This window comes from Rissa tridactyla, chromosome 9 (assembly GCF_028500815.1).
Source record: "Rissa tridactyla isolate bRisTri1 chromosome 9, bRisTri1.patW.cur.20221130, whole genome shotgun sequence".
In the NCBI taxonomy this organism is placed as follows: domain Eukaryota; kingdom Metazoa; phylum Chordata; class Aves; order Charadriiformes; family Laridae; genus Rissa; species Rissa tridactyla.
Window position 1 is genome coordinate 46,260,935 of NC_071474.1, and position 243,793 is coordinate 46,504,727.

The 243,793-nt window shown below is 43.9% G+C and overlaps 6 protein-coding genes and 2 long non-coding RNA genes across 26 annotated transcripts; 4 read left to right on the forward strand and 4 right to left on the reverse strand.

The window, feature by feature from the left end:
• Window positions 1-32,309: 32,309 nt before the first annotated feature.
• LOC128915008 (syntaxin-1A homolog) lies at window positions 32,310-33,191 on the reverse strand. Its single transcript, XM_054214768.1, has one exon. The coding sequence runs from the start codon at window positions 33,189-33,191 to the stop codon at window positions 32,310-32,312; it is 882 nt and encodes a 293-aa protein (XP_054070743.1).
• Window positions 33,192-41,093: 7,902 nt separating this feature from the next.
• Window positions 41,094-98,240, reverse strand: BRWD3 (bromodomain and WD repeat domain containing 3). 2 transcript variants are annotated; one of them, XM_054213744.1, is made up of 40 exons: window positions 97,996-98,240; window positions 97,840-97,898; window positions 97,630-97,659; window positions 97,332-97,391; window positions 88,720-88,870; window positions 86,194-86,292; window positions 78,929-79,089; window positions 76,940-77,161; window positions 75,231-75,331; window positions 74,452-74,522; window positions 73,180-73,280; window positions 71,346-71,386; window positions 66,870-66,974; window positions 65,215-65,368; window positions 64,566-64,700; window positions 63,584-63,712; window positions 62,950-63,175; window positions 62,110-62,280; window positions 60,283-60,466; window positions 59,686-59,779; window positions 58,913-59,062; window positions 58,021-58,097; window positions 56,845-57,022; window positions 56,111-56,227; window positions 55,553-55,660; window positions 53,910-54,034; window positions 53,600-53,682; window positions 53,058-53,169; window positions 52,635-52,696; window positions 52,388-52,543; window positions 51,575-51,695; window positions 50,691-50,816; window positions 50,520-50,601; window positions 49,198-49,254; window positions 48,524-48,664; window positions 48,109-48,261; window positions 45,091-45,254; window positions 44,431-44,528; window positions 43,802-43,954; window positions 41,094-42,576 (listed from the first exon to the last, which is right to left on the reverse strand). In XM_054213744.1, the coding sequence occupies exons 1-40, from the start codon at window positions 98,033-98,035 to the stop codon at window positions 41,789-41,791; spliced, it is 5,385 nt and encodes a 1,794-aa protein (XP_054069719.1). In that variant the 5' UTR covers window positions 98,036-98,240; the 3' UTR covers window positions 41,094-41,788. The 2 variants fall into 2 exon arrangements, with proteins under 2 accessions (XP_054069719.1, XP_054069718.1); XM_054213743.1 differs by having other exon boundaries at window positions 43,802-43,960.
• Window positions 98,241-98,397: 157 nt separating this feature from the next.
• On the forward strand, window positions 98,398-104,396 carry LOC128915209 (uncharacterized). Of its 3 annotated transcripts, none has more exons than XR_008468560.1 (3): window positions 98,398-103,436; window positions 103,549-103,649; window positions 104,097-104,396. It is a non-coding gene; the product is annotated as an uncharacterized LOC128915209 (long non-coding RNA). The 3 variants fall into 3 exon arrangements; XR_008468561.1 differs by having other exon boundaries at window positions 98,398-102,643; window positions 103,322-103,649; XR_008468562.1 differs by having other exon boundaries at window positions 98,398-98,537; window positions 99,628-103,649.
• Window positions 104,397-125,945: 21,549 nt separating this feature from the next.
• HMGN5 (high mobility group nucleosome binding domain 5) lies at window positions 125,946-135,457 on the reverse strand. Its single transcript, XM_054215320.1, has 6 exons — window positions 135,207-135,457; window positions 133,947-133,976; window positions 133,062-133,091; window positions 132,073-132,123; window positions 127,915-128,058; window positions 125,946-126,629 (listed from the first exon to the last, which is right to left on the reverse strand). Exons 1-6 carry the CDS (start codon window positions 135,219-135,221, stop codon window positions 126,582-126,584), a joined length of 318 nt encoding a protein of 105 aa, XP_054071295.1. The 5' UTR covers window positions 135,222-135,457; the 3' UTR covers window positions 125,946-126,581.
• A 12,591-nt stretch (window positions 135,458-148,048) lies between these two features.
• On the forward strand, window positions 148,049-186,350 carry SH3BGRL (SH3 domain binding glutamate rich protein like). The gene is made up of 4 exons (XM_054214921.1): window positions 148,049-148,269; window positions 175,449-175,634; window positions 179,204-179,284; window positions 183,507-186,350. Exons 1-4 carry the CDS (start codon window positions 148,225-148,227, stop codon window positions 183,537-183,539), a joined length of 345 nt encoding a protein of 114 aa, XP_054070896.1. The 5' UTR covers window positions 148,049-148,224; the 3' UTR covers window positions 183,540-186,350.
• Window positions 186,351-189,331: 2,981 nt separating this feature from the next.
• Window positions 189,332-195,653, forward strand: LOC128915081 (TLR adapter interacting with SLC15A4 on the lysosome-like). Of its 13 annotated transcripts, none has more exons than XM_054214911.1 (6): window positions 189,332-189,618; window positions 190,136-190,296; window positions 190,689-190,859; window positions 191,318-191,537; window positions 191,740-191,847; window positions 193,484-195,653. In XM_054214911.1, exons 5-6 carry the CDS (start codon window positions 191,820-191,822, stop codon window positions 194,452-194,454), a joined length of 999 nt encoding a protein of 332 aa, XP_054070886.1. In that variant the 5' UTR covers window positions 189,332-189,618; window positions 190,136-190,296; window positions 190,689-190,859; window positions 191,318-191,537; window positions 191,740-191,819; the 3' UTR covers window positions 194,455-195,653. The 13 variants fall into 13 exon arrangements, with proteins under 13 accessions (XP_054070886.1, XP_054070890.1, XP_054070891.1 ...); XM_054214915.1 differs by having other exon boundaries at window positions 190,141-190,296; XM_054214916.1 differs by having other exon boundaries at window positions 189,332-189,506; window positions 190,141-190,296.
• Window positions 193,645-201,833, reverse strand: LOC128915084 (uncharacterized). Of its 3 annotated transcripts, XR_008468518.1 has the most exons (6): window positions 201,040-201,833; window positions 200,744-200,910; window positions 198,601-198,767; window positions 198,027-198,129; window positions 196,087-197,333; window positions 193,645-193,768 (listed from the first exon to the last, which is right to left on the reverse strand). It is a non-coding gene; the product is annotated as an uncharacterized LOC128915084 (long non-coding RNA). The 3 variants fall into 3 exon arrangements; XR_008468516.1 differs by having other exon boundaries at window positions 200,744-201,833; XR_008468517.1 differs by lacking the exon at window positions 198,027-198,129 and having other exon boundaries at window positions 200,744-201,833.
• ABCB7 (ATP binding cassette subfamily B member 7) lies at window positions 201,817-242,857 on the forward strand. Of its 2 annotated transcripts, none has more exons than XM_054214904.1 (16): window positions 201,817-202,092; window positions 208,751-208,828; window positions 210,223-210,309; window positions 217,010-217,129; window positions 225,327-225,459; window positions 225,907-226,175; window positions 227,028-227,116; window positions 227,191-227,278; window positions 228,267-228,441; window positions 229,910-230,067; window positions 230,613-230,776; window positions 230,949-231,078; window positions 231,542-231,713; window positions 237,194-237,297; window positions 238,893-239,000; window positions 241,763-242,857. In XM_054214904.1, exons 1-16 carry the CDS (start codon window positions 201,832-201,834, stop codon window positions 241,979-241,981), a joined length of 2,355 nt encoding a protein of 784 aa, XP_054070879.1. In that variant the 5' UTR covers window positions 201,817-201,831; the 3' UTR covers window positions 241,982-242,857. The 2 variants fall into 2 exon arrangements, with proteins under 2 accessions (XP_054070879.1, XP_054070880.1); XM_054214905.1 differs by lacking the exon at window positions 201,817-202,092 and adding an exon at window positions 203,392-203,521.
• Window positions 242,858-243,793: the final 936 nt, after the last annotated feature.

The following is a 243,793-nucleotide window of genomic DNA, read 5'->3' on the forward strand; positions in this document are numbered from 1 at the left end:
ATGCGGTCTATGCAGAAGAAAAGAAAAACACTAAACTTAGAGGAATACCATGGAGAGCTTTCTTTGTTCATAGCTCTGGGCTACAAAATGCTTTCTGACACGTATTGATTCAGCAAAAAGTCTGTAATATGTAATAATGCCACTTTGTCATTTTATATCCAATTATTTCTGCTCCACATCCTTGGGATTTCCCAGCCGAGCGTTATGAAGTGGGCAGAGAGCAATCTTGACTTTTTTCGCTTGCTCAAAAAAAAACAAACCCTGATGCGGCCGATGCTGGAGTAGCCGCTGCAATTCTTCAGCGCAGGCTGGGCGAGAAGTCAGCTCCTGTGGCCAAAATGCTCCTTGCTCAGATCGGGGGTTCTCCTAAAAGTGTCCGCTCCTTTGGTTTTTCTGGGCTTTGCTGCTTTTTCCTTGCAGGAAGCTAAGCTGTAATGTATCCCACATTCATCTCCTAAGCCCAGCGCTGCTATGTCTGTAATGCAGATGCAGCAAGGTGTTAGGGCTGAGGGCACAATTCTGGCCCAGTGAGGCCAGGAGGTGTCTACCTCAGCAGAGATATCACCACCCCCCCCTCCCAAAATACAGCTGCTGTGAACTAGGAATAGCTCCAGTGACTCCAAAAAACTGCCTGAACTCGTTGCACAAATCACCCGTGTGATAAATTGAATAAATGAATCATTATTGATGCTCAAAACCACTGCAGAAAGACCTCGCGCTTATGACCGTAGTTCCAATTAAAAAGCCTTCCGCTCTTCAAATCTGAAGTCGGAATTAGACCCAAAAAAAAAAAAAACCCAGCGCAGAGGAGAAGACTCCTGCCTGCCGCCTCGCAGCGCCGACGAATCCTTCCTCAGGCAGTCGGGCAGACGTACGCCGCGAAAGACAAGAGAAGGACCGAGCGTAAAGAACATCTGGAGCCACCAGGGGAAACAGCGTGGCCCGTCCAACGTTTGCCTTGTGCCGCCTTTCAAAGAAAAGCCATTTCAAACACTAACGGCCAAATATCCAGAATGCTAATACTTGCAAATGACAGGTCATCTGCACCTCCGCATTTTCCCTGTCATCCCGCGTTTAGTCACATTGCATACGAAGATAAAAAGCCAAATTATGCCATGCGAATGAAGTGAACTTTCACATTAGCTCATCTATTTATTTTCCCTTAAATATTGCAATTATTCTTTCTATTGCACAATCACTCCTGGCTGTTCCGGGTGCGTTATTAATATGCAGGAGTGCCGGCTCTTTTACGAGCTGTTAACATTCATTAGCACTTCGGGTCCTCATGCGGAGCCAACCTTTCCTCTGCTCATTGTCATTCACTGCGTGACACTAATAGCACCGGGGACGCGGCCAGAAGCTGCCATCCGCCGCTGACGGCAAATTCCGATGGTGGGTTTGCTGGGCCTCTGGGCTGACATCAGAGCATGCGTCACCGTGGTCCTTCGCAGTTGCCCCTGGAGACAGCAGAAGTCCGGGGTGATAATTATTTAGATTCCTCTTGAGCTCCAAAGAAAGAGGTTCCGAAAGATTTTTTTCTTTCGCTGTCCTGTGCAATCATGTTGTCATGGTGACGGGAGAGGGATGCTGGACACCAGCCTCGGCTCCCCTTCTCGGAGGACAGGCTGGCCGAGTGATGAAGCTGATGGTTTCCAGTGGGGTTTCGCCACACCTGAGGAAGAGAGAAAGGCTGGGAGAAAAAAAAAAGAAAAAAAAAAGGGAAAACTTCTATAAAACAGACTTGGAATTTTTCGCTTAACCATGATGACCAGAGATTTGGGATTCTCATTATTTTGTAGAATAAAGCACAAAAGGTAAGAAGCCTGATCGTGGGACCAGACGAAAAACTTCCCATGGTTTGAGTGGTTCTGGAGCAAAACTGGTTTGGATGGTGCTGCACCAGCCAAACCTGAGCTGTGGCTCCGTCGTGCTGTTCCCTCGCACAGCCGGACCTCCCTGCGCGGGCGAGCTTTTACTCCTGTGGCTAAATATTGTCTCGGCAGGAGTAAGGCTCCACAGAGTGATCCCTAAATTACTGGATAGACCACTCCTAGCCAATTATTTCGTTACTAATGCATTTCCATATTGTGCTGTGAATTATCTACAAACTTCCCTTATTCTCCAAGCACAGCACTGGCAAACCCGTTGCAATTTAGCAGGGCTTCGTTACCGAAACTGTCACATCAGACACGCCTGCCTGAGGCATCCCTCGGCTGTTCCGTATCCTGAGCAGCTCCCAAAAGATTTCAAGATGTATAACCACTTTTGCCAATGGAAACGCCTGCGGGAGTATTTGCTGGTCTGCCAGAAACTGCCCATCTGGCCAAAGTTTTGCTCCGCTGACTGAAAGAAATGAGAAAAGGGGACTGGGATTGCTTCAAAGGGAGCGTGTGGTGCCTTTACAGGGATACGGCGTTTCGGCGCCTCCTGAAAGCCCCGGTTCTCCTGAACTGTGCCAGTGGATAGTAGACGCAGGCTGGAAACCGTCCAGGGAAACAAAGCCAACTGTGAAACGGCAGCTTCCTCGGCCCTGGAGCAGGAGCTCCGGGAGGATGAGCGCGGTGTGTAGGACACGGCGCTGAGTCAGGAGCGCCTGGCAGGGAGCCCCTGGCCACTGCTGCCACCAGCCCCGCTGCCCAGGGGCTTGATGTTCGGGTTTTTTGGCTGCCATCGAGAGCATGAGGCCTTGGGCTGACTGGGATACAATAGCCTAACGTCTAGTTTTACAGCTGCGGTAATCAGATTTTACAGCTCCGCCACAGTCAAAACAATACAGCTTCCGCACGCCTGTAGGTTAATTAGAGAAATGCATGGAGATAATTTCTCAACCGCATATGAAACACTGGGAAAGGAGTTGGCGTTTGTCACCGAGAAACGTGTTTCCTCCACCTCCATCCCCGCATTCCTCCGCAGCCCACCCGTCTCCCTCCGACACAGTCTTTCCCAGCCAGCTCAAGGTGTTTTACTCGGCTCTGTGCCCAGCAGAGCCGGGGTGGTGATGCCCCGGTCCCCACGCCACCATCAGCCACCTGCACCAGGGCCACCTCAGCTCTGCTCACTGCTGGCTGCAGCCCAATAATGCAGAGCAGGATGAGAAACCTCCACTTTGGGGGTTCTCACAGCAAATCCGTGATTCATGCGGTCAGGCACTGGAACAGCCTGCCCAGGGAGGGGGTTGAGTCACCATCCTTAGAGGTATTTAAGAAACGTCTAGATGTGGCACTTCAGGGCATGCTCTAGTGGCAGAGATTGTAGGTTGTTTGGTTGGACTCGATGATCTTAAGGGTCCTTTCCAACCACGAAGAAGATTCTGTGATTCAGGATGGGCCGAACAATGGATGGAGCTTGTCCCATTGACCTTCCTGATTGCTCCAACAGCCTCACTGTGAAACTGAAACTCTTTTCCCCAAATATTTCAAATACCATAAACTTACATCAATGATATGGGGGACAGTTTCCTGATGGTTTTAAGCAGAGCGTGGCTTCTCACGGCTCCTCTGTTTTACCACTGTAACAATGCATTTAAATTTCTTGTGAAAGCCGCGTGTCCCGCTGGTCTGCAAGGAAGGAGAAGTGCTTTCGCAGTCTTGAAGCAGGTCACGCTTTGCAGCCTGTTTTTTTCAAAGCTCAGCTCAGCTGACGTCTTTTGCTGAACACAGTGTCCAAAATAACCTGTTTGTGAAGGCCAGTCACTACATTCATTAAATACCAAGAAACTGAAGGAACACAGATTTTACGTTATCTCTTTACTCACATCTCCTTGGCCAATTGTTTATTTTGGTGGACTTCCAATGCCCTGGGCAGATTGGTCATTTGAGCCACTAATAATATTTTTTTTTCCTCTGCTCAGCCTGTAATGACTACCTCTCTCTCCCTCTTTATCCCCTCTTCTTTTACCCTGTCTGCAGTAACTAAGATCTTATTCTTCAGTTGTCCCTGAGGGCGTCCATCCTACCAGAGATACGCCCAAGGGGGTGAGCTGCCACCAAAGCACCTTACCTAAGCAGGATACATCTCCAGCTGAATTTTAATGGGATGTTGTCAAATCAACAATGAACCTGCTTTTTCTTGCTACCCAGATGGAGACTTGCATGGTGAAACGGGAAACAGGAGTGCTGCTGCACAGGGAAACTGGAAATCCTCCATGGGCAGAGGACATGGACCATGCTTCCAAAGTCCCCCTGGTTCACGCTTGCTACAGGGCCGACATTGTCCACGTGGCAAAATATAGAGTGTGGCAGCCATTGAAAAAACCTTTAAATTGTCACGTTTTACTTTATTTAGCCGTGTAGTGTGGAATGCATTGAGAATACTTCCTTATTGTCATGTTTTATTTCATTTTAACTGTGTCATCTTGTCATCGGATACCACTATTCAACCAGCTGCATGCTTCGACTCTTCAAGAAGCACCTTTTCCTCTCATCCAAAAGCCTCTCCAGCTCCCGGATCTCTGTGTTGGTGCAGGAGCATCCTCAGAAGAGCCATCGCTTCAGCCCAGCTCCTGTTCTGCTCATGGTCCATTTCTGCACTCTTTGGGAGCTTGCCTTGTTTCTGGGCTGCCAGGTTTGGCTTTTAATTATCCTGTGCTTTCTGGAATGCGTTAAGAGCACCTGCTGAAACGATGATCAGGCCAGAGACACTCTATGAAGAGGGCACCTTCCTTTTCTGGACGCTGGGTCACCACAGGCTGCCAATTTTAGCGGTGCCAGAGAGCTGAGGGCTTGTGCTTCACCACCTTTCAACCCCGGTGCTCCATAAAAACCCCAGGCTTGACCTTAAACCACCCCGGTCAATGTTTGATATCTCCTCGTATCTGTATTACACAGACAATACGTAAAATATCATAAAACTCTAAAGGAGGTTTATCTTAAAGAAATTAGTGAAGGCAAAGTAGCTACTTTAGTGTTTTTCTACTGCTAGACAGACGTTAATCCTTAACGAATTATGTTTGCATGAATCCAGTAGTACTATTTATATTATCTGACCTTTGTTGAGTTGACTTATTGTTATAAATAAATACTCTCACTATGCAGCCAGTGGCTTGTATAATCATTCAGGAACAATAACAAACTGATTTTCCACTGATAATTCCTAAGATACTTGAATAAAAAGAAACTATATCTGCATATCCCCCCAGAAGGAAGTAATCTCCCTGAAAAATAGTCTGTTTTGCAAACTCCGTTAGTCAATGACTTTAGCACAGTCACTTTCACAAGAAATTATGCTAATACGTGTGGAAGATTTCATTTTCCTTAAAAAAATTGTAAGCGCAGTAAGACACAGAACAGTCCAAACGACTGCAGAGAGAAACGCTGCCCCGAGCAATTGACTGCGGGATCCATTCAAATAAATCACGCTTTGTTAAGGAAAAAACAAAAAGGCAAGTTAGAATCAGATACAGCTATAGCTTAGTCTTCAATAAACAAATAGCATTCAGGACTTAATTAGAACACGCACACATTGCATTCCACACGACATGTGCCTGTTTAGGACTCGCCGTACTGAGCTACTGTAAAAATAAGCACCTTTGAAATACCCAAGATAGCAAGAATACAACTCGAAAGCTCATGTACCGTTTAAAACAGGTGTGTAGCAGATTAGCAGCGCTGCCGCGCACGGCTGAGCATCCCCGGCATGAGCCCTGGCTTCAGCCACCCCGGTGGAGACGGTGCCCACCCCATAGCGGCGTGGGGCCCAGCGATCCCAGGTACCCGCACAGGCAACAGGGTGTGAAAATAATGCAGTAATCTCCAGGCACTGATTTTTTTTTTTTCATTTTCAGTTTCGATTTCTAGGCTACTGAATTTTGTATGGAAGAGATGGGAAGAAGATGTCCCCGTCTGCGGCTGGGGGCCCGGCACTGCTGACCCCGTCGCGGGGCATCTGGGGTGAGCCGCAGAGCTGACGTCCCGTGTTTGCTCCTTCGCAAGCAAGAACAAACCCCAGTGCGAGCACAAAGCATTGAATATTTCAGTAGCGGGGGTGTGATGCCTTTGCCAAAATCCCACGTTCTTAATTGCCAGCTTTGAAAGTCGTATCAGTTTGGATAACACCACCAAGCTATACCTTAAACCAGCTTTTTAGTCAAAGGAAGGTACAAATATTCTCATGTCCACGAAGCATACCGTTAACTGAAAGAATAATGGGAAAGACTCTCCGGAATGAAGCCTACGGTCTGGTTTGTGAATCTTTAATACGCATTTCTGCAGCTCTGTTCCACACTCAGCAAATTCATATTCTCTTTGACAGAGTGGACATTTTCATGAAGTATTTATAGCAGCCAAGTAAAATAACCGTAGTTCTGGAGATCTTAATTCACAAACATTGTTTTTAAAGTAATGGCTTTTTAACAGAGGTTTTCAGGAGTCTGTTCCAAAATCCCAGTATTCCTTATTTACACTATAAACAGTGAAGAGATGAAATAATAAAGTGGAAGTGCAATTAAGCTGTTTTTTCCAGGGTTTTTCCTGCCTCTATAAGAATAGGTGTGTAAATTCTGACTGTTCTGTACGACTCAGTGGTTTATGAGCAAGGAAGGTAACCGAGTACCGGGGAGGGCTGCGGCTGCCCAGCCCTGCTGGGGCAGGAGGGAAGAGCAAACCCCAACGCGCTCGTCTGCCGTTGAAAGGCAGCCGGTCCTCCGGGAACATCCCAGCCTGGTGGGAATAGCTTCTTCTCCAGAGAAAACGCCTTTGATCCGCCAACTGATAAAAATCACGACATGCCACAACTGTCAGCCTTCTACTACACAGATATATTTTTTTCTACTGGTACATTTCTTTCGATGAGCCAGCAATATTTAAGTGAAAGAAAGCACTGCAATGAAACACAATATCTATATTCCTCGTTGTCAAACATTTCCATTTGTTCATAACTCTCTTCACACTTCCAAATGCAGGTTTCAGAGTGGAAATGACAACCAAAACTAATGTTCAAACTCCTCTTTGCTGCTATGGTTTCTCTGCACAGACCTTTGGAAGGCAGGTTTACGCTTCGTTCCGGCCCAGCACCGCAGCCCATTTCAGCCCAGCACCAGTTCCAGATGCTGCTTTCAAGCGGTCACACCCCTCCCCGTCTTCCACCAAACCCACTGCATCCTGACACAAGGCCAGGATCAAATATTATTAATTGCCTCTGCACAAACTTCTGCGAATGCCAGCACAGAATGGTTTTGGTGGTTTGGCTTTTTGTTTTGCTTTGGTTTGTTGGGTTTCTTTTTTCTCTTTCCTGACCCAAAGGTCTTTACTTTTATTTTTATTTATATTAGCCATCTTTGGCTTTATCAGCGGTAAAGTCATGTGTTTCACTTGGGTTCCTGGTTCAATAATCCTTGAAGAGGGATGGAGAGACGCTTTTGAAAGAAGATGCTTTGCAAGGAGATATATTCGTTCTTTTCAGTAAAAGAAAAGTTAACGATAGGGCTTATATTCAAGGAAAAAGAAGTCTTTCACAGACTCTAACTTTCAGAAGTCCTTAGGAGGTTTGTTGTAGCACACTGGTGGACGCTCGTTCTCCAGCTCTCAGAGGAAAGTCTTTGCCTCTCTGGTAAAGGTGAAATATCTCACCTTTCTCCAGCCCTTGGTGGCGGTGCCAGCTGGGGACACAGCTTCCCGCGTCCTCCTTGGAGCCACATCGCAAAAATAAGTACGGAGAGCTTCTGTGAAAGACTAACGCACATGCTAATGACTCATTAGCACAGGAGGGTATTTCAGAGCCAGTCCTGTAGCCATGGTGAACATTTTTCATCAGGTCTATGTTATTTTTCACCTCTTGCTGATTGCATTAGGGAAAGTTTAATTGAATACATGCCAATTTAGGCCAGACTTTACATTTCAAGCTGGCTGCTGTGCAGCATCCACAAACACAACCCTCCTTTGACATTTAGAAGTCATTAACCCCGGCATATATTTTTCTATGGCTCAAAGGCTGTGATCTCCGCTCCTCAAAAGGACGTCCCAGTATAGACAACTTAGACTCATTTTTCCTTCAGATGGAAATTACCATAATGGAGTATTTAAGATCTGGTCCAGACTGCAGAGGCCACAAGCGAGGGACCACAACTCATTTTGGTGGTGTGAATTTTTGCTGTCTTCCTCCCAGTTTAAGCTCCAGGTGAAGACCAGGGTGCAGCTGGTTTGTCTCCAGCACCAATTTCCAACAGCTCCCAAAAATTCCTTTTCTTTCATGGGGGCCTCAAGTTTCAGCTGATCTTCCAGACCAGGATGTGCTGAGTAATCCCTAAATAATCTCTTTCTATTAGTGGTTTGCTCTTCAACAGCTCTTTTATCCAAGCATTTCAAAGACCTTTAATTAAACCTCACAGCCCTCCTAAGCTGGTGTCAGTATCCCTGTTTTACACGGGTTTCATTGAATCACGGGAGATTAAGAGGCCCAAAAAAACAAATAAGAGGCCTTGGGAGCCTGTATCAGTTTCTCTAACTATTTATTCCTCCTCTGAGGGCATGAAACAGCCCCAAGGGTACAACCACAAGCCAGGACCAGACATACAAGTTGGTTTTGTTCAGTTTTCACCGGGACGCCTCATGAAACGCCCGGCCCTGAAGCTGCCCCACCTTGGTCCACTCTCTTGATACCCCAATATTGGGAATAATTATCTTTCTCATTAGCAGATTCAGAAAAGCAGGGGAGAGATAAGATTTTCCATCTTACGGGTAATTTTATTTCCTTTCAACTGGGGAAAAAGTCCTGTTGGCTGGAGGACGAGACCCTTGGAGAGACGCATGGAGGCCCAGGGCTGCTCCTCGGTCCTTCCTTCTCCCAGGGCCTCAGTGGTGACCGAGTCCTATTTTTTTCCCTCATAACACCACAAATATTTCAGGCTTCTGACTGATCGGCTCTGTCTGCTATAAGCTTATAAGCCGCAGGGATACGATTTGCTGCCATTAAATTTGTTGGGTTTAACTGTGATTTCAGTGGCAGGACGATGAAAATCTAACAAATGTAAAAGCCTCTGCCCGAGCATCTGCATTTTATAAGTCACTTGATATTTTTCATTTTGTATTACTCCAATAAATGTGGCTTGCTGGTCAATTTAGCATTATAAGTGCTTCTGATGAGCTCTCAGTGCAAGACAAATAAGCAGGTTTCAGCAATATGACTCTTAATGTTTCATAGAAATTATTAAAAAATCATAAATGAGTGTTGCTTCCCACTAATTGCCAGTTTACAGTCATGTTCCCATTGCTTCCTCAAGGAGTTTCACTATTCAGGCCTTTAAAAAATATACAGGCAACCTAGAGAAGACATTTGCTATGATTGATTGGATGCAGACCTCTATAAAAAAAAAAGAATATGGCAAAATGCAAGCAATATCTCTGAGTTTCTCCGAGTTTTATGGGCAGCAGAAGACTCGGCTGCCTCCGTTACTGAAATACTCTGCCTGCAGGCAAAGATTTCCATTACCAGTGTATCAGCCACATGGGCAGAGAACGAGATAAAAAATTGGTCCTTTGTACAATGTTCAGCAGAGGTAATTAATTGGGGATCGATTCAGAAGTAATCTAACTCCTTTTAAGTTTACAGTGGTAAAATCGTGACAGATGGGATGGAGCAGGAGAAATTCCAGCCCAGCCGGGCACGAAATGAGCTCTGTGCGAGGAACCAGCCAGCCTGAGCCAAGACCTTCCCAAGTATTTCCAAACAGGGGTGTTGATAGTAAATTTTTGTTTAACTATCAATAGCGGGGCTTCTCTCTCCATTTCAGCTGTGGAGCCCTTTGGGGTGGTGATGCTCTCGCAGGATCGCAGCGAGCAGCGGAGCAGGGCTGAGGCTGCAGCCTCATGCCTCGTTCTTCTGAGACAAGACCATTTAAAGCATGTAAATGGTAATTATTTATAAACCACCGTCTACACGATTTCCCCTGCCTCTGAAAGGCGATCCAATGAACGCTGTTATGTCACTAGTCCCATCCAGTCCCTACCCGTAATTCTTATGGAAAAATTGGTGCCATCTACTGCTGTTTTTTCAGCACGGCATCCCTGTCTGCTGTCAGGGTAAGAATTACTTCAGAGAATTATTGCCAAGTGTCTGCTCTGCAGTTTCAGCCTATTCCCTCTCTTTCATAGACTCATAGAATGTGTTGGGTTGGAAGGGACCTCTAAAGGCCATCTAGTCCAACCCCCCTGCAGGGAGCAGGGACATCTTCAACTAGAGCAGGTTGCTCAGAGCCTCATCCAGCCTGGCCTTGAATGTCTCCAGGGATGGGGCCTCCACCCCCTCTCTGGGCAACCTGGGCCAGTGCCTCACCACCTCTTTGCCACACTGCTTTGCTGCCCCTGAGATCCTCTAACTGGGAATTCCCCAATTAACAGTGTCGTCATTGCTGCTCCCAAGCCACCCAGGGCCATGGTTTCACCATCCTGAATTATTCCCTTTAATACCTGCTTTTGATCCAATTAGGTATCAAGAAAGTCGACAGGCAGAGGAGCATCCCTGCTGATGGTGATAATCAGAGCAGACATCGGTGGGATGTCAGCTGGTGGGATGCACACCGCCTGTCTCCAGGATCAGGATGGATGCGTGGATCCGCACATGCATTTGAAACCTGGGGATGGAAAGTAGATTAAAACCAGTCAATAAAGTCCCGCTGCAGAGTTTAATATTCCCATTGCCAATTTTTGAGGTGTTGCTACAGCACAACACTTTTTAATTCCGTTATTCGGTAATGAAGGAGGACCAAGACCGACCAGGCAACACGGTGGAGAACCAGACCAGAGTGATGGCCCGGGATCTGAACGCAGAGGTGCATTTTGCATTAGCATGTACAGCCTGGGCTGCTGAAAACAACATATTTCTTGTGAGCTAAAATGAAAAACAAAATACTTAAGTTTCTTGTCAGCTCCTGAGGGACATAGTGGTGGAAATAATGCATTCATGTATAGTTGCTGTGTGCTGTAACACAGTAGAGCAGTACTGAAGCAAAGGAGGTTGCCAACACAACAAGTGCAGCAAACCTTTCCCAAACTTTTCTGTGAAACCTCCCTAATTCCCCGAGCCCTCCGAATACCCATGGCAATACTAGCAAAAGTAGTCCCGACTCTTGTATTTTGTCTAACTGGTATTTCTTCTTTATATTCAGATGTTTGTTGTATCTTGGTGCATCATCAGCTCCCAATGTCTAATGGCTCAGAGCATGTAGTTTAACTTTTACCAGGACACAGGACAGTGATGTATGGGTAAAGGAAAATGTTTTAAAAATTCATTTTTTTGCCAAGTCTTGAGAAAAACACAATAAGATAAGAGACCAGCTCCTGCGTGACTGTTACAGTGGCGGTGGAGGCTGCCTCTACACAGTGTAAGCAAAAAGAGTCTTTTTCAGTTTTGGTGTGCATTTTTGTGTTTTGGATTGCATGTGAAAATATAGAATATCAACCTAGCTTTCAAATCATTGCAATACTCCACCATACGCTACCAAACTAAAATGTAGCCACTTTTGTGAGCACAGAAGTGTTCTGCAGCTATAGGTAATAAAAATGCTTCAGGCAGAGCTAACTGCCTCTCTCCAGAGACAACAGAGTCATTACAACCCTCTACCTTCATAGATTCTTATTTTCATTAGTTTTTTATTTAAAGAAAGAATAAAACCCGCACACTTCAGTGGTACAGCACACTCACACATAGTTAGTGCAGAAGCAAAGCCACGGGAAAGTCTATTTTAAATAAGAAACCAATTTAATTTTGCAGCACAACTCCCCTCCCCAGTCTTCCCAAAAATCTGCTCAGAATTATAAATTTCAGGCAGGACGCTGCGGCTGTGAGCAATGCTGGGCAGAAGGTACTTATATGACAATATATTATATACATAGTCGCTAACACATTACAATCCATAACTGGAGATAGGCAGATGGGTGACCCAGCTGGCAGGTAATCATAGAATCATAGGATGTGTTGGGTTAAAGAGCTCTTTAAAGGCCATCTAGTCCAACCCCCCTGCAGGGAGCAGGGACATCTTCAACTAGAGCAGGTTGCTCAGAGCCTCCTCCAGCCTGGCCTTGAATGTCTCCAGGGATGGGGCCTCCACCCCCTCTCCGGGCATATAGCCCTCAGCATAGTGTAAGGGACTTCCCAAATGTTTGTCCGATATAGGCGACCCCAGGACCTGGATTGCTTGGTAAGGGATGAACAAAATTATTTTCTACTAATATGAAGGCTGTTAGTAGCAAGAGGAATCATTTGTGCACTTTGTGTTGGCCTCTCATCTCATTTAATGGGCTGCAATGGGCTCGTCTTCTACTCCTGATGCTCGCAACGGGAAGAGATCGACACTGAATGTGTTTCCACATCTATTAGTACTCTATCGAATAGGAAATAATTTCACATAAAGCAGGTTGTGGGGCTCTCTTTCCTCTCCGATACCACAGAAGAAAGATGAAAGGTGGTTTTGAAGGAAAAAATCAGCTTCATTTAACGTAACGGTACAAAGTGAATGAGAAAGCTTTAACCTATTGATTCAGGGCATGGCATAACGTGTTGCAATGAGCCATTTCAGTGCTCTGAGGCTGTATCTTGAATTAAAGAAGCATTCAGTATGCTCACGCTGAGTCTCTGAAACTCTCTTTTCTTTCAAACGTGTTTTCTTTGGCTATTGTATGAATTGTATGCATTGTTTCCTTGCTAGCAAAGTGTCTGAGCAAAATGCTTTCCAACATAGAAATTATTTGCCATTTTACGAATAAAATTATTCTATTGTATTCAGTCATGGCTTTCAGAAAACGGGCATTCGCTCCGGTTTGCATCACTCTCAGTTTTCTCTCTTTCAGTGCAGTTTCAAGGCACTATATCATGGCTTGTTTCCAGCATTAACATAAAGGAAAACATTGCGCATGGTGTAAATCCCAGCTCAACCCCTACCCTTCTGCAGAAGCAGAATCATGGAATGGTTTGGGTTAGAAGGGATGTTAAACACCATCCAGTGCCACCCCCTGCCCTGGGCAGGGACACCTCCCACCAGCCCAGGTCGCTCCAAGCCCCGTCCAACCTGGCCTTGAACCCCTCCAGGGATGGGGCAGCCACAGCTTCTCTGGGCAACCTGGGCCAGGGGCTCACCACCCTCACAGCAAAGGATTTCTTCCTAATATCTCATTTAAATCTTCCCTCTTCCAGCCTAAAACCATTACCAAACCGTTACCAGAAGCTACATCCCTGAAGCCCAGGTTGTCCAGAAAAAAAATCTACTGCAAAAACCCACATTTTTGCCCCATTTTTCTCCTGAGCTATTTTCCAAAAAACATGTGTTTAGCTGGGAGAGGCTTGAGCAGTTTTGCTCCTGCCGTCCGTGATGAGATTGTGCCTCACACCCCAGGAGCCGCATTTGGTTGACCCCTAACTTTGACTTTTAAATGCCCCCTGGTTAAGCACACGACGCAAGGACATCCACTGCACTCGTGCACATCGGTACCAGCATCACCCGTTGCCAAACAGGCCACGAGCTTCTCAGGACTAATTGGGGTGGCAAGCAAGCAATTAGGAAGAACCAGCCCATAGCGCCCACTGTTGCCAGCGACCCCGCTTCTGAAGGGTGTAAAAAAGCATCCGCCATCAGCAAAATCAAACTTCGCATTTCCCTTTTTCCTTCCTAAACCTTAGCGGCCCCTAAAGCACTTCAAAATAAAGTTTTTTGGGGAAAAAATTTTCTTCCTAAGCAAAGACTTGGACCATCACAATTCTGAGTAAGTGTTTATGGCCGCGCTATAAAGTGCTGGTAATGGAAATGCTGATGGTCCTTTAGCCGCAGTGGTCCCAGCTGGCCCCTCTGACAATAAATTACATGAAATGAGGAGCAAAGAGGCCTTTCTCATTCGGCGGGGCTATGTGCGACAGAGTGGTAAAAACAAGTTGGATTTTCAGCATTGCCTCCTGGCTTTTTTTCCCCAGGTTCTATTTTGGCCCAGTGGCTAGAATGTTTCAGATTAGTGTTGGGTGTGCGCTAAGATTTTATACGGTGAATATTTCAACATATATGAATCTTTAATACACCCGTGCTCAGCTTAGCTCAGGAAATTTGGAAATTATCATGTAGCGACTATACAGCTTTCATAACAACATTGTTATATGATGCACCAGCAAAATAACAAGCTCAAATTTGCCACAGTACTGGCTGCATGCTTGCAATCAATTTAGCTTTGTACAAATGCAAAAATGTTCCCCTTGGGAATGTGCTAGATATCAGATTTTTCCAGCGCCTATGGAACACTCTAAAGGGATCAAAAGTGACCCAAAACAGCATGCATATGGATGTTTCGCTGTACTGTCTATTAAAATGTTCCAAATTTAAAATACTTTGGGCAAAACACATAAAAATGCTTTAATACCCTCAGCACAAGCTGGAAAAAAATGGGAATCATCCTGTTTTGGAGCAGTGAATTCGCAGGTTAGCCAGGTAGAGTCTGGCACAGCCAGGCACCGGCCCTCAGCCATGAGCATCTCAGCTGCACAGCGTATGCTAGTGAGCTTCATTATTTAATAATAAATAGCAACATTTAATTAGTGCAACCATTACTATGCATAAAGTACTTTAATTACAGTGAAGGCTGGTGGCAAGAAGCCGGTTTGGGGTGAAGTTGAGTGGGAGGCTCAGCTCTCAGCCGCGCACTGAAACGTGGCCATCGAGAGAGACGGGGGTTTGCCGTTGGTGCCTTCACTCACAGGTTAATTATACACTGAAATTGCTTCAGTTTGGGGTTTAGTTGGCAGAAGAGGGGCAGTCCAGCTTTCTTCTTGGTTGTGTCGCTGCTGTTGGGTGAGGACGGGTGTCATCGGTGGCTGGGTCCAGCTGCGCTCGTGCGAGTATCCAAGCGTGCAAGGCGACGGCAGAAAACCCCTCTCTGCGACCGTGGGCTCTCCGGGATGGTGTTTGGAGGAAATGACTGAAGAGTTTTAGTGCACAAAATGTAGAGACTGACATTTCACCTATATTTTCAGGGTATCGCAACAATTTCCAACTACTTACTACCTTACTCTAGACTAAACCACTGCAATTAGTAAAGGTCCAGGCAAAAAAGAACCAAAATCCCAAAAGTAGTTGCACTCGCAGACATTGTTTTAAAACATACTGGGCACCAACAATCTGTGGGTCATTCTCCAATTAATGGCCAGCTGCTGTCGAAGCTGACCAAGGCTGTCCCCGACACCGTGTGCTCGGTGTGGCAGGTCTGCGTGGGGACAGTGCAGGCTGAATTCATGAGTCAGGACTTCAGCCCTGTCCTTCTCTTGCACCCTGCATGCCAGAGCGTGCAGCTTCCCTGCAGACCATCCATGTTGTTCCCAGTTCCTTCCTCTTCCCTGGCACTTTTTCTCCTCCAAAATGTATCTTATAGAATCACAGAATCACAGAATGGTTCAGGTTAGAAGGGATCTTAAAGATCACCCAATTCCAACACCCCTGCCCTGGGCAGGGACACCTCCCACCAGCCCAGGTTGCTCCAAGCCGCGTCCAACCTGGCCTTGAACCCCTCCAGGGATGGGGCAGCCACAGCTTCACTGGGCAACCTGGGCCAGGGGCTCACCACCCTCACAGCAAAGGATTTCTTCCTAATATCTAATCTTCAGACATGCTTCCATTTTTGGCCAGGTTTTCCTTTTTCTCTGCAGGGCAGGACACGGGGCTGTCCACCAGCACAGGGCTGTGGACATCTCTGTGGCCACGCTGAGCCAGGAGGCAGCATGGTTCCAGCCTTCATCTCCTCCAGCATCCCTTGCCCAAACAGTCAGTCCCCATCCTTCAGCTCAGGAGGTGTCTAAGTGAGGGATTTGTAGCTTTCCAGAGTGATCCATCTGCTGTGGTTCTTCCAGGAGGAGCACATGTGAATCCACGTATGAATAATACCTTGTGTCATCACCGGTGGAGACATTAGTTCTTGGTAGCCACGCAGCAGATGGGCTGGAAGAATCTCATCAGCATCCTTGGTGTTGCCAAGCGGCTAAGTGGCAGCATGTGTTGTCACTACATGGGAGAGTAATTTTGGGACACCGCGTGTCGCCTGCTGAAAAAGCGATGAAGCAATCAAACTGGAGTGAAATTACAGCTCACGGTTTATCCCTGGCTGGATAAATTGAGGCAGGATGTGCACCCCGGGATGGAGCCCGCCAGAAAACACCACTCAGGTTTTCCTTAAGTCCAAAGCCTGTGCTTGTACATCCACCTGCCCCAAAACCGGCTGCCTCCGAACCCAGTAGGGTGCTTCAGCAAACAAGAGTGAAAAGTATCTTCCAGCTTTGCCAATGTTAGTTTTGCTCAGGAATTTTTAGAATTTTTTTTATCAGTTAATCAAATCTTTCAAGGTTAATTTTGTTCATTACGTTGCTTTTCCCAATAGGGTAATTTGAAGGTGCTGAAAACCACATTTAGCAATAACATACGTGCGAAGGAAAAGATTATGAAGGAAACACTTGAAAGACTGAATTTTCTAAATTTTCTGATATGGGTCAGGGACATTTCAAGACTTTAAAAGCATTCATGAAAGGAGAAAACTAGCACCTGCCCAACTCCCTTATGACTCTAGTGTCTAGAAGTGGGGCATATGGTGAGACACGTCTATGATAGCCATGGGTCCAAGGGTACCACTCCTCTGTGTGCGGGGCATGGTGCTAGCACCGAGGTCCGTAGGTTTGTATAATACGTCCCACGTACCCAGGATGCAAGAAGAGGTCCCACCAGCTCTCCTGGTTCCTGCCTGGTTGGAGACTGGGGAGGGGAGGACACGTATTGCTCATCATTGTTGCACACCCATTAATTATAAAAAGCTTTCAGTGTCCAGGCTGCACATACTGGGGCAAAGACGTGACTTCATGGAAGTCACCGCGGACGGCTGTGCTGGGAGCGGAGCGGCAGCAGCATCCACCTTACACTCCTCCAGCCCAGGAGGGGAGGTAGGGTTGCCAAAACCAGGCCAGCATCCCAGAAATGGGAATGGGCACGTCCCAGCTGGCCACGCTTGTCCCTTCTGCCCTCTGCTCGGCTGCAGGACCGGATCTGCAGAGCAGAGGAGAGCTCAAAATAAAAGACTGTGTCTGCGGCCGTATGACCTCTGTGGAAACAGCACGTGTAGCTCCAGTTTCTTCAAAGCCTTCCCTGCTCTCATGGTTGCATTCGGTTGCCCAAGTCGATAGATAAAGGGGCACATTCACATGGCACTGGAAGAAAATCTGTTGTCAGTTGCCACATCAGTTGCAAAAACATTAAAATAAATTACAAATGTGTGGGTTTATAACAAATTCATATTTTGCAAGTTTGAAAACTTCAGTTTCTTGTGGAACATATTTTCCTCCTGGAACTTTGTGCCTCTGCCTTTATTCATCAGAAGTGTTTTAGTCTTAATTTAACATTATTCTGTCGCTGCTTTATGGATGAGAAACACATTGCTCTCTCCCCTGCTCGCATCTGCCGCGAAAACAAAAAGACTATATTCTGCACCTGTCTCTGCTTCACAACCAGCTGAAACGAAATTCGATTCAACAGTCACTAAACAAAGTGCAAGCAATGACTCAGTATGGAAATAAGACTTATTTCTTTTTAACTCTATTATGTGGCAGCACAAGAGAGTGGGCATGATTTCTTGTACAGCGGTATATATGTGGTGAGCCTATTTCAAAATCTTCTTCCAATGCTTTCTCAACAACTCCGAGACAAAAGGAAAAAATACTATATTTCTCTCCTGCGCATGATACTGATGCACATCTGCTCTCTTCGCTATTTACATTTTTTAAACTTTAACTAGGCATGGTTAAGATACAAAATAATGGAACAAAAATAGAGGAAATGTCTCAAGCCCCAGGCTAGAGCCAACCTGCACCTGAATTTTCCCAGTATCCACCAAACTTTTAATAGCAACTTATTTAATAGACCCCCAGAGGGGTGCCTTCCCCAGAGACTGTGAAGTCTCTGTCCCTGAAGGTTGTCCATACCTGGCTGAGCAAAGCCCCAGCTGACTTGGGCTGGCGCTGGCGGTAGCCGGCTGCTCGGTGGGATGCTGGTCTGGATGAGCCCCACAGGTCCCTTCCAATCGACATTGCTCTGATTTTGATTTCCTGCTGCTGCTGTTATTAACAAGGTTGAATCAAAACCATTGCTAAGTGTGCGGGTTATAAATACCATGGTCTTTGTATGCTGCTGATGGTTATAATCTACCAAATCCCATCTGCATTGCAGATGGGGTGTGCTGAAGTGGCCCAGCCACTTAACTCTAATTGCAGGTTGGAGCTTTAGGCTTTAGAAAGCCAAGGTTAATTTACTTACGATGACCAGATGATGGTGCTGCCTATTATTATCCATGTCGTAAGGGTGTTCCAATGGTCCATTCAAAACTGGGAGCCTGATGAGTTGGGCACTTTCCAGACATGCAGAATAAGTTTCTGCCTAAGGACTTTTACAGGAAAAAGAACCGACCCTGAAACTACCCCTTCCCTCCAACAACAGACAGAGGAAGAGTGGAAGAAGCTAAAAAGAATGTGGACACAGCAAACAAATCAGAGAGGCATGGTGTAAGGTACTTGGGTGCTTTTGCATCTTCATTTGTCTCTGCTACAGAGTTTTCAATGGAAAACAACCCTACATCAGAAAAAATTGTGAGGCAGAGAGAGACATTACTGGAAAATAAATTGATTGTGAGCAAAAACAAAGCAGAACACAAGTTGGGAAGACAGCGGGGAGAAGAGAGGGCAGGTAAGGGGAATCTACTACAGGGGAGTGTTCGCGGTGTTGGGGTTTATGGTGTAGGTGGGAAGCCAGCAGAACAGAGTGGACCACACAATTTTTGAGGAAACCCAACTGCCGGGCTGGGTGAAGGCTGAGTCCAGAGGACCATGCAGCTCCCCAGGGTCTGGTGCAAGAGTAGCAGAGATGGTCAGGGGCCCTCCCTGCTCTGTCGGGCTCTATGTGCTTTGAGGAAGAAGCTGCTGGGACATCAACCTGCCACATGTCTACTCACCAGGCTTTTTTGAGGAGAAGAGTAAGTGTAGTGCTCTGCTGCTTTGGCCCTCCTCCAGGCAAGACCTTCGGTGATGGAGAGGTGAAGCACCCTGCTGAATTTTCACTTCTGTTCTGATTTAACTTCAACCGTATTTCAAGCCACACGTTAGGGCAAATAACGGTTTTGCCCTAACCGTTCATATCTTCTCCTTGACCTTAGTCTCATGGGGGAACTTTCTCAGATGCCGTTTGGGAGTCACAAATGCTGTGTTACAGCCACGACCTACGTATGGTTACAGACTGTACATAGTTATAGTAGGAACTGCATCTATACGTGCAACATGTCCACTACCTGTGAAATGAAGATGGGTACGACACATTGAAACAGTATTTCTGGAAACATTTCAACGCTGAGGATGCTGGGGCAAGAACTACGGAAACTTTAAAAAACTACAGACACTTCTGCAGCAAACGTTCTAATATCTGCTGTCCATCTTAACCAATCTAGTTTCTTTCTTCACTCAGATTTATATATTCACTAACTTTCAACAGAATTTTGAGTCTTTTATCTGTTCCCTGTCTTAAACAAAATCCGTTTTGTTAAAGTGAATAAACCTAATACATTCCCAACTGCAGTAAACACTGCAATTTTTTTTTTCTGACTGCATAATATAGTTATTTAAAAAGTGCTAATTGCTTCTTTTGGAAAAAGTGCCTGAATGTTCCCGTTCCAGCACAGAACAAGCAGCATATGTATGGCACTATCAAGATTGTTTATCTTCCCTGCTCCTCTATTCTTAACATTCTCCACTTATTCCAGCTATTCTGAAGCCTGGCAGGCTCTGTATAAAAAAATGGGTAAATGATTTAAAAAGTAGCCCTTTCAGCATTGAGCTGAGTGTAAAATAGCAAGCAAAATAGTCTTTTTACTGCACAGTTACACCGTCCTAGTGTGGGAAGCCATGGAAAGCCTTCCAACTTGCTGCCCTCGCTGACAGGTCATCTTCATCCCCCAGGGAGGCACTGACATGATTATTTCTCTTCCCGTTTGCACAACGTCAGACTTAAATGCAGAAATACCCACGTTGTGAAGAACATAGCTTGAAGGCAAAAAGGCAGTGAAGGTCTAAGGATCTGGTTTTGCTGAGCTCTACACCATGCCATCCAAACGCACGCAAGAGGGGAAAGCGGACTTTTGGAACCCATTCTTCCAACTTCATGTTTGAGTCACATCTCAGAAGCTCTTAACTGCCTGTCAAAAATTAAATACAAGTAAAAAGTGTTCTTTGTGGCCCACAGAATTATGTACTTTAATAATCATGCTTTAGAGTATTGTCTGCTCCTGTTTTGCTGCTTCCTGCCCACCATCCCATCCAAAAGGCCCCAACAGCCAGTGCCGCCAAAGCTTTCTACGGGTCACAGATTTATTGCTGTCCTAACATTTTGGAAATAGGATTCTTCATTGAGGAATATAAGGGAAACGATTGCACTCGTTTCCCCTAATTTTGTGAAGAAAAAAAAAAATACTGGGACTTTCCTGGAGGACGGAGAGGCCACCTCCTTTTCCCATAAAATGCAGACGCAGCAGGGTACCTCTCAGAGACAGACTCCTCCAAGCCAGACAGCACACTTGAGCTGTAAAATAGCCTTGCTTCGCATTACAAATGGCTTTGTGTCATTACAAATGGGAGGTAAAATTCACTCTAAAGTGTATTTGTTACAATAAAGTTCATCTTGACCCATTGGCTTTTTTTGAAGGGAAAAAATTATGCGTATTTTAAGTCAAAATGAGGACATGGAAATGGCCCTGGATTTCTCAGTAGAGAAGACTAAGGAAGGGTCTTCAATGTTTTCCAACCCAAATTCATAAACGTACCATGTGAAGTAGCCATCGGAGCAAACTGTCCCAGATGTACCTGCTTTGGAGACCACTCAGTCCTAAAGAACTTGCATCAGGATACGCGTCTGTGCGCTGCAAGGAGAGAAACTGCTAAAATAAGAAAACCTGGATTAACGTTTTTCAAGTCTTGTGTCCAGGCCATGGACACGGACCATGGTGATAGGTCGTGGACCCAGACCTCACTGTGGGCAAGATAAGCACCGAGCGGAGACAGCCACCCTGGGGGAGACCCCATGTTGCAAGGGTTCCCCCCTTGCCCGGGGAAAGGCTGGGTGGGATGGGGGGCGATACAAGGATGCTCGCTGCTCCTGACCGAACTCTAGTGAGTGTCAATAGCAAACGGCGAATGTCTTTTACGTTTTGGGAGAAGTGCTAAGAGGCAACTCCAGCAGCTGCATCAGCTGCCACCGCAGCTCTGCATCCAGGGCAAGAGCCTGCGTTTCAGCGTGATGTGCGGGCACAGCTGGCGGGCACATCTGCAGAGCGTTTGAAAATGCAGAGATTGAGCTCTGCCCTACACACCCGCTGAAGCCAGGGCGGTGAGTCGCAGGATGAACACGGTCTGTTGTGCCCAGTGAAGGAAGCAGGGACTGTACCCACTCAAGAGAGGACGCGCAGCCTCCATCACCGACGGCGTTGCCATTGTGTTCCTCCCCGCAAACAGGACGCGCAGGTATGAGTCAGGATGAATCAACTCCCGCCGGCAGCAGGGGACAACTTGCTCTGATTATGACCACGCTGGCAGCTGGCCGAAGGACAGGCGGGCTGAGGAGCAGTGCTCCCACATCCCAGCTTTCTGACACAGCAAGAACACTGGGGCAACACCGCAAGGATACGCAAAAGCCATGCGCACCCCTTGCCGCTTGTTTGATCTGTGAAGGGGGTGACAGAGTCCCAGAAATTCATATTTACACCCGTCAGCTGTCCCTTCCCTCTTTAGCAGGGCACCAAAACACCCCGAGCCGGCAGCTACCTTCAAACTGCAGGAGGATTTCCAGATTTTTGCCTTCTGAAATAATAACTAAAACTACAATAAAGATATATATGGAGAAAAAAGCCTGAGGTCTCAAGATCCAGTGGGCTTTCTTAAGAGATGTGTTTTGACAGTGAATGCTAATGTGCACATCTGTAAAAGCAAAACCAAAAGATTCCCCTAATAAAAAAACCCGCTCACATTTGATTGCGCCAGGGATAAACAAAAATCCACACAAAAGTCAATCAAATTGATTTTGTTATAGTGGGTTTTAACCATTCTCTGTTTTGAAAAAAATATTAGATAAGTGCCCTTGACACTTCAACGTGTTTTTTAACATCAGGGTTAAGAAGCTGGTAATTATTCCGTGCAAGGAGACTACCTGGGGCTCAGGTTGAAAACCATATTGTGCTGGGATGTCCGACCGATGCCGATACCCCCCCAGCACGCTGTGCCCGGCGCCTGTGTGGGAGTCAGCCCCCCGCCGGGAAGGATGCGCACCCAAGAAGATGCACACATCAAGGTATAAAATAAGCTTGCACTTGCTCCAGCTGTAAATAGACACTGGTGCAAGAATAAACCACTGAAACGGGGTGCGAATGGACACTGGCGCAAGAACAAGTCATCGAAACAGGTGTAAATCGGAATCAGGGAGCAAGGTTCTCCTCTGCGGCCGAGGATGGCGAGCCACGTGCCTCGAATACCTGCCGTGATGGTACCACCATCCCCTGCTGCCTCACCATGGCCTGAAATGCTCATGTTTCACACACACAGGTGCAGCAAATATTGTATATTTGTACCATGGCTCAGAGGGGGTTTATAGTTGACATTACTCGGGGGGATTTTTGTTTTTTTAAATATCGTTACACTTTTGAAGCAGCATACGTAGCGAAGAAGTCAATGGAGCGGCGGTATTTCGCATTATGTTAGGACCTGAAAATACTACTGGAAAACTTCCTTTATTCCTATGTCAAGTATCATTCTTGGGAAATGCATGTATTTAAAGCAGCGTAGCTAAATAAAGTAACTGATAGAAAAAAGACGGCGAGTTTCCCAGTAGCCCAGCACCAGGTAGTTTTCTCCCATCCCGCTGGCTGGTAAATGCTCTCCTGCCCAGTGGCTGAAGTGACTCATGCCTTCGCTTGGCTCTATTTTAAGGCACCAGAATATCCAGCCTCTGCCTGCGATGGGGAATGGTTTTCTGTGATGTAGATCATTTGTACCTGTCGGCTCCAGCCGCTTTCCTGTTTACTCTCGCTAATAAAACACCGACGTCAGGAGTGAGTTGTTCTGGTACTTGGATTTCAACATATGCACTCGATGGGGCCACTTTATTCAGGTTTTTGTCTGTTCTGTGGCTGCTGTACCCTGTCAGCCTCCTCCCCTTAAATAAAATCCGCCTTTAAAGCTGCTGGTGATCTTTTACAGTGAAAACCACCCTGGCACTTGATGTTCTCTTTCAGCTTCTGCCGACCTTACATCCTGTGCCCATACTCCCGCGAACCTGTTTTCCCACAAGCTATAGAAATAGCTTATTCTGCATTATAAAACAGTACAGAAAAACACATATTAAATGGATAGAAAGCTTTAAGGATGAGCTGCAAGCCGTTCATGCAGCTCCTGTACACTGCAAAAAAAAAAAGCTCAGATGGAAAGCAGCTCTGATCCTTTAATTAACCCCAAAAAGCAGCTGATGCGACGCAGCTCCCCCAGCAAACATAGCCTGTTAGATGTTTCTTGTTCTCCTTACACCACTCCGGCACGCGGCGCATCATGAATAAATAGGAATTCCTTTCAATAATGTTTTGCAACGAGTTACAATGGCAAATCACCGGGGATTCAGCTGAGAACCGTGGCATTTACTCTGCTTTGTCTGCGCTTGATTTATACCCGTCAAAGACAAAAAGTGGGTTGTGTACAAACAGGGATGAGCGAAGCCAAGGAAGGTTTCAAGGAGAAATAGTCTGGGAGCAAAGCACTGAATGTGAGCTCTGTTCAGGGCAGGCAGGGAACCCAGGCAGAAATGGGGAGATGATAGCTTAGAAATGACCATTTCCAGTGCGTGCCTGGTCCCACAGGAGGGAGCAGTACTGCGTCCCCTCGGGCTGGGAGCCTCACGCACACAGAATCCCAGAATCACAGAATGGCAGGGGCTGGAAGGGACCTCTGGAGATCACCCAGTCCAACCCCCGGCCAGAGCAGGTGGCACAGGAACGCCTCCAGGCGGGTTTGGAATGTCTCCAGAGATGGAGACTCCACCACCTCTCTGGGCAGCCTGTGCCAGGGCTCTGCCACCCTCAAAGGAAAGAAGTTCCTCCTCATGTTTAGGTGGAACTTCCTATGCTCAAGTTTGTGCCTGTTACCTCTTCTCCTGGTAATGCCATCTCACAGCCGATGCCAGCTCGGGGGTACCAGGGATGCAGCCCCGCCGGCCATCAGCTCCACTAAAGACATCATAGAATCACTGAATGTGTTGGGTTGAAGGGACCTCTAAAGGCCATCTAGTCCAACCCCCCTGCAGGGAGCAGGGACATCTTCAACTAGAGCAGGTTGCTCAGAGCCTCATCCAGCCTGGCCTTGAATGTCTCCAGGGATGGGGCCTCCACCCCCTCTCTGGGCAACCTGGGCCAGTGTCTCACCACCCTCAGTGTAAAGAACTTCTTCCTCATGTCTGATCTAAACCCGCCCTGCTCTAGTTTAAAGGCATTGCCCCTCATTTTATTGCTACAGATGATGCTTGACATTACTTTGCTCCAGCAAAAAGTGCCCACACGCTGGGACAGGCCAGAGGGGTTCCAGGTCACCTGCCCAAAAGCTTGTGCAATTAAATGTCAGGGGACAGAAACACAATTTTCTAAAGGAAATTCATAGTCAATCTTTTTTTTTCTCACTGTTAATCCAACCCAAAAAATTACTTATTCAGAGTGAGTGAAAGGCTTTATTTAAGGCTTTTATTATTAATGGAAATTTTGTAGTGGTTGGCTACCCAGACTGAATATGGATTGACAAAACTACTAAAGCAAACCCCATTTTCAGAGAACCAGGCATTGATCTAAATTACACAGCCCGGAGGGGTTGCTTTGTCCAGAAAAGCCGAGCGAAATAATAAATGTGAAGCTAATATTGCACCAAATTTTTAATTTAGGGGCTATTTAAAGCCCTGGTTAATATTGTGCGCTCCCTGGGCAGCAAAGGCAGCTCTGTGCCCCTTTTCAAAGAAAAGCCACGTCGATCCATCACATGAATGTCACACCACGGCCGCTGTCCTGTCCCCATGTGTGACTCACTCCCGAGCCTCCACGGGCTTCAGTAATGCAGATTGCTGGCGACGCTATCAAACTGTCCTCTGGATCTGTCTTGAAGCTTTAGAAATAGCAGTTAAGAACCAAATCATCCCCAGAGAAGCTATTATCTCCTCGTCTCATCATCCTATGCTAATGTGAGATCCTGGCAGACTGCGATGCGCATCCGTTGTTTCCATTCAGAAGTGGTGTGACGGAAGAGTTGTGAGTATAATGAATTGTCACAAATCCATTTTCTCTCTCTCCCATCACGAGTACTTTGCCCTCCCGGCCGAGCAGAGACTGTAAATCAGCCCCACTGAAGAACTTCTTGGGTGTCTGCTTGGAAAAACAAAAAGATTTGTGCAAACAAGCTCTGGTAAACAGGAATTTCCAGTCGGAGCTGCCCATCATGCTGTTTGCATGACGGTTTGATCCAGCCTGAGCCAAGCGGGGTGACGCTGGCGCAAGCATCTGGTCCTCCTTGGTTTCAGCGTGCCCCCACCACTGCATCACCCCATTGAAATCCCAGATTTGATTTATTCCCCTGATTTTTACAAAGAGGCAGAAGGGTTGGAACAGGCTGTTAACATGCATATTTATGCCTTGCGTTATTGCCTGTGGGAGCAACCGTCTTGTTAACATAGGCAACACCCTTTTAAAGGAAGAATTGCAAAATACAGAATTTTAAATGTACACATTCCTATGAGAAGTATGGATCAAGTAACTTCAGCAGAAGTCATTGCTGCCAGTATAAAAAGTATCTAGTCAACCTACTCACTGTTAATATATTTTAGAGTGTTGCCTTACTTTAAACTAAAAATAAATCTTGCCGCAAATTCAAGGCTTGTTTTTACCACTTAAAATTAATGGGCGACACAGCCATTTCAAGACAGCGTAGGAAATTAGGCAAAACTTGTGTTTGTTAGTTATCAATTTGAAAGATTTCAGTTCATCGTTTATGTCAGTGGAGCTGTGGAGATTTTTTTTTTCCCTAAGAATTATAAAAATCTATGTTCTTGACACAGCCTCGCTCAAGAAAATGATTAAAAAAATGTGCCTTGCATGCCAAGATCCGCACACAAAATGAAAAGAAATATTCAACACGGAAGAAAACAAGAATAAAGAAAAATATCCCTATTCTGATTTTGTAATAGGTAATACATGGATTTATTGGGGAGCTCAGGAAGCACCAAGTGTCTCCCCTTGGGAGCAACCGTATCCAAGCTGCGGAGATGGGCACGTTTGGGAGCGCAGGGCAGGCAGGGACCTTCGGACATCTCCTGCACCTGGGTGGAGGAAGTGTCAGCCCTTGGGTCCCCCAGCCCCAGCCCCACATGGGGACCGTCTCCCACAGCCTGGGCTTACACACAGGGCAAAGCTCTCCCGGTTTCAGAGCTCAATTGCACAAGAGGACCCGAGAGGACTCTGCTCTCCATGTGTCCATTTTTTCCCGATCTGGAGCCTGAATTCGGCGCTCCCAAGATGATTATTCCATGACTCCTCTCACAACAGCTCATTGTGCAGCTTTCTCATGCAAAGCTGCTCGGGCTCTGCTGGTGCAATCTTACCGAATGAACGGGAAGAGGTTCATTGTTAATAAAAAAAAAAAAAAAGCAAGCTGAAAAGGTGCTGAATACAAAGAAAATCACAAAAAAAATACAATTGCTTTGATGTCCCTGGGAAGCGGCAGAGGGCTGCTATCAGTCACCCACATCACTGCTATCACCGTTAACTCTGTGTGCCCTCGGAGATGATCAGGGGCCCGGGGATGTGGTCCTGTCATCTTGCAGGACTCAGAAAGGGCTTTCACCCCCACACTGGAGAGAGAATAAACAACAAGTGGCGTCCCTCGGTCCGAGCTTTGCCAAATTCCCCCTCCACTCGCCCCGTAACCTCCATTTAAACTTGACCTTTTGTCCCAAACCCCACATCTAGAGTATCTCAAAGAGTGTTATTAATTGCTGTGTTCTTTCCTTTCCCTATTTCCCACCAGGGACGTAGCCCTCAGCCAGGGCTCAGAGTTTGGGATCTCCCTTTCTTTAAGTGCTTTCAAATCTGCTCTTCTCTGGAAGAAGACTGCTTGATGCTGGTCATTCAAAGCAATTTTGTGCAAGGCCTGGCTTATTCCCCCAAACTTGGGTCTGAAATGCTGATACACGCAGTGCTTCCATCTACACCGGTAAGTCATAGCAACACATCCATGAAGACCCACTAGAAGGCAGTGTTGGAGAAAACTTCATAGAAATTTCTCCTGAAAGCTGCAGGTCAACAAACCAAAGGAGTGGATTTTCTAAGATAGAGACCCCTGTAAAAAACATTAACTGCTTCATCCTAATTTATTTCCGGGAGGTTTTGTCTTCAGGAAGAGGCATGGAGATCAAACTTCATCCCTGTCCAATACCCATCGGACATATTGCCCAAATATTGCCAAATACCAATATTTTAACATTGGAAAACACAATTTATTTCATGCCTGTTGGAGAAACACACTTTAAAAAGATATAAAATTGGGAAGCGACCTGCTCCGTGCTTCCCACACGGATGGGGCTGCTGGGATGCCAAAGACATCCGGTTGGAGCAAGCACCAAAACAACCCTGAAAGGAGCCCAATTTGCCAATAAAAAACAAGGATGGAGTTCCCAACCTGTTGCTGGAAAGACAAGTGGCTCCCCTGAATTTCGTGGCAGCGATCCCCACTCTCGCAGAAAGGCTTGCGAGACAGATCTCTGCATTTTTCAAAGACAGGCAGCAGCGGCAGATATTTGAGGAGCTCTGTGAATAGAGTTGTTGATTCACTGGAAAACACAGGAAAAACTGGGGAAAAACAAATCAAGTCAATTTGAACTGCTGACACATTTTTTGTATCGGTGAATGAAACATAAGAAGTGTTTTGAAGCAGCGCAATAACTTGGTAGCCCACAAAGAAGAACGAATTTCTGATTTGACATGAAGTATACTCAGAATAAAAATACCAAGTGGGATTTGGTATACAAAGCCTTTATGAACAAAAAAACAGCTTTGGGGAAAAATTCTGGAAATGGAAATATTGAATGATGGTTTTCAATGGAAATAGTTTGAGGAAAATGAAGATATAATTCATTAAATCTCGCCTCTTGAATTAAAATACCTAAATATTTTGAATTAAGAATTTATCCTTGCTCTCGTGCCAGGGTGCATTAGTCAAGCCCAACTGGAGTACAGCAAAATGGAATTACAGTCCTAAACACTGATGCGACTTTCCCCTCCACTTTTGCCAATAAACACGTATGGCTAGAGGTTTGGCCCAACAGGTGCTGCCAATTGGACAGAACTCGGGGACCTGAGATCCTATTCCATGTTTAGGAAGCTTTTAAAGGTGCATTTACATGAAATCGTTCTTTTCAGGGGGTATTTGTCGTGACATGAAAAATCAAGAGTGTTGAAGGGATAAAAATTCGGTGCTCGAATTGGAGTGCATGAGCCCTCCCGGGGTCTCCAAGCAGGAACGACAGACTGTTAAGCTCTAAGAATGTACCTCGCCTTAAAAAAAAAAGTTCTATAGGGTGATTAAATTGTTCTGGAATTATTTGCTTGTCTAAACGTCAGGAAAATATTTTTAAGTCTTCAAAAAAATTATTGTCAGTAACATCTCTTCAACTGAAAGACTTTGCAAGTGAAAACCAGCGTGTGCTGCCAGCACATTTTGTACTTTTAAGCCAGCTCATTTTAATGCATTTTACTAAAAAGTTCCCCTTTTAATGGATCTCATTCTGAGCATGTCATTAGAGAGCAGAGCTAAGGGGTTTGGGTAGCCTGATTTTAACTTCACATGTTTGGCTTTAATTTTCCCCTTAAATGTGAACTTCCTAAATTTATGACGCTCATTTGGGAAATAATTAAAACAGCCTCCTCATGTATATTCTTTGAATCATTAAAGCAGGTCCTCCACCTCGGCTTCGTCATCCCCAGGAATATTCATAAACCAAACGTGCTCCAAATGAAGTCCCAACCTTTACTCAGAAGAGAAAGGAAACTTCCCCATCCTGTCAAACGTTTGTGCTCGCGTTACAATATTATTAATTACTTTGCCATACAATAATCAGTCTCAATCCGAGGCCAATATTTAATGAAAGGCAATCAAGAAAAAAACCCAATGAACAAACTCATAAAGTCTCATAAACCACTGAAGCCATTGGTGGGAAGATCTGCTCTGAGGTGCAAAGTTTCTCATCTTTTTCTCCTACGTCTTTAACTTCTCACTGGTCCTTGTAACACAAACCAGGACTATTTTCTTGTTAATTCAGTTGCTCCCCTGTAGGCAAGACGGAATGTGCCACCTGCTGCTGCTGCCAGCAAGGAGCCAGCGCGGGGACCATCACCTCCACGCCGGGCTCTGGAGGAGGTTGTGCTTCGTGAAAACTCCTGCGAATATGCCCTGGCTGAAAGCACTGACGGTAACACAGGTTTTTTCCCTGCGCTTTACGGATAATCATTTACTGAGCAGCTCAACCAGTTCTGCAGGGTGCTGCCCAGTGACCCACGCCGGGGCTCAGCCAGGGCTCTCCCGAGGCAGGTGCTCGCTCTACAGAGAGGTTGTTTGCACGGAGCCGTGCTGGTGTTGCATAAAACATGGATAAATATCAGTTATGCTGCGTTTGGATTCGCCACCTCCCCTACCCCTGAGGTTTTTCCCTTCTCCATACGTGCTGGGAGTCTGTAAACAGGCTTCAGTGCTCCCCAGGAGGCTGCTTTGGCACCTGCACATAAAACGTGGGGTTTAATACAAGCTGTAGATGATGTTTCCTCTGGTCTGGCCACATGAGATGGGACAGGGCAGGCGGTCTCTGCTGGAGAGGCCGGTTGGGAGCAGGAGCCACCACAGCAAGTGTGAATAAAGCACATCCTTCTGCTTGCTGTTTTTATTTGATTTCCACTTTGGGAAACTTCCTCTGGGGTTCTTCGACAAACAGGAGAGAAAGGAACCAAGAGAAGGACACTTCACCAGGAAGCTTTGTTGTCAGAATTGTTATTCTCATCTTCGTCCCATCATACGCCATTGGGGATGCCGAGCCCAAACTCAGGGCTTAGGAAATAGCATAATTAAGGTTGCGTTTTCATATCATCTTTAATCACATGATCACATCAAGTTTTTAGCAATGAACACAATCTCTGGCCTCCTTCAGTGCCCGTTCAGCCCATCCTCACTTCATGAGCAGCTCTGCAATGCTTTGTTTGCTTCATTTCCCGGGGCTCCCCCTCTTCCTCACTGCACGGTGCTTGGAGTGTGCTCCGAGTGGAACCAGCTCCTGTTTACGGGAGCTCAGCCCCGACCCAAGCACATCCCCAGCCTCAGCACCGGGAAGAAACGCCAAAATTACGGTCCAGACACAAAACACCACAGTTTTGGTGGGTTTCTTAGTGCTGCCTGGGAACGTCGTGTTGGGGAAAGGGGGATGCAGCTCTGGAGCGCCTGGCAGTGAAAGAATCCCGGGATACGGGGATGTCCCAGCTAGATCCTCCAGTCACCCATACACGTGCCTCCTGGCGCTCCCACAGCAGTGGTGCTGTTTGACTTGCCTTTTCTATGAATTCCAGGGAAACACAGAATTCAGGTGCTTAAATCCCAAACCCTTGCTGTGCTTGCCACCCTGGATTTCCATTACAGTTAATTTTCTATAGAAAAACAGTCCATTTCTTCTCTCAGATAAAAAGTTGTGGGGTTTTTAAAATTAAATAAAGAGGTAACTTCCATTCATCAAGTTTTGAATGAAAAAGTAACATTAATTTAGACTTCACAAACAAAGAAAAGAAAGGAAAAGCATGCAGGAGCAGAGAGGGCTCAGGCTGGCTCCCCAGGGCACCACTGCTTTCCCAAGGATTGACATTCCTGATCCCGGGAGTCTTCCAGGTGAATGGAAAATACCCACATAGGGAAAAAATGTGCACTCATCAGGCTGAAAATTAAGTTTTCTAGATTCGTAAGAATTTAGCCCAACACACACGCTAAGAAGTCATTCTGTTTCTGCTCTTCGTTAGCTTTGGGCTGCCTGCTGCAAAGAAATAACTCACCCGTCCCCACTCAAGAGCTTAACAAGAAATTGTTTAATTAAGGCTCAGCCAGAAGACAAAAACAAACCAAGGGGTGGCCGAGACAACTGGGACCTGACACCAGAAACTGCCAGGACACAAAGGAACCTTCCACAAAGGGTTCCAAGAAAGTTAACCAGGCCCCCGGTTCTGCTGCCGTGTCTCAAATTTGAGAGGCTTGGGGAAATTCAGATGGTATCGCAAGGACTGGAGGAAACAGTCCCACTGAGTTTCCAGCACACGTGTGATATCGGCTGGTTTGGCAACGCGCAGGTTCAAGTAAGAGTCTGTCTCCTGCAGTTTCCTAAAAACTGCATCAATTGCGTAAACCCTCCTGGTGTCACACCGCGGGCTGGGCCCAGGGGGACACCCAACCAGCCGGCCCAAATGTGACCACCTGTTTGCAAATCAACAACGGTGAAAATGCGACATTGATGCACGTAAAAAACACATAGCAAGTAGAAATTGGAGAAAGCCGGAAGAACAAAAATTCAGATGCGGTGGAGGAGCCTCTACGCTGCTCCATGGCAGCACCGAGCCAGGGGGTCCCCTCGCACGTCACAACAAATATGCCAAAAACTTCAACAGGCTTTTTTGTTTTTTTAAATCCCTTCCTTTAAATAAATTAAAAAGAAACAAACATTAACGTTTTTAAGCTGGGTTTCAGAGTATTAAAAGTGCTTTTCCTTGTTAGATGCTGCAGTGGTCTGGGTGACTGTCCTACTGGGCAAACCATAGCATCATAGAATGGTTTGGGACAGTAGAATGGAAGGGACCTTGAAGATCACCTAGTTCTGACCCCTGACGGTGGTTTCTATGCTGCTACACAGGGTGTGCATGGTCCCCATGCTGCCATCCACGGTATGCATGGTCCCCAGGACATCGTGCAAGGTGTCCATGGTGCCCATGTCTGTGCAAGGCATGCGTGGTCCCAGTGCCATCGTGCATGCTCCCAGTGCCATTGTGCACAGTGTACATAGTGCCTACGCCATCGCACAAGGTGTGCGTGGTCCCAGTCCCACTGTGCATGGTGCGCATGGTCCCCGCACCATCGGGCAAGAAGTGCAGGACAACAGCAGCCTCTCAGGACACCATTTCTCGCACAGACACAAGGGGGAAGCCACGAGGGCCGCTGTAGATTCCTGCCGGTGCTGCTGCCGCTCACCGGAGGGTCCCGCTGAGGCAGGGCAGGCAGCTGCAGCAGGCGCAGAGGCTGAGCATGGCCGTCAGCAGGGCCGAGAGCCGCGACGGCCGCTGGTACACGAAGGCTTTCTTCACCTCGCCGCCGGTCTGGGCGACGTAGTCGAGGGTGTGCAGGACGTAGTGCTCCACGCTGTCGGCGGCCCCGTGCTGCTCGGCCTGCAGCCCCTCCAGCTGCAGGAAGAGCCCGTGCAGCTCCGCCATCTGCGCTTCCAGGTCGAGGAGCTGCCGTTGGCGCGCCTGGGCCAAGGCCAGGTGCTGCCTGGCCTTGAGCTCCTCCAGGTCCCGGCCCACGATGCGAGGTGCCTCCGGGCTCTCAGCCAGCCGGTCCAGGTCCTCACCCCCCAGGTCGATGCCCGCCAGCTCCGCCTGCCTCTCGATCTGCTCCTTCAGCCGTTGCCGGTAGCGGCTCTCCCGGGCGTAGTGGCGGGCGAGGACGGCCCGGTACCGCCGCAGCAGCAGCCACAGCTGGGTCTGGCGGACGCGGGGTCCCGCTTGCCCTGTCCCCCCCCGCGGTGCCACCGGCAGGGCCCCCAGCTGGGGCTGCAGGGCCACGGCCTGGCGGGTGAAGGCGGCTCTGGCGGCACCGAGTCCCTGCTTCTCCCGGGCAATGCTCTCCTCGGAGGTGCAGCTCAGCACCCTCTGCTGCGTCCTGTCGATGCTCTCGGAGAGCTGCTCCAGCCCATCCAATGCCCTCCAGAGCTCGGCCGCCTCCTGCAGCGCCCGGCTGACGGGGCTGGCGTCGTCCCCGCCGAAGGCCGGGTTGTCAAAGCACAGGCCATCCTCATGCGGGTCCCCCTCGGCCGCCGCTCGCTGCCGCAGCTCTGCCAGCCGGTCCCTCATGCTCCGCACTGGCCGCCGGCACCATGGGGCGGCACATCAGCCCCGGGAGGGCAGGCACGAGGCCGGAGCTCCCTGCGTCAGCCGGAGCTGTTAAACCTTCCCTCCCCGAGCCTGAGCAAATATTGATGGAGGCAGGCAGGCCGTCCTGCGTCAGCCACCGGCGGGGAGGGGAGAGGGGTTTTGCCGAGAGGCAGAGCGGGAGGAAGGCGGCCTGGGGCGGGATGGCTGCCAGCACCGCCAGCGTCACGGGAGGGGCTCTCCTGGCTCAACATCCGATCCTCTGTGTTGCAAGACAAAGGGCTTTTCTTCACCGCGGAACAAAGAAACCCAAAAGTCCGGGATGCCAGGGGCAGAGGAGGGGGGCCGCCTGCCTGGCACTCCCCCGGTCTCCCCTGTGGTGGGCCCTGTGGTGGCACCTACGTGCTGCACCCCAAAAATGGCCTTAGAATCACAGAATCATAGAATCGCCCAGGTTGGAAGGGACCTTTCAGATCATCGAGTCCAACCACCCACCTAACTCTGACCAAAACCATCACTAACCCATATCTCTCACCACCACATCTACCTGTCTTTTAAACACCTCCAGGGATGGTGCCTCGACCACTTCCCTGGGCCTTCAAACAAAGAAAGGGCACGTCTGCAAACCTACACCGCGTTCCTTGGGAGCCTTGAAAAACAGTTTCAATGAGAATATAACCACTGAAGGGCAAAATCATCCTATTGCAGTGCCTGTTTTGAATGGAAAAGGCAGGATGGAGGCAAACCTTGGCCTTCCCCTCCTGCGGAGGTCGGCAAGGCTCCGAGAGCCGGAGGGTGCCCCGCGATCCCCTGCACACCGGGAGCACGGCACCAGCAGTGATGGGTGGATGGAGGAAGGCATTTTGGGGTTTTCCAGGCTGGAAACGAGCGTTGGGATGACACAGCTGTCCTGCAAGCTAGTGTTTAGTACACACACTGCTGAAACACATGAAAAATCACAATTTCATTCTAAAACATCTGCAAAAGCTACCGTTATGAAAAATACTTCCTCTAAATGCACTTCTAAAGCTCATTGGAAGAATAATTGAATTATCTCTACCATATCAATATTTTACATCATATATCTTATAACATGCATTATCATATATGACCTAAACATATGCGGGTATCAAGTATATGAAATAACACCTCTAATATCTACAGGAGCGACAGCAAAGGGTGGTTTGACGGAGGTAAAGCAGCTCTGAAGAGAGTGTGATTTCTTCTCGTTAATGCCATTTGACGGATGTACTTAGCGGGGGGGCTTCAGCATCTGTGCAATACAAGTTTAATTTTGTTCTCTGTAACCAACAAGGCCAAGAGAAAAAAAAAAAAAAAAGCCGCCCTTCTGTTCCAGAGGCCTGGAATGTGAGCGTTGCATTAAAAAGAAGATATTCTTTCACATCTGAGAGGAATTTCCATTTGGCCCATTTGAATGAGCGGAACAAAATGAAATGTCAAATAAATCAAGAGATTAAAGAGGGGAAAAGCCAAAATACTGGATTGCGAGAGCAATACGTGGCAGGACAGGCTTAGGCGAGAGCTGAATGGCAAGGGACAGGTTAACCGCAGGGAGGTTGTCCTTAGCTGAAGACCTGGCATGAGTATTTGAGTATTAATCCGTCTGTGCCTGATGGGGTGCAAGGGCTTTAAAGCCTTTGTGCAGTGGGAAACGCAGCTCCGTGACAGTCCCCAACCCCTCCCCGCTCGTATGTGGGACAGCGCAGCGTCGGCTTTATCCAACTTTGCAATTTAACTGCCCACAGGCGACGGTCACATCTGTCCCCAGCGCCACGGGCAGTGCCCAGCCTGCGCTGGCCACGAAGCCAAGGCGGCTTTCAGCCAAAGCCGGTGCCCTCCATCCCCCGGCTGCGGGCGCTGCTTGTGTAGGAGAAGCCCTGTTTAAACAATATTATCGCTGCTCTTTAACAAAAGGGCAAGAACACTGATGAAAAAAGTAGTTGTTCTTCATCTTGCATTAAATACCCCTTAAAAATAGGTACGACCTCATCCTCGAGCTGAACCTCACCGCCTAAACCAACCCGTGTCCCGCGGCGGCAGGAGGGACCTCACCCGGAAACCTTCTCCTCGGCGCCCGCTCCGGTGCTTCTCGGGGAGGCTCTGCACACAACTATCGCCCCAGGCAGCACTTTTCACATAGTTTCCCAAGAAAGCATAAGCTGTTCCTCTCCGTTTGCCCAGGAAAATGGTACTTTGGAGCCAGGTTGGATGACGATTTGGGTGACAGACCCCCAGCGAGCCCTCGCCCTTGCCTTTGGCCGAGGTAAGGGTCTCCCTCCTGTCCTGCTCGAGACCTGCAAGGTTTATAAAAGTTTCTATATCCAGTTTATAAAAGTTTCCTTTTTTTATAAGTATAAAATTATCCAGTTGAATCAAAAAGTGATTTTCTTTTTACGTTGAAAACTCAAATACTTTTGGTCTTTTTAATGTCCAAACTATTTAGTAAGTAATGCAAAACCAAAGTAAGAGTTTATCTTTTTTTTTTTTTTATTAAGACAATCCCACAGCTGGAAAATGAAACATCCTAGATTACATAAGTGACTTCAAAAAAACTCTAGAAAAAAATCTTTACAAATTTACATTATGTACAATACAAAAACTAACAGCTCATTGCATATAAATATTACATTTGGTCTGCCAACCAAGTGGCATCAAAATCCCTGAAGTATTCATTTAAAGGGACCTGAGATAGCGGATGTGAAGATATGGGCATAAATATCACCTGGAAAAAAAAAAAAAATCAATATAGAAAGTAGACACAATTCTAATAGTTTTGTGCATTTTTGGAGTATTTTAAATCTCCCAGAACATGAACTGGAGAGCCTAAATCACGTGAATTTCATTGCTCAAACATCAACTGGTATTTCTAAATGAAGTCTGCTCTAACGACTCACGGAGGAATGAATAGCCTATATTAGTATTTCTACAGAAAAAAATAATCATCAGGCTTCGATTTCTGAGTATATCCCAGCAGCCACCACTCTCCGAGGCAGCATTTTTACGAAGAGAAACGGAGGATTTTGATTTTATCTTCCAAGGAGTGGTGCAGCCGCGAGGGGGGACACCAACCCCTGCCGCGAATAGCCAGGCAGGACCGCGGCTCCCCCGGCCCCCTCTCACCACCCTGGCTGCTCCTCGCAGCCCCAGAAATGGGGAAGATAATGCAGTTCTTGCCAATTAAAAGAAAAACACCAACTCAAAAACTGAGAAACTGCTCTAAATTGTCCACCTGTTTAAACATTTTCCAAATATTTGCACATTTGTCAGTTCCCAAAGGTGGCTGCAGTTATCTAGCAGGAGTACGAGCGCGCAAGCACAGCACTAAGCTGCTCGGTTTTACTTCAAATTCTCACAAACTCTTATCAGGTACCCACATCCATGCACATAAATGTATTTAAGCACCATTTTTATAATACTAGAGTTAAGGCTGTGACAGCAATTCCACTGGAAATCTAATTTTTTTCAGGGATACGTAGCACAGTTGTGTAAGTTTGCTGTGGGCTGAACATGACATATTAAAAATGTACAAGCTTCCAACAGGTCTTTGCATTTCTAATACTAAAAAAGACATGTTTTAGACTAAATTTTGCAGGCTGTTACTTACTGTACATAAAGGAGTTGGTTTGTTTGTTTGTTTTCAATGTGTAAACCTCTTGATATACTAATATTTGAAAATTATCTATCGCACATGCGCAGTAATTTTCTATAATACATACTTGTAAGAACACAATGACAGCTCCCTACAAATACTAAATATAGATTTATCCTTGGATTGTTAACTGCTCCTTCAGTCTATCATGTAAATAATTAGCGTTTTATAAAACTTTGCAGGATGGTTAAAAAAAAAAAAAAGAAAAACAAGAGATGTAAACACACACATACGTTTTTAAAACATTGAATTCATGACACAGACCAACGATAGCAGGAGACTCCAAGTCAGGGCTGACAAGACATCCTTGAACCTACAGCTATTCAGTTTTCCCTGTCATTCACCACTCAGATTAAAGACGAAAGATTAACCAAGCTCTTATTAAAAATTAGTGATTTGAACTTATTTTCTCACGCTCATACTGTGTGATTCTGAATGGTTGCAGAAACCTTCCAGAGACACCCAGGAGCTGCCTTTTCAAATGCTTGCCAAGGTTCATCTTGCTTTTTTGCGGTCAAGAGAGCCTCCAAACGTTGTCAAAAGCAATACATTCCAATTGGTCTTGCCACATTTTTTAAATTACTTGAAAACTCTCCTCACCACGCACCCGGTGTCAGTTCTTTTCAGCGTTCTATGTGCTGCGCGGTCTTTTGTGCAGGAGAAGCAGCCGAGGTGTACATTTAAGAAAACATTCCGGGCAAATTAAAATATGCAACAGGACGCAAAATTTTAAGCAGCCAAAAATCCTCCACAAATTATTTCTTCATGATTATGTTTATCTGCAGGGTGGGGGGTGACGGGGATAAGGGGGCGACGGGGATAAGGGGGCGACGGGGATAAGGGGGCGGCCTCTGCTTATTTGATGGAGAAAGGAGTGATAGACAGAGAGGAGTGATAAAACTGCCCAGACCCATCTCAGTTCAAGCACCGACATAAGAGTTTCACGGGTTATTTCAAACGGAAACCTCTCGTGAGGCGGGAAGCACACAACTTCTACAAGGGTTACGCTAACTGCGGTTCACAAGGGGGGAAAAAAGGAGTAATTAAGGGCTGGCAGGTGGAACTAAGCGGTGTTTGACGTCGCTGTGGGTGAGGCGGCACAATGGGAGCCGTCCCGCTGCCGTGCCCCCCTGCGATGGCCAACATCAGAGCAACGTGCTGCCCCGGCAGCGATTCTGCTCAGGGTACAGGTGGCCACAGAGGCACAGAGCAGCCAAGAAGCCAACCCTCAAACTTTCCATCTTCATTAAATCCACCTCCAGCAATTTGGGAACGTTGTTAGCAAAGCGAGGTGGATATAAAAAAAATATGGAAAGTCCTGGGGGAAAAAAAGAGGCATAGAAAGAATTAAATCTTACAGTCTAGCCAAAATAAAATTCATCAAGAAATCATAAGTTTCCAAAAGGGTATCCTAAATAACCTACAGGGGCAATAAAGGGAAGCTAAAGAGAGGTGGAGCATGGCAAAGAGAAGAACGGAAGAGAATAAGAGAAAATAAAGAGCAGGCAAAGTTTGGGCTGAACTGAGACAAGAGCACATCACTACTGGAAAATAACCTTCCTCATTCGTGCCCTGCTCCGGGAAGCAATGGGAGCACCACGGAGATGGCAGATGTGCAGCCAGGAGAAATCTGGGAACACACAAGACTTTCAGCCCCATGTCACAGAGGATGGAGCGCGGGGGCTCACGCTCTGTGTGAGTAAAGCCCCTCATGAGCCCTGTTTTCCAAGGGGTCTCCGAATGCCCGCAAGGCCCCCTGCAACTCGGAAGAGGGATTGTGCCAGACGGCACATCTAGAGAAAACCACAAAGCCCCAATGCCCGAAATTAACCCCACAGCAGCAGAGGACCCCCTGGCCTGCCTGCACGCCTTGTCAGCCTTCGGGAATCTGATACGTAATCAGAACTTCAAACCCTTTTCTTAGGCAGAGTTTTGGAGATTTTTGTTAAAAGTGCAAGGAGAGAGAGAGCCCACGCTCCCGACTCTGCAGCAGCCCGCCGGGAGCTCAGCAACTTCATGAGATGCTGGCTGAGCACCCCGGGTTTGCGTCAGGGAGCAAGACGGTACAAGGTTTAAATCATTGTACTGCTTCTGCTGCACCTGTTGGGTTGATACTAAGTTTTCCGCAACCATAAGTGGCTCCTAATAGGATCTGGGTTCTGAGAGAAAGTGTCCAAGTTACTATGAAATTATAATTATTCCACAGAATGAGGCGATGAGAAATCAATTGCCTAACTCAGAGAAAGAATCCAGATACAAAACCAAGTAAAAATAACATGTCTAAACCCAAGTTATTTCTTTCATGCTTATAAAAAGGTTCTCATGCACGAAAAAAAGCTTTTTTTTTTTTACACAATAAGCAAGAGTTCTGTTGTTCTAGCACACCCTGCTGTCTAGCTCTTAATCATGTAACACATTTGATTAATACTTACGCCACAGCAAAGTGATGCTTCACTGTTATCTTCACAGTACTTCATTACATAGAAAAGATACATGTAAGAACATATTTAATATTATTCTAATTGCTGCTAAAATACACAAAGGTATAAAATGATTTCTCTGGAATCCACGTGTTTTATCTCTCCCCAACCCCTACACAAAATAAATAAGTAAGTGGATCTTCGGCCAGTCAGAAATATATGAAAAGCATTTCTTTTGCATTTCAAGATTTTCAGGCTTTAGAACAGAAACCATAGTGTTTACATTAGCTCAACAGGACTGATCTAAAAGGGGGATGATTCCGACTATGAACGGATGCATACATGCTATTCCTGGTTACTGTATGTAGAAGGACCAATCAGTCAAAGAAATAATACATTTCTTATAAATATAGAGGTGTGTATATATATACATATATATGAGAGAGATGATAGGACAGGTGTTTATATTTTAAAGCCCAACACAGAACTAGGAGAGCCTCTGCACTTTTTTCCCCCCCCATCAAAACACAACCGAACCAAGTCCAGAAATGAGTTACAGCCGATTCAAAACATTCCTTAAAAAATTAAAAGTGTGATTTTTGTACTGTACCATAAACTCGTATTAATGCTCTGAGCAATTTAGGATATACTCTCCTTCATCAAAAAACTAAACCTCTGCATTTTTTTCAAGTCATTTTGCATCTAACTAGAATTTTTGGAAAGCGAGATAAAATAGCCAGTGCTTAATATAGAAAGTCAAAAATTAAACTTCCTTCTGCATCTGAGAATATACATGGGTCACTCTTTGCTGCCTGAGGTTTTCCAGAATTATTGACCAAGCTGTGCACAGAAGAACTTAAGGATTTTGGATGAAAGTTGAAAAAAAAAAAATAAAATAAAATTGAAAAACTCCACCAAAACTTTCTAGTCTCTTTTTTTCGTTTGTTCTCGCTGTGTAATCTAACCAAGCTAGAACTGTCAAATTCATTTAGACAACGGGAGAAAACTGAAGTCCCATATATATTCCAGCCAGACCCTACAGAGTAAGAGGCCGCACATCTCCAGCTCAGCCCACGCCAAACACCTCTTTCTGTTCACCGAGGAGCAAGACTACAAATGTCGTCACATACTGTACCACTACTACTACCAAAATGATTTCTGTTTTCAAGTTAGCATTTTTCAGGATAACAAGAGTACAGTGCAACACAAATTCTCTTCTGGAAGCTTGAGATACAAGAGTCCGTCTGGAGGATGCGAAAAGGAGCTTATCCGTAGTGCCAGCCACCAGAGGTACCAGAGCTCCGCTCAGCCCCCTCATCAACTTCAAGGGGCAAATTAAACCAATTAAACAGATTTGCGCCGAGCAAGCGGCAGCAGAAACACGTGGGAGACAGTCGCCCTATCCGCACAACCAAATTATCATCTGCTGAAAACATTATGCCGATGAAAACTCTGATAATTACTTAGATTTGATTTCATTGTGGCAATATAATGAAGATACAGTTACTCTGCAACTTCGTGAGCAATTCCATCCCTCTAACGCTCCTTCTTGCCTCTTCTTCACCACGTACTGAATAATAGCATCTATTTTCTTTTAAGTTTCCAGTAGTTGTAAATAGAGGTAGCCAAGCTACTATCAAAAATCACGTTATGCTTTGAAGAGGAGGAACCTTTCAAATGCTGAAGTTACCCCTTAGCTGCACAATCTCTATTAATACTATAAAAATATGAGAGGACAAAAAGAAAATAGATGCAAGTAACTTTTGCATTTGGCACCTTTTGTCTAGATATTCATACTTCTCAAGTATTCTCTTTTTAATAAAGTTAATGCACACATAGGACACACCACATCAAAGGTTTGCTACATATTTACAAGGCACCAACCCTTTGTCACTTTTTACATGAATAAAGAACCGATAGAAAGCACATCAGGACCCCCGTAACTGTAGTATAGACATACTTCAGTTCAGCACAATTCATGAACGTTTGGCCTGGGAAGATTAAAATAATCCAGATCCTTCTTACGATATAGAAACTGTAAACATTTTATAGCTGCCTTTAGGATTGGTGTATTGTGCAAAAGTTATAATTATTACTGTGTATAAGGATTTATGGCAGAAACCACATAAAAACTCTGTAAGAAGGTGCTATTTCTATAATACAAAAACAAAACAAGGGAAAGAAGTCATAACCGTGACTCAAAATGTCATGTTCTTACTGAGAAGCTGGAAGCCTCTTTAATGTGATGAGCTTGCAGTGTGTGGGGAAGAATTTCTGTAATTTAAGGCCTAATGAATAAGGCTTGTTTTGACCAATGAAGTGTGGCGATCTGAAGTTTTAAAACAAACGCAAACTGACATAATGGAAAAGCACCACTGTGAAACGTGAGTGGAGTCCCCGCACAACTTGCTTGGTAGATTTTCTGGTAAAATCCCTGCAGTAGAAGGCCATTGAAGTTCTTTTAAAATTGTTCCAAAGTTTTTCATCTGTCAATAATTCCATCCCATGAGATGGCTGACCCTGGCTTTTTCTGTCATTTTTCGCACCCTGCCTGACCTGGAAGTACCAAGGTTCAAAGGATCCTCGGTGTGCACAAAATTGTCATTATCAGAATCGTCATTGTACAAGACAGTTCTCCTGCCTTCATTCCTTGTTTTGATTCGAGGCGGTCTACTGAATCGCCCTCCAAACACGTTTTCACCAAATTGTCCTCCAAACAGGTTTTCAAATTCATCATCTGTAATACGGGCACGTTTCGCTCTGGTGGCTCCTCGCGAGGCTCCTCTGCCTCCTCGGCCTCTTCTTCCTCCCCTGCCGCCACCTCTTCCTCTGCCACAGCCTCTTCCGCCTCTACCACCTCTTCCCCCCCTACTCCATCTCCCCCACCTCCCCCATCTACCTCTTCTCCCTGTCCCTCTGCCCTGCCAATTCCGTTTCCCACCGGTGATTTTTCTTTTGATTTTTCTTTTGGGTTTTTTGGATTGCACGACTTTGCTGTAGTCATGGTCTCCGTCAATGTAATCCTGATCTGTTCTAGATGTTGATTCAGAGTCTGAATCGGAGCCACTTCTGCTTTCAGAACTTGAACTGGATCCCGATTCCCCACTTTCTGATGAAGACAAACCAGATTTTTCCTTTGATTCTCTCTTCTTCTTTTCCTCTTCCTCCGCCTCCTCCAGATGCTCATCCTCTTCTGATGCACTTACTAACTTCCTCTTGACTCCTGTCCGAGGTTCTCTGCCATCGCCATTTGTAAGTGGTCCATCAGGAGAGTGATCTAAGCAAACACAAAATAACCCTATCGGTTATCATCATCACGCCTGTGCCAAACAGGATACAAAAAGTGGGATTTGCCTCATCTGCCTTTGAGGAATGCTCTGGGGATGATCCAGCTCCGAGCTACTCACCACAGACAACCTTTACATTCTATGGAGACAAACAGGTGCTCTAAGGGGAAAATTCATCAAAGTATATCAGTTCACCTTATCTGGAAGCAAGGACCACAAACTCTCTTGACAAGAGCAGTGAAGATCCAGTCAATAAAAGGAGCTCAGAGGGAGTAGGTTAGACACAGACATCTAACATTTAGTCAGCTGAATCCTACGTAGGGTGCCAAGGCAGAAAAAACTCGACAATCCATTTCAAATCTATGTACGTTAAAATAACACTCCACAAGCAGTATTTATTCCCCATCAAATGCATGCTCTCCAAAGGCTTAGTCCACGGAACGCCTGTGGCAAGCACAATTTCAAGACAGTAAATAACCCAAGAAAGCTCAACTAGGGTTGCTGAATGCCTTAATTTAAAAATACATAATGTATCTCGCTGACTTGGGACCAAAATACTACATGTTTTCAGAGTTACAAATTTGACAGTGAAGGTTAAATATCTTCTTTAAGATGGGATACAAAAAGCTCACCTCCAACATACAACACTGCTACTGCACAGTAGCATGGACCTGACAAAGGCTTGAAGAAGCCAATGCTCATTCAATGCCTGCCTCAGTGGAAAGTCTGCTTAACATGTCCCAGAGACAAAATACCACAATTTTCAAACAGTTTTTCCGTTCTAATCATAACCACTTACTCTTGACTATGATAAAAATATTTAGTTTTCTTTAAAACTGTTTTTCATCTTCGGTTTCAACTTGATTAATAAAAGGATAAGGTTTCGGGGTGGATATTCTTTTGGTTTGGTTTGCGTTTTTGTAACTCCCGAAGGTACTGTAATTCTCAAGAAATTTAAGAGCAATCAAGCTTTTCCATCTGGAGAAATTTTAAAGGACATCACTCAAGCACATGTGGCATCATGCAGATGCCACACCTCAGACAGGAGACCACAGAATGGTAATACGTAAGGTAAATTCAATTCTTTAGTATGGTTTGGGGATAGAGTATCATGCTAGACTCAGGCAAGAATATCATAAGCATCAGACAGAGGCAGCACCTTTCATTTCTAGTGAAATCAGTCATTCAAAGAACAGAATACTTATTATTTCTCACCTTGTTTCACTGGTGTAGATTTACTCCTGACTGGTCTACTTTTCCCTGGATCAATGGTATTTCCACTTCGGTTCTGTGCATTTGCGCCTGAGGAAGATGGCTGGCCTTCCATCTCTTCACCAGTGGCTGAACCCAGAGGTTCTTCCGCTGTATCTGAAACTTTAGACAGCACACCACTAACGTGACAGAGTAATTTTTATCCTCTATGTACAGGGTCATAATGCAAGGCATTTTGGGAAAGTTTCGTATCACCTGATTTAACAGACATACTCCTCCGGCGTGTAATCCAAAATAAGCTTAATGTATGTGTAATTGCTGTATGAGAAAAGCCCTTATACAGGAAGTCCAGGCTCTTGTCACTAGTTTACCAAGGACAGACCCAGGTTTCCTATTCTCTGCCCAATAACTCACCAACAGCTGGAGGGCCGAGTTCAGCTAACACAATCTAACACAATCTACAGACAACACATTTACGTGACCGTGCTACTTGCTCTTTCAGCAGGCGGCTTTTGCATGTGTCTCACAAATGAATAAAAGATTTAAACGTAAATATCCTTCAGCTTTTTCATCATCCTGCACATACACGTTGCTGCAAGAGAAAGTACGCGTTTTAGAAAATCTCTCCTCACCGTGAGATGAAACTGAAGAACTAGTCCTAGTCAAAGGCAGTGAGGTATTCTGGTTGGGTTTAGGTTGAATCTTCATTTGCTTCTGTTTCCCTTTTGGGCTGAAGACACAAAATATCCCAAAGATATAAAATTGTTAGTACCAAAAGACTCAAACACAAAACTAATTTCCTGTGCAAAGCGTCTTGTTTTTTGCAGCAAATGCATAACACAAATGATCTCTTCCCAGTGCTTGCACAGGTGTAGTAATACTACAAATAGTGACAATATCATTCTGTTTGATAAAGGAATACGAGTTTGCAAGAATAAAATTTTATCTCACCTTTTAAAATGAATACTCAGTTTAATTAGATAATGTATCATACGGAAGTTAGAAAAGTGTTATACAACACTTTTTTCAATAATTACTAAACGAAGGCAAAAAGAAACTTGTTATTCCATTTTCTCCAGAGGGAATACTTTTACACCTATAGTCTTTCACTTACCACAATTATGCACAAGCTACAGATTGAGCATGGAATTTGAGCTCAGGATTTTATCACCTGTAAGAGCAACTGCATCAGGAAACGAGCAATACCGTTCCTGACTGCGTAGTCACAAAGGCACGTCTACCTCTGTCGTCTCAAATGACACCGATAGCAAGTCTCGCTATCATTACATTACCTGGATGCTCTGCTAGTTGATGGTGAACTGCTGCTGCTTCTTAGTCGTTTTCGGTACCGTGGCCTTTTCCTCTTCTGACACTGCATTGCTGACTTGTACTCAGAGATGATATTCTTCATATGATTTTCAAATAAGGCAGATAGTCGAAGCGTCATGCTGTAAATCTGGAGTGAGAAAGCATGGTCGTACTTATTAGAAGTTGAATAACCAGAAGGTCAGCAAAAAAAAAAAAAAAAAAAAAAAAAAATGAAAATCAGAAAGATGCTAAGACTTTGTAGCACAAAAGAAAAATTCGTGGTGACGTTCAGCTATGAGGTTCTTTACAGATAATTTCTCCCCATGGTGCCTGTGTATTCTCACAACAGAAAGTGTTTTCATAAAAGGATTTAATTACTTACCGTACAAAAGGTTTATGGAGTTAAAGGAAAATTGCTATCTAGATTATTGAAATACAGCCTCCTTTTTTAATGTCTATAAAGCATGGAGGCACACCATAAGATAACTTGAAGTACCAAGGGAAAAAACAATTGAACTTTGCTGCCCCCTCACCCTTGTTTTTTGCTTTAATTCATGAGTGATGAGTCCTTACACCACCCCTCCAGAGCTGCTCACAGAGCCAGCTAAATGTCCTCATCCCTAATTTCTGTAAGCCAGATGTCAAATCCTTAAACCATTTTCTTGTCCTCTTTCTAGGCCTTGCCTCTCTGCAGCCTCACCCACAAATTCACTCATGGGTATTTCACCATATTTCTGACTGCGTTTACTTCTGCTCAAGATTTTACCTTGGATGTGTTTGAGTTATAACAAACTAATAGTTCAAACTCAGCATAAATAAACGAAAGGTCGTTATTCCTTCCTCATACCCATACCCTTCTGCTGCATCCAGTCTTCTGAAAATTGTCTTAACACCATCAAGATGTTATCATCATCTTAGACCTCTTTCCATTTCTTGCAGTCTGCCTGAATACAAAATCTCCTTGATATAGTGTTTTCTTTACATTCATATAACTTAATTTTTGCCCAGGCCCTTATATTTTAGCAATGTCTCTTTCTTTAGCTCTGGTATGTAGGACCCTGCCCTTCTTGCCTCCGCTCAAGATGCTGTTGCAAAGATGGTAAAACGGGCTAGAAAACCTCAGGACGTTGGCAGACATTTGGCAGCAGATGAACCTGCAGTGGCAGAAGGCCTAGCTGTGTGCCCCAGCCCTCCAGCAAAGATCATCTCACGGAGGCACTTCACAGTATTTAAGGAAATGGATATCGATGGGCCACTCTATTAAAGTAATTTGGGAGTTGACTCAAAAGCTGTTCAGTTATTAATACACAGGGAAGCTCCCAGGGAGCCTGCAGCAGTAAATAACTCTACCAAGTTTACTCTGACGTCAGGCACACATAAAACACCCTCAAATCACCTGCCTTCTTGCAATCCTCTACTGATACCGACTTCCTTCCTATTAAAGCAAGCAAGGGTTACTGGTCTTTATCTTCAGAGCTTACCCACAGCCCACCTTCCAGCTCTTACTCAACACCAAGAGTTCAATCTACCTTCAGCGATGGCAACTTTGCACTTTCTCTCATGCTTGTTAACACACGGCTGGAGTTCCCCTCTCCCACAGCATCATTCTACTTCAAGCTTACTCTCATCGTCCTCACTGTTGTTATTCCACTGCTGAGCTAAGACTATTGCTACTCAAGTGACAAGTAACATCACACAACCTCCTGCTTCCTCTCATCCCGCGCCGTTGGCACGCGCGCCAAAAGCTCTTGCAGCACACTCTGCTCCTTCTCCTGCTTGACAGCACCTAGCGTAATACAATCTTGTGCCTCGCCACATTAGGTGCCACATCTACATTTTACGGAAATATTAAATTCTATGTATTATTGTGCTTTAAGTAATAGTATCTCAGTCTAGTCCCAAATGGCATGCATTCCTTAATAGTTTATAAGCGCTCCTGTTTCTACCCAAAAAATAACGAGCCACTTTGTGACCAACACTCTTATCTATGCTAAATGACGTGTTTCAGAGAGGTGATTTTGTCACAACTTAAGCATCTTATTTAACATGCAGCTTCTCCTAATAATAATAAGGTCATTACAATTTAATGTTGGGAAACACAGTCAAAATTCTTTCTACTTTATATGATGAAGGCATCAACCACTCAAATTCTATTTTGCATTACCAGTGGTAAAAACTGCATCCTCCCAACTTCTGAATTTTTGAGCATAAACAATATATTATCAAAACAATTGAAAATTTTGAAATCATTTGATGATTTAGCAGCTCAGGAAAAGCTGACAGGCAATATACTGCACCGGAACACATATCAGACATGGCCACATTTACAGGATCAGTCATACACTTAGTCATTTTACCTAGGTCATATAAAAATATCTATATTCTAACATTTCGATCTGCCCTTTCCCTCTCGCCATACCCTGTTTAGGGCCCGAATCCAATACAATTTCCCTGCCTATGTAGACTCCTATTCCTGCATGCAGAAAAAAACCAAGATTGGCACCTGAGAAAGAGGCAACACTGTGTGAAAGTCTTGCCAAGTACACTAAGGAAACTAGAAAAATACTTAAGTATCATAATGCTCTCAGGAGAAATACTGTATAATACTTGCATTAACGGCAGATTAAAAAAAAGATCCTACCATATATATATGCAGTTATCAAGCTGATAGCCTTGTTTCCAGGAATAAAATATTAAAAAAAATAAAAGCAACTGGTGATCAGCTTTCTGCTACAAACATTCAAAGAAATCGTTGCAACAGTTACCATACCATTTCTCACAAGCTTTAAGATCAGAAAGTTCAGATGAAAATGAAATTCAGAAGTGATCTGCATGAGCACAACCAAGCAAGTTTATAGCCACAGGTCCCAGAACTGACGTACACTGCTTGGTTTTATTTCTCAATGCAGTACTTTGCTCTCCAGATACACACCTTGTTTCACGGCCTGTATTGATGTAGGGCCAGGGTCTTTGTAAAGAAGGAATTAAAATTTATTACTTACTCGAGATTTTTTATTAGGAGTGTAAGCTTTAGAGTTGCAGAATATTAAACGAATATCTTTGTAGAATTCCAAGGGACTAGTGTAGTTTCCTGCTTCCAAGGTTTCTTTCACAGTGCTGAAGTCCATAGGAGTGTCTACAATATCTCGATAATCCTGTAAGAATATACAAGAAAGTAGTAAAGGCTGTCAAATCCTACAGGAATAAAAACACCTAAGTGTGCATCCGCAACAGTGGCTCTCAAGTAATTATTTCTTCTTGACAGCTACTGCAGATAATTCCCTGAAAACATCAGTGCACCGAACACGGCGCGTTCCAGCTCAGAAAGGGAGAGGTTAGAAACATGGCCAGCATGGATGTTTTGCCAAAGGATGAACAATAGGCTTTTTTAATTTTGAATATGGAAGTTGTGCTTACAGGATAGGAGAAGAGATCAACTGGCTGTCTAAAAGGCTCCGAGTCCTCTCTTTCATAAATCAGGTTTAACAACTGCTTGCATTGCTCTCTCCAAGCATCAGGACTTGCTTTCGCGGGCTGCCTTTTTATTCGTCGTCTTACCTGCAGGGAAACAGATGTATTTCATCATTTTTCAGAATATCCAGACTTTTACCTTTAAGTTCCTATTAATTTATGAGTGTTATGATTCAAAGCAGGTCTCCACAATTAAAAAGAGAATTGCAGTAAGATTAGAGCATAGCTGATGGCACAACAATATGCGGTATGCAAATTGCAGACATATGGTAATATATAAACACTTTTCTGGTAATATATAAACACTGAAACTCATGAGAGGTATGCAATATTTCACATCCAGGCTTGCTGATTTTGTCAGCTTTCATCCAATTTGGTTGAAAATTGAATCTTTCAAATCAAATTTAAAAAAAAAAAAAAGATTCTTTAACTTTTAAGTAAATTTTCCTGCACAATAACTTCGTTGGTCTGCCAACACTTACATACACATGCAACTGAATTCAGGCAGTCCTACAGACTAGAGGCTATGACAAATTTAAAACATTCCAGATGTAAAGGAGTGTTTCAGTAGCCGGCCTATCTCCTCTCACAAGCTAGACCAAGCAGAAATGGTTACTCACTCGTCTTTTTCCAGAGGAAGTTCCTGGAGCATCTGAATCCACATCTACTTCCGCCACCTAAAGGCAAAGGTAATGATTACACACACACACACACACACACACACTGCTTGTATCACCCTCAGCAATGGAGAAGGGGTTTAAAACCAGCCAACAACAACAAACACAATTTGAACCTCCTCAAATGCAAGGAATGGTTCAAGCAAAACAGAAACTAACTTCAAACTAGGACTTAAGTAACTTTAAAAATAATTAGGTGGACAAGATCTTTCATCTCTGTTTCAGGTTTGCTTCCATATAAATTATATGGAAAACCAGGACATAAACGAAGACATGCTCTTTGAAAGGCTGGAGAGAAAGAAAGGCGCAACAGTAGCGATTTTGGACACTTCTGATCACTGCTCAACATGGAACAGATGAGATTCACAACTGGCACAAGAAGGTGGAGTTGGGAAACGGGGGTCTGCTATGTAAGTCATGGGAATCCCTCATTTTCTTCAAAATGCTCTTTTAATAGTCTATGAAAATAGATGCTGCTATTATATCTTCACTTTTATAAAATTAATAATTTATTACATTGCAGTACAAATTTTAAGTTTCGGTACAGATCCAAGAGGATAGCACCAGCCGTAAGCATACAGGTGCTCAAGCAGCATCAGGTTTAACTTAAATATTTCAAAACTGCAACAATGGAATATGCCTGGGGGAAGGGTGGACAGAAGAAACCTCCTAACTAAATCTTCTATTAGCTCATGTTTTAGAAAGCACCACTGAAAAAGTAAAACAAAACCAAGTGACTTAGGGTATAAGAGGTCACCTCTTTGGAGCAGAAACTACAGCACATTTCAAAATGTTCACAAACCGCAATTAAGGAGGGAAGGTGTAAGGAGAGAGAAAAAGTTAAAGGAAGTGATATCTAACCTGGTTTCTACCTGCCATTTCACTCCACGGCACACGTGACGGGAAACGACACAGAATTACATAAGAAAACCAGCTCTGCTGCCTCCCTGACAGTGGGAGAGCCATCGTCCTTCTGGTTCGGCAGACTGAGTAACAGCCCCAGCTCATATTCCCCATACTTACTAATACTTCCTCACACAACAAAACATCGTGTACTAAGAGAAGATTAAATTTAGGCAGTTCCCAGAATCGTTTTTAGTTACTTAAGGGAGCTTATTGCCCCAGGTGAGCAACTCAAATGACCTAAATAGGTTCATCTCAAAAACTCAATGCAACTACCCATAAAATAAAAACTCAACAAAAATCTTCTAGGTGCTGAATTTAAGAAGGCAAGAAGTTCTGACGATCAGACTTAAAGGTCTTACCTCCTCTTCTTCATCAGTACTGCTTAGGTCTTCTGCTTTCACCTTGTTATATATTTCTAATATATCAGTACAACTCTGATCCCTGCAGGACAATAACGAAAGCCAAAAACAGATAATCAAATATCTCAGAAACTCAAGATGTCACGTCTATAAAGTAAAAAACATGCCTACCCAATGAAGCGAAGTAAGACATCTGTTACGATTTTGGCTGCTTTGACTATAGGACTGTCTGGCTCGTTGAAAGTCCTGGCGTTATGTTCAATGTATCGTACCTCCCACATCAGTGCAGAGATTCTCCTAAAAAAAAAAAATTTAAAAAAAATTAAAAGGAAAGGGATGGAGAAGGTGGTGTACATTATTTTCATTCTGAGTTCAGTAGGATTCCTCAGTAAAAAAAAGGAATAAGGTAATCCAGGTCCAAGGTAAGTGGTTTCTGTTCACAGGCCGCTGACTGCCCCAATGCGGCAGGCTGCGAGAGCTTTGTGGAAAAACGATGTCCCTGTTCAAATCAGCAATGAATGGCATGAAAAGAGAGAACAAACCTACTCAAGGGACTGCTGCCTGCTCCCACTTACAGAAAGCCTTAGAGATAAAGTGGTCCTCAGATGGAGGGAAAAAAAAAAAAAAAAAAACAAAAAGCAGGACATTTTTTATCCCCAGGTTAACTGGAAAAAATGAGATTTCTGGTTTACAGCGCTATTTAGCCCACTTTTGGCAATTGTAATACAAGCAAAGCATCTGGTTCAAAGGCAGCAGAGCTACAGATGAGGCAAATATGCTCTGCCGACAACGCATCCCGAGAGTAAGGCTCAGTATGTTAAACTAAAGAGATACTCCAGATCCAGATATACCAGCTTTTCCCTTAACTATGTGGCCAAAAGAAATTATTATCCAGGAAGACTCACTTTGCCCAAAGCCAAATAGAATCTGATCTTATGCTGTTGGCTCATCAAAGAAATATATTGCTGAAGTGGCATTACACAGCATTCAGCTAAACCTGTACTCAGTGGGGCTACAGTAAATGTAGATTACAAACCAATAAGAATCTAACTGACCGATAAAACCTGTTTTCAAGTCTCCTCCTGATTGTGGTGAGGTCAGTTGGATAAGCAACAACAGTGCAATACATGGGATAGGCACTAAGGTCCACCGGAACAGCAAAGGGATTAGAAATGTCTGAAAGACAAAAGAACAAAATAATTTAAATGCCTCAGAATATACCAGAAGGGAAGTTATCAGATAACTAGATTCCTTATAATGGTTTCGGGGTTTTCTTTCTGAGAATCCAGCAAAAGCAATACAGATCTACAGCTGGATATGCAGGATTCTCCCTCTTGTGCCATCTGTTAACTACTCTTGAAAAAGCATTTTTTTTAAGTATTGCATCTGAGATTTGCACGCCAGCAGCCAACTGTGTGACTGAAAAGCAACACGGCATACGCACTGACAACAGGAATACCACAAGCAACATAAACTAAGAATGCAGACATGCCCTGTCTATAAATATAGGACAGAATTCAAATCATAGCATGCTATTAAACTAGTTAGAAGGTATTTGTGGGTGAGGATGTTTGGTGAGGACTTGGTTGTTTTTTGAGGGTTTTAATTCAATGTTTTGCTCATTCATATTTAGATATGACCCACTGAGAATCCCCATTAAGTTGAAAGGAAGCAGGTTAAGCCCCCCCAAAAAGGGAGCATAACTGAAAAGGACACCATATGAAATTTAAAAGGCTCTTTTCAATTATTTAGTTGAGCACATTTCAAATACTCCACACCAATTCCCAGCACTCCATTCTATCTACTCTTCAGTCATGTGCTGCCGTGCTGATATTCTTAATTCCTCCACCTTTTTCCTCCAAACATACCAAGGGAAAGAAGTTGCTCAATCCCCCGGATTACTCGTTCACATTCTTCATCTCTGGAATGGGCCCCCCATTCTCCTTCCTGGGGTTTGTAGAGAAGAGCTGTCAGCTCATCTGGAGTCACAGGAACTCCAGCACCAACCTCCTCTGGATAAGCAGCTAAATGTGAAGAATTCAACAACAGTAAGCGCTAGCAGTGGCAAAAAAACTATTTACTTTGTATATGGACATGAATTCAACACACACTTACTTCCTTCTGGAATTGGTTCCATGTCCCATGGACTCATCCTCTCTCTTTCATTATTGTCCCAGCTATGAAAAAAATACATTCAAATACATCAGTTAGAGCTGAATATAACAACACACCTTTTCTCTACCAGATTTAAAGAAAAAGGTCACGTCTTTTAGAAACAAGACATGTCACTAGCTACATGCCAACTCCTTATCTTCCTCTTGTATCTCCTATATATTCACTGCACCGCCGTTTACACTAAAAGTGTTGGTTTAGGAATAAGTTCATAATTAAATAAATAAAACCAAAGCGGTGGATTGCATATTTAAAGGGGGAAAAGGATCCTAATTCTAGAGGTACACATTTAAGTTGCATGTGAAGGTCTACGAGACGCAGAGCATGTAAACACGTGTGGTACGTTACAGCTACGTAAATACTTACTGAACACAGTAGCACTGGAAGGAACTATCAGGATATTCTGCCTGGAAAGGCTGCTGACTCTCCACAGTTCCAAACCACCAAGCGTCGTCTATTATACTGCGAAATCTATCCCCTATAAGGAAAAAAGATTGCATTCAGGAAAAGAACAACATAGATAATTGTTAAATACTTCTTTTTAGAGAATCAACTTCATCTTTCATAAACACACTACTTTGATTCTTAAATCTTGCACTACGGGAATCAAGCCCTCCTCCTAAAGAGAGGACTTTCACATCTCTAGTAATTAGTCACAGCTGCCTCCATGCCTCAAATCACAATATGACAGTAGATTCTTCTGCTATCACAGCCCTCGTAACACTTTCTCTCATTTCTTTTTTTTTTTCTGCTACGGGAATTGCAGCAAACATCAAGTAAAGTGTCCAATGATCGCTATAATATCACGCATGGTATAGTCCTTTCCATCTTGTATGAGAGACACTGTATCCCGTTAGACAGCTGCAGAAATGTTGCAAAACATATGGAAGTGGAAAAAAAGTAGTCACCTATTTGCCAGTTCCTTTCTTTGGCTTCATTATAAAACTGATGCAGCACAAGGAAGTCAATAACATCTGGCATATCATGGTACCTTCATGAAACAGACAAAAAAAATTGCTTCTAGGACCCATACACATAGTTCCACACGTACAATACAGTCTCCAAACACAACATTTCATGCATTTTGTTTTCAAGTTTGGCGTAATAACTAATTAATACCACCACCATGCCTTGCGAGAGAGAAAAGGAAGGAGGGGCGAATATTCTAAATTGCAAGAAAATCTCTTGAAGAATCTCATCAGCATTTCAGTAACTTACTTTATGGAAAATGATTCTCCTGTCATTTTGCCTGTGGTTGGATCTAGGAATGCAAGCTTCAAGCAGCAAAGCGTAGGAGGCCCAACTTCATATTTAATTCCTACAGTCTTCACAAATTCTTGTTCCTATTTATCAATAAGCATGGAACAGTATTGTTTTAACTTGCCAACAACAAAAGCATCCACGTTAAAGGACCAAAGATATTAATAAAAAACAAATGTGTTTCCACTCTAGAGCCCAGGTAATTTCACCCATGGAAGTTTTCTTTTTCCCAAATACTAAAAATCAATCACAGTAACCTTAAGAATGAAGAAGATACGAGATGCTCATCCCCTTGCCAGATTTGCGAAAAGGATACCCACAAATTATTTAACTTTCGTAATAAGATCCTAAGGAACATACCCCTCTGGTTTTAACCACACTGATGGCACCAAAGGTGAAACCTGACTAAATCCAGGGCCTTTCACCCCTGCATAGCAACACACAGGGGAAACAGAAGGAAATTCTTCCTCTTAAAGCGGAAATTCAACAATAGCCTTTATGTTCACGTCCTGTCAAACATCATCCGGTAGTAAGATCTCTATCCTAAATGAAATACTATTTCCTTTGCCTTACAAACTGGTGATGTCTTTGAGGATTACAGCTGGAATCACTGAATACCTAGGACTAGTAACTGGATATTCTTCCAGGAAAGCAATTATTTTCATTAATAGAACCACTGGCATACACATGTATGAATATTGGCACATATATGTGCTCTTCTCTTGATATGAAATCTGAGTAAAGCAGAAAAAAAATACGGCAGCACTGCGGATTAAATACTAAGGGGCTCAGTGGTTCAAAGCGAAAGGATAAGAAAAATCTCCTAGCACCTACCCAAGCAATCCATAATACTTTCATTTTGTAAAAATATGCCGTAAGATACTGTCTTGCCCTTCCAAGAATTTAAGAATATACACAATTATATGCTTAGCTAGATCCACTGTTTAACAGAGCTTGAGCATACATTTAGGGCTTTACACCATGATGTCTTACGTCTTACCACAGTGTTCAAAACAATAAGTAGAACCCAGAAACTCAGGTCATTGTAGAGTATCAATAGAACTATAAACAGCTTTTGAGTGGTGTGTTCTGCACAAATTAATGTTAAGAGAAAAAAAAAAGTCATAGAATAATTTGGGTTGAAAATGACCCCTGAGAATCATCGAGTCCAAAATCCTGCTCATGGCAGGGCCAACGTCTGAGTTAGATCAAGGCACTCCGAGCTTGCCCTGTTGAGCTTTGAGAAGTCTTCAAGGCTGGAGATTCCATGCTCTCTCCGGGCAGCCCGTTCCAGTGCTTAACTACTCGCACTCTGACTTTTTTTTTTTTTTTAATATTCTACATTTTTTGCATCTATCAGGCAAGAACACCACACTAGATAAACTTTCACATTCTTTAATATCCTTCTGGATTCCTTTTATCAGGAACTGGACAGATGTAAAGGCTTTGTGTTAATGAAAACACTAATGTTAAGATTTACAATTTTAATTTTTATATTAACTTTTTAAAGTAATGCTTTCTTCGTATTTTTCATACTGTTTTTTAATGTCAATTTAACATGACAGAGACATTCATCTCCTTGAAGTATTTGTTTAACTTACCCTGAGTTCCATTTTGTTCCATGGTTGTTTTTGCATGTTAATACTGTAAATTTTTGCTTTCCTTACTGCCCGCACGTAAGCTTCATGGCCTTGCCTAAAGTATATGATCTAAAAATAAAATTTAAAAAGAAAAAAAAAGAAAAATGAAGAGTTTATTTTATTTCACTGATTGTTGCCTTCATGCTTATTCTAAAATTTCTACAAACACGTCAGGCGTCATCCCTTTCAGAGCATACTGCACGCTTCTTTATTTCATTATACAGCACTCTTCTCCTTAAAAATATTTATATCAGCTCCCAAAGTGATTAAGAAGTATTCAGGTTTGTCTGAAGGTGCACAATCACTTCCTTATGCTGCTCATAAGTTACATGTGCACAAAAAGAGAGATAGGACAGCTAGCTCTGAGCAACTAGTTTCTGGGGGGAAAAAAAAAAATAAATTATCAAAACTCAGCCTATCTTGAGCATGATTCACTGCAAATATGGCTAGATTTAATAGCTCTGACCAAAACAAGCTCATCAGCCTAGGTGGGAATTTCAGAATTGCTACATGCGTTACCTCATCTCCCATTTGTGGGACAAACGGTGAGCGGCGGGGTATGGTATCCAAGATCCACTGTGGGGCCAGCCATTCTTCGCTGGGTTCACCTTCCATCGAAAGCAGCCCACTTGGTTTCTGAAATATATTACATTAAATTTAGAATTCAAACTGCAATTACTGTGGCAGAACACATGAAAAACTGCTGATACACCATTTACTGAAGATAAACTAGATACGAGGGCAAAGCAAACGCTGGAAAGTCAAACCTCAACTAAATAGTAGGGAATAAGATATGTTTGTTATAAATATAATAGAAGATTAAGATGTTCATAAATAAAGATATTATATTTCTTTCCTTAGAAATATTCTAAGTGTCTTCTTTAAAAAATACTATGAAAAAAAAATCTGACAATGTAGATCTAATACAAAGACATTATAACTTTACAACAAAACCACCTTGGAGTAAAACTAACTGCAGTGAAGGGCATAAATCTAGGAGAAAACATCCCACCTGTAATGGAGAACTACCTGCATGAAAACAGAAGTACATTTATGTCACCATAGCACCAAAACGTAACATTAAAAAAAAAAATTAATCTGGTATTACAGTTATTGTGCTATCTATAGGATCTTTCTTACTGTACATTTGTTTGTGAAAGATTTTACTTTGAAAACAAACACTCCAAAAAAAAAAAAAAAAAAAAAGTATATTCGTGAAGTTAAAAAGACCCTAAAAAATTAAAAGTGCTGACCTTTTTTCTAGGCTGTTTAAGTTTCCTTCGTTTTGGCTCCAGTCCTTTTGTTCCCTTCATATTTTCATCTTCAGAACTACTACAGATTTTCCGAGCTGCCTGCCTGGTTTGTCTCTTTGGAGGCTGGAGATTAATTCCAGCATCTGCTGTCCAGTCGGAATATTCACTTGATGAATCACTGAGATAATAAAAAGTTGTAAGAAAGAAAACAGCACTTCAGTTTTCACACAATGGAGTGAAAGGTCCAAACATTCGACCTGCTCTTCTGGCTATGTGGAACAGATGTCAGGATTAGCACAAAATTTCATTCTCATTAGAATGAAAAGAAAATCTAAGTGCTATCTAGTTCGTGTATTTCAGCAAATTATTTTATCAATTATTTTACTCCCAGTAAAACTACAGTTATGGCTGATACCTACTTTCATACTAATTATCTCACTGATTCATAGGCTGACTTCATAAGAACTGACTGCCCAAAACGCATGAGAAATTTAGAAAACTAAAGCACTCTTCCAAAAATACAGTTCTAACTTCTTTAATATCCAAATAACACCCATGCAGTATTTGTATTAGCTCATGGCCCTTACAGCCATAAAAGTATAACATTAAAAATAAGAAAAGAGACTATAGAAATTGTACATAAACACATATTGACAACAGAAAAATTAGGAAATACTGAAGTATGAACAGAAGATATGTAAACGCTTCTATCAATATTTCTATGACATATGACTAACTGGTATTGATTTTTTCAAGCAGTTCTTAATTAAGGACAACATTTTCTTACAAATGGTCTTTCAAAATTGTTCCTGACTTTAGAGAAAAAAAAAAAAAAGCCCACAAAAAAAATACAATGTCAAATGGTTCATGAAGAATTAGCGAAAAAAGTCAGTCTTCAAAATTAAGAATTTTTCACGCTGATTTTCTGTTAAATACTGATATAAAAATTCTACAATTAGATAGTCACTCAAATACATAAAAATATTTGGTCACAGACTCCACAAATTTTGTTGGTTACCGTTTTAAAGTACCTAAGGGTACTAAACACTTTGCTTCAGTCTGTCACAAGGTGTAACAAACGGGTACTGACTTGCAGTCATAGTAAGACAATATCAAGTGGCTGTCTTAAATTGGCTAATCAACTGCTGTTACCAATTAAGAGAGCAGTAAAGCTACCTGGAACTGCTTTCACTTTGCCATGCTGCCACAGGATCATCCATAGATGCATCACTTGTGCCAACAGTCTCATCTTCCTGTATTAAAAACAAAAGGTATCATTTTTGTTTGCAAGCAAGTTACACGAGTTGCCTCACCTGAGGAAAGCTTTGTATTTAAGGACTGGTTTAGTTTTTACTGGTTTAGTAACTGGTTTAGTTTTAAGTAAGTCCACAATTTCTTTCTGTATCTTAACTAGTGTTATAAGGTATGCTTACAGAATCTCTAGAAACAGAGATGTGAATTTTAATGGTATAAGAACCATAGAATGAGTTCTTATTTAATCGTCTGATGAATTGATTTTAGTGTCAAGCTTTATAGCTATTCTGTGTGTTCAACTCATTTACAAAGCGACAATGTTCAGTCTCTTTTTACTTTGCATGCTTCCTTAATGAGAACAAGTTATATTTAATCTGATATATTTTAAGTTCTTCCCTTGCCAATATCAATGATTAATACCAATACTCAATCTCTTTCAACAACAGCCTACAGATTTAGATGAAATCAAAGTACTGAATGTGACCTAGAATATATGTGCAGTATGAAATCCCAAAATAGCAAGTGGTTTAACGCAACCCAGTTAAATTGACTTGAAAATGTTTCGGATTTCCAAAAATACACAACCTGTTTTAAGCTAGTTTTGAATACTGCACTGGCATTGAGGTAAATGATCCTTCTCTCTCCGAGATCAACAGACTACAGTAACACCACAAATCCAAAAGACTCAATGATTTGAGTGTTTTTTCCTAGGTGGAGCAACTCAGGGCCTTGATGTGCCCTCAGCGCATCTGTTGTCAAATCACGCTATTTGTGAAGAGGGAACCTATGGAAAGAATCGCTTGATGTTTCAGACCTCTGAGGAGCTGTCTGATTCTTCCCGTGCACGTGCGTTTTGACTTGCTCCCTGCTGGTTGTGCTCTATGGTGGAGCGCGTTTGGTAGGCGTGCTGGCGTTTGCGTTGGTTTCTTCTCAAAGACCTTCCACTTCCTGCTTGGTAATCATTCTTTTATCACAGAACAGGAGGGACAAAGAAAAAAGAGTAGAGATTTAATAATGAATTGCACAGTTAAAAGATGCCTCATTAAAGTGACTGTACCTTGTATCCCATTTACAAATGACAAGTAGGAAACCTAGAATTAGAATTGAAAAGGCATCTTTTACACATTTGTAGTTCATTTCAGTGCACGTGCAGGGGTGGTTTTTTGGTTCAATATCAATTCTACTTTTTAAAGTAGCAGTCCTTAGAACGGAAGCTGTGGAGAAATAGCTTTTTTTTCCTAAAAAAATACGTAGCCACTTTAAAAAGTGTGGCACCTTTAATAGTTCTCCTAGTTTCCACAAGTCAAACTGAACACCCACTGTGGCTCTGCTCTTTTCCTTTCCCAGTGTCTTCCCATTACTGAAGCCTTAAGTATAGAGATTTATCGCTGCTATTTGCATATTAGAGTATAAAGACAGACAAATTACAGCTACAGAAGGAAGTCGGAGATCCAGAGAAACAATTAGTACTATTGATTTTCTAAATAATTTAATAAAATTGGCTTGGGTTTTTTTGTTTGTCTCTCTTTTGCTCAGTGCTCAGCCCTGCTTCGCACCCGGGTTCTCTCTTCCAGTGAATTAACTCACCCGTTGTAAGGTGTGGGATGGCTTTCTCTTCTTTTCAACAGTGTATAAATTAATTTCGATTTCACCTTTGGCAGCTCGACATTCTTCCTGGACCCTAATACATGGGAAACATTCATTTTATTCAATAAATCATCATATAACCTGACAGTCTCATTAATATACACATTAAAATACTTATGGTTCCCTTGCTACAAGAAATCTGTGCACAAGTCCTCCTAGCAGCATCCACACATACTTCGCTCCTGGAATCACAAGTTAAGGAAGTAAACTCTCTAGTTGAGCACGCATAATTATTATTAAGGAAGCTGAAGTGTATAAAAATTGTTTTCAAGGGTTTTTTTAAATAAAGCTTCAGGAAGATGAGGTATTTGGACTACTGAAGAAAGATTCAATTGTGAAGAGAAGGAATTACTATTCTCAACTCTCCAGCAGAGGCTATCACTCTAATCCTAACGTCTGAATTTCAAAACAAACGAAACCAAAAAAAGCCAACACATTTCTGAAAAATCATTTTTTAAAACTTGTAACAGGTGTATGGAAGGATCATTAAACATTATACAATTAAATCTCTTTTCCCTGTCTCACTTAGCATCTTACTTGCTGATGCCAGGAGGAAGCTCATTCACCACCACTCTCCTGCTCCACGCCATGAGATCTCTCTCCGTTGCCATTTGGCTTCGGGGAGCGTTGTGATGCATTTGCCGGACCCCTTCAATCTGACCACTTCTCCGGAGACCAACGTTTGGTGGAGATGTAACATCCAAACCTGGACTTCGAAGAGCTAAGGAAGAAAAAGATTTTTTCTTCACTTCTATAAACCATTTATAAAATTTGGAATTGAAAGCTTAAGGACTGCTCAGAGATTCTTTTTTGGTGATAAACAACACCTATTCTATGTTAAGGGGCTTTGTCTTTTGCTTCAGATGAACATTTTTGTGTATTGGCGTCGGACCACTAAAGATGCGTACCCTACTGTAACATCACTGTGGCTTGCTATATCTTGGAGATATCTGAGGCAAGCAAAGAACGTAATCTGTGAGAAAAGTTTTAAAGGCACTTCCTTCAAATCAAAGTCTTGTCAACTGTTTGAAGTCTCTGACATCATGAATTTTAAATTCCCTGGCACAAGAAGAGATGAGGTTGACAAGAAACTGCTGCAAGGTTTAAGTTTTCTGTTGTGCCTCCATTTGTTCTGTACTTGTAACGTTTATCTACCGTGCCACAGACACCGCTCCTGCCCTGGGCTTTTCATCAGCTGGCACAATGCAGGAGTCTATATAAACCTATACAAAAATATTCAGCTATTTAAATATCAGGTACTTCATACATACTCTAATTAACCTACACAAATGGGCAGTTCCTGTAGCAAAGTCACTGATCAATGCAAGTTCCATAAGGTGACTACTTTAATTTCTATACTACTCATATCTGGAAATTCCCTTTCACACAACTACAGGGGCATACAAATAAAACTGAGAACCAGGATTGCACAACACATCGGCCTATCGTAAGAAGCAGAAAAGACTTCTTGAGCTGAGGCTGGCTTCTTGACAATACCAAGTGGAGATCAAAGCAAAAGTGTATTTTCAGCATTTTTCACTACTATTTTTCCTATTCCTTATTGAATTTAAAGACAAGCAACTCCAAATCTAGCAATCCTAACGAGCTTTGCCAGGAAATCTAATTCAGACCTGTGTAATTAGACATTTAACCTAGAACTAATGTATTAGCTGATGCAAATTTTTCAAAAGCTCAGGATGACTTGCACCACAAGTCCCCAGCATCTGCTCTCTTACATCAGCTGTACTCAGCTGCTTCACAGTCAGCTGCTCACGTCTGATTGAGTTTGTTTTAAATTTTTAATCACTTTGTGTATTAAAAATAAAATCACAGTAGCAGAACACTTACCAGGTGAATACTCTCAGGCTTTCTAAGGAAACACTAAGCCAGAGCAGACATGTTTATTTTATAAACACTGATGCTCAGCCTTAGCATTTATGCTGCAACAGGAAGCCATTAGCCTGTCACAACATTGTATTCCATTGGCATTCTCTAATTATATACTGTTATCTTGACATTACGCAGTCACAAAGTATCATCTCTGCAGTGACTGACATCAAGATAATACAGTGAACTTTATTTTTTAGGAAAGGTTTGTAACCTTGAAAGGAATAATTACAGTCTAATAGATCTAGGTAATCAGACACAGCCCAGTTAGACCACAGTCCCCTCAGCTGCACCTTAAACCTTTAATTCCTGTGCTAGCATCAGCAGAATGCACAGCCACTCCGCACAGGTCCACAGTGTGTACAAGAACAAGAGAGAAAAGCATCCTCAAAGACAAAGTCTCAAAACTTACATTAACACATTTTGATTAGTACCTTACTATGCTTTAAGAAAAGAAGGTAAAGAAGGGACACTTACCTCCATTAACGGAGTGGGATCTATTGAGTGGAGGGTTTGGAAGAGTTTCTCCTTCATTAATTAGTCGCAGATCTTGTTCCCTCTGTAGCTCTCTGATCATTCCATCAAGGATACTCTCATCTTGGTCATTAGTTTGCTGACCGATGACTTGTTCAACTACTTCACCATCACCTTGACAAGAACAAAGCCACAACTGCTTATAAAATGATTAATTTCTGTTCTACTAAACACCAGAGAAACGAACTTAAAATTGTGCACAATTATTTGTCTGCTTTGCAAAACATCTGATCACCAGCTGGCCTTCTGCTCTCATGTAATAAATGGAGACGAAGTTTAAAAGAGAAGTTACAATAAAAAACTAAAATTACAGACCACGCGTAAAATATAAACACAAACCCTTAAAAACAGCAGAAAGAAATTATGCTGCAGTAGGTAATAATGGAAGATCTCTTTTTGCAAAAGCTTATAAAAAAAAAACTGTTTTAAAAAAATAAAAGCTATTGTTTCAATGTCTTCCTTACCTTCCTGCTTCCTTACTCATATACATAGTTACACTGAGGTTTATGGAACAATTCTTTAAGCATGCTGTCCTATCCCTGGTAGAAGCCCACAGTATTTTGGAATACTGCCGTCTCCTCGTCTTGCCTCCAGTCAAGTTGACTCCACATACTTCCTTCATGCCATAAAGCCACCCCATCTCCTCTTCTACCTTTACACTGAATTTAAATTACTAGTTTCAGAAGACAACTGAAACAAACAAATCCTTCTAGTACCGTCCTATTGAGCTGGTGTTCAGTACTGTGCAATACATGTATTATGCATGAGTTTTAGACAGCATACCATTAGCTACATATCCCAGCTGAGGAATAAGTTGTTCATCCTTGCAATTTTCCCTCCCTGGTACCAGCCGCTGGAACCTAGTAGGATGAGGATTTCCATCCACATCCACCAAGAATGGAGGAGGCATAAGATGTGGAGCCTGTTGAGTCTGTTCATCCAGCACATAGTTATTTGCATCACGGATCAGTGGTCGGTAATCCGTATGGAAGAACATCTGATCTGGAATCTGCAAGAAAAGCGATTTAGTAAATAAATCAATGGCCATTTGCAGCTGTCTTGCTGCTTTGGAATGGCTCCCATACCCATAAACCACAATTCCTACACTTAGGATCAGCAGAAGAAATGTTATGACAGAGAACAGATTCCTACCACAAATGTCTTTTATTACCAAGGCCTGATGCAAAAATTCAATAGTAAAATATGCCAACAGAGGTGAATAGGTAGAAGTTAATGCTTTGTTCCCCTGTCTAGAGATCCTCTTGTCTAAATCTTTTTGATTTAGGTAAACAGCAACTGCTTCATGATCTAATTACTATTTTGTCTGGGGGAGGGCAAGGGAATAAACTATAACACAAATACTTCTAAGACAAAATCAGGTCAAGATATAGATGAGTTTAAAATTCATTCAACCCACCTTTTCATAATATTTATTGCATCCAAAACCAAATAGTAGCAGATGTCCATGAGAGTCTGTGCAGGCAAAATGCTGTCCATCTGGTGAGAACTTGCAATCAAAAACAGCTCCGTGGCCTTGGCCCTCAATCTGCGTACAAGCACAGAGCATCCCTTTCACAATCATGCATTCTCTATAAAAGCGTTTTAACAAAAATTTCACCTGTGCTCCATCAAGTATTTAATCCTAATTCTGTGTAAATTCTCATCTTGCTCAAGACAGATTTACAATTATATTTGTTTCCACCTAATTATTAAAGCTTCACTGAGCAATAAAGTCAAAACCTTGCATTTTCTCTTTGTCCTGAAATTTCAGTACAACTTTTAATGTATGTTCTGAAACAACTACCTAGAAGTCTACATTTTATGTTAATGGAAGACACAGGACAAGCCTGCACCAAAGATCTCAGACACGTATTGGCTCTGTACAAGCCGGTTTCACAGCCCCGAGTGCCAGGAGGCTACCTCAGCTCCTGAAGCCGTACAGCTGCATTCGCTCAGCGCTGGAACTAAACCAACCAACCTGGCACCGGGCGCGTTAAGAGAAACGCGGCACAGAGCCAACCATAGCGTTTCCCAGACCACAGCACTGTGCTACAACACACAGGCTTACTGGTTTTCGTTGCTCTACCTTGGGAATCACTATAGTCTTTTGCATGGTATAACCATGCCCATACACACAAATAATATTTAGATGTAACAGATCCCATGAAAGACTCGCTGCCACACTTATAATACGCAAAAACATACTTTGGTGGGGCTTACTGAAGAGTATAGAGTTTTCTTTTGAACTTGTAGAAGTTTCCCCTAATCATGTTGTAACATTGGTCACAATAGGTATACAATGAGATCTGCTTTTGCCTCAAGATCAGTTTTACACAAATGTGGAAAAAAAAAAAAAAAAACCACCACACAAAAACCCAATCTTCCCTGATCACTCTTACCATGTTAAAGTAATTGCGAATTTTAGTTCCTTTGTCTATATCCCAAACAAAAATATTTCCATCATGACCCGCTGAAAGTACAATTCTTTGGTCAAACGGATGGGCCTCCAGAACAAAAACTTCATCATCGTGACCCTGCAATGAAAGCAGGGTGAGAAAGAAAGTCATAGTTCTCCACGTAATATCTCCAAACGTGCTAGCATTTAGTGTGAAGACATCTCAGTTCAGGTAGTCATCCCAGACAGCTCAATTTACTGGATCTTAGACTAGAACTTAGTCAACATTTCTGTCAGAGGCTTGGCATCACCACCGCCCACTTTGGAAGTGCCTGGGACTGCAGCTCAGCACAGCCGCGATGGAGAGGGGCGGGGAGGAAGGAGAAATCAGCAGCTACAACTTCTAACCCGGACACAAACGGTGGCCTCCAAAGGGCTCCCTTGCCTAGCCAGCAATCACCGGGGCCTACCAGCATTTTGGTCATCAGCTGCTTTCCCCATGATAGACACTCTTCCCAGTAAGCATAAGACAGGTGGCATACTTCAGGACAGAACACTCTTTGCCGGGGGGAATGATGATGCGAGTTTAGCCTCAAATCAATTTCAGAGCCGAATGAGAAGCATTTTGGGTAGCCCACTCGAGTTTTACTCACCGATAAGCTATGAAGAAGCTGCCCCGTGGATGAGTTCCACACTTTGAGAAGGAAATTGTTGACTGCAGTGATGACGGTGGCATCGTATCTATCCCAAGCCACCATAGTAACCTTCAGTTTAGTCACCTTGTCCTCCCCAGATGCTACATTGTTTCTAAAGAAATTAACAATTTAAAGAAGAGATAAATCAGTAACTACATATGGAAACATTTAACAGTGCTAATTCAGGAGGAAATCGGGGAGATTATGGCTGCCATCACTGTGGCTACCGGCTAGCGAAGGATGGCTTCTGCAGTGTTAAAAAGCAGACACAGAAAATATTCAGTACCACTAAATATTCAGTACAACTAAGATTTATAGCGCTTTATTTCCTTAAAAAGGACAAGTTTCTCTCCTGTTCTTCTTAAAGCAAGCATCCTCACCTACTACAATATTTTCCTTCAAGCGACTCAGTTCTGTTCAGTTTTTTCCTAGAAGGCATTTTTCTATCAGTGATCAATATGAATAAACTCTATAATAAGCAAAAACTTGCTAAATAAATACAAATCATACTTTGGCAGCTAATTTATTAAAAATGTAACTGTATGAAATATAGAGAATTCTGCAAAGCAAAATGCCTAATGGATTTCTCCATCTCTGCTGTTCATTATTGTGCATATTCGATTACGAGGCCACTTACAGAAGTCACTTGAGCATCTGAAAAAGAAAAACTCGAAACCCTAATCGAACCTGAGAACCAAATCAACACATCTCATCTCTTGCTTGAAAACCTTAAGGAAGAACAGAACATTAAGACCCATTCTGGGTATATATTACAAGAATTCTTCCAGGCAACTCAGGCCTTAGTATGAAATAAAATCTCAAAATCTGTTTATAAATGAATGTTTTTAGGAAGAAAAAAAAAAAAAAGAGAGAAAATCTATGTCACACCTCTCATTAACTGCTTATTGTCATTTGCCCTCAGGTGGGTAAAATAAGCTGTAACAGGCAACACTTTTTTTTTTTTTAAACTAAAATTATTTGCTAAATTCATTTACCGGAATAATACCTGGAATTATAGCAGAAGCTGTCAGTTACCTCTAACAGTGGCTGTGTGATGCTAGACACTATTGAACATGTTCGTATTTGCATTCATATCATACATTTTGCTCAATTTTCTCTATTTTAACTTTATTATTCATTATAATTTTAACTGTGTTCCACAGCACAAGAACCAAAATAGCAGAGTATATAACATAAAATAAACATCAATTACCTGAGGAGACTGATTATGGCAGTTGCTAATATAACTTTGCTGAGAGATGACAGAAACCAACAGTTCTTTTGGATATATTTTAAAAACTACGTAGGCCAGTGTATGGCCAATAAGGTTCTACTAAAATCTCTTTCTGTGAGATGAATTCTATTTGATATTCTGACTTCACACGTAAAACACTAAATATTCCCCAGCCATACTAGTAGGGAGCTACCAATGTATTAATATTTCCTTTAGGGGGCTGTGTAACAACAGGTAGAGCCATGGCATTTTCAGTACACAAAAAAAGCACTGAAATTAACTCAAAATGGAAGTAAATAAATAGTTTTCAATGTGCTGGAAGATTTTGTTTTGCATGTAAGTGTTGCTATGAAATGTGTTCTGTTTCGGTTTGTTTTACCCTGTCATTTTAGTAGCCATATCCAGGACTACACTCTTCCAATCTTGCTGATGGTAGTGCCATATTCTCGCTGTTCCGTCTCTGCTTCCACTGACAAATCTTAAGCTATGAAAAAAAAAAAAAAAGAAAAAAACCCCATGAAATTCTGAATAAGTCACCGCTGCTTTTGGTCTAGTACCCACATGCCCAACATAGGATCTTATTTTCTCACTATTCAGCAACTTTGCTATGGAGTTTTCCATCCTCAGCAACGGTGCGGGCACTAAATCCTGTGGCAAGAATATTCAGGAGCTTGGCAGAGGACTGTTATTCACCTTAGGAAAGGTCACAAGCACTCTACTTTTACATTATTCTGTAACAAACACGGGCACACACACACATACGCAAGTACAGATATACTTGGAAGTGTGTACTCTGTATATATACTTGTCTTACTCTATATATGCCCACGCAGAGGCCTGTTTAACAACTCACGAAATATCCCTGAATTTCTGCCACAGGAAGCCGGCAGCTACAAACCACTGGCAAGCCCAGAGCACGCCCGTCCACACCAGCACAGGAGCTAGAATGGATTTAATCTTTTTCCAACACTTATTCTTTATATTGTTTGTGCATCTCTGATCTAGGGAATGTAATTAAAGGACAGTGAGGTTACAATTTTCATATCAGATATTGTACGGTACAAAAGAGTTTCTATCCCACAACATTAATGACATTTGGTTACAGCTAGCAGATGGCCTTGGAATGACTTCAATGTCGTAATTCATACAAGCTGCACATTCCCTTTTTAATGACATCAGCAAATCTCTTGTGCAGTTCATAGTGGCTGCAAAGAAAAAGAAACTGCATGCCAGGAGTCTAGCATAAATTATAATACATTAGCTTAGGGAGAGGGCGAAGACAGAGAAGGGAAATACCCAAGCTGAACACGAGCAGGTAGCTCTGCCTGTAAAGTTGAACATGAGTATTTTCATTTATAAACTCCTCCTTACTTAAAAAATTCAAGCATCCAGCAAATGTGTTTATCTACATCAGAATGCTTTGGCTATCGTTGTCACAGAAATCACTTTTGTCAAGAATTTTTCAAAAAAGCTCCTCAAGTAATACATTTTCACAGGATGGGCAACACCTTTAAAAGTATATTGCATTTATATACAGAATTACCCGTAAAAAGGCAAGCCTAGGCAATTTTATTTTAATAAGTGATTGTTTCACCTCTTCAGTTTCCCTGATCTGAATTTTTTCATCGTGATCCTTGTGAGATTTATTTTATTTTTAATTTTACTTCTTTGTATTAAAACAAAAAGGAAGCTATCACTTTTCCATTACAAGCATCGCTGTAGCACGTAATTTTCAGTGACTATGTGACCTAATACCCCCGCTGAGACCTGTGCTCTCACATCCTTTGGAAGGAACTGTCAGCACAATTATACCAGTACATTCCCACATAATTTTACATGACAAGGACCTCCGGGTACAGGTGCAGTTCCACTGGCAAAGTTACAGTTTTGCTTGGAAGGCTCCTGCTCGCAGACATCCCTTAAACCTTTTGCCAAGCAAAATAAGGAATATGAGCAAAAGCTGGCATGAAACCATTTACATTAAGATGCTGATCACTAATCACAGCTTGTCATGCCACTCTCCAACACAGCTGTGCAGTCATTTGACGCACACACGTGCCTATAGGCACCTTTATACATTTTATCACGAGCATCCTGACTTTGCACAGCTTTAAAAACCGAAAGCTCTGCAGGGTGGAATGGTTCACTTCATAAATTTTAAGGCCACAGGATTACTGTTATCATCTAAGCTAACTAACTGGAAATTCATATATTTGCCTAGACATTCACATATTTGACAGGTATGTCGTCAGAGATAAGTAAGTTCTTATGGATAATAAAGACGACCAATGAAATGATCATCAAGACCCAAAGGCCTTAAGACTGTGCCTCTGTAACTGGTTCTGGATGGTGGCAGCAACCAAGGACTGCGAGTTCAGGGAGTACGTGATGTGTGGGTAGAGTGACTGTCCCATCTACTCAGCTCCAGAAAACAGTGAAAGTAAGTACTGTAGCTCATCATTAGTCACATAAACGAACACAGACTCACACAGCCCCCACACTCCAGCAAGTGTTAACTTTAGCCCATTTAATATCACACTTGGTGATGTTTGGCTATCCAGAGGTAGCCGTGACTCAGTGAAGGCTAAAGATAGTGGGTTGCAAGGAGACACCACAAAAACATGGTAGGACACTACTGAAGCATTACAAACCTTTGTGAAAAGCCAAACAATTGTAATAACAACAACACATGTAAAGGAATGTTTTATTCTCAATAAATTCTCAGACAAATTAAGCAGGGGAATTTTATCTACTCAGTAGACTGAATCCAAATTTGGGATGTGAGGATCCACTGCACCTTTACATCCCATTGAAGAGTTGTTCTTTGCTTATTCCCTCTTGGAAATAAATCAGGTTTTTTTAGGGTTGTTTTTTTTCCTGGCAATTTCAGAGTTGCAAAAATACAAGTGAGGGCCTGATTATTCATCATATCACATTTACCACTCTAGAACCTCACAGAAGCTGAGCTCTTTTGAACTGTGAGCGTGCGTATGAAAACAAACATTCTTCCCATATTTTTCAGAACTCCGAGAACCAGAAGAGACAACTTGCTTATTCACTGGCAGAAGAAATCATTCACCAAGGAATTAAAAATCAGACAGACGCTAAAGGGTGGATGGCCTCATGTTTCAGCAAAATATCAGCAATATCATATTATTTGGAAAATGTTTTCAAATTATGCTAATCATTGGCTGCTTTCTGGTCCCCTTCTGGTATAAATGATACAGAAAACATATGCAAGAGGAGTAAATTTTAACAAAAAACCCAACCTATACATAATTTATCAACAACACTCAGCTTCAATATTATTCTCACATGGAACATAAATAAGAGCAGACTGAAATAATGAAAAAAATAAAACCTCCAAGAGACAAGGTAGCTCTACAGTTCCTTGTTTTCCTTATGCATGATACTCATCATTTAGATGCCATTATTTCCTTGATTTCCTTCTGTCTCATTTCCAACAACACACCAAGTTTTATTTCCCCTTTCATGTTTATCTTCTTTTCATAAACGACTGCGAGGAGTTTGTACATCCTTACGGTCAGTGCAGACGGCGCTGCTCAGATGGTAATCTAAGAGCACATTTCATAGAGTCCTAAAATGTGTTGGGTTGGAAGGGACCTCTAAAGGCCATCTAGTCCAACCCCCCTGCAGGGAGCAGGGACATCTTCAACTAGAGCAGGTTGCTCAGAGCCTCATCCAGCCTGGCCTTGAATGTCTCCAGGGATGGGGCCTCCACCCCCTCTCTGGGCAACCTGGGCCAGTGTCTCACCACCCTCAGTGTAAAGAACTTCTTCCTGATGTCTGATCTAAACCCGCCCTGCTCTAGTTTAAACCATTGCCCCTCGTCCTATCACTTCTTCGGAACGCAGAGTGTCACATTCCCATACTACTTACTAGAGAGAAGACAGAGCAAGAGCAGTTGATAAAGTAAAGTGGCCTCCTCATCTGTGCCCCAGTACAGAAACAAGGGAAATATATCTCCTTCGAATGCAACAGCTACCGAAAGTGCTACTGTCATTGGTAGCTTGGCCTCCCCTTTGCCTCTCACTTGGCCGTCAGCACTGGCTACGGCTGGCAAATGGATGCGTGGCACAGTCACCACGCCATCCCTTCGCCTCCTGTAGCTTCCCTCTTTCCAGCAGAAAAAAGGATGCCCAAAAGTCACTAAATCAACCAAGAGCCACACAGATCAATAAATACATATATGTGCTTATTTTTCATCTCACTGTAACAGGACTGAAATTATAAAGCCAACAAGCTTTCCCCCACACACACATTTAACCTGATATTCTAGTTAAGAAAACTGAAGAAAGAACAGTAATTGAGAAACCAAATCCTGATCCCACTATAAACAATGAATATACTCAGACGTTATTGCCATCTTACCAGGTAAAAGCACCTGGCAAGAGAAGCTCCTTTAATGAAGGTCAGACACAGCTCCTTGCAGACTGACTCGTCTGACCATCTGTGAACGTGTAACAGTTCTAACTTTTGCTTAGAACTACATTTATTGTAACGCTCTTACTCCAGAAGTAACCCCCTTCTGTATTTAACACGGCTACCTGTGAAGACACTCTTACACAGAAAGGATATAAAATTTGGTTTCCAATTTGCTGTTTAAAAAAATACAAAGCAAAAGCACAATTACGGAATGCTTTTGTTGTTACAGCAGTTGACAAGTCCAAGCTCGTGGACACAACACGCATCTTGCGACATACTTTAAATAATTTGTCTAAGATTAATTAGAGCCCATGTACAGTCTTCCTGTTGCACCAAGTTTTCTCTGAAATGTTATTTGGAAAATTAAATACCATACTTCTTATGTCAAAAACCCAGGACAGCCGCTCACCTGTCACCATTGTTACAGAACTGGACTGCAACCACTTTGTCCTAAACAGGAGGGAGGAAAAAAAAAGTAGTAAGTGCTTTGTAAGCTGAAACACTCATTCAAAAAGATCTTAATGATGAGCTTCTGTTCAGCAAATTGCATGTTCCCATACATTTCCTATAACATACTATCTTACAAATTCAAGAACAGAAAAGTCATATTTGAAGTTAAAACCTCCCCAGACAAATTGTGTCAGACATGGAAATAGAGAACTTCAGAGAGGTGATGGCTTTGTGTTGCTCCAGAAGTAGCTCAGAGACAGAAATGATTTCCGACTCAGTCTCTCTGACACTTAAGAGGCTGAGGAGGAAGAAGCCGCAGCAGCTCCCGCACGGTGCCACAGGACCGTACACACCGGGGGGAAGTTCTGCCGAGGAAACTGTGCACCTTTCACACTCCAGAGTCAGCAGAAATAAGGGATCCCTGGAGCTCTCGAGGCCTCGTAGGTACAGCACTCCACAGGGTGGAGAAAGAAGGACTTCACCAAATAAATGATCGCAGCAGGTTTGCAATTTTTAGATCTAACATTAAAGCGCATCAAAATAGTTCATAAAAAAAAAAAATTACAAACCTTGGCTTTATTTCCACTTTTAAATTGTTGAGAAACAAATACTAAGTTTTAGGCACTGTTTTCCCCTTTGTTTCAGTCTGCTAAATATTTGTGTTGGCTACATGCGCTTGCTAGCTTTACTCCCACTGACTTCTCTAGCTCCTGATAACCGAGTGGCCAATTCCGGATTTTTTTCAGGGGCAGGCTGACAGCAGTCTGTGGTATTAAGAAGAGTAGACTTCCCAAAATTGAAGGAAATACAGTTTATTCCAAACCTGAAGTGGTGAATATAGAAATCATTTTTTCTTTTGTGAGCAAAATACTTGTAAGATTTGTTGGCTTGGAGCTCTGAGACTTAAATGCGAGACCCACGACTCCCACTGAAGTTCAGTGAATCGATTTAGACCTCAGCCTTAATCAATAAAATATTGTTAAGGTGGGCAGCTGGGCTATTGAGGTTCAAAGATAAATGCTCCAAACCCCTCAAAAGTGACAGCCCTATCGGTGTTGCTATAAGCTTGCCTTCCTGACATATTGTTTACCATACACATAATAAATAACGCAATCATCACCTGCTCTCGGTAGCAACTAAGAAACGAAGAAAGATTTGATACTGCTTCAGTGACACTTCTTTATACAGTTTCATTAAAACCGAGACATTCAACGGTTTTAATAAAAGCAATCAAGACTCCAACTTGAAAACTAACACCGAAAGTCACTGTACAGATAGTTCAAATAACTTGAATCTTTATGAAAACCCTTCTGCGTTACCTGAGGAAAGATGCTTTTAAGCTTGCTTTATTTTCTAAATGAAATTACCGTCATGATCCAAAGTTGGACTGCACACTTTAAAACCAGAATTACTTTGCTTTTTCTTGTTATGTGGATTTGTGGTCACAACTGAAGTCAAATACTCAACGGTAAATTTAATAAGAAAAATGACATTGTGCATGAAAACTGCTTTAATGCCTCATTCCAACATAGACTTTCTTCAAGAATATGCGAAAAATCACCTAGTCCCTCAGTTTCCTGGGGGAATGAAATACATAAAGCATATTTTACACGCATCTCCTGCCTCAGAGGAATTTCAAACTAAACATACCACAAATTTCCAGGCATTTAAATACCACAGTGTTTAGAGCCAACTAAACTCTAAAGACAGAAAATAAGAATGTACAAAACCTAAGTTCCTGAAATAAGGTAAAGCAGGCAACAAAGAGATTTGCTTTCCGATTTGTCTCTTACCGTATGAGATTCTAACTCAGCCATTTTCTCCGGAGATTCTGAGCCCAAATAATAAATTCTTATCACGTGGTCAGTACTACCTGTAGCAATGAACATGCCACCTATGAAAGACAGTGTTTTCTGTGAGAAGAAAAGCCATCCAAGGAACAACTTATTTTAATTACTGCTTTATTGTCAAAGCAGCAAACTACAGTTTTAAACAGAAAATTTCTATATAATCAAAACATACATCCTGAACAAAGACATTAACTCTGACAACTTCTACTTTGATCTGTATCTTCTCAGCCCACATCAGCTTTAGCATAACTATGAGCTCTACAATGTTTTTCAGCTGCAAACCTCTCTGCCCAAAGGAAGGGAATATTGCAAGTTACAAATTCATCCAACAAATTATTCTGCTTTCCCTCAGAAATTACCACGACGCTCTCCATCAGCCTCTGTGGAAAATCACAGATAGGGAACAGTTTCATATTCTCACTGGTCAATATCAAAGAAAATATTTAAGCGCATTGTCAATATCTGTTCGAAGCACGTCACAGAAATTATTGCCGAATCGGGAGTCCGTGATTAAGGTATTTTCTTGTAATGTTTGTTTGTTCTATTGTACAAAAAGAGGCACTATTGTGTAGTTTACTGTATTTAAATGGTTTTAGTAATTTCAGGATTTCTGGTTTTAAGAAAGGTACGTGGGCAAGGCTCACACGGCTCTAGAATATCTCTCAATGTCAGATAACAAAAATTAATGAGAAATGATGTAAGCTTGCTTATAAAAATCACTATTTTTGGAGAATTCAAAGCTGCAACAAAGGATGTCAGTCAAGCTAGTATTTTCAAACACATTGAACTGATCCTGCTAGAACTTAGCCAAATTTGGAAGATTAGCAAAAGTGTAACCTCTGACCAGAGGCCTCCTGTCTGCCAGATTTCAAGAACTTTTCACTCAAAAACTTTACAAGATAAAACTTTAAAAGGATGTTACAAAGAAAAAGTTCTAATGTGCCAAACAACACATTGAAAGCATAGGCTTTCTTGGAAGTGGTCAAGACATTTTAGCTTAAATTATAGAAAAAAAGGAAAAAAAAAAAAAAAACAGAAGTAGCATGAGGCACATGTTTAGCATGGAAAATTTCAAACCATGGCAATTTGACAGTGCTGTAATTAACTGAAAAAGGGTTTCATACATTTTTTTTATTCAAAAAGAAGTTACAGTTTTGTCACCAAAGGAATTATAGTTCATAAAATACATTCAGCTACGCTATAATGCATACATACCGGAACTGAAAGATGAACAAGATATCTGAACACCGGGCCTGGACCTCTCTGCAAATTTTACAGGGCGATCCCTATATGCAACAAAACAACATTTATATTTTTCATTACTTTATTCCGATGTCGTTTAACAGGAATAGTGCACTGCAGCGCAGCGGGTAAGGTCAATACGCTCATCCTAGTTGTCTTCATTTCAGAATTCACACCTAAGTTTGCTAGAACTTATTTTTCATTTCAGTCATTTTCTTTCTTAGTTTAGTAAGAAAATAATTTTCAAAATTGCAAAGGCTATTTAACTTACTTATCAAGATATTCACCAATTCAAATCTATTTAAACCAGAACCTGGCAAGCCATTAGTCTAATATCATTTAATCCCTATTAATTACAAGCTTGATGCCATCTACATACGTGTGTTCTTCTGATTAAAAGCAAATAAATTCTTCTGCCTTTACATTTTGCATAAGGATTTTACTCCTAAACATAAAAGCTGGAAGTTTTTCCACAATACTGGCTTGCCAAGCACAAAACCCAGAAATAATCGCCCTGATCTCTGCCTCCCCTCTGGGTTGTACCACCACAGAGTCCCCAACACACATGAGAAAGCGCTCGCTGCCCCACACACAGGTACGGGACTGTCTCTGGGAGAACATACCCCAAGAAACTTCTTTATTGAGAAAGAACACACCCCCTATTTAATTATCTCAGCATTCGTCTCCATGCTAAAACTCAAAATAAATGCTTCCTTTATTTAAGATCATTATAATTATCTAAACAGGCTTACTTAAATTTCATGGTGTTAGCATGCCACTGCCAGAAACAGATTGTTCCGTCAGCACCAGTAGAAGTGAGGTATCGTGTTGTTCCTTTCCTTGCTGGAGAGAACTAAAAATAAAAATTGTAACAGTTAAACCAGCTAATTTCTTTCTCCCCTTACATGCTGGAAACTTGTAAATGGATGTTGACAAGAACCTTTTTCACGAACGTATTAGCTTTCTCCCCAGGAGTACAGGCCATAGCACCAGGGATAAGCACAGAATCGGCTCTTCTATAAAAGTAAAGCTGAGGAATGGAAAACATCTACATTTTGACTACCAAGTCCTTGTTTCTACCACACAAAAGTTAGCAAATTGGAGAAATGAAACAAGCCTAGATCCTCTTAATGGGGCAACAAGATGAGGAAATACTTCTTTCTAGGATGGAACTGGATCAGACATGGTAACAAAGACAAAAATGATTCCTGCATCCAAGCAGAACAAAGAATAGCAGCACAGTAGGACCCCCACACCCTCCCTCTGCCTCTCTAAGGAGTAGGAAAGCTTTTCATCCCGAAGTCTCACACTTTAATTTCATAACTGCAGCAGTAACTTTAATCCTCTGGCAACCTGGTATTTGATAAAGGGATCAAACGCTGTTTCCTCAAAAAGCCATGACTGATTGCGATTATATTCTAAATTACCAGAGTTTTACAAAGAGCTTGTGAGGGATGTATATAAACATAAACAAATATTAGACAAAACACAAAACCAGGTTGTAAACTATGGGTCCAGAACAGCCACCTTAAAGTAAGTAACTTGCGGCATAGTTAAAATGAGATGAAATTGGAAGCGTAGACAAGAGGGGGAGAAATGAGACTCCCAGGGACTACTGGGATGTTGGAGAAGACTGCGCTGAATCAAAGGCAGCACGGCTCCAGAAGAGAGGGACTCTGAGCCAAACACCCCCGCTCATCCCCCTCTGTGTGCATAACCTGCCAAATTGCAGGAATTGTCTTTTTTGATCCTGGAATTTTGTTTTGTTGGAGGTCTCTGCCTGGCTGTTGTGGGGGTTTTTCTTAAAGCAAATAGACTGCAAATTACTAGCCATTATTGACTGTGCCACTGCTAGTGCTGAGTGCTGGCAGCGTAGTCGTGTTTTTCCTGCTCCGCTATTGCTCGCTGGATGCTGGTCACACAACTGAAACTGCACGGGCACAAGTACAGATTCTCGCAGACCCTGACCCATGCTGTTCTGTGGCTGCTGCAGCATCTACGATACCCCAAACAGCGCCTTATGGTACAGGCAGAGATAACGAGCAAGTAAGAAATGTGGAATAAGGGGTTTTATCTGACGGTAGTCCTCTGAAAAATAAACGTTCTCTATGAACAAACGTCTGTTGGTTCAGTCACTGTGCAAGGACTACCATCAAAGATGCCAGCCATTTCTCCCTGGCTCCGCTAGTCGATCTGATGCTCCCAGTGGCCACGCATTTACTAGATCTAAGGAAGCAGTAATGGGACCAGAGAGTTACAGGCAGCTGGAAAAAACAGGATCATCCCCTCAGGCAGCAGTTGGCCACTGCGCAGGAGTGAGTTTGCCAGGATACAAATTGGGTTGGGGCAAATCCACACTGCCAAACAGAGATGAAAAGATACGCTTTATCCCTGATTGCTAATCCACACCTCTTAGTGCTGTTTTAATTCAACGATTTAGGGAAAAATTGTTATTCTTTACCTGTATGGAAGTAATGGAAGCTGAATGGCCCTGCAGCACTGCGACTGGGGCACAGGTTCGAAGACACCATACCCGCACTACTTTATCACAACTGCCTGCGGCGAGCAGCGTGTTCTCGTAGTTAACAGCCATGTCGGAAATTTCAGCCGAGTGTCCTCGCAATGTTGAGAGCAGGCGCCCATCATCTGTAGCCCAGATTTTGACCAAACAATCATCTGACCCCTAATGACACACAAAAATTTCCAAAGATTATATAAAATAATACGCTATGTGTACATAATACAGAGGTACACTGCAGATGAACAAGTATCTAAAACACCATTGCGCCATGAACCTCCCAGAAGAACAATTTCAGTGGGATTCCAGAAGGGCACAACTACCTGAGTTTGGGGATCATCGTGTGAGGTCAAGGATTTAGATATTTATAAAACAGACATTTCATACTAAGATATGATTATCGCTGCTAATGTAACTCCTCTCAGTACAGTTCAGTAATAATTAAGGTAAATTTAAGAAGATAAAGTGTTTCATTACATACTACCAACAGTCTTTATTTATCTGTATGAGCCAGATCAAACCAGTAGTAAAATCAAAGTGATCGTAAGAATTAAGCTCTAAGGAAAAAGAGCACCTAAGCGCTTGGGGGGGTCTCAGAGCCCCTGCCACGCTCCTGGAGCTGAGAGGCAGCTGTACCACGAGCTTTGATTTCTGTTAACAGAAGAAAGTTGGGACACTCGAAGAGAGAACCCATGCAACATCACGTGCAACCAAAACACTATGTCAGTGAGATCTCAGTTCAGGACACAATTCAAAAGCATATCCAACACAGACCACTGTAAAATAGTAGCAGCTACGTAATTTCATCCTCAATCGCAATATCACCAAGAATTTTTAGGCAGTTCACAGACCTTTCCACTATTCAGATACTATAAAAATACTGATACTAGTGGGTGCGATTGCCATTATATACTCAGAAACATAACACTATAAAACTAACTGCAGTATCAACATCATTTGATTTTAAATTACATTTTATTAACTGCAGGTAAATTTGAACGCAAATCACTTCCAATTCCTCATATAACAGGCAGATGAGAAAGATTTCTTTATCATGTAAACAAAAATGGAAAGTTCACTATGACCCAGAGTAATTACCATAACAACATCCCTATTTAACCAATTCATGAGTGGAGAAGCTACCAAGAACACAACGCCAACAATTAACCTGCCAGGTAATCTGTTTCTAAACACCTATTGGTACCAGACAACGGCAAACACAAGACAAGGATTAACAGTTAAAAGATGCATTATTAATTTGAAAAAAATCTGTTAATTTTTAAATACGCAGGGCAAAAAGCAAGGGCAGTATCACAGACATGTATGTTATTATGTTTCAGAGAAAACTTAAAATAATGTTCATATATTCATTAAGATACTACAAATTCTAGAAAGAAAATCTAGAAGTAATGAGGTATTCTATTCATCATCAAGTTTTTGCTGAAATGTAAGGAAAGGATTGGCAGCATTTCCAAGGTTACTGAAAGGTAAAATGTAGTTTTAAAAAAAAGTATTAAGATTTAACCCAGCAAGCAGCATACAAATTAATTCAAAACCCCAGAACACTGCAGGTGCCATTCAGCAAGAAAGATGATAAATAAAGAAAACTGAGCACGTGTTTCAAGTAGGAGTTGCAAGCTCTGGACCAGAACAGCTCTGCTATAAGGTTCTACGTGAGTAAGCAGATATCTGACTAAGTTTCGGTCTACTGGAGCCATGAGCAATTTTAAAATACCCAGTCAAGTGAAAAGTGAAAATTTGCATAGAAAGAGATGGGTTTTCCATACATTTCAAGATTTTTCTTCCCTTCTTTTGCTGGAAGCCGTGTCTGCATCTCAGTCAGTGACTAAGAGGCTGTTGCAGGACTTTGGAAAGAAAGAAATCAAACTAAGCAAATCAATCTTCCAAGAAAAGTACAATTCTTAAACTTACTGTAAAAATTCTTCTCCCACTGCGATCAAAGGCTATACAATAAACAGATGATAGATGTCCCAAAATCCTCTTATGCATTTTCATGTGTTGGTAGGTGGACGTTGGGAACAAGTGGCTGAAACGTCCACATCCAGTTAACTGCCTGGCAGAAATTATATTTACTGGGAGAGAAAAAGAAAACAAAAGGAAAACTAAGACATTAATTTTAAATAAATATTTAAATTTTAAATAGATATTAACTCAAATATCATGTTTAGCAACAGCTTTATTATTATAATCCATAAATCCGGGCCTCTTTCACCTTGTCAGAAGATTCTGTAGAGTCTTGTAAAAGGAAAGCCCACTCCTGACGAAGCCTTTCAACACCTACCACACCAAACACCGCACCTGCTCTCTTACACAAAAATTAAAGCAAAATAAAGAGTTCCCATCACAACTAGAAGTTATTCCAAGTGATCAATTCATGAACAGGCAATGGATACATTTATTCTGTATGAATTTGGAACACTTGATATTAGTAACATATAATTTTCTTACAACAATTACAACAAATTTATTTTTGGAGTATAACAATAGTTTATTTTAACTGCTTTTTTTTTGTAATAAAAGTCTTTCTTTGGAATGGGTTCCCGATCATATGTCACGGTCAGTGGTTTTCCACATGTTCCCCACAAAACCTCTCTAAGCAGCAGAAGCACCACCATTGCACTTCTATGACAATGTTATTGAAGAATAAGAAATACGTGGCACCGACGGAAAAAGTCAAAAGAATGGCAGGCACCAGAAAAAACTGCAACAGCCACAAACTCTTTTATATTGCTAAACCTAGGAGTCCTTACCAGAACAGCCCGAAATCTAAATGTACAAACACATCATGGAAAAAAAGCACTGTTAGCAGTTTCACTGACGATAACGATGAATCTTTCTACTAGACAAGAAAAGGAGGAAACATTTGCTGGGACATGCCACCAAATGAAGATCATTACGGCTGTAGAATACAGAAAGATCTTAATTCTAATTAATTCTAATCAAATCTTGGATTTGATGCATAATTTGAGATCATTTTGGCTATTTAATTTTACCTAATTTATACCACTTCAACTTTTGATTTTGAAGTTTTGAGAGGTTTTTTTCAATGGCGCTTCAAGATCTAACATTGCCATATTGGTGGGTTTTGTTGAGTCCTTGTGATAGCAGGCGCCCAGAAGAAACCCCTTATCTTGTCTACTGCACATTGAAGTAGGCAGGGCTTCACAGAAGCAGCATGAAGCTCTTTAGTACCTTTCAAGCCTTTAGTTTAAAAGTATAGTGAACAACTTGACCCATTTTCTTAATTGTATTATTGTATCATTGCCTATCTACATAAAAAAAGATTACGGAATATGTTTAAAAAAAAAATATCTACAAAGTCAAGAAGCATCATTTCAAAGGGCTACTAACCCATACACTTCTGTACATTTATAAGATTGAAGCATTTATACGCAAGCAGAGAGGTAAATGGGCAAGGAAAATAAATTTTTTCCAGATTTACAAACAGTATTTTTGTTTCTCAGTTTTACACTCTGAAATTTGGACTATTTTTAATCAGTCAGTGCAATCACAACACTACATATTAGAAAACAAAAGGCTGCATAAAAGGTGTAGATGCTTGCAAAAGTCATCAGGCTCCCACCATGACCTTATCTTCAGTCAATATTTGTTTTTATGTAAAAACACATATTCAGCAGTACTAAAAAAAGCAAGACACGCTAAATCAAATTCATTTACTATCTACCTACTATTCAATTGATACCTGACACTATACAGGAACCGTTAAATGGAAACTGTCTCCCCTAGCAAAGTAAAAATGAAATCTTTAACCCTTTTTCCATCTCTTACAGGAGGGCACAGAGACCCCATCGCGACAAATGCTGTACAAAGGTACTGTCAGGTTTGACACACATTATTTTATGTATTATTTAAGTATGCCAGCTTAAAAGCCAAGTTCTTGAAACTATTACACCTCTCTTCCCCCGACACTGTGGACAATGTTATGTCAACACAGGGATGTAGTAAGTTAGCAACATGGTAATTCTGCTGTGCCTTTCAGTGCTTAAATCATTCAAATACATAATAACAGTGTATCTGCCTTTAAACAATTTCAAATGGCTTTGAACTTTTTTTTTTAACCACACAAAGAACTGTGTGAATCAAAAAGGTATACTTGCATTTCAAAAATATTCCCGATAATCACAAAGCCTTCTGTGTACTACAGCGTTCCCATGCAATCCTTCTGAAAATCTACCACTGCTGTGTGTTGCAAATCACACGACAGAAACACTGAAAGGTATGAAGAACAGTCAGGCACCTAGAACTCATACAACCTTTCATTTGGCACTCAGTGTCTAACCTTTCCAGTCGATTCCCAGACTTGCAACCAGTTCAGCTTCAGACAATGTGAAAGCAATTTCACTTTTTTCTGTGTCTACTTCCCTATTTGCACAATGGGGACAAGCCTCCTCAATCTCCCATGGAAAATTAAAAAATTAAAAGCACTGCTTATGAAATGCTTCAGTCACAAGTTTCAGAGAAATACAGAACTACTGTTATGCCATCAGGAGCACCGGCTTTATCAAAGCAACAGCATCTTTGAACAAAAAGTACCAGGTATTCAATGTATCTGATCCTCACTACAAAAATGCTTAGGGTATCCCAGAAACGTATGCCACACACACACTGGGATTGAGACCCTTGTCTTCCTGCACTTTATACTATCACTGCCTTCAAAGGAACTGCAAAGTAACCCACACACACACAGAAAAGAAAACAAAACAAACATCCCCGATTCCAGTTCTCAGTTTTTTTGGTAGAAGATTAATACACAATATCTAAAGAGGGAATTGCCCACACAAGACAAAAAGCCCCGTGAAGTTTGCTTTCTTCAGTACAATGAAGTTATTGTACTCATAAAGCCTAAAAGAATTTAAAAAACCCTGATTCCCACACAGAGAATTAGGAACACAGTGGCCCTAAAAACTTTTAGCAACCTACCTAATTATCTGCTGTACTTCATGCCATACTGGGCATAACAGCTGCCAAGTCTACCCCCTCACTATTTGCTACAAGGAAAAAAAGACTTTCAAAACTGTATATTGATGTTATTTCACATAAAAAGTGAGCATATCTAGTCTTCTTGTTAAGAAAAGTAAGTTCGTTTTGCCCACAAATGGAAAGGCCGCCTTCTCAGATGAAGTTCCTCACTTCTAGCTGCTGAAATGACTGCCACCTCGGAGCAGAGATGCCACCGATGCTGCCATGGGAGGTGCATCTTCTCTCCCTTGGTCCGTGCTGGGCGCAACCTGCCCCGGCCTCAGCGCCTGGCATGCTGGGGACAGCCCTGGTTACAGTCACGCACTAGTACCTCCTCAAACTACCCACCTGTGGGACTACTAACCGAGGGTGGTATGTGGTAAAACGCACGCGTTTTTCTTTGTCACAGACCTTGGTCCTCGAAGATCACACCTTCAGGAAAACTACAGTCCTCAATGCAAGTACAGGCACAGTTGCAGAGGGGAGTCATATACACTGTACAACAGTAATTCTTAAATCACAATCCATTCTATTAGAGGTAACAACACAAATGTAAAAACCCTCACAAGAAAGCTCACCTAGGAAGGACAAAACCAAACCCCTGCAACAATAACCCATCAGTGAAAACAAAATTTAAAAAACAATCAGCAGACATTGCAAATTTCAAACCTAAGTCACAACTTCAGAAGGAATTAAAACATTTCAGCGTGGACAAAGTCCTGCTGCAGGAGTTTTTAAACTGCTTGAATTCTTCCTCTCCTGATAAACCCTTACCTCATTGCAATTATTGCAAGCAAAAATAGAAAACAGAATACCGGTACAAATGTTTGTTTTAAAAATAGTTGCTCTAGTATTAAGGGTGACGACTTCACATCATGCTATTTTACCTTTTGAAATCAGCGCTATAACTTTGTAATGAGGACGTAACATTTCACATAGCCAGGGCACATGGTGAGTTCATCTGTGACCTCATCGCAGGGCCTGATCAAGCACGAAGATTGGGTACCACTCGCAGAGTGCAGAACACAAGTCTGGATTTCATAAGAACACTGGGAAATAGACACGGTTGGCTCACACATGCAAAATATCTTCTCAGAGAGTGGATGTGTGGCCGCAGAGACAGTTAGACCCAGTAAAAGCACCGAAACAAAGTGTTCCAGCTTTCATAGCTGCTGACCTCACGGCACCCCTTTACAGCAGAGAAACATCATTGATTTTCTGAGCTCATTCGAGCACTGCTATTTGGCAGGCCTAAGGTAGCTGGATCACCTTGACTGTAAATTTCCATACAGCCAAACTGCTTGTTCATTGAGATGGGCTACGGACTTCCTGGTTCCAAATTTTGCGTTACTTTCACTAACAACAGTTACCCACATAAAGGCTTTCATACTCGGGATGAAATAGCTCTAGTAATCAACTAAAGAGGAAAAACAATCTTCTTTCTAATCTGCTTTGTGTTGCCTGCAAAAATAATTTAAAAAAAAAAAAGTGTCTGACAAAATCGAAGTAATATTCAAAAGCAGGTTTATCCTAAGTGAATAAATCCCATTGCTGAGGTACTGTATGACCAATCTTTCCATTTTCTGACTGGAAGAGCATAAAGGGAGTTCTAAACATATCACTACTCCAAAACCTGCAAAGAAACCATCTAAAAGACCATCCTCACCATATTCCCTGTGATCTCCTGTCAGCAGCAGAAAGCTGTGACAGCATTTTCCCTTCCTCTCCTCCCCCCGCAGATCACCACAGACCTCCAAGACACAACACCCAAACACCACGTTCCTGAGAAGGACTTCCACAGGTCAGCACTTTCTCGGAGACTCCCCCAGTCAGAAGATTCACAGCTCTGCACAAACATGCTGGGAAAAGGCGACACTGATTTCTTGCTCCAGTTCCACTGTGCAGGACTTTTGGAGTACAGACCGCAGGGTCCAATCCCAACCCCATGCAGAGGAAGGGCAAACCACTGCAGGTACCCACTCATCCAAGCTGGGAGAGCAACCACAAACAATCCCATTCTCGCAGCAGAAAAACACACGCATGGTGGCAAGCTTACATCTTTATCACTGGAAGGGAAGTGATATAAGAATACTTCTAGCTGCTAGTTCTACACCTTATTTACCTGTCTACACAGGCAATTACACAATCACTTCATCTCACTCATGAACGCACATTATTATGGGTGTCTATTACTTCAGCCCAACTACTTCAGCAAGTAATTCCAGAAAACTCAACCTGACTAAGCCAGCACAGTATGGGAATTCACAATTATGCTGAAATATTAAAGAGGTTGGGCATACTACTTCATCTTGCATTTTAAAACAAGACACACACACACAGAGCAGCATCTGTGGCTGTCACTACTCCCCAGAGAATGCACCCATTTCGCACAAATATACAGAGAAGAATTTTGTAACTTCCACTTCAGGATTAACAACGAGGAATCCCAAAATCAAACTCCTGCCTCCTGTACAGCTTAAATATAGTCAACTTTTTATTTTAATCTTTATATGCATTTTCCTCTCTTACTAGTAGTTTATGTACCTACACCAAGGAGGACCATATTCTTCCATGAACCAATACTTATAAAAATTAATTCCAGGCTATAAAAGACCCTTTTCCATAAAACACCTTTGTATTTCTTAAATAGCAATTCATAGGAAAACACCAAAACCCACAAATCATTCATTCTCTAAGTCACTAAATAGTCACCAGGCAGGCAGCACAGACCTTTGTCATGAAAACATGACAAAGTCAAGTCGGATCTGCTAGTACAGTTCATTAATAATACTGTATATTCCAAAACCACAGTCTGATTTGTCTCTTATGAAAGAATTTATCCAGGAGCCCCTATAGAAATACAACTATAGAAGTTGAGTGTGTGCAGTAAACGTATAACCTAGCCTATTCGCAGTTGGGCTGATGGATTGCTAACAAAAAAGTAACCAGCCTAAAAGAATAAACACACAGATATGTACATCAGTAACCATACTAATAGATGGAAATAGTTTTCATTTTTAACGTCCACAGCATGACTCATAAATTATCTGACAAAAGCAGCAAAAGTACTAATGCAATAATTCCCTATGCACTAGTTCCAGGCAAACGTCCATTTCTTTTTCATACAGAAGACCAGTAATTAAATTTGCTATTCCGTCACACTGCTGCCACAACACCACAGAGCTTATGCAAAGCATGCTATCGATTTCAACCACAAACGGCCCGGTCATTGTCACTTTTGTGTCTGACAAAGATTAATTTTTAGTAATGAGAGAGAAAGTACAGAAGCACAGAGGAAGAGACATGGCAGAATGAGAAGACTGCTTTCATCACCCCTGCATCTCCAAAGGGAAGGGAGAAATGTACGTCAATGCATCTCCTAACAAAGCAGGAAAAGCCTACACATTTTCACAAACACACATAAATACAGATAAAATACCCTAATAAGAAAACAAATCACGACCAACAGGACTTACATTTATAGCTGCAAGAATCAAATTTGTTTGCTATAAAAAGAGTTAATGAAAGTTCTGACCATACAAGGAAAATACTTTTCAGTTTAAGCAAAACAGAGAAGCTCTTTGATGACATGTAAGCTGAATGCCTACACGCATCTGGGTTTTATACAAGTTCTTTATCGAACTATGTGGACAAGTGAAATTGAACTAATACAAACGTTGGTTTGGTGATTATTTCCTTTTTGAAAACGGATGTTGCAAGGAGTCTGTTTTCTGTCATAATCGAACTAAAAATGAATTCTTGAGTCAAAAAAGTTCTCTGGGAGCCAGGCGCTTTGTTCTGACTAAGATTCTTGAATGAAAAGATTGTCTACATGCTCCTGTGACCACGCCTGTTCAATCTTATAAGCATATGTACATATTACGTAGGTGTATCATAAAAAAATACTCAAGCACATTGCCCTCCAAACAGGAAGTTGTCGTGCAAAGCTTTTCAACGTGTCCACAATGTTTTAATATGTGTGCATACATTATGGAAGATCCAAGCCTGAATAAAACAAAAAGGGTTATTCTATAGTCAGTGAGAAACCTTTTTTAGACAATTCATGGTAACATGTCAAAAAAAGCCATTAATGCAAACCCATAGTAGTGTTTCAGTCAGTAAGAGTAACTTTCAGCTGGAACAGTAATAAAAATACAGAGAAGAAAAAAACACCTTATGTATGTTTCCAAACTCACCCACATTTGGTGGTTTCCCATAATTTACAGGGAGTTCGGGAGGCCGCCCTCTGTGAAGAGCCGCAAACGCAGATCCTTTCCATAGCGTATGTCTGAAGTCTGTACCGGCAAGATTAACAGCGGGTTGGTGAAACAATTAGCCAAACTGGGTCCAACTGATCTATTCTTCTTAGAATCAAGAGCATCAAGCATCACTCCCAGCATCCCAAAATAAGACCGGTCTTTTAAAATAGTCTGTCAGAGACCTAGCACTTAAAGAAGATTGCTACTCCATTTCTAGTTAGTAAGCGATGTGACTGTAAATGGTTTCAGCTTAGTTTTGCTTCATTATGGCAAGTAGGGAGTCTAAACTGATGGAAAGAAAAAGAGAGTGTAAAAAGTGGGTGCACTTTGTATTGAGTCAGCACTGAATTTTGGTGGGGTTTTAGTCCTTCTGCAATCCCAACACATACAGGACCTCTCCTTATGAACTGTACATTTGAGAATACATACACGCACGCATATTTGCTCCCTGAAAGTGGGAGAAGTGAGATTTTTTTTTTTTTTTTTCTTCAATAAATCTGTTTTCCTGCAATTGGTGGCAATATGCCCTCCTTTCAGATTCTCCTCTGCACCCCACCCCCCTCACCCCAAAAAACATTGTTTTTAAAATGAAGACTGTTTTCTTTAAAGACTCTCCAGCTATCTGCTGCCAACTGGCCTCAGTAAGCCTTCTCTCTAGAACAATAGTGATTTTTCTGAGACTGTTCAGAGTGCCTCAGAAATTAGACCTGGACTTCTTCCATTTCTGGCCATCTGGAAGGAGAGAAATGAGCTTCCATGGTGAACAAGGACTGAAACAGAAGGATAGTGCCACAGATTGGTGGATCTGTGTATCACCCTTTAGATCTCTGAATATGAAGTGCACAAGCTTACGTGACTCAAAGAGACTCCTGAGAGCACCTTCTGATTAAAACCCAAACCGTACCACGGAGTATTACAATGATACATATTAAAAACAGCACTCAGACTTTCTAAAATAGATCAAAATAGCTATAAATACTAATGGTAAATGGAAACTTCATACTGGGGAGCAGAAATCCATGTATGTCAGCTTGGAAAAAGGTACGATGTTTCATATTAGTGAGTCTGCTTTACAAAGCAAATAGCACAATGTCACAGCACTTTTTTCTGAAGGAGGAAAAACAAAACCCACCATAAATATACTAGAAATCTTTTCGCAATAAATTTATCACATGGCTTAGGAAGCACTACATCTTTCAGTGATTCATCTAGCCTTTGTCCCCTAACTACCCTAAGAAAATTCTGTTTCCCTGCACAAAAATGTTTATTTTCTCTTTACATTTTGTTGCTCTTTTCTTCTAAGATGCAAACTGAATGTGATATGAAGGAACTTTTCTCTGCAGGCCTCCCTGCAAACCTGAAATTCTCCACCCAATTATGGAAAAGCATAGGAAAAGTAAGACTCAGTCCCAAAGCTCTGCGTAAGGAAACATGCTTGCAAACAGAACACCCCTCCAGGTGATATCCAGTGGATCAGCAGTGTGACTTCACAGGATGCAGCAAATAAAGTGCTCAACCGCCACTGGAACAGGAAGGTCCTGCTCTCCTATCCCTCCTCCTCTCCCAGAATGACGCTCCAGCTGTCTATGTCACCTCCAGACCAGGAGCTAATTTAATTCCCTACAACAGCAGGAACAAACTTTGCAACATTTTAGCTCTCTGAATCACATCACAGGATCAAGTAAGTTCTGGCTCCTACAAGGAAGAAGTGACATGGGCATGGAGTGAGGAGGGAAGGGAGGAACCGCTCTTTTCAATAGCGGACGTCTCTCAGATCTGTTTAGTTATAACACAAAACTCTGCTCTCAGGATCATTATCTCAAGTAGAGCAGTTTTTCAAAAGGAATAGGACTGGTGCTCTATTCATGAAGGGGATGGGGGCTTTCATTCAAATTAACTTTAAGCAAGGACGAGCAGGAATTATCACCGAAGAATCAGTCTCACCCTCTCCCACCCTCTAAATGCTGCCCCAAGTGCCATCCTGCCCTTCGAGTTCACACACCTGTCCACACAGCCAGGGAATCAAATAATGGAACAAACCAGCCTGAAAAACAGCCCAGCAAAATATATAGACTGCTGGGTTATTTTAGACATGGGCATGCGTATATGTATATGAAAAAAATAGCTATTTTTCATACGGATCCAATCTCTAATTGAGTGCATCACATCACTTACACCAACACCAGTCCAACATGCTGGGGAGGGGAGGCAGGGGAAGCAAGTAACAAGTTCAGGCAACTGTGGGCAAGAGCTGCTTAAGATGGCACTTTCTACCCAAGGAACATATATGTAACAGGGCCAGCAATAACCACATTTTAGCAAGACTGCAACAAGAAAGCTGACAAGCATAGGAGACAAACCAGGGTTCATGCAAACACACACAGATACCACAATACAAATCGAAACAGAAGAGGGTTTGATCATTAAAACAAAATTCAGTCACACATAAATTGATAATCTTACCTTTTGCTGCCCTTAATAGAGACTGGCGCCCGACACCTAGCAAAGTCTGCACGCCTAGGACACTCTGTGGGATTTCCTTGTCTAAAAGGGGTCCGAGTCTCTCACAGATCCTAAGAAGATAATCCGGAGGGATGTGTGCATTGACAGCCACCTAAACATATAAATAACACAGTTTGAAAATTGTTTTGCTCTTGCTGCTACTGGTATTTCTTTGTTTGGTTCACAGTCAAGTATTAAAGTCACTGAAATCAAGTCTAAAACCCCTGAAAACCCCCTCAAAATTAATTATACCAAAGATGCCTTTTAAAGTGACATGAACTGTTGATAAAAGTCATACCAGAAATTCCAGGTGGTGGCAGCTACAGTTATCCCTTAAGAACAAACAAAAATCCCTGAAGCTCAGAGGTCCCAGCACAGTACTCTAATCGAACAAAGTATTGCCTGGGGACTTTTTTTAAGCCTTTTTAACCCTTCCGTTCATTTTTTTCACATTTCTTGCTTAGCCGAAACACCCTTGACAGACACTCACATTACTGTAAGAAGCACATGTGCTAAAGCCTAAAAAACCCAAACATTATCCTAAAAGCAATACCTAGTCTCCAGTTTTTAGCTACTGGGAGTTGGCATCTTTAAGATCCATACATGTAGATTCCTAATTTGTCATGTTGAGAAAACATTCTTCTTTTTTCCCCTTTAGACAGAGATTGTTTTCTATAGGGATACAATAGTTTTTCCAACAATCTGTTCAAACAGCAAATAAATTGTGCCTCATTATCCAGAATGTCCTGCACTTGCCCGATTTCTACGATATTTACTAGCTGGCAGCAAAAGCTCAGCATCAGAGCTTATTTAGCTCCTTCCATACAGGAAATACAGCTACATTAAAGATCAACTCTAGCAGGTCACTCAGCTCTTACGTACCTGTGATTGACGATGGAAGAACTAGTTGTATTAGAACTATTTACAACTTTTGTATCTGTTGCAATATTATGAAGAGATTGTCATAAGCCAGTGTTCTGTTTTACCAAGCCACAAACTAATGCCAAATAATACTAAAGCTGACTCGAAAGGGCCAGAACGGTGCTCATTGTAAAGAAATAACAGCAGGCATGTGCCTGTGCACGCCCCTCTCTCCTACACGACCACTTCAAGTGTGCCCAGTCACAGGCCAATACTGGCGACAGGGCTGTGAGCGCTCACCACCCACACAGCTCCTTCCCAGTGGGGTAGGACAAGTTTTTGCGCAGCTGCAGTGAGCCAGAATGATTCCCCAGTTTGGCTAAAAGCATGACCAAGCTCCCCTCTACATCGGCTCCGGTGCCCACCTCCCGCACAGGGAGCCGTTTCAGCCCCCCTGGCTGGGAACGCTCACCCGACAGAAGAAGGAAAAGGTTTTCTGCCAGGTTTAGCAAAGCTGACTGTGATTCAGAGAAGCATGAGAGCTGGTGGAAAGCATGGAACGAGACCACTTCTTTCAACAGCAGAGCACCATCAGATAAGCCCAGCTATCCTGCCCACCCAGACCCCAGGGATATGCCCCGGCACACCAGAGGGAGCGGCAGGCATTGGGAAGGAGGAAAAGGTAAGTACTTCACTCACAACTGCTGCCAAAACATTGTTCACTGAACTATGTCATCAAAGAGGTTATTACTACATGTCATTGGGAAATCGTTCGTTCCAATTGGGCAACAGCAATGGTGCTACAGGGCTCAACGCGGTGAGTCAGGTGTTGTATAATGTAATCACCTGCATCACAAGCAGGATCAACACCATCCCACAAATGAGATTCTAAAAATGCCCCCCAAAAAAGGAAAGGTTTTTCCAATGATATATACTAATTACCATTTAACTAAACTCAACTAAAACTCTTCAAATCTAAATGGAAACTCTTGCAGAAGAGAGACAGGCTTCTCCACACACAGTTTCAGTTGCTGCGTGTTAAAGATATGGCTCTGTCCTTCGGATGGAAAGAGCGGAATCGTACTTCTGCAGGAAAGATAAACCTGATGACTGCATTAATGTGGTCCTGTTCCATGGTTTTTCATACTGTGAGCATCAAAGAATGACCCCATGAATGCTCTCTTGCACTCTCCAGCCATTCTAACTTTTTCATTTTCCCACAAAAAAAAAAAACTATAGAGTTCCAAAATTGTATTGGTACTTCCCCCAGTTGTACATCCAGTGAAGCTCAGTGTATAAGCATGAATTGTCCTTCATTGTAAATTACATGATATAACAGAAGACAAAATAAGATAAAGGGATTATCTGAACTTTTGTATTTACCTATCGTTCTTACTCATTCCTCAAATATTATAAACGTGCTAATGCTACAAAATATTTTATTATTCTGCACTGGCCTCCCTTCAGTTTGCAAGGGATCTGAAAGGATCTGAAACAAAGGCAATTCTAAAGAGAGAATCTGCAATTTAATAAAATCTGAGTATGAAATTCCTTTTTACATCTCTGATAATTAGTAACATGATTCTCAGTCAACAATTGCCAATTCTAGAAATGTATCAAGCTTAAGATTAAAAGATTAAAAAGAAAAAGGGCAACCAAACCAGGAGCTGTGGAATTTACATTTTACTTCTAGGGTGGGAAAAAAAACCAAGCGATATCACTCTCTCTGGAAATATAAAATTTCACAGAAAGCCCAAACCATTCTCCTAGCGTAATGCAGCAAAACACTTCCCTTTTCGCTCAGGAGTACACTGTGAAGTATCGCTGCTATTCTGTGTCTAGAGAGAGGGGCTGAATTAAGCCTGGCAGCAAATATCCCACTGCGGAGACAGAGCACAAGTTGTTCGACAAGCAGTCCTAGCTCAGCGCACCTACTCAGAAATGGAAAGGGACTTTGTTACTTAAAGACCCGCAGATCAAGCCACAGTTTTATAAAAAGCAGCAAAGGGAGCAAACATTAACACATGTGCAGACCAGCCAACATCCCAAGATGGGTGGACACGCGGGACTCGGGGAGCGTGTGGCAGTTATCTGCCCATGCCTGGCGGTAATTTGCCCGGAACATCCAGACGTTAAGCAGCTCAGGATACCAGACATCTGCTTGATCACTGCCCAGACCAGGAAAGTTGGCAAATCCATCACGGAGCCAGAGTTAAATCGGCACAAGTGAGCTGCTGAGGCATCTAGATCTTAGTGCACAATTTTATTGGACTGTAAACTTTCCTAAGCCACGTGTAACGCGGAGCACATTGTGCAGACCAGGCACATATCAAAGTGACCACTCGCTTTCTTAACACGCCCACCTCACCAGATTTGCCCCCTGCGATCAGAACCATGCCATACATACTACAGAAGAAAGGCTGTATGACAGCCTTTCCCCGTCTTCCACTTCTTTCCCTGCACATTTTCATGTTTCTACAAGCCAGAACAGCCAAAATAAATGGCCCTTAATCTGAATATTACCACTGTTGTTATTACCAAACAGCCACATAGGCAGGCAGCAATAGCAGCAAATTCTCCTGGAGATTTTTTTCCATAATAACTTCCAGATAAAATGCTTAAACTGCAGCCCGGAGCAAAACAAGCAATTCTATTTTCAGGTTCCCAAAAGAACTTGAAACAAAAATCCTTCCTCTCACCTCTGCATGAAATAGCTGTAAATGGATTTTAAGTATCTTTCCAAAACATGAAGCTGCAAACATACAGCTGAGAAAAACAAAGTCTCCCCAATCAGATTTTCATTAAAAGAAGGAAGGAAAAAGGCAAAGCTTAGCATCAGTTATAGCCACACATGCTAGTCCAAACCCCATACAGCAAAATGAAACAACGGCAAGGATTTTATCACCTCATCAAATATATTAGAAAATATTTTTAGAATATTAGAAAATATTTTAGAAAACAATTAGAAAATTGGAAAAATTAGAGACAAGTCACACAGGCCAAAAACATGCTTAAGAAGAGCTTTTAAAAGAGCATGTTAAAATAATGCAGAAGAGCTGAAAACACACTGTGAGAGCAAGTTCTGCACCCTGGCATAAATTATAAAAAGGAAAACATTCTGTTGCCTTAAGATATGAAAGACCCTATAAAAGTTAAAATGTGAGAGCACAAGAATGCCCCGGTACCACAGAAGAATTCTATGACACAGTAACCGCACAGGTCTTACGGATCTAAAAACTTGAAAGAATTGGGTAAAGGGAATCCATCCTTTTAAAAAAATCTAGGTAAACAACCATGGGTGAATGTAACAGGGTCGTGACTGCTTGAACCAGTATGCAAATCAGTTGCTACAGTGATAAGCAGCTGCAAGTAAAGAACTATTAGTGAAGTCACGTCAGGGCTAGGAGAAAGTCATACCCCTCAACCTGTTTATGCTTCTGATGTTGGAAGCATTACCACATACGGTCAAAGACTACTGAGCAAAGGGTCCTCATCGGACAGCTAAGACAGGCAAGAAGCTTGTTGTTCCCTGAACCAACCAAACAAAATCCCCTGGTATGACTGATGACAATTTCTCCTCCAAGGAAGGTTTCAATAAAGAGGAAACAAATAAACAAACAAAGACTCTTTGTGATTACTATTTCTAATAAGATGCCTGTCTTACCAGGGATCGGAACCAGATAGCTCTGAAACATCTCCTTTGGGAAGCCCAGTGAAACATCGCTTCAAAGCACGGAATAAGTTTGACAGAAGAGCTGCATAATGAAAGCAACGCAGGGAGCAACGTGGACCTTCGATGGCTCCTTCGTACCCAGTCCCCTGTGGGCAGGCAGTTGTGCATCAGCAGCAGATTTCTAACCTCTAGGCAGTCGTACGGCACTTCCCTCATTTGCCAAAATAACAATCCACTAAGAATCAATTGACAATTGTATCAAAAAGCAGCAGAGGAGACCAAGAGGACCAAGGCAGCTGAGCAAGCAGGAAATTACTCAAGACCTCAAATACGGAATCTCAGCAAAAGGAAGCTCAGATACTGGACTTGCACAAGGTGTCAAAAGTATGCAAATACACACAAATTTAAAAGCCATTATACAGTCGGTTTCCCCAGAGAGAATGGGTTGGAACTACTATAGTACCAGATGACATTTTCCTGACACGAAAAAAACGTAACATCTCTTCTCAGCTAATGCCGGGATTGGCAATATCTATAAATAACAGCACCTCAGACTCATAGCTAGTTTTAAATCAATGCAGATGGACAAGGCAGAAACTCAAAGCCAAATCCCATAAGCTGTTCATACCAGCACAGCCGTTCACAGATGCAAGTTCTCCACTTGAATACACTGTCCGACAATAGCTGATTTTCTGTTTTTCCTGAAATTATATGCATCTTCAGCACAAAGACCAAAACAGGCTGAGCCAGAAGAGACAGCGCATCAAAAAGTCCTTGAAAAACCAGACCAGACGCAGTCATCTTTATCAGGAATAAACAAAGATAATTTCGAACAGCAGTCCACTGGCGACTGTTGTGATAATCTGAGTCAGTTCAGCTTGACTCGTCTGTACAACAGCTGACTCCACATTGAAACTGCTACAGTTAATATAAAATAGGAGTACTAATTGCGTGCAATACCTCAGGCCTTCACAAGGAGAGCGAGGACCCTCCCCTTTACAAACACGTTTCATGTCTGAAGACCACCAGCAGTCAATAACAAAGTAAAAAACACTTTGGAGTACACCTGGACGATTACCTAGACAGGCAGCCACATGTTGCACATAAAAAGTACTCCAACGTGGAAACAAGCAGAAAAGACAAAGGGAACACAAATACACGTAAGCTGGTATTCTCTGTGTGGTTTTGCTCGCTAGGTACGATTCTTGCTAATGTGTATTAAATTACTCTTATGCCTTGTGGTACCTGACATTTAAAGACCAAGTTCAAATAAAAAAGAAAAAGAAATCTCAACAGAGAGTTTTCAGATCTTGACTAAAAGCTTGAGTGGAGTAAACAGTCCCTCGATAAAAGTCAACTAATAGGCGATTTGGTTGTTACATCTTTATCATTTCCAGAAGCCCTAAGAGCCATAACAACATACTCAATGGCAAGAGTATAGGTGTACGTTCTGAAAAATACCAACACTAACCTGAACAGTCAAACTGAGAATGGAAAACAAAGCTGAAACATCAGCAATTAGAACAGAAATACTTTGTCAGATTTTCCAATGCAGAGTGTTGGGCAAACAGACAAACAAAAAAAAAAAATCAGACTTCTCTGGGTTTGTAAACTCTCATTGCGTTGGATTATCTCAGGCCTGTCTGACCAGCATAGTTGCAACACTAGGCAGAGATTGTAACTGAATTTGGGTTTCTGTCTTTAAGCATTCAAAAAGAAGAAATGGGTAGAAAAAGCTTTATCTCCAATTGCTAGCATCTATCATTTATTTTTGGTTCATTATATGACTGAGATAATTGAAATGAAGTCCAGAGTTATTTGTGTTCTTCACAACCCTGGCTAAACATTACATTCAGACATCTAGCTAGCCCTGAAGTCAAGGAGTTCGGGTTAATATACAATCATATGCAACCCAAGGTTCAAACTCCAAATACATCAGACCCTAAGCAACGAGAGGAAAAAGGCCTTTCTTCAACATCCTCAACAGCAAAAGCTTCAGTCTGAGGATTAGGAGAGAGAAGCTCAGTTCATCCTACCTAGCATCAACCTGTCTCACTGTAATGATTCATTTATAGTCCCGTTCCTCATTGCAAATCAAGTTAAACAGCTAAATACTACGAGATAAAAAGGCAATCTAAAAGGATTGATTATGGTCGACTAGTTTAAGACAGAAGAAAAACAATCTTATGCTTAGTTTTTATAATTCTATGCAGCGAGACACAATTTCCGGTTAATTCCAAGCCTCACTCTCCAACTGTTTGTTTCCTGTTTCTGAAATATTAAAGAAAAAGACACGGCTTCAACAATGCCATCTAATACACAAAAAGAAGGTGTTTAGGCTTTTTAACTCATGCCCCATAGAATGAAAGGGAAAATTGTATATCTTAATGTAACTGATTAAGCAAAACCAGTATGTCTGAAATCAGACTTCATGCTGCCACTGTTAACATTCCTCTTGCATACCGGGTGCAGTCACAAGCTAAACCTGAAAGAGCCTATAGTTAGATTTCAGGTTCTCTAGGAAGGCTGTACAGCTTTAAAATTTATTGAATGCAGTACTTACTCCGTGTCTGCTCACTCAATATACAGTCCCGGAATTACCCACAAGAGGTATGATGAAGCATAACGTTCATCTTAAATTCTTAATGCGCTTTGGAAAGGGAAAGGCAGCAGGTAGAAACGTCTCATTTCGACGCAGGGAGTTCTCCCATCTGCATCTGAGCTTCTACAGTATTGCTAAAGTGGAAAACTAACTCTTAGGCAAGCTAGAAAAGAGTTTGAGCAACAGTCATGTCAAAATCCCACATCACCATTGCCCTGCGCGAGATGGGAAAGGCAAGGACGTACTTTCAGTTCCTTCCAGGTGAGGAGACGGTGACAATCACACAGTATATCAGTATTATAAAAGCTATTAGTAAGTTCACAGTATTCCAACTGAAAACTGCCAAATCAGTGCCATACATTATTACCCAGAGATGAAAACAAGGCCATTTGCACCCTTCGGAAAGAAATCGAAATGACATTTTGGTTCTGCTGCTTTCAGGAGGAGGCTAGGACAGAGACGGGCATCACCGGGGGGCGAGGGGACAGAGGCCACCCCCTGGCACCCAGCCCCTTGGCAGCGCAGAGGGAAGCTGACCTTTCTCAATGACAGACATTCACACGGTTTATACCTAGCAAAAGCAGCCACTCCATATATTTCATAGGCGTTTAATAGAACATTACATTCCTTAAAAATCCCGGGGGTTTTTTTTGGGGTTTTTTTGTTTTTTTTTTTTAAATTTTCAGGCAGGCCCAGCCGCCCCGCTGAGGAGCCGGGTTTCAGCACAGGCTGCCGCCGCAGGCCAGGAATCCCTGAACAAGACCAGCAGCTCTGCCTGGCGACGGGCCCGCCGGCACGTCGACATCTAATCCCCCCGCTCCGCTCGCCTCGGCCTGGCCTGCCCCGGCCGCCGCGCTGCCCGCCGCCCCCCGGGGCCGGGCGGTGACAGCAGCCTGCTCCCGGCGGCCTCCTCCAGCCCCACGGGGGTCCGCGGACCGCTGTGTTTTGGCCTCCCGACGGCCCCGTCAGCCCCGCGGCCCTGTCAGCCCCGCCGGCCGGGGTTGGGAGGGGGGAACCGGCACCCCGCGCCCCCCGCCCTCCCTGCCAGTTCCTCCGCGGCGCCGCAGCCAATCAGCTGCCGCCTTCCATCGCCTGCCGCCGCTCTCCGGTTTGTAAGACGCGGCGCCATTGGCCGGGCTGGGCCCCGGTACGTGCCCTCAGATAACCCTCCCGGCCCCACAATAGCGCGTCCCCGTCAGTCAGCACCAAGTAGCCCCCGCCGCCGCCCCGCCGTGTCCCCCCCAGCCCGGCCCGGCCGCGCCTCCCCTTCCTCCCCTCCGCACCCCCCGCGGCCCGGCGGCAGCCGCGGCCTCAGCGGGGCGCAGCCCGCAGCCCCGGGAGGGAGGGAAGGAGGACGGGCGGGGTGGGGGGAGACGGGGAGAAGCGGCAGCGGGGGGGGTTGCTCGTCGGGGAAGTCGGGAGTGAAACTTGGCTCACCAGGTCCTCGAAGCTCCGGCGGTGCTCCTTGCCCTGCCAGTCCAGGCGCCGGGGGATCAGCTGCGGGAGGGAGGGAGGCGGCCGTCAGACCCCGGCCGGCCGAGGGGAGCCCCCGCCGGTGCCAGCCCGCCCCGGGGAGGAGCCCCTCCGCCGCTACCCCCGGCCCCGGGGCACCCGCGCCTCCCGCAGGGTCTCACGGAGCCCCAGGAGGAGATAGGCTGGGTTGGACTGGGCTGGGCAACCCCCGACCCCCACACTCCCCAGGGCTTCCCCTGTCCCGCCGGGGCAGGCGCCTCACCTGGTGCTCCTCCAGCTCCTCCACCAGCACCTGGGGAGAGACGGACACACGGACAGACACACAGACACACAAAGGACGTGAGTCCGGCGCCCGTAGCGCAGCGGCTCCCCGGCCCGCCGCCCACCTGCCCCGGCCCGGCCCGGCCCGTCCCCAGCCCCGGCCCGTCCCCGTCCGCCCCGGCCCGGCCGCAGCCCCCGGCTCCCCGCTCACCTGGGCGGATTTCTTACAGGGTCCGGACTGCAGGAACCGGGCGATCAGGTAGTAGAGCTCTGCGGAGAGGTGAGGGGAGAAGGGGACACGGTTACAACGGGGGCGGAGGGGCGGCCGGCGGGTCGGAGGGCAGCCCCCGCCGGCAGCGATACCCACCGGCTTCCAGCTGGGTCGGGGCGGCCGCCGCCGCCGCCATCCTCCTCAGGAGGCCCGAGGGGGAGGGGAGGTGGCGGATGGCGCCCCGGGGAGACGCCGCTCCTACTGCGGCCGAGCCCCCATGGAGGAGCCCCCACTGCCCGTGCGCGGCGCTGGCCCCAGTCCGGCTGCTGCCGGGGCTCAGGGCATCGCCGCTCGCCCCATGGCTATCCCGGCCCGCGAGCCTCCGCCGAGCGGGGTGCAGCGCGCGCCGCCGGCCGCACGGGGGCGGTGCGCGGCCGGGCGGGAGGGGGGAAGCGGCGGCGGGAGGGGACGGGGCGGAAGCGCCTGGCCGGAAGGGCGGGGCGGTGACGCAGCGGGGGCGGGGCTGCCGCCTCAGGCGACACTTCCGGCCGGCAGCTCGGTGAGGCGGAGGCGGCCGGGCCGTACCCGGGCGTTGCGCCATCTCCGCCGTGACGGGAGGGGGAGAGCCCCTCTGCCGTCCCGCGGGGAGCCTCGCTGGTCTCCTGCTGGGAAACGGAGACTCGGAAAATAAGTGTTGGGTTGGTTTTTTTAAAAAAAAAAAAAAAAAAAACGCAAGGATTTGGGAATCTTTAGCTTCTTATCAGGCGGGGGGGGCAGCGACGAGCATGGAGGCTACGCATGTTTCGGGGAGGGGGGCACACGCAGGTGGGAAGGTGGAGCCGGAGAGCTGGCTCCCTTTAAGAAAGGCCTAGCTGTGGGCAGAGGCCTGAGGAGGCATCACTGGGAGTGGAACAGCTGTGTGGTGGCGTACGGCAGGTACAGAACATACATTTCTTTGTGTTCATGAAATTGTTGAATGCACTGTAAAGGTAGACAGACGTGCCCAAGGCGAAGTGTTGGGGCACAGAAAAGCTTGCGTTTGGCAACTTGAGAAGTGTCTGGGTGTTTAGAGAAACCAAACCGTTGTGCACCTCGCATGAAGCAGGGTGTTGCCAGCGTGTCCTGGCCTCAGCATAGCCCAAGGGGCACAGTCCTGCCAAGGTTACAGAATGGAGGGCGTTGGGTGGCCCGAGGAGCCAAATGAAAATTGTTTGCTCCCCATGTCCAGGAAATTAAAATATGGTTGATAACGGCACCTGTTCCCTTCAAAGGAGAAAGCGTTCAATATCAATCACTGTTTCTTAAGGGAGACAAATATTTATTTTTCCCCATGGGGAGCATCCTGTCAAAGCTCCAGAAATTTATGTCACTTCAGCAATAAGTTGCTAAAACATATTAAGTGAATTGACAACGTTCTGTAGTGTTTTGCCACCATAAATATCTGGCATTTCATATTAGAACTCCCTGAGCCTTGGCAGCATAACAGTCATTGTCATAACTGAAAAATAAAAGACAACTCATCATGCTTTGAATACCAAGGGCTGAATCATAGTAAATCGGTGCCATTGAGGCATTAAGAAAAAATGCATTTTTAGTATATATTTATAGTATCTGCTTATGACTGGGCTTTCTCTGAAGTGCTGTTTCAGAGTTCTTCCTGCTGTTACCGTCAGGATGCGGTCCTTCCTGCTGGCAGCCTGTTCTCAGGCCAGTAGCTCTCTGGAGGAGGAGTTGGGTACTTGACATTCAGCTGCTCTGCCTAATTCACCTCTCTTTGCCTTAATACAGCGGTGGAAGTTGTTTATTTTGTGCCAGGAGCTCGGATTAACTGGATGATGTGTAGACCTCATTTCTTCTTCATCCTCTAAAGTTCTCAAGCCGCTAATGAGAGTTTAAATATATAAAAAGAAAATCGCTCACCGTGGTAGCTCTTGGAATCTTTTTTAAGGCAGGTTCATTGATCAGCTCGTCACTAGCAGAGACACAAGGTGCCACCTCAGCTGCCAACCTCAATTCTAGTGGCTTTCCGATAGCAGCAACTCTCCCACCTTTCCAGCGTTACACCGGAGCCTCTGAAGTTTCCCAGGCACTTCCTGTGAGAGAGACAGCGCAGAACTGCAGTCCTTAAAATAAATTACCAGCTAGGGAAAGAGCATGCTGATATTCACTATCTTTAGAGGTAATCTTTCTCCCACCTGTCTTCAGAACTGAGAATTGCAAGCTCATCTTTTTATGCATGCCGGGAATGCAAAGAAAAAAACATGGATGGTGTTTTATCATACGCTCTGAAACTATATATCCATGTTTCTGAGCTAAATATAATTCTATGTCAAGAGAAAACACAGCACCGTAAATATTGTATAGCACCACGTCCCGGTGCATTCTAGTGCTAACGGTTACCTAATATATTTCTCTGTGAATATGGCGTGTTTCCTTGGCACTTTTTGGTTGGTGTCTTACTGAACCCTTCTCCTTGTAGTTTGCTTTTATCTGAGCTTGGGTGCAGCAACAAGTGAACCTGCACCACCGCAACAGGCTGGATTATTCTGTTAGGGCCTGTCTGGAGCCGATGGGAATTTCTACAGTAACTAAAACAGGCTCTCAAATTGAAAGCCTGGGGTAGAAAACACTTCCCGAGTAAACTCATCTGTCCCTTGCGTGTGTCCTTCCCATACCATCCAGGCTGGAATCCTCCCCACATGCCGTTTGCCCAAGTGCTTATAAATACACGACCTCGCAGCTCAAAGCTCATAAGTGCTTCATGCTGCACACTCATCGCAGCTCGGGTGGACTCATGCATCAACAAGAAAGGAGGGCGTTAGTAATCACCCGAGTATTTGTTCTGTGTGTGTTGCAGGGTACAGGTATGCAGGCTGCAGCACCCTGCCTTTGGGTTGAGTACAAACAGAGCGTTAGTCATGCCCGAAACAGCCATTGTGTAACTCTTCCCTTGGCCAGGCTCCGTCCGCGCCATCGCAGCTGTGGTTTACTGCTCTGCAGTGACTCCCAAGCCTCTCCCCATGCCGCTGGTTCCCTGGCACCTGAGCTTCCTATCGTTAACATTTTCCCGGTAGCTTTATTATTCCCAAAAGCTGCTGTAGGGACTGTAATCGATACCTCTTCCCACTTCTCCCGGGTTTTCCCCTTAAGGACTCATCTGTCTGGTGAGTAATGCCCATCCTCAAGCGTAGCTTTCGTTCCCCGGGAGCTCCGTTTCCCCAGCACAGTGCAGCCACACGCAGATCTTGCAGCTCCGTGACTCATCTCTTTCTGGATCCTCTGCATGCAAGAAGTGGCGTGCTGGGGGATGATAGTAAATCTCCCAGTGAAAGCAAGATTTTATGGTTGTGCTTATTCATCTTTCTCCAAAGCAGAACTCTATTATGTAAATGCCAACAGCAGCAGTGGCACCGAGTAGCAAAGAAGAATGTACTAACTGGCGTGGTAATCTTTGCGAATGAACAGCAGAGGTATTCACAAGCAGAGATGCTTTAAGGAAGGAGCTGGCTTGTAACAGTTTCTTTCCATACTGCTCTTGGAAAAAAAAGAAAAAAAAAGATAAAAAAGCCTTTGCAGGATTTTAGGAGTAGAAACCTTTAGATAAATGCATGCTAACGCTCCGTCCCACGGAGTGGAACCAATCCCATTCTGCCGTGGCCAAACTTGTCAGACCTGGCAGGGTTACCTGCCTCCCCCCCACGCCTCCTGGCAAGGCAGGGAGCAGATTATCAGAAACCTGTCCGAGCCGTGGAAAGCCTGAGAGGGCAAATAACAAGTGCTGAATGTGTGCCGGGAGAATATCTCGGAGAGTATCGCTCTGAAAGAGATCTTACTGAGGTTATAGAGGTGGGTCACAGGTGAGGCTGATGTGCAAGATTTTCATTTCATGCATGTATATGCATTTTTCGTACTTCCATAGGCTCACTTAATTCTGCCTTTCTACTTGCTTATTGATACCTTTTGTTACTAATAACGTAGCATAGCACCTCTGTGTAAGCATGTTACTCCAAGCAAAAACCTGTGAGGAAAAAAGCCCTTGGAAAAACTGCCTCATTCTTCTGCCATTGCACCATTAACTTAGCCAAACCACTTTTAACAGTAAGTAAATGTGATTAACCCAATCCACTGTATCCCTCTGAAAAGTGCCTGACAGCTCTTGCCATTAAGACTCAAATACCCATCGCTTCCAACCGTTTGGTATTGTAGAAACAATAAGCCATTTTTCAGGTTTTTGCCTCTTTCTGATGCACCCAGGGCTGTAGAATTCCTGAGCTCAGGACACTTTTCACGCCTTGGTCACTGCCAGCCTCTGCCTCCTCTGCAAAATGGTCCATCACGTCCTGTCACTGTAGCTGAGAGTAAATGCAAGTCAGCAAAGTTTGCCCCTGTTTAATTTGACTACAAAATTAAATTAACTTCCCCATAGTCAGCTTGTAACACCAGGTAAATGTGTCTCTCTCTTATTTAATTTATCATTATACTCTCCTGATAAGTCAAATTCTGACTTCTGCTTTAACATAGTGTGAAAACACAATTGCAGTTTTTCACAACCAGAAATGTCAATCAAAAAAAGAAAGTTTAGAGTGGAATTGTGCAGTTGTGCTGGGTTGTACCTGGACTGTACCTTTCCTTTGCAGTAAATGCAGCTGAGAATCTGTACGTCTGAATCCATGTGGATTTAAACACTAGAGCAAGTTAAGCGTTTTCAGCTTTTTCTTTGAGTATCTTCGATGCATGTATCTTTCGAGTATCTTCTGTCTACGTACGTCCTGCTCATCTCAGGCCTTTCATATGCAGCTAAATGGTAAACAAGGATGGTAGTTGTTGCAGAAATTAAATCCAAGGTTTTAAATGATACAAAAATAAGTGCTGTTCAGAAGGAATTTAGGAATTGGTGCCTTGTGCTATGCAATTGTAAGCAAATACGGATATTGAAAAGTCAAGTTTTACTTTAAGATGAGCTCTAAATGCAGCAACCTCAAAATTAAATTTGGGCATCATAGCTTATTTATTCTAAATTTAAAAAAAAGTCAGGTGCAAAATAATTAGCGATAATTGCAGTCATGGCTTTTTGCTTCATTGCAGTGATCCGGCGTGCAAATCAACATCCCATCTTGTGGGAGAGATCTCCAAATTTCCTCTCCTTCGTACGGTTTTCTCCCTTGATAAGAGCCGTTAAATAATAATTAAGTAGCTGTTCGATATTATACAAGATCTGCTCTAGGTTTTTTGCTATTTTTAAAAAATTATTTCATTTCCCTGCTGCATTATACCCATCTTTCCTCTAGATGGTGCCCGATACCCGAGAGCGGGGTGTAATACTATCCCACATGAAAGGCTATTGAGAAATAGTCAGGATGCCGCTCGCCTTTGTTTCTAAATTCTATCTTATAATAGTTCATCTAAGATGATAGATTACTTGTTCTGCATGATGTAAATATGGTGTTTCATCCTCTTGAGAATCTTAAAATCCGTTCACTAGAGCCTAAAATGCCACCTGCCTGGAAACGGTATCATCTGTTACTCCGTGGAGCGATCCATATCTCATATTTCTTGTGGCAGCCATTAACTGGTGTTAGCTGTTGATCGGCTGGACGGTATGTACATCACTGCTGCGATTGTGGGGACGTGCTATTTGCCTAGTTTTCGAATAAATTCATTCTCTCTGAGTATTGTGTAAACATTTATCCGTGTCTCTATTTTAAACAGAGATGCAAAATTTCAAATATGGATGAAATGCACATGAAAATGGGCAACAGCGAGTGATCTGTGTACCTGTATGCTCATAGCTCTGTAAGCAGAAGGACCAGGTAAATAACGTCGGTATTCCAGTATATATTCAGCAGCGCTGAATTTCAACATTATACCCAAAAGTGCTTGTAACCCCGCAAGTTTTACAAGCAGGAGAATTACTAATAGTTGTAAGTGACAAGGTAGGGTTTGTTCTTAGGGTTGGTGTTACAATTGTAGTCGGCTGCATCCCTGTCTGAGGGCCTGATTCTGACCCTGTGTCCCCAGGAGCCCCCCCGGTTGGGGTCGAGCCCCCGTCCCCAGCCTTTCCCACTGCCTAACACAGCCCTTCTCCCGCGATGGCCATGGCTGCTGCCGGGCTGGGGGGTCCCGGTGCACCAAGGGGCTCTCACCCCAGAAATACTACCTCATGTTTCCTGCTGGGGCTAATTCACCAACTTAAAATCTTGCTAAATTTTTTTTAAATAATCCTTTGATGTGTGGTTTGGGATTTGGGGAGTTTTTAGGGATCCATCCTGCATATTTGACTTCTCCTGGAAGCGCCCGGGAGCCGTGCAGCCTGGGTACGCAGTGTCCGACTGGGAATTCATCGCCTCTCTCCCCGCATAGCTGGACATGCAGATTTTCCTGGAACTCCCTTAGCCAAGTATATCACTTAAATGGCATTATGTCCCTGTGTATCCCGTCCCCTTTCTCTGTTAGGCTGCGAGTATTTGTACATGTTTTAATTCTGCTTGTCAGTTTTACAAAAATACTAGCTTTTTTTTTTGTGAAGGAGGACACAGTGTTCACAGGAGTTTTTAAAATTGCTGCTTTTTTGAAATAAAAAGAAGTTTAAAAACGGTTTGAGGTATTTCTTATATTTATTGATATCCATAATATGTAGTCATTGTAAATAAGCTCACTAATACTTTTTAAATACGGTCTTATAAAAAATAGAAACTAAATATGAATTACTCCATGGGATGATGGATTAGAAAACTGTCTTGTATAAGTTTGCCCACAGGTGTGTGAGTTTAGAATGAACTTTCTAAGTCTCTAATGAAACTAATGCTCTAGTTTGACAATGAGGAAAACGGAATGGGCCCTGTGAGTCCCACACCAAGGTGACAAAACCGAAACCAAATCAAGGAGTAGCCACCCCCCTTCACCATGCTCTTTATGTGCCCCCGTCATAGTCTCTTTCAGGCATCTCTTCCAAATCAGAAAGCCCTGCTGTATTTAACCCTGCCATGTGATTTTTGCAGACCACTATTCCCTCTTTCTCCACCTTTTCTGGGTATCCGTCCTGTGAAGGGAGGGCTGAAACACGTGGGCACACCACAGGCTCGTGCAGTGCCACAACAACGCTTGTTTTTATTTGTTCTCTGTGTCCTCCCTAATAATTCCTTACGGTCTGTTTGCCTTCCAGCTGCCTCTGAGCGCTGTGCGCAGCTCTATGGAAATGTCAGCGCAGCGATGCCAAGATCTCCTCAGTGAGCGATAGTAGGTCAGAGCCCGTCCCTGTGTGTTCGTAGTGATATGCATGATTTTGCGTCCATCAAAGTTTGGTTTCATTTGTCATTCTAGTCCTTAAATCTCAGGGCTTTCAAACTAGGGTTAAGTAATCTGACAGTTTCATGTTTGAGCACTTTTCTGGAACCATCAAAATGCTGTCCCATACAGGAATATCATTCCCCTTATTTTCATTTATTTAGTTTAAAGCCTCTTCGTCTTCAGTTTGACATGACTTCTCCATCTTATCCCTCATAAAGAGAGGCTTTAACCTGGAAACCTCCATAAATTCCTCTGTAGTAAACAGTGACCCACATACTTCATTTAGTTCTCGTACTTCCATCATTTAGTGGACATAGACATTCTCCTGTAGCCTTCCAGCTTCTTATCTTCGGGAAGAGTCTTTCCCCTGATATCCTCAGGAGTTCAGTTTCCAGAATCTCCCTTTTTAAATTTTTTTTGGCCTTAACTTATTAAGGCTTGAGATATATCCTGCTAGAATATGTTTTCTCTGTCATTTCCATTTGGAGATGACTTACATTCTTGGAAGGTCCCTTAAAGCTTTTCTTGATAGAAGGACTAATTTAATTTAATCTCTGGCAAAGTGTTTTTCAACACCTGCAAGTACTTGCCCTTTTGGCTGTCCCTTTCATTGCTTTTATACCCATAAAAGAGCTTTCCTTTAGAGTTTGTGAAGTCCCTGAGTTTTGTGTGGCTGAGTGCTGGGCTCGTATCTGATGGAAAATAACAGGCAAGGCCAGCAGATGTGGGGTGAAGCTGTGAAGGCAAATGGTGGCCCTAAAGACAGAGGATTCTGTCATCGGTGTTTATTTTCCCAAGGTGTTTCATTCTTATCGCTGGATTATGAGGTAAGTGTGGAAGGCAGTTGCACAGACTGTAGAGGTGAAAAAGAGCATCTCCTGTTTATTCTTCACATTCTCCACATCCTCTAAGAGATCCTGCCATTCTCCTGTTGAGGACCATCTTCTCTCCACGTGTTTTCTGATGTCTCTCTGGACGCCTTTCTTCTGTTTCTGTGGCAGTCTAGTAGATCTCAGTCTCTTAATTTTACTTTTTTTTCCTTTCTTTGCTCCTTTCTCCTTTTTGGGTGACTTAGTTTGCTACAGGTGACATCTTTCAGACCTTGACCTTTCTTCCAACCCTTCTTCCCATCTTGACTTTGTTGCTGCTGCTTATCGACTGTACCAGCCCCCCGTGCCCTTGTATTTGTGCTTTTTGCCTTTGCTATGATTCCTTCCGAGATGCTTCTAGAATGACCGAGGAACATTTCCTTGGGAGATACGGTGCATCCTTAAATGGGGTGTCCAAAAATCCCATCGAGAGCGATGCTAACCTCTTGGCACAGGCTTTTTTTTGCTGCTGGCTGAATGTGTCAGGTTTGAGCAAACATCAGAGAAATGCTGGAAGCTGAGCACCAGCAGAGGAATTTGAGGAGAACAGGGGCTCGTGAGAGGCTTCGGTGCTCTTTAAAGAGTCTCGTCTTGTCTTTCGTACGAGCATGTGGAAAAACAACCCATGCTGCAGCTCTCCCTCCCTGTCGGGAGAAGAAAGCAACAGGAGAAAAATTGTTGCTGGAACTTTCCTTCTGCAGTTCTTTCATCCCGTCCACCCCGAGGGCAAACGGCGTGAGGCGTGGTTGCGTTTGGGGAGCGAGGAGGACCCACCCTGCGGCATCAGCACCGTCCCCGGGGGACGCAGGCGTCCCCGAGCTGGGGACTTTGCTTTGTTCCCTGCAGCCCCACCCACCTCCTCGGCCAAAAAATGAGATTTTTTCATCAACTGCAAAAGTCTCCTGCACACGGTTTAATGTTACTTTTGGCAGCTTGCACCCAGACTCTGAGCTACCCTATCCAGGAATTGGTGCGGCAGCCCTGAGGTCCAGCTGCATCTCGGGTCAGAGAGTTTGTTCCGTTTGACAATGTGGATTTAATGAAGAGGCTGCCCGGCACTGGGAACCGTTTCCCTCGAATAGCTGCGAAATAAATGATGGGACATTTTCCAGGGCAATGCTGCAACCACCCAAAATACCACCATAAAATTCACAGTCGCAAACCAGAGTGACTGCATTAAGCAAGGCTTAGGGGGATTATCGAATTAAATTGGTTGCCCCTTCCACCCTTCCCCCAGTCAAAGACATTAGAAATCTAAATACAAAAAAGGGTGTTAAAACAACACAATGGGCTTCGCTAAAACCTATAAACGCAAAGAAACTCATTGTTAAGGATGTCGCTTTATTCTAGGCTGCTATTGTGTTTAGGCGCAGCGTTGTGTTTCCGAGGGTTTTCTATCGGGGAGCGGCAGACCCATGGGTAATCTTAGGAACCACAGAAACTGCCGCAGCTGGAACGCTCCCGGAATGGCTCAGCTTCGGCAATTCCCCCAGCGAAAGAAAGATGCAACATCACCGCCTACAGCGCAGGACCGCTGCCTCCGCCGCCAAATCCTTCTGCCTGACTTTGGCGCTTTCACTGCCGGCTATTCCCGGCTCCGTCCTTTTCCCGGGGACAGCGGCGTCACCAGCATCCTGCTCGTTTCGGGGAGAGTTTGTGCGATGAAAGCTTTGCTTTAATCTGGGCTGGATTTATCCAGATGCATCAATCTCTGGAAGGTTTACACGGGTCTCAGGTCTCCTGTGCGGCACGTCGCCTTGATTTGTTAATCTGGAAATGGTTTATTCAAAATTTTAAAAAAAAAAAAAAAGGCAAAAAAAAAAAAAGCCTTTAAAACTGCTTTGCTTGAGCTGCTTTGCCTGCGCAGTGGAACAAGTGCCCAGGCTCTCAGCAATATATATCGTCTGGCAGCCATGTAATAGGTTTTAGGCTAATATGTGGCGTGTTGTGCCTGCTTTAATTGAATGAATTATAGCCAAAAAAAGCATTTCCCTTTTAAGTTTAAATATTTTAATATCTTGATGATGCAATTTGTTTGAATATTTAATATATAAATAAGTTAAATATTCATTTCCAATACATTTACAGAACCCATTTCACCCAAATGACCACGGAACTATTTCCTTACCAGGGAATCACTTTTCCTTGCGTCCTTTTTAACATCATTTAACATCAACATAACATTCAGCATCATTAACATTAACTCATATTTAAAGTCTTTATTTTAGTACAGCAATAAAGTAAATTCATTAGGCTTGGAGTAAAGAACTGAGACACCTGTGTAGCAACAAATAGGATTTACGGAGTTTTTAGGCTCTTTGGGACAAACACGGGTTTGTTCTTGTCCGCCTCAGAGGAGGACGGCCGAGCCCGACGGCACCCCAGCCAGATGAGCGGTGTTAATAGGTGCTAATTAGTAAAGCCACCAGGTTCTCTTTGACCCTCTCTTATTGCAAGGGCTGGGGAGGAAGGACCCCTTTGACTGTCCGGGGTCCCGTGTCCCCCCGTGTTCCCCCGCAGCGACGCTTCGTCCAGCAGGTCGGAGCTGAAGTTTCAAGGTGTTTTGCAGCACCGCGGGAAGCCACGCTCTGGGAAGGTGCCTGGGCCACTGACCCTCTGGGACAAGCCTGGCCTGGAGAAAACCAAAGCGGCAGCAGTTCAAAACCCGAATAATATTACTATGGCAACAAAATAACTCACCTTAAAACAAAACGTGCATTGGAGAGCAACCTGACATGTTCAGGGAACAGAAAAAGAACATCATGTATTTTTTTATAATTTTGTTTAGCTTCCTGAACCCTTCACCTATTGGCAGATGCCGATGCAGATATAAAAAAAAAAAAAAAAATCAATTCCTATCAGCAATGAAATGAAAGCGAACACAAGCGAACTTCCAGTGCACAAGAAGCGCCCCAAACGATGCCACTGGTGTTTATAAACGGGGTTGGTTTTGAGGGGGTTTGCCCCTTAGCGTGGCGTTAGGGGGGTGAGTGGGTCCCCCCGCGGCTCGGCCCCGTCGCAGAGCGGGGCTGGGGGCGAGACACGGGGCATCCCTGGAGGAGCCAAGGGCTGCCCCGGCGGGTCTTCCAACAACGCAAACATCAGCGTGTGTCTTGGGAGATGGTTAACGGCCTGAGGTGGCCACTCTACGGTTACGAGGAATTGCATGTTTTTCTGAGCCGAAATAAAGCCGGAACGAGAGCAAACCCACCAATGATCTGTGCAGGCCTTTTTACTTTTCCTTTCCTCCCGGGCTGGGCTAGAAGATCCCTTTGCTTGCTAATGTGGGTAATTTTCAATTAAGATGAAATGAAGGACATCTCTATTATTTTCTTTTAATAAATGGACACAAGAGCATGTCTGAGCACTTTCCTTGTTGTCTTTCTATGTCTGTCTGAAAACAGAACATTTTTTTGCCCCCGGGGAAGGATAACATCTACTTTATCTACTTCCATCTCACAGTGTTGGTCGTGGATCTTTTTTTTCCTTTGTGCTCTTTCCCTCAGCTGAGGTTTTCAGGGGGATACGGAGCAGGTGAGGGTGTCACAGGGAGAATGGAAGGACTCTCCTGCGCGGGACGGAGAGCAGCCTCCGCACGTCTCCTGAGCCGAGCCCCATGGTCCCACCACAGGTGGGAGAAGAGCCACCAGCCCATCCCTGGACGTGCCAGCGCGCGGGGACCACGCGGTCGGATCCCACGGGTAACGTGCAGAAAACATTTGGCTTTGAAGAACAGCAGATAGAGCAAACTTGCGTTCTGCAATGAACTTCTCCGACTAGGAAGACAGCCAAAAGCAATTGGAGGTTCTATCACCTCATGTTTCGTTTCCGTGGATTGCACGTAGCCTATGGAAGTTCATGAAACAATCCCATTTTTCCCTAGATAGGGTTAAAATGTCTCCAAAAGTGGCTGGGGAGCTGGGGTGGTACCAAGGCTCACCTTGTGATTTCTGTCACAAGACGTTTCTGCGGCGGATGCTGCCCGGCTTCGTCGGGGACTGCACCTGACCCGACTCGCAGGGCAAGGCTGGCAGCTCAGCTCTGCCTCAGTTTTCTGGGTCTTTTCTCATTCGTTTGGGTTTTTTTTAAAAAAAAAAAAAACCCCAAGCTCGTGCACATTACAGTTGCAGGGCAGTTTTTTTCAATGTAAGGAGGGAAAAGAAATGAGTGACTTGGGCTTCCAACGCGTTTTATACCCATTTCTTAATAGCGTGATGCTAGCACCATTTTCATGTTTGGCGTTAGCCTTAAATTGCGCTTGAAATTCGGATTTAAGTCCCCTTTGTATAGTAAACAGGCTTAGTGCGGTGGTGCCAATCAGCCTGCCTGCCCCCCTTCTTTTTTTGGGGGGGAAAGGTATTTTTCAGGGAAAGAAAGAGCCTACTCATCTGACATAATTTATTAAGATTCCCTACTCTGGTAACTGAAATAAATCGGGCTGTTAAAGCCGTCATTAGGAGCAGATGTAGGCTGCTTTGGGGATAGCGAGGAGCTGCCGCTGGCTCCCCCCGGCTGCCGCCCCACGCTCAGCCCCGGCTCTGGGCGCTGCTGCCCGTGAGGTCTGGCCTTATTCTCTTTTATTAAAAAAAAATCACCAGCGCCATTAAAGGCAGAAGTTAATATGCATTTGCTACGGAGCAGGAAAACCCTACAGTCGCTGATAACTAAAAGTTATTCTGACAGATGTGAGATCCAGAGTATTAATACCTGATGCCCAATGCAATGGGCAGGGACTAATTATTGCTAAATATTTTTCATGGACATAGTGTTAATTAATCTCTTTGTACAGCCCCAAGCACGATTTCCATGTTTTTTTCCCCTCCGGCCGGGTTTGTTTTGCCATCGTTTCCACATTAAATAGGAGCAACAGATGGAAATCCAGTGGTTTATCTGGGAATGCCAAACTCTCCCAGGCTCTTTTCACCCCGTGAGCATCCCAGCCGGGCTGGGACCACGGTGGTCTCGCCACAGAACTGCTGGTGAAATGTTCCCGAGTTTTCTCAGAATCCTGGCTGCTTCTTAAACCGGAGCAAATACCTTCGATGGTCTCTGTACCGGGGAAACTTTGATGCCAAACGCGCCGAGCCGAGCTGGAGCAGCGCCGGCAGCTCCTCGGTGGGTCAAACCCTGGCAGCAAACAGGAGTTGTCCTGTCGGGCTTCTCTCCTGCTTGTCAAAGGCAAAGAGCATTTATGGGGTAAAACACAAGGCCACGGGAAAGCCCAGCACCCCTGTGTCTGCCCTGCAGCAAGCCTTGACTAACCCAGCGCAAAAAAAAAAAGAAATGAAAATTGTCCGGCGTTTCAGCTGGGGAGCGGAGATCTGGTGACATTTGAATTTGAGATCATCCGGAGGATTCGCTGCAAGAGGTAGATGTTATTCTGAAAATCATACTTATCCCCAGGGACCTTGATAATGAGGGAGATGGAGAGACGTACCTGCTGCTCCGGCGGGCGATGGGAGATCCAGAGCTATTTTAAGCCAAGCAAGGAGGCAGCCGGCGTTATGCAAAAGCCAGCCATTCTCTGTGCTGGGGACAGAGCATCTCACTCTAAATGCGTAAATAAGTGCTGAAGGCTCCGCAGAGCCACGATTTTTTCCATTTGTTTGGCAAAGTTCAGCCTGTTCATAAAATCCAAGGAAAGCCCGGCACACCCCGGCAGGAATCGCCGTCAGACGCGGCTGTGTAAACGCGTCTGGGCTTCTGGTTTTTGCAATGATGGGTTGCCGCAAAAATAAATATGCTTAAAATAATAAAGTCCTTCCCTCATGCTCTGCTGCTTCACTCAGCTCCTCCCAGGGGAGAATCAGGAGACTCCGACCGTCACCTCTCCCTTCCCTAAAGCCGTTGCTCTTCCCGCTTTCCTGTCCCCTTCCCAAGGCAAATCCAGCTCCTTTCACAGAGCCCGCTGCCATCCTCCTCCTCCCGTATGGCAGCCGCTTCACCGTCCCCCCTCCCTTGGTGGGCTCCGTCCCCGCGGCTCCCCGGGCGCAGGATGTGTCCCACCGCCCTGAACACCCGGGGATTGCCCCAAGGAGCCGCCCGGCTCCTGCCCTTTGAAGGGTTGGTGTGAACGGCGGGTGGGAGCATCTCCCACGGTCGGGCTGCGATGGTGGAGGAACCAGGACGACCCCAGAGAGGGAAATGGGAGCACCAGGCTTTTTTCCCAGCTTGTGTTCGGGTCTCTCAAACAAATCCTTCCTTTTTTTTCCCCGTCTGTTTGGTGCAGCCCCAGGCTCGCGGGAGGGCGGCGGGGACGGAGGGGCTGCTGCAGCGTTTCTCTGCTTCCAGGGCAGCCCCCGCAGCGACCTGGGCCCGTCTCTGCTCCGGCCGCAACCCCAGCAGCAGTGAACGCTGGCGCCGGCACCCCCGCGACACCTGGGGCTTCCCCGACCCAGCTCCAGGCGCTTTCGGAAAGAAATTTGTTTCAAAACGAGCTGATTTGATTTTTTGATATTTCTCACAGCTGGTGTGCCTGAAGGTAGGGCCCGGGGTGCCGGGGCTGCAGGAAAACTCTTCCCCTTTGACTCCTCTACCACCATTCGCACTTTTATTCCGGAATAAAAATGTCTCTGTCCCCCAGCACCTGCCCTGCTTTTGAAGCACAGCAACAACTTCTGTAGAAAACCCTTCCCCCCGCAGGGCAGGGGGTGCTCGGCGGAAGGCAGCCTCCAGCAGCCCCAGCGGGATGCGGGCGCCGTGACCGGCTCTGTGCGGGATCCCAGGGCTGTGGGGATCCAGGGATCCCAGCCCCACGCGGGACCTGCCCGGCTGGAACATTATCCTTCCACCAGACCAGCCCCGGCATTCGGAGACAAATCATGAGCTCCCTCCAGTTCCGGATTTTAAGTTGTACTTTGGGGGGAAAAAAAATACGAATGTCAGATTCATTTTTTTATTTGCTTCCTGAGCTTTGGGTATACTCCATTGTCAGAGTCCCCGCTGAAAGCAAGAGGACTGTAACCATGTTGTCTTTTTCAAATGGAACCAGAAATCTTTCTGCAAGACCCTCCCTGAGCTTTGGCAGGTGGTACCGGACCACGGATGGATGGAGCCCCTCTGCTGTGGGACAGGCTGAGGGAGCTGGGGGTGATCACCTGGAGAAGAGAAGGCTCCGGGGAGACCTTAGAGCCCAGACCCTAAAGGGGGCTTAAAGAAAGAGAGGGATAAACTTTTCTGCAGCACCTATTGCAATAGGACAAGGGGTAATGGCTTTAAACTAAAAGAGGGAAGATTTAGACCAGATATAAGGAAGAATGTTTTTACAATGAGGGTGGTGAGACGCTGGCCCAGGATGCCCAGAGAGGTGGGAGATGCCCCATCCCGGGAAACATTCAAGGCCAGGTTGTCACAGAAGTCACAGAATCAGAGAATGGCAGGGGTTGGAAGGGACCTCTGGAGATCACCCAGTCCAGCCCCCTGCCAGAGCAGGGTCACCCAGAGCAGGTGGCACAGGAACGCCTCCAGGCGGGGTTTGAATGTCTCCAGAGACGGAGACTCCACCACCTCTCTGGGCAGCCTGTGCCAGGGCTCTGCCACCCTCAAAGGAAAGAAGTTCCTCCTCGTGTTGAGATGGAACTTCCTATGGTCAAGTTTGTGCCCGTTACCTCTTGTCCTGTCACTGGGCACCACTGAAAAGAGCCTGGCCCCATCCTCCTGACACCCACCCTTGAAGTATTTATAAGTATTGATAAGATCCCCCCTCAGCCGTCTTTTTTCCAGACTGAAGAGACCCAAATCCCTCAGCCTTTCTTCATAAGAGAGATGCTCCAGTCCCCTCAGCATCTTGGTAGCCCTTTGCTGTCCCCTCTCCAGCAGTTCCCTGTCCTTCTTGAACCGGGGAGCCCAGAACTGGACACAGCACTCCAGGTGCAGCCTCCCCAAGGCAGGGCAGAGGGGGAGGATGACCTCCCTCCACCTGCCGGCCACACTCTTCTTGATGCACCCCAGGATGCCATTGGCCTGTTTGGCCACAAGGGCACATTGCTGGCTCATGGTCACCCTGTTGTCCCCCAGGACTCCCAGGTCTCTTTCCACCGAGCTGCTCTCCAGCAGGACAGCCCCCAACCTGTCCTGGTGCATGGGGTTATTCCTCCCCAGGTGCAGCACCCTACACTTGCCCTTGTTGAATTTCCTAAGGTTCCTCTTTGCCCAGCCCTCCGGCCTGTCCAGGGCTCTCTGGATGGCAGCACAGCGGTGTCTCAGAGCAGTGGTGACATCCAGCGATGCGCAGCTATCCGGGTATGGATTTTTCCCTGGGTGAGTACTCTTTTGATTACAGCAAAGGAAGAGCTTAAATATTTCTTTTCATAGTACTCTGCGTGCATTCCACTCGATAAATCTCGCTTTGCGAGAGCTTTGCACCCATTTCGACAGCAACAAAAATAATTTACTTCCACCTCCTTCTTTCATAGCAAACCAAGGAAAGTGGATTAAAACAAATGAGGTTATCCAGCATAACAAAATACTCCAAAACAACCGAGGAGGAGGAAAGAAAAGGTACGGACCTTGCATTGGGCTAGTCCAAGTAGGTGCGTTGAATAGTTAGGTGCCGTGGGAATGCTGAATAATTGAGTATATCACGTTTTAATGTCATCGGCACCAAGTCCGGGAGCTGCCTCTTTCCTTTCCATCGGTATTTCCCTGCAACGCCACGTTTAATTCCATTTTATGCAGGCTGTGGTCGTTTGGAGAGCAAGACGGAGAAGGTGGTTTCCTTGTTCCCCGGCAGCACAGGAGAGATGAAGATGATTCCCAGCGTCGATGTGGGGCTGGATCCGGATCGAGCTCCGTCCGGCCCCGGGGCAGCCCCACTCCCGCACCCCGTCCCCTGCAAGCGCCCGCCCAGGAAAAGCAATCACTTGCCTTACCTCCAGGTTTAATTACTCTCTGCTCCACAGCTAATTAGGAGCGCAGTCCGTCCGGAGGTCGGAGACGGAGCCCTCCCTCCCGCTTCGTGCCATCTGCCATTGCCATGACACTGGCTTTGCCGCTCACGCCTGGCTGGGCGCGCTGGATGCGCGGGGTAATGGGGCTGGTCCCCCCCCGCCCCGGGTCTTTGGAAAGGAAATAAAAAAATAAAAAAAAGAATGGCTCAGACTGCTGCGCGCTGCCCTTTTCCTTTCCACTTTTTCAGCCTTTTAGCACACAGTTTTCCAGCAATTGGAAGGAAAATTGCCCTGAAAGAAAGAAACAAAAATCTGCCTTATTTTTTAAACAAAACCCCCCGCGCCACACAAGCAGCTGCGGAGAATTTCTCTTCCAAAGGGATGATGTCATGGGCTTTGTCAGCCGGTGCTGTAATGAATAAAAACCCAGACCCTAAAATCATCCCAGCTTTTGATGCAACTCCTAAGGTTCCCGGTGCAAGCCGTCACCGAAATGAGCTGGGGGCGGCGGTTTTGTCACGCAGATCTTGAGTGAAGCGACTGGAGAGCCCAGGGCTGGAGCTGGGCAGTAACCAAAGCCAGCAACCGGCCTCGTGGCGGGAGAGGGGAGCCGGAGGGGGGGAGCCGCCGAGGCCGTAGGGGCTCCAGGGGCACCCCCCAAAGGGACGCGCAGCCCCTGGGGACAGCTGGGCGCCGGCACAGCCAACAGGGCTTCGGCATCCACCGTGGAGTCACTCTTGTTTTGAAAAATGTGACCGACAACCACATTTTTACATATACATATATTTTTAATATATTATATAGATAATATTTTATATACTATTATATATATATTCTCTACATATCTATATATAAACTATAAATAAAATACTGTAGATAACACCCATTGCTGCTGTACCGACGGGCACACTGTTACTCTCCCAGGGACATCCCGGGATGCCGAGGGCAGGAGACTTCGCAGCCGGCGCTGGGCATTGCGGCTCAGCTCGTGTCCCAGCCGGGGAGGGGACGGACGGGTGCCACCCGCGGGGAGCGAGGGCAGCGCCCGGCGAGTCGCCGCGGGACATTAGGGACAGGGCTGGGGGCGAGGACCAGGGCTGGGAGCCCGCGGGGCTGGGGGGGGGGTTTGCCCTTCCCGCAGCACGGATGTTCCTGATGGGATGAGCCGAGGCCAAGCAGGGAACACGGAAACACGATGCTCTGCAACACGGGAGGGGAAACTGAAAAGGGGAATTATTTTTTCTCCCCAAAGAAAAGTCTGCCTGCACAAGCTGGATGGGAAATGGCCGGTGAGTGCCGAATCCAGCCGGTGCCAGGGATGAGGCGCAGGCGCAGCACGGCCCCTGCGGACCCCCAGGAACGGGCGCATCCCTCCCCCAGCTCCCACACGCCGCTGGGGCGGCTCCCGACTTGTGCAGCGCCCGGGCACTTCTCCTGAATTAAAACCAGGGCTGACTGATAGCCCTGAAGCATGTTTAGAAAGTAATTTTAAGTTATGGCTGGAGCTTTCTACGGATAAAAAGGGAAGCGTTGCCAACCCACATCCCACTGGGGGGGCTGCGACCTGCGTGAGGCTCTCCAGGCCGAAGACACGGCTCCATCCCTGGCATAAACCCGCTGCAGAGCCAGAGCCGGTGGAAAGGAGGTGTGTTGGCCCCGTAGATTACACCCACCCACTCTAACCAACACTGATTGGGGAGCTTCTACGGCAGACGTTCCTCATCTGATGCCCCGCGATGGCTCAAAGCCAATTCACGCTGCTGCCTGTCCAAAGATGCCTTTGGATCATTTTTAAGATCTTCACAGCCTACTCTATGGGCTGTAAAGGATATGTGGAGCCATTATTACCCACTCCATAAAATATATCTGGCTTCAGAAAATGTTCTCGTGAGATACCTTCACAGACCCATTTTAATCTATCGATTGTGGCACCGTGGCCATCGCCGACGTCCCCAGGTGCCACCAACCTCTGCACAAACCGGGGCCCCTCCTGCAAACACCAAGCAAGGGGCCTCCCGGCCATCGGCACGTGTCCCCCGCCACCGTCAAACCCGTTGTTTCTGCATCGTGCTTCCACAGCCCGCGGCGGCGGGTGGGACGTGGCCCAGGGCCCCCAGCGCCGGCAGGACGCCATCTGCCCCGGCTTCACCGCTGGGCTCGCAGCTGCACGCCGAGGGAGTTATGAAAGAAAGATGGTTGTTTTGTTTCGGTTGTTCGTAGCCAACAGCACCAGGATTCCCAGCGCTTACGGCTCTGGGTTTCATTAGGCGGCTCTTTGCAGGACCTTGTTCTCGTGGCGTTTCAGCGCAGATCATTTCCAGCCTGCTTTACGTAACGTTGGGCTCTTCTTGGTGCAAGAAAACCCATGAATTGCAGCTTGGAATGCTCGGATACCAGCCTGCGCATCTCAAATCACGGAGCCGAGCGCCCGCACACTTGTGTGTGTCCCGACTGGTCACCAGGGATGCGAAAATAGAGGCTCCTTCTCCGTAAAACGGGACAAAGTTGCCTCCCAGGATCAAAGGACAGCTCGGCAAGTTGGCACCTGCGGTTGATTTAAGGCCAAGTTAGGGATCTTTAAAATAAATCTCCGATGAAAGATGAGCTATATGCTCTTCTTCGAATGATTCCAACCCTGTTTTCATGTCAGATGGCCGAATCTCCCATGACACGTGAGGCAGTGGGGCTGGACGTGCAAGAGACCTGTCTACAACACCCTTTTTTCTCATGTTTTTCAGCTCCTGTATGGGTCACTCTCTTTTATTAAAACAGTTTCTTTTATGTAAATCTTAGAAGATAAATGTGAGGCACGCTAAATAAATACAAATACACGAGTGCTGTAATGGCCGTGTTATAACGAACCACACCACAGCTCTGGGGATGGCCCAGGGTACGGCCCTACCGAGGTTCATCCAGCCAGGCGAGGGTCCACGGGGCAGGACCGAGCTCCTGCTGCCGGTTCCAGCTGCCCGTTGACTGACAAGTTCAAGGCAGAAATGGAAAGAAAACACATCTATTTATGAGGCGAGGGCCGTATGAGAGGTATTAGGTTTCAATCCAGAAAGGCAGCAGGGCCGAACTGCCACACTTGAAGCGGAATGGGTATTTCTAGGACGGCACCGTATGACGCTGCCTGGATTTCAACTTACCGCAAGATATAGGTGCCGGTTTCCACCTGATATTGGTGGAAAACCTCTGGAAGAAGAGCGGGCACCAGGAGGGCCTTGCTATGCTTTAACTCCGGTATCCCCCATGGATGACCCTGCTGCCTCACTGGTCAACTGGAGTGCTTTTCCGTAGTTCTCATTATGAACAATAACTATCACCATTTATCCAGCACGTTAAATTTATACAAATATTTAGAGAATGAAATCTTCACTTTATTAACCCTGACGGAGAAACTTCTATTGACTGCAACAAGGCAACGACCTCGTCTTCGTATCCACCTGGATTTCTACGAACTGCTGTTTCTTTTCCTCCAAGCTCACATACTTTAGTGAGTAGGATGTGCAAAATGAAACGAGAAGACTTGCTTGCTTCTTATCTACCGTGGGATAAGAAGCTTCTTAACCACAAGCCACCGGCCCCATCGTCGGGCCAGCAGGAAGGTTTGGGCATCCCACCAGGTACCCACTAGCCAGCGCCCCCACGTTCTGCTGCATCCCGAGGGAAAGCAGGTTGGTTGCCCAAAACTCGGCCTCTGGTCCCTGACGGTGGGGACTGGAGGATGGGGACACGCAGGTCCCACGTTTCGGCGCCGAAGAGGCTGCAGGGAGGAGCGCCCGTCACCCCGAAGGAGCTGGGGTACGAACTCCCGCTCACAGTGCTGTCAACCCCCCCCAGCCAGCTCAAGCTCTCAGGGTCCTCCCTGCGCATCAAGCTTTGCGCGGCGCCGCTACACAGGAATCCTCAGACATGACCACCACCTAGAGGCTGGAGCACTACATGAAGCTAGAGAGATTTATATTCAAAATGGGCCAAATAGGGGGTTGGAAATACTTCATGAGCCCAAACAAAGCAACAACAAGAGCAGGGCACCTGGACTCCCTTCCTCCGACCCAGTGGTGGCCCTCACCTCAACTGCACCCTACGCCACAGCAGCCAGCGGCACCCCCGGCAGAGCCGCCACCCTGCAGGGGTGCATTTGGGGAAGGAGTTTTGCAAAGAGCAGAAGAATGGTGTGCCCTTCTCCTCTCGTGCTCCCCCCACTGCACGAGGGGGTCAAGGAGGAGCCCGTGATGCCGCTCCAATGGAGGATGACTCCTTGGGCACAAGCTTGCACAGAGGAAGTCCTCGGTCTCGGCTGCTGAGAAACCAAGGTCCAGCGGGCCGGGGCTCGGCAGGGACGCACACAGCAGCTCGCCGGTCTACGGTAGCTGAAGTCACCGCTGTGCGTCTGTCCCCACCAACAGCCAGAGACACGGACACTTTGAAAGCGGGCAAGTTTTTCTCCACTCGAGGTGTCAGGATTGCGGCCAGGGGGCTCAGACCAAAGGCGCGCACAAGCCCGTGTCCCCTCGCCTCCAGCTGCGGCCGCGGGTGACGGGAAGGGCAGAGCCAGGGGACGGCTCCAGCTCCTCTCCCAGCCTCCCGCGGACTTTGGCTCCTCCTGCACTGGGGGCACGTCTCCGTGTTCCACAGCCCCACTGAGTCGTCTTCCAAGAATTTGGCTAACCGCTTACTAAACCGTTATGATTTTGGGGGCCCATTTGGGCAATGAGTTCCGCGGCTTAATTACACCTTGTGTGAAATATTGCATCTGCCACTTGGTAATTTCATTTGGTGCCTCTTTGTTTGCTTTGTCTTCCGACACAAGAGCCATCGACCCCTGTTCGCTTTCTCCGTGCCACTGCTTGAGTCTATACATCTCCCTCCTCCTTTTTTCCCGCCTCATCTGTCAATTCTTTGCAAGACAAAAAGGGTAATTTATTTAATTGTTGCCGATATAATGTGCTAAAACTCTCCCTTACCCTCCAACAGTTAATTACACTTGTTAATTATTTTAATTACTCCCAGGGTACCGGCCCAGGTAGAGGAGGACCCCACTGGGCTACACGGGCATAAACACAGAGCAGAAACGTCGGTGCTGACTCCAAAGAGCTACGCTGGTACGGCCGGTCTCTGGCAGCACGGGTGGTGAAACCGGAGCGGGGAAAGCTTGGCCTAGATTTGCAAATTTCTGTTTGCAGCATGGAAAGATTTACAGGAGGTGGCCTCAGGGGAAGTCAGATCCCGCAGGATTTCCCTCGGACCGGGCTGTCGAGGCTCGGGGAGGCGACTCCAGCCTCTCCCTCCTTAGCAGGGACGATGCTTCCCGTGCAAATCAGAACCGCCGCTTGGCGACGTAGTTATGGCCGGCACCTCTGCGATGGCAGATATGGTTATACAGAGGAAGAAATCAAATCGAGCAAACTTTCAGCCCGGCCGGGAAGCTGAGGCTCAGTCCTGGGCTTAGCGACTGCCTCCCTCTAACTACAGAGGTGTGCCGAGGGGGACGGCGGCCCCCGTATCAGGAAAACAACAAAAAGATCATTTGTGGTCTCGCAGAGCAGCATCTGCCAGCACCCTCGCAGCCAGGATGAAATCCGAGAGTTGCCGCAATCTAAACCTTCTCTGCAGTTTCTTTTATCTTACCAAGGGGAAAAACAAACAGAAGAGAAGCAGAAAGCTTTGCGGCTAAGATGTCTCACATCTGGTTTTAGCTCCAAGAAATGTACTTCCACCCCCTCCCCGAATTGTTAAACAAACAAAACCCTGGCGATTTTTCTGGATTTCGGCTCTCAGATAACTGAGAAGCAGCTTTGTCTGCGAATTCCAGGCTTGCACCACCCTTCGTGCCTAATGAGAGCAACGCACCTCGCTTGGCTGGGGACGCCGACGCTGGGAGGGAGAAGCGGTTTGTGCCTCGTCGCTGGGAGGCATTTCCAATTTGGGACAATTCTTTTGGAAATGTCACCCCGGGAGCACCCTGCCGGAGCACTTGCCCCTCTCTGGGACAGACCCTGCACTGCACGGTCCTCGCTTCTGCTCCGAGAGGGACTCCATGCTCATCGCTGCTCCCGGGGAGGCTGGCTGAGGAGGAGAACGAAGCTGGGCTCTCCTAAGCAGAGATGAACATCCTATTTCCAGTGAGAGAACCTGGTTTAAATCTTGACCACTCTATTTTTAGGTTTCAATACAGCATTTTTGCCTGCGTTATTTACGCTTCCTCCCTTTTTTTAAGAACGTCTGGAAATGCTTCAGATGCGTCTAGTTGTATTAACGTGCCCTTGAGAGCTTTATGGTGTCAATTTGATTTCCAGTCTTTCAGAAACAGAGCTTTCTAATTTGCGATTTTATTCCTTTTAGATCACCTAAGCACCTACTTCATTTCACTGCTTTCAGGTGCTACGTCAATCTGAAGTTCGGGCTAATGCGTCTGGACATCACTTACATGTTTCCATTTGACACGTTTCGAGCAATTCCCTCGCTGGTGCCGGGAAGGCAGCGTTTCATCCCTCCGAGATCCTCTCCCGCCGGCCCCTCACTGTCCTCCAGCGGTGTTGGCGGAGGTAGCTGCATGGGGCAGAGGAAGGGTGTGGGAGCAGCAGGGTGGTCCTCTCCCATCCCCTCCTTGAGTCACCCCAAGCCCAATCCTAATCACACTCCTTCGAAAGCAGGGGACAGCGGCTGAACGAGACGCCCAGGACTTGTGTCACCCACCTCCGCGCTCGCTCCTGACCAGCTCCCCTCTCTCTTCCGGGCACTAGGACAGCCTCTGGCCAGAAGCCACGTTAACATTGTTCTCTCCAAATGAGAGAGGCTCCTCGAAAGCCACGCAGCGGCGGGGCCCGAGGGGTGTTCTCGGCTCTCTGGAGCCCGTCCAGGGCATCAGGTTTCAGAGCAGGGGCTCCCACGCCAGCTGCATGGGGAAGGAACATCACCACTGGGACAATTAGAAAGAGGAGCCATCCGTTTCTATTCAGGGGATTCAATTTTCTTTCTGCTTCATCAGATTAACACCAATGTAACTCCATTAACTACCAGGGAAGTTGCTCTTGATCTGAAAATCAGACCCATTGGATTTTCTGGCTTTCGAGTGCAGTCACTTCATTCAAAGGAGCGAAGGTGGATGTAGGATGTACCTACAAAAGCCCTCCTTGTATGTGGTCTGGGGAAGGTGGTTTTTTTTCTTTCCCCCATTTTAAACACATAATTTATTTATATTTTTTTTTAATCCCAAGGACCTCGTTGTGATTTTCATTTTCTCCTTGCTGATGGCAGCCATGGTTCTTCTCTCCCGTTCCTCCCCCTGTGCTGCTCCAGCACGTTGCTGATGATGGACACCAGGAAGAAGCCTAGAGGTGCTTCCTCTCATTTCAAACCTCGCTTTCCCAGACAGTGTTTTTCCAAGCCTTTCCTTGTTCTGACAAAGCAATAAGCAAATGCTGGCCCAAGTTCTGTTGAAGATCCCGTAAGAACACGCATTATTGCGAGGAGTGGGAAGCTTCAAGACATTCTCTTAAACTTTAAAGGCACCCAGAAGTTACGTCAGCTGCATGCTGCACTAGGAGCCTGCACCAAAAGCTCTATCATGAGCTATATTAATGCATGAAGAATGGCAAAACAATGCTTTGCTCAACAATTGCTGCTAAACAAAATCATTATGATGAACCCCCTTAGCAGTAAGACGGGTCTGAAGTATTAACATGATCCCTCCAGTGCCGCACTACAATTGGGCCGTTGCTGACTGTCATCTCACTGCATTAATCTCGATTCTGTAGCTGTTCGCTGTCAGGGTTTCTATTTGGACAGGACAATGTGGCCCCAGACACCGATTCCCACCCGAACCACTCCACTACCCTCTCGACACCACAGCACCTTCCAGGCCTGGCACCGGTCACTCAAACGCCCAGCACGACTTGGCGCAGCAGGACTTACCCAGACCGCACTCCCCTTCACCCACAGGCTTTCTTCGCATGAAAGACTTGGGGCTCCTGAAAGATTTGCAGGGCTCCTGCTTAGCAGGGAACAGCATCACCAGCGCTCACGGTCTGCTCGTCACACAGCATGTGAAGTTTGTCAAACTACCTCAAACAACGACTATCTAAACTACCATGACCAGCAATATTGCCTCCTTTCACACAGTTTCACTGCAAAATCCAAGTCAACAGTTGTCGATGTATCTTGCCCAACAACTGACGAGCCATATGGGCATCTCACCGTTGCAAGTTGTTGCCAACCTCACTTGAAATCTCTTCCCCCAGCTAAAAACATCCTTATGCCACCTCAGAACCATCACTAGCTTTAGACTCATGAATCTGCCCACCACATCACATCCTCTACGGTCCGTAATTGTTATTATTAATAGTGAGAATCAAACTCCCACCGTCAATTTTGCCTGCCTAGCAATTCTCTGAATCTTTCCTAACCAGCACGAGAGCAGGCAAACACGTACTGCTTGCACCCAGAGCGCTGCCGAGCAGCCGGCCAAGGATCTGGGTGGGTTCTCCACATATTCCAACTAAACCCGAAGGCGGGTACGCCCAACTGACTGCTCAGTGAAAAAGGCTTTCTCCCTTCGAAACCTTTGAATTTGGGACAACCATGAAGTAAGCAAAGCTCGCGAGCTGAGATGGAGCTTGCCTTTGATTCGGGGTCCAGACCTCAGGACGAAGCGATGAGGAGGATTTGGCAGAAGGCAGGCATCTATTCAGTTGTGCAACTCGCTCAATACCCCATTGCTCAGAGAAGTTATGAATTTGAGCAAGGAGGTTTGTCTGAAAAGATCTTAAGCAATTTTCTGTACTTATTTGAAACAGGAATCTGATTGTAACAATAGTTATAGAATTAAGAACAACTCTCGCCCTGGCACTAAAAGAGGAAGAAATAAACAAAACCAAACACTCAATTGTATGTTTCTGTATAACAACCTCCGTATTAAAATAGAGAAACATGACCTGACATACAGAATGACCTCAATTAGCGTATGACGGGCTGATTATACCTTGGCATATGGATGAGCCCTTTGCTAAGAAGAAAATACCAACCATATTCATAGTCTCTGCTGTTGAAATAACAATGCTTGAAACACTCAATGACGAGAGGCTAAAGCCAAAGAGAAATGGTTCAATCGTACCACGATTTGGAGAAGGAGCCCACCTCCCTTGCAGAACCGGGTTTGCTGTTTGAAAGCCCTTTTAGAGAAACCAGTGGGGGTGGAGGGGAATATGAAAGTATAAAACACTTCATTCCAATATGCATTTTCTCCCTCAAGCAGTACAGGCCCATTGGTATTTCTCATCGATTTCAAGCAGCATTCAGGCAGACCCTAAAAATGACTGCACCGTGTGTCCAAAGCACGCTGCTGTGCTTGTTAGTGATCTTTTATTATTCAAAAGCCGGCTAAATTCAGTAAATAATTTTTACGTATAAAAGTGTGAGGATGATATCTGGACTATTGTTGGATCCTCTTCAACTGGGACACTCAGAATCTCCCTGGTTTTTCTAAGTTGTCCTAAGTTTTTCAGACACCGACATGTGCATCCATAGAAAACAATCCTAGGACGTAAAATTGTCAACTGAACATGCGCAGGGTAGCCCAGCTGCCCTGGGATACTGGTGTTATCACATTCCTGGCAAAAGCCCACAGAAAGAATAGATGTCCACAAAATACATAAAAAAATCCTAGCAGCATGTGAAACGCCCACATCCCACCAGGCTTCCACCAGGCAGGGGCTCCCAGCTTCTGCTGGCCATCAGTTTTCACTGCAGGAGAGACTGTACAGAGCACGCCCCAAAGTTGTTGTATGTGGGCTGCGCTGGATTAAGGGAATGTAAATTCCCTTATTGTTAAGGATTATTAAATTAGGGTCCCTAAATACTCTCTCACCTTTACTGCTGAGGAAGCTCGAGTTCAGGTAACCCTGATGCTTTTATAGAGAATAAAAGAGGTGGTGCACAGGAATAAAAATCCCTGGTGCTTTAAGCCTGGAAAATTAAATTCACATTAAACATCATCAAGTAGCCAGTGCCCCGGGGTACTCATCCTGAAACACACATTTAATACACGATACCATGCATTGAGATGCTGAGTTAGAGTTTGGATTTGAGATAAAATATGCAAGCTCTTGGAATTTCACATTTCTGGGCTGCAAAACAATTTAATGCAAAAGATAAGGTTTCTGCATTGCAGACATTTTTCTTCTTATTAAATATATAATGTGTTTGGTCATCAATGTGAAGAGACTTTATCTAAAAGGAGCCTTTAAGAGGAAAATGTGAAGTGTCCTTGAAAAGGTGCATAAAATAGCTATAGCAACAAAAATAAGGCTAGATAAAACCAATACTAAACCCCCATTCAACTCCTGTCTAGTCTAGCCGTCGTTTCCCAGAATAATGAAGCTTGCATTAATGGAAAGCACTTCTGTACACATACATGTTATCATGCTAGAAGAAGCTAAGTGAGTCGAAGAAAACATTTTGTGAGTAATACATGCTCAAAGAAGAAAACTCCAAACAACAGTTATGGAAGTATGCACACTAACCGGGCCTACGAACATTCCTACATCAACAGAAAACTATTTCATACTATTAAGGGTTTGATGTAAACGTGGTAGTCTCTAAGCTCCTGCAGTATTTCTAAGAGGGAAGAACCTCCCTCTAAATCATAACCAACTAATAGGCACACGAAAGAAAACCAGACAATACCCTTCAGAACTTATAATCACATCAATAATGCTTAGGCGTACCGGACAACACCAAGTATCCAACCTTTACCTGAGTAAGTACCAGCATTTACAAGGTCACCCTTCATCTGAAAGCGCTGGCTGAAGCCCCCAGCTGGGGTAAGCCGGCATGTTTCCTCTGACATCAACTACTCCCATTTCGGCCACTGAGAGCCTGGCCCATAAAGTCGTTTGTGTTCACGCAACCGAAGACGACAGGGGCTCACGCCCTAACTGTGCCATGGCCCAAAGCTTTCTAGCTGCAGAGGTTCTCTCAGCCTGACGCCCTGCACTACTCCAGCTCTTCTGGAATTTGGTACCTTTCCAGCAGCACAAGCAACAAACCACAATCAGCCTTTGAGGAGTCTTTTTTATTAAGATAAATCCAGCAAAATTCCTAACAGTGGGTACATACAACCAACCTGCCCTTTTAAAAGAAATGTTTGTATTTCATTTAAAAACATGATTACACTTTTATTTATTTATTTTTTCAAAACTGACAAAATAAAATTACATTTGGGAAACAACAGATTTCCAGCTCTTAGGTTTTTCATGAAAATAGCTCACCTTCTTTATAAAAGCAACCCACAGAACCACTGGAATGTTTAACACGGTTATTTGTTTTGAGACCTCCCCACTTTAAGAAACCATACAACACATACAAGGGAAAAATTAAAATCTGAAGTTTGTAAGCATGACTTACACAAAAAGGGACACACTGACAGAAGTCAAAAGCTACCACCACTTATTCTTTCCATGTACCATACAAACTATTACAATCACAAAATTTAAAAACAATGATTTTTTTTTTTGTTTTGTTTTGTTTGTTAGGGATTTAATTCCCAAGTAACCGAGATGAAGATGTTCCATAATTAAATTCATGCTAAAAAAACCTGCATTTATAAAATAGTTGATAAAAATATTCCTCTCTGTTAACAATACAGCATGGAGGTACGGATACCAAATGATGGAGATATAGGGCAGGGTTAACATTACTCGGACTTGGCTTCCTTATCATCAGATGCTTCAGCAGCTGGTGCCTATAAAAGTGTTTGGGAAGAATAGAAATATTATTCGTAATGCTAATTGGATTCCATCCTAATAAGCATCAAAGAGAGACCAGTTTGTTAGCACACACATGGACAACATTTTGTGTAGGTAAGACAAAAACGCTCGGCCACTACAGAAAGTATCAACACAACAACATGTCGGCTGATCATTCTAAAAATTAAAACACAGATGAGTAGTAATTGATAATCAAGTTAATTTTGGAATGCTAAGTGCCTCCAAAAAGGCAGAAGTTTAGAACGTACTTTAGATTAGGATCAAACACACGCTAGTGAAAGTTCAAGTCCTCATCTCCGTAAGTCACAGGGAAGTGTAAGAATTACCCATAAAACTGCGATACTATTGCGGTCTATTGTCTAAACTTTGGGGAAATTGGTTCTCACCCATTTTCTATAAAAACATCTGCTATTACTTTTTAAGTCGCACATCAAAATTGCAAAGCTCCTATCAAAGATCCTTTGAACTACAATAGCCCCATATTAACTTTTAGCAAAGAAACTCCTGAATTAGTTTGAAAAATGAAAGAATAAATGACCCATTAACTGGATAATGGTACTCAACACATGCAGAGAGATCCCTGTAAATCAAAAGCAACAGAGAACACGACATGCTAGTCTGTGCCTACAGGGCCACAGGGCAAAGGAGCCCATAGCAAACGTTGAGCTTCTACTATCAGTGAGTAATCTGCTAGGAACAGGCCATCAGGAGCTGAGTGAAGCTTGTAGCCAGTCCTAGCAAATGGCAGCTCTTAGCTGATAACGGTAAGAACCTGTAAGAGGGAGGCTTGCAGATCAAGAGACAAGACCAAGTTTATTATGCAGACCTCGTTGAATTGTTCTGAGGCGAAGAATTGTTTTAAAGAATTGTGTAAAACTTAAAACCAGATTTCTGGCTCAGTACCAACCCGTGCTGAGCAGAAGAGGCAATCCAGCAGTCCAGAGAGGATATGCAAAGTCAGCTCAGGGTTGGATAGCAATCTTATTGAGCTCTATTGTTCCCCAAATATTCTGCATTGCTCTTGTGCCAACCCTGAGAGGGACACTACGATAGCACAGACCACCTGTGGAAGGGCTCTATCACGTAGCAGAAATACGTTTGAAGGAAAACGCTATTCTTTCAGGCTCTCCCTGGGAGTTGCCCTGTGCAGGACGGCAGTGAAACACACCACCTTCTGACAAGGAGACCCAATCGTTAGTTCCTGCAGATGTATTACCAATACATCTGTGTTTATTCCCATGTTTACCGTAGCTAAAGTACCTCATTAGTTTTGGTATCTCCGTTTTCAGAGTGGTTTTCTTCTTTAGCATCCTCTTGTTTAGTTTCATCTTTGCCTTTGGCTCCTTTCTTCCCTTTTGTTGCTGCCTTTTTGTCCTCCTTTTTATCATTTGCTGCCTTTTCTTTCTGTTAAGAAAACAGACCATGATATGGTAAACTCCAATTTCCACCTCGTACGTCTGCATATGCACATTCTGAACTCTAAAACCGTCTACACAACCTGCTTCTACACACTGAACTTCCTATTGACAACGATGAGATGTAAGTTTCTAAGGAGCAGTGCTTTCCTTCCATTCCGTCCTGAATGTGCTACTGGGAAGTGCATAATATAAAAGCAGCCATGGCTGGGGTTAAAAGAATTCCTATTTTAAATAGGCATTCAATTAAATTAGCTAAAAAACGTTGGAGTTGAACTGCCCTGTATTTCTGCTGTGCTGCTGAAAGGCATACCACAGAACAAAAAGAACATGTACAACTAGTGGAAATACCAGAATACTTCAGATGTGCTATTAAGGCCTATTTAGAAAACTCTAACAAAGCTGTAGTCAAAGGACTTTTCCCCCTCCCTGCCAGAAATATTCCTTACTATAATAAACCATTTGTGTGATAGACAAGTTGGGGGCTCAACAGCATCACTTCAATAACAGCGAGAACCTTGCATTTGTTATTTAAGCGCAGTTTCTTATATGTGGATCAGGCTAAATCAAAACAAAACTTGATGCCACAACTTCTGTAGTTATAGTTTTCTATATGGCAAGGTCAGATCCTGACCCCAATACAGTAATAAGCACGACTCTCATTGGTTTCACTTCTGAGGATCTGCCTCTTGCTGCCAATAAGTAAGTGCACTAAGCAAACCAGCTTAGTTCCTCGCTTGATTAACCTAGTTCCAGCAAAGGAACGATATATATCTGCAAAATTACTACTCACAGGTAAGTGAAGATAAACAGATAATTACTGAATCTCTCTCTCACTCTCCTCAGAAGATGAAGTTGTCTCAGTGACTAGAAGTTACAAAAGGGTACTTCCTTATTTCAACACCTTGCTTATTAGTGTACAAAATTAATTCACATTAAAAATGAGCTGCTTGCTAAGGGTAAACTCAGATACAGAGTACAAGGGGAAAGTCATCTGATTCTTCAATGATACTGATCATTAAACACTCACCAAAATTAACACCAAATCCTATAATAACACAGAAAATTTAAGACAGGAAGTTAGTAGCACTCAAATGGGTGAGGGCCTCTTTCCTCTCTAACCTCCCACCCCTCAGTCTGACCTTGCTGAGGGATTTCAGCCCTCTTGGGAAACTCTACTACAATATGGTGTTAGGAGTCCCCTTCTCCTGGGCTGTGCCCACTCTCAACAAGCCTCTCATCCTTTTTGGGGACTTGCTTATCCGAGATACGTGGTGGCTCTTTCCGAGAGAAGGAAGAGAGACACCAGAAGATGAAAGAGAAGAGTTTGCCTCCACTCACTCTCTTCCCCTCTGTTGGCTGAACAGTCCTCCAACTTTCAAGAGAGGCAGAAGAAAGATAAATATCACAGTAATATCAGCACCCAAGTATTCTGGTACTGTTTGGCAGTAAGATTTAGAACTGCTATACTACTATGGCACTAGTTTGCTCTCTGTCACTTGAACAGACCTCATCAGACCTTTGAAGCGCACATAAGTAGTCCACTGTGAAGGGTTCCTCCAGCGGCACCAGTATGCTCCAAACTCCCAAGCACAGGCATGTTAGTCACTTGCTCTTCCAATGTAAGCCATAAGGGATTTTTAAAGACTTGGGGCTGTTTGAAGAAGGGTATATTTTCCCTTACCCCATAAAACCAAAAAAACCAAACAAAAAGTATTAACAGAGCTAAAACTGTAATTCCGTGTACCCACTGTCTACTGGTAAAGCTCCTCTTAAGAAAGGATTTGAGGAGAATCCACAGAAAACTGCCTTCCTGGCTGGACTCTGACCAGAGAGAGTGTCTCGCAGCACACAGCTGTCTGAGGAACCCAAGATCTTTGCTCTTTTCTGCAAGATCTGTGGCTTCTGGGGACAAGCTAAGAACTATTCTGTAAGGGATCAAGCCTCCTTCCACAACCGAGTGAGTCCAGGAAAAAAAAAATACCCAAGGAGATAATGTTAGTTTTCAATTTCCAAGCTTCTTCCATCCTCTCAGCTAGTTCTGAGCTAATACCATAGTATTAATTTTCCTGAATAATTTTTCTATACAGATGGCAACATCAATTCTGCAATAAGGGCATGTGTTTTATAAAGCATTTCATTCTTTTCCCAGCTCTATGCTTTTCAATAAGGGTAAGTTTAAAAGGTGAAGTCTATTCTGACACGCTGAAAAAAACATTCAACATGATGGTTACAAAGTTAAGCATTTGGGGGAAACAACAATTAAAGATGCCTGCACAATTCTTACTACATACCCCTTTGCACAAATATTGACCCAGTATTAGGAGCTCTAGAGAGCCAGAAATGCAACTTGAGTATCCTGACTTCAAACCAGCACCTTAGATGCAAGAGGACCAGCACTTTCCCAGTCCGACTGGGAGCGGCGTGTAGGGCAATGACCAAGGCACTACTTCCAGCAGAACTAAATGATCCCAGAGGGAGACCGCTTCTGCGGTAAGGGACCAAACTAAGTTTTGACAATCACAGCCTCAACTTTTGAATGCTTATTTTCACAACTTTTAAGATTCTGTTAATGCAGCTTGTGTGTATAAACACCGACATGTTTCCAGAAAAATAAAAAAGCAAACTTGAAAAAGAAAAAAAGAAAATACCAACAACGTGCATCTTAGGCATCTGCACTGACCTCTGCGCGAGTCATCAGCAGAGGCTGAACCCAGGACTTTTAGATCCCCAAGCCAGCTCTCTGCCACTTGGGCTAGAAAAGCAATCACCAGTGGCAGGCTCTCCGCTTCCCAGGGGCCCAGCCACCAGAGGGAGATGCAACCCCGAGCGTGCCAGCCACTCGCACCACAGGAATGCCGAGCAGCAGGGTTCCTAGGTTCCCCTGCTGCTCTGGAATGGGATCTAGAAATAACAGCCCCACAACCAAGACACAGATGTGAAAAACTTGCTCTGCAAACCACTGCGATTACAGAGCTGAGATGCGGAGTCCCCAAAACAAGAAGGAGGGTTCTCCTCCTTACCCATTTCTCATGACATCTCTGCTGCTCCATACAGCAGGACTTGGGGGCAGAATAGTTTTAATCATCTGGAAGTCTGCTGTGCTGTATGCAATTGCAAGGCCTTTTAAATGTACAGAAAAGAGTTCCTGGTTCCCAGACCGTCATTCTCTTCTGTAACTTAAGCATCTCTCACACCTGTGCTTTGCCCATATGACCATCCAAAACCACAATGGGGAAAACGTCTAATGGGAACAGGTTAAAAAGAACACTAAAGTTTTGTTGTTGGGTGGTTTTTTTTCCAGCTGCAAAATCCTGCTACAATCTGAGTATTTACAGATAGATCTAAAAAAAGCATTGCAAACTGTGACTGTTGGGGAAGTCTGTGACAGGAAGGTGGTATAAAGAAATAACGCATGGATGGCAGAACTGCCCCCTTTTAAATTTCAAACTGTTGCTCCAAAGTGAAAAGAAGCTTTAAATAGTTTCTTTTTTAACTGTACTGTCAGATGTGCCAGTATTTTTGACATTTCCCCAAACATCCACCTTCAGGAAACAGGTGTGTAGAACTTTATCTCCAGTGATTAAAATCTGATAAACTGATAACTATCTGAAAAGAACGCCTTTGAATGAAAACACAGTAAGAAACTGTAATTAAAAGCATGATTTTCAATGCCTTTGCTAATTGAGTCTCTGATCTCTATTCAAAGCATCGTTTTCCAACAATGCATTATATGAAACTTCAGAACAGCCTTGCAAGGCAAGCAGTAAAGCCTTACCACAACTGATTTAAAATCTGTTCAGTTTACCACAATCCTTCACTAGGAATTGGATAAAATTATCTTTACATCTTTCACGTTCTTTTTAACTCGCATAACTCAAACTTAAATCTTTAAAGAAGATATGAAAACCCAAAATGGTTAGTTGTGGATGTTTTTTCCCCCCCTATAAACACCTTGAGAAAGAAAAGTGTAACTTCAGTTCAAGAGATCTCAAACACTTACCTTAGGTGCTGCCTTTTTGGGCTTTGGCTCCGGTTTAGGCGGAGCAGGTTTCTGTACAAAACACAAGAAACAGAGTCAGATGAATGCTATAAATGTTTTAGCAATACGTTGGTAACTTTTGAAAACTATTCAAACAATAAATAGTTTAGAGCTGTCTGCTTCATTCTGTACTATAAAGGAGTAAATGTCAGAGGCAGATCGGTATCTTTCATTATCCAAATCCATGTTTCCTCACGCATGTTACGGCTGTTATGGTACAGATGGAGGTAGTAGTAGTAGTAGTAAGTGGATCATTACAGCATCTGGGTGCTACTGTCTGCTGTGAAGGCAAGTGTGTGTCAAAAATTAAATGTATTAACAACTGGACATAACTCTATGTATGCACATCTTAGCTTTCAGTAAAATTAAGTACTTTCTTTTTTAAACAGCAACCGTTATCCACTTGGCTTTTCCATGATGGCTTAAAAAAGGGCTGGGTGTACTAAGTGTCTGTAGAAAAGGATGCCAAGAGCCTGTTTAAGCTGTGACTTTGGGCTGAACCCTACCACATGACATAGATTTACACCCTCTAGGTCTCAGTTTACCCAACAGTTGGGCCTGCAAAATCAATGGGCAAATTACAAGTATAAGGAGAGAGCAGGTAATTTATGAAGCTATGAGCAGGTACTTGTATGGAGAAGACCTACAGAGAACACATGCATCTTGAAATCGATATTCCTTGACTCTGGATACTCATGCGTCCAGACTGAATATTAACTAACACAGATGTTGTATCATCTCATGTGAAATGTCTACAAGTAAGCCTGAAATGTGTTGATACTCAAGGATTTTAAACACAGAATAGGAATTTCACTTTTAAATACTGCAATACTCTAACCATGCTTTTCACAATACTGGTGAAAAAAACACAAATAGTTTCTCTATAACTGCGCCCCAGAACTTAGTATCCCATGTGACATAGTATTAAAAGAGTAGATAAAGATACTTACAGCGGATAGTCTGGCTGACCTTCTCTTTGGCTGCGTAAAGAAAGATGTGTCACTAAAATTCAGAGAGCATATAAAGCAGCGCTTTCTCAGAACTGCGACACAGCGTAACACGGCACATACACTCCATCATGAAGCCCCATACGAATTCGAGGATTTATGAAATTACGGGCATGATCATAGAATGATTAGAGTTGGATGGGACCTTAAAGCCCACCCAGTGCCACCCCCTGCCCTGGGCAGGGACACCTCCCACCAGACCAGGTTGCTCCAAGCCCCGTCCAACCTGGCCTTGAACCCCTCCAGGGATGGGGCAGCCACAGCTTCTCTGGGCAACCTGGGCCAAGGGCTCACCACCAGCAAAGAATTTCTTCCCAATATCTAATCTAAATCTCCCCTCCCTCAGTTTAAAACTGTTACCTCTCATCCCACGGCTCCTGTCCCTGATCCAGAGTCCCTCCCCACCTCTCCTGGAGCCTCTTTAAGGACTGGAAGGGGCTCTAAGGTCTCCCGGGAGCCTTCGCTTCTCCAAGCTGAACTCCCCCAACTCAGCCTGTCCTCACAGCAGCGGTGATGATGGCAATGACCTCCCAAAAGCGCAGCTTTGTTCAACAGTTCTCACTCTATGCCGCCGCCCTTTTACCTTTACTAAGGTGGTAAGAGATAAAGTTTCTTTACTTCCAGGAGATGTGCCATTAAGGCTGTGTCAATAAGGCTAAAAGGTGGCACTTTGGAATCGAAGGCCTAAGCGCCCAGGACACCCAGCGCCCACCTCAGGCGACAGGCCAAGTGCTAGGCCCGGTCACCCCGAACCCTGAGGGCCTCGCTTAATTTCTGTGAAACACCACAAAAATCCATGGCGGCACCGAAGCAGCAGCCGTCTCCTACCTCCTCCTTCGCCTCCCCTTCCGCTGGAGCCTGCAAAGGAAAAAACGAGAGGAGGTGAGAAGGCGGGCGGCCATCCCCTCCCTGAGGGGAAAGCCGGAGCGGGAAAAAAGATCGATGGCGGCCTCCCCCCCACCTCGGCCTCAACTTTCCGGCGGGACTACAACTCCCACAATGCCTCGGGGGCCGGCGGGCCGACGTCACCGCGTTTGAAAAGTTCCCGCCAAATTACCTGCCCACAAACAAGGTCGTCGCCGGACCCGCGCCAAGGACAATGTCGGCGATACGCCGCGATCGCAACCGCCCGCGGGGTTTCGGCCCGGCCCCGCCGCCCCCGGTCGGGGGCGGCGGGGCCGGGCCGAAGCCCCGCGGGATGGAGAGAACGGGGAGGGGTGGTCCCGGAGGGTGAGGGGCGCCCGCCTCCCCCTCAGCCCCGGAGAACGGGCAGGATGGAGGGGGGGTGGGTGGGTATCGCCCGCCGATCTAAAGTTACTAATTCTGTTGGTAAATTCCCTTTTTTTTTTCCCGAGCCCCTCCGGCTTTCTTTCCAAGGACAAGGTTTTTTTGGTGGTGGTTTGGTTTCTCTCTCTCTCTCTTCCCCCCCCCCCCCTTTTTTTTTTTTTTTTTTTTTTTTTTTTTTAAATTCTGCGCCGCCTAATGGCACCAAATTACCATTGCACAACCATCTGGTATGACAAGAAGTGGGAGAGAGGAGGAGAGAGAGGAGGGAAAAAAAAAAAAAAAAAAAAAGAGAGAGAGAACAAAGGCAAACGCAGGAGAAAGAGGCACCGTTTAAACCCAAATCCTTCCAGGGAATGGCCCGATCCGCCCCAAAATGCTCCCGGAGGGGGTCGGGAGGGTTCGGCCGCGGCGTTTTGGGCGCTGGGCGAGCGGCAGAGCCCTCGGTGGCGAGCGCTGCCTGCCTGTGTTCTCCATAGGGGCAGCAGCAGCACTATGGCTGTTTGTAATCCAGCATGGAGACACCGCTCCAGCCTTCTCCTTGCAAACAAAACAGCCCAAAGTGAACTCCCGGCCCCCCCTCGCCCGCCCCGAGCAGCCCCCCCACACGCCCTAACCCTCTCCCGCCGGTCCCAGCTCCGCTTTAGGACATGCACAAAAAATTAAAAATGCAAAAACTCCACATCCACACACACACGCGCGCGCGCAAATTTACGGATAATTTTGCAAACGCCGCTTTAATCTCTCCCCTTCCTTCCCCATCTGTCTCCCCTATTTTTTTTTTATTTTTTTTTTTTTACTTACCTTTCTTTTGGGCATAGTTGCACCTTAATAGTTGATTGCAAAATATATAGATATAGATATATATAAAAAATAAATGTAACCACCAAAAAACTGTTTCAACCGTTCTGCGAAATTGAAAAAAAAAAAAAAGGAAAAAAAAAAAAAAGAAGGATGTATAAGGGACCAAGAGTTAATTGCAGCAGAAACTGAACAAAAAAAAATCCCCCCCTCTTTATTGCAAACAGTAAAATACACCAACACGCAACCAAACTGCATGAATGGGGAGCGCGAGATGGGCCCAGCCGCCGAGTGACGGCGGCGGCAGCCAATGGGGGCGCGGGCAGCGGCCCGGGAGGCGGGGCCGTGGGCGGGGGGGGCGGGGCGGCGGCCGTAGCGCGAGAGAGGCTGGCGGACGGAGGGACGGCGGTTCTACGCTGTCTGCGCAGCCCAGCTGGCCTAAAGCGCGCGGTGAATACGCCGCCGCCGCCGCGGGGAGGGCGCCGCCGGCAGCCCCGGCGCGGCCCGCGGCGGGCTGGCAGGCGGCGAGGCGAGGCGGAGCGGGGGTAGCCCCCGGCCCGCCGCTTCTGCCAGCGCCTCCGCGCACGCCGCGTCCTGCCCCGGCGGCCGTAGATGCCGTCCCGTCCGTCTCGTCCCCCCCCCCGCCTCTTTTTTCCCCCAGAGGCCGGGAAAGAAACTTCCCCGAAAGTTACCACAGGCCGCAGGACGAGAACATGGCCGCCTCCTCGCCCACTCGCCGCGCCGGGGCTCTGCGGCCTGGCGGTCGGCGGCGGAGGCCGTGGCGCCGGGGGCGGAGGGGCGAGGGGGGGCGGCCGCCGCCATCTCCCGCCTTTGCCGTGCCTGTTGGAAAGGGCCGGCCGACCCCCCCACCCCCGGTTACCTCAGCCCGCCGAGGGGCCGCGGCCTTTGTCCGCCCCGGCCCCGACGGGTAAAAATAGGGTGACCGCAGGGTGTAAGTGCCTCTGGGGACGGACAACAGCCGAGCAGGGGATTTCGGCCCAGCTTTGGCTCTAAGTTGCCTTTTGGTCTGTTAGATCTCAGCCGAAGCGTGTGAGATCTTTCTTGGAGCTGGGCCTATGAGTTTGAGGTAGGCCATAAGGTGAAGTCTCCAGACTTCCGCACAGATTAAGGAAAATTTGCTCTGGTTTCTGTTTTAACTGCGATTTCTATCAGCGTTTGTACCCTCTATTTTGTGTATTTCTTCAAGGAAAGCACACGGTGCCGAAGGACTTTGCAACTAAGACTTAAAGCTGGAGCTGCTGCCCTGAGGTGTGACTATTCCTGCCAAAAGCCACTCTAATCTCTTTCTAAAAACCTACAATAAAGGAGATGATTGTGCATTCTTCTTGGATAGCCTGTTTCACTACTCAACTGTCCTTAAAACTACAAAGTTTTCCCCACCATCTGAACTGTGCTTTGGTTGTGAATTTAAGGGTTTTTTTACCCAGTGTCTAGCAGGTACAAAGAACAATTAATAAGCATCAATTTACACTAACATTTTAGATACTGTATCATTTCACATAATATTATCATATTCTCCCTTAATTTTTCTAGGCTAAACAAATTCTCATGGGTCTTATGATCATATTTTCTCTTAGGCCATATTTTCTAAACCTTTTATCATTCTTAGGCTGCTCTGGACTCTTTTCAACTTTGCATTCTTCCTTACATCTACATCCAATAATCAGGTTAATTAGGTAATCTATCTCAGCGTGGCATTTGCCGAGTTTGCAATAGCATCACCACGTTGGTTCAGATGATTCTTCTGATCCCCTGTAATCCCCGGATCCCTTTCAGTGCTGCTCTCTGAACAGCTGTTCCCCCTATTCTTGACAAATTCATGGTGACTTTTTGAATTGTCACTTTTTACGTTACCTCATTCTCAAAGTGCTTCTATGTTGGTATTTATTATCTTCTTGGACTTTGCAGTTAAGCCAAGTGGTTTTCCATCCACGGGTCCACCTTTCTCCCCCTTCCTCCAGTCAACGTAGAACCATCAAATGCCATGATTTTTTTGTTGATATGCAGCAATTAATTCAAAAATGTCTGTGACTGGCCTCCTAAATACTGGGGAGTGCGCTTTCCAGGCACTGCTGACCTCAGTGTAACCACATAACCAAATGCAATTTAGTCTGTCCCTTCCTGCTGCTACCTGTTGCTGTCATCTTCCTAAAAAGTCGGGTTTAGTAACCAGTGGCAATTCACTTTATTCGAAGGCTGAAGCAAAGAAGACACCGCTTTTTTTGTGCCTTCTTTTATTTGTTCTCCTTTTCTGTCAGTAATAAGATTTTCTTTTGTTTTGCTCCTACTTCCAGTGTGTGTAAAGAGAACATGTTCCTATATCCTTCTTTGTTCCTTGCTCGCTGTAACTAATTTTGGACTTTTGTCTCTCATTTTGTTCCTACATGCTCGTGCTGTTCCGTTCTACTAACTCTTACTTGTCTGTTGGTTTCCACTTTTTGCACAATTTAGAAAGACCGATTATGTATTTTTAAAGTTGCAATTACAGCTACATTGTGCTTTTGTTCATCTTTATGTTGGTCTTTAATATGTTTCCTATCTTTCTTCCATGTTAGGATGGTTTTCTGTGCCATAAATGGGTTTCTTTCTCTCTCATTACCTGTTAATCATGCCACCTTCAAGCTCTCCTGTACTAATCAAGATTTTAAACAGTGTTTCCAATAGCTTTCTCCATCTTCTGAACTAAAAATTGTCTGAAACGTGTTTCAAGAGCTCTTGGTCTTCTTTCAAGAGTCTGTGTCCAACGGCAGTGGTTCTCCATTCCCAACAAGGAATGTGCTTCAGTGGCTTTTGTTGGTTGCCTTGAAAAGTTTCGCCTGTCTCCCTGCAGTTATTGTTTCACTCTTTCTGTATTTTGTGGAAGAGGAACAGGCATTTGTTGAAGAGTCTGTCAATATTTTCTCCTGACCAACTTGCATGACAAGCAGTTTGGTTGAAAGCTTGGATCCAAACGTGCACTGGAAATCAAGCACAGATTTCAACTTCACCACTAATATTTGCATTATATTTGCTGTGCCTTGTTTTCCACCTTTGTATGTTTTCAAACAGTTTGACTATCCTAAAAATGTTCATTAAACCACTAACTGACCTTAATAATCATTAATTAGAATATCACTTCCCTCTGGGTAGACAGGATAAGCTGCTGCGAGATGCTGTTAGGCTGAAAACGTAAAAGGCTGTTAGTATGCAGACCTATAGAAAATTACAGACCTGGTTGTAGCCTATGGATATTCTAAACGCTGTTCCTTCAACGCCAAGTGGAAGGAGCAATTAAATATTCCTTCATGCAGTAATCACTGGAAAGAATAGGAAGTCACCTGTCAAACCAATGGGGAGGTGGCCATGTCTGTTGAATTTTCTTCTAAATCACAGAAGTAGCTGTATGTTTATCTATCTGTGACCAAACCCAAGCAGCAGGTAAAAGAAGCGTTGACGTGCATGGCCATGCCATGAAGGCCTTCAGTCCTTGCTGTCCACCTTTGGTGTTAAAGCAAAGGAGGCCGTGATTCCACCATCGTTAGTACAGTAATACAAATCTGACCCAGAGAGGGAGCAGGCTCGCTACGACATTAGTCACCCCACACACGAGGGAGCTTGCGGTGGCTTTATGACTGTGTGGTTCCACAGATCGGGTGTGGAAAGACAAAAAGGATTTGATGACATGTTAGAATGGCACAGACTGATACACCTAATCTGGCACACAGACTGCCGGGACAAAACTAACCAGTTAAACCTTTTAGATAAATTAGGCCTAGGAGAGTAGGTTTATTCTGGGTCACTAGTTTGTACCACGTGACCTTTATTGGCACTTTTTATTCAGTACAAAGAGACCTAAATTTATGATATCATATCACTGGACTCATGTCAAGAGTAAATCACAGCAACAAACCAGAAATTAATCTTTTTGGTGCTACTGTTTCCATGAGAAAGCTTCATGCTGCTTCTATGAGCATAGGTATTTGAACCAGGTTATTGACCCCAGAGGCAGAAACATCCAGTCTGCACACAGAAACATCTGACCGTGTGTCGTGGTTTAACCACAGCCAGCAACTAGGGCCACGCAGCCGCCTGCTCACTCCCCCTTCAGCCCCCAGAAGGGGAGGGAGAAGAGGGAGGAAAGGTTCATCTAACTGTGCGAGAGCCCCATAATCGCGAGTTCAGAGGCAATGAGGGAAATTAGGATGCTGTATGTGCTCACAGTCATGGCACATATGACAAGTAGTATTAATACATGGCAAATACGTGGCAAAATATTACGAAACACGTTTTCATGTTATGTACCTGGCTTTTCAAATGTCCGTTGGCCTTGTTTTATATAACTTTTGGGATGAATGGATTATCAATCTATAGAAGATGTTTGTGCTTCCTTCATTTTATAGTTTGTCCTGGGTAATTTTATGGTTTGTCCTGGGTAAAAATTCACTTATGTGTCAAATTCAATACTGATTGCAATGAAACATTTAATGCTTATTATTTTGGGAACATGAGGGTGTAAGTCTGTTGGTTGGTTTAGAATTCTCATTGAGTCTGTTTGTTCATCTTTACTTCAGTAAAACCTTTGGCTGGGCTACAGCTTCCTACCTAGTCCTCCATAGTAAAGGGGTTGACTGCAAGCACCAAAGTAAATGCAGACTTTTATTAAACACAAAATACAGATAAGAAGAAATTTCAATCCATTGCAGTCAGACAAGCTGGCTGTCAGCAGCAAATTCGTCTTTTAGTTCTTTCTTTCTTCTAGTTTTGGTTCTTTGAAAGAAGATGTAATTTGGAAAAACAGTCAAAACTAAGACTGCTCCTAAAATGAAGCCAGAAAACGCACAGAAGAAAAATGAGTAGTTTCATCAGCTCATCGGTTGACAACACTGTCTTAATTTTGCCTTTTCCTCCCCGATTCTGGCATGGTGCACACTGCTGTACAGGTCTCAAACGTGCGATGACTGCCATTACAGTAACAATTCTCTCTCTTCAAAACTCTGAGGTTATGGTAGTGCATGTGAGAAGAGAAAGGCAAGTCAGAAAAGCGGCAAAAGTCACGTGTGTGGGACAAGTGTTGCCAGTTCCTGGCTGTGCATGAAGCACTGCACGGAGTCCTGTCCCTAAAACGGAGATACACCTCTACTACAAGGTCACACGGTGGCAAAAAATGCAAATGCCATACTGGGATGTGTAAATAGTATAATCTGCAAAACAAGAACAACTTCCAGGCAGCTACGGGCAGGATTCATCTATCCAAAAGCAGATGCTTACATTCCAGTTAGTTGTCTGGACTCCTTGTGGAGTCAGCAGAGAAAAGCAGGCACCTTTGGGTCTGGTGCACTCCATTCTAGGACAGATGTGCAATCTGGCATTATAAACCAGAAAATACATTTTCTCACCTAACACAAGGGAGATTATTAACAGGTTTGGTGACTTCTCAACATAGAAAAAAGTGGGAATGTCTTACTATCCTGTAACACAGGATTAATTCCATCAGCTAACTTAACACGATGAAGACGAGGGCGGAAAGGGCAGAAAAAACAACTGCAATGGGAAACAACCAGTGTCTCGCTATAGACCACGTAGCTGTTATGTCCGAGGGTGAACGGTTAGACACTAATAATGACTTTTTATGGAGCAGCTGGTCAGGGAAACCGTGAAAGGAGAAGGAACTCTTGATTTGGTTGACGGCAAGGAAGAGGACCTAACTAATCATTCTTTGAATCAGTGACCATTACGTACTTGAGAGTCATCACTGATCAGAGCAACAAAAGCCAAAGAAATCCCCTATTGTTCTTAATTTTGGAAAGGGGAACTCTGTAACAGTGAGAAGGCTTCTTGAAAAAAGCTGAAAGGGGTAGCTAAGAGGATAAAAGCGTTTTACTCAAGACATCACATTGGAAGCTCTGACCAAATGCATATCACCTGCCAAAAAAGCACATCAGAGGATCAAGCACGGCTAAAACAATGGCTAAAAAATCACACGTGGCTAAAAGGCGGGACATGGGAGGCTATCAGAAACAAAAGGCATCCTTCAAAAAGTTGGATTTGTGTTTTCATGAGGAAAACAGAAAAGTTTATAAACAAGTGAAATGTAAAAATTGTTGTGTACAAAACAGAGTTTGACACACACCTAGTAAAGAGACTTAAAAAGCATAGTAAGTCATTTTTCAATCTCGTCAGGAGCAGGAAGCCTGAAAGACATTTTCTAGAACGAATTGGTTATTGCGATATAAAAGGAATATGTAGAAAAGACAACATTGGAGCAGAAAACCCAAATGAGTTTTTTGCATCTGTGTTTATTGTGGAGGAGGCCGGGGAAGTTCCCAGACAGGAACTCACAAGCTCGCCTGAGGATCTGTCTCGCGCTGCAGCATTGGTAAGGGTTAGAATAAATCGACAAAGCGAATAATAACAAACTAACCATTGCCAGATGGTCCTCACCGTGCCCGCAGAAGTTTGTAAGCCTTTAACCCTGCTTCCACACACGGCCTTAGGAGATGGCTGATGCCACTGGCTTTTAAAACCCATTCCTGGGGAGGCTCAGCACCTGAGAGGGTTGTGACCAAGTGAGCACTGTGAAGTTTTACAAAGCCACACTACCTTTAGCGCTTTTTTTTTTTTAAATAAGTCTTTCCAACAGCCATTTGAAGATGCCCCAGAACAAGAAGGAGAAGGAAGGGGGAGAGCAAGCCTGGAAGCAGACCCTTTGGCCAAAGCTGACTTGGTCCTAGGAAACCGCAAGCCCCCCGCAACTGTGAATGCACGGGCTACCTCCCAGTGTGTAAAAACTTGTCACCAAACAATGGCATAGCAGGCATCACGTACCAAAGCTCCACTTCCCCTTCTTTCAGCTTGCTCTGAGCTCACAGCAAGCAGGAACTGCAGGTTTCTTGCTGGACAGGCTCAGGGAAGGCAGGATTTAGTGTTCAGAGCACAAAAATGTGCTCTGTGCAGTCTGGGTCTCCAGTCAGGGGGAGCCAGGGACCAGGCAAGGGTGTCGGAAGACTTCTGGATTGTGTCTTCTGCCTTTCAGGCCAGCAGCCCTCTGAGAATGCCCAGTTGAACAAACTGGCTAAAGCAGCATTAAAAGAGTGACTTCCTGTTATTCTGGCTGAAATCCTGGTATCTGTAGTATTCCCTTCCAGGTACTTCCCTCAGGTACGTCAGGATAACTAAGTGCGCTTCAGGAGCACGCACAGGGCTTGTCAGAGCCAGGGCTGGCTGGAGGCTCGGAGCCGGGGGGATGGACAGCCAGTCTGGAGCACCAGGAAAAGGAGAGATTAAACCCAAAGTGGGAAGTTGTGCATGGCCAGCCCCTTTCTGGACATCAGTCAGCAGAGGGACGGGAAGGTGTCAGGGGCAGGCAACGGTGACAATGACACCATGAGCCCTGTAACACTGCTGTGGATAATCACCTTGCAGCCAGGCTGGCCGTGCAGGTGGCAGCAGGGAGACGGACCAGGATCTGGGCTCTGGCTGCTGATACCCAGTGCTCGCTGAGCAGGTCATCTGGCAAGAGCGGAGATCTCTGCTGGGGTTGTTCCGCTGCTGCAAAGCAATTGCTGGAGGAGAAATGCAGAACCTCCAGCCCTTAGGCTATCTGGCACCTCTGGCTTCAGTTTATTTTGGTTTTTTGGGTTTTTTTAATGCATAAAATATAGTCTGTCGAAAATATCTGAAAGGGCTGTCTGGCCTTTGTGTTGGACAAGGCTTGGCATACCTGCCCAGATGAGTTCTGGCAGGTAGTGGGGTGCAATAGGAACAAACCTGTAAAGCAAAACAGCCGGTGCAGAAGACCCATACGCCACGCATTTCGCAGCTGCTGCAGTGCAGTCTGTGTGTACCCGGAGTCACCCTCCAGCTTGGTTTCATCCGAATGCCATCAAAGGAGCCTGCTGCAAGGCTGCTGCCCGACGCTGGCACGGCACGACACGGCACGGCTCCTGCTGCTGGGAGATGACTCTGGAAGCACGCTGCTGGTCCCAACCACAGCACAAAGGCGGATGACCCCAGGTCTCCACAGCAGAGTTACTTCTGCCAGCTTCGGCTCTATAAATGCTGCACTGCCAGAACAATATCGCCTTATTAACCACTTTAAAATCACATATTCTGCCTTTATTTGCAAGCTGAAATCAAGCTGATGGCTACAGTCTGCATCCGGAGCCATGCTCTGCCGCCCCAACCAAAATCCAGCCTTGACCAAAGGGGCCGGTGCCTGCGGGGGGACCTGCCCGATGCTCCCGCAACGCGCGGATCCCCCCGCTCCGCCCTGGTCCGTCCCCCCGCGGCGGGGCCCCGCCGTGCGCCAGCAGGGGGCGACCCCCGGCCGGGTGACGCCGCTCCCGCGCGCGGGGGTGGGAACCGGCGGGTTTCGTCAGGGGACCCGAAGTGCCGCCGAAGGTGCACACCGCTGCTGTCACCTCAGGGGAGGTGTCCTCAGCCTTGCTTCGATCCCACTCTTGCCTCCAGCATTGCTCGTGGTGACGGCCAGGGATGCGTTCGGTCCGGGCAGCGTCAGCGCGGGAGTCGTGTTTGTGTTCTGTGTCGCACGGGCACACATCTCTGCATCCAATCACAGGATGATTTGGGTTGGAAGGGACCTTAAAGATCATCCAGTTCAACCCCCCTGACCTGGGCAGGGACACCTCCCACCAGCCCAGGTTGCTCCAAGCCCCGTCCAACCTGGCCTTGAACCCCTCCAGGGATGGGGCAGCCACAGCTTCTCTGGGCAACCTGGGCCAGGGGCTCACCACCCTCACAGCAAAGAATTTCTTCCTAATATCTCATCTAAATCTCCCTCTTTCAGTTTACAACCCTTCCCCCTCGTCCCATGGCTCCCCTCCCTGCTCCAGAGTCCCTCCCCAGCTTTCCTGGAGCCCCTTTAGGGACTGGCAGGGGCTCTAAGGTCTCCCCGGAGCCTTCTCTTCTCCAGGCTGAACCCCCCCAGCTCTCCTAGCCTGTCCTCACAGCAGAGGGGCTCCACCCCTCTGATCATCTTCATGGCCTCCTCTGGACCCATTCCAACAGGTCCATGTCCTTCTTATGCTGGGACCCCCAGAGCTGGACACAGTAATCCTGGTGGGGACACAGTACTCCAGGTGGGGACTTTAGCAATTACCTCCATCGTAGAGGTAATTGAGAGATTAAAAGCAGTAACAGCGAGTGCCGTGTTCTGTGCAGTATGGTTTACTTCCTCATGCAACCAACCGCCCTGTGTCTTGCACAATTATATATGAAAACAAGGAAACCCAGCCTTGCTGTTTCCAAACGAGAAGGAGGAGGAGAAGCAGATCTCCTGGCCTCCCCCGCCCCTTCCCACAAGCATGTTGGAGCAGGGGAGCAGCGTTTCCACCCACTATAAATCAGTATCACGCAGGGGTGCAGCAGGACACGGCTCTTGCAGAGCATGGGTGAAGTCAGAAGAGTCACCGTTTGCCTTCTGGCGCCAATGATTGGCAAGGCAGGTAGGCCAGGGCTGGAAATGCAGAATAGATTTCCGATTTCCTATTGAGAGCACTGAGTTGACATCTCCTACCGGTCACACGTTCCTGCATTTCGGGAGACAGATCTGGATCACCTTCTCCAGCAACAGCACAAGCACCATCAGAGAACCAAACCTGGCACAGTCTCATGTTACAAGCCAAATATTTGCAGCTGAATTCTGGATGTATTTCTCTCCGTGGTTACAAAGAAGCTGTGGAGCATTTGGAGAACATGTGCTTCCTGACCTTTTGCACAAGAGAGATTTTGCAGTTGATTACTAGAATATCTTTCACTGCGAGATTCTACTGCATTTCTTTTTTTAAAAAATAGCTTAATTTGCCAGTACACAGAAGCCCCCATCCTTGTCTGTGGTTTAAGAAAAAAGCAAGAAGATCTTTGCCGTTACCAGCAACATTTTTATCTGAAATCCCTGGATGACTCTGGGGTGGCCAATCCGTTGGGCTCTCCCTCGGGGAGCACTGATACTCCTGCTGCCACTGAAGCCAGCAGCAGTGCTGCCACTTACCCCATGTTGCTGCTTTATAATATGTAAAATAATATCAACCAAAATTCAACGGTTTCATTTTCCTTCCAGCGACAGGAATAAAAGATGCAGCCTGACAATATGGCCCTGTACAAAGACACGCTACAGCAGGTGCCCAAAGGAATCATGGAGATAACAATCATCACTGAGTGTTATATACAGATTGTTTTGTTGGCTGCACGAAAACAGGAGATTTTCCTCTTGGAAGCATAATGTCAATTTGTTAATTTTGTTTCAGGTTTTGGTCTACCTTGAGAAGGATAATTAAACTCTTCACAACTGTTTAATAGTGAAAACAAAAATAATACCATGGATTTTACATGAGTAGCCTGGGAATAGAAAATATTGTGCTTTTCTGCCAATAGAGTAGAAAATTTACTATTATGAGTCAAGAAAACCTGGTCGTTTCAATAATACCCAATTCATGTATTGCTCTTAACTTAATAAATCTTCTTTCATGAAGATAAAATGCCTTCTAAAGTGCACTTTTGAGAGCAATGATTATGCCAGTTTTTTTAGCAGGCAGGAAGACAAGGTGCAGCTCACTCCAGAAGAATTTCGACTCTGAGGAGCTGAAGCGCGTTAAGAGGAGGAGAGGAGAGCTGGCCAGAGAGCAGGCAGCCAGCCAGCAGAATGACAAGTGAGCCCAAAGTTCAAATAAACCTATCTAGCCCGTTCTCCACCTGCATTTTTTCATTCTTTCTGATAAGCTGCGGTTTCTACCTCTAGTGTTCCTTGCCGTGAATCAGATTACAGACTGGCACACAGCGTGGTGCTTCGGAGGAAATGGGAATTATCAGTGCATTTCTCTAGCAGCTGTGAAGGGGGCTGTACAAACACATCTGAAGAAACATTCCTGGAAGAATTTTAATCTCCTGGACTTAACTTGGTTTGTTTTAAAGAGATTAAAAAGTACACCATTTATTTTTATTAAATTTTGAAATTCCCTGAACCGGGGAATGTTTATTGTGTACCACCATCCTAAATAAATTTTGGTTTATTGGATTTTCAAAACATACATAAATCTCATGACAGTCTCAAACACTCAGATAAGTATCATGAGTAATATCAAAATTAGGCATGTCATCTTCAAAACAGTTCCCTTTCCACTTACTATTGGCAAATTAATAAAACAAATATAGGTGATGATTCAATAATTCAATAATAACTTGTCAATTCAACAGGCTTCTTTAAAAATCATGTCTGTGGTTTGAAAAAACACCTGATCATTTGAAACAGGAAGGTTTATTTTGTTTGGAAAAATCATTTCAGAAATACCTCCCCCCTTTTGCCAACAGCAGAACAAAACTCTTTCTTTCATCTTAGCATGTAGATGGTAAAATTTCAGCTTGCCATGTTTATCACCGTAAGTATTTTCCATTTTCTGTGAAGTTACTATCAGAATATATAATGAAATATATCTAAGGTAATATTTGGAGTATCAGAGGCAATTGGGAGACAGGGTCTGAATATAAATTTCCCTCAATAACGTGTCACCATGACTATAACAATTAAGAACTCTTCGAGGTCTCATCCAGCAGTCCTAATTAATACAAATGATGAAATACTATGTCGTGGAATTGCAGTGCATGATGGCTGGCAGTGTCCCTTTGGGCCTTTTGCACAGCCCCAGTTTCCTGCATTAGCTGAGAGGAGCAAGAACTCCCCGTCCATGGCACAGACACGAGCCGGAGAGGGAAGGGAAGCAGAGGGGCAGCTCAGGAGCAGGCAGACCCACTGTAGCGGTAGTGATATGTGTTCCTTTGATGGAAGATGCACTGTAATAATTATGCGAAGGCGAAGAATCATGGAATCACAGAATCACAGAATGGTTTGGGTTGGAAGGGACCTTAAAGCCCATCCAGTGCCACCCCCTGCCCCGGGCAGGGACACCTCCCACCAGCCCAGGTTGCTCCAAGCCCCGTCCAACCTGGCCTTGAACCCCTCCAGGGATGGGGCAGCCACAGCTTCTCTGGGCAACCTGGGCCAGGGGCTCACCCCCCTCACAGCCAAGAATTCCTTCCTCAGATCTAAATCTGTGCTCTTCCAGTTTGAAGCCATTACCCCTTGTCCTGTCACTACATGCCCTTGTAAAAAGTCCCCCTCCATCTTTCCTGTAGGCCCCCTTCAGACACTCGAAGGGGCTGTAAGGTCTCCCCGGAGAGGTGGGGGGAACATTTGTTGTTCATCTCCGTGGCCAGTCTGGCCCAAAACCATGACATCCATGCTGAACAGCACTCGACTGGACGCCCAAGCAGTCTTTTGGCATGGGCCAACAAGCCACTTTCACGCTGGAATATATTTTAAATGGAAATTTTTAATTCTAGTGTATCATCGCACAGTAACATCTGCCCATCCCAACCTTCTGTCACCCCTCCGAGTGACAGGCCAAGGCGAGGCAGAGGCACCCCCGGCAGGGCTGGAGGAGATGGCGTGTCTCCAGGGCCGAGGGGAAGCTGCTGCCGGACGGGGAGCGATCACGGCGGAGCCTCGGGGCAGCTCGGTCGTTCCCGGCCCGGCGGCCCTGAGGGGCGGCGGCCGCGGCCATGGCGGTCCCGCCGCCACCGCCTCGCCGCGGGGATGGAGGGGCCGCCCCGCCGCTCCTCACCCCCCGCCCTGAAGCGGCGGCCCCGCCCGCACCCCCGCCTCGCCTCAGCGGGGCTTCCCGCCGCCATGGCGCGGGCGCCCCCTCCCCCGCACCTCTCGCGTGGTTCATCGAGAACTCGCCTCGCCCCTTTCTTTCTTCCCCCCCTTCTTTTTTTTTTTTTTTTTAACCATTTTTCCCTCTTCCGGGCCGGGCGGCGATGACGGCTGGGCCGGCAGCCCAGTGAGCGCGGCGAGGCGGGGCGAGGCCTCCCCGCCACCGCCTCCCTCCCGCCCGCCGCCGGCTCAGCCTCAGCCTCAGCCTCAGCCCGCGCCTCGCCTGGCCCGTGCCGCTCGCACACACACACCCACACCTGCCCGGCTCCGCATCCCGCCGCCTCCTCTCTCAGCATGGTCATCAAGGTCTACATCGCCTCCTCCTCCGGCTCCACGGCGGTAAGGGGCGCTCCGGGAAAGTTGTGCCGGGCGGGAGGGCGGCGGTGAGGGGGCCCGGGCCGGGTGCGGGCTCCCCTCAGGTCGCCGGGAGCGGGCGGCGTGAGGGGAGGCTGGGGCGGCCGGGCTTCGCCGCCCTCGGCGGAGCGAGAGGAGCATCCAGCGCTCGCAGGGAGGTGTGTGTGTGCTGCAGCCGCCCGTCGAGAATAAAATGACATTTTCCTCGGTGATTTCTCTGCTTTTCCTGCGGGCTGCCTGCCCCGCTCCCACACCCGGGCTGGCCGCAGCGGGGCCGAGCCGGTGGCGCTTTCACACCCCTCGTCCTGCTCCAGCGAGGCAAAACCAACGCTGTTTGGGGTCTTCTGCTGTTGTTCTTGAAGTTTATTTCTAAATGATGTCACCTATCGTGTCGGTCTCCGTTTTCGATGAGTTTATTCCTCTCACATCGAGTCATTAATGGTGGCAGGCGTGTGCGGCTGGCATCCCAGTAGCTGCAGTTTCTGGCTGTGTGGGAATACTGGGTTTTGCCTCTTATGGCCCGGGTGTGTTGTAGGCAGAGCTCGGTCAAAAGGCTGTATTTTTCAAAAGGAAAATAAACAAACAAAAATATTGGGGGTTTGTGCCTCGGTTCAGGTGTAGCAGGGGTGTCCTCAGGATCATCTGATTTCTGTTTGATCTGCGTGGAAGATGCTCCGACTCTAAAATTCAGGGGATTTTGTCACCCTTAGTATGAGTGTGCCGGAGACCTACAAAATGCCAGAGACTTAGAAAATGCCAGCTATTGCAGTTAATGATCAGTGACTTTTACTGCAAGTAGATAAAGAGACTAAGCTGTGGTGATGCGATGACCTTTCATGTCACCGTTAGGCTGTGTACTTCAGGTGCAGGTTCCCAAACTTTCAGAGGACAGTGATGTACAGAAGATTAAAATTCTCCTCCTCCAGTTGAGTGCAGTCACTGATCTACTGTCTTCAGCAGATAAAATACCACGTTGGTAAGCTTTGCTGTTGGTGGCTGCGATGCCGTAACCCCTTGTTTAGCTCTAATGACAGAGGCTGAGCCCTGTAGTGGCAGAGTGCAGATGGCACAGGAGTGTGGACCTTGGGTGTCCCTGCCATCGCTCTCTTCCCATGTCATTTTTGTTCATCTTGATATCAATGCTGATATCGATGTGCTGGTGCTGCTTGTGAAAAGCACATAATTATCTGATGCTGATCCGGAGTGTGTCTTGAAATCGTAGTTCATTCATAAGGGGGGTCCAAAGGGATTTCTGCTGAGTTTATACAAAATGATCATCTGGAAGGAAAGAAGCGGTCATTAGCAAATTGAAAAAGTAATTCTTTCTTTTTAATACAGCTGTTAATAGGTTTCAAGTTGACTGATTCAGTTGCTATAGATTTTTATCAGTGACCTCTTAATGGCAGTTATTGATTTCTGTCTGTGTGGTGATACTAAGCTCCAGGGGTACAGCCACTGATCTCAATCCTGACTATGTTTTCCTGTTTTTAATTAGGTTTTTAATTATTAGCTTGGTGGTTTCTGCAATGCTGTCTCGTCCTTGTGTGGATTGTATGCGTTACAAGGCTCAATTCTGAGTTACTGCTGCCTTTCAGGCTCCTTTGTGCATCCTTGACTGTGGAATTTAAATATAGCGTTGGTGTAGCCTGTTTTTGTGGAATTTGAGGTTACATGCACATAATTGCCAGTTTTATGACATGTATATATATATGTATGAACTCATGTACTCATGCCTGTGTCTAAAGCTAGTGCAGCTCAAGTAATCTTGTGGTAATGAGCAGGACTTGCACGTTCTCAGTTTACTGAGTACACCGAGGGTATTTCTGTTGGCAGGGATCAGCCCAGTACCTCACCGGGTGGCTGTTTTCTTTTTAGTATAAGAATTTTAATCGATCTTTCCACCTAAAGTAAGACAGAGAGGCACCTATCCGGAGGGAAATGTGCTCGATGGCAACGAGTCAGTTTTGTGGGTCTTAAGCTGTTGGTGAGACAGGCTTTGCTTGGAGGACCAGAGGAGCCTTTCCGGGTGCTGAATTTGAAATAACCCACTCGGGGAATGGAAAATCCACATCAGAGGTGGTTGCTACAGAGAGATGGAACAGAGACAAAGCTGTTTCCAGTGAAGTAACTGAACTGGCTAACATCAGCCCTGTAAGGGCTCTCACTCCTGCTAAGTCGGGTTTGTACTGTCAGTGACGCCCGGCACTGTGTTATTTTGGTTTTTAAAAGGCTAGTTTGCTTGAGTAGAAGCAAAACAGAAATAAGTATAAAATCTCCTCCTTTCTAGAAAACAACTTCCCTGTTTTCTGTAAGTTGGCAAAGCTTTTTGTGAGACTCTGGAGAGCATCGTCTCCCACTGAAGGGAAAAAGGGTTGAAATTCCTGCACACCTCACAGCCTGGGGCTGTAAGTCTTGGAAGTGCCCAAATTTTGTGGTCTTTTATTGGCAAAGTCATACTTTGTTATGCAGTATAATTTGCCACATCATAGTATAGAAAATGTTTACCCAAGGCACTGCTCTCCACAAAGTTTATATTCAGTAGATGTATCTGTGAGGGAAAAATATTGTATGAAGCTCATGTCTAAGCAAAGGCATCTTCCAAGTATGTTTCAAGGGATTTCTGGTGAAGTTGACTGAATTCCTGTGTACCTGTGTCATTCAGAATCTGGGTATGGGTGTTACAGCGGAAAGTGTGACTGCCCCATGATGGGTTTTGCAGCACTAGGAGTTATTGTTCAGTGTTATCTTTGGTGTGTTTCATTGGTTGCAAAGTCCTTTGTTTGTACTTGATCATGGGGTTTGCTTTATACTCTGTATGGTAAAGGTAAAGGTGACTTTGGTTTGGGGTGGTTCATTGCCATGGTCCTCAGAAGTAGAGATAATTGAATATTCAGGAAGTTTATAATTAAGGACTCAGCCAAAATATGATTATCGCAGCCTTGGTCTGGCTTCCTACTTGAATTTCACCCCAGAAATCATAATGTAATAGTTTCAGCACCAGTTTACTGCTATATTTGGAAGTCCTGTATGGAAAGTTGCCCTTTCTCTTTAATCTTTCTCAGGGTGAAAGCTGTACTGGTGAGTCGTGGGCTGGGGCAAGGATGCGTGGGGGATTGTAATTACGAAGATGAGCTGTAGACACCAAAGGTGGGAATGTGCTTGTGTAGCTTCTGTCCAAGAGTCTTTCTCTGTGACATACAGTTGAAGTGAACAGTGTTACTTAGTATGAGACAGCGTTGGAGGCTACGAATGTAAAATGAGAGACGCAAATGCCGCATTGAGAAGCACCCAAGCGTTGACTCAAGCAGGGACTGTGCAGGCTATGAGAGTGATTTGACTGTAGACTTCTATTCAAGAGGCGAAAGGAGGAGAGGCCAAAGAGTAATTAGATTCTTGCTCCTGGAAGAAAAAGGATACAAGGAGGGAAGAAGCTGAATTGCACAAGTGCAGTCTGTGATTTTCTCCATTAGCATTTAGGTATTTTCTTGGGGTTTTGGGTAAGAAATTGCCCCAGCTTTCCTGCAGCACCAGAAACACTTGTGTACCGTCTTCCTGAAGGCAACTGGATTGCCAGTTTTATTGATCTTGTGTGGAAAGGAGCCAGCTGTTTACATTCTTCTCAGTCTTATAAGTGTGCATTTGTTGCCAACAACTGCATCGCTCTTGACTATGGACTTTGTCTGAGAGAATTGTGTTCGTTCATCTGACGTCCCCCCGCAAGCTACAGGAGCATGGATGAAACCTGAGGGCTGTGGCTGTGGCAGTAAAGTGCCAGCACTGGAGATGGTGGGCTCAGCTCCCTATGTGCTGCTGCCAGTGCTGTGGGCTGTGGAAACTGCTGCATTGAACCCCTGGTGTCCAGACCGCTCCTTGGAGCCGGGCTCCTTGTGTTTGTGGTCTACAGTCTGTGCTTCCATCTCTCCAGGCTCTCCCCGCCTTGCTTGTTTTGATGGCTGCGTGGGTGGTTTTCCTTCCTTGTCTCCTACAGCGACTGCAGACATGGCGAAAATAAGAGATGATCTCCAGAATCGGTGTCAAGAGTCCCATGATACACACTAGACTTGCTGCTGTCTAGGGATGGTTTTAGAGAGGAAAGGAAATTTTCGTTTATTTTTTCATTCACAAAGTTAGGGATGTGGGGGGTTTCATGTTTTTCTTGTATTGTTTTCTTGCTTGGGAAAGGATCTAGGTCTTCTCCTCCCTACCCACCAGGAAATGAAGTGGCCTGTGGTCTGGAGAGCGAACATTTGCTCACAATTACGCTTTTCTTTTCCTCCACATAACCCAGTAAGGCACAGGCACACTTTCTGGTGCTGCTGGGGATACATAGCCAGTGGCAAGTGCCTTCTAGAGCATTATGGGTTGCAACTGAGGGAGAACAGCTTTGGATAAGAGCAACTAGAAATGAGCAGAGGTGTGTAACCACCAGCTCTTGTCCCTGTCAACAACTCAGGGCTCTGTGAGGGCTGGTGAAGCTGCTTCATCCTTCTGAAGCAGTCCCAGTGAAGTAATACATGGAGAAATGGAGATTGTACAAAAAAAAATATATTTTGCAATTAATTCCCTCTAGGGCCTTTTTCCTTTGCTTATCACAATAAAAGCAAATATCACCATCCTAAGATTGAATGCGTAAAGTCTGCGGGCTTTCTGTTTCTGTGTTGTTTGGCTGCTTTGAGGTTTCTGAGGGGCTGGTGCTTTGCTGCCTGGACACCCCAGTGGAGCAGGGCTGTAGGAGGAGGTGGCTCCGTGCTAAGCCTTGCTGAAGGCGAGTGCAGCTACACAGGGTGGTTCTTTGCATCCAGCGTTTTTATCAGTGTGTATAATAACTGTGCTTTGTTCTGCAGTCACATTCAAGGTTGCAAATGTGTTGTCAAAGCCCGGATGCGTGTGGTCACATTTGTCATCCCGGAAGCCCTGAGCAGTGGCAGCAGACGTTCCGGAGCTGCTGATGAACTTCCTTCGGTCCGAACAGCGCTGCATGTAACTGCAGTTAACATGAGAAGAAAATAAGGATATGAATCTTTTATAAGTAGTTTTGTAATGTGATGCACATTTAGGTAAATCCACATATTTTGGGGAAAATAAGCTGCATCTGTAGTTTTAAAAACAGTCTCACAAGTGTATGTATATATGTATATATTTTTGTGATACTTAGATCATGCAGTTTATTTATTGTGGGTGAGAAGTGGTTTGTTAGTAGGCTTGGTATTGATTTTTAAACTCGTCTCTTGTGTAAACATAGTATGCATGAAGTACTTTTTTGGATACCCAGTGTTAACCAAACTTAATCTCTCTCAATAAAATGGTATGAATTGTTCTGAATTAGAGCTCTCAGGGTGGAAGACAAAATACATAATGCGAATCTAGCAAGGCAGTTAGCTAGGATGCGTTCCATCTGCCTTGTGGGGTTTTTTTTTTAGTCATTGTTCCAAACTGTAGATAAGTCAAATATTTTTCTTAAAATATTACATTCAAATTTTTAATAGAGCCAGAGATTAAATTGGCTGCAGTTGTTGCAATAGTTTTAATATATCAAAATAAAAAACATTCTACTGTGCTTAAGTAAAAACAGTTTTCTGACAGCATAAGAAAGATGGGAAATTACACTCCCAGTTAAGGCTGGGAAAGGCTTTTTCTGAGAATATCTGTAGATTGTATATGCAGGTATGACAGTGTTTATTTTGAGATGGTTCATCAGGATTATGTCTTTCTCATGCACAGCTTGGGGAGACAAGGCTGACTTTGTGGAAGAAGCTGAACGCTGTCAACTTGCACTGGCTTTGCTTGAACCCTGAACCGCAGCGCTTCTCGAGACACGATCCATACAGTGTCATGTCAGTGCTAAACACTTGTGCTTTTTTAATAAATATTTGTAAAGTTGAGCAAGAAACTTTTCTTGTCCTGAGGCATTGAAGTTACACTCAGAAAATTATAGAAGTCAGTGAATTGGCATGCGTGTAGCAAGCAGAGGATGCCAAAAACAAGTCTCTGCAAGGTTATTCTTATTCCTCCCAGAAGAGGAGGAATTGAGGAGAGAGGAGGCAAATGGAACTAAACAAACATTGATAGATTTCAGCTGTTCAAGCTCAAAACAGATCTAAAATATTCCCCTATATGATAAAAAGAAGAGCTAAGGGTGCGTCATTATCGTAGCCAGAGACAGATGAGCTCTGCCCTGCGTAGCTGTTCTTCCTGCTCCCCAACCCTTGAGCTGCTGCCCTGGAGCCACTGATCTTAGTTCCTGGCACTAATCAGCGACCTGGAAACCTGAACCAAATCCACAACTTATATCAATATTATGCTATTCAAGAATGTTTCTACTCAAACATGAAAATACAATGTTAAGGACATTTGTTTAACCCCAGACGCATTCAGGGGAGAAAATCAGTTTATGATTAAAGTACATTTGTTGGTCAGATATTTAATCAAGCCTGAAAGAGTTTTAATTGTAATGCTTATCTGCTATTACTTGTCCCAGAAAAAACCCTCCATCCAGGAGCACGTCCTTTCCAGGACAGCATCTCCAGCTTACTGTTAAGGCCATGTTTTGAAGTTCAGAAGGTAGTAAAGTGAGACCGAGGTTTAAGCTACTAGAAGAAAATGTGAAGGGTTAACATCGCAGTGCAGACTGACTAAAGTTAATGCCATCTGGATACAGCTAAAGTAGTCTTTGCATCCTGACTTAGTACTTCTTCTTGGTGGACTTAGTTTCCCCTGTGAGAAGTGGATGTGGTGATTTAATTTCTTTAATTAAGCTACCTGAAGTCTAGGTTTTTTAGGGATCTTTTTCCATACGTGAATACTGCCTTGCTTTAGTTTCTAAAGGTGCTCGAGTGTAAAATTTTAACTATTACCTAATAGTTGGGGGGGACCTATTGTTTGAATTGCTGTGGTGTTGGAGTGACGAAAAGAGCCAAAGGCAGCAGTGGTTTAAAAAAGGATCTCAGGGAAGTCTAGAAGCCACAAGCTGTCTTCCTGTGCTGGACAAATTGATGTTATTCTTTGTTAGACTCTTTCCCAGCGGACACGTGGATAGAGACAGAACAGAGGGAAGAATCAATACGCTGGCGGAGAAGAAAGCTGGGCCTCACAGCTGAGTTACCTGGAACAGCCACTGAGCATATGAATAAGGGTGATCCCTTGATATTGAATCCCTGGACTTCCGGAAAGTTGTGGACAAGCTTTGTCAGCGTTAAAAATATTTTTTTCATAAAGAAACAAAGCAGCTGTGGGATAATAGGAAAGGATTATTACTTCTTTTCTTTTTGGCTTCTATAATTACATACCAGTTATATAAACCAAATAACAGTCAAGACTTCGGAATATATAGGCAGCTTTTGCAATATGCAAAAGTTATAAGGAGATTCTACAGAGATCTGTGCTGCATCCTAAGCAATCCGGAGAAAGAGCGAGGTGACAAGGCTGTTGGTGAGGCGAGGTTGCACAGTGTGAGAGCAGCCTGCTGTAGCCGTCCCAAGTGGGAAAGTGGGAAGAAACTATCGTCGTCCTGTGCAAGAGTGAGGTTTAAACTGATACTGTTTAGCAGAGACGTCTTGGAGCTATACTAGGTAATTCTACAAAAATATCATAGTAGTGCTCATAAAAAGGAAACAATATGTCAGGAATTTTTAGGATGGGAGAGAGCAAAGGGAAAAAAACATTACCACTGTATAAATCTGCGGTGGGTCTGTATTAATAGACTGGAATTGTTGTCTTTAAATGATACAAAGAAGTGAGAAAAGTTACTAAGTAGGGTGAGGTGATCACTATAGGACAAACAACCAAATAAGGTAGAATTCTGCAAGAGAGAAAGAAAGAGCTGAAAAAGTATGAAAAATGATCAAATCATGTCAGGCGTGACATATCTTCAATATATTCATCAATGACCTGGATGAGGGGATAGAGTGCACCCTCAGCAAGTCTGCTGATGACACAAAGCTGGGGGGGGGGTGGCTGACACACCGTAAGGCTGTGCCACCACACAGAGAGAACTGGACAGGTTGGAGATCTGGGCAGAGAGGAACCTTATGAAATTCAATAAGGGCAAGTGTAGGGTGCTGCACCTGGGGAGGAATAACCCCATGCACCAGGACAGGTTGGGGGCTGTCCTGCTGGAGAGCAGCTCAGTGGGAAGAGACCTGGGAGTCCTGGGGGACAACAGGGTGACCATGAGCCAGCAATGTGCCCTTGTGGCCAAACAGGCCAATGGCATCCTGGGGTGCATCAAGAAGAGTGTGGCCGGCAGGTGGAGGGAGGTCATCCTCCCCCTCTGCCCTGCCTTGGTGGGGCCACACCTGGAGTGCTGTGTCCAGTTCTGGGCTCCCCGGTTCAAGAAGGACAGGGAACTGCTGGAGAGGGGACAGCAAAGGGCTACCAAGATGCTGAGGGGACTGGAACACCTCTCTTATGAAGAAAGGCTGAGGGATTTGGGTCTCTTCAGTCTGGAAAAAAGACGGCTGAGGGGGGATCTTATCAACACTTACAAATACTTCAAGGGTGGGTGTCAGGAGGATGGGGCCAGGCTCTTTTCAGTGGTGCCCAGTGACAGGACAAGAGGTAACGGGCACAAACTTAAGCATAGGAAGTTCCACCTAAACATGAGAAGGAACTTCTTTCCTTTGAGGGTGGCAGAGCCCTGGCCCAGGCTGCCCAGAGAGGTGGTGGAATCTGGAGTGGAGTCTCCGTCTCTGGAGACATTCCAAACCCGCCTGGATGCATTCCTGTGCCACCTGCTCTGTGTGACCCTGCTCTGGCAGGGGAGTTAGACTAGATGATCTCCAGAGGTCCCTTCCAACTCTATGGTTCTATGGGAGACCAGATAGGAAGTGATCATTCATAACTTTTCGTAATGCAACAACTTGGGGAGAGCAAGTGAGACTAGCAGGTGGCAGGTTCAGAATAAATGAAGTGCTTTGTTTGACAACATGTAGTTTAATGGAGAAAGTCGCTGCCAGAGAACATAGTGTATGGCAAAAATTGTATAGGCTTAGGAAGCAGTGAGACAAATTAAGGGAGAAAGTCTATTAAGGACTATTAAACATAATTACTACACCTCTGACTCAAAACTGTGGATTATTGGAGTCTGGGAAAGTATAATGTGGTAGAGCCCTCTGCGCTCAATCTGTTGGCGTTCTCTTCCCTGGGATCCGTGGCTGGTGGAGACAGGATATTGGGGTAGACAAGTGTTGGATCTAACCCAATAAAGCTGTTCTTCTGCTCTTGGATGAAATTGGCTCTTCTCCCAAAATTATGTTAACAGTTTGCATTTAAAAATTTAGAACTATGTCCAGGAAAAATGTTTGATTGAAAAGAATATATGTCCATGTTTGGGACATGTTGGTTTGGTTCTAATTTGGTGGTTATTACAAATGCTTGCAATTGTAAAAGTATTAGAAGACTGTGGACATTTGGGTGTAACTAGAAATTTCCCCTGAAATGTAAACAGATTCTGTATCTGTTTTATATTCAGACATACCAATGTGACTGAAATCTTACCTCTCTGCTTTGCAAGCTCTGAGATGCTGTGAGAGACTGTAGATATGAGAGGAACTTTTGACTATATTTGTCCCCTGTATCTTAGAAACTGGGGGGGGGAAGCAGAAGTTAATAATAATTCTGCTTTTGGTTTCCTCCTGAACACCTGCAGTTCAGTTCAGGAGCCAAGGACGAGGCTGTAAGAAATGCTGTATGAAGCTATTTGTTACGCAGTAGCTGCTGGCAGGCTCAAAACTTTCTGTTGAGAGATAAACGCTGAAATCTCAAGGCTTGGATGTTGAGTAAGACTTTGCCTGGGGAAGACTTGCCATTAGATCTTCTATTTTATTTATAATGAAACGCACTGTGGGATTCAGATCAGGATTGGGGTGTTAGTAACTGGGGGAGTCAGCATGAAGCAAGCTCTGCCGGGTGACATACAGCCTGTCTGTCCAAGGTTTGAGTTGGACACCGTGCTCGGGTGAGACTGGGGAAAGGTTTCCATTAATCAAAACTGAAATGTCACTCATTTTCCTGGGCTCTTGGGCGGGCAGGGAGATGAGAATGAGAGCTTGCAGGAGTGAACATGGCTGTTCCTCATGCATCTTGTCACCGGTCACAATCTCGACATTTCTTACATATGAAACATCAGCATTTGGTGATACAGACAGCAGGTGATTCCAAAACCAACATGATTTTGCAGCATGAACAGCAGATGCTGACGTACATCATGTTTAGACCTAAGTAATAAGGTGGGTGCATCAGAAACCCCTACTGCCTTAGGCATAGGTGAAAATAAACTGGCAAAGCCCAATGTAAACAGAACACAGGCAGCCTCTGGGGAAAATAACAGTAGTTTTCACATCAAACCGCATTTTTATGAGAGTAGTAGTTTCCAGGCAGGTTTAAATGGCACATCTGTATTCACCTCATGGGATGAACCTTTGGCCATGCTAATGTCACTGGGAGTTTTGCCATGGACTACAGCAGGACAAGATTTTACTCCTTAGGAAATACTTAATGCTGCTTATCCAAGATCATTCCTGTGCACATGTTGCAAATGTACTTGGCCAGAGCAGCAGCTGCAGAGCAACTGGCAGAATGGGAGAGGAGCAGAATAACTCGGTGAATGAATTAAAAATACATCCCAAAACTTTCTCAGTGGACATGGACAGAAAGGAAGTTCAAGTGAAGCTGATTAATAGATAATAGATGTTGAGGTTTTTTCCTCCTAGGCAGGACATAGAATATATGTGAGTAGAAATAAAAAGATAAAAAGGGGCGGGTTTACAAACTTACTAGTGACCTGATAATCCTGATTAAGAACTAGAAATTCCTTTCCACCCTGTAATGCAGATAAGCAAGTCTCATGGTTCTGGTGGCTAAGTCCGTGGAACCTTTGTACTTGAGCAATCTTTTCTAAATTTCGGCTTCCTTTCCCCACATTAAAATGTACCAGGAGGTAGCTGTGAGAGCCTCCGTTTTCACCCACAGAGGGTGGCCAGGGAGGTGGGTGAGTCACCATCCCTAGAGGTATTTAAGAAACGTGTAGATTTGGCACTTCAGGGCATGCTCTAGTGACAGAGATTGTAGAGGGTTTTTTGTGTCTGTATGGTTGGACTTGATGATCTCAAAGGTCCTTTCCAACCATGAAGATTCTGTGATTCTATGACTGAGGTTTGAGTTATGCGTGCTGTGAAAAGATCAAAGTAGGTCCATAAAGCAATCTTGGGGAATGTTCCTTCCAGGAATCTACACCTGTATAAACTGAGGAGCAGCTGGACAGGCAGCTATGTCTTACATATAATGATTTGGGACCAAAATTAGCAGCTTGGAAGGCATTAGGATAGCCATCGCCTCACATTGCCAGACGTCAAGCATTAGGCTGAGACTGAAGAACGTCAGGGGAATGAAGCTATTTTGGCTGCTCGCCCAGGCCTAGAGAGCTCCGTCCTACAGTAAATTAACAGCTGGGGGACTTAATATTTAAAAAAATAAAATGCAGCGTGTATTTGTCTTAGTTTCTGATTGTGGCATGCGGATGCTAGCTTACACAGAGGCAGAAGGAAGCTTGTGGTTTAAAAAAAAAAAAAGGCAGATACTATGGTGACAAGTGTGATCTAAAAAACTTAGAAAAGCCAGTGGGGAGCTGCAAAGTGACGTCCAAGTCGTGGCTCTGTCAGTGGCCATGCCATCCACTGAGGCGTGGGCAGCATCTGGATTAGTGCTCTTGGTCTAGGGTGGAAGGTGGCACTCCCCTTCGGGCTGCAGTGATGGAGTGGGTGAGAATAGCTTGTTGATGGGAAAGACCTTACTGTGTTGGAAAATGCTCAGTTTTTTTAAATTCTTGTAAAGAGTGACTGCAGGATGTCTGCTGAGAAGCCCTCTTGAGAGCAAACCCCCAGGAGTTGGCCTTCCTGGCTACTGCAAGCAGAAATTGGCCAATTCCTGTATTGCTTCAGCTACCAAAAGTATTAGAAACTGCAACGTGGCCAATTCTTGCAAGCTTTCTATTAACCTCCCTCTCTTCCCCCCCTCACAGACACAGTTACTGAAGTTACAATATTTTGTCCAAGTCTGCACTAAAATAAAGGGGGAAGGGGCGCCCACAGGATGATAAGCACTTGAAATGTTACCCAGGCAAATTAACTGGTCTGAAAGCTGGTGCCGATACAGACTATCATCTGTTAAATCTTTCGTCTCCAGGATGCTTTGGCGTGGCTGTACTGACCCACTGTTCTCAATACAGCCTGACTCTTTCTGGAAAGAGAAGGAAAACTTGTATTTAATCCATAGCTTTTCTCTTAATACACTCTTCCTTTGTACTATGATATGTAAGTATTTTAGTTCATGAAAAAAGCTTTCTTCTCTTGAAAAAAATTCTTTGGTTTAGTTTTAGAATAGCAGACATCAAAAAGACTCTTTTGCTAAATAATGTCTGTGCTATATGAGTTCTTCGAAGACAGAAAGTAATACAGAAGAGAAGCACCTGGATTTAGTGTAGGATCCCTGAGGTCATGCTATATTTCCTCTTAAAGTAGTTTTTTATTTAAAGATAATAAATGCCTGGCAGTATAAAGGCAGTGAAACAACAATTAATGCTGTAAACTTTTAGTCTTGTCAGTTAATTTAGTCTCTCTGTGTGCTAAACCATACATGAAATAAACCTTCTTTTTATTGCAAACCACAGGAGCCTCATGCAATACTTGTCTGTGCCTTTAACTCCTTTCCTAACCAGAGTTCAGCTCTCCTCAGATAAACAAAACAAAAAATGTTTTTCCTCTCTACTCTCTCTGCCATGCAGGGCTCCTCATCGCCACCATAAATCCACAGATCCTGAAAAATAATTACATTAGCAGCTGTTTCAATAAACACCGCAAACTGTAGCCCTCTGCTGTCTCTGGCGCGCGTTGGTCTAAGGCTGTCTTCTCAGGCTGCTTCCCTGGTAAATATTAGCCAAGTGCAGTGAAGACTCTGGAGTCTGCATTTCAGGCTGAAGCCCTTTTGAAAGTTTCTAGAGCAAGCAGACAGGTTTTCTATGGCACCCTCAGTGCCTTTTCCCCCATTTTTCTCAGACATATTGAGAACTTTTGAACGTCTAGAAATTTATCATGTTCCATAGAGTTTTCTGTGACTCATGTGATGCTGAGCCTTATTATCTTGTTGGAGATTAGTCTTCTGTGTGTTAAATTGCATTATGGTCAGTGTTTAAAGCCTGGTTATGAGGCTGGGTTGCGGTGTCTTTGATACTGTTTGTAGAAACAGCCAGAAATGATCCCTAACCCAAATAACAAAGTAAATAAGCAGTGATTTGAAAAAAAAAATTTCCTGCTAACTAACAACTTAGGAAAGGAAGGTCTGAGAGGCGAAGGGTGCATTCAGATATGTTCAAGAAGACTGTGACAGAGGTAGCTTAGACTTTAGAACTTTTTTTTTTTCTTCCACATAGCAAAAGCTCCTCTTTCCCAAGACTTGTTTCATGCCTCAGATAAGGGGGCACAGCAGAGAGGCTAAGGTTGCTGAGATGCTGAGGCTGTAGAGACACCGGCAATACACAGGAGAAGAGGCTGTTGCTGGAGGCTGCTCTGTGCTCGGGTCCTCCCTGAGTTGCCCATTGAGCATCCTAGGGCCAAAGGAAGGGCTGAGCACAAACAACTTCACTTTCAGTCATGGCTAACCAGGCTGGCACTGCCTGGAAAAGGGGACATGAAGAGGTACTGGAGAGCCCACATGCTGGCTGGTGGCTGGGGAGCGGGTGGCTGTGGGGCTGTTCCCAGGTCCGTCAGTGGTGGGACGGCATCTCCTCCCTGTGGAGATGGACTAGGTGGACCAGGCATTTAGTACTGGCACTAACCCGAAAGGCTTTCTCAGTGCGCAGGTGGGAATGTTAGATGAGGTTTCTTGAAGCTTGTAGTTCTCTGCTGTTCTGCCTGAGTTGTGCCAGACAACTAACTCTGTGAATGTCAGTAATGATTAATGAGGGGAAATTCAGAAGCTGTGACAACAGGTTTGTTGGTAGATTTCTGCTTTCCTGCTAACCCTAAACCTTGGTCAGATAAGTGGAGTTGCTGGAGATGCTCTGGCCGATACACCTCAAGTTCATTCCAGACCCTGGGGAAGTTTTTGTTAAGTAGGCGCTGGGGTTTGCGCTTCCTTCCCATGGTAGTCTTGGAAGCCTCGTGATTGCTGCAGGATAATGCAGTGTGTGTTTGGTTCCTTTGTCTGCTTTTCCTGGCGCTCTCATGTTTGTGATATTAGTTTTATGCTGTTTTTTGGGAGGAGCGGATCTGTTTGTTTTTATTTAACCCTGTGCAGAGTTTCGATGCTGTGACTAGGAGCACGTTAGAGTCCAGGGAAATACAGCCTGCCAAGCTCCAAGTCTGCTGCAGAAAACAACTGTGCGTGATAAATGAGGAGTTCATATTCTGCTGCTGCTTATGCTTTGTTAACGGATAACCGAGATAATGGAGCCTGTATTCCTGCGGTAGGAAGCTGTGTGTCCGTTGGTTTTGGACCAGACGAGCAGTTTTCAGGCTTATGAAAGTCAAATGCCACAAAATTGACTTAGAAAATTGCCCAGGGTCAATTTATTTTGTATTGTAATGGTGGTGTTTTCCCTTTGATTATGGCAGTTCTGGGTGCTGCGACGGTTCATGGATGGTGTCAGTGCACGTGGTTAAAGCTATGGCTTTGCAATACATCAGCGTTTCTTTACATTCTCATCTAAAACAAGACAAGCGGAGGCTTAGGTCTGGAAGCTTGATTTTGCAAGATACATTTATTTTGGCTAACTTCAGTAGTCTAGTCACAAAAGAAACTACAAAAAATCCCAATACATGAATATTCGCAGTTGCAATGAATGGAGCAAAGGCCTGGAATAGGAATGGCCTGAGGCCACGGTTTGATATATGCTTTCAGTTGGTATTGTTGCAGAAGAAGGAATCATGCATCTCCTGGCCCGTTTCCTTCCCTGCCCTGTTCCTTTCCTTGTGATGGCACAAGCACCTGCATGTCAGCATGGTGAGCTGGGTCGAGACACCCCAAAATAATACTGTTGTGTGACTGTTGTGTGACTTTGTCTGGCTCTAGACCTCCTCCACGTGGCTGTACCAAGGCATATGCTGACGCAAGAAGGGGTGAATGCGTGTTGAGAGACAAGCCTTTGGAGTTCAAGGAGTTGGTCTTTTTCTATAACCCTGATTTATGCAGGTTAAATGTACACAGTCCCAGCGATGAGCTGTGTTTCCCCGACAGTCCCTCCTGGATAACCAGCCCTGGACCCAGCGCTGGAGGAGGTGAGGTCTGGGAGCAGCGTGGGCAGAGATCCTGCACGAGGATGAGCAGGTTTTTGGTGCTGGAGAGGTTTGGGTGTCTGAGTTTCAAGCTCCTGCCAGCCAGTACCCAGAGACGCGAAGCTGCTTCAAGTGCAAAGTTCATCCTTAATCAAACAGGGCCCCTGGTGGGGCTGTTTGCAGAAATCACATGAAGGGAGGGGGGAATCATGCTGTCATCGCTCCTCCCCGGGCCACAGGGGCCTGAAGCCCGGCCTGAGCAGAGAGTTAAGCAGTAGTCAGGCATCCCCCTGTTTTAAATCAAGTGCAGATCCTTCCTTTTGAAAGAGGACAAATGTAAGTCTGACACCTCTCCAGATCTGAAACACCTCGCCCAGCGTTCAGCAGTTGGAAGCTTCATTTGCATTCACTGTTTTTCTGTGTTCAGGCTGTTAGGTTGTCTACAAAAAACATGGACTTAGCCAGGTTTGGTGGCTCTTCTAGTAACAGCTCTGGTGCTACCAGCCCCTGCTTGAGACTTTTTGGGTTTTAACTCCTCCCTTGCCCAGCTGCTGGGGATCTTGTGTTTCACGTGTGCAGAAATACAGTGTAAAAAGGCTCGCTGCCACCCCATGAGCAAACGTCCCTATTTTTTGGATGATGATAGAGATTTTAAATCTTAAAATCTTGCATTAAAATCTCTGAAAATGGAAGCTCTAGCTCTGTGGAGATTGTTTGTTTTTGAAATCCAGACGAATAATCCCGTTGGGCATTGCTGTCACTTTCCACATAACTTTTTTCTAAAAAAAAAAAAAAAAAAAAAAAAAAAAAGAGGGGAAAACCCCAAACAAATAAAAAGCTAATCTCTGGATGTTTGGAGAGGTGACTGATGGTCCCCACAGGCACTATATATCAGCCAGTGCAGTAATGTGCTTAGGGGTATTGGGATGCCAAGAGCACCACAGTTTAAAAATCCAGATAATATATGGTAACTGTTCATACTGTATATACATCTTTGTCTGAATTGCATGGGGGGGTGGGTGGGAGTTGTTCAGACATACAGCACAGCCAAGGTTTTTTATTTGTTGCGCTTTAGTCACTAGTATCAGTCTCTGGCCAGATGGAAAGCTTTCTGTAGGAATGCCGCTTACCTGCCAATTGAAAAGTAGTGTTGCGCAGGGTGTAGTAAATCCAGGTAACTAAGAACCATGATGTGGACTACACAGAAATCCTTATTTTTTCCCCTTGAATTTAGAATCAGATCACTTTTGAATCATGTAATGTATAGTGGTTCTTTTTCCCACAACAATTAATAACCTGATAGTATAAGTTAGTGCGTTGGGCACAGTGCTTATAAGCATAGAGCAAAGATGAGCACCCACGGAGTGGGTGTCTTTGGTTATTTGAACCAGATCACAACAGTAAATTAATTCCTTTGTATTGGAGTTCTCAGTTTAACCATGTAGCTCCTTCCTCCAGGATGACCTCTGAATGTGTTTCCAGCTGAGGAGCCAGAGATAACTTGGGAAAACCTTTCCTTAAGAAAAGTGAAGCACGTGAGAGGCATGCATGTTTATTGTAGCACAGAGAGTTAATCTGTATTTGTGATAAAACCTTGAAATAATGTTCTGTATTACTTCTATGCTTCTAGTCTTTTAAGAGGCAATGGCTGCTATGGAGAAGAGCGTTGGCATCCTGACTTCTGCATTACTCTGATTTGGCAATAGTGACTCTTTTTAAGCACTTTACAGAATTAATAAGGGCAACTAAAGCAGACACTGCAGGGATGTTTAACTTTTGGGGGGGTTCGAGGAGTCATGTTGCATCTGATCTGCACAGCCATCCACAGCGCTGTTTGTGCATCTGGCTAGTAGGCTTATGGCTGAGCTGGACTCCTGGGCAAAACAAGTTGGATGCTGCCAATGTAGTACATGAGCTTTGGCAGGCCAGGAAATGCTAAATGAGTGACTGAAAAAATATTGGGGAGTGGCTGGTAAGGAGGAGAGTTAAAGAGGAATGCGCAATATCACCCTCCTTTTCCTTGCAGCCAAAAGAGAGAAAGATTTGCTTGTGAATTTGGTGGCTTCGGTAGAAAAAGAGGTGGATTTTCATCTGACAGAGAACCATTTTCATGTCCTGGAACAAAATCTGAAGTTTATTAAATGGTACTTTTATACATTGTCTTCAGGTGTTCCCGATGATAAGATGTTCTGCGTTAGAAACCTGGTAGCACCACAATAGTCCTTGACAAGCAGGTGTAAAAGGATGACACAATTCCTACACACACGCTCCCCCAGCACTTGGGTGTTATTTGTTAAGAGCAGAATTTGACTTAAGCTGTGATAATATGTTGATCCTTAAGGTGCCTTCATAGAAAGTAAACTTAAAGCACATTAAAAAGTAATCAAGCCTTCATTAGGCAGGGCTGCTACTGCTGTTTGCCAGAAGCTGAGAAGATATAAATAAGGAAATGTTACTTGTCCTCATACTTGACTAATGGGTAAAGGAATCTGCTTTTGGCCACTGCTGGAGGAAAGTAGCTAAACAGACATCCGATGCGATGCAGCAAGTCAGTTTTGACCTATTTATGGCCTTTTAGTATCTTTCTTATTAGAATTTGACTGTAATAGAGCTGTGGTAGAATTGGCTGTATTGCACGTCTGACGTAAAACTAGCAACATTCAAAAATCCTGCTGCAACATTAAACTCAAATCCTGTGTACATTTAAGTGAAAGAACTAGTACCATTTAAGTCCAAATGTTTTTGACTGTTCATATCGTGCAACACTAAAAAAGATGAACTTCTTACAGATTTGCTTCTGTCAACTACTTGTGTGATTATGCCAACAACATGACTGAGGGGTTGCTTAATGCACTCCAGCCTTGAGTTTTGCTAGCAGATGTCTACTTTTGTAGGTACCAAGTGAAAAATACCCCAAATCACCACATAGTATAACTGTAAAGAGGCTTTGGAACTGATTTCTGTGCAGTTGCTTTCCATGACGGTTGTGCTTGTGTTGCACGCTGTTCACAGCACTGTATTTACACCTCTGCCTGAAATGGTGCGACACTGATCACTCACCTGGATCTCCCCGGGGTGGGAAGTAACACTGTCCTGTGTGCATCCAGTGGTGATGGAAACCAGGCGTTAGTGGTCTTTACACCATTACATTTCCCAAATGTGCATCGTACTTTATGAGGCACAAAAGTCCTGGCCTTGGGCAGTGTGTGCTGTCCCACCATTCGGGTGTATACACACGTGCACAGTGCATGTACACACATACATAGTGTACGTACACGTGTACATAGTGCAAAGGCAGCATCCAGCTGGGTGCTGAGCACTGCCCAAGGCAAGGAACGAGCGGGCAACTCAGCAGCCTTTCAGAAACAGGGAGCCTGTGTGGGTTACTGCAACTCCCGATGTTCTTTCACAGCATAAGTGAATGTGTGAGATCCTGTATTTAGTGTTCTCCTGTAATTCTGAACAGAATTAGGCTGAGATTAGTTTTTTAAATTAGTGTCTTCCACATGATGATTGTATTACTTTATTCTTTCCGTTGGAGCAATAGAGAAAAGGTTTCTTGTTTTTCTTACTAATTCCATGAACTTCAATAGCCAGTCAGCGACATAGCAATTAGGAACCTGCTCAGCAGGCTGCTTTCCTGGGCTGTACCAAACAGAGGAGCCAGGCCTGTGTTACTGGCGGAACTTTTCAAAGCCAGACTCCCATTGGGAATTTTATTCCCTTTGCAGTCTGTGTCAAAGAGTAAATAAAAGGGAGTGGGAGTTGGGTCCATAAGCGCCCTGGGCTCTGTTGATTATCTCCCGGACTTTATTACTATTACATGGAGGTGACATTAGCTTTCATGTTTGGTTCTTCCGGTAGGAAAAAAAAATTGTTGAATGCAGTGGGGTCTTTTGACTTGGGTTTTGTTGGTGTGGGGTTTAAGAAATTTTTATGCCTTGGATTATTGAATGAATGCACTTACAATGGCATTATAATCCATAAGAGAAGCTTTTATTTTTGTTCTCATGAATCAGCTTTTCCATTTATGTAACTTTCTACAGTTTCTGGAGCAAGTTGTGGTTTTGTTTTGGGAAGTACAGACTTTGTCCTTTGTTCTAGCTATATTCTTGGCTTGTGCTGCAAAATCTGAGCTGTGGTGTGGTACCTTACGCCTGGATAATGCCCCATTGCAGACAGACCACGTGCTTCCAGATGTGATGCAACCTCCAGGTTAGGTTGAAAAAGCTTTCACTAGCCTGGATTTTTCCCTCCAGTCCTGCTCTGAGTGGTGGTTTTGCATGCTCTCACCCCAGGACTTCTTCACTTTAAAAAGTGTCTTCCGGAGCCACACATGAGAAATGGGAATCTGGTTGCTGCTCTCGAGCCCATTCCCTCCTTCCCTGCGTCCTGGGCTGGCACGTGGTGCTGATGCAGCCCAGGGACAGTGGGCGCCTGGTGGCAAGAACCATGTCCAAGCTTTTGGGAGCAAACCACATCAAGAGAGGGCTGCTGTAGCAGCTACGCAGGATATGTGTCGATATGCCATGGGCTTTCCCAAAAGGCCCTGGAGGGAGAGAGTATGTACATATGGAACCCATCTGGATGCTGTCTAATTTCTGCAAAAAAAGCAGCACAAGTAGAGCATGAGCTTTTCCAGCCTCCTGTTTTTGATTTAGGTCACCTAAGTTCACGGTGGTTTTGCTGTATTTGTCCTCAGTCTCATTCCTTACGGATCAGAAACCAAGCATTGTGAGAGAGAATGATGATATTACTACGTGTAATGCGCAGCCTAAAATAGACAGAACAACGAAGTGGTTTGAGTTCTGTAATGATAATTGCCCAGACCTAAAAATAGGTAGATGTTCTACCAGGCAGAGAGAAGCAAGAGTGAGACACAAATCGCTGGGAGACACCTCAGAGACAGCCTGCAAAGCTCTGATCAAGCAGGTCCTTTCTGTAGGTGCCTACAAGTTTCCCACCCTTTGACCGCCATTTACAGTGGATGGTGGCCACCAGCACCTCTGAATTTTAAGCTAATATGGGGGGAGGGAAGTCTGGCTTGTTCATACAAATAAAAACCACAAAACAACATTTTATACAAAAAACTGGCTCCTTGAATATTGCCGTAAAACCAGAGAAAGCTCTGAGGGAGGCCAGGACCAAGCCTGCTCGGAGGTGTTGTGTCTCTGAAGGAGGTCCTGCTGTAGTGTCCTGGGGGTGGAGAGCAAGATTAGGAGGGCCAGCAGGAATCTGCGACATTTAAATGCATAGCTGAGCTGCCATGCTGTTTAACTCCTACAAATTATGTTGTACTGGGAGGCAAAATTATAAACGTTTTGCAGCTAATTTGCAAGTATTAGCTTCTACATTAGCAACTCACATGAGGAAGGCATTATCATTTTAGAAAATAGATGACAAATGTAAAAAAACAAAACCAAAACCCAAAAAAAACCCCGGCTTTTTTTTTTTTCATTCCACAAAGTGGCTGTGAATAGCCATAGTGTTAGCCAGCCACTGCAGCAGAGGTGGCCAAGTCCTAAAGTCACTAGAACATAGGAAATAAACACTGCTTCTAATGGACGTATTTAGCTTTATTTCTCTTTGCCTCACTGGCTGACTTCTTGGGCTGTGTAGCGCTGCCCCAGCACCAGCCCCAGGGGCAGGACTGGTGCCCAGCGGGTGTTTTTAGCCACCCAGTTTGCCTTCTTGTAGGGGCATGGTGGGAGTGGGCTGGGGCAGGGTGCGTGGCTCGGTCCGTGAGACGTCCTGCAGCAAGTTAATTTGTCTTGGCAGCAGCACAGCATTCCTGCTGCTGCCCCGCTCCCTCCAAAGAAAACCACTTTTTGACTATTTTCACCTCGGCTGTGAAAGGACGGCGCTGCTGGCTGCCACCGGAGTTTGCTGAAGATTCCTTGTGCTGCGCTTTTCCCGTTGGCTGTTTAAATTTGAGCTTATCAGTCTTCAGAAGATACTGAACCATTTGAAGAACTGATGGTTACAAGTCTGGCTACAAATGTTAGCGTCATCTGGGGAGTTGAACTTTTTCAGCTTTCTGCACAAAGCAGGTACCCCCTGTGATTTAAAGAATTGCCCCCATAATGATGAAACAGTGTGTTTAAAATCATCAGTGGCTTAAAATGGAACTGCTTTAAAGATGTGGCTTTTCCTTATCTAGAACCCAGAAGGCTGGAATTGGAAATGGTAAAAAAACCTTTTAAAGCTGGTTTTGTCTTTAAATTGAGAGGCGTGAAGATCTATATCCATTTTCAGGTGTTGCTTCTCTTCTGTCCTGGTGCTGGCTCTTGTCTGCAAGATTGGGAGAGGCAGCTCAGGCCACACGGTCAGCAGGAGCTGGGTGCTGTAAGAGATCATATAACCCTGGCTGGGAAGTTTATAGGAAATATCTTTAAAATTCTTTTAAATCTTTACAACAATGTATGTGCCATTTAATTGCATCTTTGGGGCGGGGGCAGGGGGGGGAAATCTGTGGGTTTTTCCCTGCGTGGAGGTCAGGACCCACAGAAATGGCAGAGAACGCCCAGTGCCGGGTGCCAGAATGGCAGAGCTGCAGCCGCGTTATCAGCACAGGGAGGTTTGTTGTGTGATCGAAACAGCAGCACTCAAACTGTAAACTTACTTTGGGTTCCAGTGGTCCATAAATAGGTTTCCAAAACATGTCTATTATCCAACAAGGAGTTTATTTATAAACTGAAAAAATAACAAGACTTAAACAAAACACAAACCCGCCTTTTGGCCAGCAGTGCAAACTAGACTATTTCGTATGTGTGTGCCTGTGTATACCAAATAAGATAGAAAATTCTTTGAGGTTCATTTCAATAAAGCATTTAAAAACTGTTTTCTGGCAGTGGGGTAGTGCTGGGAGAAGCTGGCTGTCGGACAGCCAGTTTACAGTCCTGGCTGGAGCTGGGGATGGAGCATCGCCTGCTCGCTGGACCGAGATCCTGCAGCATCGCCCCTGCTTTCTTTCCGTTTATTATCTTTTTGTTGATTGTTTTTTTTTCCCCCAAGGAGTAAAGATTTGGAGGATAAAAAAATATTGAGTCTAAAATGCTGCAGCATTTTCTGGGAAGTTTTCTGCCCACTTTGGGGTTAAAGCTCCATTTTTGATGGACTGCGATTTGTTGGGGAACGTCATCCACCTCGACTCTTGGCAGCTTTGATGTGGTTTCTCTTCCATTCCTGATGTCATTCACTGATGCAAGTTAGACCCTTTTTCCTGTGAGGATGGTGAGCCCCTGGCCCAGGTTGCCCAGAGAAGCTGTGGCTGCCCCATGCCTGGAGGGGTTCAAGGCCAGGTTGGACGGGGCTTGGAGCAACCTGGGCTGGTGGGAGGTGTCCCTGCCCAGGGCAGGGGGTGGCACTGGGTGGGCTTTAAGGTCCCTTCCAACCCAAACCATTCTACGATTCTATGATCTTAGAACAGTAAATTTAACTTCCGATGTGTATCCAAGTGAGGGAAATACTTGTTCATAATTCTTAGCTACTCATTTTCATAATGTTATTCTGTGCATGTGCTCTGTTGGAAGCTTACTGTTTCATGATTGACTTGTAACTGGAAAGGAAGAAAATCTTGATACACAAGGATATCTTAAAAAAAAAAAAGTCTGCTAGAACCGTCAGCCTCTAATGGTGCTTATATGGATTTTGTATGCAGATTACAGCTTGGTGGTGAGACTTCGCCTAACTGCCAGTAACTTGCCATAAAGCTATTTCTGTCTCTGGAACAGACATTGAAAGCCAAAAGCAAGTGAAAATAGATTCATTTGGCTAAACGTTTCCTTTCAACATTACCTTAGGGCCGTCAGCAAAAAGTATAATGTTACCACTCACCTGAGTAATTTTAGATGTTTTTCCCCCAAGAATGCCCCGAGAAGCATGAGTCAGTGTGTTCAGGCTGAGAAACCAGGTGTGTGTTTCTGGGGTGAGGGGTAAAGGCATCTGTGAGCAAAACTGGCTTTCACGAGGTCATTCTTGTTCCCCCAAGCAGGGCAGCAGTGGGCTCCAGCAGGATGTGGCCCTTCCTCTCGGCAGTACTGACTTCTGCTGCTGCCACGCCACCTCCTTCCGTCCCTCTGTCTCCATCCCACCTCCACCCCTGGGATTTTGCCCCATCTCTATCCATGCATTTTGCTCCATCCCATCCACTCCGGCCTACAGCCTCTTTCCTTCCTTGCAGTTGTCTACCCATCCCTGTCAGTGACTTCTCTGTCATTCTTGTGCTTCTGTGTCTATCCAGGAGTCCTTCTGCCTCTCCAGTGCTGGTCCCCCAGCCTCAGGACCCTGCCGCAGCGGCGTTGCTCTCAGCTCCCCGGCTCCTGCACTGACTGTACGCGCGTTCCCAGCTCTCCGCTGGTGCTCTCTGCCCTGCAAAATGTGTCAGGAGCACTCAGTATAAACAAGGATTTTTGTGTTTGCAAACTGCGGTTAGCTGCAGCTGCCAAGCCAAAATAGCTTTAGACATGACAGTTGTTTGCATAGGACGAGGTACGGTATCTGGAAAGGCGCTGGCCGGTGTCCATCCCCGGTTAGGCAACTGGGAGAGGTTTTTTGGGAAGCGAGTGCTGTGTGTTGACAGGCGCATCCTGAAGAAAGGCTCCTCGCTCCTTCCCAAACATGGGCAGCAGGAACCATCTTCCAGGCTCTTGTCCTGAGGAGAGCATATGCCCTTTCGAGTAAGACAAAATACCCTGAAGTGGCAGCAGGCGTCTCTTGCTCTATTTTAGGCGCTTCCTGTGGTATTCCGGCGCCTGAGATTAATAGAAGTTTTCTAAATAAAATCCCATAAAACAATGCAGACTGGCAGCTCAGTGTCTGTTCTGCCAAGCGGTTGGTGCCATATTTCTCTGGAGCATTTAATGCTCTTGTGTGACTGCTTGTCACCATGGTCGGAAGACTTGTGTGAGGAGCTGGGAGGAAGACATCACCTCTCCATCTTCCAACTAATTTTTTTTAATTTGGCCAGGAGACTAGGGTTTCAAACTAATATTACTCATGCATCAACACCAGCTCCTTGCTTTTCTTTACAGTTCTTTAGAGTATTACCTCCTTTGACCACAGATGGATTGAGGGTGGTACAGAGACCAAACTGCCGTGCTTGCCTTCCACGTTGTGCCTTTTCTAGCAGAAAAACCACATTTCCAGCTTTGCTAGCTCTTCATAAGCAAGCAGAGAGGGTTATCTGCTGAGATAGCCCTTCGTAGCCGTGGTTATGAACTTGGGATCCAATTGTGCTACCTGTAGCTGAAAAAAACCCCGGAGACTGTCCTTGCTCCATGAAGCTGGGAGAATGAGCAAAAAATAGAGCAGAACAGGCAATGTGGCAGCATAGAGAGATGTTTTGCATACTTATGTCTAAGAGGAACACTGTATTTAAGTTCATATCATATGAAGTAAGTAATGGCAGCATAGGGTAGCCAGAGGCATTTTCTTCATGTTGAAGAAGCATCTTCATGGCTGAGATAGTCCAGCCTTGTCAGACGGGGTAGGGAAGGACCGGGCTCTGCCTGTGAAGGCGTCGCACTGTGAGACCCAGCTGAGATGCTGTGGGAAACGTGAGGATGTATCTATGGCTAAAATGATTTTAAAACATAAGAGAGTTCTCAGGGGATCAAAATGCTAATTACTGGCAAACTTGGAGCTCTTTTTTTACATGGCAGAGTGTATAGTTTAATAGTAGACTGGGAAAAAACTTAGTTTTCTTTTTTTTCTTAAAAATTCTGTGACATCTCAAAGTGTGTTCTTGCTAAGCAGCAAATTTTGGACAAGTTAAGGACCTGAGAGTAACGAAAACTATCTAGATCTGTAATTTACAAATGGTGGGAAATGGTTAATTAAAATGTAACTAGTTTGTGGAAAAAAATTTCCATTTATTCCTAGGTCACTATGTTGCCTTAGATACCGACCACTGGCAAAGGAGTTTACAATTACAAGGACCTTTCCCTTATTTTAGTCCTACAGAATTGTTCTTGAAGGAAGTGGTAATTTTTTTTCCTCTGAGCTGTATGACACGAGAGAGAAAAACCTCCCCAGACTGCTCCCTCCTGCCGCGACCCCTGTTATTAAAGGCAAGCGAAGAAATCTCTTGCCAGTAGATTCGAGTCCGCTGAGAAATGTTTTTCTATGCAGCCTGTAACATGAATTGTTTCCTCGGGGTGGTATTAACTTGTCCATTTTTATTTATTTTTAGCGATGATGAAAATTAGCTAATGCCCAGCGCTATTCTGTTTAAGGGTACAAGGGTACTTGCGAGTGGAGTTTACCGGCTCCTCTGCCGGCACGTTAGGAGGAATTACGTTGGCTCTTGCAGCCCTGCACAGCCAACTCGCCCGCTGAAGCTGGGAGTGCTGGGAGCACATTTTCCCTCCATCAGGAGAGCAGGGTTGGTCCCTGATGCAGAGGGAGATCTATTTATCCAGGTTTTTTTAAAAACAAACCACCCCACCCAAGGTCTTGTTGAACCTGGATTGGTTCCCCATCGTGCATCATCGCGCAGCCAGCGGCAATGGCTCCAAAGGAGCTGCTAAAGAACAAGTTGCTGGATGCTTAAAGGCTGCTGAGGCATGGGAGACGCCGGGTTCTGTGCTCCCAAATTGCACCCTTCCAGGGCTGCACTTTTCCGGCACTAAAACCTCACGCCCTCCCTCCAGCCCCTGGTCCCGCTGCGGGGCTGTGCGAGCCGGGGCGCAGGCACCATATTTGGCTCCCGGCTGGCTGTGCCCTGACCCCGGCGCTGCTCGCCTGGAGCTGCCGGTTTTCCCTTCTCCGTATATGGAGAGGCTGCTCGGGAGAGCTGGGGGCTGACCTGAATTAGAAGGAGTGCAACATCTGTATGAAGCCCTGCTTTTGTTGCACTGAGCTAATTAGGTTAAAGCCAGGCCTTGGACTGTTTTTTTAGTGAAGGGAATAATTTGAAGAGAACAAATTTGCCATTAAATCCCATTTTTTATTGTTTGCCAGGATGCGCATGGTTATAATTTCCTTTATGGTGGTAAAGTCATGCAGAGGAAGAACAGAGCATAAGCAGAAGATCTCTGTATCAGGAAGTCAATAATTCATATATGACAGTAATAAAAACCATCTTTCCTGTAGAAAGCCAGCACAGTCTTTGCCGCACAGATCCTGCGTTTCACTTGGGTGCTGTGTGAGTGTGCAGAGGAGGGGCTGCAGCAGGTGTGGGATCTCATCCAGCCTGTGCAGTCAGCCCTCCGAGAGTTCTCCTTGAGATGAGCAGGGACGGGGGACGCGGGGTCGCGGCTCTCCAGAGTCCGTACCTGCCGCCGCTGAAACCTGGAGCAGAGCAGAAGAGGGGGTTTTTCTGTCCAAAGAAACACAAGCCAAAATTGTTTTAGGATCTTACTGTTAACGATGACTTTATGAGATCTCTATTGGGAAGTCCCTTACAGCGAGGCGTGTAGCCTACATGAGGAGGACAAAAACCTGGACTCTGGGAAGGGTGTGTTCAGCCTGTACTTCCAGGGGCATGAAGGAAGCAGGTTGTACCTCAGATGTCCCTCCAGCAAACTTCTCTGCACCTGAAAAAACAACATTCCCCCAAATTAATTCTGAGGCCTGGCCAACAGCCTCTGCAAGAGGAGTGCTCGCACCTTTGCCTTTGGTTGGAGACCTTTAAGGTTCACAACTCTCACATGTGTATAGGTGCAGTGTCTTTAGACTTCAGCCTGTTCAGTTACATAGGAGCCAAGTCAAGGCTCAGATATGACTCTTTAGAAGATACTTTTTTATTCTAAGACTTTTCTTACCGCTTCCAGTTTCAACCTGTTTTACACCCCTTTGTTTCTACATTGAACCAGAATTGCATAATCAGCAGCAGAAAAAATGGTTTGACTGATTTTGTTTCCTTTTTCTTCCCCCCCCCCCCGCCTTTTGTGACAGATCAAAAAGCAGCAACAAGATGTGTTAGGTTTCTTGGAAGCCAACAAAATTGAATTTGAGGAAAAGGATATCGCTGCCAATGAGGAGAATCGGAAATGGATGCGCGAGAACGTCCCTGAAGACAGCCGGCCAGCAAGCGGGAACCCCCTGCCGCCCCGGCTCTTCAACGACAGCCGGTACCTTGGGGTAAGGAATGGCTCCAGGTCTCCATCTCTGCTTGTCCCAGTCCTCTTACTCGCTGCCATAGTCTATGCTTTGCTGTTGTGATCAGCAAGAAAGGACTTGGCCAGCTGTACGTTCAAGTGTGCCAACTGTGAAGGGCATCAAAGGTGTTAGACATTTACCCCTCCTCTTGGGCTTTTAATAATAATTGGTTAGAATTATAGAATCATAGAATCATAGGGTTGGAAGGGACCTCTGGAGATCATCTAGTCCAACCCCCTGCCAGAGCAGGGTCACACAGAGCAGGTGGCACAGGAACGCCTCCAGGCGGGTTTGGAATGTCTCCAGAGACGGAGACTCCACCACCTCTCTGGGCAGCCTGTGCCAGGGCTCTGCCACCCTCAAAGGAAAGAAGTTCCTCCTCATGTTGAGATGGAACTTCCTATGGTGAAGTTTGTGCCCGTTACCTTTTGTCCTGTCCCCAGGCACCACTGAAAAGAGCCTGGCCCCATCCTCCTGACACCCACCCTTGAAGTATTTATAAGTGTTGATAAGATTCTTGAATATTTCAGTTCCGCCACAGAGGACAGATTAGAATTTGGACTTCCTGATTCTCAGATCATTGTGCTACTTACTGGAATGACCCTACCACCACCTTTAAGTGTGTATATATTTTTTTTCCCCTGTGTTTTTTTTCCCTCTTACGGCTCTGAAAGTTTACAGGGTTTTTTAATTCTCACGTTCACAATGATTGTGAACTAACACTTCACAGAAATCTGGCACTGTTGCACCAGCCTTATGTTCTGCAGCAAATTCAGAGCGCTGTTCTGTCTACGTGGGGTTTGCTGATACGTGTGGATCCCAGATCACTCCGTAGTCTGTCAATCTTCTAAAAGAAGTGCCCATATGCAGTGATGTCTGCCATGACCATGTAGCAGTTTTCTGATCCTTCTTGGGATCGTTTTTTCTGTACCGCTTGCAAAATGAAGGCTGTTGCGGTCCACTTACTCCAATGCCTTGAACAGATTAAAACTCATGTTGCAAATACAATTCCTACTTGTAATTATTTTAATGCTTGATCAAAAGTAAGTTGCCCTGCAGCACTTCTACTCAGCAGGCCATGCTTGAATGATTATTAGATTAACTTTTAATTTTATTTTTAAAACTTAATATCTTCTGAAAAGAGCTCACAGTGTGCATTCCCCTGGTGCTGTGTGTTTGTTTCTAAGTCGTTTTGCAGCCTGGTTCTGACCTGCAAAGTCTATAACTCAGAACCTGCCAGTTCTGGACCTTTGTGAGGCGATTCTGTGGCTACCGGCAGAAATTATTCTCAATGTGCCAGGATTTTTTTTTCTTGCTTGTAATAAAAGCAGAACTTGAAACAATATCCACAGCGAGATAATGTACCACTTGGCTCTCAAAAATTTTACTGACTGGTTGTGACACGGAAAAAGGTTGTTTTGGAGTGACGTAATGATCAATAGTTGTGTGCAGCTGAAAGCTGAGAAGGGGCAAGTCAGAAAGAGTTGAAAATCTGTGTTCAGTTACCTCTCTTTAAATCCAAACAAACGAAAAAAGAGGCAAATATTTCTGTACCAGTAGGAATTCCAGCTGCAACAGTATCACCTTTCTCCAGTGGTGTACCAGAGCTTGAGGGATGCAGCCAGGTTACTGCGCGGTTGTCCTTTATCAGTGAAATGTTGCCAAACTTCTGCTGCATTGCTGCAGCTGTGCAGCAGCACAGGGCTTTGCTACGCTGTGGTGTGGGACAGGAAGAGAAAAAGCTCTATGCACCTAGATCTGTGTACAGTAATTTTGGGGAGAGGGATATAGATGCTTCAGGCCAGTTCTTGCTGTGGGTTTATTTCATCCCCAAATTTTTGGTTGATGTCACTTTGAACTTCTGAAGTTCCGTCAATTTGTGTAGCTGGATTCAAGTTACTACAGTTTAGCCTTTAGGAAGGTAAAAGTTAATTCCGTGCCCACATGCTTGAACCTCTTTATGTCTTTATCTGATCCATCTCAGGCATGAACTTCCCTGTTTGTTTCATCTGATGCAGCATAACTGGCAGAGTAATGAGCAAATTGACTTTTATTGGCCTGTGCACAGCAGAAAGGCTGTAACTGTAGATGCCGTGCAAGTTGGCATGAACCCTGCTCCTTAGTCACAGGCATTCCTTTCCTGGTAGATGCTACAAAGCAGACAGCCGGACTATGCACTAGCAAGATAAATAACCCCTTTGTTATCAAGCAGCCCCAGTACTGTCAACAGAAGGGCTTCAGGGAGGATTTAACGTAATCATACACATTTTTATCAAACTAGCACCCAAATGCTGCGTGTACAAATCGAACAATAATGTGACATCCCTGATCTCTAGGCAGTTTGAATCCTCTGTTCCCTGTACTTTCTTCTGTTCCAGATGCCACAGCCTCTTCTTCGAGCTTCCCCTGCTCCGAACATGCTGCTATTTTCAAACAGCATTTGCTATTTCTTAGGCTTTTGGCTACCAGACAGACAAGCATGCGAAGCAGCGTGCCCTTAATGGCAGCTCTCTCCCTGACTTCAGCCCGAGACAGAGCCTGCTCTGAGCTGCTGCCTTGCCTTGGGTCTCTCAGCCAGGACTCCTGCATCAAAACATTCCCCAGTAAAGCTGGAGAAAGCTGGTGCTGTTGCTTCAGTTAAAAAGGGAGAGAAGGAAAGTCATAGGACAGATATGTGCTGAGTTTGGAAATGGGAGTGAGGGAAGGATGTGGTAACTCGGACGACGGTGGACTTGCACAAACCTTCTGGGTGCCTTTGGTCAGTGTTTGGCAACTGCTGTTGCTGAGCCACACTGTGGGCTTTTTGCTTGCTCTTTCCTAACTTAGCAGACAACGGAGCTGTGGTGTTTGTACTCCATACAGCACTACCTTCTGCCTCAAATGTAAAAAAAAAAAAACCAAACAGAAAAGGAAGCATGGTTATTTCTTTTATTGTTTCATTGGTTTTCCCGTACTTTTCTTGGGAGGTGGCTGTGTGCATATTTAGAGCAAGTGTAGTGCAAGGAGTACAATGAATAGTCCTACCTGATTTCCTTCATTTGCATAGACTAATCATTAATGGGAAACATGATGGGAAAGGATGTACTCTCAGTTTACAGGTTTAAATTTAACTTTTAACAGGTTTAAGAGTTAATGTCCATGGTTGCACAGTTGCTATTACTAACCAATAATTGGCAGTGGCACCTGTGGACATCAGTGTTTCTGATGACAAGGTGCGGGCTCAGCCCGCTCCTGCAGGAGGGACATCCATGCCAGACCAGTGACAACTGCCTTGTGATGGAGGCTGTCCCTCTGGGAGAGGCGGAAGCACCTCACAGCAGCGTCTTTTTGCTACAGATAGTGAAATTCCCAACTTCTCACTTTTCAGACCATACAGTTTATATGGTGTTAATGCTAATGATAAACATGTCCGGTGACACTCTGAATTTTGCATTCGGACACAGGAAGCAGTTTGCTCTGTGTGGGTTGGGTAATGCACCAAGTTGAGTGACTGTTTCTGACGATTCATACTTCTTTTGTTTCCACCCCCCTCCCTGACTCCCATGGTGAAGGACTACGAAGCTTTCTTTGAAGCGCGAGAGAACAACGCGGTATATGCCTTTTTAGGCTTGACTGCGCCACCTGGTTCAAAGGTAGGTGTGCGCATTTCTCACAGTAAACCACAAGCTGTATTTTACACCTTGTTCTTGTCTGCTCATAGTAGGATATTTTATGTGTTCTGTGGTTGCCCCAATCAATTGACCTGCTGGTCTGATACTCAGGCTCCAGAGACTAACTTCCAGGCTTCAACATCACAGCAACAGGCCAATGCCATGTTCCGGTTTCTTTGGAGGGTGCTGTGTTCCCTGGAGGTATCTTCCTCCCCCTCATTCTACCAGAAAAACTCAGTGTTTGATACAGATGCTCTTTTGGTATCCTCACTGCGGAGCCACCCTGCTCTTTTTTAAGTTAATGGAACAGCTTTTGTTGCTTTGAAAAGAAGAGCAGGGTCAAGTTCTTCACTAGTACTAATTGTCTCTTACCATTGGATTTTTTTTTTAATTGTACACGCTGGGAACAAGTGAAAGAATAGTTAATATTTGCACTGAAGAGTGCACAAGAAATCTAGATGAAAAAATTGTCACAAAACCAAAGAATTCTTTCAGTTCAGTAAAAAAACGTTCTCTTCTTCTTCTATTTTTTTTCCTTATCTTTTTTTTCTTTTTTCTTAATTCATTCATGTGAAGTTTTGATGAGATTTTTGTCCTAGAAAATACCTTGAAACCAGAGTCACTGTTTTTGAAATAATGTGGTCTTGCTTCAGAGTAATTTTTTCCTTCAGCTTGTTATCTGAAGCCTTGTTTTCCTTTGCCAATTACAAACTGGGTTGCTGCTTTGCGGATGCAATGGGCTGGAATTCTCCTTTTGATTTTGATAGGATAGGACAAGCCTGCTTTATACGTTTCACTTGACAGCAGCAGGATCCTCCAGGTCACTTCCAGCTTTCTTGTTCCAGTGGATAAACACGCCGGTTCCTTTCAACTTTTTTCATGTAAGAGTTGAAGGTCATGCTGTGCACATCACTAAGAGACCTAATTTTAAAGATGGATGATGATCCATCAGTGGTGAGCGTTATAAGCTGTGGGTCAGACTGAAGCAGTTTTGGGAGCCACACTCATTTCTAGCAGTAGCTCCGCTAATGTGAATGGTGTAGTGAGGAAAAACTCTGCCTCGTACAGTGAGTTGCAGAGAGCGAAACCTGTGATATATGCCCCAGCATCGTGAGTTGCCGGCGTCAGAAGGCCAGCTGCGCGCAGTGCGATAGTCATGTAAGTCTTATTTAAGTTTCTTGGAGCATCTGCCCAGCGCTGCACAAAAGAGTATGCAGGATGGAGCCAAGGAGCGAGAATGCAGCCCTGAGACCACAGGATGCAGGAAAGCTCCTGCATTTCCCCTCGCGGCTGAGATCTGGGAAGCGCAGTGGTACCGGAGAGCAGTTGTTGCCATAATGAATCAGGTCATCTGTCTCTGTAATGTTTATGAACATCGCAGCTCAGTTAACCTGCCAGATTGCAGAAGCAGTCTGCGTGGCTGCTAGTTGCTCTGATTCTGTTCTGAGGGATGCTCTGATTCTGTCCTCACCTAAGGAAAAGGTGGGTTTTAAAAAGGAGAAATATAATGCAGTTGTACTCTGCTGAATTTTCATACTGCTTGCTTGCCCCAGCTCGGAGAGGTGCATTTAAGTTGAGGAAGATAACCTTTGCATAAGTGACCTTGTACCCAGTGTATTCTGCTGTTGGTCTGACTTTTGGTATCCGTCCCACAATTACATGATGTCAAATCAAGCTGATTGCCCACTGCTGAAGAGAAGAAACTGATTTGTAGATGCTGAAATTGGCATTTACAGCATAGCTGCATGCAGCTTGGATATAATGCTGTAGTTAATGACATTGCAGCTTTGTATGTCCCTACATAAAATGGAAGGAGTCTGGGATCACCCTGTGTGTGATTGCAAGAGAGGACCTTGACAGCAAACCCCCATTAAATGTCATCATGTGAGATTTGGAAGTTAGTTGACTCCAAAGTCCAATATTAATGCTAAAGAAGAAGGGCTTAGAAGTGAGCGTGGGAAATGGAAGTAACTCTTTACTGAGCCCTGGTGGTTCGATTTGTGCTTTGGGCACTGAGAGTGCAATTGGACCTACAAACCCTGGGAAAGGTCGGCGTTCAATTTATCTTAAATAGTCCTACTTCAGGCAATAGGGGTGGCTTTTAAAAGGAGAGAATTTTGCGAGTTACAGGCTGTGGTTAATTAAGGACTGACAACATGCTCAGTGAGGGGTCTCGAGGGAGAAATAAGGAACAGTATGGAAGAGGGATAGCGTCAAATCTGAAAAGCTGAGCCTTTCCCAGGTAACTTGCAGGACCACGCCAAAGGAAATGGAGTTTGACCTTCAAGACAAATAGATCAGCATGTTCTCTGAGTCATTTGTACCCCCTTTCCTGGAGATGAGGGAAGTGCCTCTCCAGCTTACCACTGCCTGTTTTGAAGATAAGTACTTTGTCCTGCATTTTTTGGCAAAAACCCCCAAAAAGCTAGATGTCACTTCTGTAGTGGCTGTGACTGGTTAATGGAGTTGTTACAAAGCCAAGGGAACCGTCTCCTCTTTCTTACCATTCAAAGAACCACTTGTCTTTTAGAGAATATCAAACATCCTTTTTTTTTTCCAAGCATTGTAGTCCTTTTTAATCTTTCCTTCATTTTTCACCTGCCTTTTCCGCCATGAACTGATAGGATGCCCTCTCACAAGCCGCGTGGGCGCACGGTGACGTCCCGGCTCTGCTCTGTGACCCTGCGCCGTGCGGCCAGAGGAGCAGAGCGCAGCCCGGGAGCGCGGCAAGACCTGAGCCAGCGTCCCAGCAAGGCTGTTCCCACGCCCCTGAGTTAAAAGGCAGCACAACGTGACACGCTCGGGCAGACAGCCAGGAAAACCAGAGTGATCCACCACGTCTAAGATAATGGAGATATGCGTGGTACTTCCTGCCCTGCAGGCCGGGGTCACCCACCGCGTCCCCTCTCTTATACAAGTCTTACAGGCTTCTCAGAAATTCCCTTCTTAGTCCTTCCTCGTCTTGTTTTTCATTCGTTTAGCATACTGGCTCATGTTAACAATGATGTTGTTGAGTCTGTTATCGTCAGTATTTCTACACAGTCACCAAAGCAAACAACTCCATTACATAAAAGTTGCATTTAGCAGATGTCAAACTTTTTCCTTCAAACTAAACCATGCTGTCCACCCTGAAGTGCCGCAGCAAGAGCACTGTGACTGTTCATCTTTTTGTAGGCCATGTTGCCGCTAACAGGTAATTAAATTAACCTTCAACCAAAAGTACACTTGTAGAAACCATCTTCAGAGAAAAATTCCTTTTGCATTTCTTCTGCTGTCATTCTGTTCCCATTTGTGACCACCTTACAAAGACTGAAAAATGCAGGCGATTGTTTTTTAATGTTCCTTCTGAAACGTACTGAGAATTAGAGGGTAACTGGTATGTCTGCTGAACTGTTCCTCCATAGGAATGTTTTCATGTAGCCAGAGGGCACCAGGTCTGTCCAGGTCCCTTGAAGAGCTGTGGGTTGGCAGCCCCAGGCTTGGAGAGATGGTGGTAGGCAGGAGCGGTTCCCGAGGAGGACGTTCCCGCTGGCTTCCCCCCAGCAGGGAGCTGGGATTACTCAGCAGCACCAGTGCCAGGACTGACCCGCTGCCAGCCCTGGGACGGAGCCACGTATGGGTCGAATGCTGGAGCAGCCCCGAGCTCCGACTGAGGACTCGCAGGCTGCTCCGAGCACCCTTCTAGAAGGGAAGAGCTAAATGCTGGCCTTTGGTCGTTCGGTAGGGTTTAGTTCAGAAAGGAAATCGAGTCTCTGCTGTGACCTCTTTTTTTTTATTATTTTGATATGGAGACTTTCACTAATTCAGAATTCCTTTTCCATTTAACCGTAGTTCTTCAAATCTTTGATCTCTAAATAATTCTTCCGTCCTAACATGAAATGAGGGGTAACTCGTTATATCTCATCTTTTTTTGTTTTAAACTTTTATGGTCAAAACTGGCCGTGGGCAGAGGTTGGAATACTCCTGCAGGTCCTACTTGAGCTAGCTCAGAATGGGGGTTAAAGCCAGCACCGTATGGGACTCGTTTTATAATGCCATAGTAGGCAGCGGTGACTTGCCTTGAGTTGGGTTCGGTGCTGCTCAGTTCTTTACCATGTATTGCTGCAATTCTTGTTCTGTCGCACGTTGGTGCCTAACACAGGTCTGTGTACGTCAGCACCTTTCATAAAATACTAATATGTGTAATTCTGTTCTGCTTTTTCAGGAAGCTGAAGCACTGGCAAAGCAGCAAGCGTGAATTTCAACTGCCTTAAATGTTCTGTAAAGGGAATTTCCACAGCTTTTTATAAAATAGTACAATTGTCTCTGCTTCAAGAAATGTAGATGTGATTTCTAACGTTTGATTGGTGCTTGCAGCATTCACCGTACCTAATACAAATCTGAAGACAAGATGAAAACGCAAACGTGACGGTAGAGAGCACGGAGTGTTTTATTACCAAGTTGGAACCATAGGAAACTGAAGCAATTAGACAGGAATGATTTTCACGTAGTTTAAACTGTCTTGGCAATTCGCCCATTTTGTGTAAACTTAAAGAAACTATTTTAGTACTAATAATACAGATGGGGTTATACCTAGAGATCCAACTATTTAAAATACGGAAAACAGCATCTAAAACCTTGTCAGATACTAACTTTAGTGCCTGAGTTGCCTCAAAAACGTTACTGAATTCCACAGTAATTTTTCAGTGTCTTTTCTGGTTTCAGATGAAATTGTAGGTGGTATTGTGTAGTATAAGCATTGTAGTCACTTTTGAAAGTTGTGTTTGTTCTTTTGTAGAATGAATATTTAAGATTTGTATTGTAACACACTGTACAGATGATGGAAAAAAAAAAATAATGCCATGTATTTCTCATTTAAGTGATCCGCGTGGGCTCTTTTGACAAAGAAAAAAGGGATTTGGGCAATGGACAGCCTTTCCATTGGCAAGTTCATCCCGCAGCTGCCTAAGCGTGAGTCGATTCCATCCCTGCGTGCAAGAGTCGCTGCAGCTCGGTGAAGTATGCGCTAATTCCCAGGCAATGTTGCAAATAAGCCAAAACGGCCAGAAATGGCATTTCCTTACCTGTGTAAGGGTGAAAGCCTTTAATGTATTTCTCTACAAAAATGCCGGTTCACACTGCTTATAGCATTAGGCATCTTACTGCATGTTCGAGTAGTCATTAGATTCATATAGTATTTTTTCAAATGAGGAAATAAATGTTGGAATAGCAAGAACTATTGTAATTAAGGAAGACTTTTTTCGCAAGGCTTTTTTTTAAGGTTAAAAGACTTTTTTTTCCATTGTTTTTGCCATATCATGACGCTATTACAGGAATTGCAAACCTATTAAAGTGTCTTGTATTAGTGAATTTACCACGTGCAATATTAACCCGTCTGTTCTCCCAGCGCTCACGAGAAGGTCTGCATTTCTTGGCCTTATTCTGCAAAACCACAAATAATTACAAGTGCCCTGAAGGATAAGAAACAGGTTTAAAAAGTGTGTGGGTAATTTAAAATGCATTTTGCACCACGTAATGTACTTATTCCCCAAAAGCAAAAAAAAAAAGACAGTAAGAAAGATAATTAGTCCTTGCTGTAGTTAGAGGATCATTCTAACAGCTCTGCACAGGCACATGTTGATTTTCTTTGCTTTATGGAGACAGAGAAGCCGGTGCTGCAGATCCGCAAAAGGCTGCAGCTCACCATCGCCACGCGGTTATTTTATGCTGATGCTGTAAAACATGTGCGGTGCTTTTAAAATACTTTCTGAAACGGATTACAGTTCATAGTTTCCAAGTCTGAAATTAGGAACAGGATAAAAGTCAAAACTTAGGTTTACAAAGATGTTCTAAAGGGCGGCAATTAAATACTTCCCTCGCCAGCTTTTCTTGGGGGCTTGTGTTCCGCCCACTGCAGCCAGCGGTTTTCTCAACATTAGTTAAAAGAGAAATGCGGGAGGTACCTGTTGCGCTGGGAGGGAGCTCGTGAGGAAGCTTCCACCAAGCGAGCAGGATCCAGCATGGAGCCAAGTTAGTTAAAATGCCATTTAATTCATATTTTATTTTTTTTCTGATTTGGGAGCCTGGGAGTCAGTTTGAAGCTTGTCCTTACACGAGCAAGCGCAGTATCAGAAGGCACAGGGATCGACCAATGTCACCTTACCTTCAACATTAACACACGCAATTGTGCTTTTTCATTAACAAGCTTTACCAGTAATTACTGAACCTTGCTGAAATTTATTTTTAAGATCTTTTGGGGATGGAAGTTAGGTTACGTTTTAAATCCAGTGTCCGACTTTCGTTGTTCGCTATGATTTTCTCTTTCTGAACCGAGGTGATTTTTCTTTCTTAATATTGGCATAATCTTTGTGCCTAGTGGTGAAGTTTTTGAGAAACTATATAAGAATACCAAGTGCAGTCTTGTGAAGAAAGTGGAATTTGACACACAAGTCGCTACATTTGTGCCAGTTTGCGCCGTTTCCTGTGTAAGGAAAGTATGGTGTAAGTTTTGTAAATTACAGTCATTATTTTGGAGAAGCTGTAATTGAAAGTCGCTGCCAAATTCTGTCAGTTCAGCGACCCAAAACATTCTGGAACGAGGTCAATCTCCGTTTCTGATGGTCAAAAAAATTGGCCAAGTTTAAGAAAGCAAAGTCACTTCCCCCGTCTTGTCCCCTGCCCTTGCCATATGGTAGCGTTCAAACTGTATCAGCATTCCTAAGCGAGCTCTGTTGAGAATTACTGAGTTATTTCTTTGTCCGGGGAACAAAGCACCAACACAAACTGAAACATACCCAAAACCTCTCTCTCTTGTGCGACTGTGTGGAAAACTTGCATTCATTTTGGTGCAGATATCTTGCATGAATTTAGGAGTGCTAGGAATGTGTCGCCTGTGTGCTATTTTTCTGTTTCCCATACCTGTGGTAGGTCAATGATGGGCACAAGAACTGAATTTGTTCGTTTCTGTATTATTTTTTCCCTATGTAGAAGGCAGGCGTTGAGGATTTAACCTGTATATTAACCATTCCTGTACCATTCCAATAAAGCTGGTTTAGAATGCTTTCTCACACGACTGACTTCTTTGCATGGTTTTTTTTTCACTGTTTGAAATGGTCCCATAAATTGCAAGAAGTGGTTTCCAAATGAAAATACTGCTTTATTTTAAAAGTATGGAATCTGTACAACAAAGCAAACCACTGCTGCCCGTTAAGTCTGTTGGGTTGGGTCTCTCACCTGTTGCAATTAATGGGTTTGAATTACTTAGGATACACCTACACAAAATAGTCTGGGGAGGTTTTGGGGGGGGTGTTTAGGAGAGCACTGAACGAGTACACTTCCTAATTAACCTGCTTTCCCACTCCTTCCCCAAGGCAGCTCCAAATGGAAAGCGGACGGGGCATATCAGCTTCCCCCCGTGCCTGCAGCACTTGCCAAACAGTCTCCGTTGCTTTTTTCGCAATGTGTAATTAATTAGCTTTATGCTGCTCACAGCAGGGGAACTATGTAATTTAATATTTGTGTTGCCAGAGGGCGGTGTAGGATAAATTTTTAAACTAAAACTATTCACTTTTGCCTTCTCTGTGTGCTTGGTACATTCTTTTAAGCTTTACGCGCTGAAGTTTGGCACTGCCTCGAAGATCTTCTGTAGAGCTGCAGAAGATGCATCCTCAGCCCCGAAACTGCGCCAGGAGTTGCCCAAATCCCAGGCTGCGGTTCACGTGCTGTGAAGGAAACCAGTAACCGAGTTCTTTCAGGAGTGGTTTGCGAGGGGGCTGCTTGCTTGCCATTTATAGATCAACCTTTTTCTGTCTCAACAACGAAAGCACAACTAAAACCAGTCAGTTACGCTGATGGCTTTTCATGGTGATTATTCCTTGTCTCTCACTTACTTGCTCTTTTTAGTGTCTTAAAAAATGGTCCACAACGTAAGATAAAAGGGCTGCTGATGCCATTTCTAAATTACAATGAATCCCGTTTACTTTCCCTGTGCGTACACTTCACTTCTATAACCCAGAAAAATCTCTGGTTTTGTCTGTTTATAAAAAGTCTTAAAAGCCCGAATTGTTATTAAAGTAAAAGCTCAATACAAATTGTTTTCAAAAATCTTTTGAAAAAACAAACTGCATGTGTGCTTATAACGTTTACCTAACTTGCTGTTCCGGGTTACAACCGTGTGCGCTGTAATAATAAATTTTCTACCAATTAATGTGGGATTTTATTCATTTCTCGTTTAATATTCTTAGCTTGTATGTGGTGGTGAATTCTGTGAAGTCTGATGTCGTTCAGCTCGCGTTGCCCCTATTTCAAATAACCAGAAATGTCTTGCAATACCAATCTGAGGTGTGCACAGTGGCGCTAGGTGCCCGCTGATCGCTCCTTGGAGAGACTTTCTTCAGAGGCAGCGCAGGTTCACGTCACAGAGACGCAGCCCAGAAAGGGTTAACGTGAGGTACAGTTGCAGTCAGCAGCAGCAGGTGAGTAAATGAGTGTCTCCTGGGCAGCTTAATTACTGCTAAGAGACTGTATGTGTGTGTATATATATATTTACACACGTATATTGCATATAAAGATCTGTTGTGTCTCGGTTTTCTTTTTTTCCCCCCTTTTTTTTTTTAACATGAGAAACGGGAGTTTCCCACGGCAGTATTCTGTGATTTGTCCGTATTGTGTAATCTTAGTAGAATATTTTAGACTGAAAACTTTATTGTTAACAATTTTGAACTGTATTGGTAAACTTTTGGAGGAACTTTGGGAAAGGCAAAGGGATTCTAGAAGTGAAGATGATCAAGTGGAAATGGCTGGCTGCGGTGCTGACAGGAGGTGAGCGCCGAGTGTTCCCAGTATGCAAAATACAGCCGCGTAGTATGTTGCGTCCGTGAACTATCAAGCGCCAAAACTGGTCCTTTCTATGGTAATTCCTCCTCTCACAGGTTTGTCAGTTGAAGACACCTTCAGGAACTCGGAGACATCTTCGTTCCCAGTTGCTTGGTGTAACGTCTCAAAATCCTTAAAAAAAAAAAAAAAAAAAAAAAGGAAACGAGCAACATCATTAATAACCTGTGAACTGCAGCGTAATTCCCATCGGGCGTCGGTTCCTGTCGGAGCCCTCTCCCAGCACGGCGGGCAGGCTGTTTTGTTCACGCAGCCGAGCGTGATGGGATCCACGCTCCCGAACACGCAGGCGGCGTTAAATCCCCACTGGCGCTGGTGAAGCGCTAACGCCGAGCCCGCGCAGGGGGAACCCGGGAACCGCACACACCCAGCGCGGTCCCGCCCCGCTTCCCCCGGCTGAAGCCCCGCGTAGGGACGGGCCGGGGCGGGAGGGGCCCGGCCGCGGGGCGCAGGCGGGCGGCCCTGCCCTCCGTCCGCCGCACCCGCCCGGGGCCGCCCGCCTCCTCCGGCCCTCGCTGACCGACAACCCCGAGCGCCTGCGGCCGCCTCCGCCTCACTGGGAGAGCGGGGGGCCGCCGCCCGGGCCGGGGCTCGCCCGGACCCCGCTCACCGGTGCGGGCCCGGCCGAGGCAGACCCTCATGGCGCCCAGCGCCTCGCACCGGCCGCCGCCTCCTGCCGTTGCTGCGGCAACCGACGGCCACGGACAGCGCACCGCCTTCCTGATTGGCCCTTCCTCTTGTCAGTCAGCGGGAATACCCGCCCCCTCCGGTGTCGGGCTCGGCGGCCTCAGGCGCCGCGGGGCCGGGGCGGCCATATCGGGTTCGGGCGGCCCTGCCCGGCCTGAGGCGGGCGGGTGGCCCCGCGCACCTTCTGCTGCAGGCCATCGCCCCAGCAAACGGCCCCACCGCCACGAACCGCAGCCCTCCCGGTCCTCTCCGCAGCCTCCCCCCGGGCTCGGCCCTCGCCCCCCTCAGCGCCGGTGTGTGCGCGGGCCGCGGGACGAGCTCTCCCCTCACCCGGCCTCTCCGGCCGCCTTCGCTCCCCCGTGGCCTCCCCGCGGCTCTCGGCCGCCGCTGCGCGGTCAAATTTGGTTTCTTTATGTTTTAAAAAAAAAAAAAAAATCCTTTTGGCATCCCCGGTCCGCGAGCGCCCCTCAGCTGCGGAGAGGCCGCTGCGAGGGTGCGCCGGGGCCCGTGTGGGCCGCGCTGGAGCCGGGAGGTGGCAGCGGAGAGACGCGGGTTCGGGGCCGAACGTTCTCAAACGGGTGTGGAGAGGCGTCGCCAAAGAGCTGGCGCTTGTGTCCGGGTAAATGAGGAGCCGTTGTGCAAGAAAGTATTTGCAAACTTCGGGAAGTTGGGGATGTTCAAACGAAGTCCTGCTGGCCGAAACGGAAAGCAAAAGAATTGCAACAGCTGTGCTTGAAAAAACCCCACCGGTTCACGTGGTCAGCTTCTAGTTCACCTTTATACGCGCATAAAATATGTAGTCTGGGCTGAAATAAGGGACTTTGTTTACTTGCTACTATAGTTCATTTAATACGATAATTGTGTATGGTAATTTACAGCACCGCATTATTTATTTTTTCCATATATGAATGGTGTACTCGGATTTCTTTTTCTTTCTTTATACATTCTTCTTTAAGTTTAGCCTCGGGATCTAGACGTACTTGTCTTGCTGACTCTTTTCTAACTGCAGTCTGTTCTCAGCTTCTGAAATAACTTTGGTTCTATCTCGTTCTGATTTTATTTTTGCAAATATAAGGATTGGGGTTGGGGTTGGGGTTTTTCTTGTGAGATCTTATTGGTAGAAATATATTCATTTCCTTGGATAATTATGTGTTTGACACCTGAGTACAGCTGAAATGAAAATCAAGACTAATTACCTAACTTGATTTCTCCCTTTCCCACTCTCCCTTACTTTTGTAACTTTTGTTGTACTTTTGTCAAAACTCACGCGCAAAGCCCAGGGCTGCAGCTGGCACTAATTCTAAGCTGGGTGAAGGAGCGACGGGTTGAACTCCGTGGAATTTGAACCGCTGTTTCCTGTGAGGTTTGGTCCCCTCCGAGACCAGGAGTGCTCTGTTGAAGTCACAACCACAGCTACCCTGGCAGAAATTAGTCATGTAAGGTGGTTAAAAATAAAGTAATTTTAAACAGCCTTTAAATGTGAAGTGAGGGAATAAAAATACCTTTCATTCTGCCTCCATAAAAACTGAAATCTTCTGTGAAATCTAAGTGATAGGGAGAGAAGAGGAGGAATATTAAAGAGACTCCACTGGACCTGTATGGTTGTAGTTCCTTCAAACTGTACGTTAATTCACTTATAAGCCACATCATTATTTTGCTGCCAAAACATGTGGAATGATAGGTTGCAATCAATATGTTGCTGTAATGTTATCTTAACAGGCTAGTTTGATTTTACGTTTGTGTCTTGCTTTAAAGTAGTGTCTATTTAAGAGCTTTTTCCTGGTACATGGATGACATTCACCTTTTGGTTTTTTTTTTATCTTCTGAGAAAAAGGAAATTTAGAAAAGGAATTGACAGAAAGCTCTTCAGATTATCTACGGACTGGATCTAGTGCTGGGGGAGCGGCGTGGCTCCGCGCACAAGCTTGGCGTCAGCCTCTGTGAGAAGGACACGCTAAAAACACCGCGGGGACACCTCGTGCGTGCCATTGAGACCGAGGTAACTTCTGAGCCCAGAGAAAGTGGCTTTGGTCAGTGGGCAACGAGACTGTCCCCAGCTGTCTGCTGGCTACTGCTTTCAGAGAGCAGATTCTCAAGATTTGCTTTTTTATAGCCAAATGAGATCTCATCAAAATCTCGATGAAATGAAGTTGTCAACTTCTTCCCCATCCCCAGAAAAGTCACAAGACTATGCATTTAGCTGTTTGTTTCAAAAGGGGAAATGGTGTAACTGACATCGCCTCTGTAAGTCAGGTGGGTGATAGAACAAAACCGAAGTCTGTAGATGGAAGTGTTCGGTGGAATTCAGTTTCAATTTTGAACAGTCTGGTGAAGTTCAGGCACCCAGTCTTTGTTGGTTTTTTAAATGACGGACTACGGCAGTTAGCAACTCATCAGCATTGCACCACACTCAGAAACATCTCTATTAATAGGGTTTTTTTAACATCCTCTTTTTAGATCTGCTGTCACTTTGTATTCAAAAACCACACACTTTTCCAGTGGAATCACTTCTGCTTTAAAAGGAAAAAAATGAGGAACTAAATCACGGCCGTGTCAGATTTTTTTCCACACGGACAGCAGTGAAGAAATAGTATGTAAGGATCTGTTCTCTTACAGCGGCTGGAGTAAGAGAGTTCGGGGCTGTGTGATATCTGCCTCTCTGACCCTACTGGGATTGGTGAGTCCAGGTGTTTTATGCCTTTTTTTTTTTTCTTACGCTTTGTTCCAGAATGCGGGCACCACTTACTTTATTTGAAAGAGGGAGTTTTGCTAAGATTACTATATTTTAACCCTTAGATTATCACTATGAGCATTTTCAAAGCAATGCAGTACAATTCTTCAGCATGTAAGGATCTGGGTACCTGTGGCCTGTTTTTCAGAAGGAAATGAGCATGCAGCATTCCAAATTCTGTTGATGTTCAGCGAGACTTAGACTGCCAAGTACTCGTCTCTCTTCAAAATGGCACTTGGTTTCCTAAGTCCCTTAAGTGCGTAAGGAAATGTTGTCCTGCTTTTTTGCATATGTAAGTGATTCTGTAGATAAAGTAAAACAGTTATGCTGATACAACCAGGAGAAGGCGCGGTGTGCTGCCTTTCTTGTCTGCTTCGGTCTCACTTGCAGGCATATCACAATTCCAGTGTTACCTTGAGCTTCAGGGAGGGAATTTAAGCTAAAAAAGAACCCTGAAAAAGCAAAAAGCAAACAAACAGTTTTACTGTGGCTGTGTGTAAACTTAGGAGGGAAGTCAAATGTTTCCATCTCTCAAGTAGCTGGAGTTCTAGAATAGCTTTCTGGAAGGAGTACTGGGATTAAAAAGTGAGCCAGTGTATTAAGTTTCATTGCAGAACAAATAAGCCAGAGTATATGGTTTGGTTGCTGATAGTTAGAAGCAAATGAGTAGTGTGAGGAGGATCTTTCCGGTTATATATCAAATATCATATTAAATTTGCAGAGGTTTCGTTTGTGTGGAGAGCTATCTAGTGCCTTGCATGGCAGGACTACTGATGTAAATTGCCAGCAATTAACCATTGAGCCTTAATCATCCACGATCTAAGTAGAGTTTTTGGTGTATTTCAAACAGCATGCCAGTATGTCGTGTTCTTTGGGAGGTTTACTGTGTACTCTCCAGCGTAACTGCCTCACCCCTGCCTCTCCCCCTGTTTCAAACCGTAAGCACACTAGAGGTGCGTGAAGGTACTTGAATTATGCAGAGATTAAAAAGACATTTGAAGAACAGAGAGATTTTCTTGTGTTCATCTTTCCCATTCCTCCGTAAGAGGAGTGGTGATGATCTTTTCCTTAGTGAGTTTAGGTCAGACTCGGCTCTAAATGGAAAGATGCCCCTTGATTTTAACAGTAGGTGAATTGAAAAAGAATGAGAGAGAATCATTAAACGTAGTAGATTATTTTGAGACATATTGCTAGCTTTTCATTATTCATGTGCATTTACTAAAACCATGGAGCCTATAGACACACAAACTATTCATCACTTCACTATTGGGGAAGGCAAATTAACTATTTATATCTTTAAAATCATCATTAAGAGGGACTCTAAAAGCATTTGCATATGTGAACTGCATTTTGGATGCAGTCCCAAAGAACCAGCAGCATCTTTTGAAGCTCCTTGGCACCTCGCAGGAGGGCTCAGGCCAATTCAGTAGCAACCTCTATGTCTGAATTTGATCTTGATTTCCTTCCTACGTCACCTCTTTAGCTGTTAGAAATTGATGTCTTTCAATGGAAAAAGCTGATTTGCAACTGATGGTAGTGATATAGTCAAGTAAAATAATTTTGATGATTTCTCTAGTTCTTAAGTATGATCTATCTTAACTAGCCACAACGCGGAAGAGATACCTAGGAACAGAAGTGATATTACAGGTGAAGACCCTGGTTAATGCCCTTCCTATATCTTCAGAATGACTTTTGTTGACATCGTATAGAGGTTAAAATTGTAGAAAAGCATGCAGCTTACTGTTTACTAAAAATAAATATTCTAGAGAAAAAGAAAAAATCACAGTCTTCATGAAAAGTGCATTGTTCTTTGTTCTTTTTTTTTTATTATTATTATTCCTCTTTTTCCAAATAAGTTTGAGGTCTTCTGCCTGTCTTTCTTTCACTCACAGGACTACATGGAACTCTGGTGATTAGACTGTTACTCACACTTGTCGTCATGTTGGCAGAAGGCATCTTAACTAGTCTCATATATAAAGAAAGCTGTCATCAAGATAAGCCTCACAAATCTCATGCATCCAAAAAGGATAAAGAGGGAATCTGGAGACAGAAACTCGTAGACAACCCAAAAATTAAAGGCTTTGCTGATGAAAATGTGAAGCAGGATGAGATCTCTGCTAAAAGTAGGAAAAAGGAACACAGGAGCAGTCCTCAATGGAGAGCTGTAAAAGAGGTACCTGCAAAAGATCAGAAAACGTTTGTTAAAGGAACCGTATCACCAGCTTTACATATCCCCAAAAGAGAACAAAATACCGAACAGATGGATTTGTATAGATCCTGGTCATGCAACAGCATTTATCAAAACTATCCTGACTTACATATTGGGGGAGACCGTGTGGGGGACCATATGTGTGATTCAGGTTGTGTTTTGGACCACGTCTGTGATGAACTTCTTGATGGCCCTGTTTTACTCTCTGTAGATATTCCTCTGGGTCAGTCCCTTCTTTGTGAGCATCCCAAAAAGTCAAGTATAAAGTCCCTGTCTGGAGATGAAGCTGGAGAAAGGAGCATCATGCTCTGTGAGGAGCCTCTCTCAAACTCCATGCTCAACAAGTACATGGAAACAAAAGTGACAGAGCTCTATAAAGAGTTTTTTGAAGAAAACTTGACCAGGTGTGGTTCTGTAACAAACCTCCTCACTTGCAGTTTGATAAGGAATAACCTGAATCAGATAAGCTTTCAGATATCCCAGGAGTGGAATATAGAAACATCAAAAGCCAGAGAAGTGCTCTTGCACTCTTTCGCTTTGTTCAGTTTGTGCAACACTGCCAATAGAAATAGCTCTGAATTTAGTACTCCAGACCTACAAATCTCAAACCCAGCATGCGTGAAAAAGAGCTGCAGGATGCCTTTTACATCATGACTGATCTACTTAGCTGAAGAGGTGAATACCGTTCAGATACGAATATTTCACTCTAAGGATTAGATTGGGAAATGGAAACGTTTACACACTACAGACTTTTTCAAATAAATATTTTAAGGCTTAAACCATCCTTTGTCTATGGTGCTTGTTAGCAGAGCAAGTAAAGGTCACATTTCTAATACAGAATTTGAAATTAATTTCTCTCTAAACTGCTAGTCAACTGGATTTTTATAATGTATATATCCTCCTTCTAAGACTCTCGCTATATGAGTAATTGTACTCATGGACCGTCAGATTTACTCCTGCAAGAAAAATCAATCAAGGCATGTGCTGATAAAACTTTGATCGAAGAGACTGATGCACCCAGCCAGTAAGTAAATGAGTCAGATTGTCTTTGCTGGACTTTGGATTTGGCCATATAGTTGAAACCCAAGTTTTGGATGTTGACACTCAAATTTTGCTCCTGCAAAGCTTGGTCACAGTGGCTGAAAAAATATTTCTTTTGGTTTAAAAATTTTGTCAGCAGATGGAGGTGTTCAGGACTCTGGATTGTTTTGTATATATTAGCATACATAGGAAATACATTGACATGATACGTGAATGAAGACACTGATATATTGCATATGTACGTTTGTACTGCATAGGTGTAACATAGGTACGTTACAATGAAAATCTAGGTGAAATAGTTGATCAAGATCATAAAAGTATTTCTTTTTTCTGTAAAAAACATTTCCTTTTAAATAAATCCTTGCCTTTCTGACAAAATCCACTCAGCTTTCTGTCAGTATGTTGGTATTTTATGTTCCATTGTGTTTTTAGTAAATGGACTCTGCTTTTATTGCCTTGGAAATGAAGCACCTGGAAGCTAAGATGATGGCAACGTTCCCAAAAAGGTAGCGCAAGCTTTCTTCATCAAATTAAAAGCCATATGCTATGCACACAGCCCCAGTCCTCATGGCCACAGATATGCCACATCAGCATCTCAGCATGTTTAAATGGAAAATGATTCTTCTATCCCTCACTATCACAAGAAAGAGTCTGACAAATGAAGCAAACTCAACCACTACAAAGAGGCCTGCTCCAGCCGGCAAAGGGCTCCCACAAGAGCAGGCAATGCTGGGCTGCGGTGGGACACTGAAAGGTCACATACGCACCATGACAAACTGGCTCGAGAAAGAAACGCCACTGCCATTACAAAGGCACCTTCCATGAAGAGCGAAATCCAAAGCTGAAGGCCCTTACTCGGGACACTCCATCAAGGCTAAGTTATGGAAGGTCCTCAGGATTAGGCTTGCAATTTGTTAAATGCTTAGAGACCAACACCACCTTAAATATGGAGCTTAATAATTATCAATCCTTTTATTCTCAACATGAAAAATCCTGTCGGCTCCTGGAACACCTGGAAAAGCAGCTTTAAAAGTTAACACCATCTGATTTAACTCATGCTTTTGGGGGGTCAAAGGATTGTCAGAACAGTAAATTACTCAGTATTTATGGAGAACTCTAGGTCACTTTTCATCTCTTTAGGAAATCCAATCAGTTGTCCAGATCAACTAGACTGAAGGATTTTTGAGTTCTCTTTAGCATCCCTGCTTTCGTTCTGCAATGAATGAAAAGTGCTTGGACTCTTACCTTTTTGCCCAGCTGCACCAGGAGAGTAAAAATAGACTTTCAGTATGTCCACTGGTTGCAGGAAGACTCCCTCAACACTCCCGTCTCTTTGCATCCCCCTTCCAGTGTGCTGTCTAAGAGGAGCTGGAGAAATGGACGCTGTTTAGTCCAGACCTCTCTTTACCTGATGGGTGATGTTCCACAAACACTCAGAAGAAGTTCAAGGCTGTTGCAATTGTGCATTTGTCTTACCATGCTTCCACAGCCAAACCCCTCATTATTGGTGGCTTCTGAACAGGAGGAAATAAAAGCTTACATGTGTGCCTTGGCCAAGACGAATGCTCTGCGGACAGAAGGCTCTGTGTTCTCTCGTTTCCTTGGCAGGACTAACAACCCTGGCCACTTTGGGGGCGGCTACTGGATCAGCAGGGGGAGGGGGTGGAAAAAAAAAAGAAAACCAACCAGCAACAACAGAAAAGGCTCAAGAACGGCCTGGTGTATTTGCAGTGAGCCAGAGCACAGGTCAGAACAAAAGCTGGAGAAGGCAAAAGGATCAGGATATGTCCAAGTAGAAAGCTGAGGCGAAGGCAAGAGGGACGATAACGTTGAACGGCAGCTTCTGAGGCAGCACGACCAATGGCAGCAGCAGAGCTGTGGAGCCCTTGGGCTCTCGAGAGCCCCCAGGCTGAAACTCCCAATGCCGTATCGCCGTCAGCGTCCCAGAGCCCCTTCTGCACTCCCACCTCCTTTCGCCCACGGAGGGGACGCAGCCAGAGGGGTGAATATGAACTGGAACGGACGGATGGTGTTCTCTAGATGGTGGTGACTCCCTTGGTTGAGGGCTCCTGCCTTTCTGCACAGAACTTCGCCACGCGCGCAGGCAGCCCCACGCAGCCTGTGCACACCTCATTGGCTGCTCAGGCATCAGTCCTTGGTCCAGCACTCGCCGGGAAAAAGTCATCCCCGCTGTGGATTCATTATAGACTTGGTCTGCTCGCGGGCAGTAAATCTCGTGACCCAGATGAGGTTGGACACCTCTGCTCTGTGCGCTGGACTAATGAACCGCAGAGATGCAGTAGGTGTTTCTGGATATCCCGTAGTCCAAACCTAGTTGCTGCTCTGGCCAAGCTGGCTGCCGTCTGAGACTCCGGGATGAAGACGGCAGAGTCAGAAGAGCTGCCGAGGACTCTTGGTTAACAGGTGGAAACTCACACTTTGTTTAGCGCTGCCATCTTTCATGTTACGCTGCTCTCTCCGTTTGGGTTGGGCTGCACGAAAACAGAAGAAAGTCAAGTCCTGTTCATTGCTGATGGAGATGTTACGTTAGTGTTCTCATAAACGAGTTCATTTCTTTAGGACACATTAAGCTCCCTGTGCCGGAGGCACCTTACGCTTTACGCTCCTGCTTCAAGGCTAGAGGATGCTCCAGGAGCGAACAGAGGTTGCAGGGAGCAGGGCTGATGAAAATGGTTGTTTTTAACGCAGACAGGGCAGCGACGTAACGTGGCCACATGGGTCTCGCCATCCAAATTGCTGCTTGGCCAATCTTCAAAAATAAATCCAACCTTAGAGAAATACGTAAATTCATCTTCCCAGCGAGAGGTTTCTCTAAAATGCACGTTCGTGACAGCGCTCGCTTCCTTTGAACCTAACCATCCTGGAACTATTTTCCTGAAGCACCGAGAGCTCAGAAGTTCTGTGAGTTCGCTTGCGATTCACCTCTGCATCGGCCTACAGCATCCCTACAGCTTAGCTCTTGTCTCATTTAAGCCCCATCTAATTATGCAACTTAACTACAGCGAGAACAACAGTTTTGCTGAATATGCAACAGCCTCATCATCCTATTTTGATGTGGGGAGACAGAAAGAAAAGGCTGTTTTCTTTAAAGTTCAAGCATTTCTATGGGGCTCGTCCGATGTGCAAAAGCCAGAGCCCTCTCCGCTATGTCTGAAGTCAAATACCTTTTTCTCGTCCCTCTCGGATGTGCCCACATCTACCTGAACAGGAAGGTATAAATCTTGGCGGTTTTCCTACTCCTTGTTCTTCAGAGCTGGAGTTCATTAACTACAAGAAATGCAGTTTCATTAACGTGCATTAACCAATGACTTTCTTATTACCGCTGCTGTCTCCCATCAAAGAATCGTTTATGGAAAACAAGGGCAGAGGGAACAACATGCTTTGGCAGCTTGAAGATTATACGCCCAAAGCTTTATACCCTCTGTCTTATATTTTTACGTTAAAGTATCATGAGATATTACCATATTTTTCATTATTATTTGTGGCACTAAATACTGCAGCACACTGTGCCAGATGGCTAATGTTCGGAATAAAAATAATGCAAGGCCAATCTTAGAAAGACTCAATGCGAATGTAACAGCATGTATTCTGCAACCAATAGAACACTGGGCAAAAATGCAAAGCGCCAGAACAGACTGAGATGAAATAGCCAAATACACGGTAGATCATTTAAGAAAAAAGAAAAGAAAAAAACACCAAAAAAAAAGAAAAAACCCAAACAAACCAAATAAAACCCACCTGAACTTGAAGTAAAGCTTTCGTGACAGGGCTCTTGGGGGTCTCCGGGAAGACACGGCAAACATGAAGTATGAAGGCTACTCTCATCTGAGTTTTTGGTGCCACGTGTCTCTGCCACTGCGGTCCACGGAAGCGTCTCCTGGGATGCCCGTGCTGTGCCTGTCCTGCTAACAAAGGTCAGAGGGAAAATGGGTGACTTTGCTCGGGCACAGGGGACTTTGTCCTTGGTGGTCTGGAGACCTTGTAATGAGTGTAATTTTTCAAAAGATGTATGATTAGCACAGTGTTAAAATCCACCTCTCTAAAGTGTCTGAAGCAATAAAAATGGAAACACTCCAACACATTAGTCACTGGTAATTAGGGTGGCTTGTGGCTATAATGTGAGAGGTTAAAGAGCTTTTTTCAGTGGCTGGCATTCTGGTTAGGATTTTAGAGGCACTCTAGTTAGGATTTTAGATAGTTTTGTAGCTCTGTGTAATGCCTAATAGAACTAACCATGATAAATTTTAAATAATTTGTAAAAGAGCTAACAGTATGTTCATACAATATGTAACCTGTTTGCCATAACAAAATATAGGCTAAATCTTGCTTAGTGTTAAGGTCGACAAAAATATGTTTTTTTAAGACAAAAATCAAAATGCCATTTTTGAAACCTAATAAAACATTTTCAAATACAGCTCATTTATGCTAGTTATTTAATTGACTACAAAAATATAATTCACACCGCACTTCAGATGTATGTGTAGCTGCTCTGTTCTTAAATGTAAGATCTGAGGATTAATAGTTCATATTTTTCTAGAAATAAGTACAACAGTCGCTATCTCAAAATCAGTCCTGTGCCTTTTGGCACAGATTCTACTTGCCAAAACTAATTTTCTATCTCTGAGCGAGGGGCTCTATCTCCCCCAACCTTGTCCTGTTTTCACATTTTTAATTTCTTTGCATTCATTTCTTCCCATTAATTTTCCCTCTTTCTTCATATACTTTAGTGGAGCATTCCCTTCTTGTGTTTATACCCTTCCGATATTGTTGATTCTAAATTATGATTGAGTATTGTCACTTTTCTGTATCCTCTAGCCTGACTCCTGAATTCATTTTGATTTCCATAGCTCTGGGGGCGCTTTCATTTAGTCAGATGCCTGCCGTAACTGGAATTGTCAACGTTACCATACGAAATACAGGTTTCAGTCTCTCCTTGGCATACTGATTATCTGGCATTCAGTGCTGATTCCTTCCATTTTACGGGAACGTTTAATAATTATAAATCTTAGTTCTATAAATAGTCTTTATGAAATTGTACTCCGCTTTTTTACAGCTGGAAGAAATAAGTACTTGTCACTGTAAGTGAAGTTCATTACAATGTTATAATCATATTAAACACCTTTAATGAGAAAGAACTCAAAACCTTTAATAAACTTTAAATAAGGTGTTATTTCGCCTCCATGTGCCGGGGCTTATATTTCTTTTGCTGAGCTGCTTCTGTAAACTTTTCTCACTGACAGTTCTGGCGCATGCATTGATTTCTGTCTGTCTCCAAGGGGATCCTCTGTTTCTACACTAAATCAGCAGAGAAACAGATATTTTTTTTAATGGCAAGCTACTTTAAACAGTGTAAGTTTATAAAACTCCCCTATTAGCTTTCTGTGTCCTTAACATGAGCTTTGTTCTCCTGGTTAGGTCACTTAGAGAGAAGGAGTTGTTATGTTTCTGACTGCTACAGGTATGTGGCCTCTTTTTCTTCCCGTGCCACTCCTGGGGCTTGTGCAGTGCCTTCTACAGGTATAAATCATCTGGTATCATGTAAATAAACTGGTATCAAAAGGAGAAAGAGAAGATCAGGACTGGAAAAAAGACTGAAACAGTAGGGGGAGGAAATAAAACCAGCAGCACTGGAAAGTTATTAGAGAAGGTACAGCAGGTAAAGGCAAAAATTGCAGGGAAAGTATTAATATCAAATATATTAAGTAGCTTATTAGCCTTAAAAGTGTAGAAAAAATAAAATGATAGGCATTAGCACAGAAAATGGAAATTCTAAAGCTGATTTCAATTAATGAGAATGGAATATTAAAATTAGTTATAAAATTTTCCATCAAATGCCACATAGCCATTTGATATTGTAAGTATATACATAGATAAGTAATACCAGGTTTTTCAGGATATTCCGTGCAGTGTATGCCCAAAGAGCAGGATACGGTGGAAACGCTGGACAGCCGAGAGCCTGTGCTGCCGGTCAGATCGGTCCCGAATGTGCTCTATCTGCGTACATACGCTGTATGTATGAAGGCTATCTCAGCATCGTCTGCGGAAACACTGCAGAAACAGTTGAAATCACTCGATAGATGCTGCAGTGCTGGCCAGCCTGTCTGTCCAGGATATCCCAGCCAGAGTCACACTTATCCCATTTTTCCTGGTCAAACTTCCAGGTAGAAAAAGACATACCGAAGGAAGCAGATGTATGGAAGCCATAAGCCTAGAATTTCTGTTTCACTCTATGAATGATGCCACTGGGCGGCACTGTTCAGGCCATGCGCTAACAAATGCGATTATAATGAAGAATTAGACTAGTGACAGAGAAACGTCGCCTCTGTCATTTAAAGTGAATCCTGGTCAGAAGCAAAGTCGCGTATTAACGCGCAGGCTGGAGAAAGCCTGCCTCATTAAAATCAGCTGAAAGCCCACTGTCCTCTGTCTGTGTCTGTCTGTCTGTCTCCCCCGCAAATGAGCTTCCAACCCTCCCTCATGGCAAGAGCATCAGGAATCAAGCTCTGGGAGCGCTGAAGAAACCTTTACGTGATTAGAAATGCCACGCAGAGTTACAGCTTCCTCAACGACTCTGCACGCCAATCAGATAAAAGTACATAGCCCATTTAAAATGTAATCCACGGCACTTCTCTGTCTTCCTAAATTGGTGTTTAATTAGAAACCATGCTCTCGCTGCGTTATTCTGATCTCAAAGGAGCCACGGCTGAGCTGTGTTAGCCGAAGGAGTCCTCCGAGGCAGCTCACGGTTTAGCCCCGGGAAGGCCGTGGCATCCAGAGCTGTCTGTGTGTGGAGAGGTGCCCCGCCATTTTCGGATCGCACCTTCCACTCACGCCTCCGCGGGCCGCCCCACCGGGGCAGCCGCTCTGCGGGCTCTCCGAGACCTGCCCGGGCGGGACGTGTGCCAGCTCGGGCCCCTCTTCTCGCCTGACAGCCACAGCGGCGTCCGGCTGGCAGTGAGGACCGCCGCCATGGCGACCCGCCCCGCCTTCTCCTCAGGGCGGCCGGGAGACTCCGCCCCGCCGCCGCCCCACAATCCTCTGCTCTCCGGCCCTCGCAAGATGGCGCCGCTGGGGGCTCCGCGGAGCCTGGCGGCGGCCGCCTCCTGCAAGCGACGCCTGCTGGCCCTCGCCCTGCTGCGGCCTCCGGCGGCCGCCGCCGCCGCCTGCGCGCAGGGCTGGCTTGCGGGGAGCGGGCGGTCGCGGGCTCGCGCGGCCCCGGGGAGCGGCCAGGTGCGTGGGGGGCGCCGGCCGAGGGCGGGCGGGCTGTGAGGGGCTGAGGAGGGGGTGCCGGGCCCCGCGGGGCTGCCGCCGCCGGCTCGCCCAGGGCGGCCGGTTTCGGCCTTGCCTTGCCCAGCCCAGTTGTCGGCTCTCGGGGCCCGGCGGAGGGGCCAGGGGGGCCGCCTCGCCCCCGGGAGGCCGCCCCGGCCGGGGAGCCCCTCGCCCTGGGGGGCCGTGGCCTGGTGGCCCCTGCGCAGCGGGTCGGGAGAGCGGCCTGGTCGTGGCTGGTAGTCCTGGGGCAAGTTTGGGCCCAGGCGACTTAAGGCCGAGCCTCTCCCTCCCTCCCTCGGGGTGGCGTTTAGGTGACCGCTCTGTCTGTGCCCGGCGTCCGAGCGTTTCATCCTCTCTCTGTGGGCAAGCGCTAAAAAACGTTCATCTAGAGGATAACATGCTGACAGCTAATTTTGCTGAAGGGAAATCGGAAGCGGGATTCTTTCTGTCAGCAGTGGAAGGCTGTGACGTGTTTCAGTGAATGATTTTTTTTGTTACAAGTAAAGAATTGAGTACATATCTCAAACTGAACGAGTCCAGCTTTCAATAATTCATATGCATTTTTCAAGTTGAGTGAAGGAAGTGTATCTCAAAAGACTGAGTGAATGAACTTTATGAAAGCTCTCAAATAGCTATTATTTCTGTTTGATAATAACCTTTCTTTTTATTCCTTCCCCCGCCCCCAGAGTACTGCTGTTTGTGACTAGCTTTTTGTTGTCACCTGCCTTGATTAGCTGTCCCTGACAGGCAGAATTTTGTCATAGTCTATAGCCAAGTTCCTATTATTTAGTAGATGAGATGAGCAGGACTGAAGTAGTAAATTTTGGGGGTTTTTACTTTTGAAATTTGTGCGAGGTGGGAGGCTGAGAGTTGAAGTTGATGCAGAGCAAATATTTTTCCCCTGTATTTGGATGCATTAAAATATATCTGGGTACTCAGTGTTACCCAGTGTTCCTGGAAACTTGCTTCAAATGGTAGTGAATTAACAACAGTATTATCGTGGTGATGTATAGCAGTATTCATTATAATCCTGTTTTGCTTTTGAATGTTTTTATTTTCATGTGAGGATTGCCAGTCCTTGCTGATACGTTTTAATTGCCGCATGTTGCTAAATGTTGATTTGCAGTAGATTTTCTGAACTAGAAAGCTAAGGCTATGTCTGTAGTACATATATGTGCTCATCTCTTTGGCCTTTTAGTTTCTAGGCATTTCTGTGTTAGAAAGTGGTCAATTTTACATGTCTTTTTTTACAGTCTGGTGATTTTTATTTCATTTCTGCATCAAGCTCTATTTGGATGAAAACTAATTCATTAAATGCACAAGCAAGATCTTACATTCTGTTAAATAAAAACTTTGTGCCACATTATGACGAATAGGCAACACAGTTTATGTAAGTGTGTTGTGCAAATTTATTTTATTATTATCTAGCAGGAGGCTCAAACTAAGTGTTCTAGAGTTTTTGGTTATAATGTCCTTCAAAATTTCAGGACTAGTTGACATGATTTTTTTTTTTAACATTTAATTAAATTTGGTGACAGAGGACAATGCGTTGTCCTGTGATTTCAATTTCCTTTATTTTTTTTTTTTGCTCCTTCTCATTTTTCAGCTAGTTCAAGAAATATTGTGCCTGCGCCAACGGAAGTGACTGTCAGAAGTTGGCTAGGCACTTCAGCAGGTTGTATTTCAGAGTGATTAGCCATTGATTTTTTTAATTAGGTAATTCAGCTTTTTAAAAAACCTTCTGGGAGCAAGTATGTGCATCCTGTTTTAGTTTCAGTTATTTAATTATTTTGCTGTGTTTATGCACTAATGAGGACTGTAAAGATTTTAAATGGGCTTATTCCAAAAGCTTTTTTATATATCAAAAAAATGAAGAAATACACCTGGTTTTGCATTTAAAACAACTTAAGCTTGTTTGCCGTGGTCGGAAGCCGCGCGCTTTGCGGTCATCTGGGAATAAGGTTTAATGAAAGTAGTGTTTTATAGTGTGTGTTCTCATGAAAGCCTCCGGGCCACTGGGTGATTGCACATCTTAGTATTTATGCTTTATTATGTGAGAAAGCTCTTATATTAACTTTATTGCTATTTTCTAGGTATCAAATACGGGTTAGATTTTGCACTAGCTGGTTGAATATAGCCAAGGTCAGTAGATGTGAAGTAAATGCCCGAGATCCAGTCTCTTTAGTCTCACATGGGATGGGAGCCTGGCAGGACCCAACCACTTGTGAAATCCAGATAGTTGGCTTTAATGGCATGTCTTCCCCAAAGGGTTCCTAAATAGTAAGGGCTTTCCTGGGAGGGCACACCTAATGTGACATGGTTACTTCTCACTGCTCTGGTAAAATCACTTTTGTGAGTAAAATTGACCGTACAGCCACGGTTCTGCATTTATTGATGTAACTACACAAACAGCAGAGGTTTGTGGCAGCTTAGCTGTGTTGGTCAGGAGTCATGCCTTTTACAGCTTGGACTGATAAACAGAATAGCCATAGCTTAATTCGTGAGGAAAAAATGTCGTTAAAGGAAGGAAAACCTCTGGTGAAATAATGACTGTAAAAGCAAAGTTACTAACCGTTCCTGTTGAAAAAGATGATTTCAAACACTTGCTCGTCATCGTTCTACTCTGCTTTGCATCTGCGCAGTACTTGATCCCTGTCTTCATTGTTTCATATCAATTGTAAGCTTTTTTTTTAAGCTTAAAATTAATTGTAAGCTTAATTGTGTTATAATACAATATATGTATTTTCTGTGGCATTTAATACAATGGAATTCAAATATAGTGGAGTTGTTTGGGTGCTGTTGCATTACAGATCCATGTCTTTCTTCCCTCACACTTGCATTTTTCAGTAGTTTTTATTCTTGCTTTTCTGAGTAATAAGATGTGTAATGTTTGTATCCTGGAGAGGAATATAGCTAAATTTGTGGAGGGGAAAAACAGGTGTCATAAATATTGTGGAACTGTGATCAGACTCCATTTCTTGGTATTGAGATCAGTTTGTATTTCCTTAAATGTAGCTCCTGCGGTTGGAATCAACAGGGTTCATTGTGTCAAACCTCCTGTTTGGAACTTACTGCTGAGTAGTAATAGACAGAATGGACATGTTGGATGTGGCTTGCTTGATAAGCTTTTTAAAGTAACCAAACGAAGACTGTATTTCTTTTCTAGGAAGCTCAGGGGTTTTTCGTAGAACAGCTTGCCCACATCCCAAATAAACACAATGGCAAATTCTGTTCAATCTAAAACTTAAATGGAAGAAAAATAGCATTTGACTGAAAAGGTCCAAAGCCTTTAACTAAGGGTAATGATTTTACTAGGAATCTGTGTGAGTCAAGAAATACCGTGAGGGGTTTCTTTAAGAGAGGGCTTTGGCAGTTGTAGAAAGCACGGCTTTGTAAATTATTGTAAGTGTAACGGTACAAAATAGAAGAGACTATTTTATCCCCCCCTTGCATTATCTTGCCCTTCCAGCTGCCACGTGACACGTGATAAAGAGCATGTTCTTTTCCATAATTTAATAATATCCCTTGCTCTGGAACTGGTTGTAAGAGAAGTTTCAGGTATTTTCGTTAAATTTATTTATTTAATGTTTTACCTGAAGCCTGGTCTGTTCTGTAAAATTATGCTGATGGCTTTTTTGTTGGCGGTGTTTGTTTTTTTTGTTTTGTTTTTTACCAAGACAAGCCATATGTGTATTAGTAGGATGTTATGGGGAAAACCCCTCAAGATATCTTTTTGTTAACCTTCTTGGTTTCATTTGCTCTGAGTATGGGTACGGAGCAATTGCACGGTGGCCGTTGTTAAATGTAACTCCAGTTAAGTTCATATTGTTCACATTGGTGACCCTTTAGTCTATATTTATACCAGAGTATTTTCACCTTTTCTCTCATCTTTCTCTGCTCTTTCCTATTCATCTTTTCGTTTTGCTTTGCAAACTCAGCAAAATTAACAGTGGGACTTGAATACTGCACAGGTACTTGAATCCTGCCTTCAGTTATCTTTTCTGTTATGGTTAGTTTAAAAAAAACCACCCCCATTGAATTAGTGCAGTACGTCTGGAACAGCACGTAACATACTCCAGAGAGAAGCCTCTAACTGTGTTTTTGACCTTGTGCAAATGTGTTGTTTGTTTGCATTTATAGTATTCAAACTACCACCAACAGTCATGACACTTCAGCAATATGACTTTTATGTGCAATCAGTACTAGGCATCTGTTTCATCCTTTACAGTATATAGAATCATACCCAAAAATACATTAAAAGAACATAATGCTGCAGAGTCAGGCATTCAGAAGTTAGGAAATGCCAGAGTTATTGTTCCCTGCATAATTTCTTAAATTCAGAAATACGCAGAACTCGTTCCTGCTCCTTTAAAGCAATAACCTGCTGCTTTGATCTGTTGCAATAAGGTCCAAGTACGCCTTTCCTTTGTAGTCTTAGCTCTATTGGGAAAGACTTGTACTGAGGGAAAGTGGAGTCCCAAGTCTGCCCGCAGGATGTGCGGAGAGTGACAGGGTAAGCTTCAGTCCCACTCATTTGAGCAGTTTTACTAATAGTGCTATGATGGCCGGAGGGCTTATCAGTGAGGTGCATTGTTCACCTTGTGTAATTCTTTGTTTCTTTGCTGAGACTTGGTTTTTAGTAGGAGCTTGGGAGAGCACTGAAACCTCCAGTCTTTCAGGCTCAAGGCTGAAAATAAGAACTTAAGTCTTCCTGTGTACCCTGTGCAAATCCTTTCATCTCTTTGCTGTATTCATCTCTTAACCTCGTAACAGTTTATAGCTTCAGTCAAGTAAGTGGGCTATCTAATGCAGTAATTGAGACCAGATCTGCTGGTGTTTCAGTAGATGCTGAGGGTTTCAACATGCTGACTGTGCCGTAGGAGACAGGAACTCGGTCTCATTGGTGAGAATGTAGGGCTTGTTGGTATTAAGCCTCTCAGCCTGGGTCGTGTCTCTGCTATAGATTCTAAATTTTCATAGTTGAGTCCATACTTCTGAATGGCTTCTGGCTGGTGAAGCAGGTGAAGTTGTATTGATACAACTGTCTTTGCTGAATTAGAGAACACTGCTGCCTTTTGTATGGGTTTGTACAACTTAATTTGGTGTTGGGTTCTAGGTACTTCCAGCTGCCACGATGGTGGTTACTGCTAGGAGTGCTCTTCCATGTTGGTGGGAACTGTTATCCAAAATAACCGTGCCTTTGTAAGGATTACGGTAATTTGCAGCAACTTGGGATGTGCTGAGGCATCTTGAAGTCCTTCTCTTTTTCCATTATATTTTGAAACTGTTGCTGTTCGTGTGGAGAGCATTTTAGTTTAGATGGAATCATCTGTGCTGACATGAAACTGTAGGTACAAGTGTATCTGCAATTAAGTGCTTTATAAATGCAGCTCCTTCATTTAACCCAGGTCTTGGAATCATCAGGGCAGATCACCCAGGCCAGTTAGCTCTGAGTGCACACTGTACGGTTCTCATGTTTAGTCTTTTTCTGTGTGTAATGTCATATAATGGAAATGTTTGAAATAAGCAGGTCCCATGTGCTGAATTCTGGGGGAGTGATCTTAATTTTCTTAAAACTGAGTAAATTATAACTTACGGTATGTGTCTTAGGACAAGAGCAAAGGTTTGTTTAAGGCAAGGTATAAAATATGTAATGGTGGTGCTGCTGTTTGTGAAGGTTACAAATACCCTTTTTTTATGATCAAGATAATTTTTTTTTCCTTTTTGATGTTTGTTCTTTGCCTTGGGCTGATGAGCCGTTCTTTCACTATTTTGCTCAGTGGTAGTGATTTTTATATAGTGTGAGGTGTATGGTTAATATTGCAACAGAGCAGTGAAGGATTTAATAGTGAATGTGTCAAAAATGATGTGGCACCATCATTGCTAACCACAAGAGAGGTCCCTGTTTTGCCACTGGGGAAGCATTGCCAACTAGTCCATCTAGGGAAAATAAATGGTCCCTTGAAACTCTTATGGAAAATTAATTGCTTTCAATGTAACATGTAAAGCATGCTACGGCTGGTGCCAGCAGTGTATTTATTAAAGATGCATTTATGATATGTGAATATTGGGTATCTTGTGTCCTGCCTACCTAAAACTTGTAGTCAGCCATGCTCTAATTTCCGATAGTCCCAGTGCTTCCCAGTCAAGAGCTGTAGCTTTGATTAGCCTTGTGGTCTATGAGACAAGCATGGCATGAGCCGAGCTAAGAGGAATTGGAAATGGCAGCACCTATAAGCATAAGAATAACATAATGAAAAACAGAACAAAAGAATATTTGAAAGAAGTCAGAAGACAACCTGGGAGAAAATTAAAATGAGAGGAAAGGGAAAACTTTGGGCTTTCATGGTACAAAAGAAATGAAGTCTGATGGGAGTGGGGATTCAGGGAAGGGAAAGGTTCATTGTCACTTAGCATTTCTAATGGTTGAATGTAATTATTTTACAGCTGCTCCCCACCAGTTTTCTTTTTCTGTGGTCAGTTGTTAAAAACCAAAGCCATCTGCCTTGTTTTCATGTTATGCTTGCTTACATAAACTAGATTAATATTCTCTGAATGTGAAGTTCATGTTCTACTTGACTCCATTTTCACTTTTTTTTACCCCCTCTTTATTCTATAGATTCTACCAATCTGCAAGCAAAGATCATGGCACATTCTGGGGGGAGATTATTCAAGGCCGTTATTAGAGGCTTCAGAGGTAGGTATACATTGTTTTTCTTCCTACTTGCAGGTCAGGGGAAACTCGAGTCCTTGGAACGTCTTTCAGTTTAGTCTGTTGGGTTTTTTCTCATTTTGCTATTTATGGTTTTGAGGTGCAGCAAGTTATGTTTCTGCCTCTAGAAAAGGAGATAACTTTGCTTAGAAGCTCCAGACTGTTGCACTCTCCTCAGGAAGTCTTTTTGAATCTCTAGAAACTAATGATAATATGGTAACTTACAAAGAATAGCTCTTAAAAATGTAGGTTTTCTGTGTTGATACTTAGATTCATGTTGTCAGGCATAGAAAATACCAATGCATAGAAAGTTGTGAGTCTTCCTTGAGTATGTAGAGCTTTATTACTTCAAAATTCTGCTTAGGTTGTGGAATATCAAGAAACATGGAAACTTATTCTCGTAATTCTGAGTGCCGGGATGTCAGGCTCTTATTCCTATGAGGTCTACTTGCCTTAACACTAATGAAAATATAAGGAAGATGCTTTTTTTTTCTATTCATGGAATAATTATGACACATTTCTAAGTAACATGCTTTGCTTGAATGAAGCTAGGAAATGTGTTTGGCTTGGTTTTTTTTTATTATTAAAAAAATAGTCACATGTAGAACTGACTTAAGCAGCTAACATCTTTTGAGGGTCATTGGGACTTCAAAGCATGAAAAAGGCACTTTGAAATTGAACTTGCAGAAACGCCTAGTGGTAGTGAGCTATTATTTTTTTAGTACATCTGTGTGCATTAATAAATTCAGAATTTTTCTCTGCATTTATTCAGCATGGAATCTTGGCCACATGCTGAGAGAAGCGAGCGTTTGTTTTTAAAAAGCAGGTTCTTCTCCTAACTGCATCTGTACATGTTGTACATGGATTGCAGCAGGGGTTCTGGACCAGGTTAACTTGTACCTGTCATATGGCACCAGTGGGCTGTTCTCATCCTGACGGGGAAGAGGAGCGTGAAGCGGATTTATCTATTCATTTTGCCCTCAAGTTACTCTTTACATACATGGAAAAAGTATTATTGCTTAAGTGTGTTACACTTTACATATTAATGTGCCTGAGTATGGTTATCTTCCAAAACCTCACTTTCTTTTTTATGTTCTTTAGTACACTTTTCAGTTTTTAGGTGTCCTTTTAACTGAAATATTTAAGGCTCTGTTATCTTTACCTCCTGGCTGCTTGGAACATGCTCTTTACTGTACTGCTAGAATTATAGTCCCCTAAGCAAAGCAAGGTTTTTAGAGAGAGGTAATATCTTCTGTTAAAGCAAGCTGATACAGTTGGAGAATGAGGGAGGGAAAACACACCAGTAGTTCTTCTTTCTGTTGGCTTTTACATGCATGTTTCCTGAGGTTCCTGCAAATTGACTTTTCATTTTCACACAGATTCTCCCGAGGTGGCGACTGATGGAAAAGAGAATGTGTTGGCATGGTCATGCAGGTGGAGGGCTTCACACAGATCCAAAGGAAGGGGTAAAAAAAAGTTTAATTACTATTGCTTTTTAAAAAAAAAAAGGTGATCAGCTTCCCTCCCCCCCCCCCCCCGCAAAAAAAAAAAAAAGCTGAAGACCCCAAGCAGCAATTTGTGAAAAACTGTGTTGGTAGATATGTGAATACTGTAGTGGAGTAGATACTGTTTAATTGTTGAGGTAGGCTTACTAGCCCTTAAATCACCAAATATTTGTAATAACTGGGTTGAAGTGCTTCAGTTGTTTTATTAAAAATACGATCTTAGTGTCACACGCTCCTTTGAAATTGGCCTGTGTTCTGTTAGATGTTTTTCATGGAAAGTATGTTCCATTGTAATTTATTGTGGTTTGTTGTTCTTGTTTGTGACTTGATATTTCCCTGTGACTTGACATTCAGGATAGTAGAAATCCGCTTGTGGATACAAATTAGTGTGTCAGTTGGTAAAATTGCACTTGAAGCCGGCGGGGGGAGAGAATTAATTAAGCTGCAAGTATTTTTACTTGGATTTAATGTTAATGCACATGATATATTTTGACTATATTTATATCCAGGAAGCATATGTTTAAATAATTATGATAGGTATGTAAGGAGAAGCAATATCTTTTATTAGACCAAATGATTACGGTTAGAAAATGAGGCAAGCTTTTGGTTAGAAAAGCACAACATAAACTTTGCATGATTAAAATTGCAAAATTGCAGCTCTTGAGTTTATGTAACTTTCATTTTTCTCGCTTCCTGTGCAAACTTACTCTGATGCTTTGTGTATTTGCAGAATGTTTCTGTGTGATGACTTCAACTTGTTCAAACTTGAGTGGGATCTTCCTAAAACTAGTGAAGACCATGTTGCTGACAAACTAAATTTCAGTGCAGAATCCAGGTCTTTCAGGGCTGGTTTGCTCCTGCTTAACTGTTCTGACGATGTCTTTCCTACAGCCTCATTTGTAAAGAAACCGAAGAGTTAAACATAGAATTTCCTCTTAAATTTTCATCTGAGAGTTGTCCCTTCATTGAATCCAAACCTGTTCTTGTTACTGGCAGAGTCAGGAGAAATGTTACCAAAATTTATGCTTTGGTAGGAAGAGGGGATTTCATAACCTAAAGTATAGTCAGTTTCTTTTAGCAAACATCTGTGATCTTTTCTGCATAAAGCATGGGGGGAAACACAATAATTTGACCTTTTCCATCAGTGGTACTGCTGGCTTTGCATGTAACATTAACTTTAGACTAATTTTAAGACCCTCCTTGCAACACGTATGGGCTCTTCCAAAGATTTCCTAGGTAAAACAGACGTTAAAGCTAGCAGACTATCCTCCGTGTTTACCCTAATTATGTATGTTATGGAATATAATTATTACTGATTGTATTTCTCCTGTAAATGGGAGGAGAATATTATCCCCTGTGTTGTCACTCTGGTGGTCACGCATCTCTTGGGCTTGATTATTTGTTCTTGGGGATTTTTTCCTACTAGGATTTCTGTTCGCCTGGGTATGTTGATCGTCTGAATGTTTCCTGTTTGCCGTCACAACTTAATTTTTCACAAGTCCATGGAAAAGATTTTTTTGTATATACATAGAATGAATTCAGCCTTATATGATTCAGTTGCAAATCCATTTCACAGACTCAGCTTCACAACTGACCTATCTTCAGAATACCACAAGTGGCTGTTTATGCTTTCTTTAAAAAGCTGTTTCCTGAAATGCAGATGTTTAACTGAATCCCTTTGTATGTGATGGGCAAGTTCCAGGACAAATCTATTTAATCATTGTAGGTATTACATGTTTAATTATAATGTATTTTCTTTAGAGTTATTACTTTCCTGAGGTCTACAGTTTTGCATCATTCATAAGCTTTAAATTTCAGGGTTTTCTCTGGTCAGAAAGGAAGACGAAGGTTCTGTTTACCAAATCATTAGCCATGTTAAAGAATGGTGGATGCTCGTTAAAGTTAGAACTCCCCTGGAATGTTAGCCAGAAGTTTTGATGCCAGCTGTATTTCTTTGGTCTGCTAGGCACTGTAAATATTCCAGTGGCATGTTCCTGTTACTTGCAGTTATTCTTGTATAAGCCAGTCCCATGACTTTTTTTATTCCAATAAATGGAGCTATAATGTAGTTAATATAGGACAATGTCAGTTAAGGCGGTTGTCTGTCTAAACAAATATTGGCTGTTAAGGATCATCCAGGAGAAAGCAGCAAGAATTAGCTGTAGATGAAGTGAAATGTGTGAAGAGTGGAAAAAAACAAAGAGTAACATTGGGTGTGAAAGCCAAGAGGTTCTCAGCAAAAATGAAGGGAAGGAAATCTGCTGCTATGCACTTCTATTCAGTGTGTAAAAGTACTGCTACCCAGTTTACCGTATGAGAATTTTTTCCCCCTAGGATTACGCTTTTCGGAAAACATGTCAGCTATATTACACCCTTCTCTCTTCCAAAATTTTTTTGACAAACCAACCTCTTCATTCTGGAAACTGCCTTTGAGACTGATGTTTTAAATTGCCCCTTTTATAGCAGCTTCAGGGGATACAGAACTAAAGATAAACACAGAGTATGAAGGGCACATTACCTTCATCTCACAGTAACTAGGAGAGAAGCTTGCACACCTGTTTGTTATAAAATAAATTTTACTTGCAGCAGTGGCTGAATACTGAAACAGAAAACATTTTTTGTTCTTTACCACCTTTTGATTTTTTTTTTATGTGTTAATCGTTTGTGCACAGAATAGACAGGAATAAAACCAGTGGTGCCTGACTTGTGGCTAAGCGAACATATATTACTTCCTTATGGCAAGATTGATAGTCACAATGGAGCCCTGACAATTAGCCTTCCCCTGCCACCATTTCACTTGGTTGCTACTTAGTTTGCTAGTCGTTGCTTGCCTTCTGTGAGGGATGGATTTTATAAAGACAGAAGACTTAAGTACTTTTTTCCCCAAAGTTTGGAAGGAAAATTCAAGCCCAAGTTTGGCTTTTATTTAAGCTGATAAGGCAACTGAAAAAAGAATCCCGCCTCCTTCCTCGTCTTGGTGTTTTGCTACATAAGATTAGATAATAGGATTTGGGTTAGATGTCAGGAAGAAATCCTTTGCTGTGAGGGTGGTGAGCCCCTGGCCCAGGTTGCCCAGAGAAGCTGTGGCTGCCCCATCCCTGGAGGGGTTCAAGGCCAGGTTGGACGGGGCTTTGAGCAGCCTGGGCTGGTGGGAGGTGTCCCTGCCCAGGGCAGGGGGTGGCACTGGGTGGTCCTTAAGGTCCCTTCCAACCCAAACCACTCTATGGTTCTAAGTCACTGTGTGGTCAGATGGTGAGATAGTGTGAAGTGATCTAGCTGAAAAATAGCGTGTCTGAATGGTGGGAACACGCGATCTCTTAACTTCCCAAACAGCTACTGCTGCTTCACTCACAGCAAGCTGCATATCATGGATTTAAACAATCTAAATGCCTTCTGCTATAAAAATAAGTAAGTTCTGTTCTCAGCCATGCTTTTTCTCATGCTACTGAATCTGTAGGTTTATCTGACTCTCTTTACTGAGACAAAACCCTGCAACAAACACTGAAGAGTTTTCTGCCGGTTTCATAGACTGGACGAGTTTATCAAGGTGTTTCACGTGCTCCAGAGGTGGTGGGAGAAAAGGGCTGGGACTGTACAACTGAGTGCTGCAAAGAGAGGAGAGAGCAGGGGAGGAAGCCGGCTGTTAGTGGTTTGGAGAATAAGCTTGTGCAGATGTAAGGCAGCTTGTGCTGGTACAATAAAGAGGATGATGGAGCTTAAATGCAAGTCAAACGACCATTTTCTTCCATCATGCTTCTGATAGCTCAGCATCCTGGCATAGGCTTTATCCATAAAGTCACGGCGTCAGACCAGTGAATGCTTTGCGGTATTCAGTAATCTTGGAAATAGTGAAGAGGAATGTTGGCTGTCTTTTTTCCCCCTTTCAGGTATTTTAAAAGGTCTGGAACCTTGATGGGATGGGGGGAGCATGAAGATGGTCAATATTAATTTCTTTGCAAATAGTCTTCAGTATTTGGTAGTGCATTTTAAAAACATGCTGCATTCAAAAAGGAGAAAAGGCTTTTTTTCTTTGCTCCCTGCTATATTAGATTTATAATACTTTTCCATCCCTTCCTTCCATTTCTGTAAAAATGAGCTGTGGAAGAAAATCTAAAACATTACTGCCACTTAAAAGGAGGTAAAATAAATGCATCTCTTAACCTTTTCATATGCCACAGAGAATCAAAAGAGGGCCCGAGTCCATTAAACAGATTGCTCATTTTAGTTCTTAATGTTGCCACTTGCATACTTAAATCATTTTCAACTCATGTTTCTGTACAACAGTAACATTTATTTCATGGTAAACTTTGATGTAATGTGTGTGCATTTTGCATCTCCTTTGATATTTTTTCTTGTTCCTTTGCAAGGCCTTTGGCAAATGGCTGGCTGCCTTCTGACTCTTTTTTCTGAAGGGGCTTCAGTTGCCGTTCAGAGCCATGACGAAACAGAAATAGATTCCTTGTTTGCTGCCAATGTATTTCGTTCTTTTTGATAGCTTTTCTGTGCAAAGTCTGACTAGCCAATAGCAACATATAATTAGAACTGCTCTAGTTGCACTAGTATCTTTTGTGTTAATGTGATACCATTTTTTTTAACTTCCTTTTAACCTGTAAGTGGTGATCAAAGATATTTTCCGAGTGTTTGAATGGCTATTTATGCGTATCCTTGGCTCAAATGGAAAGATTCATGTATATTCCGTAGCAGGTACCTCCATATCCTGAATGGGTAGGACACAACAGAAACAGTTTTGCGTCCTTTCTTCACTTATGAATCTTCCATATATCCATTTTTTAAAAGTTGTTTGAAATGTGCTTATACGGTGTAATGCTCCAGTACATTTGCAGTTGTTGACAAAATGAAATATCTCTTCCCCTTTGGCTTCCTTTGAAGCTATGACTGGAAACACTGAGATGAATTTTCTGGTGCTTTTAAAAGCTTACATTTCTAGGACTGGCTGCCCTGGTTGCCTCAGCAATCTTACCTTTTAACAGAACTCTCCTTTCTTGCTCATTCACACTAGACCTTCACCGAGAATTTCTATTCTAATTTGTTTTATCCTCAAAGTTGAGGAGCGAGCATTTGAAGTACGCTGTCAAGTGAGGCAAACATTAAAATATATTGTAAAACTCCCCCTTTCTCCTCACTTACATAATGAAAAGTCATCTTTAAAAGGTGTGGACTAACTTTTTGTTCCCCCCTCCTCCCCAACAACAAAATGTTGCCTGACATGGAGAGATTAGCTGCTAGTTGCTGCTCTTCTTTTGAATTTAGATAACCTTCGTATCTTTGAAGTTAAGCCCAGGGTAGCCAACACAGAAAAAGGAGTTGTTGATGCTTGTGCTGTATGTTACTGCACGTGCTGTTACTCTTCTTTGAGTAGCGTGGCTTAGGCTTCAGATGATATATTTAGCTTGGGAGTTTAGTGGACTGTATCTCAACTGTAAGTGTTACAGACATCTATCCATCTGTAAAATAACCTATATTTCTGTAAAAAATACAACCACCAAAACCAACAACAACAATAAAAATCCCAAACCAAAATCCTCAAAAAACCCAAACGAAAAAAGGTAATATTTCTCAAGAAGGCTTGTTAACTGAATTATGGTCTTGTTCAGAGGAAAATCTGAGGTTTGGAGAAGGAGAACCTATTTCAAGAAGTCATTAAAAAGTGACATAATCAGTTAAGCTAACGTGTGGCCATGTACATCTTCTACCTCATGAAGCCTGATTACCTGACTTCAAGGGCCATTCTGTTAAATGACGTGGTGACATTGGAAGCTGAGTTAAGGCCACTGGAATAGTTTTCTTGCTGGTTATCATAACTTCATTGGGCACCCATTGAAGTACGACCTTTTGGGTTCCTGAAAACAGGCCCTAAAAGATATGGTCAGAATAAGAGTATGTCTTACTTTTCTGCAAGGGTTCTAAGATGACCAAAAAATTGCGAAAGCGATTGTTGGAAATGATTAAATTTGTAATAATGTGACCAAGTCATGTGAGCTGAAATTTATATTCAGTTCAATTTGTACATGAGCATAAGCATTCAGTTCCAGAGATTTGTTCCAGTTGCTATAATGCTAGTGGTATTTTTTTAATACTGTATTCTATTGTGACTCGCTGAATTTTCTCCAAACCACTTCTGTTTATTGTAGACCTTTCAGACTTGCTTCTTCACTGAGTTCTTTGTTACTAGATTATTTTGGTTTATTTTTTGCATTTTCCCTCCTGTTGTTCCTATGCTATGTGAAAATAGCTTCCAAGGAAATATCAAGCCTTCACATTTTGTACAGAGATCTTGAGAAGATAAAAAAAGAAGGGTCAGTTTACTTGTTCTGTGAAGTATTTCAGCTGTGGTGACTTGTGGCTTTCTCTGTGCTCCATTTACAGCTAGCTATACTTGCACTCTTGAGGGCATGTGAATTAAGAACAATTCATCTGTTTTATCAGCGTGTCATGGATATAAACCTAGAAATTTACAACTTGAAATTTTACGATGTAGTTCTAATCTCAAACATTGTGAAGTGTCTATTTGATAGTGTCTGCCTATCAAATAAAATATAGAAGTGATCCAAATGTATAAAATTCATTCTTATTTATACTGTTACTTTGCTTCTTGGGATCTCTTTGTAATTGGGATGCCTTTGTTTGTTCTTTCCGGTAGCTGAAGGAGATCGATGCCAAAAAGATTATCAGAGCAATGTTGTCTTATGTGTGGCCCAAAGACAGACCAGACCTGCGAGCCAGAGTAGCCATATCTCTGGGGTTCTTAGCAAGTGCAAAGGTAAGAACAGATGCTTCATTCTACTGTGATAGTTACTGTTCCTCTGGAGTTCATACAAGGAATTATTTCCTTTTTTATTATTTAAAGGCTTTTACAATCTTAAGATGTCTGTTTCCTGTATGAGGAAAATGTAGTATTAGGAAATAATAGCTTGGGGTTTTTTAACAGGATGTCATATGCATGTGTGTGGTTGGGGAGATGATGATGACCAGAATTTTTATTTCCAGTGCTCGTATTAGTTTAGTCCGGGATTTTCCATTGCCGATTAATCATTTACATCATAAGTTATGGGAAATGGGAGTTCAAGGTTGCTTACAGATCTCTTCTTGTGTGGCGCTGTGTCTGTCAAATGGGATTTCTTCAAGGTCCTGTGTCCGTTCTCAGCTCTGAACTTGAGCAATGTGGTGGTGTCCACTCGCGGCTCTTGCTGTGCTACGGAAAAGGGGATTTGAGCGCCAGTCTCTTCTTGATCTTTCTCTGTGGGATGACGGTGGAATTCCTGTTATTTCAGGGACTCCTCTGGTGTCCTAATGTGAAAGAATTTGTATAACTTGCTTTTAATATTGAACCATGCTTTCATTCAAATGGTTTTTCTTGTAGTCATTTAATTATGAAATGGAGAGTTGCTCTTACCTTTACTTCATTGTGTGAAAGGATCTCATACTCTTGCCTGCAATAAAACTAGTGTTTATGTGTTTTTAGAAAGAAATGGGCATGCAAAAGCTTTCTGCAGGTTAATGGAGGATATAATTTAAATTTTGTGTAAACATTGTTGAAATCGTTCAGAAGAGCAAATGTTAACTTTGTGCAAAAAAACTTTTGTTTCAGGGAAAAAAAAAGATGGCAAAATATTGGGAGTAAATTTTGTAAGTTTCAGTGAGACATAGGGCTCAACTGAGTTGCTTTTTTGGCATTTTTTTACCAAATGTAAAGCTAATACTAGTATCTTGCTGGGATAAGCTAAAGTAGGTACTACTTAGCAATGAGTTTTAGCACTTAATTAGCATTTAGCACCATTGCCATGTTACGAAAAGAGGGAAGAAGCAAATTTGAGCTATATAGGTGATAAAAGAAGAGTAGTTGGAAGAGAAATGTGCTCATTTATTTGAGCTGAAGAGGAAAGGCCAATCTTTTGGTGTATAGCTCTTTCTCCCGAGCAGTCTATCAGGTGCCAGCTGGTTCTGCCTACAGTAGATAGTTTGGTTTGTGCCGCTGTTCCGGACGCTGCTGATAATGCAGGTGACAACATGCAGAATATGGCATGTCCGTACAAGTAAACATCCACCCTTTTCATGCGCCTGTGCAAAACAGGCAGCAATGCTTTCGATTACACCTAAAAACTATCTGGGAAACTTATCTGCTCAAAATGCGGATACTAGGAGCATTTTGCCTTGCGTATTGTGCAATTACCCTCACAATAATATTTAAGTGATCATATCCTTGGTTTGTTCAGGTTTTGTGATGTATATTTAAGAATACCCCATTTACCAGATGAGTATGAAAAATCTTCTTTCTTTTTAAAGCCTCTTATTAGTAATGTGGATAATAATATGAAGGCAATTCTGAAATAAGTTTGAGGTATTTTTTTTCTTTTTCTCTTCTCTCTTCCCGCCACTTTCCTAATTTTTAGCGTTATATGAATATGACAGAGAACGTGAATCCAGAATTTAATCCTGCATGTGGCAGCATTGTACCTTGCTTTTAGGAAATCTGTTAATGTTTCAAGCAGCTTTCTGGGGTGTAATGAAAACAAAATTGATGGCCAGGATGCCTGCAAATAGCTCTGAGTTTGGTATAACACAGAGCTATTGTATTTCTAGTGGGAGAGAGAGGTTTCCCCCTGTCAGAAAATCAGACGCTTAATTGCTCTTCAGGGAAGTAACTGGATGTTTGGATCTCTCTTAAGTGTTCTCTTAAATTTCCTGCTTCGGATTCCGTCCAAGGCAGCCTGGAAGCCCTGATGTCCAGAGCAGATTCCCAGAAGCAGAGCAGAAAACTTGTTGAGCTTTGCCCAGGTTTTAGGAGATGCCTGTTAAAGCAGATGTGTTTTGTGACAATGTCTGTTTTGGCAAACAAGGATTTCACTGGGACAACACACAGCAGGCTCTCTGCAGAATATATATTGTAACTGGCTGGGGTGAAAAATTTCATGTGTGTCTTTTAGCTGTCCTTTGCTAATGTTCTTTGTTTTGTTCTGTTTCTGTCATAACAAAGCTGTGTTAGAACTCAAACATTTTCAAATAACTGCAACTTAACAAGTTACCCCTCATCACCTCAGCTATGTCCACTCTTCCTTTGTGGGGTATGTTTTCTTAAATGGCTTCATATTTTACACGTGCTAAGCGTGCTTGTAGTTATTGTGGCATAACTGCCATGAGTAGTTTATTATAGAGCTATAGTAAGTCTGGCATATCTTTGAGCCCTGAACATCTGCTTTTCTTCCAGAGCGAACTAAAGGTCACCTTGTCCTAGAGAAAATGAAATACAAATTAGTTTACCTGTGCTTTGCCTGGACCATGTATAATCCTGTGCAGTTTCCTCATTATCCCGTTTGGGAGCCCTTTGTTCTGATTGCTTGTGAGGTTAAGTACAACGTACTTGATAGACCACACAAGCAGTTTGTTAAAGTTTCTCTGCCATATAGTTGTGTCAGCACAAGAATGCCAACATTTCTTTATCCTCACTGCAGTCCTGGCCCAATTTCTTTGTTCACTACCAACTTGTCCGCATCTGAAGGATTTACATCCTTATTACAGATTTTGTCTAAAGGCTGATGGTTCTTAGGGGTTTTGCATAGAAAGCTGTACGATCACGATGCCTGCTACTAGTCACCTTCCCCAATAAGAAACAGTTCTGTAAGCCTTTTGGCCAATTTCTTCTGAGTTTAACGGGGTGGCTTCATTTTTATTCGAAGAAAACTCCAGAGGAATCATAGAGGAGAGGTGGGTTATGAAATCCTCAGCCACAGGGAAAAAAATCAGGAGTTCACACCCAGTTTGATTTGGCTTCCTTTCCCACAAAACACACAAAAGCTGGAGATCATACCTCCTTGTCCTGCTGCTTGAGAAATAATTTGTCTCTTTAAATCTTCTGGTTCAGTAAAATTCAGTTGCAAAACAAAAGCCAGTTTGTGTGTAGCTACGGAAGAGCCTGCAGTTACAATCTGTCTCGACTCCTTTTGTGGGGCCCAGTTGCCTGTCATTGAACAAATTATTGTGATTTTTTTGTTCCTTTTTGTCTGCACATAACCGCTAGTAGTATTGTTAGCCTTCAAAGTGAGCTGTTTGTATGGCTTTTTGTAACTGGGAGCTGACAGGATGGAGTCTGCTCTAGGGCTAGTAAGGTCTTTTTTTTTTTTTCCTTGGCAGATTTGTTGTATTATGACACGCTTTAAATTTTTATCTTAAATATTTATAGCCTATCTAGACATGTGTGATCTGAAAGATGCAACAGGAAGGCAGGTGAGAGGAGTACATGAGGCATTGTGTATGTTTTCAGACACACAGATTCGCCTGCTCAGGTTCTACGCCCTGGTTTTTCTTTTTCCACATTCCCTTTCCCATTTTTTTGTCTTCTCTGCTGGGGTATGTATAGTGAGTCCTTCTTTACTTTTCTGTTTCTTCCCTCTTTCTTCTGTGGCACAAGAAGAAAAAGTGCTCGGGCTTCTGAGAAGCTGGGTTAAACACATGAATATGACAAAATCGCTTGTCACCTCTGTCAGCCTGTAATGCTTTTTGGCCTCTTGGTCACAGAGCAGGCATGTGTTATTCATGAGCCAGAGAAATCTCTCAGACTGTCCGCGTTTCTACTGACTGCTAATTCTCTAAGTTTCAGGAGAAGAAATTGTTTGGCTAAGGAGGCGGGACACAATCTCGTATTATAAATTTTGTCTGTGTGGAAGATAATATCTCTCTGATCAGTTAAGTATGTACATATGATCTTGGTGTCGGAGCCCTTTTTGTGAGCTCAGATGGAGTTAGGTAATTAAAATAAACCTTTAGAAACTCTTAGCTTTTTGAGAAGTTTCAGGTGAAAAGTAGTTTTAAATCTTTAATTTTTTTTTCTCTTACTGGAAAAAGTATGTTTCAGGTCATCATTAAATTCACAGAAGGTGTGAAGCCAGATGCTTCTTCCCTCTTTTGGACCACATTTTGTAGCTTCTTTAGCAGCTTTACCTCTGCAAGGCATGGAGTTTTCTGTTTATATTTCCACAAATGGAGCTGTTGGATGTGTACGTTTATACTGGTCCAGAGATAAATTCAGTCATCTTCGTGTCGATGTTTCTTATTGAATTATTGGCACAAGAAGAGTTCACTGTAGACCAGTTTTATCTTGTTGGGGCTCAGTCTGTCACTAATTCATCATACTTATTAGAAGAAACACTGGGAAGAGCAAAAGGAAAGATAAGACTGTTTGTCTTAAAAGTAGTGTAGTCCCACAAGGGAATAGAGATGATGATGCATTGTCAGCTTAAAACAGTGCAGTCATTTAAAAAAATGTTTAAGCTTATTTAAGCATGATGCATTACCGTGTAACGTGCTGTTAAATGTGGGCAGTTGAGTTGGGATGACTTCATGGGTGCTGTACTTGCTTTCCTATAAATTCAGGCAAGGATAGGCTATTAATTCAAAATTATAAATAGAAAATGGACAAATTTATATGAAAAGGGCCTTTTTAATGGGAATTGTTATCAAGCTTTCAGGCATTAGGAAGGGGAGGGAAGCCTATATAGATGTATTGCTAAGACGGTTGTTTTGCATGGGAGCTTTTCGTAGCGTACCTAGGTGTGCTTAAAGCTTCTTGTTCTGTGCCAGCAAATCTGGGCTACTAAAGAGATAGCTGTGAGTTTATCTAGAAGGCTGAAATTTTGTTTCCATTAATGTGATCCCATTGACTTAACAAATAGAGTAGGAAAGGCCTGTTTCTAACAACAGCCTCTCATCTCTCTTGCTATAAACTATGTAAGATTAACTTTTTTTTTCTTATTAAATTACTGGAAAGCAGACTGTCTTGATTGCTAATGAAATGCAGTAGCATGCTGCCTTGTTCTTATTCAAGCTCTACCCTCCAGGAGTCAGAACAGCTATAACCTGAGACCAGGCTTTAAATTTCATTTAGAGCTCTATTGGGTAGAATTATATTGATGTAAAAGAAGACGTTTCTGCAAAATTGTAGGCTGTTACCGGTTAAATTAATTGCGAGTGGAGAACTGCACTTTAAAGAATACATCTCTTTTCTTTAAATGGACTTTAAAATATATCTGTAGTTCTATTTCTAAACTACCTGTAGTGTAACACAGTCTACTGAAGAGTAAAATCCCTGCAGAGGGATTTGTGAGAATCTGCAGCAAATCAAGACAATCTGCATTACAATACTCTTATTTTCTACGGAGTAGTCTCTCCCAGGAAAACCTCCACTCTCTCATGTTGGTCACCAGTGTAACACACATGGTAGTATATTTGTCTTTATTAAGAACAAAATACCGCCCTAAAATTGAGTTTCAGTACCTCTGAAGGGAAAGTAAGGTTTTTTGATTATACTGGGGAAGGGCGGCGAGGATTTGAATTTCGGTATTGTAAAGATTCAAAATCTCTGGTAATGCAGCCTCAGTTCTTCGTGGGGCTTTATGCTTAAGGTTTAAGCATGTAATGGCAGTAACCTGTTCGTCTGCTGTGTATAATTGAAGATACCAGACATTATTGTATACAGCTGCTTTGATGGGATTTGTTGGCTTTCTGCAGATAATGCTAACCTCGGGTCTTTTTTTTTTTTTTTTTTTTTTAAATGGCGATTTCCAGAGTTCCCATCTATTAAAAGGGGAGACGTTGCTGAACGACTCTCAGGCTTGCACTGGATAAATTTCAGAAAAATATATTTCCAGTAGGACATGATCTTTCAGCCATTTTCTTTTTTCAGCCACAAACTAACCAGTAATAATCTCACCTCGATGCTCTCAGATCTCATCTGTCTCCTCTCAGGAGCTGTCTAGATTATGCTGTATTGAGAATTTGGTAGTCTTCCGCACACACACCCCCTTTCTTTTTTTTTCCTGCTTAGTGTATTTCATAGGGGAAACACAGGAGGGAAGAGGAGAAAATGGACTCCTTCCTTATTTGTATTTAAAACTGTTGCTTAAAACAGTGTTTAGAAAATAATAATAATAAGATAGAATAAAAAAATTAACTTAAAAATTAGTCTTTAATCCCACAGCTAAAAGAAGTAGTTTCAAAACTCCAGTTTCCCCTCTTGGTGAAGTACCTGTCTTCCACTATTTACAGTAATTTGTAACACTGGGAATATTTGCGACTGGGATAGTTATTATAATTACTAAAAGCTTGTCTTCCAGCTTGAATTTGGACTGAAGTTGTGAAAGACTTTACCACTCTTTTCGCTTGAAACCTAGTTTTATCCGGTTAATTTACAGTTTTTTTTCATTGGGCTTTCAGCTCTGCCAGATGTCCCTAAATACAATTGAGATTTAAGTGGGTATGCAAAACATTTGGTGCAGAGAACTGGAATATCTTTGTCAATCTGGTTTGGTTTTGTGTTTCTTGTCATGTAAAAGAATTTGTCGTCTACCCACAATTTTTTTCCAAATAGTGAAAAAAAAATCCACCCCAACTTTAATCCAAGTCAGCTCACTGTGAAGTATTTTAACGTCTGCCATGATTATAAGATTGTAGGTCTTAATGTACTTGTTCAACTGCTAAAAGAGTTGTATACCTTATTTTCAAATCTTCACAGTTATAACCAGTTTGAATTAATGAATTCTATTAATTACATGACGTTTGAGTGTAAATTTTCCTCTTGTTGGTATGAATGAGTGATGTCACAATGGAATTAACAAGACTTAGAATTTTATGTTTTCTTTAAGATTTCCAGTATTTTCTCATGCTACAATTGTGCAAATTGAAAAATCCTAAAGTTGGTCTATTTACATATCTCGCTGTCTTGCTTTTCGTGTGTAGAGGAGATGCCACCATTAGAGGAGATGCATTTGGGTTCTGGTGCTCTTACAGAAAATATCCAGTGACATCCTGTATGTTCGGTTGTGGGTATAACTTTGGTATTTTGTTTGAAAGCTCACATTGTTAATTTGTAGTGTCTTGGAGGCTGTATGGAAAGTCTTACATGCTGCTGTGCCTAATGCTAGGAGTAACGTAGATATAAATGTTTATAGTGATGTTGCAAATGGAAAGCATTATTTAAACGAGGATGATCAGAGGGCTGGAGCACCTCTCCTATGAGGACAGACTGAGAGACTGAGAGTGTTGGGGTTGTTCAGTCTGGAGAAAAGAAGGCTCCGAGGAGACCTTATAGTGGCCTACCAGTATCTTAAGGGGGCTACAAGAAAGCTGGGGAGGGACTTTTTAGGATGTTGGGTAATGGTAGGACTAGAGGGAATGGATTAAAACTAGAGATGGGTCGGTTCAGACTGGGCGTTAGGAAGAAGTTCTTCACCATGAGGGTGGTGAGACACTGGAACAGGTTGCCCTGTGGTGGAAGCCCCATCCCTGGAGGGGTTCAAGGCCGGGCTGGATGGGGCTCTGAGCAACCTGATCCAGTGGGAGGTGTCCCTGCCCAGGGCAGGGGGGTTGGAACTGGATGATCTTTAAGGTCCCTTCCAACCCCAACAATTCAATGATTCTATGAAATATTAAGGTAGTAATGACAGTCAGAAGAGATAAAGGATAGGTTAATTTCTTCTCTTTGACTTCACTAGAGCTTTGGTTTAGTACATCTCGATTGAAACAGTGTTAGCAATATTTGGATGAGTCGTTTCTTTTGGAGTAATAGTTATTCATACTCAAGTATCACAAAGAGCAAACAGAACCTGTACTGATGACATGATTTAGTAGCGTTGGGAGTATGCGTCATGCAGCGTCCACAGCTTGATTCATTTCCTAGTCTTGCCGTTGCCATACTGAGTGCTCAGCCTGTGTTTAAGTGCAATTTTTTTAGGATAGAAATTGATATATAGAAGGAGCCTGTGAGGGAGACAAACCAACCCTGCAGTCCCAGGAGTAAAGACTTAATAGTATGGAGAATATTGTGCTTGAAATCAAGAGAGCCATCTCACCCGCACTAAGTGGTTAAAAACTAGGTGTAACAGTAGAGCAATTTCAGAAAAGACGGTCATGGTACACAGGTATATGTTTTAATGCATAGGGACTAATTGGTGTTCTTACGCTTTTAGGCCATGAATATATTGGTTCCCTTCATGTTTAAATACGCAGTGGACAACCTCAACCAGGTATCTGGGAACGTACTCAACCTCAGCGCGGCTCCAAATACAGTGGCAACGGTGGCAACGGCTGTTCTCATTGGCTGTAAGTGGCGTTCCCAAATCTGCTGGCGAGTGGTAACGTTCCTCGATAAGAGAATGGGATAGAGGGAGAGCTGCTGCCCTTTGCGCTGCGGAGCATCTCGGATGGTTATTTCGTAGTCCTGTGTTGATGTCTGCTTCTGATGTTCTGTGACCTTGCTTCTGGTATTCCAATTAAAAAAAAAAAAAGAAATAATGCCTATAGAAATGATTGTTGATTATAAATCCTACCCTTTCTTATAACCAGCTGCAAAAGAAACTGATTTAAAGTGTGTGCACAATGCTTTATAAATGAAAAATAGCATAAAGTTTTGGACCAATTAAGTATAAATTACATTTGAACTAAAAATGCTGAAAATATATAAAGAATGAATCTAATGTAATTTCATGCATGAAGGGACGTTGGAAATATAATTATTTTCATTTTTGTAAACTTTTCATCTTTTTTTAGATGGTATCTCAAGAGCTGGGGCGGCGTTATTTAATGAAGCTAGAAATGCAGTATTTGGGAAAGTAGCTCAAAATTCAATCAGAAGGATAGCAAAGAATGTTTTCCTGCATCTTCATAACCTGGATTTGGCGTTCCATCTAAGTAGGCAAACCGGAGCTCTGTCAAAAACCATCGACAGAGGAACAAGAGGCATCAGTTTTGTTCTTAGCGCTTTAGTATTCAATCTGGGACCTACCATGTTTGAAGTGGCACTGGTCAGTGGAATTCTGGTAAGCGTCGTTTACTCATGAGTTGGAATTGTCTCATTTAGGAATAATACACTGATTTTTCTTTTACCAAAGTCTGCTGGGTATTAACAATAATAATTGAATTTACAATGTGGTTGTGAAAGCAACTACTGTAAAGGAGAGCAAGCCATAATTTTCAAATACTGGTTACTTTAAATCGGCTTATTTGAAATTATTTTCACATGTAGCACCTGTCTTCAGCCAGTGATATTTATGTTGATAGTTTTTAATGTTTTTCTTCAGAATTGTTGAAAAAATGAGACCAGGAAAGTAAACTATGCACCTAAGTGTCAAATATATTTGGGTAAATACTGAGAAAGCAGAATATAAATGTTTGGGAATGTTGTGTCTTTATTGTGATGAGGACAGAGGAAGGAGTGATTACTGGCTCTCTTCTGTACACTGGTCTTTTCTTACCCAGAACTTAAAAGTGAAAATTATCTTTTTGGAAAATAGGCTTCTCCATCTTGCAGGTTTTAAGCTTAATAAGCTCAATTTTAAACTTTTCTTTTATAAATCACACTTACTGTCTTTGAAGTCAGGATCTTTGGATATTTATACGCTAAAATCTAAATCCTGATTATGTAGCTTAGACTAAATTAAAAGCAAGAATCTTGCTTTGTTTATTACCCTTCTTTTTAGGAGGACTTAATTAAACTTGAATGTACCAATATGTAACAATACTTTTGAGTTTATGCCTGTACTTAGTCAAGCTGTTCTGAGCAGGGAGTGTGTAGGGAGGGACAGTCAGAGTTCTTGTCTCGGACTAAGCTATCAATTTTGAGGCAACAGTAAAGTTTTGAAAATTATTATGACTCTTTTTATTTTAAACAGTATTACAAATGTGGTGCAGAGTTTGCTTTAGTAACTCTGGGGACACTGGGAGCCTATGCAGCATTCACGATAGGAATTACGCAGTGGAGGTAAGGCATGCCGTCGGAGTACTTGGTGTTGCCTCAGCCTGAACTCTTGACTGTATTAAGCCTTTTTTTTCCAGGACTAAGTTTCGAATAGAAATGAACAAAGCAGATAACGATGCAGGTAATGCTGCAATTGACTCGCTACTAAATTATGAAACTGTGAAGGTAAGACCAGTTGTTACTACTCGGCTCTTTGTCTTGCTTCTGTCAGCCTAAGGAAAGCGAGTCATTCATCTTCTACAGGGCTACATATTTGGAGCAATAGCATATTTTTAAAACATTATTCATTTGAAGAGTACTGTGTGATATTGACAGAGTAGCATGAAAGTTGTTAGTTGGGCTGGAAAAAATCTATTTGCTAATAGAGCGAGAAGTTTCTTTCATGACTAAATCGCTTTGGCCATCAGTTTCTGCAAAATGTAAACTTAAGAGTCTTGAAGAAGCCTCTCTTCACTTGTTTGCAAAATTGTCTTCTGAATGTTGGCCTGCAACGTACTGTCTTCTCAGATGACCATGTGTACTGTTTTCATTACCTGTTGGGGTTTGTAGCACTCCATTGCAACGTTTGCATGAAAGAACAGGTCTCTCTTGGTTCTTCTGCCGCTACTGTTAAAAAGCCCTGTGGACAGCTTTGACGTTGTCCAGGCTCCTGCTTATTTTATGTTTCTTTTAATTGGAGACCTAGAACTGGAAAGATAAGCCATGGAGTTATCTGTGAAGAAGGACCCAGAAGCAGACATTGTGTGAGAAGTACTGTTCTAGAGAATTTGTCATCACACACAGTAACAGGGATGTTCTAGGGCATAGCGGACAGTAATTTTTTCTTCTCTTTAGTATCTAGTGGCAGCTGGTGTTTGGTTTTGACGTTAATTGGGTAGAAGTTCTGCAAGACAGACACCCAGTGTTACTAGAATACAAGTGTGGTGGGGATCTCCATAATGTGTCCCCAGAACCTGCTGGGGGTTTGCTGATGGTTTTTGTCTTCACACACTGATCTTTTATCTTCTTTTCTCTTTCATTGTTAGAAGTGTTGAAGAGGGGCTGTGTGTGTATCTGTGCATGCAGTATGGTTATACTGAATTTTATAACGAGTTAAACATGCAGGGTAGGATGCTTGAGAATGTGACAGTTGTTATTTTTGTGTATATCACAGTATTTCAATAATGAAAAATATGAAGCCCAACGGTATGACGAATTCTTGAAGAGATATGAAAATGCCTCCCTGAAGACTACCTCTACTTTAGCTCTGCTGAACTTTGGGCAGAGTGCTATATTTAGCATTGGCTTAACGGCCATCATGGTGCTTGCTAGCCAGGGCATTGTTGCAGGTAAGTCATCTGTCTATAAGCTGAAAATTACTCTCCTTTACCTTAATTCATCCATAATAGAGGTGTTAATTTTAATTAACTTATGGTTAATGTGATAGTAGTTCATTTTGAGAGTTTTTGCTTGTGAGTTTGGGGTATTTCTGCTTCTTGGAGTATTATTAATTGCATTTTGTATATACACATATAGCAGTTACTAGTATGATTTCATTAGAAACATTTTGAAAGTTCAGTAGTTAGAGAAAGGTCCTAAGAAAATGTCACTTAGGGAAGCTTCTGTTGAAGGATTGTGAAAGACGCTTACATAAATACAAATACTTCTGTGGACCTTCTACAAAGATCCTTTCTTTATACCCTTCTTCCTTCCCCTGTTGGCAAGATTCAGAGCGTTTCCCCAATGTGTATATACCCATGTGCTGTCTCCGGTAGTTTTATTACCAGTGTTCTTCACTTTCCTTAGATTAATAATGGCACATTATTAAAGAAACTGTTTCCATATGTTAGTTTTTCATCTATGTTTTGTCTAATTTACTACACGAAGTAAAGCCTGCTTGTTTAGGAAGACACAGTGCAAACACCAAATACAGTAGATGAATGCAGTATTGGGATGAGGCTCAGCTAAAGTAAGGTGGTTTTTAGGGTAAAAATAGTGGTGCTATGAACACTGTTAGCATCCGGATGTGTTTGAAGGCTCGACCTCTATATCATGTTGTCTTTCTTGCGTCTCCTTTGCTCTTTTTGAGAGATGCCAGAACAGGGAAGAGTTAATCTGTGAATGGATAAATCAGTAGGTGCAGATTATGGCCACCCTTAAGAAAATTTAGAGCGGCCTTTTAGCAGGATGGTAGAAATATGGCTTTAAATCATCTTTCCGGACCTGTTTCAGCTGAACTGACCCAGCACTTACCTTTACCTAGTGTGTCATCCTGAGCGTTCCCTTCATCAGCGTATTTGATGTTAAGCTGCCCAGAGGTTCTCACTACGTGTTTTAGCAGCTCTGATGTACATAGTATGAAAGTCCTCTCTCTTGATCAGGACAATTTCTGTCATTTAGATTTGTCTATAATTGCACTTAAGATTGTCTTTCCTGGTTCTTGCTTCCATATATTAGTTCCTCCCCTTATAACTTATTTAGGCCCCTTTATGTTTCTTTCTGTGGAATTTACAACTTTACAATCATGTTTTCCATTAATTTCCTGATATGCTGCTTGTCTTACTACTTATACTGCTGTTATAGCTTTTTTATTTTTTTAGTGAAATCCACACAAACATTGCCATTTGTTTCGGGCACCTTCCTATATGAAATCTGATCTTCTGGGAATGAGTTTTGTTTACTATTTACACATCTGGGTTTAGAAATGGGATAAAAGAAATTAGACTTGATTGATTATTTTTTTTTAAATCTTTTGGTGCTTCCTAACAAGACAACCCTTCAAGTCTCCTTATTCTCTCACATCCGTTTTGTCTTAAGGCAGCCTTTCTGTTGGAGATCTAGTAATGGTGAATGGATTGCTGTTCCAGCTTTCTCTTCCCCTAAACTTCCTGGGAACAGTATACAGAGAGACAAGACAAGCACTTATAGATATGAATACCTTGTTTACACTTCTCAGTGTAGATACCAAAATTAAAGTAAGTAGTAGCTCGTTTTCCTAAAGTATCTGGGTATTTAATAGGGCTGTTTTCTGGCAATGCCATTATTTCACCCTGTTTGTTACCTTCCAGGTTTAATTTCTATTCAAGAAAGAGATGTCGTGTAAGGGTGCTGTTCTGCCTCCTCTTTAAGTGCAGTTAGTGCAATAGCAGCTGCTTTTTTTCTTGCAGAACCTTTTAGTGACAGCAAAAGTTGCTTCACAGAAGCTGTATTTGTACTGAGATTCTCTTATTTAAATATTCATGCCTTGTGCTTGAATTTTTATTTGTAATTAATGATGCAGAATTTATTACTGCAAAAGAAGTTGTGAAGCAGAGTGTATATTGCAGAAATTGTTACCTTCTTTGGGCAAAAGAAGGAACAAACCAGTTTCACTGGTGTGGCAGATTATTGTTATTTTCAGCATATCCAAGCTGGAGTGTCTGTTTGCCTTTTTCTGAGCTGAGAAATGGACTGTTCAGCTTGTTGAACTGCTTGAGATACTTTCTGGGCAGCATATAAAGTGACACTCTTCTTTTAATAGGACAAAGAGCTGGCTCCACCCCTGCAGATCACACCACAAACGGCTGCCATCGCCTTTGATAATGTGCATTTTGAATACCTTGAGGGGCAGAAAGTCCTTGCTGGAGTCTCTTTTGAAGTCCCTGCAGGAAAGAAAGTGGCCATTGTAGGAGGTAGTGGGTCAGGGTGGGTAAATGGACTAAATATGCCAATCAATGATGTAGAATTTTATTTCTTCAGTGTGTTTGTTCTTTTTTTTTTCCACTCTTTTAAATTTTTTTTTTGCATCAGTTCTGTTTGGAGATTGTAAATGATAAAGCAGGAATCTAACATTAACTTCAATTCTTTTCAATTTCAGGAAAAGCACAATTGTGAGATTATTATTTCGTTTCTATGAACCTCAAAAAGGAAATATTTATGTTGCTGGACAGAACATACAAGATATCAGTTTGGAAAGTCTGAGAAAGGCAATAGGAGTTGTACCTCAGGTATGCCGTGTTTCGTTCTCGGTATTCTGACACTGTGGTTCAGTGAAGGCCAATCCAAACGCAATGATACTGCCTACTTCCTTTGGAAGTCTGCTTTTTTTTTATTTTATCCCCCAGGAAATGTTATGTTCTCCTGTGCATCATCATATAGATCCAATTTCTGAAATGTGTTTAAGCCTCTTCATGAGAAACTGCCTCCAGCTTTAAGTGATTTAGCTTTATAGTTGATTACCACCCATAATGAGTTAGCAAAGTGGTAAAAGTATGCATGACATATATGTATTTAGGACACAAAATGTATGAATCCCATTTTTGGGAAAAGATATTTCCCCAAATACTTTTACCTTCAGGCTTTGTAGAAAAATAAAATATAATTCTGTATTGATTTCTTTCATGGGCTGGGGACAGTTTTAAAACTATTGTTCATGGTTTCTTGTTTAAATTATTCTTTCTGTAAATGCAGGATGCTGTTCTCTTCCACAATACTATCTATTATAATCTGCTCTACGGCAATATCGGTGCAACGCCAGAACAGGTATATGCAGTAGCAAAGTTGGCAGGAATCCACGATGCTATTCTTCGAATGCCGAATGGTTACAACACTCAGGTTGGTGAACGAGGACTCAAGCTCTCAGGTAGGTTCTTAAGTACACAAGGTCTTCGTATCCCTTTTGCTACCTCAAAGTTCAGTGCGTAGTTTGTTTCTCAATCAGACTGGCTTTTAGCTTATTTACACCATAACATAATTGTAAGGCTAAATATTAATACAAACATCTGTAGTTTAAGGCAACAAGATATTTAAAGGAACGTATTTTCAGGGGAAAGCATTAAATGAATTGATAGGTAAGCATGTAGATGCATCTGAATAAAAATGATCTTTCTCATAACCTATTTGGGTAGTGGAATGTGTGTGAATAAAATTGGAAACTTTATGTATGTGTGCTTTGTATGGAGGATGTGAGAGGCTTACATACACACATAGAATTTCCAAATTTGTGTCCTTAAATCAAAACTCGTAACAGCTAAAAATGGTGGTTTGTTTTTGCTGTTGATAGCAAGTAAGGCAATGGGGTGTGTTGTTGCAGCGGGGTCATTTTGGACCCTGTTCACATTGAAAGGGCCTTTATGTCTTAGGTGTTTCCTACCCATGAATCGTGTAAGAAACAACATGAAAATGGTGTCTGCCTATCTGCAAGCTATGGATTTGCATTACACAACCTTGACACAGAAACAAAACCAGTGTGAGTTTAGGTTCTCCAAGTCCCTTCGTATTTGGGTATGCACTCTGTAAAAGAGAAAACTGTTCTAGACTAGAAAGACAATATCATGGCAGGAGCCAGGCATTGCTAAGCATGCCAGCCTTTCGGGGCCACTCTAACAGAAAATTCTCTTTACTCCTTCTTCTCTACAGCTGTCTAATATTAAAATTACATGCACTTGTTCGCAGGGAAGATGATGCTCGAAAGCAAATGTTCTTCCTGTGGCAGAGTTATAATGTGAGATGAGGGATCACGTGGAAAGTGGGATATGTCTGAATCATTTCCCATGTCCTTTTTCTGTTTTTTTTATTGAGGGGACATAGGATTTTAAAAATACGGAGTTTACATCTAAATTTTTAGGTAGTAGCTAGGTTCCACTGGAATGCTTTTAGTTGCATATCTCTTAGGTTAAGGTTGCATTGAGACAAAGCTAACAATGATATCCATCGCATAAATGTCACACTTATAAATGTGCGTTGAATGAAGCAAAAATGAAATTACTGTTTGGGTTGAAGGATGTATTATTATTATTAGGTTATTGTATTACATTTTAAATAAGTCTTTATCTTCTTATAGTTCTTACAGCTTTTTAATAGATACTTGATGCAAAATAAAATGGGATGCTCATTTAATGACGTTTCCCCATTTAGTTCAGTGGTGGGTTTGGTTCCCCTCCTTGGTGGATGTTATGAGAAGTAGAAGGTGCATTTGCAAAGTTCATTAAAAGCGTCTCCTCTTGTCTTTTTTTGAAAAAGCAAAACACACTATGGTTTTGCTTAAAATTGCTAGCTAATACAAGCGGCGGTGGGACGCGGTTTTTCATATTGGTTTGGTGTCTTTTTCCTAATACAGTCTTAAAGGTGTCTAGATAAGTGTGAGGTCACTGGAAATATTTGGTAGGACTTTGATAAGGTTGGTGGCATAACGCTGAATTGCGTGCAGAGAGTGGCAGTGGAGAAACTGCAGCACAAACACAACTGAACTGCGGCTCTGCCTGAGGAGAGGCGACATCAGTCCTGGATACAAGGCCTTACTGTTTGGCAAACTCTAAACGTGTGTGGCAGAGCTTAATTTTCTTCCAGTCTGACTCTGTGTACAAGACACCACTTATTGGTCAGAGCAGAGAACAGGTCAGCTGTTTCCATTTGCAGGTGGGATGGAGTGGTACATGGCACTGCTCTACTCCCTTGGGAATGAGGCATGGCCCTACCGGAGAGAGAAACTTACCTCGGTGAGTTTGGAAACTTCAGGGTGCTGAAGGTAGCTTGAGAATGGTACTGAGATGTAGGGATCTTTGGGGGATGTGGGGGTGCAGGGGGTCGGGCAGAGATGACACCTGTCGCAAAGTCGCCAAGCTGTGTGCGGTATTTCTTGCTGTGCAGCCGCTGGAGTGAGGAGTCCTGCTCTCTTTGATACAGAGGATCAGAGGTTACATTCTGTATCCAGGATGTGTGTGCAGGAGGAAGCATGTGGATGTGCAAAAGAGGAATACAGAGAAGGTTAGAAGGGAAATAAATTATGTGAAGCGCAAATCCGAGTGAGTGAGTAGAAGATAGAAAATTAGGTACTGGCAGAACTACAGAGAACCGTGATAATGATGAAAGATTTCTCTTGTGCTGCCCTTCTCCCCAAACTAGTAATTTCTAGAAAGAGGATTTGACTAACAATAGGTTTGAAATGTCTTGACGTTTACAGGAGAATAGAATGGTTTGGGTTGGAAGGGACCTTTTAAAGATCATCTAGACCAACCCTCCTGCCCTGAGCAAGGGCATCTTTCACTAGATCAGGTTGCTGAAAGCAGTAGCCTGAGGTTTAAATTGGATATTAAGAACTTCTTCATGGAGAGAGTTATAGAGCATTGGAACAGGCTGCCGGGCGAAGTGGTGGAGTTGCCATCTCTGGAGGTATTTAAAAGATGAGTAGACGTAGTGCTGAGAGACATGGTTTAGTGGTGGGCTTGGCAGTGTTAGGTTAATGGTTGAACTACACGATCTTGAAGGTCTTTTCCAGTCTAAATGATTCTGTGTCCCATTCTAAATCTGGAGAAGTGTGTGGGCATGTTGGAGTTTCCTTATGACCTCGAGACTCCTTCAACGGAGCCCTTCTGAAAATGGGATGTGCCTTTACTCCATCCTTCATTTTGTGCTACCACTCTGATGGTGATAAGCACCCATCTAACAGTGCTTTAACAAAAGGGTGTTTAGAAAGTGAAGGGAAGCGTGTTCTTTTCCTGTGTTGCCTGTTCTTAAAGAAAAGAGTATGGAAAATACTTCTCAGGAGAAAGACACTGGATGTCTGAGATAATAGAAAAAGTGCTCAGTGGGCATCTGCCATTTGAAGTAGCAGCTTCAGTTTCTTGTTTTCAACAAATTAAAGGAGTATTGGCAAACAATAGCAATAAACAAGCTCCAGCGGTGTTTACAGTCGGTACAGGAGTGTTTGGCTGATGCTCTCGGAAATGTCTGTTCACCTTGGGCTTCCTCAAATTGCGGATGGAATTGATCTTAAATGCAGTTGTGTGCTCAGCTCTTGGAGAACTTGATTCTGTGTGCTTTTGTTTGCAGGTGCCAGTTTGTGGGTGTAGGTTGCAGTGCGGAGCTAATGTGTCCGCTGTGTCCTGTGTGCTTTTCCGAGATCAACATTTTCCTTGATAATTATAGTTGTAATGGCCAGAAATGCTTTAGTTGTTTAATGGATTGGAGATGTCAAACGCATATCTCTGAGTTCCTTCAGTAGCTCTGTAAAAATACAGCATCTGTTACTTTAAATCTCTTTAGTTTTCTGAATAGTAAAATGCCTTCCTAAATTGTTATAAAGGTATATATTAGATTCATTTCTGAATTGGTTTAATTATTATTTTTTAAGTTGGGTGAGGCTTCTTATACTTCTAGTCTACAAAAATAGCACTCGGTCTTGTTTAAATAATATGTTGTGGGAGAGAGAAAGAGGAGTGAAAGCTCAGTGACATTGTGGTCCTCTTTGGAATCCGGGCGTTTTATGTGTGTGGTGGAAAAAGCGAGGTTTTCAGGACCACTGACGTGGTGGGTGTCTCAGTGAAAGGCACAATGGCGATTAACGTGGGTCCCGCACGTGTGAACGCTGGTAGTGACGTGTGGGGCCAGTAAAGGCTGTGATCTTCATATGGGGCCCTGGTTCTGTGAATAGTTAAATCTGTTGAGCGCAACAAATGGTTAGTTTAAAAAAAACCATGAGTAAATTGGATTCTCCCTGTATGCAAAAAAATCGGTATATTATGGATTCCTTCCAGTAAATGAACAGTTTATTTCTTTGAGCGCTGACATTGGAAAACTATATGGTAGAAGTGCTGTCTTGATGCTTTAAAACTGGTGGATTTTTTTTTTATAATTGGCAAGAACATTAGTACAAACAAAACTCCCCGGTGGCAGTGCAGTAGCGTGGATAACAAGCCTCAGTATCCAAGTTTCTCTCCCCTCGTGTGGTTTTCTTTGCTCGTGTGGTACAAAACCAGACATAAGCAAGTCTTAATTGCAGTGAGAGCTTCATCAATTTAAATGGCGAAGTAAGCGTTAGTGCAATTCTTACTGGTCTCAGTGATTGATTCCTCAAGAGTAAATAATGAAAAATAAGCTGTTTTGGCTTTGTCAAGTAGAATCCATTTCAGAGTTTGCTCATAGATGTGTAATAGACAGAGCTTTCGTGAACGAAACGATTAACATGCTGCTATCCTGAATATGAATGAACATGAAACAAGTCAATATGTTACAAATGTGAGGAAAGACCTTGGATTTTGTTATTGTAGTGTGTCTTTCAAACACGGATATTGTCAAGCTGTGAGGTTTTTGAACATGTTTTAAAGGAGAGAGAGAGTATATTAAAATAGACTGAGTAAATTGTACAATTCTAATTGCTACTGAGTTCTGCCAAAGAGAGTTTAAAATTTGAACTGCAGCATTTTAATCAGCCTTTTAAATGGTTTATTAAAGCATGGTCTCTCCTGATAGGAATGGAACATTAACAAGAATATAATGGTATTAAATGGAGTGTTTTGAAGTCTTGAATAAAACAAAGGAGGACAAGTGCACAAATGTGAAACGTTTGCATTGCGTACCAAATGTTTAGCAGATTTTAGGTTCTCAAATGCACCTGTTTTCCTGCCTGTAAAAGTTGTCCAAAGTTATTCTTGAGTAGATGTTGGCTGGAAGAATTGTGAAGGAAGGAAAGTAGTCTGAAAGTTTGTTACGTCAGAAACCACCAGGCAGTAGATTGCAGAATGAAGGTGCTTTGAAAACCACTGAATTACCGTATTAATTGTGTTCTTCAACGCAATTTGCCGGTTAAAGCTGTTACATATGGACACTAGACCTGGGCTGTTGTGGAGTGGAAAGTCAGACGAATTTCAAGGAGAGACCTGAAGGAAAAGTATGTGTGTGCAAGGGGTGCGTGGAATCCAAATACAGCGGCATGGACAGTGTCGTTTATTTGCACGAGAGAGAGCAGGATGAATGGATGCAAAGTTGCTGTACGGGGCAGAGCTTACACCAGGGAAATGAGCTCCTACTCCCTGGTGCGAAGGGCGAGTTACTGCACATCGGCCTCGGTTACCTGCTCTTCCCTTGGAGCGTATACGAAATAGTTCTTTGTCCCTTTCTGAAAGGATAAGCAATCTTGAATCGCTTCGGATTTACCAGGGAGCAGAAACTTGTGTGATATCTTATGTCACATGTACAGACTTTTAGCATTAGCAACTATGATGTATATTAAAAATAAAAGAAAAAAAAAAAAGAACCAGCCCCCCAAACAGTAATGTCTACAGTTGAATTGAGAATATCACAATTTAACTTTGTCTTTTTTTTTCCTCTCTCCCCCCCATTCAGGAGGAGAAAAGCAGAGAGTTGCAATTGCTAGAGCAATGCTAAAGGAGCCACCTATTTTTCTCTATGATGAAGCCACATCATCTTTAGATTCAATTACAGAAGAGGTAAATCGGGATTAAAAAAATATAAAAGTTAAGTGGTGTGATGATGTCTGATTCTGATGCTTTTTCCTTGTTCTTTTCCTCTCAGAAAGAATTCTGTTCTCTTTGTCAGATATGGCTATCATGTGTTTTCCTGCTATTATTATTAAGAGATCCTATGTCTAAGCCCTCTCCCTGAAGGCCAGAGCAGAGATGCTGAGTCTCTGTCTACCTTGAGGCATAATGAAGAATATCAGCTCTGTCCCTGGGTTCTGTCTTACATTCTTGAGGTCCCGTTCACCATTAACTGTTCATCTCTTGAAGCTGTTGCAAATACCTCATGCAGCTGTGAAGTGTGAAGCTTTCCATTCTGCTTAAAAGGCATTTAGGTGACATCTAGCATTCATTAAAAATGTCTTATAAATAACTGTGACATAATGCACAACAGAAAACTTCGTGTTTGTTGTACAGCGTTTTTCTGAGATGCAAATCAGGCAGGTGTAACCTGCGATGCTGGGATTAATTTGGCTTCGTTTCACAGGAAGGGCTGTGAAACATCCGAGCACTGTGACCTAAATGTCATGACACCAGCCCAGTGACTGCATCAGGCTTCAGAACTGCATCTCTGCTTAAACACAAAACTCTCGGCGCCAGCAGTAATTTCACAAACTAATGTCAGCAAAAAATAGAGCTGGGGCTATGTTTGTGTTCACTTATGCAGATTATTGAGCGAATTTATTGACCTGTAATCACTAAATTACTTTCACTTTCCAGATACAAAGAAATCAGAGTAGAGACTGTACATCTATAGAGTAGAGCATTCAAATGTAGCCCAGCTTCCTCCTCGGACCAGAACAGTTCATAACACGCGCAATTCTACTTGGATTCTTTCTGTCTTTTGTTTTGCTGTATTTATTGCAAGAATCATAAGCAAAGCTGAAAGTTTCACAGCGAAACTGCGCTTTAAAGACAGCAGATGAAAATGAGTCCTTTCCACAAAAGCATGTCTGGTAATCGCAATGTTTTCTGACCAAGGCAAGTGTTTTTCAGGAAAATATTCACTTATTGTAGTGAGGGCACAAATTCCCGATTAGCGCTGCTTGCACCTGGATGCAGTTTGGGAAGGTGGAAGGCAGCTCACAAAGGAAGCGGTGGATAGGTAGAGAATTCCCAGGATTGCTTTCACTTTATGTTCCACATTGGCATGATATTTTTTTCTTTACCTTTCATCGATTGGAAAGTATTATTACGGAATTTTATTTTCACATGCCTTTGCTGCTGTTGATGTTGCTTTTGTAGAATGGCTGCCCGGGGAAGTTTTTCCTGAAGTCAACTAACATTTCTCTTCCTTTATCCCTTGGGATATCTGCATTATTCTATGAATAAAGGGGTTTTTTTTGCAGTTTGAGGACTGTATCAGAGCCACACATATTTCATGCTTGGGATTCTTCTGTAGATACTTGTAGCTGTTTCTTATTGTGAAGCTGTAGCAGTACTGGAGATGTTTCTCAAAACTTATTTACGGTAATTTGCATATTTCCAGACAGCATTTTATTTCTCCTCATACCACTGAGGAGCGTGTAAGAGTGTGTTTTTTCTTCTCTATTTTAATCTTGCAGAACATTCTCAATGCCATGAGGGACATGGTGAAGCACCGGACATCGGTTTTCATCGCTCACAGGTTGTCGACAGTAGTTGACGCCGATGAAATCATTGTGCTGGATCAGGTGAGGGCATCACCCCGCCATGTGTCGCTTCCACGTAATGTCAGTGTTTGTTTCAGAGAGTCCCTGTGTTCGTTTGAAATATTACACTCCCACCAAGCTACCGAAGGCTTTTCTTAGGAAATGAACCATGTTAGAAAATTCTAACCCAAGCGTTGCCTTTTATATATTTCTCTTCTTTGCAACTAACAGTTTATCAGTTGCAGAAACTTGCATGCGCAACTCTCTTTTATGTTGTATTTTCACTTCATTTGCACAGTTCATTTAACTACATGTTCTTTACATGGATTATGACAAATTTCACTTGATGCTCTGGGCCTGGTTTAATGTTGCATGTTTTTTATCTGGTTTATTACGTGCTTCTCTCAGCTTAGGTTTCCTAATGCGTTCCCCCAATTTATGCTTCATTCTCGCTGCTCAGTGAGTGTCTGTCTTTCCCATACATCCATTGGTTTTTTTCTTTCAACAGAAAGAGAGAGGACAGCACGTTCTGTTTCCATGCAGATAAAGCTGTTGTAGGATTGTTCAATATAATTATGCTATAAATCTGAACACCATTCTCTATTGTACCCGTAGAAAAGTGTGATTGTTCCCTTTCTGTGCGCTTCTCATAAGAAAAAGAAGAAAAGTTTCAACACTTGATTTACTAAATCACTCTTCAGCTCTCACCTCATATTCAGTCTGTCCTAAGTCCATTTCTTTCTCTATTAGCCATATCTGGCTATAGATTTAAAATAAACAAATGTCCTTATTATAACTTCATAGATACTCTTTTAGCTGATAATGCTGAAAATATAGTGCTCTCATCTGCTGATAATAGATGTTAAATTTATCTCTGCGTTCGTTTTTTTCAGTTGCTGTTTATATCTTTGTGATCATAGGTGTATTTAGTGACTAAAATATGCATCTCTAAAAGAAAATAAATTATTCCTACAGTACGTTAAATGATTTCGTGGGGAATTAGAACAAAATCTTATGAAATGGTGACATTCATCTTTGCTATACAAATCTCAGCTTCGTATGAATCTCAAAATGAAGTAGTGGAATAAATCACTCGTAGTGCTCTGTGGAGTTTTTATTTGTTTTAGATCTGCTTGTTTTTTCAGCTTTTGCTGAAAAATCATTTCCTAAGGTGTATCCTTTATGTAACTGCATGTTAAAACATCTTGCAAATGTGTTTTAACATGATAGAAGGCAATCTGCGACTCTTTGTTTTCGACGCAAGTTTTCACAGCTTACTAAGGGTGTGTTTTGTGTTACAGCGTAACTGTTAAATTAAAAATAAAAGCACAACCTAAAACTGTAAACCAGCTCGGGCGCTCGCTTTCATGAATGATGTTGGTGTAATAGGGATTGTGAATGAGTTGAGGCAGCGTGGTGCATCGCTTTCGCTGCCCGGCTGCTTCGGGAGGCGTCGCTGACGTCTTGCTCAGCAGAAAGTTGCCTCTTCTCGTCGCAGCGTGATTGAGCGCCGTGTGAGCAGCCCGAGAAATACGGCTCAGTAGCGGAGATGAGACAAGATGATTGTGACTGGTTTTGCTTAGCAATGGAAATAATGGCATCACAATTTCAGTAGTTTTGCCCAGGTAAAATCAGAGTAACTCTTGAGTGAATAAAGCCCCATTGTATTAATGATATTGATCTTAGTGGTGTGAAGCTGAACAGAGAAGTTACATGTTTGATGATTGTTCAAGAGTTATTAAAAAAAGAAAAAGGTCATAATTCAACAGCTTAGCCTCTACTACAATGAACCGTATAAATTAACCACTTAGTTTTTAAATAAATTCCGCAGCGATGTTGGTCAGGTGTATGTTTGTTCAGATTCCACCAGCACGACTGCTAATAGAAGTGACAAGATCTAATTTTTTTCCCAGCATGTTCATCAGCAGCTGTCACAAGGAGGTAGATTTAATTGTAGATCAGAATTTAGAACTAATACAAAATCCATGTAGTTGTCTGTATAATGCTGTCTTTTCCCAAAAGAGAGAATAGCTGGAGAAGGAATACATTATTTTAATTTGAGGGCCGTGAATGGAAATGTGTACCTCAAAGTAAGCCGATGAGCCTGGTGTTTGAAGAGAGGCAGCGTTTCGCTGTCTGTGGGGTTTGGGTTCTCCTCTCCCGCTCTTCCTTCCCCTTTCCACAAGGAAAGTCCATAAATTGTCTTTGCTCTTGAGGACAGCACGGGTGAACTGAACTGCTCACGCAATTGCAATGACACAAGTTGCTGATCACCCATCTAAAAGCACAATTTACACTAATTGTTTTTAGGATTTCATTTTAAATGTGTTCTTTGCTTATCTAGTACAAATCCCTCTCTGTGTGCTCTTTTCTTTTAGCTTCTTTAGTGTAAGCGTGTTTGTTAGCACCCAAAGACATGTTTGTTCTGGTACGTTCATGTGACTTTTGCACCAGTAGTTTAACACCTTGTTCCTCATACAGAGGTCTATATTTATTTCAAATAACTATTCCAGTTCAGGTAGTAAAACTTCCATGTTGGTGGGCTTAAATTTTGTCCACGTGGCCAAAAGGCATCAACGTTTTCATCTATGTAAGGCTGAGAAGAACACAGCTCCGTGTTTTCAGCTTGCAGCGGAACACAATTCAGCGCGTCACACATCCAGTCTTTCGTTGCTGTCCCAAGCTCCTTCTCATTAATAATTGCTGTGATCTGTAATGTAAAACTGTGGCTCGTATATTGGCAACATTTGTATTCCTAAAGATCTGGTAATACCGATTACTGACTTCCTCCCTTTCTTTTCCAGGGTAAAGTTGTGGAACGCGGTAGACACGCAGACCTCCTTGCGAGTCCTAACAATCTCTACTACGAAATGTGGCACACGCAGAGCAGCAAAGTACTAAATAGTCACAACAATCCAAATTGGGAAGAGAGAAATAATCAGATGTCCAAAGAGGAGGAAAGGAAGAAACTAGAAGAAGAAGTTATGAACAGCGTGAAAGGCTGTGGAAACTGTTCGTGCTAAGTGTGATCCTGGATTAATCTTCTAGAACAGGTTAAAACTGCACAAGATTACAATGACATGCAGCTCTTGTTTCTAAAAAACTTTCAGCATTCAAAAACTTCCCGGGTTTTGCAGTTTTTGGGTTTTACATTTCTCAGAGGGACATAATTTCAACCAAAGGAGTTCTATTTTTACATCTTTAGAAATCTCTATTATTCAGTGGCATCTGCAAGAGCTGAGCTTTTTCAAAAACTTTAAACTTCTCAACTAAGAGTGTAATTTATGGCAATTTTAGGCATTGGTAAGTTCTCCTGGTAGTCGCTTGAGGTGGATTATTCGATTGTAAACAGATTTGTCCTTGGTTTATCTTATTTCTCATCGTTAATGATTGATAAATATGTCATGTTTTAATTGCAATTGGGCTAATTTTGAACTCATTTGCTAGTGAGGAAGATGCAATTTTAAATTCTTTAGTGCAGTTCTGGTTTAAAACATTCTTCCTTGTAAAGAATAAGAAAAGCCTCAACAAAATATTAGAGGTTTCTAATAGCAAACTAAATATTGGAATTACCTGTTTCACCCTGCAAAAACACCTTTCACCCGGGACTATCAGGAAATGTATTGGTATTATTCTAAAAAAAACCCTAACGGTATTTTTAAGAGCTTGCAAAAATCTGGAATTGACAAAATATTGTGTGACTTCACAGAAAACATCAAAAATGTTATATGTTAATATTAAGAATCGGAAGTTTCCCTTAAATGAAAAAAACCTCCAAGTTCAGGATTCTGTGTCCTCAACATCTGCTGTAGTAGTCAAAGCGGAATACAGTCACTTTTTCTATTTCAGTCATGGACTTAGGGAGCAATTAAGATTCAATAAAGACTTCCATAAATTTCTATTATGTCATTAATGTATGAGAAGATGACCTGGATAATGTTGAAAGCATTGCTATAATAATCTCCTCATCTCAATAGTCAAAACTTCTTCAGTGTCAAGAATCCTCAGTCGCTGTGATTTGCAGGACATTACAGGTGCATTGGGTTTGCCTGGGCAGGTTTTGCTAGTGGGGGGGCTGCAGGGGTGGCTTCTGTGAGAAGATGCCAGAAGATTCCCCCATGTCTTACGGAGCCGATGTCACCTGGCTCCAAGATGGACCCGCAGCTGGCCAAGGCCGAACCCACGAGCAATGGTGGTAGTGCCTCTGGGGTAACATTCTTAAGAAGGGGGGAAAAACTGCTGGGGAACAGCAGCCAGGAGAGAGGAGTGAGAACATGTGAGAGGAGCAGCTCTGCAGACAGCCAGGGCAGTGAAGAAGGAGGGGGAGGAGGTGCTCCAGGCACTGGAACAGAGACCCACCTGCAGCCCATGGAGGTCCATGGTGGAGGAGATGCCCATGGAGGACCCTGTGCCAGAGCAGGTGGATGCCCGATGGAGGCTGTGACCCCACGGAGAGCTCCTGGCAGGACCCGTGGCCCCATGGAGAGAGGAGCCCACGCTGGAGCAGGTTTGCTGGCCAGACCTGTGACCCCACGGGGGACCCAGTCTGTTCCTGACGGACTGCAGCCCGTGGAAGGGACCCACGCTGGAGCAGTTCCTGAAGAACAGCAGCCCGTGGGAAGGACCCATGTTGGAGAAGTCCATGGAGGAGCATCTCCTGTGGGAGGGACCCCGGGAGCTGGAGCAGGGGAAGAGCGTGAGGAGAAGGAGCAGCAGAGACGACGTGTGATGAACTGAGCACAGCCCCCGTTCCCCATCCCCCTGCGCCGCTCGGGGGGGAGGAGGTGGAGAAATGGGGAGTGAAGTTGATCCCGGGGAGAAGGGAGGGGTGGGGG

What these genes read in the sequence shown, in the direction of transcription:
- LOC128915008 (XM_054214768.1), bottom strand. Translation starts at nt 33,191, where the DNA reads ATGAGGGACCGGCTGGCAGAGCTGCGGCAGCGAGCGGCGGCCGAGGGG.
- BRWD3 (XM_054213743.1), bottom strand. Translation starts at nt 98,035, where the DNA reads ATGGCGGCGGCGGCGGCCGCCCCGACCCAGCTGGAAGCCG. An exon ending in CATCCCACACCTTACAACGG is followed by an intron (nt 59,063 to 59,685) that starts GTGAGTTAATTC and finishes CTGTGATAAAAG; the next exon opens with AATGATTACCAAGCAGGAAG. An exon ending in GTACTGATGAAGAAGAGGAG is followed by an intron (nt 49,255 to 50,519) that starts GTAAGACCTTTA and finishes CTTTGCCTTTAG; the next exon opens with GTGGCGGAAGTAGATGTGGA.
- ABCB7 (XM_054214904.1), top strand. Translation starts at nt 201,832, where the DNA reads ATGGCGACCCGCCCCGCCTTCTCCTCAGGGCGGCCGGGAGACTCCGCC. An exon ending in GGTTCTTAGCAAGTGCAAAG is followed by an intron (nt 217,130 to 225,326) that starts GTAAGAACAGAT and finishes TTACGCTTTTAG; the next exon opens with GCCATGAATATATTGGTTCC. An exon ending in AAATCATTGTGCTGGATCAG is followed by an intron (nt 239,001 to 241,762) that starts GTGAGGGCATCA and finishes TTTCTTTTCCAG; the next exon opens with GGTAAAGTTGTGGAACGCGG.
- SH3BGRL (XM_054214921.1), top strand. Translation starts at nt 148,225, where the DNA reads ATGGTCATCAAGGTCTACATCGCCTCCTCCTCCGGCTCCACGGCG. An exon ending in CCTCCTCCGGCTCCACGGCG is followed by an intron (nt 148,270 to 175,448) that starts GTAAGGGGCGCT and finishes CTTTTGTGACAG; the next exon opens with ATCAAAAAGCAGCAACAAGA. An exon ending in ACGACAGCCGGTACCTTGGG is followed by an intron (nt 175,635 to 179,203) that starts GTAAGGAATGGC and finishes CCCATGGTGAAG; the next exon opens with GACTACGAAGCTTTCTTTGA.
- LOC128915081 (XM_054214911.1), top strand. Translation starts at nt 191,820, where the DNA reads ATGGCACTTGGTTTCCTAAGTCCCTTAA. An exon ending in TGGTTTCCTAAGTCCCTTAA is followed by an intron (nt 191,848 to 193,483) that starts GTGCGTAAGGAA and finishes TTTCACTCACAG; the next exon opens with GACTACATGGAACTCTGGTG.
- HMGN5 (XM_054215320.1), bottom strand. An exon ending in GGTCAGCCAGACTATCCGCT is followed by an intron (nt 132,124 to 133,061) that starts GTAAGTATCTTT and finishes TGTTTTGTACAG; the next exon opens with AAACCTGCTCCGCCTAAACC. An exon ending in CCAAAAAGGCAGCACCTAAG is followed by an intron (nt 128,059 to 132,072) that starts GTAAGTGTTTGA and finishes TTTTCTTAACAG; the next exon opens with AAAGAAAAGGCAGCAAATGA.